Source organism: Rhyacophila brunnea, unplaced genomic scaffold, assembly GCF_057557595.1.
Source record: "Rhyacophila brunnea isolate RB1 unplaced genomic scaffold, BYU_Rbru_1.0 scaffold_15, whole genome shotgun sequence".
NCBI lineage: Eukaryota > Metazoa > Arthropoda > Insecta > Trichoptera > Rhyacophilidae > Rhyacophila > Rhyacophila brunnea.
Window position 1 is genome coordinate 12,237,080 of NW_028232806.1, and position 288,358 is coordinate 12,525,437.

The following is a 288,358-nucleotide window of genomic DNA, read 5'->3' on the forward strand; positions in this document are numbered from 1 at the left end:
CTCATGCCTTCACATAGGTACCTAAAACCACCACTGTGAATCGTGTGTTGATATCACGGTAACGTAGGTGATGGCAAAGTTTTATTCGGTTAATGCGCTCAGTACGGATGGTATTATCAGAAGCATTATTGAGAAGCACCTGGCAATGACCACAATTGAGTGAAATTTAGGTGGCGACTATTATTATTATATAATATATTATTAGTTGCCAGTAACAAATTTCTTATACAAAATGTTTTCAATAAATCCGCTTACTTTGTTGGGAAATCTGGGATTCGTTGGTAAGCTTAGTGATGTACGTTTATTAAATCAAATATTATGGAATACATTGGCATGGTAATGAGCGTTTACTGTTTTATCTGAAATACATATATAGCATTAGTTTTTTAAAGGCAATTTATATATGTCTAATTACCATTTTATCTATTATCAAAGTAAAGGGTAAGTTGGCAAAGATGAGATTTGAAATGACAGTTCGCCAACATACCCTTTTGTTTCCTGCTCTGGTCTCTACACCCTACAGTATGTCATATATTACATCATTATAGTCTTAACCAAGTTAAGATAAACTAATAAACATAATTTGAGTGAAACATAATGTAACTTTTGCGGGACCCATCTACAATTGCTTTGGTTAATAACTGGACACTAGTATTCAGCCAACTTCCCCAGTTAACTGTATGCCAACTACTATCTTATATCACAATATATGATTAATGCCACTCAATAATGCTTATTACCTTGCTGTCTTACGGCGGAATCCCACGAATCCCTAACTTACATTTGAATTTTTATACGAGAGAGTTCTTTGAAACAATAATTGTGCATCCGTAGAAGTGCACAAGTGAATAAATTCCAATTTGGGAAATATTTATGGCCAAGTCATGAAATTATTCACGGTTTTTTGACTCGTGTCAATAATCACCGATAACTCGTGGGAAAAGACAAGTAAGCAACATTTTTACGAGTACACCTTTTCTCACGAGTTGTCAATTATCTGCAATTGACATATATTTGTCGAGTGCGTACTCCACTCGTGGAATTCCACCTTTATACATATTACCTCGTTATTGCACATATTTAAAAATAAATCAGAATGTTGAAAAACAAGAATTTTCATTCTATTTCAGTTAAATGCATAAATGAATAATATTTAGCTACCTTGGTTTTAATTACATACAGTACAATAATATTCATTATCATTAACAATTTATTTTTAATGACCTAAAGAACCTAAGAAAATACATAATATTTCTTGTATTATTAATATAATTATAAGAATATTTCTTCAAAAATATTTTTTAACACTTTAAGCTCAATTTGTCTTTTAACTAAACAACACTATGTATCTGAATAGTTATTATAATTTTTATTTACCTAAAACAACAAGCACCATTTAAGTAAATTACACATAACAAAATATACAGTGAATAAGTTTTAATTAATTTTTACTAATTCTATTCTTTTTAAAATGGTACTATTATCAAGTACGTGCAAAAAATGAATAATAATAACATTTTTACTCATATCTTTATATCACTTTTTATACATTGTTAAGGCAAAGTTAAACTTTTTCTAGTGTACTAAAAATAGATAATCTTTTTCAGAATTCGATTAATGAGGTTTTTATCGACATCACATTTTGGAGTTTAATTTGTAGAAAAGATATAAAATTTGACTTATTTTTAATCCTACCTAAAACCTCCTCAAAGTGGCGTGGATTAATATCTTTCCCCGTTTACACTTTAATTAACAGGAAGGTTTTACTGGTAGGTAAAACAAGTTCCAATTAGACAAACGTTACTCAATCTTTGTCTGCTTTGACATATAGACCAGTAGACCTATTTTTAATAGAATTTTTACAAAGTTGTGTGTCATTTGTATTTCCATCTTTTGGCATTGGTCAATGTAAAATAAAATTGACGAAGTGATCTTGCACTGTCAATAAAAACAAATTAATAAAACACAAAGCATTGGACACACAATGCAAAATCAATTGTATTTGCACGAGTCCTTAATATACTGTCTGAATATTATCCGCCGAATAATCGAATATGTTCCCAGAACTAGGTAACGAATATGTCGAAAACTTGCGAGAAATATTTGGTAAGATCTGTGACTGTGAGATTAATCAACATCTTTATAATCATTGGCTTCATAAATTCTTTGATGGGCTAGGCATTATCAGATTTAATTAAGCCCGACATCTGCGATGGCTTGGTGACCTAACACGTAAACACCGATAAAACGATTCACATTTAGTGGACCAGAAAGGACACGGAGTGTAAAGACCATGGCCTCGGCAGTTCGATGGTATCCAGAAAGATTCATGAGTGCTGTGAGAGGGCAAAATTCAGAGTAGAATGAAGAAGTCTGCATTAGTTGGCCATTGTCAACTCTAGGCTGTAGTGTCACAAAAGAAGGATGTCATTGTTCATTGTAGTAAAGCGATTATTATAAACATTAATAACGTTTGTTTGGAATACGTTAGACTTCATTAAGTGGCCTGAATTCACTATATCAAGTTTAGCTGCAATCAAATACACTTAGAGCTAAGAATGTTCTTTTATTCCACTCGGTGTTGCACCTAGTACTATAATTGTAATACAGTTGTGCAACACTGTTTTCACCCTCATTTCAATTTTGAAGCATACAGTAAACATATATATATATACCGTTTCACCCAGTCTAATACAATGTGCTGCACTTCATTCAATGCAAACCTAGCAATGGGCAGATTACTAATATATGTAAACATACCTTTTCTACGATTCCATATTCACACTTCATGTCAGTATTTAGTCTTAGGTCAATGCTACATTTGTGATTATTGACATATAACATTGAATCATTCAAATATACATGAGTATATAATGACAGTCTTCAGATGCTTTTAAGCAGGCTTCATGAGCACTCCTCCATCGACCGGTTCCAGTCTGAAGAGGGAGTCATTCTTGAAGTTGTGAATGACTTCATCGGTGAGGTGGACACGGATCCCGTTGGGGCCGGCCACGAATACTGTCGTAATGTCGCACATCGTTCCGTTTATGCCGTCCTGTTGAAGGAATGATTTCAAGTTATTTTTTGCATTAAATTTTGTAAGTGCATAAATATTGCCATCACACAGATCGTTTGGCAACAATATACATCATAGATGGGTTCATTAATTTGGTGTCTAAGGCATACAATAATACCTCCATTTGACAATGTTTTAAAAGGTGTAACCATATTGCATATACCTAATGCTAAATGAGAAAAATGACCGATTGAATCAACCTCTGTCACTGAATTAAACTTCACACAAAAACATAAGAGTTTCCACACAAAATTATCCGAAATATAATTTTCTTTTGGCTCTTCTGAAAAATAATGATTTTAGACCATCTCTGTTTTCTTTTCACATGCAATTGTCATACACAGTAGAAATCAATATTGAATCTTTTCTTCCAATTGTTTCTGGCCCTGATTGGCCCATAGATATGGCAAGAGTTTTTCATAAACAAAGATTGAAAGATTTTTCTTTCAATACACATTGAAGCAAAGAAAAAATGAAAACCTATAAACAAATAATAGTGGAAGGAGCTACTACGGAACAACTTCAATCAGCAGTGCTGATCTAGGCTGATGTTACTGACACATGAATATAACAAACAAATCATTCAGACCTTCATGCCACTTTTATGGTTGTGTAACTAATGTTCTCATAGAAGTAGGGCAAGTATTAGTAAGAGGATTCTGTGACTTGAATATGCTTAAAGATAAACCTATATAAATATGATATACTTAGATATATTTTACCTGAAGAAGCGGTAAGAGTTTCCTCTTGAGTTCAGCAGCATGGCAGGATCTCAGGTAGAGAGCGCTGTAGGGTTTTTCCCCTGCTCTCCGGGCATATAGGGTCAGTCGTGCTGGTGTTCGTCTGTTAAATACAAATGCATTTTTAGAAAATGAGAAAGTCAAAAGACCTAAAAAACATGAACCATTATACAAAATGTGGTTAGTTTTCAAACTTGCTACAATAGTAGTCATATTTGTGTATATGTAGATAGTTAACCCGGCACCTGCCTCAAAAATCGTATGACGCACCATAACTACGCATGAATTTCATTATCGTCTTTGTTCTATACTAAAAAAAGCAATAAAAAATATGTCACAGCTCCAGTCGAGAACCCAAAACCATTAAAATAATTTCGACACACTAAAAAACCGTAATAAATCAGTTATAATATCAGAAACACTCGAACAAACGAATGCTATCCAAATTTGAAAGAACTCACCGTAAGACGCCATTTTGTAGCCAATAGTTAGAGCTCTGCGCGGTGTGTACTATTTCGACACTTGTGCATTACGTTCCCACGAATTGAAGTGTTACTAATTTTCAAGTGCATATCGATAAATCACATATTAATGTCTTCGGGTTGAGTCGTAAACAAATATAAAGGGGACCCTTTTAATATATTTAAACTACACAAACACTTAACTTATTGAATATTATTGATAAATTAACACGAACTCAGATATTAAAAAAAAAACAAATACAATAATAAACCTATTTTAAAATTCTTTTGACGTGTGATATATTTTAAAGCAAGGTGACAGACATAACGCAACATCACACGTTGGGCACATATAGCGAGAGAGTTTTGTTTTTTTCGGATTTTTTTTAGAATTCCCGCATACGAAACATCTCCTTCTAGGCTTATCGGTATTTTGTGTCGGTAAAATGTATTCTGGCAAATGTCCCGTTGCACTTTTGGGCAATAATCGTACGGGATTATCGCTAGTTGACGCTGTCGGCTTGGGCAGGGGTGCATTTGAAATTCTCACACAATATTTGTTCACTAATTGTTTTATTACACAGAGTTGAAAATCGCCCAATGTTTTTTTGTCACATTTAATAAATTTATATAAATAAAAAGCATTTAATAAATATAAGTCGATCATGTGGAATGCGACCTTTTTATACCACTTGATCGACTTTCTCATACACGACAAGTTGCTAAGCATCATGTCGGACTTATCTACCGTACCCATATTTTTGTTATAATCTATAACACATTTTGGTTTTTCGATGTTTTCGCCAGTTCTATAGTTCACTTTTCCCGTTGGTCCAAATGATGCATCGTGGAGGGTGGATAGCATGTGAACATCCCTCCTATCGTGCCATTTCAGAGCCAAAAGTGGACTATTGTACTTAGACTCGGTATCTCCCTTTTTCAGTTTGCTGAACTCTGGCATATCTTTACGATTTTTTCTCACTGTACCGCAAGCATTCGTTTTGTGAGAGTGAAGGTATTTAAAAAGCGCCGGACTCGAATACCAGTTATCACACCATAAGGTGTGACCTTTCCCGATGTAGTCTTTCATTAGCGTTGTCACTACCGCACCGGAAATACCGAGATTTTCATTGTCTTGTATGTCAGTCCCTTCCCCACAATAAATTATAAAGTCAATAATATATCCTGTCATTACGTCACACATCACAAACATTTTTATTCCAAATCGATGTCTTTTGGAAGGAATGAATTGTTTAAAAATTAATCTACCCTTAAACACGATTATGCTCTCATCTATGCAAAGATTCTGATACGGTATCATCGTTTCCCTAAAAATTGTTCTTGTGTGTTCTAACAGTAATCTAATTTTAGCTAGTCTATCATTTGAGGCGGTCACACTAGGATCAGAAAAATGAAGCATTTGTAAAATAAGTTGGTATCGATTTCTAGCCATTATTTTCCCAAAAATGTCTGCATGCAGGTAAGGATCGGTACTCCAATGTTCCTCTATCGACGTGTGCTTATTTCGAGTCATCAGCATTGATACGGCAAAAAATGTATACAACTCCGGCACTGACGTGTCTGTCCAATTGTGTGATCGCGATTTCGGTCCAAGGTCTCCCGCACTGTACGAATGGTTAAAAAATGTATTCGTTTGGTTCACTATTTCCGACATTATATTTTTATTCAAAAAATGTTCAAAGAAAAGACATTCGGGAGAGGATTCGTTCAAGTCGTTCGATGTCACGCCAGATCGACAATCATTGAATTCGTGAACTATTGGAATATACGGGCCAGTTCTCCACGACCGCAAAAATTCAATTGGCTCGTCAGAGTCCGTATCGTCGACGTCATGATCAGTCTCATGCTGTTCCAATTCCTCTTCCGACATATCATAATCTGAGTCCAATTCCTCATTAGTACGCACATTTTCTTCCTCCATATTTACGCACTATAAAACTATGAAATGTTTTTAAAATGTTTAACTACAGTATTAGGGAACGCCAAATCACAGAAACCATTAAACTCACACACAATAGTTATTGATATCAGTATTAATTTTCACATTCACTAAAATGGGACACGGTAGACAGTACAAAAAGTATTTTAAAAATCGCGGTAAAATAAAATCATACGTTCAATAGTTAATCATGCCAGTTTTAATGTGATAAGTACACCAGACAGCAAAAAAAGTATTTATCAACGATTGCGGTAAATATTCAACTTGTATGCGATAAATACAATCCCGCGCAATGGCCCGCTCGGTTGAAAGTCTGTCGTATACTGCGCAGTCGCGGCGCGCAGTTCAAACTGATTTCTGTCGACCGGCAAAACTTGGCCGTACGAATTGGTTCGAAACTTTGGTGATTATTTTATATTTAGAACCAATGCTTTTAAAATATGTCATAGGTGGCAGGAGAAGGACAAATCAGGCCAAATTTACGTGAAAAAATCAGTCCCGTATGATAAATATGGACGCGGTGACATCGATTTATACACATGCGCATTGCGAATTTGGCCGATTTGTACAAGGTGTGTGACATCGGCGCCGGCCGGGTTAAATAAAATATTTACAATCTGTGTAAAATTAGATACTTACGAACTAGTATGATTTATTCAATATTAAGACGTCCATTGTGGAGTAGAGGGTATTGCGATTATTGTTTATTTCATAGTTCACAAATTGAAACCCCTTAGATTGGTCTAAGTTACATTGTTTTTTCAATCAACGTGAACTTTGAATCTGGCGAATGGAACCGACCAATTGTTTAGCGGATAAATAGCAAAAGTGAAAAATTTTTTACAAATTATAATAATTAAGATAGCTGATAAATTACTTACTCTGAATGTAGCGCATAATACAATCTGATGCCATCGGCCAAATTGCAAATTTGAGTTAAATCATCCCTTGAAAGTCTGAAAAAAATACAATTCACAACTTCAGTAAATTAAATAATATATATTATGTAAAAGATATGTTATCATTTGTATTCTACCTACAATGTCAACGATGTTCCATGAAACTATTGAATAATATTTATTAAATAACTCATTCATATATCCTTGTTTATTGTTTTAACTTTTTGTTTGTAAAATAAAATAAATTGAATTGCGCAAATAGGAAAGAATTTGTTGGAATAGTATAACTATTACTAGGTGCATTATTATATTATTACATACTTATTATAGCCATATAATATTTACTCTTAACAACATACACAATTATTTTATTTTGTCTATGGGCATCAGTCCTACCAACTGAATAAAGTTACCTGTCATTACAATTCTCACAGCAAACAAGCTGTTTTTACTTTTACTGTTCATCATAATATTCTAGAATATATAACAGAAAGTATACCTCATTAAATCAGCTCCAGAAAAATTGGCAAAAGTGGAGATATGTTCTGCGAATCTATTTCTGGAAAGCCAGGCTTTGGTTTCTGCTGCCGTGGAACTCTCAGTTAGACAGCCAAGCTGAACCTGAAAATAATATAAAATTTTATATAATAAAACAATTTTTTAATTCCATGTCCTATTCCATATCTTATATTACTAACACTGGAAATTCTTTTAGCGACGACCGACCTCTGTACCCATCTTCTCTCTCAGTTATTCCTGAGATTTTAAATGATAAGTCTATAATGACATAATATATTATTAATATGGCTGTTTGCAAATGGAAAAAGGAGATAAGTCCAAATTCACTGCTTTTAGTAGACTCAAAAAATTATTAAATTTTGGACAACTTTGTATAATATGGACGGAATGTTTCTGTGTGAAATTTACTAATACAGCAGTAGGTACATTTGGAATACTCAACACATTATTCAATTTTTCAGATTTATCTCTCTTTCTTTTGCATATTATGATAGTTTCCATGTAGTTTCATTTATAATTTAGAGCCGAGCCACACCGGGCGACTCTGGTCTCGAGACCAGTCGCGCGACTGGTCTCGAGACCAGTCGCGCGACTGGTCTCCTCGTGCGATTTACTCGGGCGACTTGCCGGCGACCAGAGAGGCAGCCAATAATAAAAATAATAATGAATGTACACGCAAGTATGCAAAAAAATACGTTCTCTACGCAGCGTGGCTGCCAGCGACTTGCAGGCGACCAAGGCAGTCAATAAATAATAAAAATGAATGTACATACCTACGCAAGTATGCAAAAAATAATAAATATAATGGCGTGGCTGCCCGTGACTAATCGCCCGGTGTGGCAGCACTCAATACATAGCTATATGTTTTCATACATCGCTACCGGTCGCCCGACCAAAGAGACCGCGAGACCAGACCGAGCGCAAGAACGAGATTTTACTGATCGCCCGACTTTATTGCTTGCGCGACTACTGGGCGACCAGGTGTGGCATGGTCCATATAACTACATGCATCGGTCTGGTCTCGGCGACTGGTCTCGAGACCAGAGTCGCCCGGTGTGGCTCGGCACTTAGTGGGATATAAAATATTCCATACCTCGCAATGATCAAGAGGGCTATCAGGCGAAATTGGTAAACCAGCTCTGCAAACCAATTCTTCGTCACAGTCAAGCGATGATCCACTGAAAAAAATAACAGCAAAAATTAGTATATTGTAAAAAATTAAATTTATTTAAAAACTCTCAGTACCCACAATAGAGAACAAAATTATTTTTTACTGACTTTAAAAAGAGAGACATAAACAACTTTAAATTGACTTAATAAGATAATAAGTGATATTGGAAACTAACTGTGAGTTCACTCTGGACAAGGTTTGTTGAAGTTTCACTTCATTGAGCTGTGTTGGTAGAACTGAAAAAAAAACCAAATACAATAAAATATTAATAATAATAATATAACAAATATAACTAGAGGGTCTGTACATACTGTATGTATTTTTATTTTGTGAGGTTATTACATAAAATTGATTTTTAACACACATTAATCTGAGAATATTTTTTATGACTAATTTTCGTGTGTTTACAAATAAGTGTAAATAGGTATAAAATATATCCAGTTACCTGTAAAAATGTATTTTATGTATGTGATACCTAATGGTCTTGTAAATCAGATTTTTTTAAACCTTTTAGAACTGCGACCCAGATCCGGGTAATAGTTTTGGTTTTGCGATTCAAGAAAAGATTAATAAAACAACACACAGAGACAACAATTGAATAAATAATTAAAAAATATATATATACACCTACCGAGTTGGTGCAGTCCATGTTCTACGCGTGGTGGAGAAGCAGAAGAGGGAGCTGAAGGTCTTGCAGGAGCACCTCCTGATCCGCCACTGTACAAAGAAATAAAAAAATATTCCTACATAAGTAATAAGCTATAGTGTGACTTAACTGCAAAAACAACTTCATTGATTTTCCTCATTCTCAGTCCTGAATGGAAAGAAGGTAAGAAATAATAATAAATTGCTATGTTGCTTTTTTCACATAAAATTCATATTATAAGCTAAGGATTACTATCAATGACAGAATTTATAATCCCAAGATTAGAGGAGATATTATTTTGCAAAAAATCAATTTTTAATATTTTCATATAATAAACTGATGTTACTATAGAATCATATCTAGGCTGGAACATTATTTTGATTATTTTTTAGTTTCAAAATGAGAAAATTACTATTGGTTGGTTCTGCAATAACATAATAAGTATGTGTCCAATTTTACGAAAAAGTATTTTCACACACGCATTTCTTTGTAATATACTATAAAGATAAAATGAGCTTTGTGTTTGTAGTAAAAAAACATGTCCCTTAAAAAAACAATATAATATCCATTGTAATAATTGTGTCAGTAAATTCGGTACTGTGATGGCAAACGGTTATTACTGCTGTTTACACAATTTTACAGGAGAGCAAAAACAAAGTTTCAAAATCAGTCTGACAAGTTAGTTTATAAGATATTTTAAAGTATTTGATAAGAAAATAAGCGGAATTAGCATCCCATATAATCATTTATATTATAAAGTTTTATTGTTATCTTCTTTTTGCCATATCAACTTTTTTGGTCAAATGCAGATATTTTTTAACATTTCTTTGTAACCAATAAAGTTGCAGCTCTAATATTTTGTCACATCAAAGAATGTACAATTTGGAACACATTGTGGAAGAAGATTTGCTAGGAACATAATATTATATAGAAGATATTATCCAAAGCATTGTTTGCAGTTGGTAGATTGTACAAATAAAAAAAGATGACGTAGGCAACAAAATACATAGGAATTATAGCAGAAACAAGACGATATTATGTCTAATAATATTACGAACTTTCTTCTGAGATAAAACATAGTTGTCCTCCTGATTCTATGCGACGCAGGCATCATTCGTGGCCTCTTCTGCCTGGGACATCTCACGGCACATGACATTTGGTAACACATTTTTAGGTACCAGAAATTAATATAACATATCTTTAATTGTCTTTCTTGTAAATATGCAATTTATTTTATGTATCCGCCGTCTTATAATAATAATCAAATTTCACTTCAATTTATACAACTCTCTGTACAGTCATTTTCAATATAATATATTAAATCCATTCACGGTATTGTGTATTTCGAAAAGATATTCAATATAAATCTTTTTCGAAATGTTTATCTCCTGTCATTTCACAAGTCTCATTATTCGAATCTTCAGAATCATTTCGTTATGTCCATCGAAATACCTTTCTATGCCTCGTAGTTGCTTTGCGCAACACTTCATGCTAGATATGATTTGGACTGCAATTTTTGCTACCTCTATTATATCACTAGAACCAGCGAGTATATTATGGAGATATGCAATTATTTAATGCTTCTTTTAATAACATAGACGAAATACCGGAAATATTTTTAATATTGATTAAAATAAAATATTCTTCAAATATGTCTTCGTTCTAGTAGTCAATAAACTAAAGCCGAATCTTCTGTCAACTGTTCTTAACTGTATTGCAGTGATTTCAAATATAGATATCTTGTTGTATATTGTAGATACATTATTGATACACGGCAATAATTAAAAAAACAAACGTATATATTATTATGTTTTTCCCGACTGATTAGCGCATATTTTAAATCCAGTTAGGGATAGAATGCTAAGAAAAGATTTCTTGTTGCATATTTTAGATACATGATTTTAATTTTTTTTTATTATTCACTTTCACACACTTTCATAATATTGTTAAACTTTTAACTTCTGTTTGGATTTAACTGTAAATATAATTAATGTTTAAAATTGGACTATTGATAATAAATAAATAAATTTGTGTATTGCTTGTTTGACGTAAAAATAGAATAGATAGTCAGTAGATATTTTTAGAGCCAATAAAACACAAAAATGGTCAATAACCATTCGCTATCGCTATAAAAGTGAACGCATGAACATATTATACATACAATGCAAGGGTGTCTAAACTCTAAAGAAACCTTTTTACGAAGGTTGATTAGGAGGAAAACTACGAATTCTATTTTGCATCTGGAAAAAATCATGTTTCAGGATGTACCTTTTCGATTCCGATCAGATTTTTTTTCTTTTTCTTTTAAATAGTTGCAGTAAATCCAGGCATTTACTAAAAAAACTTATATTTTAAATTAGTCGTTTACGTATTGGTGCATATAGAATTACTTATGCGTGGAAATAAAATTACTTCAAATGTCGTCATATACAAGAAAATAGTAATACTTAAGTAGTTTGTTCAAATGTTTAAAAATGTAACCCAAAACGAATGATACCTCTGTGACACCTATGTTATTAAATATGCATACAATCACGTTAGATAGATTGTAGATACATTACGAGGAAAAGAATTGTTTAGCAGTAAAGTATTTACAGCGGATTTGCGTTCAGCTTGGAATCGGCTTGAGTTGGCTTCCTCCGGTATAATCCGGAAACCGGCGGCGCCTCAAGATAAACAGATGCGCGAACAACAGGGCCCTAACCTCAATAATAATGTCATATTAATACTATTTATTTGTAGCCGGATAAACCCAAAATTGGAGATTTCCAGTTACGGCTGGTCAATACTAGACGGATTTAGAGATACGTAAGGTCCTGGCAATGAATAATAGAGTGATCGAATTAAAGAGACAGGAATCAAATTGGAAAATTTCATGGATCGGAATCAATTCGTAAATTTAAGAAATACTTAAATTAATTTAGAAGCATTTGATATTAAAATATTATTGTGGTGGTGTAATTTATACTACCACATAAGAAGAAGGGAGTCTTTAAAATAAGATAAATTAGTTAATTAATGTAAGTACATTAATTATTGATAAAACCTTAACTTTATATGGAGGGTTGGCAACAAGTTGCTGGCAAGCTCATTAAATTTCGATTAAACAAATTTTGATAATTATCGTGAAATTTAATGAGGTTGCCAGTGTGGACACGGCATAATGCCGGGTCCACACTGGTAACATGTCGCGCGACAACCTCGTTAAATTTTACGAGAAGTATGTTAATTATCGTAAAATTTAACGAGGTTGTCGCGCGACATGTTGCCAGTGTGGACCCGGAATAAGATTCTTCAAGCAACTCAGAATACTATCTATATTGTTCGCAATTAGCCAGAATGGGTAGCTCCACATGTGATTTTTATCGATATAATTGTGCAATTGGAAAAAATATATATGCAACAAGTTGGCAATTTATTGTTTTTATTATGAATTTATTTATTGGCTAAAATAGCGACAAATGACTTAATGACTTATACTTAAATACCTATATAATAATATTGCTAATATCTAGGTAAAACGTCATCCGAAAGTAGTGCATACTTTGTTGTTACACATTTGTTTTATTTATAAATCTTTAATGATTGTAAATGACAGCGATGCAAATCGTTTATATTGATTTTGATTAAAAATTTCCGAACATAGTTGAAGAATCATCATCAAGAACCGTACAATAACAAACAATTAAACTGTCAAACTAATGAATGAAATGGAATCACATGTTTTGTTGAAGCAGAGGCGCCATTTTATACAGCGATGTACAACCATTCTACAGCCGTATTATGACAAATTTAATTATGGTTAATTATAACATTCTTAAGAAGTTTGCTGAAGTGATACATAAAACGACAGCTGTGTCAATCAAATATGAAAAAATATATTTTGAAAGGCGTAAATTCTACTAGGTATATTGTATAGTATTTTGTTAAATTTTCGAAGTTTCCAGTGGTTTGTAAGAAGTCATGTGAAATGAAATATCAAACGTTTGGGTATAAAATATCTAAGAAACGAAAACAGCTTTTTATATGTATAGTAGGTGTGGTTCGAGATAATATTCAACTATCTATCTATGCAACTATTTTTTTTGATTCACATATAATTTTGATTGCTGAGACATTAATCTAATCTGACCGGACTATTTTACATTGTGCGGAGTAATTTTTGAAGATTTACAGATATGCCGATTCACTTCTTAGTCTACAACGACGTAATCATCAGCGCCAAGCCGTGGCTAGAATGGTTTTTAGAGGAGTTTGAAAGAATCGTATTTGATAATCTGACAAATCCGATGAAACACGCGTACAAATGTTTGTAGTTTTAGTATTCTAAAGAGACTTATTAAAAATGAGTAGGTATAATACAAACTAAGCTTTAATTGTAAATCTAACGAGATATAAAAACGTGATAAGATAAACTGTGTTATATATCTATCGATAAGTTATATAAATAATATCGACCTATTATTTTTAAATTTATTGGCAACCAATCTAGACTTTCTTGACGAAAATAAGCGTATACGTAATAAGAAAATAAATAAGTTTATTTAATATTGATATATTCTGTTTTTTTTTTAATTTTATTTTATAGTGTGAAATGTCAATTCTTGGTGGAAATACATTGTATGTCTAGACTTTCCTGACGAAAATAAGGGTATACGTAATAAGAAAATAAATATATACCAATTAAGTTTATTTAATATTGATATTTTCTGTTTTTTTATTTTATAGTGTGAAATGTCAATTCTTGGTGGAAATGCATTGTATGTATTAATGAAATAAAAAAATATGAAATACTAATTTCACTTATTTTTAATATTAGTCAGGACCAGTTTCGTGTGCTTTAAAGATACATCATCAACTACTTGACACTGTCGAAACTGGTCCGGACTAATATTGAAATAAGCGGTATTGATTAGTCTGTATGTACTTCATTTTGTGTTTTATTTTATTCAAAATGAGTTGGGTCACCAGTTGCAAATCTCTGGTCCGGCAAATTTCGTTAACCGGTTTGATGAATTATAAAAATAGCCCCACATAACAATAAAATTAATATAGGTACTACCTATTATACGTAGGCAAAAAATTGTATATTTTTTAGAAAAGGAGGTCTCGTGACTTCGTTTAAAATATTGTTATTAATTTAGGCATAAATAGTATACAGGTTTTTAAATAAAAATCAGTCAATATTTTGTTTGTTTCTGGGAATTGAGTGCAATTTACAGACATATTATTATAATCTTTCCTTGAAAACAACAATTTACTATTCGATGCATTTCCTCGTTTTTTGAATATTGTCAATGGAAAATTATAATCAGGTTTCTATTTTGAACGCATTTGAATCATAGGTCTCCTATTAATTGTTGTCCTCCCAAAATATTCACAATAACAAAGCGATGCCAACTTTACTGTTTGATGCGTTTTCCTTGTTTTGGAACATTGTGGAAAATTTATTACAACACCGTATGGGAATCTGGTTTGAAACTCGTTCGAACCGCTGCTGCCTAAGCCTATGTATACGCATACGGCAACACTGAATATTTACGTTATGTAACGATGAGCGCGATTTTTGAATTTAGAATTAGTTTTATAATAAATGTCTACTCAGTATTATTGGACCATGACATTAAATTAATTGAATTTTAATTACAAGTCGACGCCAAAATATACTTTTTATTTTCCTGGTGCAATAAAATTATCTACTACGATTTTATTAAGTGCATTCGATTTTTAATAGCTGTGTAATTTATAATATCTGTGATAGAATAAATAAAGACACAATTGCCGTTGTGAAAAAATCATAAAAATATAAAATATCGAATCCAAATAAAGCAATACACAACATTTAAATGTCCAGTATTAAAACATAAATAAACAACATTATTTCTTTCTTACACTCGTGTTTCAATTTTAAAACACACTTTTGTACGAATAACGTTATTTTTTATAACACAATAAATTAATTTAATGTTGCCAATTTCCGAACATCTATGAACACGATAATAAAGAATACTATTCGAACACAATATATAAATTTGAAAAAGCCCACCCGCTTCGGCTAAAGTTCGAACGAAAACTGTCGATCGGAATACAAGAGCGGAGCGAGCCGAGTGGGAAAAACAATCTAAGTAAATGTAGCTAATGCAATTTTAAGGCTAGGCACGTCTGTGAGGCATGAGGCATGAGAACGAATGACCGGTTAAAACCGGACAACTCCGGAGCAAGCGCCAAATGCGATTACACCAACCACGGATCGGGTGAGGTGGTATTAAAAAGTATCAACGGGACATAAAGTTAAACAAAAATCACATTTGGACAACATATAATTGACAATGGCATATTATGATTATTGATTATGTATGATACGTGTTTTGGTCTTGAAGTCTTGGAAAGGACGTGTAATTCGTACCACACAATTTACCTAAGCTAAGCTCAAAATTATTACTGCGGGTATTGGGAAAGCCAGGTCGCACATTGAAAATCGCCTCGACTGGGGTAATGTCATAAATTTGTCTTCCGTGCGTACAAGCTGGGTGTATCGAGAAAGTTTAGTGACGTTACATGACTAGCTGAAACGAATTAAAATGCAGTTTCTGAACATGTGGCGATGCGACGTTTTGATATTATACATGCGCCTCATGTCGAGTGAAATCCGTTGCTTGAAACACCGGGTGTTTTTTTCAAAACTAAAATGTTACATTCGAGCTATGTGCGGTGCAAAGAACACAAAATTAATGGAAACTGGCTTACCCTACTGGGTGTGGTATAACGGGCTACACATCTCGAGTGTGGAATAATATGAAATAAACTTAAACACGTGTCGAAGAATATGCTATTTTCAATAGTTACGTGTGTTTCATAATATGCATCTACGTTAATGTAACGTGCTTTCAATCTTACAGGTCATAAACTACCCTGTTTCAAAAATTTGGTCCATGGCGATGACTTTTACATTTATAATTATTTATCTGTTCTGTGGTGCGGAGGTACATTAAGTTACATGTGTTTTATGAATACCAACAAAATCATATAGACATATTCGTCGCGGTGCAGTCGACACGAGTTTAGATGTGCGATCCGGCTTAGTCGATCATTTCAGTCTATAAGTATAGATATTTTCTACTACATGAAAGGCTTGATATTATCATTCGGCGGATGTATGGGGTTCTGATACGGCATAAGAAGGAGCGAGACTATTGACAAAGATCTAATGTACACCAAACAATGTGACGATAGTATGACATCGGTCGAAATTTAAATAAACGAATGATGGTTATTTCAAATATTTGGTCACCCTTTTTTGGTGTCTTGTAGTCTCCCTAACATATCCAGTTTAGGCGGAAACCACTTTTCAATTGTTATTTATGTGAGACATTGCAGTAATAGATTCCAAATATAGCATTTTAATCAAATCAGCCAATTCAAAGTGTGGTAGAGTTAAAAATCACAATGGAAATTACCTACGCAATTTAATTCCATTCCATTTATTATTTCAAAGTAGCATTCAAATTTATTAAGGCGACCACTTCACGATAACAACATTATTTGATGTGGCCAAATTACACAATTCGATGTAGGTATACATTTAAGGTTACATGTAAATTGTACATACAACATTTCACTGTGGCACGGTTCGCCGTGAGCTTTCTTATCGGAAAGAGATGGCCGTATACTATACGGTCTCCAATTTTATTAGATTCAATATGAACATTAATTCAATTTTCATAGCTGATTTTGGCAAAATTCATGAATTCAAGAATGAAAACCTCACCTAACAAATAATCCTGTACTTATATCGGTTATTTTCAAAATTTGTTTGCTGTTGGCTTTTTTTATTTAGAGATGCGTTTTATGTCAGTACTATACGACCCAAAGAGGTTGGCCGCTCTTTAATATACGCCCATATATTTACGATAGGTACATACAACATTTCACGGTTAAGTGTGCTACGGCGAACTGCATACGTACAAGTTTCGTACCAATAGGTAGGTATCACAACAAAGTATTGGCCTATGTAGTGATCTGGTGGTGCTTTGGGGAAAAAATACTCATATTTTCATATATTATAGGTACATGATATTTTCACATCTCTGGAGGAAACAGTTATGAAAATAGATATACACATACGGTTAAGACGAAATAATGGGTCCCAAAGAGAGAGAAAGTCCCCATATTTTGAAAGCATTATTCACACGTGCAAAATGTGCATTGCAAGAAGATCGGTTAAATTTAGAGAGCGGTCAAAAAATCTGTCAAATTATAATTTCTTTCAAAAGTTAGTGACCGCTCGAACTTTACAGAGATATCCTCCGAGTCGACCAAAAGTCAAAATTGTTGAATTAATTTTGTTGTTCGAAAATTTGTCACCGTAGGAAAAATCGTTGGGATTTTAAATTTGGGTTGATGAATTACCTTGGGGCGGGTCTGTTGAAATCAAGAGCCAAGAGTAGTTTTGATAAAATCCGAATCTATTTATAATGTTAATCTTATATTTTTTTTATATTGTAGCTAAACAGGACATGACCGAACTGGCATGTCATTAATATACTGCGGATCTCAGTGAGATGTTGTCAATATGACACGATGCGTATAAATACAAATCAATTGCAAATATTATTAAATGCCGCTTTCCATATAAATATTTGCTTTAGCTGTTCTGAGGGAAGGTCACATTTTATACTGTTTAGTATATTAATGTTGTGACCTAAATTCGTATGATGCATTTCACTTCGAAACGCGGCCTAATTTTATCATCGTACCAAACCAGGTCTCGAATTGAAAATATTTCCGAACCTGAACAATCGAGAATTTCCATAACCAAAACTCTTATTGAAAATCAAATAAGTGCGTCATTATTTTTACGTCAGTTTACTCAAATAATATTAGGTATATTCCATAGTGGTTACGTCGAAATCTCTGAAAAAACAATAATTACGTGAAAATTTGAAACGAAGTGTCAAAATTTTAATAATGACATTCAAATTATAGACTATAAGTATTATTCATTGGATAGATATGAACTATTCATATTATAGTACTTAATAGCGATAGTATGGTTGAATTTGTAACTATAACACAAATATTAATACTTAATACTTATTTTTTGAGTTAGCAGCATTGTTTGTAACTAAAATAGTGAAATAGAGGACCGTTTTCACGTTTCGACTTACTCACATATCATATTTGTGATCCTACATTTAAACATACACAATGATGGTAGGTATGTAAAACACAATATGTAGGTACATCGTATAAAAAAATCAAATCAATCTCTTTGTACTTGAAACTTTGTACAAATAAATATGCATGGAAAATGACTTGTAGCAAACTTAATCATTGGTAAACCCATTTTCGGCTTCACTTTCAAATATTTAAGTTACATCCAAGATTTTTTTTTTCGATTCACATCATATTTTTACCATTTTTTAAGCATTTATAACCATTACACACGACTGTGATGTTATTAAAGTATAGTGAAATACTGAAACTAATCGCCATTAATTACATATATTTTTTGCGATCATTTGAAAACGAGACTGGAATGAATTGTAAAAAAAATATCCTTAGAGTGAATGGCTTAAGTCGGTTACAATCTACAGTATCCACAGTTATCGCAAACATTTTGATCAAATAATAGGAATATGTAGTTAGAGTGAACGAGAATTTCGAGAAATTATAAGTAAAGTTGATTTTCGTTTCTCGACATTTCGAGATAGTGGGTATCCTACCACTGTATAATATATGTTTTATGTGTGAATTCGAAAGATTTTAAAACATCTGGAATTAGGGATTTATCGGTCCATTATTCCCCGAGACCTAAAAATGTGAATGTAATGCCGGGACCACACTGGAAACATGTCGCGCGACAACCTCGTTAAATTCTACGATAAGTATGATAATTATCGTAAAATTTCTTAAGCAATTATGATAATTATCGTAAAATTTAACGAGGTTGCCGCGCGACATGTTGCCAGTGTGGACCCGGCATAAGATTTAACATGGAATACTTGTTTATACCTTGTTTTTCAGATGAAATTTGAATTAATGAAAAAGGTCAAGTGACAGAGAGAGTAGTATAACATCAAATAAATTATCAAAAACAAATCGGTTAGCAATGAAAAAAAAATAATGAAATGCAATGACCATTTCAACCACTTAGCATAAAAGCATAATCGGTACAGCCCGAATTATATTTGAACGAACTGGTTACAGTCAGTTGGTTCATTTCGCCTCATGTGACTTCTCATTATTTGTGAGAGAAAATAACAATTTCGAATACGGCAACACTTTTCAGAATAAACTGGAATACTTACTCATAATAATTTGTGTTTGCAGCTTTTACCAGATAAATCTCAACAAAACACATGAGAATGAGATCTTGAGAATTAATCGTGGTTTAGAATCTTGTTTAATGGATTTTCAAAGCCTTTTAGTTTAGCACCCAGGGACATTCGAAAATTGAAATAATATCAGTAATTTTAATTGAATATGCCAACAATCATAGATTCGCATGCTTTGGTTGCATTACACACAATTAAAATACGTCACATTGCTTTTCCTTTATGGCGCAAGGAGTCTGAATTGGAAATGACTTCACATCCCCTTATCTGTCTAAAGGAAATGAGGGTAGATGTGTCTAGTTTGATTGCAAATTTTGAGAAACTACAATTTCATCACAGGGTTATTTATTTTACTAGTTCCTGATAGTTTAGGGCACTGTGATATTTTTTTTTTATATTAAGAGGGCTGCGAAATGAAAATGTTTGAAAACACTAATTTGCAGTTATTAATTAGAAATGTCGATTCTAAGTTATTTGATAAAAATAAAATGGAAAAAGTACAATAATAATTAAGTTGATATTTAAATACTGTGTTATGAAATACTATTAGATATAATATGATAACTGAGCAAATTTCCACAGTAATTAATATGTTATATTGGAAGGCTTAGGCGTCGGCCTATAATGTCGTAGGTCCCAGGTACGAATCCTGGGTCTGACAAATACACATATTGTTTTTCAATATGTGTTTGAGTCAGAGTATGGACAGTATCAATCTGTTAATACAAACCTCCACTTCGTGGAGGGCCATATGCTCTTATTAGAATCGGACATGGTCGGAAAAAAAAGAAAGTATAGGTACCTTTTAGATTAAGTATCGATTATACATTAGATTTATTGTGTAATTTTAAGAACTAACTATGTTCCCACAATTTTGGAGGAAGTAATAATATGAATTGTGATGTAAGCATCTTGGGGTCAATAATTATAATGCTTTTGTGTAACATTTGTTGATTACGGGATTCTCCCCTAATCCTTGTCCGTGTGAATACATCGCAAGTACAACAAATGTCTATTCAGTATCCAACATATATTGAGCATCTAGCCAATATAACGAAACTCTCATTTCAAACGTCATACTGTTAAGTTACTAATTTTGGACTAATTATAACAGCCTGGTCAAACCGTGCTATAACAACTATATTTGGAAAAAACACATTATTACTGGGGGTTGTTTGTCGGAAGTCGGATGTCTGTTCAACACTTATTTAGAATGAGTTTACGTAAAACAAAGTGATATACTATTAGCTGGTGGACTTAAACTTGATTCCACCGTGTTACTAGTGTGCCACGATAACCCCTGCGGTAAAGATTTCAAGTATTGGCCTTAATAATAAAGCTTGCAGCACTGAAAAAATGAAAAATTAACAATCACGATTTACATATAATATGTTTAGTGTAGATCCCACATAAAACATAAAACATTTTTAACATAGTACTTACTTTCCCAGTATAGAATAATATAATACAATGTTGAATGATTATTTCGCAATGTAAATAAATTACTGAGCATGTTGGGTATCTAAAAATAAATCAACTCTTAAATTGCCTGTCGCTTTTCATTAAAATCTCTGCTTGCTAAACAGTTTGCTGTTGGCAGCGCCTAATTGAAATGAAATAATAATGAAAATGACCGTTAGATGGCAGTGGCAGTAACTCATTGAAATAATGACCCAAGGCAGCCCCTTAATGAAAATCCATTTATTCAAATTAGCGGCAAGTGACTGGCACAGTGGGATGAGGCAATCTTAACACTGTTCATTTAAAATTATTTAAACAGTCATTAATTCATATCAACACAACGGACAAGTCTAACGCAAAAAGGTAATATCTAATAAAATGATTAACATAGGCAATTATTGACATTTAAAAAATATCACCAAATATTTTTAATCTAGTTTGCCGATTTTTTATTGTTACATAAACTCTTTTCATTCTTATAATTCTCTTTTCTTATAACGTATTATAGGTAACTTATCAGCCTATAATGTTGTGGGTCTTAGGTCTAGCAAATCACATGTTGTTTTTTAATGTATACTTGGACCCAGAGTAAGGACCTAATAGGTTAAACAAGTGGTTAACATCCATTTCTCGTAGAGACGAAAAATTGTCAATATAAATTCCACTGTGCGGATGCCCATATGATCTTCATAGGAACGAACATTGTAAAAAAATGAATTCTTTCTATATCTTCAATGAAAACAGATAGTGCTGTTGGAGTAAACCAGGATTCATCCAGGTTTATCATGCTCCAGAATATGATATATTGTAATTATAATATATTGTTTGTAAAAAGAAATATGTAGGTGAACCCCATGCCCGAAATATCTGTGAGAATGATTGTGGCACAGTAACTCACATAGATCATCAGATGCATGACGACCCAGGGTGAGCCCTGGCTTCCTCCAACAACTCTCTCTACCTGTCCCTATACTTAGTGGATACTTTTCAGTTTGGCACTGACGTATACAGCTGTCATGGTGGCAAATTTTTGGCCTGTCTTCTTCTGTGTCATATTGGATTGCTCGATATTATGTTGTTTGCCAGTTTATGGTCATATGACTTAGCCAGGGAAATCTCCCAATTGTGATTGATTGAACTGTGCTGCATTCTTTGTACCGAGTGAAGATCTCAGCATTGTATTTTCTCCTCCAATTGATGTCCTCTAATCGACTTATAAACATGCCAAGGAATTTTTCTTTCAAAAATGTTTTGTTCTTGTACATTTCGCAGAGTAGGTAAGTGTCCAGTTTTCGAAAGCATAAATGAGCACAGGCTTTACGAGTGTCTTAAAAACGCACTTCAAGTTTGGCGAGATAATAGGCCGGATTTAAAGTTTCTTAATACACCGAAGTAGTATTTGTTTGCTGAAATAATTATCTTGTTAATCTCCTCTGTGATGTTCGTTATGTTAATTCACGGCAAAGACAACGTTAGCTGAAACTCTCAACTGCATCAAACTACGTACCATGTTATATATTTATAGTTTAATATATTAGAGTTCTTGGCGTTTCTATGTATGAAGTAAACTGAGACACTATAAAATTGAACATACATACCTATTATAGTGGAACAACTTAACTGTGAAATTGCGTAGATTGCGATTTCTTCTACTGCGCACGAATTACATAGGGTAAATTAAATTTAATTAGAGTTATTATTTTCAACTGCTCTTACATGAAGCCTACTGCATCGTTTTCTCTCGATCGGCGTTGCTCTATCGAACTATCGCTTAGAGCTATCGAACTTTGCGCTTATGTGGTATGTTGACAGAAACCTATTAGAAAAAATCTTGAAATATGGAGCCGGACTTTTTTTCTAGATTATTTGTAATAAATAGATTTATGTTTCCGAATTATGTTAAATAAAAAATGTAAAAAAATCTTAAATCTTGTCAATTATTCATGAATAAAAAAATAGTTTATTAAACCGAACATAATATTTATTTCTGATATTGTTAGGTATAACTTCAATTTTGCATTGAACACTGTTGATTTCATAAATTAAGCAAAAATCTCTTTAGTGAATGAAATAAAATATTTTTGTATTATTCCAAATTAATAGAAAACCATAAAACATGTTAATTTTTACTGATTTGAATCTATTTCATAATTCGTAATTTTATTTTTTGGTCACTTAAATTTCGAATAAACCTGGTGTTGCTTATGTGTGTCTAGCAAAACAGTGTCACCGTTGCTCAAGACCATTCATAAATCTAAGCCGGCTCGCACATCACAACTCGCCTCGTATGCCTGACAGCCATAAATCAAAACTTCCGAGACCGGCTGGCCAGTGTTGCATGACACAACCTCGCACATCTATCTAGCGACAGTCGCGCGTAGCCTTCGAAACGTATTGATATTTCAATGGGGTGATCGGCGAGCCGGTATAGGAATGACCAATTCGTAGGCGTTTCTTTGTGACTTCGACTCTCCGACTTGGAGCCTGAGAAGGATGCAACATGTCGAATGCAAAAGCCAGATGTTTTTTTCAAACGAAACAGTTGCATTTGATCAATCTGCGAAGCTCCATTTGGCAACGCGTGTTATGTTGTTTCGTTAAATAACGGTGACGTCACATCGACGTATTCGACACGTTTTTTGGCAAGACGAGTTCCAATGTGCGAGCCGACTAACCAGTTCTTTCAACATAATGATTTAATAGAAAATAAGACCAGATATTTACAATAGGGACAAAAATATAATATTGAGGGCTAGGGATCAGAATGACGTATCATCAAATTTTGTTATGAATTCAATCTTAGTTCTGCAAACGTACTAATTTATATTAAAGTGTATGATTTGATCTATAGTAAAATAAGATTCCTTATTGAAATAAATAGTAATTAGATAAGACGCAGGATAAACAATACACGATTTATACTGAAATTGGCCTCTAAAATAAAGTGAGGAGTGATCCTTAATCCTTGGTATTATAAAGGTTAAATGTTACAACTATTTTGATCCTACCTGTGTTCCGGAGAATATGGCTGGGTGAGTCCACTCATGGGAAGAAAGACTGCATCACTCGGCAACTGGAGGAAAGGGCTATAGTTAAAACAAGAATAGCTACCTACTGTATATAAGGCTTTCTCCAAATATTGCATCATAACAATCAGAGGTCATCTTTGAGACCTGAGATTAGAAAATAACAAAAAACATGCCATTTAGAATAGTGTCATCTAAGTTATTTATGAAAATCATTAACAACAGTGGAACCATGTGAACTTAAGAGCACTTGAAACACATTCACTTGTATAACATATTACAGTAAATCCCCCCTAAAAACGAGCACCCAAAATTCCTGCTGTTTGTTAATTTTTAGCCGAGGAAAATTATTTTCATACAGCATTGTATAATTCATTGTTATCAGAAATTGTTTATGGGTCAGTGAATCATATTATTTATAATCAATAAATACATCCGATTGTGTGATTGTGTCCGATTTTATGTATTCTTTGTATGATTTAATATGATTGGGTACAAATCTTAATTCAAATTAATTTAGAAATTTTAGTTCCCTTAATTTCTAATTAGTGAAGTATCACTGTGTTAAATGATAAACATGATTGAAATTGATGTTTGATCGGCAATCTATTATACATATTCTAATAGCTTTTATTTTACAACAGTATTATATTAATTAGGTTATTAAATTTCGCATAATATAAGATTTTCACTTGTCACACCATTACTAACCGTTTATCTGCCATAAACAGCAAGCTATACCTGGTTCGTTAGTGCAGGTAAATTCGCGGTTTGCCTGGTACCACCATAGTAATACCTAGCGAGTTAGAAAGGGTTTTAAGACTAGACTTGCCTAGAATGCCGTAGTGGAATGAAAGTTAGTTAAGCTATGCAAATGTCATTTTTAACCTGTGGAGGAGCACACAGGGTTAATTTGTATATTGTTTATGGTAGCTATCACGCAGTGGATACATTTCACCTTTCGTCACGATATTATGTTGTCCTCCCGCTTTCACTTTATCTGAACAAACCATAAAACCATATTTTGATCCCAGTGTATTTAATGGTGTGACAAACCAAAATAAATATTGACGAAACAAACGAAACAAACAAGAATTAAATTTGTACTGCTACTTTGTGTATATTATAAAGGATACATGACATAAATGTGTGTATATCTTTTATTAACCAAATTTATTAATAGGCCAAATATCTGGTTATGGCCAGTTCTTTCTTCAACAAGTTATATCTTTTGTTGGCGACTAGTCAAAAACGTGATCTTTTATTAGATTTGTTTTTTAATGTGAAAAAAAGCAATATTATAACACTTACATCGGTAAAGACAGTGCATTCGTAGCTAGGTTGATATTTGTACCGCTCACTTTGAGGCCTGCGAAATATTTTCTCCCTGTCTTGCTTGTGTTTACGATCGGCGCCTTTTAATTTGAACACCTATGGAAAGAAAATAAAGAGAATACTTATTATAGAACAGCAATTAATTGTTGTACAACCTGGTTTGAACAGTTTTTAAGTTAATTTAATTATGAGAGAGTCATTTGAGGTCTATGGACTCCGAAATGACATTTTCGAAAATACCTTATCTGATTTATCCTACTTATTTACATTCTTTCAAATTTAACATAAAATAAATTTAAAATCATATTAACGGGCATAGTACATAGTACTGAAGATCAATTACTTAGATATAACTAAAAAAGATTTCAAGTGATATAGATTTTTATGTATTAGAAAAATCAATGTTTCTTTACATTAAAAATAAAATACTGAATTATTCAAAAAACTTTATGTGAACTTCAAAAAAACACATTTTAATAAATTTTCTTTTTACCATGTCCGATCCTAATAAGATCATATAGGTCTCCATAGAGCAGGGACGGCTCTTGTATAGGAGCAAAGGTGCACTGATCTCCCAAATTATTACGTAACTATGTAATAATAAGTACGTATTCAAATACCTACATATTGTATGAATTAATTATTGTAAAATATCTTTAATTTGTCGCCCGTCTGCACGCATAAAATGCGCGTAATTTCTGGCGGCCTGCATGTATGCGTAGGTACGTCCTTCGTAGTATTAATTGTGCAGGAGAGAAATCGAACCGCCTGGCGATGATTTTTTTTTCACGCTGCCGATAATGTGGGCTCAGTTGTGATCTTTTTTTATTTCCGAACGTGCAATATTTACCTCACTTGGGACACTGTGCCTCCCAATCTGAGCTTACGAGCGCAGACGACATTTCACGACAATGCTGTGTTTGACTGGCGCGAATAATAACAACTCACAAACGCTTTTGAAGTCGGTACAAGATTCCCGCGTAATATTTCAAATTATTATATTATTATTTCGTACGTTATGAGGTAAATGCTACGTTGTTTGCCATATAATATTGAATCGATCAAAATATCGATTAGAGTGATATTGTGTTCATTAAGTTAGGTGTAGCAATCTCAACATACAAATACCAATTTTATAATTATTGTACCTTTAAAAATTAAATAATTTTATTATGCCTAGAGCAAAGTAAACTTGTAAGTAAGTAATTGATAAACTATTAATAACCTTTACATAATATAATATACATACTACAATTTTTTACGTACCTACTTATACTACTCTAAGAGAAGTAGTTATTTAACAAAAGCGTTACATTGTAACAATTTCTACAATATTAGGTATTTCAATAGTGTATGTGGAGTATGAGCGTTATTTTGAACGTAAAAGAGGATAAAATATTTTTTAAGAAGATGAACAAAGCAATTTTCCAATGTCAATTATTGAAGAAAAGAAATATAAATTATTCTATCAAATACAATATTCGTGTTACCGAAGTATTTTTCATTTTTAATACGTATTTCAAATCAGTCCCATTTGGAGTGCAATTATGGAGTTGAGGTGTACAAAGTATTAGCAATTTTTTAACAGATAGTAACTATATCCCGTTGAAAAATCACCGATCCATAGTATTTATCAAAATGATACAGCGCGTAGGTATATGCGGAGAATGTGGGATGCAAATAACCGAAAGGGGAGTATAAGATATGCCCGAATTGCGTCAGTATGTGAACTTCAACCGACCATAACCCGCGTACTACCTATCGGAGCTACACAAATGAGGAGTTTACGGCTTTGCACCAATGACATATTGTCTAAAATACTTGCATCAGTTATAATTTATGGAAGTTGTCTATGAAGAGTGTCAAACGTGGAAACTACGTTGGCACATATGAAATGTATTACAATAAAATCGAAAAGAGTTTGTATGCCTTTTGCATCATACCTATCATATCCAGAAGCTTGGACTTTATAACTTTGACAATAAATAAATGCTGTCGGTGAATGTGAGCGTCGTTTCGTTTCTCAACCCCCCCCCCCCCAAGATGTATTATATATTTAAGCATAAGCCTACCTCCACTCTGAAGGCTATTGCCGATTTTTTTCAATACCACAAAAAGGAAAATGCATGTCTTTGCATGCACTCCCTAATTTTATGATCACCGGCCGCCACTGCCATAGAGTGAAGGTTGGTATTAACAGATTTTTGTTTTTACGAGAAATGGATGTTAGCCCACTTGCTCAACCTATTATGCAGGTCCATACTCTGACTCATACACGAATTGAAAAAAATATATTGTGTACTTGCCAGACCCAGGATTCGAATCTGGGACCCACAACGTTATATCCGTGCGGCCATCGTGGGCGTCTAAATATATCCGTATTAAATTAATTAATTAAAACACTTTATATTGTAAATTACTACAATTAATAACAAAAAAATATTAAAATTCATCCTTCGTATATTGATTTTAGATGGCGATAGTAAATATTATACACAAGCAAGGCACTGGTCCTTAAAATGGAGTAAGCTAATCATAAAACAAAATTACAATCAATAATTTGTTTGTATTTAAAACTGATCTGTTGCCCTTAATAAAATCTTTCATTATTTAGATAAAGCTATAATTTGAATGTCATTCTTACCTTGATTTGACAAGCTGCAGCATGTAATCTCTTGTCTTGGGCGGTCCCACATCCTGAGGAAACTTGTGGCTCCGTTTTCGTCAGTCCAGATGTCCCAGGAGGACCCTCAGCCGGGAGGAATGTTTCTACTTGAATCCGGAAAGGAACGCCTTTCTCACCGCCATGTTTTTTCGCTGTGAACTCCGTTGAGATGCAGTTCACCTTGAGAATAACAAGTTTATTAGGACGACAACAGACACAAATATTATTATTGAGAATAGAAAAAGTGGTGTGTATTTCAATGATGAATTTCAAACAAATGATGAACACAGTTCACAATTGAAATAGTGAAATAATATAAATATTTGGGGATAAGGGTCAATGAGGAATGGGATCGGACCCAAAAATTAAAACAAGAATTGAGACAGCATTTATGACAATGAAATGCCTCCTTCAGGTAAATTAAAAAACAAAAAAAATTGGTGTGTGTACTTATGTACGCGCGTTAGAAGTTATACTTCTTTGGCGTAACAAAACAAAAACAAAACTTGTGATAACTTAGATTCTTCGACTAGCTCTTAATTATCTTGTTAAATTACACACTCAAGAAAAGGGACCGCTTATTGGAACGCTGTTGGTTTATTTCTTTACTTATATTACTAAATTATATAATTATTTATCGTTGTTTTTATTTTTAAAGTAATAACTGCCACTATGACATTTAATAGTTTGTTTACGTAAGGAATTGCAAATGGCCAACAATAATAAATTCGCTGCCAAGGCAACGGAACAATTCTAAACTATAATATTATACTGTATAATCGTCACGATTGGAGTATCATACTGTGGCGTAATGGTAGTGCGTTTGGCTGATAACCGAACAATTGGTGGTTCGAATCCAATTGAGTGCGTTTATTTTTCTGTGAAAAAATAAATTATGTGTTACATGTCACACGACAAAAATACACTCTGATCTGATTTTCCAAATGCGCCTAAAGTATAACTTCAAAAAAATAATATGGTACTACGGTGATAAGTATCACGAAGAGTTGAAGCCTTCGAGATATAGCTTTATAGATGTGTTCTCAAAGTCCCTTCGACTGACATGGTGACTACATATTGCGTCTCCAAAGGAATGGGAAAAAACTGAGAAGGTTTGAGCGGAATCAAAACTAGACAACTATATAATACCATGGCCACATTATGTGAGGAAAGCATTCCCCAGGTCATTATCAAATAAAAACCAATAGTATACGTGGCAGAGGAAGACGCCTACATAACATTGGATTGAGTGATACTTCAGTGAACTGTTCCAGGTAGCAGACGATGCTAATGGTGGCCTACCTCCGATAAAAGATGAAGCGTATCATAGCTGGATGGAAAAAAAGATAGGCTTTACTCAGGAACCCATTACCACAAGTCCTTAGCATGAATTGAAGTCAAGTTCAATGCACATTATTATATTAAGAAAAGAATGAATCAGTAAAAAATATATATATTCACTCACTTTTATATATACACCAGCTTCTTTGACTGGATCCCAGTAAAGTTCTACGGTGTTAAACAAAGGCTGCTCTGTTGGTTGACACACGTGAATCAATCCATACGATAATGGAACATCAACCTAAAAAAACAAACAGAAGATTAACATTTTAAACACTAATAAACATAAGCATACAGGAAAATATGGTTAGCAATTAAAATCTATATTGAATAAGAACTGCATACAATTGAAAAAAAAACAGATATAAGTTAAAAAAGCAGATTAATCATATGACAAAAACTTTTAAAATATCATTTAAAATGTAATTAGATAATTATTAACCTCGACTATGCGTTCCCCGGGTCGTTCACTTTGCCACAGAGCCATCTGCTCACGTTCAGCAAACTGCAGGCGACGCTCGTGGAAACATATTCTGATAATACTCTGGAATAAAATAAAATTATCAATTAGAAATTTATATAAGCAATTGAATTTTAAAATGCTTGATTTTGAGTTACACTTAAAATAAATCATTAAACACTTGATTCAGATATAAAATACAGATGATACAATTTTGCAGAAACTGTGCACAAAAGAATGACATGTGTCAATATAATTGATGCTTAGAAGACATATTATTATGTATGTTGATATCTGGGTGTGGAAGAAAAATCTAATATCACTACTTTTTAGGTAACCCATAAGAAGATTGAGTTTGACAGAGAACTTTCTATGTGGATTTATATTGTTGAATCTATTATGGTTAATTCTACATATTTAACCCATTTTTAATTTGTCAGACTTGCCCCCCTTTTCCTTTCGCACATAGTCTCTACAATCAATGAAACACTTGAAAATCAATATTATAAATACAAAATTATATACTGGATGTAAGAATCTAATTTTCAATGACGATTATCATTTTAATCTTTTAAGTTGGCTCCTATGATCCAAAGTCAATCTTGACTGGTTCCCAAAGAGGTTTCTAAACATTTTGTTTTTCCGAGGAATGGTTGTAAGGCACTCATTCAAACTATTTGGTTGATGCTTTGGACATTGAAAAAATACATCACGTGAATTTTACATATGAGAGATTCTAATTCACGACCCATGGTTTCAAATATGGACAATCTACCACTGGTCTATTGTGAGTGTTAAGATAATAATTGAAGCTGTTAGTTTCAAAGTTAGTATCCTTCATTATTAGTTTTTTTGATATTTTTCTTGATTCTGCTTCTGGAAGTACTCATAAGTAATCATGATATGACGTATAATAAAATACATAAAATATCAAATCCAGTTTCATTTGTCACTTAAATAGGTTATATTCATCAGACAGCATTTTATTTCACTATTTGCTTTTTGTAACCGTTAACTAATTAATATGTTTGCAAAATGAAAACATTCTTTTTGCAGTCGTGAATGTGCATCACATTTTTTTATGATTATCTGAAATATGAATATGGAGGTTACTTAGTTTGAAATTAACAGTCTCAATACAAATCCATAAAAGGTAATCAATACAAACAACTTTAATACCTTCAGAATCTTTCCACGGTAATGGCTCAGATCACCGAGTTTCTTCAATTTGATTTCATACGACTGGCATTGGTTGAGATAGGTGAGGGTGTCTTCCGTGGACTTGGTCGCGATGGATGTTGCAGCTGCCAACACATATTGGAATCTGGAGAATAAAAATGAGAAAGATATTTATAACTGTCATAAGACATCCACTATTGTACACTTAATTATCTATTTAAGTCATTTAGTGTTAACACCGCGACTGGCGCGGTTTGGAGCAGTTGGCCATTCGATATAATTAACGTGTTATTTAAATTTGTTGTTGAATGAACGATTACTTTCATTATACATGAGTGCACAGTACAGATCAGAATGACAAAGAACTGAAGAGGTCGATGCTCACAAAAGTTTATTTTGAAAACACAGTAATATGTTAATCATCTATTATTATAAGTATGACCTTACAACCTAGGCAATCACTTTAACAGATGTAGAGTGATTCTTATAGTGAAAATGCGATTAAGTGAGATATTCTGATGCGTTCTTTCTCACATCTAATTGATCTTGTGTAGTTGTTTATATCCAAAGAAATCACGGTACATGTATGTCCTAAGAATTAGGTAAGTTTCAAAATCTTCTAAAATTGCTGAAGCAATAATATTTAAAAATACATATTTATGCGTGAAACAGGATTAAAATTTTATGGAACAACAGTGAAACCTCGATTTTACGTTTTTGAAGGAACTGACAAAAAATTGAGGAAATGAAAATGTAAATATATACTGACAAATTAAAAAAATATTTTTTTTTCATTATACAATCATTCAAATTGTTTTGGTTTCATATAGTACATAATCAATGCTAGTAATGTACCTCATAGCATCTTCTTTTGATGTGTTCAATACAAAATATAAAAATGACAATTTTAAATATTAATACTATCGACTAAAGGTACTTGATGGAATTTGAATTTAAATTCTAATGGATTTAAGTTTTGACTCAAATGGAATATTACAAAACTTAAATCTATTAGAATTTAGACGATTTTAAAATAGTTGTCAAGTAACAGATAACTGAGTGCGTGATGTCATTATTTTCGCGCGTAGTCATTGAGCGCGCTTTGAGCTAAATTGATGAATGAAAAAAAATATGTATGCCCACCCTGACTACAGTAAAAAAAAAAAAAAGATTGACTACCAACTACATTGTATAAACTCGGCCTCGTACATGCAGCCGTGATTATAAAAAAGGAATACGCATATGTGTCAGCAACCTAATCGACAAAAAGGAATGCGCTTGTGCATCTGCAACTTTAAATTTCAATGATTGCAGTGCACTTATATATGTGCATACATACATAATTGAATGTTTAAAATATATTCAACTTTCAATTTTTAATGGATTTTGAATATGTATTTTAAACGTAAATTGCGGGAAATCAAAATGTAAAACTGGAAATTAAATGTACTAAAATGTACTTTTGACTGCAGAAATTACACGCAAATAGTGGGAAACATGAATTCTGGGAACATAAATTCAAGGTTCCAATAAGTAATACTAAGCATTTTCGATGAACTGTTTTTGGATGTTTTGGCCTGACTTTTCGTTAAATATTTAATACCTCAAATATTCTGTTTACTACACGTGTAAGTGTTCTATAGGGTGGATTTTGAATGAAAATATTTTTAAAGTAATATTTTTTTTTACCGATTGTCCTGGGAATTTGTAATTTCAACTGTTGTTTGAATGTTTGGCTTCACGTTGCAGTTAGTATTCGAGTAGCCCTCAATCGAACCGTGTGGAGACAACATCATCAGGCCTGAAACCAAAATAACGATATACATAATACGGCCATTGTAAAAAATGTATTTAAAAAGACAATTTATAAATTGAAACGTTTCAATAATTAAAATTAAAAATTAAAAAAAAGTTTTTTCCATTTAAATATGTTTTCAACGGGAAGATCATTGCAACTTCTGATTGGCAATTTAAAAATTCTGGACTGCAGCTTGGTGTTCAATTATTGATTTTTAAATCTGAAATTCCATTCGGTCCTATTGTTACTAGAACGAATTAATGATAATATAATATGATCATTATTTCTATGAAGGATAATCACACTTTTATTGCTGGATAGCTCAATTTAACTTCAAAAGAGAACAGAGAAAAAAAAATTCTTACCGTTGGCAACTTCCATAATATTGTTAGCAGTCGTATTACTGCCACCCATATTAGCGCCATCCTGCAGTTGATTTTGGAAAGAAACTCCAGTTTGGGTATTGTTGCTAAGGTTTTGATTCTGTTGCGAGTTCAATCCGCTTTGCAGACACATCTGTGCGTTGGAGTTTTGCTGCTGTTGACTGCTGTGATTCAGACCTGTGAGTGAACAACATTTGTCAAGAACCAAAATAAAAAGGTGTTATAGATTAATCTCACATCCTTATTGCATTGAGAGTATAGCGTATTTTTCAACCACACACAATATAAACTATGTGTATTATTATCTATTAAAGAAAGAGATTTCCCTGCAGCGCTGCTTGGCTATCCCAATAAAAGAGAATTCTGATTCTGCACAAAACTAAGTCATATTAAATCAAAATTAAATAAAAAATTTATAAAGTGTCCATACCTTGTTGTTGATGTTGTTGTGTATTTCCGTTAGTATTGGTAATCTGGACCATGTTATTATTGGTATTTGTGTTCTGATCGGGACTGCAGTTTGCCGCATTGACATTGTTTGTGCTCATGCCCATTGTACCAGGTAGCTGAAATCATAGAATATATATCAAGAATTAAATAAATTCCCAAGGGAACCCAACACTAAATTGAGCAACCTAACCTAACCTAACCTAACACGATTTTGTAACAATTTTGCAATTTTGCCTCTCCGGCATTTCTCAAAGACGCATTACATATTTATCGGTGTATGGCGATAAATATTTTAAATATTACCATTACCAACAAATCTATATGTCGACAGTAAGGAATTTACCTCCTGTAAATCCTGTAATCCTGAACAAAAATTCAGTGTAAAAACTGCAAGCTAAATACAAACTTTAGATCTTGGAAGAGAAAAGGATGGGTTATTATGGTAAAAAGAGAATGCGCATTGAGGATTCAAGCTTAATACACACTTTGTATCCACTGAAACACATTAACAGACAACAATTTTAGTTACATCGAAACTAGATAAAACTCAAACTGTTTAAATATTAATTTGTTACTGCTATCAAATCGCACTGTGAGTGTAAAACCAAGGCATCTGCAAAAGACATATTTTGGATATGTTAGGGTTTGAAGTCTTCGTTTTGTTAGGAGAAAATATAGAGTTTCTAAAAAAAAACCATAATATTTGGTTTCTATCTACATTATATTGCATGTTCTTTCAGTTACTTTACTTTTACATTATCAAGTTTACGACTTTTGCAGTTGTTTTGCATTTAATCTCGAAATTGAAAAAATTGCAAATGCCTTGGTTTTACACTCACGGTGCGAAATGTTCACTAATGCAACTAATAAATTGGAGAGGTGTGTATTTACCATATTGTGGTGTCTGGACATCCATGCTGTTGATCCTCTGGGGGGTGTGGTAGGGTCTCGAGTACCTCCACCTGTTGGAGACGGAGCCTCCTGTTTAAACACCGGTAAAGACAAGAGGGCATCGCTAGAATGAAAAAGGTAATACATATTACAGTTGAAGTTAATAATAAGTTGAATTGACAACTCGTTTTTGGAGATAATAATTATTCATAATAACACTATGGACATCCAGACAGTGGTGTAGTGTCTAATAAAAAAGTATCTGCCGTACCCCAAAGCGTCCGTGATGATTGAGCAGTAACATGTCAACTTCTAAAGTCATGGGTCTAGCAAAATCAGATGTTGTTTTATATAACACATGTCTGGTAGCCAGAGCACGGGCCTAATAGATTGAGCAAGTGGCTATCATTCATTTCTAGTAATAAAAAAACAATATTCTGTTAAGAAATCTCTTCATGAGGCGGCCAAGATCCACATAGAATTATAGTTAATTTAAAAACACGTACACACCCTTTTTGTAGAATATTTTAAAAATATTTAGATATCCCATCCATCTTGAAAAACAAGTCATGTGTGATCCGCCCTACTACACCATTGCCAATTTTTCTTGACAGATCTAGCATTTTTTAATAAACATCTAGTTTGTGAATTCTGCATCTGGCATATGGGGTTAAATATAGCGTTTTTCGACTTCGCAAATAGCTTAAAACTTCTCATAAGAAAGCTACAATATTACAACAGATAATTGCCTTTTGTACCATATCTGATAAATAAAATAAATGTTACATACAATATTTCAGTAATAACTAGGGATTCCAATCCCGGGATCCCGAGCTATTTTCGATACCTATGAATCCCGGGATTGATAAACATAATCCCGGGATTTCAGGATTGATTTTTTTTATCAATTTTTATGGAACATAAAATAAAAACAGAAAAAATACTTTTAATAAAAAATAACTAGGTACATTAAAAATAAACTGAGTTTGAATGAAGTTTGATTTATACCCATGTGTAAATTGCCGATTCATTTTATTTTTTCACATAAATTATTAAAAATGAGAAAGATTGGCAAAAAACAATGCTTCACACTTTTAACGAAGTAATTCCACCATGATCTCATACGTTTTACGGCAGTTTCATATTTGGCTGACTAATTAGATTTATGAAGCGGAAAGGCCATAAGTACACCATGATTATTTGCTTTACTATTTTAAATCTCGCTAATCCATTCATTAAGTCTTTACAATCAGAAACAGCAATCTCGTATTAAATTCACATTATTATTTATATATAATATATATGTATTTAATATTATTTACTCCATTAAACTTATGTATTTCCAAGATTGAACGTAGATATACAATATTAACAATAAATGTCTTAAATATTATAAATTATACTAGATTTATTTTTGACCGATTTTATCAATGTTATGTGTAAATATAAAAAAATTATATTAACAATGGAAAAAATGCCAATCCCGGGACTGGTCCCGGGATCCCGGGATTGCCAAATTGTAATCCCGAAATCCCGGGATCAGAATTTTGGCTCGGGATTGGATTCCCTAGTAATAACTAAATTTTGAACATGCAACGGTTTTTAACTGTGTGATGTATTTATTGGTTGTAAAACAATCAATACATTCTTGTTCGCGTAAGTTATGACTTCTTTTTTTCAAATATTATTTTCTAGCCATTTTTTTATCTTGTGAAAATCTAGCATGTTTCTGTGAATGACAGTTGGCAACACAACCCGTGGGTATTACTAATTAATTAATATAAGCATGTATCTCTAGAAGGTAGTGAAGCAATGCAAAATTAATGTTGATTGCCTATGGTTGAACACAATATATTTTCTCATGACAAAGAAGGCTGGATGAGTAAACTGTTGGCCAAATGAGAGATCATGCAACATTCAATTAATGGTAAGCAATTTAAGTTCTCACATTTCAAGTTAATTGTATACTTACATGATTATAAATAGAAAATCTGTACCATTATTAGTTCTAAGGATGTATTTGTCAGAAATATGGTATGCTGGTTTGCTAGGATAAAAAGCAGTGACAGTTGTTGGGGAACCTGGAACCATGTTGGTCATAATATGCTCCATTTAATGATGCAGATTTTTAATGAGAAAAATAGAGATAGAAAAGGTTACCTCATATTGTAGGATCCACTGGATAGTTCTCCAGTTAGATCTATGTCCAAATCTTCCACAGGCCACGTTGACGACATCCTGTTCGAGCCTAACATGTCGCCTGTAATTAAAAAAATATAAATTGCTCAATTAAAGTTTTTCAAATTTTCTTATAACATTTCTTGAATTAATAAGTCAGTATATTATAATCAGTGATTATAACAAACAGATACAAAATGTGTCTAAGAAGGCACAAATATCTCTATTAATTAATGTACAAAACATGACTTTAACTTTACTATTTTTAGGAGGGATTTATTTATATTTTGGTTAAATTTGGTGAATTTCATTCATGGTTAAACTTTCATTAAATTTCAAATTATAAAAAGTTACATATTTTTAAAACTAAGAATTGAAAACAGAAACACCAAGCGATATCAGCTATATAATTATTTATTTTTTGTGATAACAACATTATCAACTTAAAACAATAAAGGGTTGAGAAAGAAACCTTCCAGTACACCATCTGTATCGTAATCATCAAGTTTAATAATGGAAGTGATGTACAAAAGCAGGTAATATAAGAATTAAACCAGAGAGGTAAAGCCAAAGGCTATTACTACTATTAAAAAATATTATTATGGTTATAAAGAGGCATGGTAACATTTTTATTTACTCACTATAGTCAGCCATCGAATTTGGTACAGGCGTTTGTCTCTGTCGATAGGTCAAACTACCCCCCATGTTACCGAACTCTTGCATCAATCGTTTGATGGCCTTTCCCATTTTAACACACTATAATTTGAACTTTGGATCTATCTGCACAATGATTACAGTTCTTTGAAGACATCTGCGCCACATATGATATTTTATCACACTGATTTATATTATAAATAACACCGAATTAGAATCACTCAATATCAAGAGGATTAAAGCGTCTGTATTTTATAACTATTATTAAAAAAATATTTGACTTGATAGTGTATGTTTACACTTCTTTGTAGTAAAGCATAACAATGTTGTAGTTTATAAAATAAAGACGGGTGTGTAACTATTGTCATATTTAATGAAACATATTAATCAAAACTCCTAAGTATACAAATTGTGTAACCAGCTGTTTTGATAACAAAGGAATCACGTTCTTTACACAGCCGTGTATGAATATATTAGAAAATTAAATTTCACAAAGAAATTGTCATTTCTACTAGTAAAAAAATGCAATGTAATATTTATATTATTTATATTATTATAAAAATAGTGAATAATGGTAACAAATACTAGTATTATAATTTACGATACTAATTCGTCAATATGTGATACCAGAATTTATTTAAAGTAGAAAGGGATGGTTCATTTTCAACACTAAATTTATAATTATTTCTACAAAATGTTTTGCACAGTTTAGATTTAGAAGGAGAAATAATATTTCGTATTATAAACAAATCTGACATTACATTGAAGATTATTGAAATATTAATAAAATCACTTGGGGTTGATTAAAATAATTATCCATTCAGGAGATGCTAATTTTGTGGTGTTTGAGTAAAACCACATTTATCGGTTATCGAGAAAAATTCGTTGCAAAACTATTTGATGGATGTAAACGGTAAATTTAAAGAATTCAAGTGTAACATAAAACTACTAGGTGTTGTTTCACTCCTTAGCAAAAATTATAAAATAAATGGGAATATTGTTTTAAGTTGGTATGGAATATGGATGTATTCAATTTGCGTTTATTTATGTACAATTATTGTATCTTAACATAAATATTTAAAATTTGCTTATTTTCAAAACGTCCTCTCCTATATAGTGAAATTTTCGATTTTTCCAAATGAATTATTTTAAATGCACGCTCGTGTCATTCCAATATTTTGTATGAAGGACTCTATAATAATACGTATGTCGTAGAAAGTCTACTTATATAATTATTTTTATGACTAAACAATTCCAATTTCCTCTAAGGAAAATAATATATTAATATATATACATATACCTAATGTCAATTGTAAAACTGGAACAAAATGAATTTGACGTTTCGTTTCAAAATAAAATGCGACAGGAGGGAACTCTCTTGTATTAAATAAAATAATAATAATTAATAATACCCTTTTATTTATTGTATGATTCAATATTTAGCCAAAATTAAATTGTTTTTAGTAGGTACTTAATCATTTTTATACAAAACATGTATTTGATATAAAACGATAAATTGGGAGGTGCATTAGAAACGTAAATGCATTTTCAAAATTTTTATTTATCTACGAGATATTTTCGACAATAAATCAGGGCGTCTGATCTACTTAATTATATTTGAAAAAAAAAAAAACTGAAAATCTTCTGAACGACTACCGTCAAAAATACTCTTGTGTTTAATCAAACAATGCGTTGTATCAAAGAAATACTAAATTAATGGGAACTGGGTCACCCTACCGGGTGCGATATAATAGGGCACGAGTGTGAAAAATATGATATAAACACGTATTATATGCATAAATGTTTTTCACGTACCTACACGAAACGCGTATTCAATATATGAGGGCAGTCGGCGCGCATTGTGTCCCCTGCGATTTATGGCCTGGGTAATAAGCCCGGCTTTAAAACCGTTGTCCACGGCGACTGGCTATTATATTATATTATATGGCAACCATACACATGTGAAGCAAGGACCTTTAATGCAAGAGTTAGTACGCAAGATGCTTCTGGTGAAATACTAGTAGGTACTACAAAAGAAACAAATGAAAATGGCGGTTATGATCGATGCTGCTAAAATAAAAAATGAGATAGAAAAGTCGTTTGTCGAGAGTGGATTACCGGTGGGCAAATGCACTTCAGCAGAGCTATTCTAAACAATTGACATGGTAACACGTTTCCGTTATTTTTATTAGTTCACAATAACACGGATATCACTCGGAGCAATTCAATAAACAAGGCAGTTATCTACAATAATTATTATCAACACATTGCGTCTTACTTGGTTCTTAAAGCAACCGATTAGAGTCTCCAATCTTTTTTATCCAATTGGAGATTCTAATCGGATGCATTTGGAATCAAGTAAGACGTGTTAACTCGACATTTGACAACTCGCGGTTAACGTGGTCATGGGCTGCCGTATAAATAAATAAAATATCAAGCCCGATAGTTTATTTCCTGGGATAATTAATTGCCTGAATACGAAATATTATATGTATCGCTTTTTATTGATTTTGGAGTTAAGTGATATGTTAGAATAGCCATGCAGGGATAAATTGTTAGCTAGGGAGCACTGAACGGCTACAGGGCTATCGTAAAAACCGGGAGGACTAGGAAAAGTTATAGATCAACTTGTAGGTATAAGTTGTATGCTGAGTGAGGGTGCTACATGCTAATATTTGACATAGCATTTAATATTTTTTATACTGTGATGAGTTTAGTTCTAAATTCGAGCACCGGACGATATATAGTATCATCTTAATTATGCAGTGGTTCGAAACCGGCTGATAATGATGATTTCATAAGTGAATAATCAAATTCTTAATGAAGATTTCTAAATGCGTCAGTTTTCTCCTGAAATGAAATAAGAAAACATCGCAAATTTTCCATGGATATATTGCAACATGCTATTGTTTGATATGTAAGTCTGTATTGTAGGTATAAGCATAAGTCAAGTAGTTAATATGCGACAAAACAACGTTGCAACACGTGTCTTCGCAATACTTTGCAGTCTCGAGGGAAAAGAAAAGTTACGATGTGGAAACACATAAATGTCGCGCGTGGAAAAATTTCATGAGAAAAAATAACTGAAAAAAGCCGTGACGCTGTCATACAAAATACATACGTTATAAAAAACACAGTCATAGCAATATTAAAAGTTAAATTAACTCTTCAATTGAATTGTCAGTCTGTCTTAATTAAAATAAAATACAATATAACGTTAATCTTATTCTTTTGGTGCCCTATCTTATATCAAAGGTTGGTGACTAGACTGCAGTACGTTTATCTATTCTGGGCTAGTCGTATCACATCATCAACGCATTGAACTACTCTCCTTTTGTCTATGTCTCTACTGCCAGTTAGATTTATCTACAATATGAGCAGGAGTAAATGTTACTACACATTGCGGAAAACATGGCAGAAATTATGCATCCTTTCTCCGTTTGATAGCGGTTGTAAGTTTTCTTGGTTTATTTGTTCGTGTTAAAACCTTCTCATTGGCAAGGTGATCAGCCCAGGAAACATTCACCCGATACGGCGATAGGTACGGCCACATCTTGAAAGCTTCCAACCCGTTCTTTTAACGTCCAGGATTTGACTCCGGTACCAGAACGTACGAGGTTAGCACGCGTTTAATCGAAGTATCACGACTTCATATAATCATTGTTTGAATACAATTTGAAGTCAAGAAAAGTTATGATTATATATATATATATATATATAGGGATTCCAACACCGAATGAAAATATCAATAGGTACCGGTATTTCGGTATTTCCTATTGAATACCGGTAATCGTAAAATCACGAATGAAAATATCAATACCGGTATTTCGGTATTTTCTATTGAATACCGATATTCGTAAAATAATTGGAAAAACATAAGTATCTACGAATAAATATAATATATGAAAATATTAATATTTTATCGCATGTGTCATTCATTGCTGGTCAACAAGGACGATGAAGGGCGACGGAAGTAAACCAGTCATCGCGTAATCCGATAGAAATTTTTTATGTTAATTAATACATTTTATTTCCACTGTCAATACCGAATATATCGGTATTGTCTGATTTTTAAAACCGGTATAGAAAAATACTGGGATACCCTACCTATAAACACTTTGCTGTAATGGATATGTTTTGTCTACGAGTTTGGCTGAAATTTTCAAACAACGTTAATCCCATTATTCACAAACTTCTATGCTTAGTGCTGTTTTTTAAGTTCCCGGGCGAAAGGCAGAACAGATTAACATAATAATGAGCTTAAGTTTATTCAATATTTCTCCACACTCGAGATCTGAAGCCTGTTATACCACACCCAGTAGGGTAAGCCAGTTCCCATTATTTTTATGTTCCCTGGATGCCAGTTAGCGAAGGTTGCGAGTCAGAGGACTAACGATTCCAAAAAAGGAAAACACTGTATTTCGATTGACGATTGGACGCGAGGACTCGAATAAATGTTTTAAAAACCCATTTCTTTTATTCAACGAATAATTCAAAGATTTGAGAATTGAACATTCCATAATATATTGAACATACATAAGTTGAAAACACCTCAGATATATACCCATTAGAAAGAATCACATTTGAAAAAAATACGATGCTCGACGGGATGTGAACCCTAAATATGTGGTATCGCGCCAATATGCTTTAACCAATTAAACTACGAGCCTCATACCTAATTGCGATAATTTAAACTAGTATGTCCCACATGAAATGCTTATCAAATTGGGTTATTACTATTGAATATTTAAAAAAAACTATCATGTTAGGGTAACCAACACTCCGTGGATTATTTTTTTTTGCAAAATAGGTTAATTTTCCATTTCTGATTTAACTCAATGACAAAATAAAATGAAATTTATTATATATATATTGATTTACCCCCTTCCTCTTATAATATATACAAACAAATCATTGAATTAATATAGTTTTAAATTAAAATATACTTGTAGGTGCGAGATATATTTTCATGCGTACAAATTTTAATTTTCACCAAATATTTTACAAAATATAATGAAAACTAAATACAAAACAGTCTATTCCGACATTCGCGGTTGTTTTCCGACTAATAAAGAATATTAATGTGGTTCACCAGTGAACAGTGCGTCCGCTGTTGATAAATTTCGCTTTAGCAACAAACGCAATCTCTGGAATAGGAACACGGAAACGAGATAAACAGTTAAAGAGGTAATGAATCCAAATTTAAACTATTCAACAGACATCAATGCCACCCTCATCACATATAAACATTCACTCAGAACACAAAATATAAATACAAATAAAATTTCGGAAAGAACAAAGTAAATCTAGATCGCGCACATCCCTATACAAATTAATGTACACATCATTGAGGTTATCAATGAATTGTCATACTTGATTAAAACAAAAAAAAACTTGACTTAATATGGTACTGACTGTATGGATAATCAAAATACAAACAGGAATAGAACTAGTTATTATTATTTGAAAACACTATGCAGAAAAAATGAACTGTCACAGTCACTGTGCACTGTCAACTTGACTGTAGACTGGGTAAACGTCACTCCACTGTCACTGGTGGCTACGGTCACTTCGCTCTGATAACTGATAACAAGAGTGTACATAGCTGTAACTACTTATGTGTTAAAGTATTAAATATATGAGAATAATAATCATATTACCGCTTCTGTATGCTGTGGTATTAACTTTGTTATATTAGAAAACGTTCCCATACGCGTGGCGGAATCCGTCCTGTCATTGTCAAAGTGCTTGTGCCGTTTGCCTAAAAGTACCTAATGTTGATGTAAATACTGTGTAGGTACAAACTACCGGTATTTACACGAAACTGTCAGTGTTTTACGGATATCTCAAAGAAAATTCCTGCAAAAATTATTCCCTTCTGAAGATAAAAAGACCGGAGTGGCTAACGATCAAACGTGGCGGCTCTCGTGGTGCAGTGCGTAAGGCGCTGGCTATGGGTTCGATCCCGGTTAGGACACAATATTTTTGTGTTTTTCTCAAAGCCTGGGTTGGGTGTCTGTGTTTCAAAATTACTGACAACCACCTTATACAAAAAAGCAAGGACATGATTATTAATAATATATACAAAAAAAACCACCAAACGTGACAAAAATACACTGTTGCGTAAACTCCAAATCAGATTTTGCCACAATATGGAAATGGGTGTCACAGTCGAAGAGTTTTACAGGATTGCAAGGTTCATGGTTATTAGTGATTTTTAATTAATCCACGGCAATTTGCAAAAGTTTGAGAAATAAGATGAAGGCATTAAACCTCATTTTATTGTATTTTTTTTTTTAATTTCATTGAGTTTATATTTTATTTTGAGCAGTGTATTTTTTTACAATGTTTTAAAGTGGATATATGAATAAAGACCAATTAAAAATACTTTTATTATATATTATACTAAATTTCATGTTACGCAATTCCGCCAAATTGTATATATTTGAAGTTCCTCAAGAACTGAAATGTCAGTATTCACTGGTTACAACAGTCATATATAAATTTATATATATATACAACTAAGCATTTACATAAGTATGTACGTTTTAACTTACAACATAATAATTGCAGTTGGCGTAGACCCTTTGTAGAAGCGTAGCGATTCTTAACCCAAATGAAAAGGTAGAATAAATTATTGATAAAATCTAAATTAAATAAAAATACCAACGTCATATTATTTAAAGTCGACCTAATACAATTCGCAAATAAAAGTCCAGACCTATAACAATAGCGTTTATAAAGATTAACAAATAATACATAAAATAAAATATCTTATCGCACTCTTCTTCGTTTTCCCATTTTCTGACATTTTGGTACTGTTATAATGATAGATTTTTTATTTATTTAAATTTCATATTTCGTAAATGTAGTATACATAATATTATTATATTTAACAATTAATTTCTTTCACGGCGTAACTGTCAATTGTTGGTGGAAAGATATTGTGTTTTATTTTATTTAATATAACAATCACTCAAATTTTGTATTTAAGTAAGTACTTACTGTACTTATGTAAACTACCTATAACTTTACTGCTGAAGTGTGTACTACCTAATGCGAATGCGTTTTTTTCGGTTAATAATCATTTACCCCGCTTCAAATATAACTGTCTGTCATTGATACATATTCTATACTAAAGATTTAAGATAAATTACACTGTCCTGTTTCAGTATAAAAACATTTTTCTTAACAATATTAAAATTGCTGCCACTGAGTAGAGAACCAATTTAATCTATCATTCGTATCTGAGAAATAATGTTCAAAACAAACAATTGACGTCTGCATTCGAGAAACATATTTTGTTTACGCCAGACTCGATAAAAACCGACTTTACCCGAGTCGATCCGAACAAACTAATTTGTAATTCATAATTATTATTACTTCTGTGTAGATAGGTACTTATTATTGTTTGTATTGCAAATCAAAGGTGTGATAATAGATATTATACGTATCTTTATATCAACAAATTATATTCACAAGTAAAACTGAATCTAGCTGATTTAATTCTTTCTCTACGCATATGCTATCCAACCCTTTTCAAGTCACCGTAAATTGAATACAAATTAGGTCAGGGATGATATTATACATTATTCTAAAAACTTCTCTATCATATAATATAGTCCTAAAAAGTCAATTAAATTTAGCTAACTTCACATAATACATTTACATTTTGTCGTCGAGTCAAAAAACCTGCTCTGGAGACTTTGTCTACTTAAAAAAAAAATCACAAAAATTGTTTTTACTTTATTCCTACCACGGAAATGTGTATAATTTTCTTTTCTCATTCAATTCCCAATACGCAAGGAAATATCATGTAATTTATGATGTACAGAGCAGGTTTTGCGACTCGACGACTATAAGTAAAGTACTTCAAGCTGTATACAATCAAAATTATTAATTAAATCTAATACAAGAAGACATATTAATTGAAGTGGACGAAACTCTGTCCTGATTATTACTGAATTATGCGGAACACGTACCTATCATATTTTTAATTAATAAATTGAGTATCTAAATAGTAGTGATTTTTGAGTGAACAAGGGATACAATTATGTATACATTGCAGCTGTGGAAATAATTAATATGTTAGTAGGTTGGTATTGTCCAGCTGTACGTAAGATGAGAATGGCCGTACGACCAAAAATGGTGAAAAAGCCTCATTTTATGCAAATATTTTGATTTATTATATATGGAAATGAAAGTTAAAAAGGGGGTACTAAGGCTTATCTATTGGCAATATCTATCTATACAGTTAATAAATTATTAGCTGCGCTTGACTGCCTCTATATACGCAAATGTGACGTGGCGTGGGACTTTTTGGTTATTGGAAAATTATAATTATTCGAATATAGCTTATCCACTCCATACGAGAGCAATGAGAGCAAATGCTACATTCATTTGTTTTAAAAATGTTCAGTGATTGAATGTTAAGGGCCCACATGCGCCACGTAGGTCAAAATGGAGCTTTTATGGTATTTTCAGAGCATAAGCCTGGACATTCCTTAAACGTTGTAGATAATCTATTTATATACTTTTGAAGCCATATTATCCTTTATATTTATTTTAAACATTTTTTGATGACTGCTTAAAGTATTTTTATTACATAAAATAGTATTCTTTTAAACCTCTCGATCTAATGTTTTAGAATATAGTCATATTTCACTACATTAATGTGCGGTGGTGTTAAGATTTTTTAGGTTTATTAATTTTTAAACACAGTTATAAAATCAAATTATATATCAATAAATAAATAAATTTTGTAAATGTTGAGTGGGTAAATAATTCCAAAAATTGATTAAAATTTGTTTTTTTATTAATTCATCATGGGCACTTCTGAATCAATTATAACCGCTGTATGGCAAATATGAGTTTTGGTCAAATACAATAATTAAATTACAATTAGCATGTGCTATATGAGACACAGATGAATCGCGTATGTTTTCATCAACCTATCCACTGTAATATTAATAGACTCGGGTAACGGCTTATTTTGTTTTGTTACGGCAAAGAAGTATAAGTACACACACCGATTTTTAATTTTTGTGATTACGAGTACAATAATTATACGTTAAATAATGTGATTTACTGGGCGTACAGCTACCGGAACGTAATTGAACTGACGTCCGCGGAGTAAAATTTTATGGAAATAGTCCCACCATGTGGAATAATTTATGTACTTATAAGCAAACTAATTTCCAAGTAAATAAAAAAACCGAATTGGTATATGTATAAATCGCACCGTGAGTGTAAAACTAAGGCATCTGCAAATTATTCAGTTTCGAGATTAAATGCAAAACAACTGCAAAAGTCGTGAACTTGATAATGTAAAAGTGAAGTAACTGAAAGAACATGTAGATAAAACCAAATATGATGTTTTTTTTAGAAACTCTATTTGTCCTAACAAAACGAAGATATTTAACCCTAATATATCCAAAATATGTCTTTTGCAGATGCCTTGGTTTTACACTCACGGTGCAAAATGGTTCCATATTATTATGATATTGTAGGTATACAGTCGATTACCGCTTTTATTTCTTAAAAATTACGACGCAAACATTCGATACTTTTCAAATGTCTTTTTCAAAATGTTCAAATTTTGTTTTAGTCATCTGCTATACGAAAAGAACACGGCGATTTTTTGCGTTTTAGATGCTAAAAATTTACTGATAAAACTACATACAGGTATACTTTATATTCATTGAAAAATCAAAATATATATTATTAAGTATTATGAATTTTTATGGAGCCGGGTGTTGTTTTTTTTTCAATTTTCATCACGCTGGTATTTGCAGGTAAAACGCATTTCAATTTCGCATATTTCGCAATAGCTTGAGCATGAAAGGATATTCAATAATTCTAATCAGTAGTCATTTTTTATATTGGCCTCGCGTTGTATATATTCGATTAAAAAAGCATAACTAAACGCGTAGATCAGTGCTTCCCAATATTTAGCGCGTCACTGTAGTTACATGTACTATACAAATTATAAAATTATCGCGACACGCCGACATAAGACTTTTTCAGATTATTAAGGTTCAAATATATCATGATGCACGTCGCGTACTGCCATGCTGTCACGGCGACAAATTTAGTCTATGGTTTCGTCATTCTGCAGAATATTTTGAACGACCACAATCTCTATAAATTAGATGATGGAGAGTGCCAACTCTAATGTATTAGTACAGTGGTTCCCAAAGTTGACTGGGCTCCGACCCATCTAACAAAAATTTCCAATCTTGGGACCCACCTCTTAGCTGTCTTAGAGAAAAGAGGGCATGAATATTGGTAATGCTCAGATTCCCTAGTGGCGAGTCGTGGAACTACTTAATGCTGTCATATTTGTTAATTGAAATAAAAAAAATATTTTTTATATGTGTAACCAATATGAATGAAAGACTGTTGAAATAAGAAACACAACTTAAATAAAAAAAAAAATTACTTAAATACCTACACCTGCAAGGTTTTTTTACAAAGTTATTTCAATGGGAAGGATGTATTTGTTTCTTACTTTTCTTCATTACAATTTTAACATCAACTTCAACTTTAGTTACTTTTAATCGCAGTGAGTTTGATATATCCAATTTATTTCGGTATTTAGCTGAATGAAATATCAAATTTATCACTTCCTATTTTTTTTAATTCGTGTATACAGTGGCGAGGGCTCACGCAACCCACTGGTGGGTCGCGACCCATAGTTTGGGTAACCATGTATTAGTATTTTAATTATTATTCATTATTCATGCTAATTTCTATTAATTTTAAGTTTCTAAGTGTGCGTACGTTAAAATTACTTCCGATATTGCATCCATAGATAATATTTTGAACAGAATCCAACCTGCAGACCGTAGATAATAGACAACATTTTTATAGAAAATACATAGTGCCAACCACTAAAAACAAAAAACATGCGATTTTAATATGAATTGAAAATATGTGTAGGCATGTAGAAAATGATATAAAACATGCATTGAGTCATGCGAGTGTCGATGCAGTGCGGTACGCATGAGGTGACCTCATTGATGTTCTCATCATTTCGGCAGATTTTGATAACTGACAATGTTCGTTTAAACTTTAAATGTTCAAAATGTGATACGGGATGGGAGCATCAGTCTGATAACATTTTAATAACGAAGAAAAACGACGTTACACACTTTTTTCCCGTGACAGCACGTGACAGTATGCGACGTGCATCATAGTGTAATCACAGCATAAGGGTCTTAAATTGACATACTTTGTATTTCTCATTTCAAAATATAACCATACAATATAAATTATACTGTGTATTAAAGATTCGTCGTAATACCTAATTTATATAAAAACCTTTCACGCCGATAGAGTACATATCCCATAACAATTAGTTTTATATTCTGACTCCATTTTCTCACATAATTGCTATTTTTGATCCAGATACACCGGTTCGGTCAAGTAATGCACATTTGAAAGGGTTATCAAATTAATTAATAATCATTAACAGCGAACCAATCGAACGTGTGACCCATTATAAATATTTAGGTACATGGGTCAATGAGAAATGGGACCAGTCTCAGGAAATAAAAACTAGAATTGAGATCGCAAGGAGCGCCTTTCTCAAAATGAGACGCCTCCTTAGCAATCGAGATCTTAACCTAGGTCTGAGACTGCGTATGGTACGTTGTTATGTTCTCTCAATTCTTTTCTATGGTATGGAAGTATGGACGCTAAACCAAGAGATGTCACGGAGACTTGAAGCTTTCGAGATGTGGCTATATAGACGCATCCTCAAAATTCCTTGGACTGACCGGGTGACAAATGTTGAAGTTCTCAATCGAACGGGGAAGGACCGAGAAGTTCTACGAAGTATCAAAACCAGGAAACTACAGTACCACAGCCACATTATGAGAGGAAAAAATACAGCATTCCCCAACTTGTCATTCAAGGAAAGATCAATGGGAAGCGTAGCAGAGGACGGCGCCGCATTTCGTGGCTTAAGAACTTCTGTGATTGGTACGAGTGCAGCTCTACTAAACTGTTCCGGGTAGCAGACGACAAAGATAAGATCGCCTTGATGGTGGCCGGCCTCCGCTAGGGGATGGCACAATAAGAAGAAGATCAAATTAATACCTATTATAGATTTTTTTAAAGTCATGGCTGCCATTTTTTTCTGATTTTCGCCAAAATTGACATTTGTGTTCAGCATTGTTTGGCAAATCATCATGGAAAGATACACAGTTGTACAGCGTATACACATGATTAAAATTTATTAAGTATATACAGAAATAATGAATCTATTCGAGCTACGTTTCGGGCATCACGTGAAATTTAAAACACAAAGAATTCAGAGAAAAGTTAAATATATATATCGCACCCCCAGTAAAATACTGTAGTAAGTCAAAAAATTGGCATTTTGCAGGAGAGCCATTTGAAGTTTCAAATATTCTTTGTAAATACAGGAAAAGTCTGAATGTAAAAATTATTACTCATTTTTATGGAAAAACATGATCTATTTTCAACTGTATTCATCATTTTTCTCTAAAACATATACAAACGGAGATATTTGAATATTTCTGAGTTACGACTGTATTTTATTAGGATATTTGACAATTTCATGTTAAAATTTGAATCAACTCAATACTTTCTATGTAAATTTCCCTACCATCACTCTAATAATTTCAACTAATTTGTTGGGCACTGTAAAGGAAGGTTTTCAAAATATTAAGTTATGGTACAATCTTTAAAGATTTATTGAAAAAAAAAAGAAAAATACAATTATTAGTTCAAAACAACAAAAAAATACTTAATTATTTAATTTAATGGGAAAATAAAATTTTTACATACGATTTTTAATTTTTAAACATCACTTGGAAGAGAAGCAAAAAATCATAATAAAATTCACGATGTTTAGCGGTGCAGAGGAAAGCAAATCCTTCTTTTTAATTGTCGTTATTTTTGGCCACTCTTGATATGCTTTGGATATATTGAGACCATCCATTGGTAACGGTTTGCCTATTTGCTGTTGTCGAACATTCAATTTCCTACATTCTTCATGATAACTGGTTTTAAAAAAAATAATGTATGGATAGTCTCTGTCTACTTTTATAACTTTAATCTTCTGCCACAAAACTTTTTCTCCATTTTCATCCGTGTTGTAATTTTTACCGATTTCATCTGCTAGTTTTTTCATGTTGAGAAAATTATTTGTCGTCATGGGTTTAACTATGTATGGTTGTCCTGTTTTCTTACTTGTTTGTACAATGGTAATCATTTGGCTGGGCACAAATATTGGTCCACTTTTTAGAGCCCTGGTTTTCTGCTGCTCAATTGTAGAATGGACGATATCGCCTTCATTTTGTTTATGCCCGGTGACCAAAAACTTATGAGAGATCGTTGTATTTTTTTGTGAATTCCCGGTGGCATATAAATACATTGCAGCAATGTATTTATTTTTATTCTGCCCGGCACAATTGTCACTGTAAAAAATAAAATGCTCATTGTGGTGATATTTTTTACATGCATTGTAATCGAGTACACAGCTACCAATTTTATTGGATCCTCATGCAGCTTGACTCTCGTCCCACATGTATCAGTTTGCAATATTTTCAGTGATATTATAGACTGTACGATTGTACATTGCCAAACTTTCGTTTATAATAGAAATTTGACACATTTCCGCAAGGAAGCGGTAAAACAGCCTGCAAATCATATACAGCTACATTAATGACGCTATTTTGGCCATTAGTTCGGGACTCTGCTACGTCTTTGATCTTTTCATCCCTTGCCTCTTTTTTCCAGGTTGATGTGTCTCATATTTTTCTTGAAGTTGTTTTTTTTCATCTGGTGGTGAAGAATTATTGTATAGGTCGCATTCAACGCACAAATCTTTTTTTAGGCTTAAAGAAGCCAATATTAAATTCGTCATTAAATATAGATGCGTATAATAGTGTTCTTTTCCAAATGGCATATTGCTGTCAGCTTGTTGTTTTTTGTATAACCGATACATTTCAGCAATTGTTAATTTACCATCTAAATACAATTTGGACGTCTGTGCACGCAAATAATGTTACTCGATCACTGGGAAAGACTTAATGTGAGCTCTTATATCATTTTTTTAAACATCACTAATTTTTTTGTGATTTTTGTGATCTCTTTGTTCTGGAATTGGCGTTCCGGAAAGAAGATCTCTTGTTTTCCATGCAGTAAAGCAGTACCTTTCACTCACCCCAAATGTGTTGATAAAGTATTTTTTGCATACTTCTTGTATTTTACTTCCATTTAATTGTTGCCTCTGCTGCTTCCAGTTTTTTTTGTTTGAATACTTTAGAACAATAATATCCATGCAATTAGTGAGAAAATTACGCTGTATCTCAAGATTTACCTGTAGTAACAGAGTTACAACAGTATTTTTTTGAAAAGTATTGTTTTAGTTTTTTAGAAAGCTTCTTGTAAAATACTGTCGTAACTTAGTTACAACACTATTTTATTATCTATTCAACAGTTTTCGGAAAGTAATGTACTGTATTAAGTGCTTTCTCTCCGACACTATTTGAGTTTGAGATACGATAGTATTTTATTAAAATAGCAAAAAAAATACGAATCCAACCACATCCATAACTCGAAAACGCCCATTTCAGACTTACGACAGTATTTTACTGGGGGTGCGATATATAAACTGTTCGTCAGTTGCATCAAGTGTTTCCTTACGAACATTTACACACAGGTTCGAACATTCAACATGTATTATTATTTTCTTAAGGCAAAAATGCGGGACTTAAAGTTTAAAGCCAGCCATTCAAAAAGCCCTGCGATTAAGACAGGCGACATCGAGATGTGACATTACATTTCTATAGTAGTAGTGACAATATGTGTATTTATTTGCCAGAACCTGGGGCCCACGACAGTATAAGCATAAGCCGACGCTCGGGCATCGTGGGCCATGTTATATGCCAATATTACAATATACTATTGTGAAGATTTCCCGATAATTAAAACCATAGCGCATGACGACATGATTATATAATATTATTAGGTCACAGGGTACGTTATTGAAAGAAGACGTGTATGACGAAGTGCATCGATTATTATGATTATATACAAAAATTGGTATTGCATCGCGATGATTGTGGGCGTAATATAATCAGGGCTGGCACAATGGTTAAAAAACATCAACATACATATTTAAAAAAAATATATTGATACTTTTAAATCAAATTATTTCTAAATCTACGCGTCAGTGTCCTGATGTGCCGTAGGAGGGTATCGGACGATTTAAGCGAGCTGGATGATGTGACAACTGGACGTCGGATAACTGGATTCCGTACAAATGAATGAAGCGAAGGAAAACAAGTTCGTTAGGTCCTGAGCTAACTAACAAGTAGACAATCAAATCTGACGGCACCCCGACAAAACCACCCGGACATTGCCGCCCAGACATTGCTGCCAAACTAAATGCGCCCGTAGCAGTACTCGTCAATACTGCCCGGACAAATCCGCCTAGACAAAATTGCCCGAAAAAAAATAAAAAAAAGTATATAAAACAAGTGGTTTGGAAAGTTTTTTGATTTTTCGAATTGCTTATCGATAGAAATTTACACAGAGAAGATAATAAATCTGAGTTCCCTGGAAATTTACATGCTTATGATAATCTGTAATTTGATATTTAATACTTTGCAGCTTTTAGTAGAGCAATAACTTAAAATCATCAGCTTTCAACACTTAGTTAATGCATCTGTATGGTAGTTTTCTAATTTAGAATATTGAAGAAGGTTAGCACATAATATTGAAAATTAATTTGAAATAATTTATATTTTTTCTATATCTTTATTCGTATGTTTTTTATTTGTGTATCTAAAATATAATATTATGTAAAAATTGTCTCATTTCTGTTTTTTCATTTTTTTTTTGGCGGCAATGTCTGGGCGGTAATGTCCGGGCGGTTTTGTCGGGACCCCTTTGTAACCTCACCGAGATCGAACCCGCTACCCCCGGATGAAAGGCCGGCGCTTTATGCACTGGACTTCAAGGGCCGAGGGTCTGAATCGTTGTCGGAAATTGCCATCTAAGATTTACAATTATGTAATGTACACGACGCTTGGCGAGAGTCGTCGTACCTGCGTAATTCGAAATAGATACGAGATTCATAGGTGTTAATGTTAGAAAAAAGCAAACAATACGTGGATGTGTTGTGACAACCTTGCTTTTAATAAATAAAGTGCAGTACATATTATATTGCAGCACGTGTAAGTATTTTATTGCATTTTTAATCTGAGAAAACTACACAACATGGCATATTGTGTATATACCTACCTACACATATACATATTTGGCATATATACATATTTAATTCAAGTAAACTATTTTATTCCCTTATACGACGTAAATACTACTTTTATATTATGTAAATTCAAGTTACAAGGTGGTGAAATTATAATTGTTTTCGCTCTAAGACGAATGCCCACTGTAGTGGATTAATATATGGGCCTCCATAACGTGGAGATAACGTAACATATCTACTTTTTGGCTGTTAGCCATTTGCACAATCTATTGTGAGCTGTGTTCAAATATTAACTAAAAACAATATTATGTGATTTCGATGCAACCGTAAGATTGGAGCATATTGCCCAAGGAAAACAAGACAATAAGCGTCGAAAATTGCTAATCATGGACAAGCTAGCAGGCGGAATAATTTTGGTTCGATTTCATCTTATGGTAAACAATTTTGTTATTAGTGCCTATCTGATACCAGTGAGATCAGTTGGAGAATCTGATAAGAAAATTCACTAACGTTAAGCTTTGTCTTAGAATGAATTATTAAAATATTTTTTAACAAGTCATAATTTACTTGGTAGAATTCTATTTTACCATTTTACGGCATTTTTGATCAAAAATGAGATTTTGATGGCATTTTGTTATAAAGCATGTTTTCTATGCTCACACAAAATTTCAAACTCCTAACCCTATACCTAAATAAATGCGTTATCGTTCTTCACACAAAACAGTTAACTGCAGGTGCCAAATTTCCAATATCGTAAATGGAACAACTTCCGCTCTTTAATATAAATTTTATTTATATATAAAATGGAAGCTAAAATAGTGTATTAATTCGTAGTGTAATTTATTTGTTACACTTTTGTGTATTTTTGGAATTGTTAAATACTGCTCGATAGTTAAATTATTAAATTTTTTCTCCTTCCTGAACAATTTGCCCCAGTGGAGTTGGCCGGTTTGTAGATTAAGGGGGGACATGCTCGTCGAAGGTCAAAATTGAGTTTTTATTGTATTTTCAAACCATGATCCTGGACACTCCTTAAACGTTGTAGATAATCTATTTATATAATTTTGAAGCCTTATTATCCTTTATAGTTATTTTAAACATTTGATGACTGCATAAAGTATTTTTGTTACATAAAATAGTATTCTTTTAAACCTCTCGCTCTAATGTTTTAGAATATAGTCATATTTCGGTACATAACTGTGCAGTGGTGTTAAGATTTTTACATTTATTAATTTTTAGACGCATTTATAAAACTATTAGTATAATTTATTACGAGATGATTTTTGTAAAATATTCACGATAAAAAATTATATTGATAATCTCTGTGATCCCAAATTTGACAAGAATTAGGCATTTTATTATTCAAAAAATCGGCAAGATTAACACATTTGAAGATGATTCTAAAGATACTTATTATAAGCTATGTTCTTGACCATTCAAGTGTGATAAACATCTTATGAATAATGATTGCTTTATAATATTTATTGATCTAAGAATAAGGTAGGGTTTTTTTGAAATACGCCATTTCTTTTGTCATTCCCTAGTGGTTAAGCTACAATATACGGCCGTAGCCATAAATTGACAAACTATAATTAAAGTAGGGAGTAAATTTATGTTAACGCGCGTGTTTCAACTATAAAGAATAATAAGGCTTCAAAATTATATAAATAGATTATCTACAACGTTTAAGGAGCGTCCAGGATCATGGTTTGAAAATACAATAAAAACTCAATTTTGACCTACGACGAGCACGTGGGCCGTTAAGCAGTCGAATGGTTATTTCGGTAAATACATTATTTAAAAAACTATACAAATAAATGATTAATTCTGGCTTACATATTGTTTTATTTAAAAAAAGAGACTAAGTACATCTTCCTTCTCATTCGCGCTAGTAATTATTTCAAAAGTTATGTTAATTATTGTAATTTATGTACCGATATATGTTTGGTTAAAGGAATGGGCATCTGTGATATTTTATCTCGTAGTGCAGTGCGTTTTCAAACCTTTTTACTTGTTTCACGGTGCTGTAAATTTATTATAGGGATTTTCGAAAAAAAAAGATTTTCCGTCCAGAATCGAAGTCGGTAATTTTTATTAACTATTCCTTTTCTGCAATGCGAAATGACTTGTATCTATTTTAATTGTTAGCCTTAAAAACTCTTATTTCATCATCACTTTCATATATCCAATCGTGTTTTTTATTATTATTATTAATATCTAACCTACTTGCTTTTTCGTACAAGGTGGTTGTTAGTAGTTTTGAAAAATTACAAACACTCAGGCCTTGAGGAAATCACATAAATATAATGTGTTCTCACCGGGATCGAACCCAGAGCTCCTGGATGCAAAGCCAGCGCCTACGCACTACACCACGAGAACCACCCCAGGCGTCGTTTATATATACCTACAAGGTTATAATATGTAACGTCTTAGTTAAAAACTTTAGGTAACGTGAACTCCGCTTGACCATGTTCCTATAAGTAACTAGAAAATACCAACACTTTAAAATGTCAAGTTATCAATTTATTAGTACTTATTCTACATTAATAACTATAACTACTTGTGTTGTTATCCACCTATATTATATAATATAGAAAACAAAATTCTCTAATCAATAATATGAATCTGATGTAATTCGCTACGGAAAGTCGCTTCACGCTTGTCATAAGATATTAGGTCACCCAATAGAAAAATGAAAATAAAATTAAACAAACAAAAAAACAATATCGGTGAAAACGGAGCCGTCACTTTATCAACCCGGTTCGTAATAACCGGTTCCAAACGCAGCCGGGTCAAACGGTTGTGGCTTATCGGTCGTCTGTCGACTACACACACTCTGTGTTGTATTTACCAGTGATAACGAGGCGAAACGTAAGTCGAAGGTCGAATTATGGCAGACATTTTTGATCTGAAGTATATGCTGTTTATATATAAAGTTATAATTAATTTTATTTTACACGCTGAAAGATAATCTGGAATTGGAACTATTGATATGTGCTAGGAGTTTCAATACGGGAATCCTGAATCTCGGAAATACGTAAAATAGATTCGGGATCCACAAATATAAAAAAATAATGATATTTATTAAATCTGAAATAATATTTTTTGTAACTGTACATTATAAACGCAGTCTGTATTTTACAGGGAACTCAGAAATAGTGGTAACTGAAATACCTAATGGGCGTTTAGAAACAGGCAACCGATCTCGAATGTGAAAGAATATTGGATAAATTGATAGTATAACACACACTATTGCACGTCTATAATGTGTGGTTCATTTTCGTAGGAAACTCACGTATTCTAAACTCTGCGTCTAAATGCAGTGTATTGGGATATAGCCTATCTGAATTCTATTTACTAATCTGCTTTGTGGTATTTTATGATAAGTAAGTTTGAAGTATGGTTTTTTTCTCTCTTAAACTATGTATTACAATATAAAAGACATCGATAGTACATCTCGACAGAGTATTTACGTATGATGTTGCAAGGTTTGAAAAAAATTAACTATCAAATTTATTATTTGCTAAACAAGTGTTTTTTCAACTTTAACAAGAGGATACTTGTACAGAAAGAAAATTATCATGGCAGTTTCGTGATGCATTCTGGATTCAACTGTGTCCTCCTTGAAATATTTTTTATTTATAAAATCGGGATTTCTTTGTTTTAATCAATTCCGGGATCCCGGGATGCAATCCCTAATATACCTTACAAATTAGCGCGATACTTTTTTATCGCGAACTCTCCACAATATAATATAATTTTTAGATTACTCATTTTCAGTCTGCAAAAGCATATCAGGTCACCCCGACATTGGCTATCACTTAGGACAACTTGACTGAAAGAATCTCTTTTCTGCGCTATGCGGAACAGGCCGTCCACTCGCTTGATCATCCAATGACAGAGAAAGCAGGTCTTGTTGAAATGACGGATTAAAAGTCCGGCGCAAACTTATATTATTATATTGAGGTTGCCAATGTAAATACATATAGTAAAAAAGCTTTACTGATTTTGGAGTCGTTAAAAATATCCCGACTCTAATTTTAACAATTGAAAAAATGGTCAGACATTTTTAATGAAGATATTTGACATATTCCCCAATGAAAATAAACGATTTAAATGAGAAAACCAACAGGATGCGGCGTGGCGAGGTGTGGTTTTGTGATGAGTTTAAGAGGTATTGTTTGTATTTCATATCGTCACCTCAGAAAGTAAATCGGTGGAATTTTTTTACATTTATATCTGGAAACCGACCACGAAGAATAGATTGATGAAAATTTAAGATCGATCGGAAAAAAAGATGAGTGAACGGCATAAGGGGCGTCGCCGATTAACCAAGTCTCTAAACCAAGCGACCCGACGTTACATATTGGTTGAGTGGTCGTATCTCTCGAAAAATTGACGCCGTCACCTACCGTGAACCGCTAACTGTGGTATTTGCGCCTAGTACTCCTTACCTGTACCTAGTACCTGTGCTCCTGTATGGCTGTGAGACATGGCATCTTACTAAGCTTCAAGAGTCTCGGATTTTGAGCTTTGAGAATCGATGTCTCCGCCAAATCTTAGGGGTACATTGGTACGACCGCGTTACAAACACCCGAGTTCGTGAGCAGACACAACAGCCTTCGGTGATTGAAGTTATCACGAAGAGACGCTTTACGTGCCTGGGACACGTATTCCGGATGCCGCCAAAAAGTGCGGCACTTCGTACCCTTGTGGCACAGCCTCAAGGGTTTCGTCACCGTGGCCGGCCCTCTGTCATCCTGCAGCGGTGTTACAAGAGCGACCTACGTGCTGCAGGTCTGACATGGCGGGAGGCGCAAGAGTTGGCGATGGGCCGAGGGAAGTGACGTCAACTTGTGCTTGCCCTATGCCCCAATGTTGGGACGTGACAGGGTGGAAGAAGAAGAAGAAGACTCCTCTTTAAAACATCATACATCCATGACTAAATGAAACTCGTCAGTAGTTGATCACTATATGAACATACGTGTGATGACTATAATATAATATAAAAAATATTAAATTTTATTTATATAAAATCAGCAGAGATATCTCGCTAATAGTAGATAATTAATAAATAAATAAAAGTTATCCGAGTTAATAAATTGACAGTTCCGTAGATAAAATAAGTTCATTCGAGAAAATATTAAATAAATTTAATTAATATCCAAAGTGCAATTTTTTGACATATTACTATATTATTAAAACATTTACATGTTACAATTTAGTATAAGTAGGTACATAATCACTTATCATTCTTAGAAGTCGTTATTTACTTTGGCATGAGTATTTACATAATTATCCTATACTTGTATTTTGATTTGTATATAAAATTAGCACATCTCGGAGCGGAAAAAATTAGCAAGAAACGGAATGCTTATGAATTGAACAATTTGTTTGAAGAATGTTCAGGAACTTGCGAGGATTTGCGAACATTTTTACAATTTCGTACCTACATACAATGTTCCTAAGCAATAAAAAAATTACAGGCAAACATTGGATGACTGGTGTTACTGACTGAAGTAAGAAATCAACGCAGCGTGCTGGGGATAGATAAGCACATACAATTTTCAATCCAAGAATTACGGGATTCTCCAAAAATGAGTAAAATCAAAGATATTGATGAGATCATTCTGTCAGATGAAAAGCTTAGTGATTTACAAATTACAAATTTAATACCTTAGTGCCGTTTTTCTTTGCAACAAACAATGAATGCCTTTCGAACTCTTCAGAGTTTGTGTGAAAATTTGTAGTCCATTTTTCAGCTTCCCATTCATACGTTTAGACTCCTCCATCTCTATAGAGTAGGTATAGAGAAAGGTTTAAGAAATCCCGGTTGCCCAGCGAGACCCAAATGCAAATAAAACACTTGTCAATGCAAATTGTAAATGTATATTAAAATATGCATTATGATACAAATACATAATAATATGGTCACAGAATAAATTTTAAACAATAAAAAATAGTGCCTGACGCATTGTTGTGTTGTGTTTATTACATGTATCGAATTCCGAGCTGTTTCAATATTCGACATTCATTCTAATCTTTAAGTGAGATCTTGTTGATTGAGGGTTCGCAATCCCGGGATTGAAAATATCAGAATTTCGGAATTTAAGGAATATTTTTGAGACGTGTAAGAAGTGTAGTTTTTTAATCAGTTACTTTAAAAATAAAATAAATACTGAAATCTCAGATAACAAGGTCGGATATAACATTAATAATTATAAAAGTTCGTATAAAATAAATCACCAATCGAGAATGTCACCAGGTGTGTGATTTTCAGTGTGTTTATTTTGTTAATTTATATTATGTAAGTATGTAAATAGATACAAAACATGGGCAACATTTAATTTATTTTTGTCCCATAGATCAGTGCTCCGCAACCTTTTCCCATCCACGGCACACCAAAGTTCTTCCCAGAATTCTGCGGCACACCACACGTAAAATAATTTATATACCAAAACATGGACCCCACATCCTGAAGGGGGACCCCAGGCCAAGATCTTTGGCGGGCCTTCTCTACCTATCGCTAAGGTTAAAGACAGTGTGATACTCTAAAATAGTGGTTTTCAAATAGTGTACGAGGTAAAATTAATGGTATTGATTTTATGTTTAGCGATTTTAAATGGTTATATTATATTTATATAATTATGGTTAGTTGTCTGGTTATGAATAATTATTAGTCGAGCATTGTATCCTACAATCACATGTCTTAAAATATTAATACTATCGTAGTAAAATAGCTTTGATTAGACTTTTTTTGACTCAAAAATTGGAGCTGAACTGCGAAATCCAGAAAATAGCCAATGTAACATCGTCGAAGTTCAGTTTTAGCGTCCCGTCGTTTATCAATTCAACAAATTCCTGTCGAATTTATAGGAAAAGCGCTTCTATAGAATTTTCGGCATTGGTTGCAAAAGGGTTTCGTCTCCAGTCGCATTGATTGTATAAAAGTACTGATGAAATTTCTTTTGCAGCAAAGTTAAAAGTTTTTGAGACGGATCCAAAATTAATTGCTTGTTTTCAATGGTGGTCTGGTAGTTCCTTTGGAACATTAATTGTAGAAATCCTTGTCTTAACTCCTGCCAAAGTTCGAATTTATTTTTGAATTCTTCTAATTTATCAGAGCACGTCAATATATTTTCACTCTGACCTTGCATTGTTTTATTAAGTTCATGCAGATTCTCAAATATATTACCAGCCATGTACACAAATTTGGGTATTACACCGCGGCACACCTAGCATCGTCTCGCGGCGCACCGGTTGCGGAGCACTGCCATAGATGACGAAATAATAATCCCGTACTCGACGAAAAGATAGATCGGGATTAAAATCCTTGATAAACTATGAAAAAAATAGCAATTAAAAGTAGCATGAATCATGAACAAAGTTTTGTAAAAGTTTTTATGTTTTTTCTTCCAAATACTTACGGAAATAAATAGCGAATATAAATATTATTTGTTTTAATTTATATTTAATAACCATCAATATAAAATTCTTCATTGGAACTTTTGTCGATAAATACAGCATGTTATTGAATCTCTATCTTCTACGAGCGTAGACCTACGGCGTAGAGGCTGTGTAACCTCTACGCTGCGTAGTCGAATCTACGTTGAGAGTTTGTTGTTGGCACGAAAACTTATATTGAAATGTAAAATATAATAATGGATCACGTCATCGTAAAAAATATAAAGTAGAAATGCGGCAATTAGGTTGGTATATTATATACTACGATCTTGCTAACAATCGGCTGAAAATGAAAAACATGTATCCACGCCATCTGTGTAAGATTTTCTTGAATATGAAATAATGAATTATATAAACGTTTGCGAAGTTTTCCGCAAGATGTCATTTTTCAAGCGTTAAAAGGAAAACATAAAGACACAACTAAATCAAGTCTACATAATAATTTATTTACATTTTGAGTGCAACAAACGACCTATTGGGAGAACATAACCCTCGTAAACGTATGGATATTTACCTGCATGCAAGTACGAACATGTTAAGTATTAGTGGGAAAAAGGTAAATAATAATTAAAGTAACTCACGTTGACCGACGACTCCCACCAAAGGCCGTTTGTCTGCCTGCCATGCTGCCGAAACATCAGACTTCCGCTTGCGGGCGCCAATAGCACCTGCCTGGACAGCATTTCCACTTGACTGACCTCTCTCCCCTGAACCCTCCAAGTACATATCCATATCCATTTCCCCAGAAGAACTGGGTCCGTTTTCACTGACTTCGTTGGCCACCTTTCTGAACCTATTTGACTCAATGTTAGTGGATCTTTCCCTGTCGCCGCAGAATCTTCCCAAATCTTCCACAGGACCTGCTGCCTCTCCGAAATCTTGATTCTTCGTCATGTTGTTCCGATCGGAAAACTGTTGTGGCCTCAGCCTTTTATTAAACCTCGAGAATTGCGAGTTGTTTTTTTCGTTCTGATCCTGCTCCAATTGGTGCGGGAAAATCTGCTGGTCTTTCACAAAGTTGTCTGACCTATCGCAGAACTGGTTTTCCCTTTGCTCTGTAGATATGTGACCGCTGGAGAAAACTTTCTCTTCGTCCAAGTTTACCGTGATCTCTCCCGCCCACTCGAAGAGTGCCTCTTCTTGGGTGCGTTTTATCTTTAAAGTGTCGGCTGCGCGGGCCACTTCTGCCTCCATGCTGTTATCACTCTCTGAATGCTCAGGAGGACTGTCACGACCTGGGATCCCAAAGTAGTGACTGACGTTGGTGTAGGCTGAACCGAGGGGGGAGAAATGAGCGGTGTAAATTGGGAGTTCCATAATAGTCCAAAAAGGACTGAGAGATGATACTGTATCAAACCGATAGAATCGGTCAGTTAGACTGAATATTCAAATCAGATTAATCTTCCTTCAGATAGTATCAATCGATTTTTTTTTCTTTTTCTTTAAACAATTCAAAGCAATAAAGAATCTGGTCAAATACTTTCAGTATTTAGGGATCAATTTTATACTCATGTACAAAAACCCCTTTAAGTGAAGGAGTTTCTCTCTTGTAGTATATTAAGTAATATAACAATTCGAATAATACGAATAAATAGTGCACTGTAATACATACTACTCTTACTTTCTACATTGACATAGAAACAAATATTTCAAATGACATAAAGAGGTAGTATTTTTAGTTTATTATGAGATAATAATTGAACCACAACTCCACGATAAAGCACAATGTAGCGATATGAACAGACTATGTGATGTAATATGATGCACCTGTCAAAAACTGCTCTCCGGAGTCAACAAGACTCTTCACGGAATATCGTGTCAACTGAATGAGACAAGTCGAGATATATCATAATACGAAAATATCAATCTCGGCTGAAGTGTAGGGGTCACTGATCAATCTTGACGTTTATCTTAATTGCTCATTTACACTCAAACATAGATTCTGTCTGTGTATGCAAAATCGTTCCAAGTCTTATTGATTTATCATCAGACAATAACTTGCAATAAATTTAATGCTCACTAAATAATATCGAACAGTTTTGCTTATCCCTTTGAACTGATCACTTGATTTATGTTACCGAAGGTTTAAGATAGAGCATTCAAAAACTACGAATCAAGACAATTTAAGTGTTGCCAGTTACAATACAGTTTATCATCAACTATATATATATATATAAAATATCAGTTGATTTTAGCTATAACTTATGAATAGATTAAGAAATGATTCTTAAGCCGTATATACTTAGTCTGTTGAGACTCGACACTCCTTTGAATTTGATACGAGTTTTCTCATTATAACTGTTAACTGTAAAACTGTTATAGAAGTTACGTTAGGTTCTGTCAACTGTCACTTATATTACTGTAATTGTGCGTGATCCGATACACACAAAAACTCACAAGTGCAAGAACTCACAATGCACCATCAGTTAAAATAACACAAAGAACGAATTGTAGAGTTTCTTGATCCCAGTTGTTTCCCGTTGTCTGTGGCCGTGTAGAAGCTTGTTTCCGCAGTTGGGGGTCCTAGCAGGGTAGGAGTCGCGGGGGCCGCGCCACGAACGCGGCTCCGCCACAAGGGGGCGCGTCACCAACTCCATCGGAGGGCGCAGCCGCTGCGGAAGAGCCAGGCGCCGCAGATGCTGCTTGGCGTTCGGCTCTCGGAAACAATGGAAATTAAGAGATGGAGCGCCGGCGAAGAGTGGAGTGAGGTGTCGCCAACCGCCAGAAGTCTCTGCCGTCGTCTTAGGGTAATTCTGAAAATAAAAAAACATGATTTTTCAATTAATTTCAACCTTGAATATGGGACCAGAGTGGGAGACTCAAAATTAGGGATTGCAATACCGGTATATTAAAAACGGGATCCCAGTATTTTTCGATACTGAAAAACCGGTTTTAAAAATCAGACAAGATCGATATATATATACGGTATTGATAGTGGAAGAAGATAGTGCCAATAGTTCAACTACTAGATAAAGACTGAAATCTCTCAGTTTCAAAACGTTCGCGACTAAACTGAAGAGACACGATATGCTAGTCTCTTAGACTCTCCGTTTCCAGTCCCCCATAAAACAGTGGTGCAATTATCAGTAAGATTCGATGAAAAATCATATTTTATTAACAAAATTGGTAGCACTGAACTGAACAAGAAATAACATGTCCAGACGTCGAAAGTTAAAGATGGGCGGAACCGATTTTTAATATAAAAATTGTGGCAGAAGTTGTGAAATACCAAAGTCTGTATAATTACAGGCTGCCAGAATCAATGACGTTATTAATGGACGACGCATTCAATACAGTAGCTAGCAAGTAAATTCGCGCATTCGCATGTGTAGGTAGACGTCACGCAATTTCCATTATGCGATATCACGCATCGGGAATTTATAGCAATATGACCTTTATAGTAATGGCGTTAGAGCAGTGTTTCTAATGTCAATGTTCAGTTGAGCGAACCCGTTCGAACCGAACCATTCGGCAGACCCAACAAAAAGCATCAGGAATTTATAGCAATATCACCTTTATTGTAATGGAGTTAGAACAGATTATGCCATTCGGCAGACCCGACAATAAAGTGAGTATCATTTTCTTTTCCAGATGATTCGTCCATAGAATATTACCGTAAAGATATTACGGAAAAGGCTTGGAATGAAGTAGGAAAGACAATGGGTTTTTGACAGTTTGAGGTAATGAAATTATTATTTCAAATGGGTTTCAATAGCGCCATATGCGAAGTATCAGTCATTGGCCATTTTATAAGTTCCATCAGCAACCAGTTCGTCGGATTTTAGTTTCTTCATTAGCGAAAGGCCCTTAGTCTGCCAAACATCTTCAAAAAATATGGAGGTTAATAAAATTCATTGTATAAATCAGGGGCGGTTCGGTTCAGTGAAACACCACTAAAAATCTCGACAGGCCGAGGTGGTTCAAAACATTTTTATTTCAAATCGTGAACAACGTAGATATCAGTGGCGAAGAGTGACTTTTTGAAAGAGGTAGGCTGTGGGAGTAACCATGCTTGTCAGATATATTTGCGGAAAACAAGAAGATAACCCAATATTACTACTGATGAATAGGTAAGCTAAAACGAAGAAATTTCAAAACTTTAATTGGTTTGTTTTAATTAGTTCATAAAAATAAGCAATTAGTTTGAATTACTTATGTATTTTCCTAAACATTTATAAACGTAGCATACGCTCAAAATATATTACCTATCATCTATGAAAGTATCCGTTGTTTTATATATATTATGTTCCATAACAATTTATAATTTAACCCGTAAAACTAGACATTTTAAAATACTTAAAGACTATTTAAAACACAGACTTAGGTAGGTACAATATCATATATCTAAATTGTCTAATGAGTGAACTAATAAATAAATAAAAACCACGAGATAAATTATTTTATATTTTTAACAACAATCAATACATATTTATGTGATTGAATCCCATAGAAATTATTTTTTAAATTATCTTCTTATTAATTATTTTGAATAAATGTGCTCTCGCGACGTAAGCGCTAACGATACAGCTTATACATTTGTATGCGGGACGCCAGACATTTTGAAATAATGAGGAAAAAACTTCATATTGAAAAACCCGTCGATTCACGCGAAAATAATCCTATACAATATGTGAAGCGAAACGCGGTGTGTTCTATTCTTTTAAACTTTCGAGAGATGCCATAGATGGTGCTTATTGAAATATGGGAAAAGATCGTAAAATTATGACAATTATAAGATGTCTTTGGGCATATTGAATATATTATTATTTGTGATTATATAAAAACGTCAACATGAAAATAAAAATTATTTTTCTTAAGAAGGTAGGCTTTAAATAATCGCCTGGTATGGAGTCGTCGCCACTATCTACCAGTAATCTTGCCTAATTCTTAGGCAACGGGCTTGAATTTTTCATGAAATAGGCAAAATTTTGGAGATTTCATTTAATACGCAATTTCACACATTCGGCGTAACATATACATTCCAAATAATAAGAAATCACAAAAATTTCAAACTGTCCACATGTAATAAATCCGCTAATTGTTTTGTCGAGTCGTTCAATATTTTTGACAATTTCAGTTAACCTTGATTAGGAGAAAAACATATTCAAACTACCCGTAGGAACGCGTATATTTTAGTAATAGGGTGCTTAAGTAAAATTGATTACACACCTTGGATATTACAGTAAATGTTGATACATTTTTGTCTTTATTTATATATCTATCGATCTGTCTGGAAGGAATCGTTTATTTAAATGGGGTTGTTAAGGAAACAAATAATATAATATTGTTAGAATAGTTCGACAGTTAACTGAGAATGTTTACAGGTGACACTCCCACCCAGCAATTTATCACTAGTTTATTAATAATAGTAGTGAGTATAGTAGTCAATTAAAATAAATTTATTAAGGGTAGATGTCGTATGGTCTTACAATGCATACTATATATAATTATACTTAATAATTTGTGGGATAAATGTCACAATTTTATCCAGGATCAAAAAAGAAAAGGATACCACAAAAAATAGGAATATTTTCACAGCGATTCTTACCAAATCAATTGCAGCTATATCAAATGTCCTTCTCAAGACTGAATCAACTTTCAAAAGAAATGTGCCATATTGGCGATTCGAATCATCCTCAAGTGGATGAGAGAGAAAGCATCTTGTAGATGAGGAGGAAACACATCAGCCCCAATTTCTGCACCACATGACGACACGCAGACACTTGATTATTTTTGTGTTTAAATCTTATGTCCCCAAGCACAAAATAGAACAACGACAAGTCAGGTCAAAGAGTCGTTCTTTGGTTCACTGTATTCAAGTCTCCAGTTTTCTTTCAAAGACAATCTTCACTTCGATTTTTTTTGTAGCTTATTTCACTTCACACTTAAAATCATATCTAACGATTTCCATGGCGGAAAGTTTCGCGAGAAATTTACGAAACATTTTCCGGTATCATACAGACACTGCTTTCGTATAAATGTTCATTGGCGCGCTTGCACCTTTAATGTCAGTTTACTATCACTGCTACGAGTTTTTTAAAACATCTAAGGGTAAGAAATAAACAAATTGATAACTTATAATGTTGCGGTGTTTAAGAATATAATACCATAATTGCATCGATTCCATATTGTAAGTTCCCTAATATAGTGCACATACATAATATATTGTATGTATTTTTTTTAAAACCAAAATCAGCTATTATACCCATATATAATATGTATACGCTATATTTATCGACTGATCCACGCCAAAGGGGTCGTAGGTCACGTCTTGGTGATTTTGAGTTAAATATGAGGTTAGGTTAGGTTAGGTTTACAAAAAAATATCTAGACTGGAAAAAGGGCTTTCTTCATCGATTATTGCAAACAGAGTTACGATTTTTTTATTTGGGCGATAACCCTAAAGAAAGCCAATAAGAATAAAACGTACCAACCACTAACGTAACGTACCAAAATTAAAATAATTATAATAAACAAATAAAACATAACAGAAATCCAAACAAAAACATGAATAAAATAATGGAAAAAAACCAATTCGGTGTTTTCTTAATGAACTTTGTATTTTTTCTTGGACAGCCAAAACTAATTAAGTGATTTAAAAATAGTAATAATTTAAAACAAAGTAGATATTTTCTCATCAAAATTCATAATAGTTGTCCATTTCGGTTTAGATTTACAATCGATTCAAATCAATCAAATTCAAATATAAAACAAATGCAAAACAGGACATACAATATCTGTGCACCAACCCTTAGGTTATTGTTATTTTTGTCAGAATGAAAAGCCTCGATTTAAATTAATATAATACCAAATGTTAAGAAAATAGGAATACGTTTGTAAATTGCTACATTTCCGGTTTGAAGTTATTAAAAGTTGCATTATATGACAAGGAATTTTCCAAGCTAGGTACCTATGTATCTACTTGGGTTAGTTACTGAAATGATATGTTAGCGTAAAAGTGTAAATCACATGGGCAAACATACGATAAGTTTGTAGTTATTTATTTATCTGACTGGCAAACTAACGACAGGTTTAAAATGAACTATAAACAAACATTCATATTTTATTAGGGATATAATGTATACAACTAATAGTTATAAAATTATTGAATTAGGTAAGTAGATATATATCTATGGAGTTTAATTCATATAAAATGGAGTTTCGAATTTATAATACAACATATGAATATTAGAAGAAAGCGAACGTTTTGACTAAATAAAGCAATTATTAAATAAAAAAATTAAGTGGTGATTTTACTTATGCGATCATCGCATTCGAATTGATCGTCTCACTCGATTGTAAATTTTGTGTATTTTACTATGAGTTTTGTTTGAAATATTGAAATGCGATGATCGCAATCGATATGTAAAATGGTGTCTGCGGTGATCTTATTCGACCGAATTGGATGTGGCCATTCAAATATCAGTGATTTTACTTATGCTCGCATAGCAGGTAAATACATCGAATCGAATCGTGTGCATATTATTATTATACTTATTTATTTAAATTCAACAGTCGCATTTAACAAAAATGGCAGTTTATCTTATCTCAGTCTATCTATAGCAAAAACTATTCTAATTTGTTTAAAAGTTATACCCATAAAACAGAGATTATACATTTTTGTTGCTTATACCTGTGTAAAATTTTATGAAAATAGAAATTGCCGTTTTTGTTTCCAGAGTTATCAAATACAGTGCGATTATCGCATAAGGAAAATCACCACGTAAGTAGTGTAATTTGTGTTTTCTAATTTAGCAATTAGGTAAAGCATAGATAGGCAGATCTTAATAGCGGTAAACAAATAGATCACAAAATAAGAATGTTTGAATTTCAAAGATAAAATTTATTGTTTTAATCGTTAATTTGGAAAGAAGCACCAACAAACAACACTATACAACACTGGAACCGTGGTATGAACTTCTATTTTAGAAATATTCAAATTAAAACTAAGTTGGATGAACAGTCTCTAAACATTCGTTGCAACTAAACATGATATTATTTGAGTTCAGAATCATCCACAGCAAAAAGAATATGATATCTTTATATTTTAAGGATTATTTTTACATTCAGAACGACAAGCAAAAACACAAGGACACTGCAAAATTATAATTATTGTAATTGTAAATAATTTGAAATTTGAATTTAGAATCATACACAGCTAAAGTGAAATATGATAAATCTTGAGATATTGAGAGAATTATTTTTAAATTTGGAACGATAAGCCGAAACTAAAAACGCCGCGAAAATATTATTATTAACCCAAGCATTGCAACGAATGAGTTTGAATTTGAAACAGATTGGAATGCTAACGCAATTATTACGAGACCGGGAAGTAAACTTGACCCATTGACTTGGGAAACATTACAAAATCATTAATACAAATGATTGAACTGTTACACGATTATTGACGGTATGTTTGGTACGGGTGTTCGCGATCATCGGCGGACAGGTTATGGCGTCGATGGGCGGTCAGCGGTGTGTCAATTTCGCGCGATTCTGAACAAATATGACAATACATACGAAGTAAGTAGTCTTTGCATCTCCACATGATTGAATGTAAGCGATATATTTTATTGAGGGCGTCTGAATTTAAGGCAGGGTGTCAGAACACCACTACATGATCAGTGTAATACTGATATTTCTCTATGAATAGTTTGAGACCATCAAACACTATCAATATTTCAATAACTTAGATTGATGAAATGGAAGAGCTCAGAAAAGTATGTATAACCGACAATGACGACAACGAAAACGTTTATGTATCTATTTCTATACTATAATAAATGATATGTAGTCTATAGTGTCGATCGCGGCATGGATTTTGGTCGATCACACCTTAATAGGAAAATTAAGTCGTGAAAATGTAATATGCATTTAAATAAAGTTATAATGTAATAACTAATAATATTATTTCATTTAAATTTTGAAGCGGACGCATTTACCATTCCAGTGGGTCTATTCTATGCTTATCGACCGCTAAAGTGATAAAGTGAAAAATATTATCACACTTAGGGTAGGTTTGTATCAAAATATTAGCACTTATTGTAACAATTACACGAAGCCGGTTTTTATTGTTGCAATAAGTGCTATATTTTAACAGCACCTATCTTGCTGCTGTTAAAATATCGCACTTATTGCAACAATAAAAACCGGCTTCGTGTAATTGTTACAATAAGTGCTAATATTTTGATACAAACCTACCCTAAGTTTGATACTATTTATCAATTTAGTGTTCGATAAGTATAGAATAGACCCACTGGATTTATTTCATTGACTAGTGTTCACGTGAAATCGTTTTAAAATTATTTACCACACTCTTCCATTACCAAAGTCCAAGCATTCTGTCGGTTATATTATTCGTTAATCTACATGGGTATAATATTAAAAGATTGGTGCTGTTATTTCATTGAAAACTGTGATAAAATTGGTAAAGTAAGAAATAGACATGGCCCCCCATAGGGGGGGGGGGGGGGCTGACAGGGCCCTTGTTTGGGGGCCCGGCGTGGCAAGTCGACCAGTTAAATAAGAAAAATATACACCACAAATTTAATATAATAGTAAAAAGTCGCCTGTGGCGCCATCTTCCTTAATGATTATTAACATTAAAAATTATGTGGCTGTGCGATGTAATTTGATGTGATATGACGATTTATATAATTAGATGATAATTCACGCCTAGAATCTTATTTTAAGTGTGATTCCTGACTTACACTTACAAAATTGCTTTTCATCCAATATGGCGAAGAGTTACTTCGGTACCACAAAAGAAGGTAGCGATCAATGCTTCATAATGTGCTGATTGCCGACAACTCAATAAATCAATTGGATTTATTAAAAAATCACTCAAAATACACGGAATACCCTTAACCCTGGGGTTCCATGGAAACCACTTGGGGAACACTACTGTATAATATCACACTGCCCTTAACCTTAGCGATAGGTAGGGGAGGCATGGCAATAGGTACCGTAAAAAGTCGTGATAAGTAACCCATATGAAAGAAAAAAATAGGGAATCTCTAAATAGGTTAAGAGAGTTGTGAAAAGAAAGATAAAATATTATAGTGTCGAATAAAAAGATTTTTAAGTTTGTAAGTACATATATAATAAAAATATATTGTTTGTGCCAGCCCTGTCGCCGAAGTGCGAGCCTATTACTTGAGAAGACGTCGGATTAATTGAGCGAACATTTTGATTGGTCACGTCGCTGTCCGCATACGACACACCATTTCAAATATGGAACGAATACCACAACAAACCAATAATAATTATTATAAACATTGCTAACTTATATTATTGTCAATGTATGTACACGAATTTGTGTGCTATCGTACAGGCTTTTAGAATGGACATTAAAAAAGATTAATATTGTATTACTTTTATTTTTTATGACAGAAGACATCATAAGACAGACACTACAAAGTATAGTAATCATTGGGACAATCACTATTATAATAATAATAATGAAACTTTCCTTAAAATTTCTTTTATTCGAGGTGTATTAATATTATGAGCAGTTTTTGGATGTCAGATGTCAACCCAGAAAATATTGACTGTTTTGACTATTTTTTGTATTATTGATTATATTAATTTTGGACAGAAATTATGCCAAAATCTTTCAGGTGTATTAGTATTATACGTACTTTGTAGGCCACTGTAGAAATAAGGGTGCGCATCTAAGAAAGGTTTGAAATTAAACGGTAAATAATTAAAGACATTATTGAAAAGATAAAATAACAATATTTTTAATTCACTATTTCTTTTATTCAACGAATAATTCACAAGATAAAACTTATTAGCAAGTTCAAGTAAGTTACATCATAAAAATATTGGAGAAATCCGTGACATCCGTTAGTAATTGAAGTAGGTACTTACCTACTTTGATTTAATAAACAAAAACCGATAGCCAAAGTAGCTTGATTAAGAAGAGCGCTGATGAAGACGTATTAAAAGGCCAATAGTTAAAATTTGTCGCAATTAGTATGTCGCCTCGTAGCATAGATGATAATGCGCGGACGGAGCGTAAACCCAAGAGATCCTGGTTTGATTCCTGCCGGGTGGCTTACTTTTTTCAAAAAGATTTTTTCTATTGGTTATAATATATTTTCTCAGAAGTGTTTTTCAAAATTTCGATAATATTAGGGATACAATACCGGTATTCAATTATTTATCGATACCAAAATACCGGTTTCAAAAATCCAAACTACCGGTATTTTCGGTATTAAGAAAGCATATACCTACGTTTGTGTTTTTCGAAAATGAAATTAATGTTATTTTTTCATTACTTACGATAATATTGTATATTAAATTTAGTGTTAAATAATATTAAAACAAAATCCTTCAAATATACTTATAGAATTCTCGCGATGAGAAAATATTCGTGGATTGATCCAATGTTGGTAGTACATCCAACAAATGGTGAATTTGAGAGAGATTATCCTGTGTCGGTATTTGTAAAAATTAGCAGTTCAAAAATATTATGATCTATACATATTTATAAAGGTCAACATAATAAAATGTCGGTAGGTACTTTATGTTGCTATAAAATAGTGTTTTAAATAGATTTGAATAGTTATATTTATTGATAGGTACTTCTTTTTTTATGTTTTGACGAATACCGGTATTCAATAAAAAGTACCGAAATACCAGTATTGATATATTCATTCGGTATTGCAATCCCCAGTAATATACGTACAGCAAAACACATCCAAACGTGCCAACGACCAATCACGAGACATGGGAATAAGACTAGAGCAGAAACAGCCGAAACCAAAAAATGTATGTTGCGAAGACAAAAGATGGGGACAAAAGTGAAGGATAAAGTCAGATGGTGAAGAAAATTCTAACATGCCCACGTGAAATGGCGAAAGATCGTTTTGGCTGTCATCTCCTGACAGAACTTAAAAAAAATGATGTGGCGCTGGGACTAATCTTCGCAAATATCTGAACAATTAGAATTAAACATACTGTTTTACAATAAGTATAACTATAAGAAAAGGGTGTATTAAAATCCAGAAAATGGATGTTTACAGTTTTACTCATTTCTCCTAAATGTCAAAAAAGAGATCCTCATAAAACGTCTGTCGAGACACCTCATACACTGTGAAGGTCCATATTATGCCTTTTCTAGAGAAAAATCTTTATTCATCGATAGGTGGTGTGCGGTGACTTTTGCTCGTGGGGATGATATCGGAAAAATACATATTTATCTATTATTTGCTACATAGGTATTACCTACTTCGGGTTTGTAACTTAATAATTGAAGTATGGCAAGCATATAGCAATAGCTCTGCGATATTCTGAACAGATTTACGTATTATTCATAATGTAGATTGCCAAAAATACAAGCAGCTGTCTCAAGCAATATAATTATAATAAAGAGCCATGAAAATGCCCAAAAAGTGTAGGTACACAATATCATTTTATAATTTAACGAAAATTTCTGGGGATGCTCCGTATAGATAGCATCTATGGATCGCACACCACTGGAATCTACAGTGGCGAGGACTCGATATAAAACAATTATTTAACATTCATCTCGATTTAAAAACATATACATAATTTAATTACCAGCATTTATTTATTAACCACAGTATCGAATTAATTCCATAAATAAGCTAGTCGATTAATTATTTGTCTGTGTTTTATGTTGACACAGCACAAGTAAACTAGCGACATATATATTATTTAAGTGGTGACATGGTCTGTATGAGATTATTTGCCTATATTTCTTACTTTATGCGAAAATGCCAGCGCCGTCCTATGGTGAAATGATAAAATATCATATAAGATATCACTTGCACATTGCAAAAGATGCATCGTCCGTTGTCGGAAACTAGACTAGTGCTGTGATAAGATATTATTAAGTACTAGCTGAAGTACCCGGCTTCGCACAGGGTCGCTTCGTGGTTATATTTATCTTAGATATTTAAAAAATAATAAGAGGTAATTATTTTTTTAATATTAAAATATCTGTGTAATACAATATATCAATATGAAAATAATTCTAATAGGAGTAAAGGTCAAACAAAAGAACACTAAATTAAAATCGAATCCAAAATACGCAAACGTTATTAATGTTATTAATATGCACTAACAAACCAAAATTGGATTAAACGAACTTTGTATTTTATATAATACTAATTTAGAAACCTTTGCAGGTGTGCGCACAACAACTTACAAAAATTTCATCGCAATCAGATGAATGGTATAAGAACGCATACGAATAGAAGAAGATAGAATAGATGAAAAAGAAGAAGAAATGGTTGCCTCAATTCAGAAACCTTGGCGGGCGTGAGCACAATACTTGATCAAAATTTCATTGCAATCGGATGAATGGTATAGGAACGCATACGAATAGAAGAAGAAGAAGATGGTTGTACTAATTCAAAAACCTTTGCGGGCGTGCGCACAACAACTGGTCAAAATGTCATCGCAATCGGATGAATAGTATAAGAACGCACACGAATAGAAGAAGATAGAATTGAAGAAAAAGATGAAGAAAATAGTTTTATCAATTCATTAACCTTTGCGGGCGTGAGCACAATACTTGATCAAAATTTCATTGCAATCAGATGAATGGTATAGGAACGCATACGAATAGAAGAAGATAGAATATAAGAAGAAGATGGTTGTACTAATTCAGAAACCTTCGCGGGTGTTGGCACAATTACTGACGAAAGTTTCATCGCAATCGGATGAATGATATAGGGACCATACGAATAAAAGAAGAAATAATGAAGAAGAAGAAGAAGAAGAAGAAGATGGTTGTACTAATTCAGAAACCTTTACGGGTGTTACCACAAAAACTGATAAAGGTTTCATCGCAATCGGATGAATGGAATAGGAACTCATACAAATAGAAGAATATAGAATAGAAGAAGAAGATGGTCGTACTAATTCAGAAACCTTTGCGGGTGTTATCACAACAACTGACGAAGGTTTCATCGCAATCGGATGAATGGTATAGGAACCATACGAATAAAAGAAGATGTAATGAAGAAGACGAAGAAAATGTTTGTACAAATTCATAAACCTTTGCGGGTGTTGGCACAACCACTGACGAAAGTTTCATCGCAATCGGATGAATGATATAGGGACCATACGAATAAAAGAAGAAATAATGAAGAAGAAGAAGAAGAAGATGGTTGTACTAATTCAGAAACCTTTACGGGTGTTACCACAAAAACTGATGAAGGTTTCATCGCAATCGGATGAATGATATAGGAACCATACGAATAAAAGAATACATATATAATAAAGAAGAAGAAGAAGATGGTTGTACAAATTCAGAAACCTTCGCGGGTGTTGGCACAACCACTGACGATCGGAATCGGATGAATGATATAGGGACCATTTCGAATAAAAGAAGATATAATGAAGAAGAAGAAGAAGAAGAAGATGGTTGTACTAATTCAGAAACCTTTACGGGTGTTACCACAACAACTTATGAAAGTTTCATAGCAATCGGATGAATGATATAGGAACCATACGAATAAAAGAAAATAGAATGAAGAAAAAGAAGAAGATGGTTGTACTAATTCAGAAACCTTTACGGGTGTTACCACAACAACCGATGAAAGTTTCATCGCAATCGAATGAATGGTATAGGAACAATACGAATAAAAGAAGATAGAATGAAGAAAAAGAAGAAAATAATGATTTTTCTAATTTAGAAACCTTCATGGGTGTGCATACAACCACTTACCAAAATTTCATCGCAATCGGATGAATGGTATAGGAACCATACGAATAAAAGAAAATAGAATGAAGAAGAAGAAGAAGATGATGATTTTTCTAATTCAGAAACCTTCATGGGTATGCATACAACCACTTACCAAAATTTCATCGCAATCGGATGAATGGTATAGGAACGCATACGGGACAGACACACAGACAGACAGACATACAGACAGACAGACATTCATTTTTATATATTAGTATAGCCTATACTCTTCGCGAAAGTGCAAGCAATAAGTTGACAAAGTTTTATCGCAATCGGATGAACGGTATGGCAGTGCATTCAAAACGAACAAACAAACAAACCCACAAACAAATATTATTTTTTACTAGCTGAAGTACCCGGCTTCGCACAGGGTCGGTTTGTGGTTATATTTATCTTAGATATTTACAAAATAATAAGAGTTAATTATTTTTTTAATATTAAAATATCTGTGTTATACAATATGGCAATATGAAAATAATTCTAATAGGAGTAAAAGTCAAACAAAAGACCACTAAATTAAAATCGAATCCAAAATATGCAAACGTTATTAATATGTAGTAAAAAAAATCAAAATTGCATGGAACAAATAAACAATAAACGTTGTATTTTATATAATACAAATTTAGAAACCTTTGCAGGTGTGTGCATAACAACTGACAAAAGTTTCATCGCAATTGGATGAATGGTATAGGAACCATACGAATAATGTATAAAGTATAAAGAATAATGTATAACGTATAGGAGCCATAAGATATAATAAAGAAGAAGAAGAATATGGTTGTACTAATTCAGAAACCTTCGCAGGTATTGGCACAACCATTAACGAAAGTTTCATCGCAATCGGATCAATGGTATAGGGACCATACAAATAACAGAAGATAGAATGATGAAGAAGATAGTTGTACTTATTCAGAAACCTTTGCGGGTGTTACCACAACAACTGACGAAGGTTTCATCGCAATCGGATGAATGGTACAGGAACCATACGAATAAAAGAAGATATAATGAAGAAGAAGTAGAAAAATATGGTTTTTCTAATTTAGAAACCTTTGCGGGTGTGTGTACAATAACTGACGAAAGTTTCGTCGCAATCGGATGAATGGTATAGGAATCATACGAATAAAAGAAAATAGAATGATGAAGAAGAAGAAGATGATAATTTTTCTAATTCAGAAACCTTTGTAGGTGTGCTCATAACAACTGACAAAAGTTTCATCGCAATCGGATGAATGGTATAGGAACCATACGAATAGTAGAAGAAGATGATTTTCTAAATCAGAAATCTTCGTAGGCATGCGCATCACAACTGACCATACGAATAAAAGAAGATAGAATGAAGAAGAAGAAGAAGAAGAAGAAGATGGTTGTACTAATTCAGAAACCTTCGCGGGTGTTGGCACAGTTATTGACGAAAATTTTATTGCAATCGGATGAACGGTATAGGAACCATACGAATAAAAGAAGATATAATGAAGAAGAAGAAGAAGATGATGATTTTTCTAATTCAGAAACCTTCATGGGTGTGCATACAACCACTTACCAAAATTTCATTGCAATCGGATGAATGGTATAGGAACGCATACGGGACAGACACACAGACAGACAGACATACAGACAGACAGACATTCATTTTTATATATTAGTATAGCCTATACTCTTCCCGCAAGTGCAAGCAATAAGTTTACAAAGTTTTATCGCAATCGGTTGAACGGTATGGCTGCGCATTAAATACGAACAAACAAACACACAAACACACAAACACACAAATATTAATTTTTATATATTAGAAGATATATTAGAAGATAACTATGTTGTCCAAAGAGTGCTGTTCTTTTTGGTAACGAATTGTTTAATCGATTGAGACAGCATTTGCTACTGAGGAATTAACTACAAAGCTGGTTAAAATACATACTATATTAATATGTATTTATCTGTAATAGATTGCGTTGAAAAAAATATTTATAGACTTATATTATAAAAGTCTTAATACTGACTAAAATACTAAAATAATTCATCCAATCAACAAAAACCACGCACACATGAAAAACTTTAAATTTAGAGACTGTTGTTTGGAGACTTAAATTAATTCGGCGCCGTAAAAAAATCGCACTGAGAATAGATTCAACTGGTAGCTATTTAGCTAATTGACAAAGATCGTAAAAATAATATTGCCAAATTTATTTTGCTAAAGACGACTCACCGCTTGCTACTGAATAGCGGTCACTGAGTAAAAAGCCGTGACCCAAGCAGGGGTAGGATTTTCTCACTGAACTCAGAGAATTGTACCCTTGTGCCGAGTAGGTACGATTTATTTTTTAAATATACCTAAGTACCTACCTCTTTTTTTTAATAAAAACTTTAATCTCAACTAATATGTCATTTGTTTAATATAATACATGGTTAGGTCTTACTGCTTTAACATTGAAAAAAAATGATGCCTTTGAGATATTGTGTTTGAGCATTGACCGACAATAGATTAATGGACAATGCACCGCAAAGAGCACGAATATCTCAGTTATGAACGAAATACGTGTGACAGACGGAATCTCTAAATCTAAAAGATATCTCCAACTAGTTTTGCAGTTCTTTGGTAAAGGCTCATCGGCAATGGAAACATTGAGGGTCAGCGCGGAAGATTTTTTACAATTTGGATAACACTACTGGTCTCTCGATACATTCATCTACGAGGAAGTCGGAATTCAGGGTATTTCTGGAGATACCTACATTGATAAGACATTTGATAAGAATCACGAGACTCAACAGTGAGAAACACAAAAACCAAAAAATATTTAAAACTATGAAGGGGATACTTTAAAAACTGTAATATTAACCCATAATTATTGCATGGTGTTGCCTTTCAGCAACAAACTGTATAATTCTTTTTAATTTTTGCTTGAATGAAATTTTATTTTAAAACTTGCAGTTCTCTGCAGTGGAGAAAGTGTGTTGATAAAATAGTTATAGTTTTTATAATAAAATTAAAGATTAAATGTGATCATTAGGAAAGCAATATGTAGGTAGGTACCTATATTAATGGGTTACCATCATGCATTTAAGGTTTTAAACTGAACTATTTAGTTAATATGAAATTATTCGTACACAATTTCACGGCAATTATTAATTTTCTTCAATATCACTTTAGTGTCTTTCAAGTCGGTACTTACGGTAAGTCGTAGTCTTACATAATAGTTTTTTTTTTCAATAAACTGGTGATGTACTTGATAAGGTTAAATATAGTAAGAATATTTTTATGTGGTTACACGTTGTTTTATTTCGATTAACTGTATATTTTCACTGTCAGTTTTATTTTTTTGATCTCGAAACGTTAATAAAAATTAAAACAAATAATATTCATATTAATCTATGTAAGTAATAATTACATTCAGTAGCTATATGTGTAATCCCCATTCGATTATAATATAAAAAATAAACTAATAATATGTATTTTACGAAAACGTGTGTATATTTTTAAATACTCATTTGAAAAACTGACCGATGGAAGTAGGTAGGTATGTGATGGTTTATTGAACACAGAAATTATTCACTCCTGTTTAACACATGTTGACATGTTAAATCTTATCGACTTTACAAATATTGATCGAAATCGTATTCGGTAACACACGGTACGCGAGCGGTAGGTAATGCCAAAAATTATTTTAATAAGTATTACAATCGTATTAAAAGGCATTGAAAGAGGGTTATGGTAATATAGTAGTTTACAAAACCAATAGACGTTCCCTGTTGGGTACCTACTAATTTATCCATATAACACTTTTCTTGTCGGCAATCAGTCAGATTGTGAATTTTTACAAACTTATTTTTAAAAATCACTATTATCCTTCGTTTCTCAATTCACATTTGAAGAAGAAAAAGTTGATTAATTTACAAGTAGAGGTCTTTTCTACTTTTAGTCGATTTAACTGTGAACGATCATTTGAGTCGACAATAAATTGTCGGAAATAACGTATTTCGATGTGTGATTAGCTGGCTACAGTGTGTTACAGAGTGACAGAATTGAGTGACGAAAGGATGTTAACGAACAGTAAATTCACTTGACGCCATATCGATTATAACTATCGATAAAATTTAATTCTAAAATTTCTTATCAATTTCTTTTTCAACATTCAACATAAAGTTGAACAACAAACATTGACATGTGGGTACACGGCATTAGGTAACTTATTTCAGTATAAGTTATTGCCTTGCCACACACACGCGCTCAATTCTAAGTAGGTATAACAGTTCAACACTAGAAAAAATATTGACACCGAGGTATTGAGTGAAAAAAGACTAAAATGCTGACATCGGATATGAGAATACAATGTTGTGTATAACCTATTACCTCTACATATTGTCAGCAACAGTTAAATATTTGTGATACGTGTGACTGTTTACTGAATTAACATGGAATGGCTAATAAATGTAAAATGTCTCCTTCAGAATGAAATTTATTATTAGGTACCTACCTACTCGTTTTTTACGAGATTCACAAATTATACAAATTAGAAATGCCCATGGAAACGAAAAAATATTCAATGCATGCAGTTCTTATGTCGGTATAGTTACGTAAATTATCATTTTCGCTCAAGTGGGAAATATAGGCATTCAACAAGTTGATATAATATTAAGACGATTTTGTTAGGAATTATTGTGAGTTATTCGTCACACCCAGTGGGTCCTTACTCCTAATCAGACAAAAGAAGATTTTTCCAGACTCCGGCTTCGAACCCGCTCACACGGCTTCAGAGACGGGCGTCCTGCCTCTACTCCACGTAAGGATTAATAAAACTTTTCTTATATTGTGTACTCTAATTAGTTACACAAATAATCAACCCCGCATATTCTGATTGTGTGAGTTACCTCAATAAATATAAGTATGTAGGTATATATGTTCATTAAAAGGCCCACTATTAAGCCAGGCTGTGACACACAACTGTAACCTTCGATGGTTTTGCTATTTATTGCTTACTTACATATTTAGAATGAAATATGGTAAACTGTTTCAAGAGAATGGCGATTATTGCATATTTAAATAAATGGTAATAATTTCAACGAAATATGCAAACGTAAATCTTCATTTACTGCGAACAAGTTACCTACCGCATTGCATTCGAAGATAATCAATAACTAGCATTACCATCATAATTTTAAATTCAGTGCTACTGCCTGAACATAGTCGGCCTTGGTTCTTATGCCACGAGTATCTCGTCATTTCAGTAATAGCATAGAGAGTACCCATTGGTCAAGCCATATATATATGATATTACAATAATGTGTGAGTTTAACCATTTTCGGTGGTAGTTTTGTTCCAACGAATAATCCTGATGACTAGTCCAGTCCAAGAACGCCTTTAGATGCGGAAACAATGTTTCCCGTCAGCAGCGGAATACAAAAAAAAACAGTCATTCCTATCAGAATATTTAAAAAAAATATTCTTTAACAGTATTTATACAATTTTCGAATGGATTTTATACAATGGCGTATTTCAAAAAAACACTACCTTATTCTTAGGTCAATAATTATTATAAAGCAATCATTATTCATAAGGTGTTTATCACACTTGAATGGTCAAAGACATAGCTTATAATAAATATCTTTAGAATCATCTTCAAATATGTTAATCTTACTGATTTTTTGAATAATAAAATGCCTAATTCTTGTCAAATTTGGGATCACAGAGATTATCAATATATTTTTTTATCGTGAATATTTTACAAAAATTATCTCGTAATAAATTATACTAATGGTTTTATAAATGCGTTTAAAAATTAATAAATGTAAAAAATCTTAACACCACTGCACAGTTATGTACCGAAATATGACTATATTCTAAAACATTAGAGCGAGAGGTTTAAAAGAATACTATTTTATGTAACAAAAATACTTTATGCAGTCATTAAATGTTTAAAATAACTATAAAGGATAATAAGGCTACAAAATACAATAAAAACTCAATTTTGACCTTCGACGAGCATGTCCCCCCTTAATACGCAATCATTCGGACGGAGAAAAAATCTTTAATTATTTTAAACATTTTCATCGATTAATTTGTTAATTTACACATTAGAAAATGAGAGATTTATGAATTATTTTTTTATTGTATTTATGAATTTCATAAAAGAAAACGTAAAACTTGTGTTGTTTTCACTGCTATATTATTTTATGCAAGTCTACATATAAATAACACAAAATTATAGGATTATCGGAAGACATTACAATAATCGCAGCTTTTGATTTTTGACAGCACGACTTCTTTATTCGTTTGTTGATCAGTAGCAGAGCATAGACAAATCGGACGATTTATTGTCCTCGGACTTTTGGCTCGCCAATGGAGCGCTGGCATTAGGGTCGGCCCACATGACGGTGCGTGTGTATGTCGGGTCCTACAAAAACACACCATACATACGATTTATACAATTTTTTGCAACCACGCGATCGTAAGTTAGGAGACTTTCATGAATTCAGCAGTTGCTAAAAACGAACCAACGTCATTTATACAAAAGTTAATTGAAAGGATCGTGCCCTTGGCCTTAGAGGCAATCATCCAGGCGATCATTAAGCATCCTCAAGCGAAAGATGTTCAGATAAGAAAGAGCACGAGTGTTAATCAATTCGGATAAATTTAAATCTATATACGTACAGGCACAGGGCAATTAAAATGGCAAAACGACAATTTCATCAATTAAAGACGGCCAGTTTATAACAATAGAACAGAAACATACCCATATCATAGTTGAATAGTTTAAAATGATGATAACGCTAAATAAGAATGTGACATTATTAAATCTTGTGAATTATTCGTTGAATAAAAACAAAGTTTATTAAATTACATATTGGCAACTACAAGTATCTACATTAAGACTAAAACTTTGACCTAACCTAACCTAATGCCTGCTAGGAATCGAGGTAAGTACCTACTTATTATTGATACATTGATAAACCACAAAAGCCTGTCGCCAATAATTACAAAATTTGACAGATGTTTCAGTCGCATGAACATTGCTATAAATGTTTGTTGCTTGTTTTCGGGCTGCCCAAAATGTTGGTATAACCCAGGGGTCGGCAAACCTAGGCTCGCGAGCCACATGCGGCTCTTTGGGTATTATCGTGCGGCTCTTTGCCGAATTCCCAATTTTTACAAAACCTTTTACAAAAATGGAGAATTTTTATTTTTTATATTATATATAAAGAAATTATCACGAAACTAATTTTTCCTCCGTGATGGTTGATGCAAAAAGGTATGATTGTTGTTGTTTTAAATCCGCCCATTGCAAAAGTCGACAAATTATTTTTTTTTCCATTTTTTTTTAAATTGAGTTGAAATTATATTTTAACCAATAGAAAAAATATTTTTGAAAAAAGTAAGACACCCCGCAAGAATCAAACCTGCATATCTGGGGTATCGCGCCCATGCACATAACCACTATGCTAAAGGAGTCATACATAATTGCGACAAATATTAACTAATGGATTTTAATACTCATTGAAGCGCTTTCCAAATAAAGTTACTATTGGCGATCGGCTTTTATATTTTTTGCGGGGTGTCATACTTTTTATTGGTTATAATAAATTTTCTCAGATATGTTAAAATTATGTATGTTCTATAACTAATACGTTCTATATTTTGTTAACCCCGCATACAAATTAAGTAAGGATACTTTTTTGAAACGGACTCCCCTCCGTACCATTTTTCTGTTGATTGACATTGATGAGAGGTACAAAGGGTATGATCACATATTTAAACATGAATAGTTAGATTATAAGTAGGGCCCGGATTTATATGCTAGTGCATGTTTTGTTAGGGTGTATGCACAGCTATGAGTTGCACAGAAATCCGTTTTGAAAGACGCAGAATCCAAGAATAAAATTTTATTGTGCGTATAAATGCATATTTGAGATATTAGTGCATATTTCATAAATAAATGCATATTTTAGGACTTTTGCATTTATAATTTTAGTTTTTTTTAAATTATTTTGTCGAAATATTACTAAATTAGGTACGTATATAGTTTAGATGCACTTGCATTTTTAATGGCATCTTCGAACTGTGGACTTATCAGAAAAAGTGTAGTCAACTGGGGCACCTTTATTTAAATTTTGCGCAATCACTTCTGTGGACGTTTTTTCGAAATTTTAATGCCAGAGCACAATATTGAAAAAAGGAAATATTGAAAGTAAATAGTATTTAGGAAAAGTAACGTGTGTCGTTTTAGTTTTTTAAAGTTGTATAGGTATAGTTTACATTGCATTTCTCATTTCATTATTTGTACCTACTAGTAAACAAACTATTTTGAACATTGTAATTGATTAACTTTATTTTGATTATTTGTGTTTTTTTGTTATTGTATTATTATGATTAAGATTATTAATTTGTCATACGATTTTTTATCAGTAATATTGGGTAAAGTGGGTATTTACAATTTTTTTCCATAAACATGTAAATTTTTAACTGCATATTTCTTTGGTTTTAGTGCATATTTCAATGATTTTAAGTACACGTCATGTGCATGCATATAATCCTGTTTTTTGTTGCATATACATCCGCTCCCTAATTACTTATAAGTTTTTATTAATTTCGTACTAAAACTGCTATAGACAATTTGGCGGGGCAAGATAAGGCTACACGAGTGGAGCAATGGCCGAACACGTGAAAGAAATATCTTAATGCCTAGACGACGTTATCTTATCTCGAAACATATTGTTTTATAACGAGTAGAAAAAATGACGAACATTATATTATAAATTAATGTGAGGGCCATAAATTTTCTATAATAATTCCGGCTGACAGATGAAATGCGGAGTAGAGCCGAGAAAATGAGCGAAGACGTCATACGAACGGAAATTGAAACGCCATTATAATAAATAGTGATCCAACCAGTGTTGCCATCTTTTTGTCTTCGAATTATAGTATTTCGGCAAAAAATATAGTACGCGTTATTATCTCTGGTGAAAATGTATATGTTTTTGGTTTCTCAGAAAAAAAAGGAGAATTATTCCGAGGCTCTTTTTATTTAGGTATGTACCTACCTATTCCGACTAAAATGTTTACAGGCTGATTCAAGAAATTTTATTTTAAATCAAAGTCAACGGCTTTTTTTATCTCTTTCGAGCAACTTTTTTTCACAGCATGCCACATTTTCTTGTATTACGAAATTATAGTAAGAAAATATCGAAATTGTTGGTACTTTTGGCGTATTTTATAATGTCGAAATTAAATATTCAAGATAAAAATACATTTTTCTCCGATATTCAAAATTATAGTATTTTGGGCGTACTATACATTTTTAATATGGTACATTAATATGTACACGCTGACCAAAATTATAGTACAAATACTATAATTATAGCACGGTTGGAACACTGGATCCAACAAGCTTGAATGATGAATGCAAGCCGGGTTTTTTTTCAGGTGGTACGCGGGGAAACGTGTTCTTTCAAACACGAGTTACAAGCAAAGTTGAAAACCTTGTTGATTATTTGGAAAAAATTAGTTGTTTGTTTCAAATATTGCAAAAATCAGTGGGTTATATTCTGGGCGTGGCTGTAAGAAGGTATAATTCTTGAGTGTAGAAATATGGGATAAACTTAAAAATGCGTTACGAAACGCGTATTTTCAATTTGGTAATATTTGAGATTTAGCAGGTTTTGTATTTAATCAGTTGTATGGCCTGACCCGTCACTAAGTCATAAACCAAAACTGGCTTCTTAGTCTAAGATGACCGACATTCGAATTTATATATGTTTTGTGATTCGTATGGTTAATAATTATAGCCATCTAATTGACATTGGGTCTGAAAAATAAACACTTTGACGAGGGGAACGTCCTTTTCCAGGTTGTCATGAATCTTTTACACAACATTGGTCAACATTGGATGTATCGATCGAGAAATCACCAATGAGATTTTCGAGAATGCGAGGAATTGTCAGTATGCTTAGCTGCAGTCCGCAACTTCTCTGATATCTTGAGAATTATTGGAAAATCAAAAAAATAAATCATGAATTCTTGAGAAACAAAATAGTCCCGATTTCGAGAAACTCAAAACTCGATAACTTATAAAAAAAAATCGGGAAATTACAAGCTCTAGTCGACATCGAATATATATGTTCATTTCCTCTAATACAGGGGCGGGCAAACTTTTTGGATGGAGGGCCAAATTCGAGAATTCAAAATGAGCGGCGGGCCGCAAGTAAAATACCATTTTTAGATATACACTATTTATTATCACGAAAAATAAACATTACAAAAAAATTAATGAGAAGAATGAAAGTGTTGTACATTTTTTCAAATTCAGGTGTTAATTTTGTGGTTGATATTTTCAAAACTGCTTGTAAATGGGCATCGGAGATATTTGATCGTAAAGAATTTTTATTGAGGTTCATGATCGAAAATGTTTGTTCACATATATAGGTTGATCCAAAAACAACGAACATTTTTCTTGCATAATCTTTAAGTTGTTCGAATTTGTCTGAATTAAGGGCATTGTAAAATTTGGATATATCTTCACGACGATGCAATTCTCTTAAATCAGTGTCACACTGCAGACCAATACTCTCAAGTTGTAGCTCTGTCAGTACACTATCAATATCTATTGAAAATGGATCGCGTACTGTTACTAAACTTGTCTCAATTTTTCGGAAGTCACCAAATCTTTGTAAAAAATCGTCATTCAGAGCTTTAATAATTTTACCATATTCTTCAAATTTATATTCTGGTATATTCAGCAACTTCAAAGTTGGAAAGTGGTCCACGTTCTTATTCGATATTTGTCGAAGGAACAACTTGAGTTTTAATTGAAATCCATTCAAACTCTTCACCATATCGTGGGCATATATTTTTTTTCCTTGCAACGCAGAGTTAAAAGTATTTAAATGTGTCACGATGTTCAACATAGAAAATAGTGGTTGCATAGTGTGAGACGAGACGCAAGGAAGACGTACTGAGATAATACATTAACGAAACAACAAATTCTTCAAATTTTAATCTATTGTCAATATTTTTTAAAAAAATATAAAAAAGGTATTCGTAATCAGAAGTACAATTAATGATGGCGGGCCGCAAAAAATACCCGGCGGGCCACATGCGGCCCGCGGGCCGCAGTTTGCCCTCCCCTGCTCTAATAGGTATTAATACATATAGTCTGAAATATAAAAAAATATTAGATTTTGATTGAAGGTTAATATGTACATATGTTCTAAAAAGCCCACGGTGACTTACGCGCCAGTTTATAATGTCGTGAGTGCCAGGTTCGAATCCTGGGTCTGGTAAATACACATATTGTTTTTCAATTTGTGTTTTGAGTCAGAGTATGAACCTGATAGGTTGAGCATTTGTCGTTAAAAAAACTTACTTCACTCAACTTCTCTTACTACAAACTTCCACTTTGTGGAGGCTTATAATAATAAATGATCTTCATATGCTAGGACATGGTCAAAAATGAAAGTAGGTATATACTATAGCCACATACCTACAATAAATAATGATATTTGTTTAAAATTCGGCATTTTAATATTATTTTAAGAAACCTTTTTTGTGTAGGGTTCTTTCAAGGATAAATTTTTTCCAGCGCCCCATGGTATTAAACTACCTTATGTATGTACGAAATGAAGGAAATATACATAGCAATGAAAAACATATACCTACTGTCAAAATGATTAAGAAAAAACAAGGGGATAAAGCACTGCGGGCAACTTTACCCCGTCTGCTGTTTGCTATCATAAATATTATATTATGCCTTTGCACAATACCTTGAGATTTCATGATGCACCCGCAGCTGTCTGGCGGAGAAACAAGGCTCGGGCCTGTTTTCTTGGTGCCGTCCGAGACTACGGCATTTATGGCTCACCTCTACGGCTGCCATAGCCGACCACCTATATTACGCTGCACTGATGACACGGGAGTGATCTACGCGTTACACAGTAGAGATGACAATAAAAACTGAAGATAAGGAAACAGCGATATTGTAGACACCTACCCTCCGAAACTAGAACTGATGTAGGTAATCTGTATATATACTTTAAAGTTTAAATAGTGGTAAGTAATGGTTTGGCATTCTTTGCAATATACGACTACACAAGCGATGCTTATTTCTACTTAGATATTATGGTTACTTTCAATCAGAGCAAAATCATTCTAGGGATAGCCTTAAACATCAAAGACATTAATAACTTTGAACTTATAAACGAACAAACTTTCGAATAAAGAAACACAACACAATAAAATTATATCTGAATATAAAATAATTATATTACCCTTTGTAAGCCGGTCTCAGAAGTCGAACGAAAGAGTTCCACAACGGAGCACCTTTCTTTTTTCAGTCTTCTTGAAGACCTGCCTCTTCACTTGGGCCATAGAAACTCCTTAAGAGACCGGGTACCGGAAAACACCAACCAAACGCTGCACTAGAATATCACGTTGAACACTGATTAAATTACAGATGCGCGCCAAAGATAATTGAATTTCACTATTTTATCACAGATGAGTGTTTGACATTTAAATCATTTATTCTTCATGTATTATTGGACAGATAATTTCAATGTTTTAGCAATGTGTAAGCAAGCTATACCGAGACACTAATAATTTATCAACCAAATTACACTTTATTTAAGATACAAAATATTTAAAGCAATAATAATAAAATTATTAAATTCGTGACATCATTTATAAGACAAGAAATTAAACACTTTACACGAAATTGTTCTCTATGAATTCATCTACAGAGAGTTAAGTTACTTAATTATACTTTATCAGGTTTCGTTATTTGTTTTTTAGGCGACGAATTTGTGTTTACATATTTTTCATAAATTAACGTTAAAATGTTTACATTGTTTCTGTTATTAATTTTAGATACAATGGCACTGAATTTATTTTTTTCTTCTCGTAGTCTCAGATCTTCATTTGATAAGATAGCAGCGTCTGAAAAAAAGAAAAACGAATAACTATTAGGAAAGAAAAATCTTGACTGATCATAGTATAAAATATATTTGTCGATAGACATTGATACACATACCGAATTGCTGTTAAAAATAAATCTTTTTTGTCCTACAATTGTTGTGATTTATAAGACTTCAAGGTTCTATCGAATCAGATGACCAATAAGGTTAATTGTTGTAAAACACACTAATTTAAGATTTCTAACAATCATTGTGTAATTTATAGGTAACGCCATTGTCTCATTGTGTAGTGACTGAAATAAATTTAAATGTACGAGGGTGGGTCAATAATTCCTTAGAAAAAAGCATTAAAACAGGTTTTATTTTTGTATTTTTTTTTTATTTCTCAACATAATTTCCTTGGAGCTCAATACACTTGGTTAGACGTTTCTCAATTTTTTTTAAACCGTCAGAAAAATAAGTTTTCGGAAGGTCCTCAAAATAAGGATTTGTCCGATCGATGACTTCTTCATTTGAAAAAAAACGTTGTCCACTTAGCCATTTTTTTAAGTTTGGGAAAAGGAAAAAGTCACTGGGGGCTAAATCTGGCGAATACGGTGGGTGGTCGACCAATTCGAACTTCAATTCTTCAATTTTAGCCATTGATCGTAAACATGTGTGAACACGGGCATTGTCCTGATGAAAGAGGATTTTTTTCCTGTTTAAATGAGGCCGTTTTTCTTCAATTTTGTTTTTTAGCTGGTCCAATAAAGATGCATAATAATCCCCTGTTATTGTTTTTCCTTTTTCCAAATAGTCAACGAAAATAATTTCACGTGCATCCCAAAATACAGTAGCCATAACCTTACCAGCTGATTTTACGGTTTTCGCCTTCTTTGGACATGGTTTGCCTTCGCAATCCACTGCTTTGACTGTTCTTTCGTCTCGGGAGTATAGTGGTGTATCCATGTTTCATCTACAGTCACAAAGCGACTAAAAAATTCATCCGGATTGCGTTGCATGAGCGACAACAGGGCTTTAGAGGCCACCACCCTACTGCGTTTATTGTCGACTGTGAGCAAACGCGGCACCCATCTTGCAGAAATATTTTTCATGCCCAATTTGTCATGTAAAATAGAAATGACGCTACCTTTTGAGATCCCTGTAACCTCAATTATCTCACTCAACTTTAATCTTCGGTCACTTAACACCATATCGTGGATTTTATTGATCATTTCTGGTGTAGTCACCTCTACAGGACGTCCTGAGCGTGGTTCATCCTTTGTTGATGTACGACCACGTTTAAATTCATTTAACCAGTTATAAATAGTTGCAAGTGAAGGAGCAGATATGCCGTGAACTAAATCCAACTCATTTTTTATTTCCTTTGCTGTTAACCCTTTTATATTAAAATGTTTAATAACAACTCTAAACTCAATTTTCTCCATTTTCCATTTTTCCATTTTCCACAAGCAATTTTTTTTTAAATGTACGAGAAACACATAACAACCCAACCAATCTGATTGAAACTTCGCAGCATACTGAATCGGTAGTGCCGCTGCATGAAAACAAACCGCTTGCAGTACTAGTCGCGCCACCTGTCGGCTTTTCTAAGGACTTATTGACCCACCCTCGTATTATGTCAAAGCATAAAGCTAGCAATAAAATAATGTACTGTTACAACTGGGAGGGGGTCCAAACCAATTTACTTCAGGGCTTCGAACCGGAACCGATTCGAAAACCGGAAAACCGTTATTTTTGTCGTCGGAACGAATGCCGGAACCGAACCGAAAAACAAATCGTTTTTTTTTTGGTTCGGTACATGTTCAAACACGCGCGTTCACGTGATCTTACTCCCCACTTCTGTAGTTGTAGTTCAGTGTCAAATTTAAGGCGCAATAAAATCGTTCACGACCGTGTGACTCATCTCGACATAATTCTCATAATTTATAATACAGTTTTCACACAATAACCGGAGTGTGGCGCCGGGCTATCATATAAGTACCATAAAAATGTGCTGAATTATAGTAGAAAATAAATGTCTAATACAGATAAAAACATTTCAAAATTAATCAACCGGAGAGCTGAACCGAAAACCGGTACCGAACCGATATATATTTTTTTACTTGAACCGGAACGAAAACCGAAACGGAAAAAATAACGGTTCGAAGTCCTGATTTACAATAACAATGACAATAATAATTATACATATACATTTAGTTGGTAACCGGCACAAGCTGCCATCTTCCAAGAGCCGAGTGACTTGTTACCTGTGAGACTTCAGGTGTGCCGTACGTTACGACATATCTAATTATTACGCCTACCGCTTTCTCTTCTACCTGAGCCATCGCATCGGGTGAGTTGCCGTGTGCCCTTGTGTACCCTCCCTTAAACCTAATCAAATTTGTACATAAGTATACATAAACAATACAAATACATCTTAATATTACTTATTACATATTAGATTCAAGCCAGTTATAAGATCTCTCGAAATCGGCTCCGGCCTAATCCCCGAATGGGAATCAACATATAGGATGTAGTACTTAGGTAAGTACATGATAAAAATGTGTAAAAACTAGAGCAACCGAGTAATGTATGAGCTAGTAGCGGATGCTGGATGTATTGTGGTACAACATTGTAAGAAACAATAAGATAAGAGATCGGATCTGCAGCCTATCACAATGTAGATGTGATGCTGGAATTGGTTTATCACATTACTCATGTATCCCTGAATACAGTGTCAACGAAGACTGCTTCCTTTTACCTATCTACAGGATATTATATTCGGTAGAGCTACGTGTATCTGGATGAACCGGGAAGAAGCGAGTAGATCGACGAGCGATAGGGATTCTTAAAGTTGGTGCATTGCATGGTGTCCATTGGTCCACGAAGGGAGCAAGAATCATTGCTTTATCTCATACAGCTTTGTAAAGGTTTAAGTATAATATTACAATGTACGAATCGTCAGCAGACACATCGAGGATCAACTTGGAATAGGGATGTCGCCAAGTGAAGGACGTCTTATCTTCAGCTATGCGAACGGTTTAATGCAGAGATCGCTGGAGAGATATAATGAGGAAATTCATAAAGAATCATAATCCTCAATAGCAAGAAACACGACCACAAAGAAAATGAATTAAAAAAAAGGAATGATGAGCAAACGGAGAAGACAATTCTCTAATAAATATGACTTTGTGCCTATAAAGACATGATTTCAACTGTAATATTTTCTTAGTATTAATTAATTTGTCCAGTAAATAAAGTTTGTGATTCGTGAAGCAATATCTCCAATTAGATCATCTAATTCCAAATGACTCGTACCTACTTACTATAAATAATATTGTGATCACGAGCTGGATAGGTATTTTTGTTTATTTATTAGTCTTTTTTAAGGTTTCGTTAAGTCGAAAAATACTATCTGAGTGCGTACTGCGTAACTTTGCACTTTTTACTACACTGATTCGCCCTCTGCCTGATTACGTCGCATAATTTATTAGATCAAATTATATTCACTTGTAGTAATAAGATTTCGGTGAATATGCCGTGGAATAGGAAAAATCTTTTCGGAAGGAAAGTTACAAAAGTTGTTTATGTTTTTTTTATTAAAAAAATCTTTTGGTGATTGACTTTCAAGATTGAAATATCTAATAGGTAGGGGAGTAGCAACATATTGGAAGTGAGGTACGCCGGACTAAAAAAAGGATATATTCATTTAGTGATGATAATTATTCGTCTCAACGAAAATGTTGGTTTCTGCAAATAGCGACGACATTTTACCTTGTGGTTAGGACAAATGATTTCTGCTGTTTTTGAAACAAAGCGTTTGAATCTACGTATATTTCTATAACATAATGTTAGTGAAATGTTCGCCGATCGATTGATCCCGGGATCAATTGGCGAACCAATGGCAATACTGCGCCCATCAATCCGAACAGGCATCTGCACCAGACCACGTCACGTATGAGTTAACTAAATCGCCTAACCGACGTACCAAAATATTTGAACGACTGCAAAAATTCGACAATGATTACAATAATAAACGATATACCAAAGTGGAATCGTGAGGAACATTACTTGAACTGTATAAGATACAGTAGGTAGGTAGCAATGGTGAAGAATAGGCGATTATTTAGAGCTTACCATAATTATTAATATCTTAATAAAAAATAATTATTATATTGAACATACATAATTTAAAAAAAACACTTCAAGGGCAGATGATCTGGCAAAGGCAGCCGGCCATTCAGGGGTACCATATCAGTGGATACCAGAAAACATGGACTGGAATGAGGCTATAAAGAAAATGTGCCATAGTATGTGGATAGATTTTCACCATAGGGCATCATTAGAAAAGGGGAAATGGAGTAAGTCTATTCTACCATCACCACGAGAGGTGCCCTGGTTTGTAGAGTCTTCTTTGACGAGGAAGGAGCTTAAGTTAATACTGAGGCTAAGAACAGGGCACACCATGGGCAAAAGATTTGATGTCCTCATGGGAAGAAGCGAATCGCAGCTCTGCGATGAATGTCATGTTTTAGAGGACATTGTACATATAGCACTGCAATGCCCCAAATATGATATTCATAGAGTACAGCTGCGAATTGCGGATATCTATGAGAATGTCGACGAATTGAAGGGTGTCCTGGCGGTGGGTAAGACGGAAGAGCTAGGCAAAATTGTAAAGTTATTTAACAGAATAGGAGTGAGGACCTGATCGACGGATCCCCTTCTAGAAGAGAAGAGGCGATATGACAGCGAGTCGCAGTCAAAGCCTCGGTAAAATCACAAAAAAAAAAAAAAAAACACTTCTGAGAAAATATATTATAAGCAATAGAAAAAAAAATGTATTAGTATGTCACCTCGCAGCATAGTGGATAATGCTCGGAAGGGACGTAAACCCAATAGATGCAGGTTCGATTCCTGCCGGGTGTCTTACTTTTTTCAAAAAGATTTTTCTATTGGTTATAATATATTTTTTCAGAAGTGTTTTTCAAAATTATATATGTTCAATAATTAGAATGGTACATTCGTAAATCTTGTGAATTATTCGTTGAATAAAAGAAATAGTTAATTAAAAATAATTATATTGGCAAAGACTCGAGAGTTTACCTTGGCTTGTAAAGAAATCATTAATGGTTACAATACAAATTTATCAAATATGAATTCTATCCAGCTGCAGGGTTTGAATTTGCGAAATGCAAAGAATAATGAGGGGGGGAGGGTTGTCATAATATATCGACCCTTAATCGGCAGAACAACGTAAGCGACAATTCATAAATTTTAGAGGAGAAGGTTTTTTTTTAATTATTTCCGTAATTAGTTCCAAAAATGAATTCTGTTAATGTGGTTAATAATAATTGGTTACTGCCTATACGGAAATTATAAAAAAATGCATTAGTGCTTTTAGTTTTCGAGATAGTGGTGGTAACGCTGTTTTGCTTATGTCTATGACGCGATATTTTTTCCAGGCATGTCGCTTACGCTATTTGGCGTAGTCGTTTTTATTCATAAATTTCATGCTAATTATCATGACAGGGCATTACTAATTAAGTATTAAAATAAATAACATAAGCAACCATTTATTTTACGAAAGGGGGCGTTGTTAAATAGATTAAAAATACTTTGACTTTTTAAATTAATATTTTTGCTTGTAGATACTTAGTAAAATAAAAATAAATGATTGGTATTTTTAAGGTTTCGCTTATATTATTAATATTATCAGGTATTGTTATTTTTCAAAATGAAATAGGTACGTATCTACTCGTACATAATTAAATATGGGGACCTACTAATTATGATAAAATAAAATTGTAATCAACCATTCAGTTTTAAAAAAAATTATTGTCCCACATTTTTTAAGCAGTAATCGCTGTATTATCCTCATTCACATCTTCCTGATCAGATTCCGGTAAAGTATCTTCCACTGATAATCCATGTGGCAGTTTCATAAACTCATCCGTCATCTCTGAGGGATATTACATTTAACACAGAGACTTTAAAGATCGTTATACTCGATCTCCGATTTTGGTGATTTAGCACTATACAGCAAGGGTGGCTGCGCTTAAAGCATCACAGCACTTGATCGGGATCTGATGACATGTTCTAGGTCTAACAGTTTAGTCCTACTGTCACCAGAGTAGGTACAATATTTGGTAAGTTTTTTAAATTATGCCTTTCGTAATTCACCAAATTTAATTTTGAACTTTGAAGGAATGCAAGTAGCAGCGAAAGATTTCCAGTCACGGAATTCTGCATATGACATGATGACCTAGCGTTGGAAATGATGGTGGGTCATTCTGATAGTGCCCAAACTACTCTGAATATAAATGACTCAATTGTCGCATGAATGGAATCGACCAGCATCGTAGTACTACCAGTGGATCTATTCTATACTTATCGACCGCTAAAGTGATAGATATTATCAAACTTAGGGTAGGTTTATATAAAAGTGTTAGTACTTATTGCAACAATTACAATCAACGTATTGTAATTGTTACAATAAGTGCTAATTCTATAATACAAACCTACCCTAAGTTTGATAATATTTATCACTTTATCACTTTAGCGGTCGATAAATACAGAATAGACCCACTGGTAATAGAAAATGTAGTTCTATCAATTCAATGAAAGTTGAATTTTTCATAAAATAAGATAGCATACCCAGTGTTGCCTGGTTCTTATTCTGACCAATCACAGTATAAAAACTCCTTGATTTTTTCCCCGCTTTGTCAGTCCTGTCTAAAGATTTGTGCATGATTGCAGAGATCTCATTACCGCCACGTTTACCATCAGTTTCACCCCATAAAAAGCAGTATCCATTATTTGTTTCACTTTCGTAGATACTTTCGTTATAGTATGCGTATTTCGACTAGGGAGTTTTTAGCACCTTCTCGAGGTCAAAACTTGCGCACAAAACGTCATTGTGATTTTTACGTTTGGCCAGATCATTAAAGAACATCTCCTTGCATTTATCCTTTACGGTAAGGGGACATTTGTAAGTATCCGTTTCAATTAGCCGAAGTCTCTCGTCACCAGACATATTTGTTACTTTCTCGCAAAAAGAACACTATTATCTTTTTTGGTAGATGAAAACCCAAGTTGAACTTACTGTCTATTAAATACGTTTCTGAAAACATTCCGAATCACGATATTAGTGGATTCATTCAAAGAATCCAAATTTTCAGTATAAATTTTATATACATTTTTAACATTTCAAAAATCTACAGGAAGATACTATTCTTCGTAGATTATTCCGACAGTAGTGAGATGGAACGGCGGGTAATTATTGTTTAATAAACTCTATTACCAGGTTTATTTTATCTCAGCCAGTTTTACTGGACGGCGCGAGCTTTGCTCCCAAATCGGTTTTCGCACAACTCACTACCAGACGGACCACCGAATAAACCGTACCGTAGCTTACACTATCAAATAACGTCGGTTACGTTGTTTTGCTCTACTTTATAATGCGATACAAGTTAAAACGCTAAAAGGTACAGACCTTAAAAAAATGTCACGCGATTGAGATCGGGCTCTAATATTTTTGTCACTTACGCGCTAGGTGATATTGAACAATTCTCCATTTAAAACGCAATTTACCAAAAAGTGTCGCTTACGTTGTTCTGCCGATTAAGGGTCGATATTATGCGTGTATATAATGTCAAACCTACATATTATATAAACCAGATGATAATTTTTGTGAAGCATAATTTCCTCTACGTATCTATCTAAATACATGTATACGGCGCCTACGCAGATGGATTGCTATTGCTTTGTGTATTTACGCAGGTTTAGCATTACACATCGCGATTCAAAATGTAGGTAGCCATTTTGACTTCTCCATTAAAATGGCCGCCACGACATTTTATGAGAAGGTAAGTATAAGAAGGTGCAGTGTTGCCAACCCCGGTGACGATAGAATTGCCGAACGCGCTAAGATAAAAAATATTCGGTGATAAGATACGAATTTTGCAAGTTAGATGGTTAGTAAAAATATAAGATCTGGCAAGAAAATGGCTAATTTGGCAACAGTGACGTCCTGTGGGGGTAGGCAGATTGAGCGTCGCTTGGGGGCGGCAAATCGAGGAGAATCGTTAGGTATTTGTAGAAATAGCTACCTAAACTTAGTAATAACGGAAATATCTTTCCATTACAAAAATCAGCTCACTGGTTTAGAGGGATATCACTCCTGAGCAGTGGCGGCCGGTGGTTTCCAAAATTGCTTTCATTGGGGGTGCACTCAAAATTTTCTTACCTTATTTAAAAAGCATATCAATTCAGCGTTGTTTCTGTTTAGCGAACACCTCAATCACTTCTCATTAAAGTCTTGAACTGTTTGTAAAAGTTTTTTCTCAATGCTTAACACAGGTAGACATGTTAAGTCAGTCCTGATTCATGGTAAGTATTTCTGAAAGACGATTTAATTCTTTTAATGGTTGAAAAACACTTTTCAATTTCCACATATGTCATCGGACCATCCTTTTTTATTCTGACTCTTATTATTATTATTGATAAAGTCTACGTTTACCGCCATTATTTTAAAACACATACACTTCACTGATTGAACTATAATTATAAGTATTAAGTATTATAAATCTTTTATTCAAAATTTATCATTTTAAAACACATACACTTCCCTGATTAAACAATAAGTATATATATTGTTATGAATTTATTTTTATGAACAAAACTATCGAAATAACGTGACAAAACACCTAAAAAAGCTGACTATAACAACGACCGCAGAAATCATACTGAATTGTATGTAAGAAATAATATTTGAAGAAAATATTAAAAAAACAAAACTATCGATTGTTTTGAATAGGTAGGTACGTATTTTTCGACTCTCGACAAATCGTCAGTTTCTTCGTCTACAAAAAGCAATAAAACTCCAGCAAAATGCCTGCATTGTTAAAAATATGACATCATGTTATACATATTCACTCACTATGAGAAAGAACATGGTAACTAAGATTTAAATTTTTTATAAATTATATTCAAATATTTGCAAATATAGAAGGAATAAAGGATCGATCCAAAATATTTATGTTGATAATCAATTTTCATTCAATATCAGCCTATTTTCAATGAATTTATATGAGATGTAAATAAAAAAATCTATTTTTTTATCAATCCTGCTAAATCTCAGTTACTACATTTTTCCGCGTAACTTTTGAGCTACGTCCCTAATGGTCATAAAATTTTATGTATTCATGAGTTATTTATCGTTTTCACGTGTCGGCTTGAACTGTTATTACCCAATGTAATATGAACGGCAAACTAAGATCCATATTTGTGCGTTCCGACGAGCGCACGAATTCGGTGACTGTTTACTGAGTATATGCTTTTGGTATAAATTTACATGGATTAAATTGCGATAAACGAGTGATGACTTATGAATAGCATTGTTGCTCATTGAGTGATGTTTAGGAAAAAGCAGTGCAGCGCACATGCATGGTGTTAGATGAGCCGCCGCTGCTCCTGAGCACAAGTTATAAGGTATTCACAATGATTCTGAAGACAAAACTGGAAGGTTACGCGGAAAACATAGTAAGTGAATACCAAGCTGGCTTCAGGGCAGGAAGGTCTACAACGGATCAGCTCTTCACAGTTCGCCAAATACTGGAAAAATGCTGGGAATTCGATGTGGACATTTATCAGCTCTTTATTGATTTTAAGCAGGCATATGACAGCATCGACCGGGAAAAACTATTCACTGTTCTTCTGGACTTTGAAATCCCACCAAAACTAGTCAGGCTTGTTAGAATCACACTGCAGAATACACTCTCCCAGGTGAAAGTGAATGGCCAACGGACAGAGGGCTTTGAAGTATCTCGGGGTCCTAAGCAAGGAGACGGATTGGCTCCCATGCTGTTCAACTTAGCCCTCGAATCCGCTATCAGAAAGTCTCAAGTGAACAGGAGCGGCACTATATAAAGCAGACCGAGCCAATTGGTTGGCTACGCAGACGACCTCAACATGATGGGTAGATCCATACAGATTGTGAAGAAAGAATTTGACCACCTCCAAAGGGCCGCACTAGAGATTGGCTTAAGAGTAAATAAAAACAAAACTAAAGTCATGGTACAAAGCCGACAAAATCAGAGTAGGCTGGGCCAAAGTTCCAGTTTTGGAAACCATCAATTTGAGGTTGTCAACCGGTTCACATACCTGGGTTCCAATATTACAAAAGAGAACGAGGAACTGGAAGAAATAAAAGCCCAAATAACCGCTGCAAATAAATCGTACTTCTCATTGCTGCCCATATTCAAATCCAGAAATGTTAACAGAAAAACTAAGACGCGGCTCTATAAAACCGTCATACGCACAGTCGTTGCCTACGGGTGCGAGTCATGGACGCTAAATGTGAAAGCAGCTGAAATGGTGGATTGCTTTGAGAGAAAGATCTTTAGGCGGATATACGGACCCATGAATGATGGTGGGGAGTGGAGAATTAGGTACAACACGGAACTATACCGCTTATACCAAGATTCAAAACTCTCCAACTTCATAAAACTCCAGAGGCTAAACTGGGCAGGCCATGTCCAGCGCATGCCTGAGTCACGGATACCGAAGAAGATCTTCGAAGGAAACCCAGGGAGGGAAAGGCCAGTGGGAAAGCCACGCACACGATGGGGTGATAATGTTACAAAAGATGCCAACCAGCTGCTAACAATCAGGAACTGGAAAAGACGTGCGGAGGACCGTTCCGGTTGGAGGACAGCGGTGGAGGAGGCCAGGGCTCGAATTGAGCTGTAGCGACATCGAAGAAGAAGGTTGGAAACAAAATGTATTAATTAACATAAAAGGTTTAACAGGACTGTAACTTTTTGTCGGATTCGCGATGTCTAGTTTACTTGCGTTGTCCTTGGACGTCATGTCCTTGATGACCAGTAATTACACGTGCAGATTTGCGAATTATATGTATTTTTAAATGCATCTGAAACCGTGGACTCACAATATTGTCTATTGAAGCAGAGATAGCATTTAAATAAAATTAGATTTAGTGGTAATTATATTTTGTTAGTAATGTGTCCATACAACACATTTCTCAGATATTTGAGTCATGAAAGGATGATAAAAGATACTGTATAAAAATGGGGCGGCATTTTGGCTCTGCCTAGGGGCGGAATTTTGTCTAGGACGTCACTGTTTGGCAACACTGGGTTGGTATATATTCGTATTATCATGTATGGTTAGATATTTTAGGTATTACGGAGTTGCGGTATGACCAAAATGTTTTATGCGTAGATGTGGAATGTGAGGAATGTAATAACAAAACCCGATAAGTCACACAAAAATACGTACATATTCTATGCAATTTTATAGTATGTGTTGATCTATAATAATTAATAAAACACACAAAAATCATAAATGAAATAGACAGAGATCGATAACATAGTAAGTATTTAATTTAATATAAATAAATGTATGTCCGTGACACGTTGTACACTTTTATTTTTTTAGAGATGTTTATTAAAATAGGGGGTAATACGCTAATATAAATAGATATATTGTTCTATTTTTGAAAATAAAATAAACCAACGATAAACCAATCAGTTACGCTTGACGCACAAAAACGTAATTCACCACTAAATTGAGGACTTATCTGCCTAATATATACATGTACCTATATATTATTGTTTCTGTTAAATTATTATAAAAAGCATATACCTACCTACTGTATGACGTAGGCACGTGATTTAATTAGATATACATACATATTAATGTGTAGCATCTAAATGAAATACTTGGTACACTTATCCACTTATGTACGAATATACATTTAGGTAGGTAGCTACGTCATTTGAGCAGTAACAACAAAAAAACTATTTGTTAAAGCCACCTAGTAACTACCTATCTAAATGAATTTTGGTAGCTTGTAGATATAGATAGACAAATGTGGTAGGTCAGTGTTTTCTGTCATACTATTGTATTCAAATAATTTGGTAGTAAGTAGAGATGTCACAAAAGTATTGTTCATGTTTATACGGTACTTTCATTACTGTTACCAATATTTTATTTCGATATGATACAGATGGACGTCGATATTTTTAAGAGAGGACGTAAAACGGTTGCCTGGACAAATTGTATCAATAAAATAAGTAATAAGGCCTAGCGCAGACCATAGTCGAGACGGTTTTTTATTCGGATTTCCAATAATTTGTCGTGAAAAATTTGAGACAAACCAGTTTTGACGACAAATTTCTTGGTTAGTGTGAAAATGGACGTCACTGAGGCTGGTGCCCTAAGCATCCTAGTATTACGTAAACGTGAACGAAGACAACATGTTTATTGAAAGCATCTTAAATATAGCGACAGTTTTCCACGATTTTTTTCGGATATCTTCGAAAGCTTTGATAATTTGTGAAAATTGATTGGGCCTTACAATACTTGTCACGATAAAAACCTACGTCAGGCTATACCAGTATACTTCTTACTAGGGATTGATATACCGGTATTTTAACACCGGTATCCCAGTATTTTTGGTTACCGAAATATCAGTTTTAAAAATCCAACAATACCGATATATTCGGTATTGAAAATAAAGTTTAACAGTAATATATTTTTTGTCGGGTTACGCGATGTCCGGTTTACTTCCTTGGTGACCAGCAATGACACGTGCAGATTTGCGAAATACATTTGCATTAAAGGTAGGTAGGTAGGTACCTACTTCTGTAATTTTAATCTTATCCAAATATTTTCGCCAGTCGCTCGCAGGTTTTAAAGGTTGTCAGGTATATTTTTAAGTAGATTTATCTGAAATACCGTTCAAATACTGATCGTTTGTATAATCATGAAGAAAGTGCCATTAGTTTAACTACTAGGTGTTTGTAAACATCAGCATCTCTACCATATTATCTTACATTTATCTATTTTAAAAGTTTATATATAAAATATGTACATATGTAGATATTTTTGCTATAAAATATTAATATTTTCATGAGATTTTTATATCTATTTATTGGTAGATATTTCTGTTTTTTTCCCATATATTTCACGAATACCGGTGTTTAATAGGAAATACTGAAATACCGGTATTGCAACCCCTACTTCTTACCATTCGTTCCCTTTTAAATTGATGTCTGAATATTATTCTGCCCATATAATTATTATAAGAACCGGAAACTTTTCCACAACATCAATTATTTTTTCTGATTGTTCCTCTTCCGTTAACTTGGGCAAATCGAACATGGAAAAACACGTATTTTCCCTGCGGACGATCAGATGATTTTGTCGTAGGCTGCGCGCTAGCAATGCTAGCATACATTTCAAAATGTAAGCAGACAGCAGTCAGTTCTGTCAGCAGTTCGCATGGCCACCAGACCATTTTGTACTCATGTTCCGGACTGGACACGTAGACTGTCTAACTACAGTATACCTACTTGAGTCTGCGCTCGATCAAATATTTTCGATAGTTTTTCTTCCGATGTCACATCTCTACTAATTAGGATGTTTTTGTTTCAGTGGCAAGGCAGACTACGATAATTTTAATGAAAATATACACAACGTGAAAAATTAGCGGCAGTTATCACACATTTTAGAATTGACACTATGTGCACTCTATTAGTCGCAGCCGGACAATTGATCGCCGCGGACAATTGTACGTACTGAAAAGTTCTTTAAAAATGCTACTATTCAATGCAATATTGAAAAAAATCATACCTAAGTACTTAACAAAATCAAGGATATTTAATGATTCGGGGTTACAGCCGAGTAAACGAGTTGCACGAACACAAAAATAATGGAAAATGGGTTACCTTCTGGGTGATACTGTAACAAGTTTTAACTCTCGAGTAAGGATAAATATGGGATAAACTTGAACACGTTAAACATATGTTATTTTCAATAGTGATGTCAGTTTTTATAATATGTAACAAAGTATGTCACGTAAACGAATCGCGCATTAAATATTGATAATATTTGAGGACACTCAGCGCACTTTGGGTTTCTTGCTTTTTATGGCCTGACCGTCATAAAATAATAAACCGGATTCTGGTTTCAAAGCCTTGGTCCAAGGCAACTGGCTTTCTCATTATCTTATTAATATGTTATGTGGTTGAATTGAACCACTTCACTTATGTAGGTAGGTAGGTGCCTTACTTAATTAAATGGGAGACTATTTAAATTTAGGAAAACATTTGGTCAGTTTAAAGATAATAATAATTATTATGTTTTATATTTTTATGACTAAAAATTAACGTATTAATTGACAGTGGTTTACTGATAATAAATAGTTGGAATTCAAACAGGTCACTATGGTGATGAAAATGCAATGTGTTTATCTATTGAAAGAACGATAATATAATTAAAAAATTAAGAAACATGTATACGATAGTTGACACATTATAAAAATAGCGATGAAAAATAATAATATGTAGATGTTTCCACCTCAGATGTATCTTTGAGAGGGGAAGATACTTCTTGGACGGCTAAGAACACTACTGTTTCTACAAATTCAGAATGATAATTCTTGCAATCATTCCATCATCCCGTAGCTCCGCCGTATACAGGGATACGTATTATTTCTTACCAAAGAGAAGAATATGCTCTCGGAAAAGTCTCGAGCATAGATTGATTGAAAACGCGGAAACAGTTGCCATGTTAATGGCATGGTCGTATAACGGTTCGTCCAATTTAAAAAATAAAATAAAACAGTAGTTGCACAATAAATTCAGCATTGTAGATTCTTGGAATTGGTTTAAATTCCGGGGTATACTATTTAGTAGGAACTATTTCTGTACCTAAAGAAATATTCTATCAGTTTATTTATTACATCTATGTTTTCAGCGTAATGCGTGAGATTGGTTAATATTGTAATTCAAATAAAACACATGTAGTATTTATTCCACATAATTTAATAATCGTCAGGACCGGTTTCGTCCGCTTTCATAAGACATTGTGTCTTTAATCATTATGGCGAATGTGAGTGTCGGGACATTGATGCAAGGATTTTTTTCATTCCGACACGTTTATAGCTATGGAAATCAGCGATTCACGAACCGCGGCACCACATATAAAACTAAGGTACTCAGATTTTAAGCCCTTAAGGTGCTTAGCCATATAAGGTGGAGGTGGGCTATCCTTAAAATATACGTGTCCGTAAGAGTGCCGAGAATTTGAAGAGGTTGGTGGTCACTTCCAAATTGGAAGGACGAATGACTCGTAAGTCACCTACTCGCCGGGGAACCAAGCGAAGGTAATCACGTGGCTAGTGGATCTCAATGTTTAGGACGGTGGAGAATAGTCAAGGGCATAGTCGCACTCATAGTAAGATCGCGACCATCGGCAATGTAGAAACAGCTATAATAATAGAACGTAACATACTATTAATCTTAATTTTTTGGGACTTTTTAGTTCATTGCACGACTTGAATAATTTATTATGCTGAGTATAGCGTTCGTTTCTTGAAAGGGGCCGTCCACATATGATGTCACACTCTAGGGCAGTGGTTTCCAAACTGTATGTTACTACGCCTCCTTTTTAAAAAAAATGTGATCTTGGCGCCTCCCTCCCCCTTTATTTCATTAAATAATACAGACACCTTTTTAAATAGTCAACAATGTATCTACTAATACAAAAACGAAAAAAAATAATTATAAAAATAAACAAGGTTTTACTACTTTGCTGAAACAAAGCAGACTTTTTTACTATTAATGAAATAATGTGAAAAGTGCATTAGCAAACTAACCAGAACTCATAGTAAATAGATTTTTGTTTGCTTCAATATATCTGGCGCAGAAATCATTTAAAAGTGGAAACATGGCGAACTTATTTTTTCCAAAGCTCCATTTTTTTATGAATGCCTTCACATTGTTTTTTTTAAATCAGTGAATGCATTAGTGGTCCTTGCATTGATTTATTCACTCAATTTTTTTAAATATCAACCAAATAGACAAGTTTAACAACAAGATTATCGTTCCTAAACAGATTTGCCTCAAATTTCAACATTATGCTTCGACCCTTTTTTTTTACGAGATAGCCAGCGCGCTTCACAATAGTATTGAAGTGAGGTATTATAAAATTAGTCTCTATATTTTCAGACAGGTCTGCAATCAACCTTTTATAGGACTGTTTTTTTATGTAGTTTATAACTAGCGGCCGTTTTATAAACTATGCATTTTGCAAACTGCAAACCTGTGGCTACATTAATTGTGTTAAACTTTTCGCGCCTCCCTTTGCAATCCTCCGCGCCTCCCAGTTTGGAAATCGCCGATCTAGAGGGAGTTGGTCCGATATAATGTGATGACTGGTGACGAAGGGGGGTCATAGAGAATGTGACGTCACAAAATAAACAAAAAGTTTGACGGGATTTAAGGATAAATATTAAAAAACATTTTGTTTTTTAACGTTTATGGGGGGGGGGGGGTTAAAAACAGTCAAAATCGTGTGACGTCATACGCGTATAGTCCCTAATACCCAACTGTTATTTCTACAAAAACTGATGTCCACAATTTAACGATATTGGTAAATTACGTTTTTGTGCGTCAAGCTTAACTAATCCCTTTCAAATTAGAACAATATGCGTATTTCTATTAGCTGATAACCCCCCTTTGCAATAAATATATGAAAAATAAAATTGGGCATACCTATCAACATTAATTATTGATTTTACAATTTTATCGTAAAATTTTAGCGCATTTTACTTAATGATCATTACTTTTTGAGTGAAATTGCACACAGAATATGTACCAATGTGTGACTTATCCGTTTTTGTTATTAGATGCCGCATATATCCAAAGAAATTGAACTACCACATAGGTGTAGTAATGTAAATATGTCGTAGGTACCTATTACGAAATTTGATATTGATCTCCACAACATTTTTTAGCATGAGTGGATTAGCTACCAAACTACATATTGTGTAATAAGAATTAATGAGCAGTGAATACATATTTTTAAGACAAGACAACAAAAATTCAGCACACAGTTTTGTTCGAAATGCTTAAAACTATGCTGATTTAATTGTAATGAAAACAAGTTTCATCCTGAATGCTAAAATGTAATTATTCAAGTCAGCAAATTATTTATTTTTGCCTTGCAGCTGCAAATGTAAAGAATGTAAATGTCCAGTAATATTCACTAAAGATGCTAATGCGTATTTCCTCCCAATTATTATATTTTGGGGGTCAATATTTTTTCTTTAAAAAAAATCAACGGTTGCTTCTTTGAGAGCCTAAACAGTTTGCCTTTCAATATCAATAACCAGAAGAATATAATATTGTAAACGGTAGCAACAAATTATTGCTATTATTTTGGAAAATCGGTAGAAATGGGCAACAATTCAAATTGATTTGTAAATAAGTTAATCATTAGCATTAGTATTTTTAAGTTACCCTTTGATTATTATATTATATTCTAATCTAATAAATCTAAAAATTCTAATAAACTACATTCTACCTGCACCAGCCAAGTTATTTGAGTCTATTTTGCATAGGTATATTTATAAACATGTAGACCAGGGGCGGGCAAACTTTTTGGATGGAGGGCCAAATTCAAGAATTCAAAATGAGCGGCGGGCCGCAAGTAAAACACGATTTTTAGATATACACTATTTATTATCACGAAAAATAAACATTGCAAAAAAATTAATGAGAAGAATGAAAGTGTTGTACATTTTTTCAAATTCAGGTGTTAATTTTATGGTTGATATTTTCAAAACTGCTTGTAAATGGGCATCGGAGATATTTGATCGTAAAGAATTTTTATTGAGGTTCATGATCGAAAATGTTTGTTCACATATATAGGTTGATCCAAAAACAACGAACATTTTTCTTGCATAATCTTTAAGTTCGAATTTGTCTGAATTAAGGGCATTGTAAAATTTGGATATATCTTCACGACGATGCAATTCTCTTAAATCAGTGTCACAGTGCAGACCAATAATCTCAAGTTGTAGCTCTGTCAGTACACTATCAATATCTATTGAAAATGGATCGCGTACTGTTGCTAAACTTGTCTCAATTTTTCGGAAGTCACCAAATCTTTGTAAAAAATCGTCATTCAGAGCTTTAATAATTTTACCATATTCTTCAAATTTATATTCTGGTATATTCAGCAACTTCAAAGTTGGAAAGTGGTCCACGTTCTTATTCGATATTTTTGTCGAAGGAACAACTTGAGTTTTAATTGAAATCCATTCAAACTCTTCACCATATCGTGGGCATATATTATTTTTCCTTGCAACGCAGAGTTAAAAGTATTTAAATATGTCACGATGTTCAACATAGAAAATAGTGGTTACATAGTGTGAGACGAGACGCAAGGAAGACATACTGAGATAATCCATTAACGAAACAACAAATTCTTCAAATTTTAATCTATTGTCAATATTTTTTAAAAAAATATAAAAAAAGTTATTCGTAATCAGAAGTACAATTAATGATGGCGGGCCGCAAAAAAATACCCGGCGGGCCACATGCGGCCCGCGGGCCGCAGTTTGCCCTCCCCTGATGTAGACGGTCAACTGACTGACGCTCAGCATGGATTTCGATCAGCTCGGTCAACAGTTACAAACCTTATGACGTATACTAAGTACATATCTCATTCGCTGAACGTAAATTGTCAAGTGGACGCAATTTATACAGATATGTCAAAGGCTTTTGATCGGGTAGATCATGATATTCTCATTAACAAATTAAGTGCAGTAGGTGGATCTATAAATTTTATCAACTTTTTCAAATCTTACTTTTCGCATCGCTGTCAATATGTGGAGTATGCAAGGTGTAGATCCGACGTCTTTCAAACTTATTCAGGTGTTCCCCAAGGATCAAATCTTGGTCCAATTATGTTCTAGAAAATTTAAATTTTTACACACCCGTCAATTACATGCATGGTCGCAGCCATGACCTATTTTGGGTGAAAGCTGTTTCCTCATGTCAGGCTCACCAGGCACCAATAGCGAGGGCTGTGCGGTTGGTCAATGCACTCCCTAGAGATGTAGATATTTTTGGCGATCCATTATATATTCTGTTTTTTAAATTCTATTTTATTGTTTAATTTGTACTTTTTGAATCATTGTTGTTTTCTTAAAGTTTATTTCTTTTGTATAAAACTATTTTTGCTTTCTTTTTTTCCTCCACTTGGTTTTTTCTGATTTTCCTAACTGATTACTTGTAATTTTTATTCTAAATGTCATGTTGTGAACGTCCTGAATTAATAATTTGTTATGTACTCAACGTGTCTTTTTCAAATAAATAAATAAAATAAATAAATAATACTAGCTGACCCGGCAAACGTTGTTCTGCCATATAAATTATTTCTAGTGAATATTTTGGTTGTTAAATAAAAAATAACGAATGTATTGTAAGTGTGTGGGGATGTGATCTATGACAGAAAGAGGAATGAAGCGCTGTCGACGATGACCGCCGATAAAAACAAAAAAACACCAACCATTCATTTTCTCAATTCAAAATGAGTAATGATGTTCATAATGAATGAATTACCTGTGGCGGGATCTCGTTGTTTAATGTTTATGCAATATCCGTCTTGTCCCTTACAGAAAATTAGCGGATATTGGAGAGCGTCGTATGAACGGTGTGTGTCAGCGATGAACTCCAGATTATATTTTCTTCTTTGAATTACGATTTTTCGCATCGATGTGCGGTCGCCAACCATGATTCCATCAACGTCGTCAACAACAGGCGCATCGAATCGACGCACGTGCTCTCCAGCTGGTATATATTTTATCAGGATTGATGACAATAGCGTGATTGTCACTTTGCAATTCGTGGATGTGTGATTTGAAGAATTTCAATAATTCATTGTGCTCATTCAATAGGGCGTCCAGTTCGCCGACGATGCGCCTGGCATTAGGCGAATTGAGGTTATTGTAGCCGCAACGTGCATCCACACGATTAATGTCCTCACCGCCCATGAAGTAGATTTGTAAAAAATGTATGTGGTTCGTTTGGCATTGGCAGCAATGATCCTACTTTGTGGTACACTTGGCCTTTGATTTTGAACGATGAATGGAATTGTTGACCATTGCCGCAGTATTGTGAACTATTTCTGTTGCTCCGAACGAAGTCATTTGGAAGCATGAATTGAATGTGCGAATGGACTCCAGGAACAGGTTTGAATCTGGAACCGTGCCGATGAGCAGGCCGTTTAATGGTTCTGGTGGTGTCTCAATTTCTGGTAGTTGCACTTTTCCTGATGCGCAATACATCCCGGTTGACTCATGTTTGAATTTGATCGCATTGCAATGGGGACATTCTTTGTCCATAGCACCAATCAGCACGATCGGATGAGCGGAATATCCAATATCTGGCTCGTACTTGAATGCGAGACGAAGGAACGAAGCGGATGTAAATGCTCGATGTACTTGTTGGCGTTGTCGGTCATTTGCTCTGCGTGTGTTAACTACGAATCGGCGCGCTTGGCTCCGCTCCAATTGTCGTTGTTGATTTCGTTCAGCTCGTGCCTCTTGTGATTGAGATGCACGCAATTGCGACATGCTCACACGCACATTTTCGTTATCTTGTTGGATTTGTTCGTCTGTTCTTTCTGCTCTACTATTTCGCATATTTGATGCTTTATTCGTTCGACGGCCCAAATGGGCCCCCTTGCGTCTTGCTGGCATTGTTCACTGTAATACACGCACACAAATAGGTAAATTAAAATAAATCGTACAAAATATTGCACGCACTGCGTTGTGATATGCCAAATGAAATGTCAAAATGACGCGACGCTTATCTTGAATTCTTCTCGGACGTAGCGCCATCTGTCATTCAACAACATAAATAATTTAGTTCTGTTTGAAATACGAACGACAGTTAAATTTGTTCATACAAAAATATTAAAATACGATTTAAAAATGGGAGGATGGGGGTAGGAAGGTGAAAATTTGGGGTTATAGGTATTTTTTGATGCCAAATGAAAAAAAAATACAAAAAAAAAAATTGTCAAAAAAATAAAAGATTTTTTTTCTGGATAGAGATACCCTTATCACCTAGCGGTATGGAATATACTTTATGACCTATTCTCATACCTAACAAATATACATTTAAAAAAATCATAAAAATCGGTCGAGCCGTTTCGGAGGAGTGCGACCACAAACACCGTGACACGAGATTTTTATATATATAGAGATGTATTAACGGCCCACGTGCTCGTCGTAGGTCAAAATTGAGTTTTTATTGTATTTTCAAACCATGATCCTGGACACTCCTTAAACGTTGTAGATAATCTATTTATATAATTTTGAAGCCTTATTATCCTTTATAGTTATTTTTAGTATATATAACTTTATAGTTTGTCAATTTATGGCTACGGCCGTATGTTGTAGCTTAACCACTAGGGAATGACAAAAGAAATGGCGTATTTCAAAAAAACACTACCTTATTCTTAGGTCAATAATTATTATAAAGCAATCATTATTCATAAGATGTTTATCACACTTGAATGGTAAAAGACATAGCTTATAATAAGTATCTTTAGAATCATCTTCAAATGTGTTAATCTTGCCGATTTTTTGAATAATAAAATGCCTAATTCTTGTCAAATTTGGGATCACAGAGATTATCAATATAATTTTTTATCGTGAATATTTTACAAAAATTATTTCGTCATAAATTATACTAATGGTTTCATAAATGCGTTTAAAAATTAATAAACGTAAAAAATCTTAACACCACTGCACAGTTATGTACCGAAATATGACTATATTCTAAAACATTAGAGCGAGAGGTTTAAAAGAATACTATTTTATGTAACAAAAATACTTTATGCAGTCATCAAATGTTTAAAATAACTATAAAAGATAATAAGGCTTCAAAATTATATAAATAGATTATCTACAACGTTTAAGGAGTGTCCAGGATCATGGTCAAAAACTCAATTTTGACGTTCGACGAGCATGTCCCCCCTTAAAGCGCAATCTGCATTTGCATTATAAGCCAAATTTAATGTTGGTCATTATTTATGCCGATTTCATGTTGCTGGCATCTGAGGGTGTGTCTTGAAGATGAGGTGGTCGAGCGGTCGAAGCGCCAACGACCAGTTTCATCTGGTAAGACCCGATATTGTCCGCAAGAATCCGAAATAATCTTACGTACCTAATACGCTTGAAATGGCAAAGGGTAAACACATTCTCATTGGCCAGTAAACTTTCCAGGGGTGTACGATAAGATTGCCATGTTTTAAAAATATTTCCCCACAATTAAAGATATTCTCCCCAGCAAAATTTAAATTCTAAATTCGAAATTTTATATTTCTATTATTATTCATTTTTCATGCTTACGTTGTACATTGTATCAAATCATTTGTCTGCAATGTACCATCAAAATTCATCGCCGCTCATAGGTTTTAAGTACAATGCGATTTACTAAAATGATACAATCAATATTTCAATAACTTGTTTGACAAGGAAAATAATATTTACTACCGAGTAGCGACAGTGGTGATCTTTCTAATCATCGTTGATTTATTTGTTATTAATACATTCATGAGATGCACGGATTCGGTATGTATACCTATTTGTCGGATTCATATAACAAGAGGTAGAAAGGCTGCTAAATACATTAGTCGCGCAATGGTCCGAAATCTACATATTAGGACGTACAATATAATACCTATATCGTTTCTCACATATTAATGTTTGTGCACTAAGAACCTACTAGTTTTTACCCGTTTTATTATCGTGATGAGACAAATATTCATTGAACGTTTTTTTTTCTGTGAGTGCAAGCGTAGAGTTTTTAAATCATGTTTTTGTAATTTTACTATTATCATCAAAATCAGACTAATGAAAAAAATATAGATTAATCGATTAATGACCAACGTCTCTATTACCACGGGTCATACAAAAATAGGTGGGGACTTACAATTCTATATACAATAGCAAATAGTTCTAAAATAATGTAATAATTTATGTATTATCTATCTAATGTCGAAGTGAATAAAAAATGCTAAGTATATCAATTTTTAGATACTTATTATTTCTTCGATATTTCGATGCAAATTTTATATTTTTTTTGCGATGGGTTACAAATAACATTTGAAGAATGGATAAATATATATTTTTATAAATCCAAATACCATGACCGATCCTAATAAGATCATATATGGGCCTCCACGGAGTAGAGGTTTGTATTAACAGATTTTGTTTTTACGAGAAATGGATGTCAGCCACTTGCTCAACCTATTAGGTCCATATTCTGACTAACACACACATTGAAAAACAATACGTGTATTTGTCAGACCCAGGATTCTGACCTGGGTCTGAAAGTCTAACACAGTCGAGGTCTAACGGAGAAGGGAAACTAGCAGTATTCGAGAGGAAAATATTTCGTCATTGGAGTCATACAAGAAAATGGGGCTTACTGAATAAAGATTAATCGTGAGCTGGACAACCCAACTGAACAGAATATTATTGGTAGATGGTCATAAAGACTGCGATAGTGAGGCCATATTGAAAGAATCCGGACGACGTTACAAAAATCCTGACCAGGTGGGTATCGCAACGGAAGAGAAATAGGTGGATTAAATGTATTGTAGAAGACTAGAAATTGGAGAAGATCGAGGAGAGACAGAAGCCGTAGACTGTAGAGGATATTTGTCGAATAGCTACATCCCAATACAAAACAATATTCTAGAATAGTAGTAATTTATTGTATTTGTTATTTCCTTGTATCATGAAGAAAATAAGTAATTTAATCAACTGACTAGTGGTCAAAAGAAGTTTAGTGGATTTGCTAATACACCTAATATTTAAAAATGGTTGATTTTAGAAAATCTCCATGACTCATTTGTTAACACCTTTGAACTTTGCGATTTTATTTGTTTTGTGACGTAGTTTAGCATTATTTTAATATTACTTGTGAATATTATTATTAAACTTGTGCACAACCTGTTTTTTAATACCTTATTATAATATCTCAGGCTTGAATAATACAATATGTAACAATATAATATAAGCAAGAATAAAATAAACGCGTTGGTTAGGTGAATATGCAAATAACATTATAAGAAAAAAACATTCTTAATTATCAGATTTAGACATGCGATGATTTCATAAAGGATGTTCAACAAAAAATAATTTATACACGATAATTATTACTCTAATAAATAAATAAACTTTTTGGATTCGTCTTACTTTAATATAATATGACGTCATTATTTAGATAAACAATCATGAAAAATAAGTGTCAGTAGGTATTGCATAATATTCATCGATACCGGTACACCAGTAAACCAATTAATAGCACAATGCGTTAATATAATAAACTACCATTCCTATCGGTGGCGAAGAGTGGAGGTAGGCTGTTAAGATCTGACATAAACAGTGCACACAAAACTTTGCCGGCCAAACGTATTTGTTTTCATTGAACTAAGACTACATTGTGTGGATAGTGTTTGTTAGTTTTTTAAATTAAAAAAAAAATTAAGCCTTGCCTAAGCCAAGCCATAGTCAATAATTTATTGTAAAAAATATTCGTTTATCTATCTATAATATCTACAAGTATGTCATTAGGGATTAATGAAATAAAAAAAAACTAACCAATATCTGTAATAGTATGTATTCTAAATTCAACGAAAACAGTAAGTATGACTGAAAAAAATTGTGCACTATTTTTATCAGATCTCCCATAGCATACTTAAACTATTTGTTTAGGCAGGGTTTAATTGAATTTTAAAAACTAACCAGCATCCTCTGCAAATTGTATTCTTAGTTCAATGAACACAATTAAGTATGACTGACAAAGCTTAGTTTGCACTATTTTGTTTGACGAATCTTAACAGCCTACATCCACCTCTCGCCAGTCGCCACTGCTTCCTACACATTTTAATTTAATTGATATACTAAATTATGAAACATAAAATTACTTACTTAGAGATTTAATTTCTTAATTATCCGTTCGATATGTATTTTTAAATATTATTGCTTACTTCTTGACGCGAAGTATAATTTTATTAAATAACAGAGATTGACATCAAAGAACAATTATTAATTATTCACTTCAGTTTGTTACCAAGCAGTTTTCGCAAATGTATCTTACGTGAATTTATTAATACACCAAAAAACAATTATTAACGAGCTGTTTATACAAATTAAAATATAAGTAAAATACCACTGAACGAAAATTTAATAAAAAAAAAACATACGTATTTAAATCACTACCTACAATAATTTTGTTTAAATTCGTAAAAACACATGAAGACGTCCAAGTCGTTTTACAAAATAAAACTTTAAAATGTGAAACGACCAGTGTTGCCAACCGTCATTCACAAAAATATGCCAGATAGGGTAAGAAAATAAGCTAGCTAATAAAAAAATAGTAGATTTTCTCAAAATTGAAAAAAAAATATGTAGAAACTATCTTTTCAAACAAGTCATAATTAAGATTGTTTTTCGAGAACAAAGATTGAAGTAGAATTTATGATTTTACAACTACAGATCCACCAGTATAAGTTGTCCGCTGAGTGATGGCGCCACATGCTAACATTTGACATATTATCATTCAATACTTTTTATACTGTCATGAGCTTAGTTCTAAATTCGACCACCGAACGATTTATGGCGATATTTCTATACAAAATAAGATTTTTTCCCCTTTTTTAAAACAAAAGTAAGATTTTTTTAAGCAGCATGTGATCCTAAAACATCATTTATGGGTCTTCACAGAGTGAAAGATGTATTAACAGATTTTTGTTGATTTTTTTTACGAGGAATGGAGGTTAGCCACGTGATTATGTTGAAAAACAATATGTGTATTTGCCAGACCCAGGATTTGGGCATGGGATTAGTGGGCTTATTATGTAAGTACATGCAAACAAAGACGACGTGACTATTGGGTACCAGTGGCGCACCCAGGATATAATATTGGGGGGGGGCCCAAGGAGGATAATGTAAATTAGTCCCATAGGCTCTTTTTCTTCTTCACAGCCTAATTTCTCGTTTATCAGTCTTTTGTCTATTGCACTCGGTGTACCTACACCATGGTCCTAACATCCTGAAACGGGCCCTCAGGCTAGGATATTTGGTGGTTCCCCTACCTACCGCTAAGATTAAAGGCAGTGTGAAACACTAAATTAACGTTTTCCAAATTGTGTTTTAGTTCAAATTAAGGGTACTTATACGGTGAATTATTGGCGATTTTTAATACATCTACTTTAATAATGGAGCTGTCGAGTATCGACATATAATAATAAAAAAATATATTGCACAATTATATAAGTAATTGAAAATGGTCATGGCCATGAAGAATAATAGCGCCGCAGGCGACTTTTTTTACTATTAAAGTTAATTTATGATGTATGTTTATCTCACTTATCTAGTCAACCCGACACGCCGGGCCCCCCATAACCCGGGCCCCCAGGCTAGAGCCCTGTCAGCCCTCCCAAGCTATGACCTACACCACTCCGGAATTCGGGTGGACACGGAGAATTTTTTGACAGTTCCATAAGGGATTGGGTTTCTAAAAAAACCCGACATTAGTATTTCGAAATTTTGTGTTAGAAATTAAAATCTAAGAATTTTTTATTTGTCTAAGCCCAAAGGTATAGTTTATTGGCTTTAAATTTCAATGTTTAAAACGGGGGTTTGTTAAAGTTTGGTAAAAGTTTAAAATGTTTTAAAATGGGGTGCCAGGGCCCCTTGCCCCCCCTGGGTGCGCCACTGACTGTTGGTCACTAAAGACTAAAATTTTTGGGGAGGTGAGCCTTGAATTTTTATTTTCTGATTTCGGGGGCCCGTGGTATGAAAAAGTTTGACAAGCACTGGTCTAGACTCAAGAGCTACAATATGTATGCCAAATTCAAAAAAAAAATGTTCTTTTGATTTACACCACCGCCGACTGGTGGTTTTAGTCGTTCTTTTCGCCGAATTTTTATTGTCGATTTTTTAATATTGAGGTTCCAAAATATTAATTGACAATGGACAAAAAAAAGTATTATTGCATTTAACTTATACACAAACCTCTTCAACACAATACAGCCTAATTTCTCGTTTATCGGTCTTTTGTCTATTGTACTCGGTGTACACCAGTCCGGAATTCGAGTGGACACCGAGAATTTTTTGACAGTTCCATTAGGGATTGGGTTTCTAAAAAAACCCGACATTTTCGAAATTTTTGTGTTAGAAATTAAAGTCTGAGAAATTTTTCTATAAGTGTGCTGGTGAATTATTACATTCTGATAATTTTTATTTTGGGGGGTGCCAGGGCCCCCTGGCCCACCCTCTGGGTGCGCCACTGTTGGGTACATAGTAAATATTGCGAAAGACCAATAAATGGAATATTTTAGACTTTATGGTAGATATCTTACGAGATCACCCACGAAAATTTTTCGGATATTTTCTAGGCTCAACCAATTGGTCCATACTTTGGTTCCAAACACACACTGAAAAACATGTAAATAATTAACCAGACCCAAGATTCGAACCCGGCACCCACATTTTAAGCTGATGCGATAGTCGCTCGGCGATCGTGGGTGTTGAGCAATTTAGATATCACTTACATTTGTATTGTATTTATTTATTTATTGTTGGTAAGATATCAGGTATAAAATGTCAGCATTTACCGTTTAGCAGATCCGGTGAAAATATGCTAGTTTTTTGAGAGAAGTTTGAACGCATTTACGGTGTCAAACAAGGGTACGTATATATAACGTAATTTCCAATCTAGGTACTTACGAAAAATGATAGATCTGGCAAGAAAAACGATAAGTTGGCAACACTGTTAATGTAAGAAAAGTTGCATGTCATATGAGATTAAAAATAAGGGTGAGAAACTCACAGATGTAATGGACTGACTCATTGTGGCTATACAGGTACCTACTATCTATTATATTCTTAATAATAATAATGCGAATTAACAAAATTTAAGAATGTAGGTAGCATTTTTAATCTGAAATACTTCGAAAAAAATAAAAATACAATTTACACCGAAAGCGAAGTGAGCCTACAACCAACGGAGCCTGGATGCTGTGCTCTAAATATCTCGTATGTTCCTGAAGTGTTTCTAGTTATGCATGATATATACATATAATCTTGCCATAAATAAACAAATCAGAATATTACCTAAGGATTATTTATATTTTATCATATTTTAATTTACTTATTTATGTACTTCAACATTGATCTATTAATCTAGATATAAGTGTATTCAGTAGTTAAATTTAACAAAAAATGTTTCGAATGTGTGATAAATTACACAATGGTTTTGAAACATTTTTTTTATTATACATATACATAATAATATATTGACGGCAGTTTCTGTCCACATAAACGTACTTTGTCTCCGTAATATGTTTTTGATTTAGAACCGTTATAATAAAGTTCTACTATGTACGTAAATGCCAGTTAAATTGATAATACAAAACGTTATTCTATTGTCATTTCGTTCCGAAATTTTTGTTCAAGATTACATCATTATTTCGTATAATCTTATCGATATCAGAATACGCCAATTAAATGTAATCAGCGTGATTAAAATGTCATGAGAATCAATGAGCAAAATTCATGTCATCGTAAATTAAAGACAAGAAGTAAGATTAAATAAATAAACCTGGGGATGAATCAATTGAGTCTCGAATTATTTAAATGAATCAAAACAGTGATTTGAGTCACATGACTGATTCACTGATTCGGTCGAAAAATTCAACTGCAATTTTCGCGCCACAGTAAGACTACACAATAAAAAATGAAAACTGGTTTTGATGTCGGGAAATCCCGAAGAGATACTCAGGTAGGTAGGTATCTCATTTGCTTGCTCGGACAGCCAATAGAAAACATATCTGATGATTGCACATTTCTTAAACATGCTGCGGTTGATAAAATTATGATAAAACAATTAAATACACGTGAGATGTGACGCATATGGTGAAGAGTATAACCTATTTCGATTTGCTATTATCTGACAGACGTATCCCGCAAAATTTGTAATGTTTTTTTTTTTTATAAGATAATATTTTAGTTAGATAGATATTAACCCAATGCTTTCGGGCCGCACACAATTGTGTTTTTGCTAATTGCTTTTCAAATGCAAATTAACAGGTTAATTACAAAATTAATCAAAAGGGCCCGTAAGCATTGGGTTATATAATCATAAAATGATTTTTTAAACATCGGATTGGTGTTTGTTTACTGGGGTACATTACCTACACTTACATACTACGAACTTATATTCCAGGAGTGACTATATTAATTGACAATCTGTTATTTAGAAATCGAAACACCGATTTAAAAATAATTTTGATATATATTGAATGTTGCATAACACGTAGTCAATATTTTTTCATTTTACTATTTATTAGTTGGTGACCCCCTAAAAAACCTTGTAACTCCTTTGGGGTTCAGAAACCGTACCCGTGTATTATGAAGAAAATACAGTACAACACGTAGCCAAGTTAATTAGGTCAATATTAAGCTTGTATTACTATAATTCGAACGCTTCCTGGTGGAAAATATTATGGTTATAAAAATGATTCAAAATATTTATTATAAGACCTTTCTAAATTATTGAAAAAAAAACTCATGTCATTAGACCCCATCTCAAATTCTTCAGTAACTACACACCAAGTGAATAGGTACCTACGAAAACTAATATTTAATTGAAAATAATATAAGAAAAAATACACAAGGTATTTTGATTTAAAACCGGTTTTAGATACACGCCGTTGAGACATGCTCGAATTAAAAATAAATATTATTTGCCTTTATAACCTGCAATATCAGTAAATTAATAAATAAAACATATAATATAAACCCGTAAAAATTACCTACGAGGAATATTTGCACCGAAATTATACTTCTGTCGCGTTCGTGCTAGAGGTAATGGCGTCAGCGATCAAATGAAGGGGATTACTAGGAGAAACCCTCACCCTAGACTGAGCGAAGCAAAAGATCGTGCGGGGTGGATAGGTTTGGTCGTTCAGAAGATTGCTTTATTTAAGGGTGGTTACGATCGTCAACTATGAGGGATTGGACAATAGTGAATATAGTCTGACAACTTTCATTATCGACGTAAACGTCAAACTGACAATAATAGAAGGATGCGCCGTGCGTGGCCGTACTCGGAACCTCGAGCCGTCAAGCTAATCTGACACCCCAATCGTCGAGTTGTGTCGGGCCAGGGCTCGAAATAGACTGGAGCGCCGTCCGGTTCATAAAATCCCCAAATTTTTCATTCCGTCTCGTCAAATTATTGAGCGCTCCGGTTCGTAAAATTTTCCATTTCGAGTGCTGTGTCGGGCTAACAAATAAATAGTTATATTTCGCCCACAACTAAACGAAATATTCAAAACTATATTTATTGACCAGGCCAAACGGTCAGCGCGAGTCGTCGATGATACAGCTGGACGCTGGACGTAACGTGCCAATGAACCAAAATGCGAAGTTTTGCCTGCATGTGGCGCCCCCTGTGTAGACTTCTTGTCTTATCAATACCAGTAATAAGATGCGCAATTGGTATATTCAAAGATGTTGAAGAAACCCGTCTTCTATAAGATGTAGCCTTCTGTGGTTTACTTGTTAAACCCGCTGAAGCAATTTTCCAGTTTTTAAAAAGTGTCATTTTTATATGAAAGCTCGACGAACTGATTTTATCTGTTGGATCAGGATCATGTTGGATATGGGATCTTTTTTTTTGCTTCACTTTCACATTTTTGGGTTCCATCTTTATTCTCTATAAAAGATTTTCTTCATCATCTTTGGTTTACATCTAATGGGTATACATTGCCGACTCAAGTAGAAAGCCGATACATTCACAACGACTGGTCCTACTTTTTCCGCCCCTCCCATTGTTGTCCTGTCATTTTTCTATAGAGTGTTCATACTGACGCGTCTGTCGTGTTCACATAGGGAATCGTTTGATTTGAATAGATAAGTTACATGATAAATAATACACTAGCATTAACACACCTTCTACTAAATGTAATGCATAAATCAATGCTACATATTTTTTGGAAATCGATATTACCACCGGTTTTTGTGTGATAGTCTGACTTTGACAGCTGATGAATAACAGGAATGTATATTATTTATAATTTACTTATCAATATATTTGATTTGAGATTTTTTTATAATTCAATTTGAAACGAGAAAGGGTGAATCAATATGCCAAGCAATCTGGGATCTGATTTTGACAGCTGAACAGTGGACCACTCGCTGCTTGAGCAAAAAGATATGCTAAGGCTTTATTAATCTAAAGATGGCGCTGTTATACCAGATTTTTAGGCACAAAGTGCCATATCTCCTCTTTTTCTTCTTATCCTTTGCCTAATACCTACTGATGATAATCACTATTATAGCCCAACAATCTCCTACGTTAATATGGTTGCTTCCACTATTGTTAGTCCAGTCGCTTCATCTTGAAAGCGCAGGACACCACGACTTCCTATCTCTGACGTCATCAGTGATCACTCTGCTGCTCAGATCTCGAACAATTGAAGAGCGCGTTTCGTACAGGTAAACTGTGATGCCAAACTTTTCCAATATAGAAGATATGTAGGCGCATGAGTGTGTACATGTAATGCAGAGCATCATCAGCCAACATTAGGTATATTTTGAACGTATGGAGTTTATTGCTTTCCGATTTTCCAGTCCGGAAAATGAGTGCTTTGTACAGTTTCTTGTTGCCCTATTCTTTGTGATGCAGTGGGTTTACATATCTCGGTGAAACGACTAGGGGCATTTTTGGAAAATGCAATTTATTCGCCTAATTTCCTTTTCGTAGACCCAGAGTAGTTGTCTAAGTATATCTCTACGACTACCTATATAAATACTTGATATTATTTCAGGGCTATAAATGTGTACCTTTAATTGATTAGGATTTTATAAACTTTATAATATTGTTATCTTCATTCATGACGTGCCAACTGTAGGTATATTTAATTTGAGGCGTTTTTTTGTTCATTATTATTTTTAAAGTCGATTCAATATCGACAGTACCTAATACTTTATTGATCAATACTTATACTTATGACAATATTATGTTACGTATTTTTTTATATATGGTAACGTTAGAATTCAAATTAATTAAATATATCTAACAAAGATCGTCGTTTTTATTGTAACTAGCTATTAAATTTCTAAAAAAAAAGCAATAAATACATAATAATATTGTGTATGAAATAAAAATCCGTCATGAATAGATATAAAATTATAAAATTTACTCAACAAACAATTTTTTATGAGACAGGACTGATTTGCATAATATATTTCACTGATGGAACTATTTATGACATGTTGGCGACACTTGATTCAAATTAATTTGTTCCAAATATGAATTACGTATGAATTGATTCAAATACAAAATCGCCACTACATTTTGCTTGTTATGTGCACTTTTCATCCATATGCCAACACCTCAGACACATACCTATTAGAAAATATTTTTGAAAAAATATTGGTACGCAGCGGGCCTTGAACTCGCATCCATTGGATTCAGGTCAACGTGCTTTACCAACCAAGATATCCGTGCTATACCTAATCACGACGAAATTAACTAGCTATACTGAAATGCCTGTGCTCCAGATTTTTTTTTGTGAATTATTTACTTTAATACAAAACTAGTTTAATAAGAATATAGTGTAATTAAACTAACCAACGGTTATTACGTACTTACTTACTTATTTTATCAGCAGTTGATATGCAGTAATACCAAAAAGAGTAATGGATAGATTTGTTAAATTAACATGTTTTAGAACTGAGAAACCTTAATACATACATAGATAGACATAGAGTGAGCAATTGCTAGACGAAGACTGGAGAATAGTAACAGGGGACCAAGTGTGGCCAGGGAACGTCACCGGAGAAGAAGAAGAATAATGATAAAATTAGATGGGCCCATACCATAACTACATCATATATTTGTCTTCATTTATCTGTCTGTAACGCAGCGCAACACAGTACACACAAGCTCTCTCTTTGTCTCCGTATTGAACACATTGAATGCATCGACAAGAATGTTGATAGATGGCACTGCCACCTGGTAATTTGTATAGTATTTAATATATTTATGTAACAAAGTATTTTTTTCGTCATTATTTAAAATGTATTGGTTTTGATGATGCATTCATTAACTATTATTGATCATAAATGAAGATGAGTAATAAATAAAAGCACATCAAATTACTAAATCGTTCTATGATATATATTTTAAAAGTCTACTCGTTTGCCAGAAAGATTTTCTATCAATCTGTAACAGGTTTATGTCTAGATGTATCATAAAATAAAGCTTTCAAATTCATATAATTGCTAAATATTGTATAGGTAGCACTGAAAAAACAATATAATAGGGAACATGTAGCAGTGGCGAGCGGTCTATAGATGCTGTGAGTGAGAAGCATTCCTTGAAATATTCGATAAATATTACTCTGTAATATTAGGTTTATTAATTCTGTACTATTTTCTTACTTTTAGTCTTTGCCACAGCATGACAAATAAACCTATTAGGTATTAGTTATTATTTAAAGCTTTAAACTATGCCTAACAATGGACGTATTATTTAAAAAGATTATCAAAAAATCCTGTAAATACTTCATAGCGGTGATTAAGTCCATCTAATTCCTGGAGCCTATACCTCGTCTTAATGGCACCATTAACAAAATCATTGATACCAAAAAAGACCCTTCTGGCTCTTGCATGAACTAGAGCCATCGCACACATGCTGCACGGTTCATTGGTCACGTAAACATCATAACCGGTGCACAGGTACGGTCCTGACGCTTCAACGGGTCGTTCAGATTTAGTCTTCTCAGTCGCTTTGCTATTTTCAAGACCCTTCTTTGTTGTGACGTTTTTATTTTTACCCAATGTTTCTGGTCTAGATAATTTTACATTTGCTTTGTCAATATATACTTCATCTGTTATAACACCATCATCCATTTCTTCGGTTTGAGATAATATTTCTTTTATTAGTCCAGTTCTGTTAGTTATAGTACCTGAATTAGAAATATTAACAGATTTTTCTTGTTGGTTTGAGCAATTAATGGTACAATCTGAATATACTTTTGAGTTATCTTCACTTTTTGCAACAAGTAAATCAGCACGTCTAATTGAAGGTTTAGCTCCAAATTTAAGTTCAGGAAACTTTTTCAGAAGAGAAGTTTTATAAATTTCCGGTACTCCATTAATAATTCTTCCATCAAAGACTTGTAACGTTTCCTTAACTGACTGACTTTTCCAAGCACCACCACTTTGACTCTTAGCAACGTTGTCAATAGCATTCATAATTGCATGGCGACAGGGGTTTATTGATCTCATATCAAATCCCACAGCTACTACGGAAGATATAGTCGGATCTACAATGATTGCTCCATCAAAATGTTTTAAAAAATTTCGAATACTTCCACCGTCTAATGGTGCTTCTAACTCTTCTATATTAGTATCTTTTTGGCATTGATTTATATCATCTTGTCTTTTAGAACATTTCTTCATTTCCATACTTTTGCAATCTTTACTTATAAAAGAGCTTCTGTAAACATTACTGACTTCTAAAGCAGCTGCCAAATATTGTCTATGCATTTTTACTTCGGCATTACTGAAAAAGTTTCCACTGACCAGCTTTTCTGTATATTTATCAGCATGAAAATTACATGGCCACATTTTACTGGCTAACTCATTCTGGTTCTTAGTTTTTGGTAGTACTGAGCTAACAGTAACAATTTTAAATTCAGTTGTGAAGAAAGAATTATAGTCGAAACCCTTTGATGTAAAGAGACCCTGGAGTTCTTTGATGCTTGTACTAATTGGACACAGAATTATTTCAGAGTTGCGTACTCTCTTCAAATGCTGTAATTCTGGCAACGGAAGAATATCATTCAACTGAGATATTACCGTAGAAATTAATTTCTTCTCCAGTATTGCTCCCACATAGACGTCTACTCCATTTACCAAGTCAGTAAATTCTTTGGATAACACAGGCTGTAATTTTGTTGTTGATTCTATTAGAAACTTTAATAGATAATTATAATTATCGGTTTCTGGGGATGATTTACTGTGAACAATTTCACAGTTTAAAAGCATATTTTTGTTGTGAGTCGAAGCTTGGAATCTTCGTCGTTTTTCCGGTGGTTCACTCATTTTATTAAGACTTGCGTAGTATTTTAAAGGTTTCTTTTGATGATGGCAATGAATTATTTATTCAGAAGTGCAAGTCTTGATTTTCCATTTTGATTGTCCGTTCCTTGATTCACTTCAGTCGTCTGAAAGAAGACGGGATGGTAGCATGATTAATCCAGAAATATTCCTCTTCTTTTGTTGATTTCATCAATTTATCCACACAATACACATTTTGTAATCATAATATTATTATGCATTCACTGAATTTGATAAAATCAACCAACATACATAGACTAGAATAAATTACAACAAACGATTATTGCAATCACTGGTATTTTCAAAAAATTAAAAACAGATTTTCATTTTATTCCGTTACTTTTAAATTAATTTTTATGCATTAAATTACTTATATGAAAGATACTTTAAGAATAACAACTACAACTTGGTGGGATCCACATTATAATGATCATATTATATTAGTATGCAGATATATTAAAATCAGAAAGGGTATTTTCAGATGTAGCAATAATTATGTTTATGAAGTGCCGGATATTCTATTTTTGAAAAACATAAATACTTCTTAAAATTCCGTGACAAATTTTCTAAACAAATGGTGGTAGCATTAGTTGTCATTCATTTCATGCACTGAAAAATTAGTTCCTAATTAAAAATACAATATGCATACCTAATAGTTAATAATGCATTTTTAAAATAATGGGGAACTGTTTGCAAGCAAGAACAAAATTTGTGAAGACAAAATATATAATGTAATTATTGTGTTTTATTTGAATTACAATTTGTTATCAAGTTAATGAGATCTTTATGATGACAATGAGTTGGGACTTTCACTTATATTATTTAATTATATTCATAGGTGAGAATAACATATACACAAATATTCTATTTAGAACCTATGTGAAATAATAATATAATTATGATCAGAGATCGGTCCTGGCTTCCTTCAACAGCACCGAACTTTCTAATTCGGTTCTACAAGTAAGCTGATAATAATATGCCGTCATTTAAAAACTATGTAAGTACTTAATAGTCAATTAACTGGGCGATCAGTATTTAATTAAAATATGCAGATGGTTATTGAAATTACATTTGAAATTAGCTGCAGACAGTACTTGAGTAGTAAACAAAACAATTATCTTTGTTTGACAAGAAAATCTGATGACCGGCTTACAATTTTAACACAGATTATACAGCTACTCGTGGTGAATACCTGACTAACGGATTATTCAGTGCTTACTTTAAAAATACCAGTACCAAATGATTATTTAAAATTTACTTGGTGTTTACAAGGATTTTTAAAAAGTCATTTAATTACGAGGATTTATTTACCACTAAAATGTAATTGGTGGTAGAAAAAATAATATTTACTTGCAGTGACATCATTCTGTCTAGCTGCCGAAAAATCTCACGATTATTCAAGCTTAGATGCCTTCAAAATTTATGAAACAATATTCAACATTGCATCAATGATCTTGGTGATATTAAACGAGCTTACAGCACACCGGAAAAATATACTAAGTACTTATATGTGTGTAAGATCCTGATTTTATAGAAATGACAGTCTATGAGAGTCTGATGGCGTACTTATTTTTCTGATTGAAACTTTTGACTTGAGACTCAGGTATTTGATCATGAAATAATAAAACGTTATATAATATATTCGAATTAATATGAATTATAATAAAGAATACTAAGTATCTTATTAAATTTAGCACATCAGTAAAATGCTATATAAATAATTCGGAACATTAATATTTAATGATGATCTCAGTATGATCCTTAGACCAATCAATATTTAACCGATTGTGACAATTCATATTAAGTATTATTTTACTTTATTTTACAATGTTATATAACGATTTACCTAACTATATTATCAAATACAGGAATAAACGAAGATTATCAGGATCCATAAGCAAGACAGATGAACGCGACAATTGAATCTAAAAATAAAAAAAGATAAGATAATAAAAAACGAGCAGTTCAATATGTACCTATCTATCTACCTATCGACAAAAAAAAACACTGTAACCAAGTAAATAGTGTCACCATTATGATAATTCTATCTAAACATTCCTGGCGAATTTCTAAAAAATGGCTAGAGGGGACAAGTCTAGAGCCCCATCCGAATCTTTACATTAGTATAAAAATAAATGTGTTTTGTGGGATCCTAACCATAAATGAAATACCGATTATGAAATACTACACCACTCCCCGAGATGAAGTCGCAACTTGACCCTCTGCCGTCCATAGAAAGTAGCGTAAGGCCAAATGGTTACAATAAGTATTATATTATATGAATGAAATGAGAATTTATGAATGGACCAGGTAGAGTGGAGGAGTCTGCTTGAGGCGGATCCACCACAGGTTGTAGTGTCAAAGAATTCTAGTATGTACAATTTCTATTTTATATTATGTAGAATAATATGCCAGTGTGGCATTTGTGAAACGGTATCGGCTTCCATCTCTTTTACACAATTGTTTATCACTTGTGTCCGTAGCACCGGTTCTTTCTTATACCTCATGCTCGGTACTAAGGTGACATACAAGTTTTGGATAACCTAATCATCACCATACATTCATATACAAGGAACCTTCGTTCATTGCGATCCCAGCGATCGATTTATAATAATATTTTTTGTCCCGCACTTATTTTGATATGTGCCACGTGCCAGGAATTGTTTTAATGAGTTATAATTACACCCGTATGATCTTTCTCTCTTGCTTATATAATAAAGTTAAGGGTGTGAGTGAAACAAAAGAATGTTGATATGTTGCAATGCAGAACCAAATGAAAGTTACTTTTTCAGTTTATTGTAAAATTACGTAAACTTTTATTTTATGTATGGCATTTATTATGTTATTTTTGATTAGGTATTAATAAATATTGTTTTCATTTTTTAAATACCTAGTTTTTTATTAAATCCTTTTTTCTTATCATGACTGTGTCCAAGATGTATCTCCTGTGATCAACGGGGGGTTACCTGTACTCAATAACTTTGAAACTCTAGTTTCAAAACAGCAAGAGACCTGAAAGAATTTATGGAACTCTATAATAAGTTCCGAAGAAGATGATAAGTGCAATTTTTGGGGAGGAGTAGTAAAAACACACCGAGTATTAGGAGAGCAGGGATGAATCGTGGGTTCATATCCCGCATCTGGCAAAATAGATTGGGTTAATGGCTAAGTATCATTTGTCTTTAAATGTTTGAAAATAATTCTCACTCTGAGCAGGCCTATATTACGCTCTACTCAGGACAAAGATTTCTGATTGATTTTCAACTTTATTTGATACATTTGAATTACAACTACCATATTACTATTGCAAAAGAGTAAGACTTGTTGTGTATAATTCGTTTGGATAAGTACATATTATTGTATCTGTTTTTAGATAATAAATATTCATTTTCGTTTATGTCTGCTACCTTTGACAGTTGTAAAAACACACCTAAGTACCTAAATAAACATTGGTATAGTGCACACAAACGAACATGCATAGTTGATATTTTCATATATATAAATATAGCATTCCAAGAGACATAATTACAAATATAAATGAAGCCGGTAAGACACATTAAATAGGTACCTACTAGATAAAATAAACAACTTCCAAAAATGACCATCCAAATGTCACTTACGAGTGATACGATCACTGTTGCTACGCGGGTTTTACACTAATAGAGAGTCTATTCACTTACATTCTACAACATGGCATGGACGACTTTGTTTTTAAACAAAGTTGATCAAATTTGAACAAATTGCCAATGGCTTCAGAAAATAATACCGAAGTGAATAATAATATGTGAAATGTATTACCTTATTCCTAGCATCGAAATGCAGGTCTATACTGTGACGTTTGCTATAAACAGCGCGCCGTTTGTAGAGGCTGTTATGGCACAATTATAAAACTGATAAACTGTTTAAAAATTAGTTATCATTAATTCTAACACGCATATAATAAGAAAATTATAGAGCAAGTTGAACGACTGCTTTATCAGGAAACAACAACATATGTTCACTTTATCACCACATGACGGCTTTGTATTATTAAAGTTGCTAGTTTTTTATTAAAAATATTAATATTCAATAATAATTACGAATTCTTGCCACTAAAATTTGTACTAATATAAACATCAAATAAAAAATACGAATTATTGCAAGCTCTCTTGTATAGCTTTTTATTTTGATTTTAGCAATATATAATTAAAAAGGTTTTAATATTAATATAATTTTCTACAACAGCAATACTAATAGGCTTGCCATGTATACGTGTTTATTTTCCCGACTATCTGGGACGATCTGTCACAACAAAACACAAAAAAACCATAAGCATAAAACCATAGACGGTGAAGGAAACATGTAGGTACATAAAATGGAGTCACACATATTTTTTTCACGTTGACCACTGATTAACTTTATATCACACCAAACTCTGCATAAAACAATCGTTTTTATCGACCAAAATAAATCTTCAATCTTTTAAAATAGCTCAAAATAAAAGTTAGGTATAGAAACCATATAAAATCAACCTTTTACGAATTGGCAAAAATATCAATGAATATTTCTTAGTACATACTTTACACTTTTTTGAACATTTTTAAATCAATTTAAAAGTGTATAAAGATAAATTAAAAGAAAAAGTGTAATTTATAAACAAAACGCATTTTTATTGGCGCATAAGTTGATTTCAATTGAAACACTTTTACCCTAACTATTTTGATAGTATTATTATTTATTATACTTACATCCAAAAGAGATTTAATTGTAACCATAAGTCGTCGGTAAAAAAATTCACAATACTAGGTACTTATTCATATTATTGTATTCGTATTATATCATAATAAAAAACTAAAAAATTCGCAAAAGCCTTTTTTTTTTAAATTTTATTGGTGAACATAAAATTTTCTAACCGCTGTTATCACCGTCTGGTTTTCCAGCCAGTGCCCACACGCCCACACGCCCACGATGACTGTTAAAAAACAAAGTTTATTTGAAGATGATTTCAACGGGTATGCTGAAGTGTCCCTCGTCAGAAGTGAAGCCTGGATTATTAATGGCTGTGGATTTGTTCTTTGGAACATTTAAAAAAATCATATTAAATTTGTTAAATATTTTTTATACTAATAGTAAATAGGTATAAATATAAATTCCTATAAATTAGCATTTCAAAAAAATAGCTCAACCGCGACCTTTGTTTTCATGACAATATTGAGAATTGGAACCAGCTTGAAAAGGCCTTCATCCAGCAGTGGATAGATTCAGGCTGATGCAGATGATTTTCTTTGAGGTATGATAGGTACAAATAACCAAAATAACAATTATTGATAAAGCGTCAATTACATTGAGCTTTTTTACGAGCTGATTATTGGCAAATTTATAATCTGCCTGTAAATTCGCCCAGTGTAATCATCGAACAAGCTAATAAGCAGGTTGTAAACACTCCACCGAGAAAAGTTGAAAGCCGGTCAACTTTATAAGCTACACGCCGGCTTGTGGGCGTATCGCGTCTGCGCAGTAGAGCGTGGTGGTGGAAAAACGAACTACTCATTTTGAAATTTACCTTTTTGACGTTTAATGGAAACATTATTATGGAGCGTAGCGACCTCCCGGCAAAAAAACGAACTACGTTCCGTCAAAATCGCTCGCTGGCTTGTGGCTTATCAGCGAATGGAAAATTTTGTGTGTAATCATGAAATCGCAGTAGCTGAACCGCCCGCTTTTAAATTTGCCAATAATCAGCTCATAAAAAAGCTCAATGTAATTGACGCTTAAGGGAATTGGATATAATAGGTACTTACCTAGTGTCATTTCCTTCTATTTTCGAAAGTGATGGCACGCTGTTACTTTTATTTTGGTATGATTTTTCGTCTGGATTCGGGACGTGGAGGTGGACAATTAACACACCGGAATTGTAATGGAAGCGGCGAGGCTTATTTAAGTTAATTATATAATAGTTACATTTTTAATAATTTATTTTACGGAGGACGAAATGTGCGTGTTTACTGTTTGGCTGTTTGCAGAGTATTCCCCGCCATCTTGGGTTTGCTTTCAACGAGAGCGTTGTCGAAAAACGGCGACGTTGGAAATATTTTTCAACGGTCATAATCTACGGCATTGCCGGCTCTATTATTATTATTTATTTTCGTAATCAGCCCTTACTATTTGTTGGATTTGGTACCGACTCGGGCCTCTCCAGGTACACAGAGACATCCCCGAATGGGGACCATTCGGGGGTGTAACATTAGCTATTCTAGTTTTTTTTAAAGTTTAAAACTGCCTGCAGTATCAATAAACGCGAGATTTAAAGCCATACTACGCTAGAACTATGAACTAGAAGATGTAAATTTTTCAAGTTAGATGTTTATTCAAAAACGCTGGATCTGGCAAAAAAAACGCAACTTGACTTCGGGCGACGGCGGCCGTCTTGGATTCGCGTCTCGCGACCCATCGGTTAACAGCCACTGTCTTAGTTAGATTATCCTATCTGAGATCTGACGTCACTGTCAGGGCCGTCGCTGTCAGACGTCAGTGGTTGTCGTAAAAGTAAAATTGTGGTGCAATATTCGATAGTTTATCTTTCGGTCTGCGTTACGCAAATAAAATTCAGTGACACATTATCAGCACCAATATAAAATCGCCAATTGAAAATTATATAAAATTTCCCTTAATAATTTTGTGGGCGAACATTGTTTTCATTCAAATGTCTTTCAGTTTTAGCTAACATCATATTAATTCATTTCCGCCAAACTAATTAACAATGAAAGTGATTCACACGCATGTTAATATGTGCGAGTAATTAATGATATAGGCGTATTGAAATTGTGAGCTCTACACTGGTAATCTGAAGTTTAGTCATTTGTATCACGATATCTCCGTATAGTTTATATTTTTTAATCGATTTACAAGTTTGTTTTGAACAATGCATCTAGTAACAGTGTTGACCATAATATTTATAATTTTTTTGTTGATAACTCTTTGTGGATGGTGTTGTAAAAATGCCACAAAAGAGCAGCCAGGATCAACATTCACAAGTAAGTAAATTATACTCAGAATAATTAGTTGACATCTATTATCTCTATAACAAAATTTACTATTGTTTGGATGGGTAGAAGTCTAATTGGTGACGGACAGAGAACACATTATAATTAAGTATCTTCTTATTTATATGCAAACTGAGTGGAGTAGTTGCACAATATCCTCATCCAAAGCGATGTTTGCTAGGTTCGACACTTGCGACCAAAAATGTGGAAAAAACCATGGTATGTGATTGTGTCACAGATGCCTGCATGAGCTTTTATAATTTTTTTTTAACGAAAACAGTTTATTCCATGTGGACAATTATATTAAATATCATTTTCTGTCGGCGCAGATGATTTCCAATAATTATTGTTAATTTGAAATTTAAAATTTTCATACATATTGATGCATCATTATCACAAACTAAGATTATATTAGGTTATATTGGGTTGGGGTAGGTTAGGTTTGGTTTGGTCTAAAAAGAAAGTTATTAAATCTCATGCGGGAATCTGCGGCATATTTACCAATACCTTTATGGCCGTAGAGCCTACTTCACATTGTAGGTACATTTTCAGATAACTTCATGAAACTGCTGTGGTATATAATTGCCAATTTTCAGGGATATAACGTTTGACAGTCCCACGACAGCCGAGCAGCTAACGCATCTGCTTACAATGTCGTGGGTCCCAGGCTCGAATTCTGGGTCTGGCAAATACCTAGGTACACATTTTTTTCGATGTGTGTTTGGAGTCACGTTGAGCAAGTGACTAGCATCCATATCTCATAAAAACAAAAATATTTTAATACCAACCTCAACTTTATACACACGTTTATAACTGCACTCGAGTCACAATGAACATAAAAAATGGCCGCCATTGTTTGAACACAAAACATCAGAATGGCGACTGAGTGATGCTTATAAAATAGGTTATTTAAAATCTCATAATAGAACTTACGTATAAGACTCCTAGGATATAGTTTAAATTCTTTGGTCGCGACTGACTCAAATTCGCATGTCTTTTTGAAGTAAAACTTTTTTGCGCTTTCCAGCAATTTTGCCTGTAGAGTGAACCCGAATGATGTGTAACGAAAAACTGTCAGCCGATTCGACAATCGATAAACGATAAGCGCTCACAGTCAGGTTCGAACTATAGAGGCGTCTTGCGGTATAAAGTAGAAGTTTCTTTTATTTTGTTAACTGTCAATTCATGGTGGAACTGCATTGTTGCTACATAAACTACGTAAATAATTAACTAAGCTCACTAAATTAGCTCACTATTTATATTAGCTCACCGTTATGTAGTGTTCCATGTAATTAATTTATAAAAATAAATTCAGTTATACTGTAACCTGCCGGTGCAACCCTTAAAATGTATAGGTTAATAGACGTTAACAGAACTACCTGCCATTTGGATGACTACCAACTGCACCATTGGGGTTGTGGATTTTTTTTTGAGAATACTTAGTGCGCACAACTACTTGACAAGGTAGTTAGAAGTGGACAAGGCAATACGCTTTGATTTCATGTTGGCCGGCCAACCGCGTAAATCGCTCGCTCGACTGTCATGTAAATTTCAACAATAACAAAACAGATATTGCTGGTTGACCAGTTTAGTTAGTATACCATGCATTCGAAGCATTAAAGACAGTTTTACCTACTTTGGATATTTGAGGGTATACTGACAGAACGCATTATTTCAGTTTTTGCTGTTTTTCTGTTTTAAATGCCAAAATGTATACAATTTTACGCTCTACGTCCTGGTAAAATAGGATATAATGGTGAAAAAATAGAAACATTATTAAATCATATTGTTATTTTTTTATTCTGATAGAAAGCATGATAATGACCTAATGCGTTCTGCGTATACAAAATACAGGACTTGCAACATGTCGTATATTGTGTTTGCCATAAAGGATAGTCTTTACAATGTAGAAAAAATGTTTTTAAACCATAAAAAAATTTACGTGGGAGAACGCTTTGAACAAAAAATGAACGTCCTTTTTGTGATTATTTAAGAACTTGTTTTAATGAGTTAATGCTTTCTGTCAGTATACCCTCTATATTGTCTTTTATGTCACGAAGAGTATGTAACTAAATGAGAACCTTTGTGAATATGAGGAGAACCTTAGTATAAGGGAAGAAGTGAAGGTTTATAAGTAGTGACAATGGGAATTCCGTACACAGTTGCTGTACATCCAGTGCCTGCCAAACTTGATGGCACACTGGGAAAGGGAATTTGTTTCGTTGCACACCAAATATAAATCTCCCAAAAAAATTAAGAAATATACTTTAATTAATATGAGAAAAAAGAATCTTAGTAGGTATTTAAGTGTACGTAACAATAAAATAATGGTTTTCTCAATGTATATAGCACTCAATATAGATAATAATTTTATTAGTCAGAAGGATGCAATCGATTTTGAGAAATAATTATTTTAAAACGCTGCTCTAAATTAAACAAACAAACAAGTAACTTCACATCTACTGACTGTAATGGTTCCCATTTTTTTTATTTCATTTCGATGAGCGCTGAGAAACGTAATTTGCAAAGATACAGCGATCCAAATGGCAACAGATGGCTGTAGTAGATAAATAAATATAGTAGGTAAATCGAGGACTCCAAACCGTAATCCAAAATGCTGACAACTCTAGCTCAAAAAACGACACTTTGTGGACAGGATTGTTTTTCAATTCTATTAATTTTACTTCCACTGTTAATGTCATGTATGTATCGTTATATCTTGTGAACGGATCGATAGCCCACTCATTTGATAATGGAGTTAAGTGGAGTGGAGGAAATTCTTAGATAATGATACTGAGGTTTTCTACTGTATTGTGACTGTATTTGTGTGTGAAAAATGTTTTTTAATATCGCTTCGATGTGATTAGACATGCACATGAGTGGCTAGGCATATGTGCATGTCTAATCACAGGTGGAAATTTAAAATGACGCAGTAACTACTATATTGTATGAGCGATGACTCTTAAATAAATATGGATAGATTCACAGATTTCTTCTTTCATGGCACACCTGGAACCTCACACGATAGTTTGGCTGACACTGCGCTTAGATTGACGATGACAGTGATGTTGTTTAAGTTTCTTTTTTGCCTTGTGTGTGCTCATCACACGTATTCATTTTTTTTTTATTCCGAGCTTGAATGTTGTATAGGTATGTTGAATGTTTACACTTTACAGCTTATAATCAGACCTACAGGAAATGAGTCATCTGTGAATTTAAGATATTATAATAAAAGTTATGGAGCATTTCAAACAAATATTAAAAAAACAAATTCACAATTCGAAAATGCATGAAAAGTATTTTTCCCATTATTTCATCATTTCTAAGCTGATCCCACTCCTCTTGGTACTAAGTATGCAATGTGTTGCCACACAAGTACTTCCGCAAAACTTACACTGTACTGTAGATCCAGCCCTTTTAGCTCTACCTTTTGGAACATCTCGAAACGTATATATTAGGTAGGAATGACTAATTCGTAGTTGTGAGTATGCGTTCTGGTGGTAGCCCGAGATGCATGCGATTTGTTGATAGCAGCACTAGATGTTTTTTTAAACTATGAAGTCGCTTTCAACGAATCTGTGGAGCTCCATTTGGCAAGGTGTGTTTTGTGAATAATGATGACGTCACATAGACGTATTCGACACGTTGCAGACAAGACGAGGTATATAAATAATTAAGCGGATGTATATAAATATACCCCCGGCGGTGTTTGGTTTTTAGACACTCGAAAGGTCTTCTGCATAGTTTTTTTTTTTTTTTTTTAATATTTTAATGTCCACACATTAGACAAACCAGTATGGAATGATTGTTTTGTAGCGTTGTTTCTTAGACATTTAAAAAAATTATCTCCGTTTCTAATGATAAATAAAATGTGTTAATTGAACTGCATTAAAAACTCAATTTCGCCTAAAATGGAGCTTTGACAAACCAACCCTAAGGCATCGAAATTCTAAATTCTATTGGAAAGTACTTGGAAATATCAAAGCAGAACAGCTTGTATGTTCCGGCAATATGCCATCCTAATTCGAATCGAGTATAGTTTTGTAATAGTTCCTGGAGTAACTAAGAAAGAAGATTTGTCTCTTTCGCTGAGTAAAGTATTTTGGCATTGACAAAACATTTATTTTTATTGTCTTTATGTTGCATCCGAAATAGTAATCGACAAATAAAAAATATTTTATGGAATTTCATGAATAGTTAATATTGCTTATTTACAATATTATATAAATCAAATTTTTGCCATTCACCAAATCAACATTAACAGAAGGCCACCCTACACCAAACAAAGAATGCATCGACACTGTATAAGTTTCTTTACCTTGGATCGTAGGTGAATGACGACAATAATGCGATATAATCGTCTCTTAGATTTCTGTCACGAATATCATCTGTAAGGGATCTTGGCATTACGTTTGAGAGTAAACTGACATTTATTAGCCATATAGTTACCATATGTAACAAAGCGCTTAAAATTTTGGGCTTCGTCATGCGTACTTCCCGGGTCTTTTCAGATGTTAAGGTATTAAAACTTTTACTTAATTCTTTAGTTCGAAGCAGACTTGAGAGTGGGTCTATTGTTTGGGCACCGCATCAGTTGAAGTATGGCCTTATGGTGGAGAGGGTACAGAAAAAATTCTTGAGACTCCTTTACTTGAGGTTGTATGGATACTATCCGTGGCTTTATCCAACTGATTTTCTCTTAGGCATGCTTACATACTGCAGTCTGCAATTTAGAAGAAATCTTGATTTAGCTACATATTTTGTTCGACTTATACGAGGTATAAATGAGAACTCTGCCATTCTGGGCAGTGTTGACCTGTCTGTCCCTGATAACTATCTTAGAAATAGAGACCATCAGTTGTTTATTCTCCCAAGATGCAGAACCAACCTGCCACTGGTAATGCCAATTGGGAGGGCGATAACTATGTTCAACGAAATTGCTTCGGGTGTTGATATATTTCACCTACGTGAGAATGAGTTTAGGTTGACGTTGTTTTATAAATTCTTAAAATAAGGTCTGCTTAACTCATCCGGTGTACTTCCTTGTACCTATCTAATTTATCTACTCATCTATCTCTTTTTTTATGTAATACTGTTATATTTATATATCTTTGTTTCTAAATGTTATGTTGTGAACGTCATAATTTGTAATGTCCACAATATGTTAAAAAAATTGAAATAAATTGAAATTGAAATTGAAAATTAAAATACCTCAAATCTTCCAGATTATCAGGAAATTTATCATTCATTAGCTTGATGCCTAAAATAGTCTTGCAAACGCTGAGAGTGATCAACTGTCGAATAATTAATCTTAATTAAGTCAAACATAATGTATTTTTTTCAGCAGTTGTATCGATGCCTCAGCCGGTGGTCACACATAACAGCACATTATGCAACCCGCCGTATCCGATTCATCACAATATAATGCCGCAGCCTCACATGGTAGGGACGGGCATGGCGGTCCCCGTCGGCCACATCGGCTTCACTCCCTATCCGTCGGTAGTTCATCCACCCCAGCAGCCAGGTAATCTCGATTCTATATTTTAATTTCTATTCAAATAAATACAATTTTTATATGAGTATTTAGTACTTGTATAATAAAATATACATTTATTTATTAATGGGGAGTGTAATGGATGGTAGAGACATCTAGTGACAAAAACATGCAATTCAATTCAATTTATTGATGGATTACATTTTAGGGCTAAGACACATGGCGCTGCAAGTTGTCCCACCGTTCATGCCGCTTTGAGGCAGATACTAGGTCAGTTTTTGCATCGACAATGCAATGCACATTTGGCAAAACCAAACCAATTATCCGCGTCAACGCAGTGCGATCACAGCAACTTGCAGCACCATGTATCTTAGTCCTTACCTGAACAATTTTTTAAAATCAATCTTAGTTTTAATGTATTTTCAAATCTTTTTTATTTGTGTTTAATCAAATTGGCCTATTGTAGCGTTTCTGATCAGTTCAGCAAGGTAAAATCATAGTTCTGCGATGTTTGCTAGTTTTTGTAAGATATGATTTTGACAACAGGTATGAAAAATCTGCCCTTCAAACTGTGCTAGGTAGACAAATTGGACCAAATGATTAAATTTTAGTTGAAGTCGACTATTAAAAATAATGTTTATTTTAATATATACATAATATGTGAATTTAATATGGGTAATCAACACTAGGCTCTGCTTTTGTACATGCTATGGAAGGGAGCCATGGTTAAAATTAATTGGGAAACGCTGTGCTAGTGAGGTAACATTTTTCACATATCGTTTTATTGATGGGTATTGATAGAAAAACAAAAATGTCCTTCATTATTTGCCTTATATGGACCATTTTAGAGATAAATATAAGAAGCCATTTTTCAAGATGGCCGCCAAAATACCTAATATCCGCCACCAAATTTACTGTAGTCAGATTTGCTAGTTTCTTTAAACGGTGGTGTTATCTTCATAACCATTCTTCTCACTCAAATTAAAGTCATCTTTCCTGTACCGTGAATTCTTGAGTAATATTGAGATGGAAATATATACTTAAATAATATTTATATTTGGATAAAATGTTTTCAGTCTTCATTGGTGGTGCCCCTTACTCACCATACCCAGGATATCCACCACAAGCAAGTGAGTTACTTTTCTCCATTCATCTATTATTTAATTTTAAGTATATTATTTATTTATAATTAATTGGATCGAGAGTGGGTCTATTGTTTGGGGCCCGCATCAGTTAAAGTACGAGCTTATGGTGGAGATGATTCAAAATAATTTTTTGAGACTCCTTCACTTGAAGCTGTATACTTTGGTATGAGCAGTGAGCGGTCCACAGAGCATACCGAGAATTATCAATAAAATAATACCTGTCATAACATTGTTTGAAATACAGCGTTAATACAATATTTTATTCAATTGATTATCAATATCATTCAACAAATCTTTGTTACCTATACCTAATAAAATTACACACATCTTTGTAAATAGATCGCGGAGCTGTCACTTTATTACATACGCACTGTACCTATCCACCTATCTAGAATTGAATACTAGTTATAACGTTCCTGATTGGCTGCTGTAACTTGATCGAAATAATGACAGCTTCTGTTGGATCATTGATTATAATAAAATCCATTGATTATAATATTATAATCCCAATCATTGATAATAACAAAATTTCACAAAACAAAATGGTAAAAACCCAAACAGATATTTATTTCAATACATATACACACCATCTATACATACATCTAATCTGCATAATATAATATATTATATAGAGGTCTATAGAGTCGTGGATCCCAGGTTCGAATCCTGGGTCTGGCAAGTACACATATTATTTGTCAATTTGTGTATGAGTCAGAGTATGGATCTAATAGGTCGATCGAGTGGCTGACATCCATTTCTCGTAAAACCAAAATCTGTTAATACTGTCCAACAAGATCTTCTTGGCTACATGTTAAAACTGTGAACTAACAAGCTTCTCCCATTTTTAACCGCACTTCGATTGAAGCGCCTTCCGATTAGCGACGAGTTGTCCACGTGTTAAAACTGTGAACTAACACGCTCCTCCTACTTTAACCGCACTAGTGACTTTGGTTATTGCCTAGATCTTCTTGTCGGACAGTACAAACCTCCACTCTGTGGAAGGCCCATAATGATCTTATTAAGATCGGGCATGGTCGAAACAAAAATATATTTTATTATTATGGACATTTTCTTTTTATGAAACTTATTTCTTGATAATATAATATGAATAACACACTTGATTGAAGTACAATATGCAATGATAAGATAAATTATATTGCTGAATACATATTTCATATCGATTATAGACATTATTCATACTTGTTTTGATATATAACAAATATGTCTTCGAAATCCATGCCATATGGGGTGGTATCCTAGAATTGAGGTGTTTTTAATCAGCAGGTAGTAACAAACAATATCACATTGGAAAATCAAAAGATGTTTAAGTAGGCGATTGGCAAAACTAATTACTAGGCGAACAAAGAAAAATCAAATTCTATAATATAAAATTAATCTTTCCCTAATTATTTCATCATTTATTGAGTGGCAAAAAATAATTCATATTATAAATTTGGAAATTAAAAATGCAGATTGTAAACATTCTCTAAAATTACGAGTCAATTATAAACTCCAATAATTGAAAGTTTGATTGATTGTATTTAACATCGCACCGTGAGTGTATAACCAAGGCATCTGCAAAAGACATATTTCGGATATATTAGGGTTTGAAGTCTTCGTTTTCTTAGGAGAAATAGGGTTTCTAAAAAAAACCATAATATTTGGTTTATATCTACATTATATTGCTTGTTCTTTCACTTACCTCACTCTTACATTATCAAGTTCATGACTTTTGCAGTTGTTTTGCATTTAATCTCGAAATTGAAACATTTGCAGATGCCTTGGTTTTACACTCACGGTGCGACATTATAAAAATTGTGATTATTTCCTGTCATTGTAATGATAAATGTTTTCGCTATTTTCAGGCGGTGCTAGTCAACAGAATCCACCTTCGTATGCGGAAGCTACAGCTCCTCAGGGTTTCGGTGCCCAGCCAGCTTCCAATCCTAACTTCCACTAAGAATATTCAGATTTATCTTTGTGTTAATTTAAACAATTGTACATACATAGTAATCAATAAGAAGCGGATAGTTTATATTCCGACCGCATTTTGCTGTATCGTTAACAGTACTGCCCCAGGCGCGAAGAAGTTATGGTCGGTCAATAATACTTATACTTCTTGCATTAAGGGTTGATTATAAAAAAATGGAGAAAAAATATTCAGAACTGGACTCTTATCATAAGCATGTTGGAATTATATTTTATTATGAAAACTCACTTGATGCCAATTTATAATCTTGACAACTTATATCAATGTCCACATGATAAAGGCTTATCACAATAAAAAAATATTGTAAGACTTTGATATTAATAATTATTGTTAATTTATTTGGTTGTATAGATTTTCTTATAAATACGCTGAATGTAGAAAAAGACACAACTGAAAACAGACAGTATGGCTTTCGTCCAGTCAACCGTTTTTTTGATCAACTAGTCCTATGTAAACCATTTGAGCGAAACACACAACCGTAGCGCGGCGTGGTAGTAGACTTGACACATGATTCCCCACAATTAACAGGTTGTGGAGGGAGTTGAGTTAATATTGCATTGCACACTGGCAAGTGTTAGAGTTCAGGCGGGAAATGAACTTTGTCTCCAAACCCACAAGTGTCGTTAGGTGTCATCAAATCGATGGTCACTTTCATACATTGTCACTAGATGTGAACGGTTGCTAATTTTCCAGGTAAATGAAAACCGCTCTGTATGTTTTTATCCTTATGTGAGTTGTTAAGTACAGACCTACATACATTTACTCGCAAACAATTGTATAAAAACTATTTACAACCTGTATGAAAACATTATGATATTTCTAAACAAATGGTCATGCTTTTTTGTATGTCAACTCGAATAGAAAACATGTGTATATAGACTGAAAAGGAAGCATGTGTAATGTTTACTCTTTCACCTGAAGTAGGGCACGTAGTTTCGTGTAGTGGTGTTTTGATTGTCCAAACAATATTTAATTGTAATGTTTGCAGGATGACATGCCACAAAGAAATAATGCATTTGGTTAGGGATAAAAATTGTATAAGTTGCCTGCGTGCAAATATCTATAGGTTTGGACTAGACTCATTTACGTAGCTATGGAACCAATTGCATCAATAATGGCAGCTGTACAGCGGGATATATGCTCTCTTATTAGATAGAGCCATATCGTATAGTATTCCGTATTGTTCATTGTAAGGTGGGTTGCACATACAAACTCGATACGACCTCAAAACTTCGACTTTGTCGATTTGATTCTGTTGGTTTTCACAAAACACATGTAAGGTAACGTATCATCACACACGATGTTGATGCAACATTGTTGGTTGGAAAAAACATCTGTTGGTGCAAGAGACTTAGTCAGCGCTCAGTATGAATGTCGCTTTATAAGCTAGTTCAATCGACTGCCGTTCCAACCTGTCAGATCACGCTAAGAGAGAGCAAAAATGTCAATGGAATTTATGTACAAGTTTACAAATATCATTGTACTGAAATAATGTGAATCGGTATATGTATTTGTAATTGATAAATATACCGAATATTTCTACGTATTAGGTGCTAATACAGTATAACTGTTTCTTTGTCTGATGTACAATGACGTTTATTGGGCTTGAATATTTTGATGGTTGAGTTTTCGACATCTGTCACTCTATGGAATAAGTCACATCTATGTGTGCGGGAGTAAATGCAACATTGTTCGCATTTCTGTTTTGGGATTATATTGGTGTCAAGTCAGATTTCAGTGTGCATTGCGCCTAATGCGTGTGTGCTTCATAACACTTACAGTATAATCATTATAATATAGTGCCATTCTATCTATACATGATACTTTGTTATTACACTTTTAAAGTATTTAAATATTTGTTTCAAAATTGAACCGTAGTATGCATTTACAGATCTAGTGATATAAATCGTAAATGCTACCCCTTAGTATTTCTTCTTTCCGATATGAAAAATCGAAACAGTCAAAGATATTAATCGATTGATTGCTTTGAGAGTCTTTCGAATTAAGGGGGCTCAGCACATTCGTTTCCCTGTCTCGATGTGATTAATTAATTTTATTCAAGAGAAAAAGTTTTCGATATTTTTTCAGAAGCCTGATTTTTTCTGAATTTAGTTACAAAAATATGCATTTTCTAATCACTAAAACTGCTACATATGTAGATAGTAAATTATAAAACACTTTTGGTCTAACAATCTTTTTGGTTAAAATTTTATACAGATGTGACTGTTTGCTGTATATTTTCAAAGGTTATATAAATATATTTTTTTAAATAGTAACTTTTGGATGGTTATAAAAGTTAACTGATCTATTAATTTGACTCATGCTTGCATGATATATTTTTCCACTGAGACATTCAACAAATAAGATGAATTGCTTTAAGTATTATTAAAAAACAATGTTTTAAAACTGTTTATCGCAATTTCATAGAAACATCACTTAGGTCTATAAATCCATAACACGCATTATCTGTCAATAAATTCATATAAAATACAGCTGATATGATATGCCTAAGGTAATTAATTATAAATATAAATAAGTACCAAAATAATGTAATCACAAGTGACCCAATTAGATATGTATACATATTGTATAATATTTAATGTTTAAAATATAGGAATTCCTAGATTTTCAAATGGATTCTCATTCATTCTTGTGTACTTAAAATTTCTTTATTGACATTTTGCTAACACATACAGTTTTGTTGTTAAAAATTACCCACCCATTATAAAGATTAAATTAAATAAATGGTACGGGATCACTTAAGTTTATATTTAATAATTTACGCCAGGGGTATGAATAAAATAATATTGTTTTAATGACCCTTTGTTAAAGGTTAACTGATAGTCAATAATGTTAATTTCATTTAAGAATTAATATTAAATAGATTTACTCGACTTGAACTCATTAAAAGACTTTCGAATAGTTAGATGGCAACCAATAATAGCTATTTTAATACAGTAAAATCCCGTTAATGCAAACACTGTTAATTATAAATTCGCCGTAAATCAAATTATTCATAAAATCTGTTTATAGCGAGATTTCCAGTAATTTGATGAATGAATCTTATAGTTACCACTGATATTAATCTGAAAGAAATTGTGTCTGAATAGGAAGCAATGTCACAAAATTGCAACAAGAAAAAACTTTTTGAAGCTTTACTGTTTTTTGCTGTACACTTTGTAATCCCATTTGTTTTCGATTTTTGGTTTCATCAATTTCGAATTAACGGTATTTTCTGTATACACAAAAATAGTCATTCCTATTTCTATGAGACAGTTTTTAAATAAATACCATTGTATGGATGGCAGACAAATTTATTAAAATACAAAATTTGGCGGTGTGGAATAAAATATAGCCACTAGGTCGTCCCGTCTCCGTACAGGACACACTGACTGCGGATTTACATGACTACCAAATAGCAGAAATGTCAGTAACTTGTCAGTTCTGTGTATCCAATTATTGTGGTCAGACCCTTAAACAAATTACACAGTAAAAATATTGCTTTGTCTCTATATAGTAAACACTAGATTATCCGTCTGCTGATTGTCCAGTATGTACATTATTCTCACTTGAAATGAAACAAACAGAAATTACAAATTTTCCTAATGTGTTAAACATTTGAAAACATTAATAGTTCAGATTATCAATGTTTTATGTTTATCTTTGGCCTCTCTTCATCATTAGCCCGTGTAATTAAAAGTACACTATTATATGAAACATCTACTCCTAAACAACCAAAAGTCCACATATAGTCAAAATCAAACAAAAAAATACATATTTTTTTAAATATAATCTCACACAATATGTAGGTACTTAGTAATAATCTTAGAACTTAGAGACTTAGAAATTTTTTGTCAGTCCAGAAATAGTTTTCGCCCATTTTAAAAAGAATTTATGTTAGCTAACAAACTCATTAAATTATTGTCTGCATTTTCGACTATGTAAGAAGTCATGTCAGTAATAAAAATGAAATGGAGAAACCGAGTGGATGTCAATACAGTGCTTTGTCACTTCAAAACAACACTGAAGCTACTTTTATCTTGACTGTGGTGATGAGTTCTGACAAAAATAGTTCACACTTTTGTCAGTCATACTTATTTGTTTTCATTGAACTAAGAATGCAAAATTGCAGATGGTGCTGGTTAGTTTTTAAAATTCAATTGAACCAAACCACAATAGATAAAAATATTCTTCTATCTGTAAAATATCTAAAATTATGTATGGCATAATTTTAGATATTTTATAGATAGAAGAATATTTTTTATTTAGTATTTATTATGATTTGGTTAAGGCAGGGTTCAATTGAATTTTAAAAACTAATCAACGCCATCTGCAATATGGTATTCTTAGTTCAATGAAAAAAATAATTTTGACTAAGAGTTTAGTTTGTACCTACTTATTATGTCAGATCTCCACAGCTTGCTTCCACCCTTCGACACTATTGGCTATAATATTATGTTATTGTGACTAATTGATTATGTAGTTAGTTAAAAACAGTTTAAAGGCAGTTCACTAACTCTTTTAATATTCGATCAAGAATTATCGAATTATAACATAAACACCTCTAGTCTTTTATGAACAAGATTTGTTTTATTATAGTGCTATTTTGGACCAAGTCCATTGTCTCGTCAGAAAAATGAGATTATTGCAAGACATTAAAGACACATGGGTAATTAGGGTATTACATAGTATGTATGGATACTTGTATTGCGTTGCATATTTAATCTATAATAAAGAATATCTAAGTATAAGTTTTATACTTTATTATAATACCTATATAGTTGTGCTTTTTTGCCTAAACGTGTATTGAAAACTGAGCTTGAAATCTTGCTTTAGTTAATTATTATTGATAATATAAATCTACTTGTGAAAGTAAAAAGGAGATAATATGTCTAAAATTTCAGTAAAGATGGTTGAGATTTGGGAAATATTCTATGTGAATGTGATTGATTTGACTTGTCTCTTTTATGGTGTAAAACCATATATTTATGCATTATGGTTACTTTGGCATATACTTACTCAATTTATTGGATTTATCTCCTATACCGTTGATGATAGACTTTAGTACCGTATGGTCTTAATACAAAATAGGTACATATTTATCTGCGTGGCCTACAGGCAACAATAATTAATTATTGTTTGCACTCGCTATCAATTTATTGTATTATCAGCCTAAAATAAATATTGTTGCCAGTAGTGTTCATTCAGTGAAAAATTATAAAAAAAGAGATCTAGAGAAGAACATTATTGGCCTTAAGTGCACTCATAATGAAGCGAGGCAAGATTTTGGAGCTCAGTTGTATTGATGCCGGAAATATTAATGCTATAAATCAGTGATGAGCAACCTAACCCTAGAATGGCTTTCGGTGACCCAGTTAGGATATTGAAGAATGAATAAGTTTTTATTATTTTGTAAAATAGTAATGTATATAAATGGGCCCCCCAAAAAGTTTTTCCTGTTTAATTTGGCCTTCGTGAAAAGAAAGGTTGCTCATCACTGCTATAAGGGAAGAAAGTGAATGTTTACAGAGGAAATGTTTCTTAACCGGTTCTATGCCGTCAGCAAGTTATCTCGCTCTATGAGGCCGTGATCGAAAGGCCGCACATAAAAATTTTGTGAGTTATCTCGCCCGACTTTAAACTGAAATTACTAGCCACTGTCGATTGATTTGCATAATATAAAAAATTAAACACACAGTGACATCTGTTTGAATAATTATGAAATAATGGCCTGTCAGATACTGCCATAGTAATATTGTGTGGCATAGAAAAAGTAAAAGTTTTGTCGTTTATTTAACTGATGAATGTACGTTTTATTCAACTGCTTGATACTTATTTCCTTTTTCAATTTTAAATATTCAATTACACCTAGAAAAAAAAATTAGCTTTAAAAGATTATCTACTAAGAAGTGTAAGTAATGCTGTTCTTATATTAAAATAATTTAAAATATTGTATTCAATTGCGATAAAAAAAACCACCACAGAAAATTGTTGGTATCGGTAGATAAGTGTGTTGATTTTTTTTTTGTCAACCGTTGTGTTAAATTTAGTCATGTGAGATGCCATTTTGTACTACGACTGCATTTAATTCGCACAAATTGATTCTGGACTGATCATATTTGATTTCAAATAACCTCCGTTTGGCTGAGTTTGAAACATATTTAGTAATACTTATGTGGATATGTACCTACTAATTCAGATTAAAAATAAATTTTATCTATATGGCAAACAATAATTTTTGCTATATGAAATGGTATAGCTGATTTTTAATGGTTCAGCTCTTTTATTGGTCTGCCAACAACTGCTTTAGTATGACTCTTCGCAATACAATTCATTGTCAAAAAATACCTCCTTAAAATGTAGTCCTTCATGTAAGTTATAAACTATAAAGAAAGAAGCTGAAAGATTTCTGGATATATGTCACTGATTTGATATTATTTCTTCTTAATAAAATATGCAATCCACAACATGGAGGTATCTTCAGGCATCTAGTGACAGAATTAGGAACCATTCAGTTAATTACATATATTTTATTGAAAATTTACCTTTGAAAGTGCTTTAATTATTAATTAATACGTATCTAAAAGCATTAAAAAAATAATAAAAATGTTTAAATTCAAAGATAAATCTACTGGTACCATTTAAAAAACTGTTGGACAATGAGCCTTTATAATAATTACCTAGAACTAAGAAGAGTTAGGTAGGGAGAGATAGTGCCAAGAGTACGTATATCATCTATTGATTTAAAAAAATATAATTGAGCAGGAGAGATGTGTGATTCGAGTTTAAACTAAAGTGTAAAGCCGAATTTAGACCAAGCGAGCGCATATTTGTTCTTCCCCCACTCTAGCGAAATTCTCTTGACATAAACGCTTTTTGTTGAGCGAGCATAAGAATTTCGCTGGAGTGGGGGAAGAACAAACATTCATCTGCTTGGTCTAAATGCTGCTTAATGCATAAAAGTCTTTGTAATATAATGCACAGTAATATTTAGTGATGAGTCATAACAAATCCTTTGCTGGCAAATTCAAGATTTTCATGTAGATTTAAATAAAATTAATAAGAAAATAAGTCTCGCCAATGTTTATGGTCAGGACGATAGAATACAAAAATAATATACCAATCCAAAGTTGAGGATCTCTGATCACCAAATATGTAACAGGTTTTATGTGTTAAAAATATTAATATGTAGGTAATGTTTTCAGATGTGTCTCTCTGTACCTATTGTAAAATATATTTAATCTTTTTTGGTGTAGTCATAGATATGTGTGTTCTATATAATATATATTTTATACATTTATCGTATTTAAATAAAATACATTATTATTATTGAAGGATAACCGTGGTTTAGTGAGCTAAAATTCTCAATAAATATTGTCTATGGACTAAAAAAAGTTGTCATTGCAGAATATATTTTCCTCTAGGGTGGCTATATTTAAAAGTTTTTGAGGAGCTCGGCAGAATTGTTAAAATAATAATAATATAAATGAGATAATTGCAGTTTAATAAAATTATATAAAAAAAATTCTAAATACAATATATTTATACCAAACAAGTGGGTATATTTTTTTTAATAATTCAAATATTAAAAGATATTAAATTTGTGATCTTGTTTTGAATGATTACGAATTATTTTGATTAAATTTATGGATTCCTAGGAAATACATATTAATGAACTGTTTGTTTAGGTTTGTGATTAAAATTAATTAAATGCATGACGCTAACTTTTCGTGTTAAAAAAACAAACCTCGAAATCTTTGTACATCTTTCGAGTTTATAATACGATAGGTTTATATTATTGATTTAAATATTTCATTGTAAATGCATGAAAAATTATTAAAAAAAAATATTGAATTTTCTCTATACTTAAATTTTTTATGGCGCTTTGGTTACCGTTACTGTTGAATTTGCTAAATGGCATTGAAAACATATAAGATAGAGTAAATACATAAACGGCTGTAAACAGTTAATAATAAAATGTGTGTTTGTATATATTAATATTAAAAGCCTTTTTATTTTTTACATTTCAATTTAATTTGTCATTAAATATAATATACAAATAACATTAACGGGTTGATGAGAATGAAAATTCTTCTTTCCGCGTATTTTCATAAAGATTTTTTTAAGAGCATAGTTTTTAAAGTAAGTATAAATGTGATCTGTAAGATATTTTACAATGCACCGAGCCATATTCACGCTTTTTTTTTATATATACTTACCATCAATTTCTTTTTTGTGTTTTCTCTAAGTATAAAATAATAATAAAGTCTGGGGTAGTGGACATATTTGGAACTAAAAAAATTACCAAGTCATTTTTGACAGATGCCATGGATAGTGGCGCCCTCATTATTGCCAATTTACTCACCACAACATATTATTATTTTTACATTTATAAATGGTATCCCATATATATCTGAAAATGTAGTGTAATAATCTGGCAGATATTTGTTGGAAGATGCCAAATTTATTGGTCAAACTAACTAGTTGCAAAGTCAGTTATTTTCTTAAGTCTAAAGTATTAGACTAATTGTATTTTTTGAGGTAACTGAGTTTGTAACTTACTTTTGGAGATTACAGGATATACAACTAATGCACTCAAACCCATGTCGGTTTGGAGAAATGTTACGGTCAAAGCCATATTACTTATTTATAATACTAGATTTATTTTTGAAATTAGAGTACCTTTAGTTTATATACTCACTTATATGTTAGATTTCACCGTTATGAATTTCAATTTCATGATGCAGTGAGAAATCCAAGGGCCATTTTACACAAGCATGTGAAACGCTGCAGATTACCGGTTACCAATTGTGCCATTTGAACCGAACCATGGTTTCATAATGAGCCTGTCTACGTGAACATTTTGATGGCCACAAGGGGAGACATTCGGAAAGCCTGGGTGCGCAGTGTTTTTATTTTGCATGTTCAGACTACTTACTTATTATGTATATTGCTTTTTTTAATGTTCTGGAGCACCTGGACTAGGCCCTTAATCTCCATGTAGTGTGGGCGGTGATTAAGCTTGTGGCTTGGTTTAAATTAATTACAAAACATACTTACAAATAATATTTTTTTTTGATGTGTCTGTCAAGAGTTAACGATAACGCTCCAAATTCAGAGCATCTTGTGACAATTCATTGTGATGATGAAGCTGCCTGATTGATATCAACAGAGTGATATATTACCATCGAGAAGTATTTATTCTTCTATACTTGTCCTCTTTTGTTAGCGTTTTGATAGTCACATGTAATTTGCAAAATTTAGAGGCTTTCACCTGCTCGTGTAGAATGGTTCTAAAGTCTCAATATCACTGTTCCAGTTCATGCATTATTACTTAACTAATATTTGTTTATTACATATAGATGGACTGAGAGGTTGAAGTTTGGCTTTTGTAAATAGATTGATAATAAATAATAATATGGTCTTATTAAATTTTTAAAACATTGTTGGAACCAGTTCTCAGGCCAATATGAATAGACCATTACAAATTAATTTGCTAGCGTTAGGCCTCAGTGGGAGCGTTTTCCAGTGCGGAGCGTAAAGCGTGCATATTGTGTTCACTTGTTTAACATGCACGCCGCACGCCCCGTTCCGCAAAACGCTGTCATTGAAGCCTTACACTTACGGCTCAAATATAAAATTCATTATGATTTGGTTACAACATGGTGCATTATATTATAATAAATTTAATATTGGTGCATTGAAGTCTGCAGTAGTATCTATAAATTTTAACATTTAGTTTGTTCGACTGAGTATATTTTATATAATATACAATTTCAAAAGAATTCGATTTTGCTATTTATGAATTGAATATTTGCTACATTAATTGAAAAAATAATAGATAAAAAATATTAGCAATATCACTGACAAATGATCTGTAATAATTGACTGGGAATTTTATTAAATATTATAATTTTTGTAGTCAACAACTTGTTCTTAATTTCAATAATTTATAGCATAACACGTTTACACGTGCATGGATGTACTGCTGACAGTACGTATTATCGCGGCCATAACAAGAAAATGTATGAGTTAACATGTGTTATCCTATAGTTGCAAGATTGCATGCATGAATCAAAAAAGTTCGGAAGCTTCTGAATTTTCGTGCGACAGTTGAGAATTTTTCGATCTACGCCTGAGCAGTAGCACTATAGTGGCGAACATGCGGGCAAAAAAACGAACTACGGACGAGTTTTGAGGTTAACCGATTTTCACTACCTGTTAAATAGTACCATAAAATGACAACATATTGGAGAGACAGTCAGTACTTTTACGTGGAAACAGTTATTGTCACGATAGTTTAAAATACACAATATTGAGGCCAGTTAATCCATGCACATGTACAGGCGCTACAACGCTCCTTACACACTGTCGACCAGTCATCTGTCACCAAGCAACTGAGTTAATAGCAACCAAGAGGCATTAGAAAGGAAATCTGCTTTTACTCAAGTGTTTGCTGGAGACCATTCAACAGTGCGTTAGAGGTCTAACAGTTGCTTTAGATAAAAAACTGAGACAAAATAAAAATAAGCAACCATTTTGGGTAAACTTCCATCTGCTCTATTCCTTATAATACATGTTTGTATATTTTTTGACTGGAATAAAATAAATTTATTAATAATAATGGCCTTTCATACCTTATATTAAACTTTAAAGCCACTACACCATTCATATGGCTATTTTTTGTCGATATTTGTGGTCTTAATAATATTGTAGATAAGAAAAATCTATGTAGGTGTAATATTAGATTTGAATGATACAATATTTTTTTAATCTCTTAATATTTATTTCTTCCATTTAACTGTCATTTATGACAATATGATGAATTAATTAATTTATGAAACCCATTTTCGTAGAAATACCTACTTTATGTATGTAACTGATGAATGTGTTATTTTCTACATTTTTTGTATACTATGATAATATTAATTAGCAATAAGTGATATATTCTTTATGTATCTATAAACATTCATTGTACAACATGATAGCAAGATAAAATAAACGAAAATATTTAAATGTTTAATGCACGTTTTTTATATTATATTCTATGCCAAATTAAAATTTTATAATGTCGGTCTCAGGTTCGAATCCTGAGTCTAGCAAATACACATATTGTTTTTTTGTGTTTGAGTCAGAGTATGGACCTAATAGGCTGAGCCATGGCCCCCACATACTGAAACGGGCCCTCGGGCTAGGATCTTTGGCGGGCCCCCCTGTCTATCTCTAAAGGTAAAGTCAGCGTGATGCTCTACAGTGGCGTTTTCCAAATGGTGTATGCGGTAAAATTAAGGTGTATGTACGTTTAGGGATTTTTTGTATTTTTTAATATACCCATTTGAATCAATTAGAAATTGCATCGCATAACCACATATTTTAAAATAGTAACATTAATGAAGGAAAATAACGAAACGGTGACTTTTTTTACTGTTATAGCAGATTTGTGATGTATTGTTCTCACTTATCTGGTCGACTCGTACGTTGGGCCCTTAGGCTAGAGACCTATCAGCACCTCCCTTGTGGGGGCCATGGGTTGAGCAAGTGACTAACATCCATTTCTCGTAAAAACGAAAACCTGTGAATACAAACCTCCGCTCTTTGGAGGTCCATAGAATCCTATTAGGATATGTATATACATCTAGTGACTGAATTACTAGTAAGCACAATTACTGAAAAATTACTCAAAAAGTGTTTTAAATTAATCAACACGTATATTTTATAATTATTTAAAACACACCATTTACACATTTCTAGCACTTTAATTGAGTCGCTTAGTCGCTAAACCTGCTCTAGAGGTTTTTTTGAGTTTCGAGTAAATCACGAAAAAGTGTTGTGCATTTACGATAATGTTGATGCTAGTAGTTAGAGTAGCTAGAGTTGAATCGTGTTTCACAAGAAATTGTGGAGAAAAGTTTGTCAGTGGAGGAGGAGGAGGTAGCAAAGCAACAATCTTCTGGTGCAATAATAAAAATGGTGAAAGCATGGGAAACTGTTCCGTTGTATATTGAAAACCATCAACAAGGCGGTGGCTATGCATGCTACCAATTTATTCAATGATAATGCTGTGTCACATTTTCCCCAAATTTTGAAGCTTTCTAGTAAAACAGAATTAGTTAATGTCATAAATTCATAAATAATAAGTAATTTTCTTTGAATAGGTAAACGTCACAAATAAAAAAAAAAAGTATTTTTTTAGGCATGGAACGCATTATTGTATTTTACATTAATTTTTTGGGGAAAATTGTTTCGCTTACCGAGTGTTTCACATTACGAGTAAGATTCTGCAACGAATTATGCTCGTTATGAGGTTCCACTGTACTGAGTCCGAAATCCCAGGATGAAAAATCGATCCAGAGTTGTAATCCCTAATTCTCCCTATCATTTGAAAAAAAATATATCTTATGAATAATAGACTCATACCAGTAAAGAAATCGTTCGTTCACACCTCATCAGAATGATATTATACAATTACATGATATTTATAATATACCTACATTAATTTTCTTTTTTTTAATTCCGTAAAATTCTCAACCCAATGATGATTATTTTATAATTAAAGTAGTTCAGTATATGTACTCTAAACCAGTGTTTTTCAACTTCTTTATTATATTGGCACGTTTGGCAAGTTTCAAATTTGGCAAAGGCTTGGCTTTTCAAACAAGCATCGTCCTAATAATAATTATACTTGACCCACCCTATAAACACAGCACCCGAGGTGTCAATTTTATATAAATCAAACAAAAAGCAGGTTCTTGGTTAAATGATTTATTTTAACAGTTCCGTATCTCAAAAACTAATGAGTTAGCAGAGGTGAAATTGTGTACAATATGAAATTCAAAAAAAAAACTTAAAAAAACAATATATTCACCTGCATAGGGAGAGCCTAAGACATTTTCCAGTGCCTTTATAAGAATGTAGAGAATATTCTAAAAGCAAATAGTATCATGACACCTACTTTTGTATTTCATAAACCATCTACTAAGAGAATGCGAAAATTCTAAAAGAAATTGCCATGGTAACTATTAAAAAATAATCAAAAACAATTTTCTTTAATTGATTATAAAGCAATATACCTACATAAGTTTATGAGTGCCTAATACATTTTCCAGTGCATCGATAAGAATGTAGTGAATATTTGAAAAAATTACATTATGATAATTTTATATTTTTCACAAACAATCTACCTTATTTATGAGAGCCTAATAGATTTTTTTTAAAATATGGAATATCAATATTATTTTAAGCGTAGTAATAAATAGGTGAAAATTGTAGAAGGCATTGCCATTTTTTCATAAACAATCTACCTGCAGGGGTCTCTGAGAGTCGGATACATTTTTTTTAAATATGCAATATCTATAATTATTTTAAGCTTAGTAAAATAGGTGAAAATTCTAGAAGGTATTGCCATTTTTTCATAAACAATCTACCTGCAGGGGTCTCTGAGAGCCTGATACAGTTTTTTTATATATGCAATATCTATATATTATTTTAAGCTTAGTAAAATAGGTAAAAATTCTAGAAGGCACTGTTATTTTTTCATAAACAATCTACCTGCAGGGGTCTCTGAGAGTCTGATACATTTTTTTTAAATATGCAATATCTATAATTATTTTAAGCTTAGTAAAATAGGTGAAAATTCTAGAAGGTATTGCCATTTTTTCATAAACAATCTACCTGCAGGGGTCTCTGAGAGCCTGATACATTTTTTTTAAATATGCAATATCTATATATTATTTTAAGCTTAGTAAAATAGGTGAAAATTCTAGAAGGCATTGTCATTTATTCATGAACAATCTACCTGCAGGGGTCTATGAGAGCCTGATACATTTTTTGTAAATATGCAATATCTATATTATTTTAAGATTATTAAAATAGGTGAAAAATCTAGAAGGCATTTCCATTTTTCATAAACAATTTACCTGCAGGGTCTTATGAGAGCCTAATACATTTTTTTAAATATGCATTATCAATATTATTTTAAGTTTAGTAATAAATAGGTGAAAATTCTAGAAGGCATTGCCATTACCATGATAATTTTTGAATAATAATAATAAAAAACTATTTTCATTAGTAGTTGATTATAATATAATATACCAATATACACTTACCTGGAATGGTTTTTTGAGTGCCTAATACATTTTTCCATTGTATATATTATTATTATAAGAATGACGTGAATATTCGAAAAGTGGATTGAATGCATCATGAGACTTTTGTATTTACCAGATACCTTACGTCCTTCTATAATCTATATTCTATACCCATAATACCACCCTAAACAAATAATTATGTATTTTGTGATTTTGTCTGCACTCAAAAAAACATTGTTATAATAATAATTATACTATTATCTCATATTGTCTTATTAAGAAAACGGAAGAGAACAATAAATCTAAGGGTGCTTTCTTCAATAAAAACTTTTATTTTTATTATTTGGCATATGGGTAGTCTAGCTAGAAATGCATTGTTGGGAAAAAATATACCTAGCTCGATGCATTTCTAAGAACAAAATTTTAACTTGGCTAATTGTGGCACCCATTTGTATCGACATATTATTATATAGGAACAATAATCAGGGATTTTCAACCAGTAAAATCATTGTTTAATAGAAAGATATATTTTTTTTTTAATATTTTGACATATATTAACAGGAACGCCATATGAAATATTCTGATGAGGCTCGAGAATTTTACGAGACATCTTGCTATCTTCTAGGATTCCACGAGAAGGAACGGTATTCTCGAGGAATTCACGAACCGGAACGGCGCTCCAGTGCGTTCTGCTCCATTCCGAGCGCTGAATACCATATTATGTAATAAAGTATGACTGACAAAGTTTAGTTTGCACTTTTAATGTCGAATTTCCACAGCCTACCTAGTACCTTCACCCTTTGCCACTGCTATTGGATACATCATGCTATTTACTCAGGGATTTGTTACCAAGTAAAGTGTAAACCATGGCGGGCGATTGATGAGTATTTATTCGGACTCCAAAAGCTCAATCCAAGCAATTGGAAATCCGTTGTCTACTAATCCGATTGTCTTTTCTATTCACAGCGAGTCCGCTCTACTGAGACGGCGCCACCCCGAGGTGCACTTCAAGTGGATAAGGGGACACACCGGGATAGAAGGAAATGAAAGAGCTGACAAATTGGCTCGGCATGGTGCCTCTGAACCCAAGACCGCGGTAGCTTATGACAAATTTCCTCTGAGCTACGCGAAAATTACAATTTCAGACATGGTGAAAAACGAATGGAACTCACGATACATAAACTCATCGACAGGGGAGTTGACCCGAAAGTTTTTACCTTCAATTTTAGCAGCACGAGACGTCAGGGTGCATAAGGGACTGTGTTTTGAGATGACTCAGATTCTTACAGGTCACGGAGTCATGCGAGCATACCTGCACCGGTTTAAAATAACATCTGATGGAAAGTGTCCATGCGACGACGGAAGCGACCAGGACGTCTTACATTTACTCCTAGATTGTCAAATCTTTAGCAAGGAGCGGCACAACCTGAACTTTTTATTACAGATGGCAGATGCGGACATTCGAGACCTTTCGGGGACCATGGCAAACGAGGCCGGAAGAGATGCCCTTTTTAATTTCTGTATTGATGTAATAAAAAGAATAAAAATAATAAATGGTGACATGTAAAGATGATTCATGCCTTTCAGATCCAGTGACTGCAATCATATAAGATAGGATAAGTATATACTTAGAACATTAGTCCAATGCGACATTTCTTTTACCACGGGAAAAAACTCGACTACAAATCGCAGTCCTCAGTTCCCAATGAATACGACAAAATATTCATCAGAATCACCTCCGCCTTGCGCTACTAAGAATTTTCCAGGGTTTTTGCAAGGCGGTATCATAGGCCCTGGCCGAATTCAAATTAGCAATACACGATGCGGGTAGAAGAACAGTTTTCAATAAGGCATATTCTCTCAGCCGGCACAATTTTCATTTGACTAGCATCAAGTAGAGTAGTTTGCGTGCCAAAGTCCTTAAGAAACCTCGATAGTAAATGCGAGGTATCCATAAAGGCATCTAGAAAAAAAAAAAAAAAAAAAAATGATATGTGGTATTGCTCAGTGAAATACCTATTCAAAAAATAAAATGTAAGTACCTCATAAATAATTGTACAATATATACAAAAATATTTATTATTATTAGGTATATAATATAGTACTTTGATTATTTTATGGATGCTTTGTTTTTTCAGGTTTAGATTGACAGCAGACAACCTATTTAGGTGTTAGTGTCGTTATCTTCAAATGACACTAATACCGTTCCAAAGTAATTTCGTCGTGGCTGCAATGCTAGAAGAATATGTCATTCACCTGTATATCAGTGGCGAAGGGTGGGGGTAGGCTGTTAAGATCCGACATAAAATAGTGGATACTAAGCTTTGTCAGTCAAACGTAATTGTTTTCATTGAAATAAAACTACAATGTGTAGATGGTGTTTGTTAGTTTTTAAAAATCAATTAAACCCAGCCAAATTCAAGTCATAGTAGATAATAGTCAAACAACATTCTTTTATAATGTTTGTGGACGTGTTAAATAGGTTAAATTTTATTTACATAAACACATGCTGTCTTTTCAACTTTCTTGTTATATTAGTTGTTATTTGTAATTCAGATATTTTTATAATTTTGTATTTATTATGTATTATGGCGCATTGGCCAATCGCTATAATGCCGTAATACTCTATTTCTAAATAAATAAATTTATCTATAAAATATCTATAAGTATGCCATTAAACCATACATCATTTTATATATTTTATAGATGGAAAAGTATTTTTTATCGATTACGGTTTGGCTAGGCAGGACTTAATTAATTCAAAATACTAACGAAGACTCTGTAATATGTATTATTCAACGAAAACAAATAAGTATGACTGAAAAAGTGTGCAATATTTTGCCAGATCGCCCATAGCATATCTCTGCTACTCGTATTATGGTTTGAATTCTAATTGATTTAAGTTTTGTACTATTCCATTAGATTTTAAATTCAAATTCCATCAAGTACCTTCGGTCGATAGTATTAATAATTATTATGGTTTGGTTTAGGCTGGGTATAATGAAATTTTAAATTCTAACCAGCAATGAAAACAAATAAGTACAACTGATAATGTTTAGTGTGCGCTATTTATGTCGAATCCAGCCTACATTCACCCCTCGTCACTGATGTACCTATATACTATTGTGTAGGTAAATAAATTAGACCGATAGAGATTTTAATATAGAATTTAATAAATACAATATACTCGTAAATGTACAATTTTTACCACTGGCGAGAATGGATATTTTGTCATTTATCTGAACAATATTATAATATACATAATAGTTACGCTACAATCAGAATGAGACATCTAATCACAAACTTTACTAATTTGATATTACATATATTATTACAAAAAAAGAACGATGAATATTATAATATGTTATATTCTATTAATTAATAATCGCAAGGTTTCGCGGTGCAATCGACGAGATCAGCAAAGTTACATAGCAACTTGACGTCATCGAAGTAAAGTCCGTTTGCACACATGAACTGGTATGGCTTCATGTTGGTTCCCTCCATTACGCACAGGTAGTATATCGCACAGTTGGTCGGGTCCCGAACGTATCCCTCCTTAACGCACAGTTCCATTGGGTTTACGCAACCGGGTGGGGTGATCGGTGGTGAGCTGGTCGTGGTGGTGATGTCAGTGGAGGTTGAATCTGAGGTGGTGGTCGGTGGAGCAACTGGGATTTCCCTGCCGACGGCCTTGTTGATTGCTCTGAGGTATGGGTAATTTCCGTTGCCGCAGACTCCCTTGAAGTCATCAGTTTCGATACTCCAGACCATCACTCCGCCCAATCCCATCTTCATGGCGAGTTCGGACTTCAGTGTGAGAGATTTCTCGTCGTCGTAGGTGATCCAATCTCTTTCGTTGTGGGTGTATGGAACCTGTGCAACGTCATCCCAATTCGCGTCCCATTTTTCCGTAAGACGTTTTTCGCAGAGCTGTTGAAATGTAATACAAATTAGGAATCTAAATTCTATAAGTATTAAGACTGAACTGTTATATTGATATTATTTTATTATTGCTGTAAAATACGTGAAAAATTACTATCTTCCACAATATAATATTCTGGCTTTTTGTAAACGTTACAATATAATAACTAAGAAGCACCAACTTATTTTAGTATGGAAAATTTCATCCACTCGCACTACTCTTACATAGAGCAAGTGCCACTATCAAATTGTATGATTATAATAATTTTATTACTGAAAAAAAACTTATTAGCCATTATTGTCTATAGCTCACACTAGGAGAATTGAAAAGAGATGAATAAACGTTACTTGACGTACCCCCATGGCCTAGATCAAAATATAAAAGAAAGTAAATGTTGTTGGTCGAGCTAAGACTCTTTTAACTAATTATATGCTACATTGTTGACCAATAAAAGTATTATTATCAGCGAACTGGATCTACAAAATTTATGTCAATATTTACCTCATTCAATCCAATCATTCCCTTTTCACGAGAATACTGTCCAGCGATTCCAGGTCCATTGGTGGGTGCACCAATACTGACGTTGTTGGTGTTGACCAGGTTGAAGCTTCTTCCATACAGTGGCATACCCAAGATGATCTTCGATCTGGGGGCACCTTCGGAGATCCAGTATTCGATGGCTGTCTGGACGTCAAAGGAATCCTTTTGTTCAACGTCCTTCTCGTAGTGCTGCAGGGCGGCGTTGTGACCAGTGCGTGTATCCCAAGCACCGTGGAGATCGTATGTCATGACGTTGATGATGTCCAAGGACCTGGAGAATGCAATACATTACACAATGCCAATATGTTTTACTAATAATATTATGATGGGTGCTTTGTGCCAACTTCTCATTTCAGTAAAATTAGCTGATTACTCTTCTTTCTCTTTTCAATCTTTGTCGGAGTTTATAATGGGTCAGTGTCACATTAGTGGCTGATTGCTGATAGACTAGAGCAGTGGCTTTCACGTGAAATTTTATTGTGGCTGCACAATTGACATTGACAGTTTTATGGAAATGTCTGGTAGCCGCACCAAATTTCGAATAAATTAATATATTACAGACGTTTTCCTAAACATAAAAAAAATAAACAAAAAGTACCCACTGTAAAACTGAACGTCTTTAGATAAACTCTTACTGAAGATAATCACGCGATTGCAACATGAATGAGGGCAGGTTGTCGTGAAACTGACTAAAATATTATACTGCAGCTCGAAGAGTCCAACAAAAACAAATTTGAATAATTACAATATAAAAAGAACTTCTTATATACAACGTTTTTAATTTTTCTGTTGAACCATATAAACTTGACTTGACTAGCTTAAACCATCAAAAAAAATGTACTTGACATATCATATTGATTTCCATAGTAACGCACATATATAGACCCCAAAACTCTAGCAACCAATAATGGTGTCGAAATAACTTTTCATACAAAACAGAATTAACTGAAAATGAATTCAATTCTACTTAAAGATGGCTAAAAGTATTAAAAAAAATGCATTGGCATCGTGTTCTGATACCTATATTCTAAAAGTTTCAAATGTCTAGCTAGTCGGAAAGTTAGTTAAAAATCAAATTGCAAGATTTGTACCGGACAAAGAACCACCGGACAAATAAGAATACGAGCTAAGAAAAATGTTGTAAAATAGTATTAGGTACCTCATCTCCCTCCCTCTAATACGATAAAATGGTGATGACTCGTTCCATATTAATTGGTCCCATATTTAAACACATGCGTGAAATTGTATACCGGCAGAAATTTCGTTAAGTCAGAAACAGACTATTTCACACACGATCTCATCACAAGAACACATTGTAGAGAGAGATAGAACATATTATCAGGGCTCGAAATGGACCGGAACGCACCGGAGCGCCGTTCCTGTTCATAAGATCCCCAAAATTTTCGCTCCGTCTCGTGGAAAAATAATTTGACCGTCTGCGCTAGATCGGCAATATAACAAAAGAATCTTAGACACTCTTTTTATAAAATACGCTTAAAATTAGATAACTGTGTTAATATTTTCGTAAAATTATCGAACGCTCCGGTTCGTAATTTTTTCCATTTCGAGCGCTGCATGTTATCATTTGAGTGTGGAAAGAAATTTAAGACAAGTCATGTGTATTCAACAGACGTCATAATTTTATAAATCATTTTTGAAATGTTATTCTGTGGCCGCAGCAAAATCCTCTGGTGTACATAACTGACAGCAAGTCCTATAAAAACGGACAAACTGACATACTGAACAATTTCTGAATACAAATCGGCTGTGGTTCGATTTTACTTACTGTGAAATTTTGGGGATGTCATAAGACTGCGAAGCCGACTTTTTGACTGAAGCCACAGCAGCTGTCAATAGCAGACCGTACTTGTCGAATTCCACCCTCATTTCAGCGAGCAACTGGGCGTGGGCGACGATGTCCTCATGAGTCAATGGAGAGTCTCGCTGTCCAGGGTACTCCCAATCCATGTCGAACCCATCAAATCCGTACTTGCGGGTGAATTCGGCTGCGTTGACAGCGAATTTGGCGCGAAGAGTGGGACTGTTGGCGACCTGAGAATATATATTAGAATATTAAGAGCATACTCCAGTGAAACGGCAAATAATTTTCAACTATAGGTGCGACGAAATTTCGGACTGGCTGGCAATCGGAGAGCGATAGTCGAGCTGCGAACACGTAAATTTGTTTTGTGATGGCAACGAAAGAATTAATTCTTAAATCGTGTAAAGATGACTAAACAACGTTACCCATTTACTTGAAAAAGAAAACATGTCAATGAATATATTATTATTATTAGTAATAGAACAATACATATACATTAAATAGACGCATGTTGATTTTTTATGACAAATTATGTTTTGTTCTGCACGCGTCATTTGTACAATCTTCGCGTCGCGTAGTCACGATCGTTTTAGACCGTGCCCAAGCTGAAGTATAGCCCTAATCATTGAGGTGTGCATTGTAATATACGATAGAGTGAATCCCACTTATGTGTAATGCAAAAAAGCGTGACGAAAAATAAACGACCCCCGAATACTGCCGGAAATTTACGACGGAACACTCATTCACAATAATTCACGATACTACTTAGTATAATATTATTATGATGAGCTAATGCGTCATAATTATTATGAAGCTACATTTCGGCATGCTAGATAATGCTTTATATTGACTATTGCGTGTATAAAATTCAATTAAGGTGAAATCATCCGCATGACGATCGAAAGTTTTTTTTTTGGTTACCAAATAAAGGACGACACGATCTTCCCAATACTTTCAGCTAGCGAACCCCGGAATTCAGGAATCATTAAAGAGATTAAATTGGGAAATATATTAAAAGGAGTTATAATCCTCAACAGTAATAATATAAGTATCATATTTAGAAATAGGAATGACTTATTCGATACAATCTAAAAAAAAATTTGTATGAAAACAGTTGATCAATATAATATTTGCGTTGATTAATAAATTATAGTCACCAATAAATATCATTAGGTAATATAATTATTTTTATTTGTGATATACCTACCTATATACATAATACGATTTTGATCTACTATTTTACGTACATCCATACTAATCATTTTATTATGAGTCGCAGTAAAAACAATCTAAGATTCTCAGATAAATATCTATGAAAAATAAATAAGAAGATTGTATCATGAAAACCACTTATTAATATATTACAATACTATTAATTTTCATAGATAAAAAGGTGCGTCTTTAGCAAATTGGATTGATAAAATATATTGTTATATTCGTCATAGATAATAATATCTATTCTCAGAAATTAGGTATACAAGATTGTGACAACAATGGAAATGTTGATTTTTTATATTTGATATTATTAGAATCATTTAAGTGGCTAAAGATTTGTTATTCAGAGTGAAGTTTTGACACTAGTTCATGTATTTTTTTTTTTTTTTTTTCGCGTGGCATAAGCGTTGGACTACAAAGCCGTGGGTCCCAGGTTCGAATCCTGGGTCTGGCAAGTACAAAAATTGTTTTTCAATTTGTGTGTGTCAGGGTATGGACCTAATAGGTTGAGCAAGTGGCTGACATCCATTTCTCGTAAAAAACAAAATCTGTCAATACAAACCTCCACTCTGTGGAGGCCCATATGATCCTATCAGGATCGGACATGGTCGAAAAAAAAGTTCATGTATACTTGACTTTTAACTTCTGTTTAATCATCTGATTCATTGATTGTCATTCTAATGTAATAATTTACTAGTGGACGCAGAATCTGAAGAACAAAATGCCTCTCGTGAACAACTCTCCTAATACAAATTTGACTATTTCGTAGACAAATGAATACAGGATAGTATTAGTGAAAAATTAATGCTATCAGCATTGTAATAATGGTGAATATTGTAATCTATCATTAATAATGTCCTTATAGCATTATTTTTATATTTGGTTGAATAATGAATTCTATAAACATTAGACATTCGTGTTCATGTCATTGACATATTCTGCAAAGGTGTCCACCGTCCAAATAATGAAACGATGGCCTAGCAGTAATGTATCGGTTTCGTCGGTATCGAATTCTGGGTCTGGTAATTGTTATATATGTTATTTTTCAATATGTGTTTGGACCCAGAGTATGGACCTAATAAATATTGAGCAAGTGGCTAACATTCATTTCTCGTAAAAAAATAAAATCTGTTAATACAACTTCCATTCTGTGGAGGCCCATTTATGATTGTCTTGGCATCGAATATGGTGAAGTAAAGTAAAGAATGAAAAAAAAATACATAAGTATTATTTTTAACACTACTACTTGTCTTGAGGCCCAATGACAGTAGCTTGGAAAAATGAAATAATGACAAACATTCACACTTTGCGATAATTACATACACATATTATGACCTCACCGGGAAGCCAACCTGGAGCCCTCGGAGGAAAGTCCAGCGCCTTACGCAATAAACTAGGGAAAAAGTGTGTTTATATTCTAAAGTTTCATGTAGGTAGTGTATTTTTGCAGTTGTATTTACATTTTTGTGTATTAAACTGATTGAATTTACCATTCTCCTTTTGTTATCAATACAATATTCAATACGTTGTAATTAATAATTAATCACGTCGTATGAATAATTATCATACTTACACGAGCCAAACACCTGACTCGCAAATCACAAAGAAGATGCTTGATTGATGCCCAGGTGAAAAGACCTATTGGAAGAACGAGACTTCTTTTTTTTTCTTTTCTTTCAACCAAGTCCGATCCTAATAGGATCATATGGGCCTCCAAAGAGTGGATGTTTGTATTAACAGATTTTGTTTTTACGAGAAATGGATGTCAGCCACTTGCTCAACCTATTAGGTCCATACTCTGACTCATACACAAATTGAAAAACAATATGTGTACTTGCCAGACCCAAGATTCGAACTTGGGACCCACGACGCTATAGGCCGACGCTTAACCCGGGGAGAAAATGCGCGGAAGGATAATTAGGACCTGCTACTGGCAAATAATTTTATGAGAGCAGTGGAAGCAGAAAATTGAGGACAATGATCGATTTGGGGGTTAGTGCCATTGACGAACAAATATAAGGTTTAATAAACTAACCAATGAGTATTTCCTTGAGCCTTCGTTCCATCCACCGATAGCAATGATGGTTTTCAGATTTGGGTTTATCTTCTTGAGCTTGTTGAATTCACCAAAGTTATCTGAAATACAATACAACAGAATGGATTACTTGATTGCAATATGGTAAAATATCACGACCAACTGATTAAATGCGATGAATCTCTTGATCTGAAAGGCGTAAACATCTGCATTATCGAACATACATTATTCTGAAAACACTTCTGAGAAAATACATTATAACCGATAGAAAAAAACTTTTTGAAAAAAGTAAGCAGGAATCGAACCTGCATCTCTCGGATATCGCGCCCACGCATAGACTACTATGCTAAAGGCGTCATACATAATTTCGACAAATTTCAACAAAGATGGTTTTTAATATTCTCTTATCATTGCATAACCCTTCGAATTTCATCTCCGTGGCCGATCCTCCCTCATTCTGATAGGATGCTACAGGGGCGATCCACACGGTACATTATTAATATGGCAAGATGAATGCATTTACTCTAGCAATAGGTACGACGTATGTTATGAATATGGACCGATCACAACGGGTGGAGACGATCCAATTGGTATCTGAATCGTTGCGTATAATTTATATTTATACCTATTTAAGGTTAATGATTGCTCATGACGATCGGGATAAGTCGTCGAGACCCCATTCACTGCGGACCTTTTAATTAATATTTAATTACGACATTTAAGTAACATGCTAATTATATGCAATGGCGTGTAATTAGACCATTAGAAAGTAAGTGTATTTCTAGAGTAGGTACTAGGCAAAAGTATTAAGAAGTTATGCTGAAAGAAGTCAGCTCGCAAAAGAAAATTATTTTAAAACTTTAATCACATGGTGTCGCATAGAATAACTTGCTGAATAATGACCCAATTGGGTCGGAATGTATTACACATCCATACCTTTTCCCCAGTTGTCGGGGAGTTCCAGCCAAGGATCCATAATCCTGATGGTGGCGTCTTCGTTCAGTCCCACGAAGGTGTAGATAAGATGAGTGCACATGAAGGGATCCAGATCGTGAACACCGCATTTCCCATTTCCTTGCCTGTATGTCGACCAGCTGCCATGGTAGCATATAACCATAGCTGTGCAAAAAATGGTTGTTATTAATTATTATTTTAATGGCGAAAATTAACAACTTACCATAACTTAATGCCTAAAAACAACATATGTAGGTACATTGATAACCAATTCATTTAAATAGGTATATATTATATCAAAAATAATTTCTTTACATTTAGCTCTAAGAGATAGAGAGCTTTGTGACAAGTTTTTCTACAATTTGATAATTCGAGTTACCTATTTGGAGTATTATAATAGTGGTGTGATAAAACAGTATTTTCTCTAGTAATTAGTTGTAAAAAACGACTTAAATATGTCATATTATATTAAGTTGGTATCGAGTTGTGGGGTATCTATGGTATGGTTAAGGTATCTATGTTCAAATTAGTAAAATAAAATAAATTAATTTACACGAAAATTAGGTATAATTATTACCGATTTTCCATTGAACAATTTGATTAATTAAAAACAAGTTTAGTTGTAACAATGTTAGAAAAATCTAAAAATGTGTTAGCAATCATTGAATAGCAATACATTCAGAATAATACTTCAAAAATTAAAGATAAGCATGTCTATTGAAAAAGTCATGAGAATAAATTGAATTTTGAATGGATCAGTATAAATAATCAATCTAGAATTTAGCATTAAAAAGGCCCTAGACTTTTTTTTTTTTTACTAAAACATGCCTAATTAAAAAAATATATTTAACGTCACTCTCCTTGATTATTGTTGAAAAATTCATGTAGGTATAATTAAATTCATATAAACTTAATAACATTAGCGGAAGTCAAAATGATTGATGTTAGTGTATTTAATTCGTATAATTGAATTAAGTCCTTAGCTATAGCCTATATAAGCTTATCAAATATTAATGTCAATTAATGACATATAAAATGAGTTCATTCTGAACGTGTTCTTGATAAAAAAATTCATAATATTTGTTTTAAGACACAACGGTACTTAAGTCGTAACAGTAGGAGGTAATTTCTATATTTTTAGTTTTATCAAAGTTTAATGACATACGATGATTGATTAAATACAAATAAGTGTGGGTAAGGATTACGATCAGCTTAATTGTATAATCTGAGCAGTAAAATAATAATATATTATCTATTATCTGGAGAAATCACTGTTGATCACACAGAGAAAATAATATGAGATAAGTTTGAGATAAACGTAGGTACTACAGCTATACTTTGACAGAGTATTTATTTACGTAATAAAATATTATTTTGATTCTACTGATATAAATTTGTGACAAATTTTTTCGATTAATGTAAAAGATATTAAGTAAGTAAGTACATACCTACTTGATTACATATTATTATTTACGTAACATAATATGCGTAGAAAATATATCGTAGGCAAATGATTACGGCGCTGATTAATTGGGGCCGTCACGCAGGTTGATCACTTTGTCGATATTCTGTCAATTTGTACTTGCATTAATTCACACACTGTAATGATGACAGTTTCTGTTATGACTACGCGTGCATATTGTGCTGCAAGTAATATATGTTTCGATCAGGTAGATTTTGAATATACGTCTGTTTGAAAGATTCTTTTTTTGAATTTTGAACATTTGAATCGAGTTTCTGAATTCGCGACATTGTGCGCGTGTTGTGCCGCCCGCCGTGTTTATATTATATTAGATAGGTATTACATCTCAAGCTGAGTTCCTGTTGGTGCTCATATTTCGCATCCATATACGTTTTTGTAATGCTAAAACTTTGTATTGTTGTGATACTTGGATAAACAATATTGCTATATCTCAGAATCTAGAATATAATCTACCTTTATCTTTTATTATTAATGATTGATTCAATTTATTTAAAATGATCTTAATATGATATAAAACCCCAAGATTTATTAGTTTATATTATTTAAAAAAATATTTTGGCCGCCAAAAATTCTCAATACGTAGGTATCTGTCAAAATATGTGACAATTACCAAAAACTTATGCATATTTTATAAGAGATAATAGAATAAAATAAAAAACAAGATTAAGATAACGAATTTATTGATTAAATACATTTTAAAATTAATAATCTTGTTTAAATAATATTATCATATTTGCAAAGTATTAAATCATTTTGATAATAATCTTTTCACCAGATTTAATCGGATTGTGCAATTAAACGGTAATAAATAATTCTTTATTATTTTATTAAAATATTACATACCATAGTAAATAGAGGCAACTAAAACTACATTGTTTGAACGAGATCACTGTTAAGTAATGAACTTTTATTTATTTAGAATAGAAAAATATAAAAAGTTCGTTTTAATAGAATTTTAATGACATACCTACTGTGTAGTAGTTATATACTAATATATATCTAACATTTTTTATGATTGATGATAATATTCATATTATTTTGTCTTATCTAGTGTGTGACAAATTACTATAATTCTGATTAGAATATAAGCAACAAAGATAACGTTAAAATACATGGTATATTTTGTTATACTTCAACAAAGCACATGCATAATAATTATTTATGTTTAATAATTTATAATACATTTTCTAGGTATTTAATTTTCTATAAAAGCTATGTGAATTTAGATCAGATAACTCCTTATTTTTTTTTATGAAGTGATGATTTATTCCAAACGTTTAGAAATTAATTATTAATGGTAATATAGTAACTGCATACCTACGAATGAAGTATTTCGTATTATAATGTTATAAAGTATTCAAGGGCAGTAACGCCGTATAAAGGGCGAAAGTAAAGAATTCGGAGTATGTTAGAGATCTAATAGAAAATTAAATGCACATTCTTTTACAATTATGAAAATTATTAATGATCAGATAATATATTTTATTTGTAATAAGATAATATTATTTTAAACGTAGAGCTTCTAAAATAATATAAAAATAAGTATTATAATATTATGTAATTAATTGTTGCGGTTATTAAAGAGAATATTATATAGTTTCCGTTTTGAAACCTTTAAATGTTTGGTTTATTAAGCTTGAAAAGTAAATGAAAAAATAACCGGCATTAAAATCGTTTAGTTATTCAAGTCAGAATATCAAGTTATTCAACACATTTTCCAAAATTCACAAATGGTTATAGATTTAAAGATACGTGGAATGACAAAAACCGTACCTTTATTTTGTTATTTAAAAATAATACAATAATGAAATAGTACTTTTATCAGTTCTTCAATAATTCATATTAAGTCTATTGAGATTAATGATAGAAGAAAATCTTTTAATTATATGTTCATAAATAGCTTAGACAATATTTCTTATTGGGGATTAAATATATGACAATAATAATAGGATCCATTAATACAGTTTAATTCTAATAACCTACTTTAAACGAATGCCTATGAAAAACAGCTGTAATTTTTATCGACATATTCCAAATTTAAAAAAAAATTCAAAACAGATATTGGATTTTTTTTAATTTTAATAAACGAATATTATGTGTGATTATTAGTTAAATTCAGTTTTAACAGAGAACACAGTGTGTGAGTTTAAGTAAATATCTTGAAATAACTGAAGTTAAAGTATGCACACGAAAGAAGAAGGGGTTAACTGTCATTTTTTTGATGGAACGACTTCGTCCACTAAAATAATATACATTGCCAACTGACAACAATGGATTATTTTCAGGGACAAAATGATCCTGATATTTATTTATTTATTAGATAATGTAGATACAGTACCTAATATAAATTGTAATTTATTTTAATTAACGTTATAGCAAATATTCTCTTTGAATATAATAATAACATGATCATTGCGTTGGGGAAACAGATTTAATAAAAAGACTGTAAGTGACTTAAAATAAAATAGTAGATAATATTATATCATTCGATATTAATTTAACTTACGTTCAGCTACAGCTTCGGAGAACAGGAAAGCCGAAACGGCTAAAATCAACACTGTCTTAAACATTTTGCACTGAGGGCTTCAGACAAACAGTTTAAGCCCAAAACCGATGAACATGTTCTGTTGAAAAAAAGCCTCCTCACTGCAGTTTTATAGATCAAGCAGGAAGAATATTATCGCCTTTAATTAGCGATGTAAACAGTACACAAGATACGAGCCTTTATCAGCCGTTATCGTGATTTTTTGTAATATGTTATCATTTGAATAGTGTGAAGGTACTCGATAGATTTAATTTGATAAAAAAAACATCGTTATGGACAGGTGAGTAAAGTTCGCGCCATCAATCAAAGATGCATCTAAAATTATGATATTCTATTATTACATTTAAAAAATATATTAAATCCTGTGTAAGCTTAATCCTTTCTACACCATCGCGATAACTTAATGCAACTACCAACCGTCGACTTCTTGTTGAGTTGTGGGACAGTTTCGAAGGAGTTGTGTTTTTAGGGACCATGTTATAATATCGTATTAAATTTGTATGCATTTCACGACTGCATTTTGTCGTCATTTCACTGCCAGACAAATTTTGGGCGGTCAGCTGTTATACATAGTCGTACTAATTCTAATATAGTCGCCATATTATAATATAATACAACATACTTATGCAGTGACGTCCCGTGGGGGTAGGCAGATTGAGCGTCGGCAGTTACCCAAAGGGCGGCAAATTGAGGAGAAACATTAAGTATACATAGAAATAGCTACCTAACGTTAGTAATAACGGAATTATCTTTCCATTAAAAAAATTAGCTCTACTGATTGGAAACAAAATGTATTAATTACTAACTATAGGTAACAATTTTAACAGGACTTTATTTTTTGTCGGATTCGCGATGTCTAGTTTACTGCCGTTGTCCTTAGACGTCACGTTATTGATGAATGACACGTACAGATTTGCGAATCATATTTGAATTATAGGTAGGTATATACCAACCTAATTTAAAATTTATCCAAATATGTTTGCCAGTCACTTGCGAGTTTTGGAAGTTGTCAGGTGTATTTTTAAATGTACCAACCTATCTGAAACCGTAGACTCGCAATAGTGTCTACTGAAGCAGAGATGGCATTTAAATTAGATTTAGTGCTATATAATCTTGTTAGTAATGTATCCATACAACACATTTCTTAGATATTGGAGTCATGAAAGGTTGATACAAAGTAATGTATAAAAATGTGGCGACATTTTGGCACTGCCTAGGGGCGGCATTTTGTCTAGGGACGTCACTGTACTTATGATATATACATATTTTTAAAACGTTTTAGTTTAGATTACATAACAGTAATGTCTGTGAACCAGTACCAAGTTCTGTTCGCTATAATAACTTCGAAAAGTTCTAGGTTCCCGCAGTTACTAAATATTCTTATTTATAAAAGAGCAAAATTGGATGGTTTACAGTTAGGTTGGTCAGATTTGGGAGATGTGAATACGGAACATTTTCAATGGAACCAATTTTTCTACATTATGCTTATTTTATTATACAAACATTTTACAAATACTTTTATCAGGCTATAGTTATTGTCTTGCCACAGGATTTTTTTTGAAATAGGAAATACTTAGGAAATATATAATATTTATTTTAAAATAATCTTTTGCTGAATCACCACACCGCAATAATTGGTGGTTTTAAAATTAATCTATCGTCGTCCTCAGTAGAAATTTGTTTTATACAACAAATTTAAATATGTTTTGAAGTTTCCGTAGCAGCTGAAGCTGATAACAATATACACATATTTGTAAATGGTAGTCTCATATTGTATGCTATGCGTATAAATGGTTACCAATAAATACGTAGATACTTATCGGGACACTGAGACAAAATGTAAAAAAAATGGGACATGTCCCGTAAATACTACCGGACGTCTTGCCATCCTATTCATAGATGAATGGTAGTGAAAATAAATCTACACAAACCGCCGTACCGTATGATAATTGATTCAAAGATAGATTGTGTACCACACGTGAGACAGAAAATGGTTTGTATTTTCGAATAATAATTCATTCAAAAAAATATTTCTGTCTCTATCCACGTTTATTTTATGTTATAGTGTATTTTTAAAATGATTGATTGGCATGAAACTTATTGGATAATTACACTATTAACACCTAATATTAAATATTTTCGTGAAACCTATTGGGTACTTACATAAATAACATATAACATTATATTATATTTTTCCTTGTTTTATAACTCTATCTTGGTATCTGTAATGCCGAGGGAGAAAAAAATCATATACGAAACTGTGTAGGAGAGAACGAAAGAGACAGATAGAATATTAGGGTTATGGCGAGAGAAAACATTCGTAAATGTGTGTGAGAGAGGAAGAAAGAATAGATTTATATAGTGGTAAGGTAAGACAGAACATACATGAAACGTATGAGAGAGATGGATCTAGGGAGACGACGTATTAACAGGGGTAAGATGAGAGAACGTATTTGTATATGTGTGTAAAAGAGGGACAACAACGGATTATATTAAGTGGATTGTATTACTGACCCATGTCAAGAATGACATAACAGGTGGCGTTTTTTCTTGTGGTTTTTTCTTCATTTTTCATTGAAACAAATTTATACCTAGTATAGTATTTTATTTACGCACAAAATAATGTTTACTACTCAAAGCTGTCAGTAATTATTTCCAGGTGATAATTTATCAAAATTTTCGCGGAAAAAAACGGCGAGCGCCGGTCAGTTAAGTATCGTAAGATAGCGGATTAGCATGAAAATCTAAAGAGAGAGTTGAGGAATTCGAAGCGTCTTAACTTTAGTCTATTATTTATCATATACATGTTGTTTTATATAAATTTATAAATAGGCACGTTATTACTTCCCTATTGTTTATTTTATCAGTTTTACGTTTTAAACCGAATTATTAAGCTTACTATACCTAAGTGAAAAAAGCTAACAAATTTTCTTATAGGAAGCTTTTCGGCACCCTTAAACTATTACTTCAGCCCAAGATATATTATAATATATATTTTGCTGTCTCAAGCGGACTTTTCCACTCCAACCGGTAATCAGTTCTCCTTCTCATGTTGATTACTTACTATTTATAAATAAATAAAATAAAAAGCCCTTTTTTTCTTACAAACAAAAGTAAATGACTATAATCTAATGAATATAATAATAATAACATATGAATATATATATTATGTATATATATCTATCTATGGTTGTATTATCTCCTTGTATTCGTCTTGTCTGGGTTGGCCAATTTTTGCATTTAGGTCGCCCATTATTATCAAAGTTTTATGTGCTTGGTTAATAGCTTTGTTTACATTTGTATAAACAGTATCATTTTCTTCTTCTTTCGCTATTTCTGTGGGTGCGTATACTTGTATGAGAGATAATTCGTGTCCTTGTATTTTTAAATTCAATAGTGCTACTCTATCTGTTATACCTATGAAGTTTTCTATGTTGTTCTCTTGAGTTTTTATGTATTAAGAACCCGACGCCATACTTTCCAGGTGTGAGTGCTATGTGACATAGAATATGATTGTCATATTCCTCTATCTTTGTTTCTTGACGTCTCACTTCAGATATTCCGATTATGACGACGATTACTTACTATTTAAAATATACAAATAAACTGTCGAATTGTGTTTATAATTCATATTTAAATTAAATTGTACTTCTACAGTATTGATTATTATTACTGTATCAATATTAAAATTTAAAACAAATCTCGATCAGTAATATTTTTTATCAGTTTGACGTGATCGGAGTGATTTTTGATTATTTTTCACTTTGGTTATCTCGGTATCTGTTTTATTGTTTTATCTTTTGGTATCTGGAAGTAAATGATTAAAATTAACAAGAATTAAAAAAAAAGATTATGCACCCCCTATGAAGCCGAAATAATGTAATAATGTAACCAGCTGAATTTACTTTAAAAATTTATCGATAACATCAACCATAGGAAATCGTCATAGTGATTTTTAATATTGATTGCTGTTGCTAACTAGTAAAAAGAAAATTATTTTAACGTAAGTATATTGTATATGTATAGATAGGTACATAATTGATAATAATTTTGGCGTCATAAGGGTGACGTGATGATGTAATCGTGCTTATAGATTTTGTTAATAAATTACATAATTATCTATAACGTGTTTTGCACTATATCCTTTAATAATAGGCAACTATTTTTATGAGAATTTGTAAGTCATGGATCTGCCTTATACAAGGAAATTAGTTTTGTAAACGTACCAATATTTTTATAGATTGAATTCACAAGTTATTTTATATAATGTGTTTGGGTCCAAGAAATTTAATAAAATGACGAACGTTCTTCGAGTCCAGTTACGTTAAATATAAGTAACTCAAAAGTCATACGTTTATAATATTATCAAAATACAATGTCATCTGCGAAATGGGGAAGGGGGGGGGATTAAAATAGCCAAAATCGTGTTACGTCATAATATGTGGAAAATATATAATATAAACTTCAATCAATTTGCACCCACGTTGACCAAATGAATAGAGAAGCAATCTTTGTATAAATACGAACCCGCGGCTCTAAAAAACAATAAGTATAATAATGTTGTTTTTCAAGGTGTATTTGATCCAGTGCAAGGGCACAATAGGTTGGACGAATGGTCAATACTAATCTTTGTGTACGTATTTAAAATTTAATTTTCGTTTAAAAATAAATAAGCACTGATATTAAAATTAATGTGGGTTTGGATGTAACCAATGATAATGTAAATATCAATATCCATTCATCGCTCAAACATAGTGTGCCTTTTTCAGATTCCCAAATAATTTATTATTCTTAGAGACAGCGATGAGTCAATAAACTAAACTAAACGAATATAATCGAAACGTGTCTAGATTTACAATGAGTTTAAAAATTATTGAGACTGTATAATGTACCTAATACTCGTATGCTGGCATGTAGATGTAGGACTGTGAATCATGATATAAATATATGTTTGTTACAAATTTAACTATACAAGTAAAAGAACCAAAGTAATTATTATTAAAATAATTATTCACGTCATTGTCCCTTATATATTAGTTTATAGATACTCTAATTATATTAATTAAGTAATTTCGCGAAAACATTGCTTAGTGCAGGATCCCATAGACTTTTCGTATACATAATATGCGGAACGCATTCTGACAATTGGAATAGGTTTTGGGGGTCACAAAGATATATAAAGTCGATGTTGCCAGGCGATATTAGTTGTCAATTTTTTTTTATTGAGGTTTTAATTTTTTTTCTTATAACCCACCAAAAATTGTTCTGAGTTCTTCAATAAAACCATGACCGAATCAGGGATTGATTGAAAATGCAATAATTGTACCATGCCATCGGCATGGTCGTAGAGCGGTCCGTCCCGTTTGAAAAAATAAAAATAGCGGGTAGTGCAATGTGTTCAAAATTATCGATTCTTAGAACCCTTCTTGGCTTAAATTATTTTATTTAGTAGCATTTTTGCATATAATCACCTAAATTGGTTTCTTTACTATATCTATGCATATGACATTAGTTTTAGTATTATGGTTAATCCAGAAACAGTGTAGGTTGCATATATAGGTAGGTGAATAAATGAAATAACGATAACCACTAACCACACTAAGTACCTACACATTTAATAAAATAAAGAAACAAGAAGTCAAGTGTTCAAACTGCTTTAGGTATCATGATCACAGTTTTTACTAACAATACTTACACATTTTCACAATGATATTCGTGTCAAAGCCGATTTCTTATAACTACGTGATAATTTACGGCATTCAGAATTACATTTGCATGGTTTAACTAAATAATTTGGCAGAGGTTCATTCGTCATTTGTCTTGGATACAAATTATTTTCTCATAATTGTTAGAAGTTGTAGGAAATAAATAGGCTCAATAGTGGATCAGATGAGCTTTTCCATAAATAAACTTGTGCTGAAGCCCTTAAACAGTGTAAATGCTTATAATATCTAAGCCTTGGAGATTGTCCCTTAGTGTATGTAGTAGGTATGTGATGGATTAATTGCAAAGATTTTTTTGTGAGCCCTCAAAATAAATTACAGCTTGTTAAATGTATTTGCAAAAATGCTCCCACATTTGCAAAAATCAACGGAAAAAGTGAGCTGTACATTGTGGTGAATTTGACGACCCCACACAATGGTTTAAATTGCAGGGATCAATTTTCACTGACGCCATTGATTTAAAATCAAAATCATTTAGAAGCAGACTCTGGAGTCTAGAATATTCTGTCATATATTTCATGCTGTAAAAATGCAAAATTTGGAGATTATCACAGTCCCGATACAGATGTTTTAATTTTAGGCATTAATTTCTGGAATAAACTTGCAACTATTGGTTGCCATGAATTATGGTTTGAGGGATCTCAGAAGAAATTCCATGTTTTAGAATGCCATTTGGCAGCTGAATCTCTTGGCGAAAATATTTGTAATATTATACCAGCATTACATTCTTTAACCGGCTGCGACACCACTAGTCGCATATGTACAAAGAAACAAGCTTTAACCATCTCGTCAATGAGTTTTGTTCAGGATGCACTTTCAGCTTTAGGAAATGGTTTGTTGGAGACCACGGCAGATTCAAGACCTGGAAAAAGTTTGCACTTACTTATTATGTAAACAAAAAACAACAGCGGATGAACTTCGACATAAATTTATTTCCCAAAATATTGGATTTAGTTTAAATTTGTTAAGAGTGATATGCACATATGATTCATTGTATTTACACTGTTTAAAGGCTTCAGCATAAGTTTATTTATGGAAAAGCTCATCTGATCTACTATTTGACCCTCTTGATGTCCTACAACTTGACTATGAGTTACGAGAAAATAATTCGTATCCAAGACAAATGACGAATGAACCACTACCAAATTATTTAGTTAAACCATGCAAATGTAATTCTTACTGCCGTACATTATCACGTAGTTATAAGAAATCGGCTTTGACATGTATATCATTGTGCAAATGTGTAAGTAGTGTTTGTAAAAACTGTGATCATGATTCTTAAAGGAGTTTGAATACTTGACTTGTTGTTTCTTTTTTTTTTAATAAATGTGTACTTAGTGTGGTTAGTGGTTATCGTTATTTAATTTATTCACCTACCTATATATTATGCAACCTGCACCTTTTCTAAATTAACCATAATACTAAAACTAATGGCATATGCATATATATAGTAAAGAAACCAATATGGGTGATTCTATACAAAAAAGCTACTATATAATATAATTTAAGCCAAGGAGGATCCTAAGAATCGATAATTTTGAACACATTGCACTACCCGCTATTTTTATTTTTTCAAATGGGAAGAACCATTCTACGACCATGCCGATGGCATGGTACAATTATTGCATTTTCAATAAATCCCTGATTCCGTGAAGAACTCAGAACAATTTTTGGTGGGTTATAAGAAAAAAAATTAAAACCTCAATAAAAAAAAAATTACCACTAATATCGCCTGGCAACATCGACATTCTATATCTTGGTGATCCCTAAAACCTATTCCAATTGTCAGAATGCGTTCCGCATATTATGTATACGACAAGTCTATGGGATCCTGCACTAGCTTGATTTCGTCAACTCAGTTAAACCGTGTCATTTAAGTGAAAGAATATAGGCACCCATTTGTTATTTAATAGGGTTTTGAATGCCGGGATTCCGCTGGATTTATTGATACCGAGATAGAAAATTATGAAAACTTGGATTCAGATTTCATGTAGTTTCTGCGAAAGGTTTTCGTGAGCCTAAGAAATCAGCAAATAGTAATGTAAAGACAGAGATGGTTTCTTAATTTAAACAAATAATATTAAAACCTATAGAAAAGACTAAAGAGATAAGACCAAAGAAGTTGACATACTTTGGCCATACTGTGAGGCATTTAGAAAGATTAACTTCTGCATCTTATCAATTCAAGGGAAGATCACATGTAAGCGAGGCCCTGCTAATACAATAAGAACGTCACTGGCTCAAGAATCTCAGAGACTGTTTTGAGGTCAGCACTCTATCTCTATTCAGAGCAGCGTCCAATAATGGATGCACAAAAAGAATAAGATAGATTAATTTAATATTTGTTAAAGAATAATATCCATATTTTCATCATATTTTACGAGATGTTTGTTCTACTCGTAATAAAGGTTGTATTTTTCTCTTTGTGTACAATTTAGCAGACATTATTATTTTTTATAGTACACTATCCTAAATACTTAGGTACAGGTATATATTTAAAAAAAATATATATTTACCCATGGGTTTTCGCCCTTCAGGTTACAGTTGGCTGTTTGGGTGTCCAGCCAACCATTAGCGGGTTCTACCCTCCATTACTGCTCTCTGTCTTCCAGCCGCCTTCAACCTTTTTATCATAAATTCAGAATCAAATTTCACAACTTTATATTATCATATTTAGTGATGCAGATAAAATGTTCTTACCTATGCCGATGACGAATTTCCTATGTGTTTCGTACCGTTTTAGATTTAAGATGTATCTTAATCTTGATACATATTCTTAGATCATAATCACAACAAATCGATTTAATAAGTACAATTAATACTGTATAGATCTAACTTTCTGATTCCTTAGTCCTAAAATAAAGTACTGAAAGATTATTTTAAGACCTTCCGAAAAAAGTCTTGAATCACGCAGAGTATGCATTTTTTCGGCAACAACTCCTTTTTCATGACTTTAATTAATATTTTCCCGTACTCAAAGAAATGAAAAAAAAGTATCTAAGTGCATGTAGTAACAGATGTACTATATTTACAACTTTCGAACTGAATAACTGAAAATTATTTTATTTTGGTAAAATTTTGTGATTTACCGCATCTCAAAATTCTGGGATTGCAATTATTACCGTTCTCCACAACCTTTGTGTTATATTGGAAATGGTTACATGCAAATTGTACGTAAAACATTTCACCGTGGCACAGTTCGCCGTGAGATTTCTATCGCAAAGAGATGCCCGTATACAATTTTATTAGATTCAATATGAACATTAATTCAATTTTCATAGCTGATTTCGGCAAAATTCAGGAATGAAAACCTAACCTAACAAATAATCCAGTATATCGGCCATTTTCAAAAATTCTTTGCTGCTGGCTCCCTGTAAAGTGTAAACCGACAAGAACCGTGTTGTATTTAGACATGAATTTTATATCAGTAGGTACTATACGACCCAAAAAGGTTAGACGGTCTATCATACATGGCCATTTCCAATACAACATTATTTCACGGTGATGTATGATACGGCGAACTGCATACGTACAAGTTTCCAGACACGATTGGAAATACCCGAAATATAAATACGGATTTCACAGTTAATTTTATTTCAAGTATTACAGGAACTCTCTACACCTAATATGCTTGACATTATAATAATTGTTCGTTGTGATAAGCTCATATTGAATATTATAAGAAGTATGTTATAATATTATTTACAAAAATTTTAAATTTCTGCATAAAATCTATCATATTCTTACGTCATTGACAAAATATCTTATATAATATGTGATAAGTATTGTAGTGTTTGATAAAGGAATAAAAAATTATAAGAGTGTTGATATGTTTTCTGAAGTAATAGTTTATTCAGGGTTATTTCCATTCCAAATTTAAATTAGGTAAGTACCTACTTAGGTACAGTTTATCGTTTAAACAGAAATAAATGAATCTTATCTCTTACCTACTATTTACGTTCCTTATAATCTATACTACTTAATACTGCCCTTCCAAGGAAGAAGGTAGTAACTCGCAAAATTTGTGAAATTGAGTGATGAATGCCATCCGTTAGGTAATTTTGAAAGCCCTATATTCTTTTCCCTTTAAAATCAGCATTATCACTAAAATACCATTAAAATTATTAGTGAAAAAATCGAAGCAAAAAAGCAGTAATTGCACCTATTCATTGCAGTTATTGCTTGTTTATTATTACTTTGTTTGTATTTTAATATCCTACTAATAAAAATTACCACCGTTTTTATTAATTCACAGTACTAAAGTTTGAGAAAAAACACATTATGTCATTTAACTCGAAAGTGTGTGAAAGTCAGTTACTGCCTTCTTCCTTAGAAAGACAGAATAAAATTGTAGTATAGTTTATGTTTGTTTCATTATAACCCAACACCAGCTGGACTAATATTGATGAAACTTGCACAAATTATAGAATACAATGTTACTTGTTAGTACCAACTTATCGGAGTATCATATTCGTCCAGTACTCTAAAATGGATACAAATATAAAATTCACCCATACAACCGTTTATTTTGATTATAACTGTGGATACATAAATAATAATTGCTCACATATCAGAGATGAGGTGGCGATGTGTGGTGCGGGTAGAGTGGCGCACGTCGATATCCAATTGTAGAATAACCTACCCTCAGCAGTTTATCACGAGTAAGTAAAGTTATCCGATGGTAGCGATGGAGTGGTGAGGTAAGGTGCGGGTAAAATAGCACGTACATCGATTCAACCGTTGTCTATCTTGAATGTTTATTTCTTTTTTTCTATATAAGGAACACATTTCATGAAGTAACGGGCTATCGCTAGTTCAAACTATAACATATACGCAAATCTGACCAATTTAAATTAAAAATCGCTGTAATTTAAAATAAACTAAATATTTTTTCCGTTGGTTTTTGGCTTACCAATAAAATAAACAATGTACCTTATTAGGTACAGAAACCCTAAAATAACTGAGACGAAATTAAATAATATAGGTATAATAATATTATGGTGATGTAAGTAATTACCAATAATGATGGGCCAGGGACAAGATACTTGCACTTAGGAATATTGGTATAAGTAAGTGTTTCGTTTATTTTTTTGTGAATTGTTCTAATAATGTTTCGTGAAGATTTAGGGAAATTCTTTAATGTTTAAATATTTACTATCTTAGAATTTTGCGTGGATAATTCGGAAATTGGACGACTGGACTCAGGAAAATTGGACGCCGCACTGTCGTAGACACGTATACAGAATGTAGACGAGGTATTTTAATCAGTTTCTATCTAGTACTTGGTAGTTTTAATTCATTTTACTCTAAACATAATGTATTCATTATTACAGAATGTAGACGAGGTATTTTAATCAGTTTCTATCTACTCCTTGGTAGTTTTAATTCATTTTACTCTAAACATAATGTATTCATTATTACGGATTGAGAATTACCATGCCTAAGGCTTTATATAAAATAAAAAACTCTTTCTTCGTTGGAACTTAAACATATGCACAGTTAAATCATAATATAATCATTTAAATATAAATAATGATATTAAATATATTTTTTTAAAGTACCTATACGTACCTAACGTCTATTTATTTTGGATTTCCGTGGCGTCCAGTTGTCCCGGTGCCAAATCGTCCTAGACCCGATAATTATGTGTAGTGCAAGGTATTGCTTAGACTACTTAGAGGGCATCAAGAACATTGTCAAAAGGGTTGATTAAAAATAGAGCTATGTATCGTAAAAAGGCTTCAAAGAAAACGTCATAGTTTACTTAAGCATTATATTAATTAAATTTTTACCCTTATCCTTACGGTTTTTGAGCTTATATGAAAGAAAAATTCTGGTACACTCAAATTTATTAGAGACTGGATTCACGATTGAATACCCAGATAGAAACTGATGCACCAATTCATCTGGGTAGCGTTGTGTGCATTGCGCAGTGCTTAGGGATTGCAATACCGGTATTTCAAATTTTGAATTTTGGTATTTTCCGATAAAATCAGACAATACACAAATGAAAGTGAAAACAAAATGTATTGATTAACATTAAAAAAATAACAGGACTGCAATTTTTTTGTTGGGTTACACTTCGTTGTCCTTCGCCTTTTTGGTGACCAGCAATGGACGCGTGCAGATTTTCGAAATACATTTGCATTAAAAGTAGGTAGGTACCAGCTTCCGTAATTTTAAATGTATCCAAATATTTTCGCCAGTCCTTCGCGGGTTTTAGAAGTTGTCAAGTATATTTTTAAGTAGATATACCTGAAATCCCGGTTAAATACTGTTCGTTCGTATAGTCATAAAGAAAGTGCCAATAGTTTAACTACGAGGTATTTTTAAACATCAGCATCTCTATCATATGTTATTTTACCACGTGTTTATTAACTCGTATTCTTGTTTGTCCATTGCAAATTTTTTTCTTGTTTGTTCAAGATTTGTATTGAACGATTGAAGATTTTTAACTAACTTCCCGACTAGCTAGACATCTGAAACATTTAGAATATATCAGAACACGACGACAATGCATTCTTTTAATACTTTTAGCCATCTTTAAGCAGAATTGAATTCATTTTCAGTTAATTCTGTTTTGTATGGAAAGTTATTTCAGAAAAAAATCGTAAAAAAGTAAAACACTATTATTAGTTGCTAAGGGGGTCCTAGCAACTAAATTATTAAGATATACGTGCGTTACTATAGAAATCAATGTGAAATGTCAAAATGACATTTCAGTATTCTTTATTTATTAATACATATAATTGTCAAGTTTGTATGATTCAACAGAAAATTTAAAAACGTGGTGTATAAACAGTTTTTTTATATTGTAATTATTTAAACCTATGTTTAAAAATTTACATAGAATATAATATGTACCTATAAGTATAGATATTTGTGCTATAAAATATTGATATTTTAAAGAGATTTTTAAATCTATTTATTGATAGATACCGTTTTGTTCCATATATTTCACGAATACCGGTATTTACTAGGAAATACTGGTATTGGTATTTTTATTCAGTATTGCAATCCATAGCTGTGGTATTTATACCCAACTGATCTCATGGATTAGTTATATTATATTTACTACAAAATGTCTACGTTTCTAATTATAAGTTGGTAGGTACTTCAAACTTTAATGAATGTCGCATTTACTTTTGTCTATCATGATAACAATAAAATTATCATCGTCATGTTTATATATAAAATGTATCTAATCTTGGCAATCATAACATAATATAATATCATGATTATATTATTATAATATACCAACGTAAACGATGAATCACCTAAAAAGTATATAATAAATTATATTATTCAGTCTATTTACCTCTACTAACTACTAAAAATAGCAACCATCGTCTTTGCTTGGGTTTAACCATATAACAACATAACAATACATGTAATTAATTAGGCCGCCCTTGATAGTATTTGCCTTATTACTAAGGATGGTGATCACTTAAATTACAATCATTGTAAACATTCTCTTTCCATCTAGGTAGTGTCTGTAAAACTTTTTTACGCGACGGCACATTGGAGAAGAGGGATTTGTTTTGTGGCATACGAAATTCTAAAAATCTCCCATAAAAATAAATAGATAGATATACTTTATTAATATGAATAAAACAAAATATTTGTAGTATTGGTAATAATAAAATAATATTGTTTTATGAAGATAGTATATCAACCGGGGTCGATCGACTTCTGGATGAAGGTCTCCCTTAACTGCCTCACTATTATCGGTCCCTAGTACATCCACAGAAATTTATGAGTTCGTCTATCTAGTGAGCTTTAGAGCGTCCCTTTAGGCATTTAGTGCCCCTTGGCTAACACTGTATGACCGCATTTATCCACCGGTTTTCCACTCGTCGAGTAACATGTCCAGCCCATTGCCATCACCTGATTAGTAACCTCTATCACATCGCGTACTTTTGTATGCTTTCTTATCCATTGATTTCTTTTTTATTTTTGGATTTGTCATTCATTAAGAGTCCACGTTTCACATGCATACGTGAGCATTGGTAGCACACATTTCCCAGCGCACACCCAGTATACGTCACAAACATTGGTTTTCAAAGCTCGGTATACAGTTGTTCTGAGCCCTCGTAAGGTGCCATGATTTGCTACCGTAAAGCAGAACCGTCAGAATGCAAGCGTCGAATCATGAGTCCCAGATACTCCGCATCGAGTGAATGTTGGTCTAGCCCAGGGATGGCGAACCTATGGCACGCGTGCCACCAGTGGCACCAGTAGAGATGATTTTGCATGGCACGAAAATGTTTTGTGTTGAAGAGAAAAAAATAGATATATAGTTGAAAAGATATTTTTTTTACCAAAAGTTTTACAAATACCTAAATATATAAGTACTATATAATATTAAAAATGCGTATTTTCTTCGTTTTAAATAATATTTTTACCAATAATATTTATCAATCCATGCGTAAACGGAAACGACGAAATTCATGCATAAACGACAGATCGCATTGTATAAAAAAAATCAGGCAGCTGATACTCTTGAAGAAGAAGCATTATACTTAATTTGAATTGCATAGATGGGTTCTTAAGTTTTATGCGTCACACATAATAATATAGCACTGACCTTATCAGGCGGCGGGATAAGCCGTGTCGCGAACCTCTGATTTTGATCAATTTACAATCATTTTACAATGCTTGAGACCACCGTAGCGAGAGGATGCCTCATTGGCGTCAATATGTGCGTAAGGAACCAAACTAAGTAGGTATTATAGTAATACGCCCACGGTGGCCGCGCGGCATAAGCGTTAGATTATCATGCCGTGGGTCCCAGGTTCGAATCCTGGGTCTGGCAAGTACACATATTGTTTTTCAATATGTGTGTGGGTCAGGGTATGGACCTAATAGGTTGAGCAAGTGGCTGACATCCATTTCTCGTAAAAACAAAATCTGTTAATACAAACCTCTACTCTGTGGAGGCCCATATGATCCTATTAGGATCGGACATGGTTGAAGAAGAAGAAGAAGAATACTCATGAACTCAATTGCTTATAATTTTTGAACTTTTTTAATATAATTCTTATAACTATTTTATTCATTTTTTTCCTGCTCGTACTACTCGAAAAACTGTTCGGCACGTCAGACAGTCAAAAAATAATATTTGGGAAATTTTGGCACGTGTACCTACGTAAAAAGGTTCGCCATCCCTGGTCTAGCCATTCCCATTCGGATAGAAAGCTCTCTCTGCAAAATGCCATCTCCCATGATGTGCACACCCAGGTATTTGAAACTGTCGACGCTCTCGATGTTTTGTCCGTCGCCATCAGAGGGAAATCTGGATCAGGATAAATAATGTTATTGCACAAAACGTTGGTTTTTTTTTTAAATCATAAGGGACTATTTTATTTAATGAACACGTTATTAATTTATATGATTTAAAGAATCACACACTGATTTCCCAGAATTATTTACCATTTCTGTTTTTTTCTCCACAGTACCTAGATTTAGTTAGTTTATTAATCGAGTTAGCATTTATTTGGTAGAATTCCATTTTACAAGAAATGAAAATATAATAAATATTAAATTCTACAGGTTTTTAAAAAGGTTTGTCGATAGCTATTTCGGTTGTAACGCCATTATCAAGACTATCAAGACTATCAAGTCCGAAATAGCTATCGAAAAACCTTTTTAAAAACCTGTAGAATTTAATATTATTTATATTTTCATTTCTTGTTAGTTAGTTTAGTTTAGTAATAAAATGTATTATTACTTATTCTTTAATAAAAACGATACCTGTGTGGAAAATTTTATGCTCCCATTATTAATATGACATATGTTTTGTTGCTTGCTAGAGTGATGCAATTAAAATTATTTTTACTATTGTCTTTATCAAAATGATAGTGAAAACAAATATACTATAACTTTGAGGTGTGTACGTTATATCAGGTCAGTCAAATAAGTTATTAACCACCATCATGATAATATTATGTGTAATCCTTCTTTCTTCTTCGTGTTGACTGAGGATCAAGCTCCGGATGATTTGGCGTTAGGGTATCCCTGTACACGGCTTGGCTATACCTTTTGTATCCTCCAAATACTACAAGTTTACCAGGATTTACAGGTTCACACAGGGTTTAATTGAATTTTAGAAACTAACCAATACTATCTACGATTTGTAGTCTTGCTTCAATGAAACCAAATACGTATGGCTGACATAGTTTAGGGTGCAATATTTATGAGGGATATTAACAGCCTACCTCCACCCTTCAACACCACTTCAGTAAATTACATGCTATCGCCAATTTTGAATGTATCTCAGAATATTAATTTGTCAATAGTTAAAAATTCAATCGTATTAAAATCGTTCCGGAATCGCTATCGAGAGTTGTAATATAACATGATGTTAACATTACTACCTCGATAACAGCATTTCAACGACTATGATTGGAAATATATATATATATATATATATATATATATATATAATATTTTAAATTTACATAATATATTTTTCAAGGTTAAAATTTGATAAGATTCGAATTATTGCATGTATATATTGCACGTAAGCAAGTTTTTAGCAAACAACGTGTAGGTATATTTAAAAGAAATTATCTGTTTACCAGTTATTGATCACTTTCATAACGGTAAAAAAATGATAATAAATAATTATGATAATATTTAACAATAATAATGATCTAGTAATTGAAATTTATTCAATGTTATGTTTTTTTGCGATCGTGAAATAAATATATACCTAGCGTTCACGCTGAGTCAAGAAATAATCACACCGAAGATATTATCACTTGCAAATTGATATATTATATTTTTTTGACCTTGTTAGTGCATTTTTCGATAAATAAATAAACAATTAAAATGAAAATGCTTGATTTCAAAGATTCCGGTAGATAATCTTACGGTGGCAAAAACAGAAATCACTTATTTGATTGATGGTGTTTTTATCTTTCTTGTCCTCAATGATTTCTCTCTTAAATTACGTAGAATTCATACTAAAAAACAATAACCCACTTTCTCTATCTATTATGATACACAATATTAGTATTATAAATGTGTAATAATAATACACTATATTATGTACATTATATATTATATTTTAATATTTTGAATAACAGTATTTATTTTCTTCACTAATTATGCTATAAAACGTATCATAATTATTACCTAGGGTCGATCCACTGATGGGTGAAGGCTTCCCTCAGATCTTTCTAGTTTTTTAAGCCCCAGTTGTTTGCATCGAACTTTTAAAATTGCATTTATAAATTTTGCAGCGTCTTATTTCGGACGTGAAGATCTCTTCACATAGTTTTATAATATGTCCGTATAGTTTTAGCTTTGTTTTTGTATTATATATTTATTAATTAGAATGATTTTATTTTTTTAAGTTCACTATGCTCCTCTCTTCCGTGGGCTCTTTTATTAGAAAGTGTCTGTAAATACAATCAAACCACACATTATGTGCGTGGCGACCTTAGTTTTAGGTATCTACTACTTAAACAATCCCAAGCATAAAACAACTGCTACCTAATACTTATAAACATTATCTTAATTAATATTTATTTTGTTTAATATGCATTTCTCATGCAGTCAGCCAATAATCAATAAAGTGGTTGACCGAAATTCATGGGATATTTAGTATCAGCATTATTCAATCGTGAGGGCTTCAATAAATAGCCTATCACAATTGAATGGAAAGGTCACTCAGTATCGCCGCGCCTCGGGTTGAATATCTCACTCGCTTTTGTATTATTATAGTATTGTGTATAACTGTCACTCCTGTACTTATTACCACTGTACCACGCTACAAGTTTTCATACCTCGCTTTTCGTATCACACATCATCCTCTATTGCCCTGTGCGGATCAACGACTTTCGAGGTTGTGGGATTTAGCCATTAATTATTAAATATACATTCCTAACTTCTTTATCATATTATACATTATGTACCAAGCTACTTACAATAGTATGATTTTATTTATGAGGAAATGAGTATTTTTTCAAAATAAATAATGTAATTGTCTGAGTCGGCATATTAACTCAATCTTTAATAATAATTATTATTGACGTACCATTATCAGTTTTGAACAACGACACAGCAAGCGTTTTTAATCACTTATGGGTTATTTGATTTGCTCCCCAGTATGTGTATACTAAATCTAATGTATTCACATCATTTGTAGAACGAGACTTGTACCGCGGCGACAGGATGGGACTGAGTCACCCCGATGAGCGAAAAATAAACGCCTTAGATTTCTTAATTTGTTCATAGGTGTCACCATGAAATAGAGCGTATTTAATTTAACTTATTATTTTAATATCGCGTAATCATCGTTATAATATTATTACATAATTTACCCTTTATGTATTTGAATAATAATAATAGATATATATGTAGCTATATTATGACAATGATATAAATATCGGACATGGGATATGGGGATGGTTCCTACGAACCCTTAAGGTAGAACCGCCCCTGATAATGCTACATCAACACCAACACGCACCTTCACCCCAAAAAAACAAAAATATTTACTGTCATTTCATGATAATACATAGATTGGCATTTCGCAGTCAGGTCCGTTTGTATGTTTTCTCAATATCGAACTCTCGGGAAATAGCGATTGTACGAATTGCTACTATTCAAGAATAATTTTCAAATATACCTCTACGTCGAGATAATATGACTACTCACTATATAAATATATTACTTACATAATATATTATAATATTTTCATGTTAAAAGATTTATTAACCAATTTATGGAACTATGTAGTCGAGTAACTTGCGGTGTGAAAACAATAATCGGCAATTTCAGTTAAAAATGAGCTCTCTCAGGCTTTCTTTAAAACAAAAGCCATTAATTGTCTTTAGAATTCTTTGAAAAACTTTCAGCGACTTTTAAAAGTATAGTAAACTGTCGTTATTCGTCATCTCCTTTTATAAAGTTTATTTGGGAAAAATCATTTATCATTTGAAAACACTTCGTAAACAATATTATTATATCAGAAGATTTCGTAAATGAATTTCGTCAGTTGATTTGAAAACAATAAGTAGGTAAGAAATTCGAAATGAAAATATAATAAAATAATTTTTGATTAATCTGTTTTTAAGTATTATTTATTAATTATTGATTTTCAATTATTTAATTCAATTCAAATTTATCTATTTCATGTAAAGCGAACATTTTTCTTTTATTCATTTATTTCACCATATCCGATTCTCAGTTAGAGCATGTGGACATTGCACGGTGCCTCCAAGAATCCCTATGGCTCGCCAGTCTTCTTGCACATTTTCAGGTCATGCTAACATTCCATAGCTCCCCCATATATAATCTGTGGATGGTATTTAATAGCCTTCTACTACGCCGGAATCCGGTTTGCTTAAAGAAAAGACAATATGTCAGGTTGAAATTTTCTTGAGGCATCCGCAGCACATGGCCGAGCCAGGTCTAACATCACCTCAGCTCACAGTATGATGAGAAGCTACTTGGTCAGTTATACAGTTGCTCCGGGCCTTCGTAAGGTGCGATGACTCACTAATGTAAAGCAACACCGTCAGAATGCAAGCAAAGAATAGATTTTAACCGAGTACAGCCGTGGGTCACATACATTCCGCATTAAATTAAATGTTGGTGCAGTATTCCCATTCAAATAGCGAGCTCTCTTTTCAAAAGACCATCTCCCGTGAACATTACAAATTATACGAGACAAGAAAACAAAAAAAGTAACATAATATAAAATATTAAAGCATTGGTGTATTGAAATATGAAAACCAGTTTCGTTAAAATTTATCTAAATAATCGAAATAACGATGTTTCGGTGTATTTTGACGTATATTTAAGTACAACAACTAATATGTATTATAAAATAATATCAATGTTTTGGGTTGGAGCATATGGACACCACGCGGTGCCTCCAAAAATCCCTGTCGCTCGCCAGTTGTCTTGCATCATTCCAGGTCAAACCAGCATATCGTATCTCCGCCGTATACAGTCTATTAATAGTATTTAGCGGTCTTCCAGGACGCTGGAAACCGGTTGGCTTGAAGAACAGACAAGTCAGGTTGAAGTTCTCTTCTGGCATCCGCAGCACATGGCTGAACCAGGTCCAACGTTGCCTCTTCAAGCTCAGCATGATGAAAGGCTGTTTGGTGCGTTCTTTTATCTCTTCGTTACTCTTAAAGTCATTCCAACCGCACAGCCAGTATCCGTCGTAAACATCTGTTTCAAAGCTCAGTATACGGTTGCTCTGAGCCTATGTTGTTTCACCCATTCCCATTCGAATAGCAAGCTCTCTCTGCGAAATGCCATCTCTTGTGATGTGAACCCCCGGGTATTTGAAGCTGTTGACGCTCTCGATGTTTTGCCCGTCGCTAATTAGCGATTAGCTAACATTGTTATATTTAGTAATAATTAGATATTAAAATAGTACAACCTCCTCATAACACATCAAAGTGTGTGAGAGCTTATTTTGACAATTACCTAATTCACAATATCCGTTTAACAATTTATTAAATTGACTGTTTATGTAAAATTGGGTTAAAATGCTTTCGGTTTTAACAGATGCAAACGATACCACTGAAAAGTTTGCTATCAAAACCTAGCTAATCTTTCATATTTTTTTTTATATAATCGAAGGAAGTTATGCAATGCAAAACGTATAAATAGATACAAATGATTATGTGCTCATTTTTAGTGTAATAACTTTCAAATATTGAAATATTTCGCTCCCCAGTACTGCCGTCCTAAGCGAAAGAGCAGTATCTCATTTTTTTTCGTTTTCTGGTTTTTGTTGCCTTAGGAACATTCAGGGGGCTCCACATCTATTTTCCTAAGCGATATAGCCGTATCTCATTTTTAAATAGGTAATATAAGCTAATTAAATATGGTGTATCTCAAAATCACAATGAAATCCTAAGCGCAATAGCAGTATCTCAATTTCCTAAGCGGTTTAGTCCTATCTCTGAGATACGCCCTTTTCGCTTACCATTATGACCGGCAAAGCTCACAATATTTCGCTAGCGACTATGCCATTATTGTCAGCTTGACGTTTCGGCGTGTGTTATTGTGGGGTTGACAAGCGTGTTTTTATCAAAAATATATCAAGAATGTATTCAAGAGCGATGAAAATGATGATTATGTGTCAAGAAAATTTGAAGGAATTAGGTAAGACATTAATTCAAATACAATGCATTTAAATTTATCGAAAAAATGCATGTGAGGTTATGTCAATCACTTGTCGACATTTATACTGTTTTATACTTACTACAATATTATCAGCTATTGTTACGAAATTTGTTTGTTTTCATTTCAGAAAGTATTCAGAAATCTATATCTAAAACTGAGAAAGAATTAATAAAGAATAATTCAGCTGTTGCTAAAACGATTTTTTTCCGGTTCGGTACATGTTCAAACACGCGCGTTAACATGATCTTACTCCCTACTTCATTTATTGTTTGTCAACTTATGGCTACGGCCGTATGTTGTAGCTTAACCATTGGGAAATGGCGTATTTCAAAAAAAATCTACCTTATTCTTAGGTCAATAATTATTATAAAACAATCATTATTCGTTGGAAGTTTATCACATTTGAATGGTCAAAAACATAGCTTATAATCAGTATCTCTAGAATTATCTTCAAATGTGTGAATCGTGCGCATTTTTTGAATAATAAAATGACTAATTCTTGTCAAATTTGGGGTCACAGAGATTATTAGTAAATATATAATGTTAATATTAATTTTACGAATGATCGAGAGGTTTAAAAGAATACTATTTTATGTATTAAAAAAAACTTTATGCAGTCATCAAACGTTAACAATAAATATAAAGGATAATAAGGCTTCAAAATTATATAAACAGATTATCTACAACGTTTAAGGAATGTCCAGGCTTATGCTCTGAAAATACCATAAAAACTCCATTTTGACCAACGTGGCGCACGTGGGCCTTTAAGTGCGGACTTACGTCATCTCAGAAACTGTTAAATGTTCGGAACCTGATGTTGATCAAGAGGCAATGCAGAACAATTTGGGTGGGTATGGTTTTGGAAATGCCTCAGGATGAAAACATGTGTTTTGAAGGTAACTTGGCAGCATTTGTTTTAATCGATATAATTCAATATTATGTCCGTATTTATAGTGTATTTTTATTAGATAAAGGCCATGCAATAAAATAATAAAATCACGTGATTTTATTATTTCAGACCAACATGGATGTAATGTGAAACTATTTTTGGGGAGGCCGCCAGTTAGTCCTGCTACTGCTACCCGATTATGTATGATGCTACTTCTTCGAATCAAACAGAATCTTCAATAAATTATGTTATAGTTGAAGAACCTTCATTATTATTAGAACTTGAGCCAGTTAATCCAGTCAGTTCTAATAACACTGTCACCCAAGATATTCCACAAATATTGGATGAGGGTGAGATTAATGAGAATAATGGCACAGGTGAATTGTTAGTGAACGTGAACGCAACAATGATGTCCTTTACACAAAAAAGGGATTAATAAGAAAGAGGAAATAGTTCGATTTGTCTTTAAAAGAACGAAAAAAACAAAAGTTGCAATCAATAGCACAAATGCATGCAGTAAAAAATGGTTGTGATAATGAAAAATGTGCTTATAATTGCGCTGAAAAGATATCTGAAGAAAGGAGGCAGTTTTCTAACAAACAATTTTGGAAAATAGACAGTTCTACGCCAAGAAAGTCTTTCATATTACATCATGTTTCCAACGTTCCTGTCAAGCAAAATGAGTTATTATTGATTAGTTGGCCATTAGATATAATTAACATGATATTTAATGTGGTTATTAATTGGTAATTGTCTGGTCAGCAGTTAAATTATACTAAAGATGAGAGTGGAATTTCTCATCTTTTCCTACAATATCATAAAGGCCAAGGTCGTATCTATTATTTCGAAACCAAATTTACTAAGCAAAATGGACGTATCTCATTTATTAGCTTAAGTTTTTAATTTTTAATTAAAATTAACCCATAAGCAGTTAGGTAAGTGTGCGAAGAGGTATTATATCGCATATAAACATCAAATAAGAATTTACAAAGTGGTGCGGTTTGTATCTTTACAAAATTGCTCATAGCCAAAAGTTAACATTTTTGAGATACCGCTCTTTCGCTTAGGACGGCAGAGTAACAGCTCTAAGTAATCCCAGTTTGAAAATCATCACTGTAGTGTTTCTCAAAATCAAATCATTAAATCACATACTTGAAAGCTCAAACGCTAATTATTTTAACTTCGCCGTCTCATTCAAAGGAGGAATCTGCGCAAAGTCAAAACCCACGAAAAGCCATTAAGATCGAACTAAAAAAGAGGTCGCACAGAAAGTGCGTATTTGGATAGGTTTCGACCCATTTACTTTCTCAGAATGAGACTCACTAAACAAACACCCCTTTATTGAGGACTGATCGTATTTCCTTGTTACTTAACACACCGCAAAACGGAAGTTTTTATACTTATTTTTTAATAATAATATTCTGTTTATGCAACTAAACTTTGGACCAAGGACATAATTATAATGTAATCTTATGACTTTCTATTAGACGGATAGTTACGAAACGAGATTTCAATTTGCGGAGTTAGCGTATTTTAAAAATGCCAACCCGCCAAATGTATTTAATTTCACAAATATTTTACATTTACAGTAAAAAAACAGAGATATTACATACTAACGTGTAAATTGATTTAAAATACATACTGATGGTGTTTTTGGAGTGAGGCTTCTTCTCGCTCAGAAAATTGGCATGGTGGATAACATTATAAATCGAGTGCTTAAAGTCAGACAACGTTATCTACAACGTTTTTTTTTTTTTGAGATAACGTTATTTTACATTTACGGCTACGTGATAGTCAAACAACGTTATGTCAATCTTTTTTAATTTCTTATTACATCGTCAGTAAAGTTTAACGCTAACTACATAAGTTACCCTTGTTTTATTATTTTTTGAAAACTATCCCTATAAATTTTAACATCATCATAAGCAAGATAAATGTACAATACACAATAAATTATAAAATATTAACATTAGGTTTTTAATAAACATTTCCCTTGTTGAGTTACAAGAATCTAAAATAACGATTTTTGGCTCTCTTGTAAAGTTGCACTTTTGTAGATAGTGTTGTTTGACAAAACTAAGCCCTCGAAATTATATATTATATATTTTTTTATATTACCGGAAATATTATAAGGCACCAAATATTAGAACTTAACAAATATCTTTGGATTTTATGTTGTGGGGTTTTATTCGATAAGTTGATTCTTCTCGGAATCTGAGTTTTCATTAGTAACTGTTTTGCGAAATTTCAGTTTTATGTTTCAACTGCATCTTAAAATAACATTTTTTTAAAATACAATAATTCGGTTTTGTATAACTAATGCCCAACATGCAACATAATCTTTTAAATTTGATTGGTGTATGACAAACGTGAATGAAACTATATGAAATATACACGTTCAATGCGTTGATTACACCGCATCATAAGCGGCACATAGGAGCGGCACAATATTCAGTTGTAATATAACAAAATTTCATTTGGATTTGGAAACTGAAGCACTAACCATTACTATTTTTATTTCTCTAATCAGCTTACGCGAGAGTTGTTTTAAAATTAACCATAAGAAAGCCCGTGTGTTTGTATCTCATCGTATCACTTGATTATAATTGCATTCCTCAAAGCCTGTCGCAAGAGTGAGAGAAAGAGAAAATTGATACGCAATTTTTACACACCGTCACGCAGTAGGCTATTTGCACACAGTTGGAAAATAGCTTGATGATTTGCTTGTAATTTGTAAATTTCACGACGAATGAGAAATTGAGTATTTCATTTTGATGGTGAAAGATAAAATGTTGTTGTTTAATTTTTTACACCTTAATGTCCAAACCAATAATAATGTTAAACCCAAATAAAATACAATAAACTATTTTTTTCATTCAGACAATTCACCAGATTTGAGAATATAACATCGTATTATAGTAATTACAAGTTTCTTGGAGGTGTTTTCAAATTATGTATGTTCAAATTTGTTATAGATATATTATACATAATATATCAACGTAACTTATTATAATAAAAGTCTATTATATATTATATTAGAATGCTAGTATATATAACATTAATTATAATATATTAATACAACATTAACGAAAAGCTAGCTACTAAAATCGCCTGAATATCTCCGAGTGGTCATACGATTATAGGAATAATAATTACTATGCGGTATCAGTTTCGAAAATAAAGTGAGTATTTTAATGCAAAGTTATTTCGCTAATACTCAGCTGGGATAGTGTTAAGGGTTGATCAGATTTTCGTGGAACCTAAGTCGCAAACCTTCTACATACTTAATGGACCATTCCTAATCTGACCGCTTCAAAGCAAATAAGTGGAATCGAATTAATTTGGCGGTAACGATATATTCTAATAAATGTAAACTGCGTGGGTATGTCCCGATATACTTTTACTAACGCGATTTAATACATTTAATCATGTAAACTGGAAAGGATGAAGGTAAAGCAGAAACTAGTACACATACGAGTACCTGGCGCAAAACGTAAAAAATCAGCGACAATTACTCCATTTTGTGGCCAAATTCAACATTTCAGTGAAACAACAAACACAAAACTTTAAATAAATTACAAATATGACAACGTGCTAAGTTTGAAATTTAAAATATTTTTTCATATTCTTGAAGGAGGATTATCAACAACAATTGATATAAGTACCTACTAGTTTTCGTGTGCTTTATATAAATCATGAAAACAATAACTTTATGTCTATAAAAATCTAATATCTTATTATAAAACTTTGACATTTACATGAAAATAAGAACATTGTAGAAAAGATATACGGAAAATCTCATGTTGTGGCTGATTTTTGGTATCTTTATATCGTTTAAACTAAACGTGAAATCATTATGTATATTCATTTAGTATAAATAATATCGACACTGTTCTGGCAGAAGACACTAATTCGAAAAAATTACATATTGAGTTAGTTATACCAAAATGTTCCTTATTTAAAACTTCATAGTCGGAAAACCTACTTTATAAATAAACAGTCTTTATTTTAAAGTCATCCTTTTTAATAAACTCACATGATAGACCATTTCAAACATTTTAACAACTTCAAAGTCAAATAACTCAAAACTAGTGTTCTCCAGTTGTGTCTCTCTGCCAGAACAGAGACGATTTATATAATATATTTTTGCCGTACTGGAGAGCAGACATAATAAAAGAAAAATAATTAATGCAATGTTCGCCGTTTGAGCAAATTTCTTCCATACAGAAATATGTTAAAAACAACGACAATCAAGTTAGATAAAAACTAGAAAAATTCCTTTTTTTACACGTCGACCATACTGACGGTAATAGTGTGTTTAGCTTTATGGTGGGACGAGAATTAATATCCCACTACAGTGAAAGAAGTTACCCGTGTTGGGAAAAATAACATGATATATTGTAGGCTATGGCGATAAGCATACGTTAAAATCATTGGTAGTCAACCCGCTGGGTGTCAACTTGTGGCCCGTGGAGCAGTGAGAAAATAAAAATAATATCAAATGCTGCCGCTAGATGTGCTAATTTCGTAAATTGAGATTCGATATTGGCTCAAGATTTTTGCTGCATTTGTAGCGCCATTCTCCGTAGATGTGAATTTATTACCGGGAAATTTACAAATAGAACATTGTGAAATATGTTGCGATGAACAGTTAAAGGAGAAATTCCATCATGTTGATTTGGAAGAGTTTTACATAATGTAATTTGGACAAGGATAAATATCCTGCATTTTACAAACATGCTCTAATGATGACTTCGCTATTTGGAAACACTTCACAAATCAAAATCACAAACGTGTGAACAAATTTTTAGTCGGATGAAGCATATCAAATCTCGAGTGAGTCAGGAATCACTGATGTGCATTTGGAAAACTGTTTGCCTGTAGGAACCTCACTCGATATCGATATTGATGCACTTAGTTCTGCCACACAAAATCAAACTTCTCAATAAAATTTATTATTTTTATATTATTTTGTTTTATTTTTTATTATTTAAAAAAGTTTTTAAAAAAATATCTTTGATTCTCATTTTTGTTCTTTTTTATTAATATAATATATATAATATATGTTATATTTCTTTTTTTGTTTTGCATAATAAAATAAAATCGGTTATGCGGACCGGTGGGAAATTTCATTTTTAGAATCTGGCCCGACTGCTGAAAAGGTTGGCCAGTCATGGTTTAAATGATTCTACCAATACGCTATTGCCTAGATTGCGTGAAATGAAAATTATACATGCATTTTTTTAATATGAGCGATGTATATTTTTTATTAGGTATTAGTATTTACAGATAGCAGTGGCGAAGGGTGGAGGTAGGCTGTTAAGTTCCGCCATAAATACTGCACACTAAACTTTGTTAGTCATACGTATTTGTTTCCGTTGAAATAAGACTACAATTTACAGATGATGTTGGTTAGTTTTTAAAATTTAATTAAACCCTGTGAAAACCAAACCATAATAGATAATAGTCAAAAAATACTTGTCTATCTATAAAATATCTAAAATTATACAATTAAATCATTCATATCTTTGGATATTTTATAAATATAATTAGAATAATATTTTTGTTTATTATAGTTTGGTTTGGGGAGGGCTTAATGAATTTAAAAAAATGAACCAACAATATGTGTAATTTATTATGTATTCTTAATCCAACGAAAACAAATAAGTATGAGTGAAAAAGTGCTCACAATTTTGTCGTATCGCCCGAAGTATGTCAAAACTATTAAGGTTTAGTTTAGGCAGGGTTTAATTGATTTTTAAAAACTACCCAACACCATCTGTAAATTGTAGTCTTAGTTCAATAAAAAAAATACGTATGACTGACAAAGTTTAGTGTGCCCTATTTATGGCGGATCTTAACAGCCTTCCTCCACCCTTCGCTACTGACAGATGGCATACTAAATAAAATACTAAATCAATAAATAAACTTATTAGTAATACATAGTAAACACTAGGTATTTAAATAATTTTTCATTTGTCACACGGATGTCTCAATTAATTATTATAAACAAAATATATCGTCGGTGTTTTGTAAAAAGGACGAATTAACCAAAATGCTACTTTACAGGAGGAGGGTTTTTCACTTTTAACATTTATTTGTTTTTTACCTGTAGATGATTGTAAACAACTAACAAGTTTATAATAAAGCTTAGAAAGAATACTGTCAGTATAATAGGTATTATTATATAATATTTTAAAATGCCTAATATGTCACATTTGCTTTTTATTTCGTAATTTTAATTAATTTAATTTTAGTTGATTATCGTTTTTAAGTACTTTCCTGTGGAGATAAAAATTCGCCGTTTTTACATAACAAAGCTAGTGGGGTACATATTGTATTTTCATTAAAATCTCGATTTCGCCAAAACGGTTGATTCGCCCTTTTTACAAAACACCGACGATATATTCTACGCATGATCTTTTAATGAAAACAATATATTTTTTATCATTTCATTCATAGTGGCTTTCGCGTGTAGGATACGTCTACAAATTTCCCGTTCGTGACATTTAATAGAAAACATCGTTAAATGTTAACGTCAGTAGCAGTCGTTGTATTGTAGTTAAAGTCAAAAACCGAGAGGGGATTATTTCCGTAAATAGGCACCTTATTAAAACAAATTTCGCACAAACACAATTTATTGTTGGCGCCAAAATATACACTTGATAATATTATTGTCTCCGTAAGTATTCATTTACTTGGAAAAGTTAAGGCGCGACAATACACTTCGGGGGTTCCACAGTTAGCGAAGTTTCACTTGGCGGAAGTGAGTTGTTTAAACACTAATTGAATACGTTTACGTGTTAGAATTTCGACATTGTGGTATTGTCGGGGCAAAATTTTCAGACAATAACAATAAACACAAGCCGGGTGAAAAATTAAAGTTTTATCGTCCTAGTATCATTTTGCAGTTTAATTAATTTACTGAAACATTTTGGTTTTAATCTAGAATTCATCTTATTTTATCTAAAACGTCTACATGACTTTATTTAGGTACCGTACTGAAACCTTCCTCAATTAATTTCTTTCTTTTTGTGTGACAGAATGATGGCAGTTATTTTTAACTGCCAATGATTAAATATAAATAAAAATATCAAGTGAATGTATTAGGTAGGTTCTAAGTTATACATTTCAAAACCAATGTAAAAAAAGTACAAAACCTAGAGAATAAGGAGTACATTTATTTTATACTATCTTGAAAAGAAAAGTGAGTAAAACGTCTTGCTTGGACGGCGGTCGATCAGGGAGTATCTATTCACCTAGTTTTTTCAACTGTGCGCAGTCACAACGGCATCTTTTGCAATGTTATTATACTTTTATAGTTATGCTATTTATAGTAATTAACCCACATTATGAGAAGACTTAGTATTTCATGCCCTAACGTATTATCTTAAGGCAAGATGCAAACGTATCAGACAACGTCGTCGCAATTCGTGGTTTAAGCATGCAACTCCACTGAACTGTGCCGGGTTGCAGTTCATACTGCAAAGATTGATCTGATGGTAGCCGACCTTTGACAAGCGATGGTACTAACACAATACGACGTACTAAGCCTCACGGAAAGAAAAACAATAGTTGTGTTAATTAAAAAATACCAGTAATGATACCTACACACTTAGTGTACATTCCTTGCTGGTGGATTATTTTCTAAAGTAAATACTATAAAACAGTACCCATTTATATAAGTAACTACAGTGATTTTCCATTTTTTTTGTAGTGATAAAATGTGGACACGTTTTTCACGTTATTTTGACTTTATTTAAGCTAGCCTTTGATACGTGATAATCTTCAAGTATTTTTGTACACGCGTACTAAGTGTTTATTTCCAGAATGCGACTTATTCACTTAATGGAAAAAAAAAATCTTATTTATATAAAATATTTTATTTCCTTCGTATTCACCTCGTATTATTATTTATTCTGAAAAATGGATTATTAATATACCTCAATTGTATGATTTTTCCGGAAATAATTTAGACAGTGAGGGGAAAACAGATCTTTAGAGTCTTGGTATAAGCGAATCTGAAACTAATATCGTATTAATAGATCGAAGCAGTTAGTTGTTATATGACGACGCACTTCAACGACTGAAAATATTTGACGAACTTGTTTATCTTGACTCTAGACTAGTGTATCAAATACCAAACTTTACATCATCATTGTTAAATCAGATTAATCGAAAAATAGGTATCGCAAACAGAGTGATGGGAGATTTGACCAGATTATAAGAAAGTAGTGCTATATTAAAATTCACCGAAGTTTGGAACTTGGAGAATAATATGGGTGAAACAATAATTAATACGTACTCAAGAGTCTAAAAATGATGCCTTTGAGATGAATCTACGTCGATTCGGTGGCATACAGTTGAATGAAGTAGAAAAATTATGGGAGATACAATAGTTATCAACCTTTCGTCAGCTGCTACAGAAGTAATCAAGCTTTTGGTGCTAACATTAATTGATTTTACGATATTTTCAAGTGTTTGTAGCCTAATGTCTATCATGAACATTCTCAGCCCAACGTTCACCCCGGAAGTCATCTTTTAGTGCCTGCTTTCATGACATTCTCAATGTCCAATGGCCTACCATGATGGACGTACTTAACCTTCCGGTTCATACTGTATATTTTCTTCTATCAGTTCTATAGTATTAGCAGAGCTATCATTTCACAATAATACACATCGTAAGACGTCATCACACAAGTTTGAATTAGTTTGAAATTTTTAATGGATAATATATAGGTAGGTGAGGTATGTAAAAGTAGCACAGCCTCAATGATGCCATCGCTGTGGCCGGCTCTCCCTCACGCTACAGCGGTGCTACAAAACGAACTACGCGCTGCAGGTCTGATATAGCGGAAAAATTGAAACAACATTGGAAAACAATCTGTGAATTTACCAGAATAAGGTCAACTCCAAACTTGAATCCGACACTTCATAAGCGAGCATTTTACAACTCGTTTGTTGCGGGCCCTTACATTTTATAAATTATCCGATTGAGCAGTTAATTTTTAAAACTCCTGGTTTATAAAAAAACTAAAATTTTATAATTATTTGACATTTTATAAATTTTAAATTAGACAATTTATAAATATTGAACCGTTTATAAATATTGGATAGTTTATAAATATTAGACATTTTATAAATATCGCATATTTTATAAATATTGGACCGTTTATAAATATTGGACAGTTTATAAAAATTAGACAGTTTATAAAAAATAGACATTTTATAAATATTGGAAAATTTATAAATATTCAACATTTTATGAATATTGGACATTTTATAAATTTTATAGAAGACATTTAAAAAATATTATATAGTTTATAAATATTGCATATTTTATAAATATTGGACAGTTTATAAAAAATAAACAGTTTATAAATAGTGTATATTTTATGAACATTAGAATGACAACATACCTATTACTTTTAATCATGAGAGTATCTATGCCATTGTAAACAAGTCAAGTAAACAAACGAAGAAATTTTCCTTTCTGTAGCCAAAATCTCGTAAGCATTATTAGAAAGCCATTTAATTACCAGTTTCTTTGGGAAGGGGCGACGAAGATTTTATTTAGCTGTGCTTGCGGCATATGATAAAAATACAATGGATTATTTCTTTGACACCGCGTGCTATACAGGACGTGCATTGTCATCAATGTGTTATTAATTTTTATCTTTCATTTTGGAAACCAGATGACACGACACATATTGGCCGACACGTATAGATGAACATGCAAGTCCCGAGTCGGTACTCTAAATCTGTGTTTCTGACTGACGTATGGCTTATTTTTGAGTTTAATATTGTAGTGTTAGTCTAACAGTTAAAGTAAAAATAAATCATCATTAAAAATGGCAACGTTTGAAAATATATAATCAATTATTGAACGTCTTGATTTGGTGGGAGTCGATCAGGAAATATTCACCTTGTTTTTTCAATTGTGCATAGCAGCACCTTTTGCTATATTTATATTTTATGCTAATATTACAGTATTTTGACCATATTACCAAAAGATAAAAGTATAGCGTTCTCCAATGCAAGGCAAAAGGTAAAAGTAGCATATTATTATAACCGTTATATTATAACGTGGTTTAAGCGTGCAGCTCCACCAAATTGTTTCGACTGACAGAAGATAATACAAAGATTGCTCTGATAATGCTTGACCTCTTTTTTTTATGGCGTAATAATATTTTTTGTTGACTATTGAATTTGATTTCTCAATTATGGTAAAAACAGCCGCACAACGATCGAAAAATCAAAAAAGAAAACTTGAAATCGTAAAAGTGTACAAAAACGTGTCCGAGAATAGAGACCAAAATAAAGTTTTACAAATATGCCACACATTTTTTTTTTATTCTTATTTTGACTTTTGTTGGGTCCTGTATAATATTCATTATCTTAATTTGATGAATTTTTGCTTAGCCAGCGCGAGCTCGGCTGAAATTAAGAAACGTTCATTAAGAAATTGTAAAGGTTAACGTTGATTTAGTATTAATTCCGGAGTGACAAAAGAGGTTTTTTTCTTCATTTCTTGACGAACAATATCTTTGTTTTCTTTGCGGAGACTTTTATAAAGATAATTGCTTTTATTCACGATTAATTGTATTAAAATTTCATAATATCGCCCGTAAAAAATAATGAAATAATAATTTATTATAAGAGTGTCTGAAATTGAGATTAATTTCAATGCGTTTTTAACTAAGATTTCATCTTTTTAACCGTGTTCCATGAAATACTAAACTCAATTATAATAAAAAAGTATTTTGAATAATATGGTATATTATGATATATAATGAAATGATAGTATCTACATTAATTCGAACAATTCAATTATAAAGCTGATTCAATATACAATCTAGTACCGGTTTCGAACAACGAGAAATTTTCTAGTGCAGTTTTTCTCAACCTTTTTATACATGCAGACTGGTGTAAATAGTTGAAATAATTTGCGGACCGCTTAAATTTTATTTTAACAGTATTTTATTTATTACTTTTAAAAATCTTATACTATAACTGTTATATTACTGTGTCTGCGAATAGAAAAAAATATAAAACATGAAAATTGTATAAATTGTATAAATTGAAAATGAAAATTGTATTGTTATTGAAAAAATCAGAATAAATTATTAATAAAAGATCTTCTGGAATTTTGAGAAATCGATTTATAATTTACAGACCGGCAGAAAGTAGGTATCTGTAGTCGGCACCGGTCCACGGACTGGCGGTTGGGAAATACTGGTCTAGTGGGACGCCAGAACAACTGGACGATAGACATCTGGGCGCTGCATAGATGAATGAAATGTGCCTGTGTTGTCGAGGTATTATTAAATATTCCGTTATATTAATTATTACAATAATTTTCCTATATGATGTTAAACATGTAAATCAAAGTATTATCATTGCTTAGTTAGATTCCAAGATTAACGCTTTAAAAGCATAGTTGCAAGGAAAATTTTGTGTCATTAGTAATTATATTAGTAGCATAATAGATAAGATCCGCCGCCCAGAATACAGTTTATGTGGGTTCAGGTCCCATTCCGTACAAATATTTTTTTTCAATAAATAATCTTTTTTTCTTATATGAGCCGTCGTTAGCAGCATCATTCGCACAACATATGGTGATAAAAAATGGACAGCGAAGACATTGAATTGCAAAAATTGAGAAATAAGGAAGCAGACAAGAGTACACGATATAATAGAAGTTGCTAAGCAGATGAAATGGTAATGGTCTGGACATGTCGCTCGACGAGTAGACAACCGCTGGATAAATGCCGCCATACAGTGGCACTCAAGGGGTTCTAAACGCATACAGGGACGCCATAAAACGTGCTAGATAGATGATCTCATAAAGACCGGTAGATGTATGTGGCAGCAAAAACTAGGGACCGAGAAGAGTGGAAAGAGCTAGTGGAGGCCTTCATCCAGGAGTGGATCGACCCCGGCTGATGAAATAACGGTTGGATCTTGGTGCGCTCATCTCACTTCGCTACTCTTCCGCTACTATTTGACAACTTAACTTACTCGTGACGAATAGACAACGTTTGGATGTAGGCACGGCCCTCTTTATAGTATTACTGCTGTTATCTGACTACGTTATTTTGGAGAAGTTTTATTTTGTAATTTTGGAAAATTTTCAGATATCGAGATAAACTTTACATCATTTCTCTATAGACTATGCAAGTTTCATAAATATTGGTATAATATTTATAAAGTTATAACGAAATAGACAGACTACATTTTTAAATATTTTATTTTATACTTTCTTTGAGATACCTAACCAAAGCGCTGATCAAAATTGTTAAAATATTGATTTTGATTCGCGAAGTAAATGTGGTAACTATTGGGAAACATGACTTATTACTGTAATAATAAAACACAATACTTACGTCATATACATTATACCGAATATTTTTAAAATAAAATTTATTGTAACGAAGTAAAATATTGTATTAGGTATAATTAATTAATATTATCATGTTATTGTTTTTTTTTGTAATCTCAAAATATAATAATATGATATAATCGGACATTGAGATTATCTTTATCTATTGCACATTCGCGGGTCTCTTCAACAGAAAACGCGATATCATCTCTCTCACTTTACGGCCGCATGCAATAAAAGCTAAATTAAGAAGATCAAATTTCACAAAGGAAAAGATACAAAAATAGAAAAATAAATTGGACTCGTGGGGTTTTCTTTTTGCATATATATTAAGAAAAAAGTCACCCCGGTTTACTGCCCTCGTGTTCTTTGGAGGCCTCGAAAGAAAATTATTGTGAAAAACAACGGCTCCCAAGTTATATCATAATATATAAGTTATAACAATATATATATATATATATATATATAATATTATCATATAAAGTGTATTATTCTTCTTCAGCTGTCTGTTTTCCACCCACTGCTGAATGCAGATTTCTCAATATCTTACATTATTTTAATTTTATGTACAAATATTATATAATACTCGCAAGTAAAACGATGCCATAACAAAAATAATAAGTAATTCTAACGCCATATAGAAATCAAATATAATAATGGTATTTTCTTGTTTTAAAATACAAATATGGTAGCTGACTTTTATCTAAAACTTGAAATTTCTTTAAATCGTATGCAGTTGACAAAATCTGGCAAGAAGGCACTCAGGAAAACGAAAGATCCGAACTTCTATTCGTTAATACGAATATGTTATTATAATAAAATTCATTATAATTTGTTTTAGTAGCATTATCTTCAGTTTATTTTTTTATATTATTGCACCAGTATTTTTCAACAGGTGCGCCACGCGTATCCTTTAGTGTGTCGCAAAAATTTGCCTATACAGAGCATAATACTATTATACAAAATAACACCAAACTGCTCTTTATAATAAGTAGTTTATTCGAAACAGCAATTAATACGAGAATTCATTATAAATATTAATTTAGGGATACGCCGTATACACAGCATCTATGGACTGCACGCCACTGATACCTACCTGCTTTTCTTAGTTATTTAAACATTTTCCATCCAAAACAAATTTTACTTCAGCCAACTTTTTACCCTTTGAGGTAGGTACATAACTCTAAAAATAAATCATTAATTACTCAAGAACTTAAATTCAGCTAGCTTTTTTATTTTGCTTACAGAAAATGTGGTTAAATTGACTCGGTGTCAGTAGCATTTTTGTATAGGAAGTGCCATGACTAATTATTATTATTATCTGTATGATTGGTTTACTGTGAGAGTTTATAAACTGAAAAACACTGTCTTATGATAATATATGAAAGCATATTATAGTTTATTCGACATATTTATTACATGACTTTGGGTACTTGTCAGTAGAAATGCAATATTGTTTGTCCCATAAAATAATTAAATATACCTAACTATATTTTAAAATAAATTTGTAATAGTAATTTAATTTTTAGGTTTAATGATTTATAGTAATGTTATTCTACTTGATAATATATCTGAAAATGTGGAACATCAAAACATATTGTATCATAACAATATTTCTGCTTAAATCTAATGGTAGTCATAATGCACGTCTGTGGGTGAGTGAAATAGTTGAGAAGGTCATTTAATAATAAATAAACCTTTTGATCCCGCTGTAAATTATTTTCAATTAAAACTTTGAGGTTATGTTTATGCGGGTGACGTTTCGCCTATCCATTAAGTGGACCTACGTATATATTATTATGTAGAAAATTAATGCGACGAATGAATATCAGTTTGGGAAACTCGTGAAATGCGGGCAGATGAATTTGGAAAATAAAGATCGCTCACGGAAGTATTCCGGTAAATCAAAAATAGTTTTTATCGATCTGCATGACGTGTACTAACATCATCCATCTTCAATGAATACTTATATTATGATTTTGACAGTTTAAAAAAAAACCAAGATAACACATAAATAGCACTAAATACTGAATAAGTTCACGTTTAAAAGAAAATGCAATGATATAGAAATTAATATCATAATATACTAATTGTAGGTCTACAAGTTTATGGCAGATAGTTTTAATATGACTGTAGTAATCATAACACTCAGCATTACAAGGATGACACACTTTAATATGTATGTTTTGTTGGCAAAACAAAACAACATAGCGGAAACAATGTCAGCATTTTCTCAATCCTAACTAGATTAGTGGGGTCTATTATGATTTGATTAGTTGCGACAATATCTATTGTAATGTATGAACTGCATTTTATAAAAAGCAAGGACAATCCATAAATCCTCATTCTTACATCAAGTCCGTTACTCGGCACACTATTCACTTCGAGTCTAGTCTCTCGGTTTTATAATATAGTCAATCTCATCAGTACATCCGTACCCGCGATTATAATATTAATCTGTCACCTTTATCATTGTATATATTTATTCTTGTAATGATAAATAAGCTCTCCTCACAACACGGAAACCACCACTTTATCCTGCTACACCTCATCATCGCCAGATGAATAATTTTAATTTTGCATTACATATTAAAAAAAACACGAGTTAATTAAAAACATATAGATAAGATTTTTTCCATTATTCAACAAATGTATTATTGCATTTTCGTACATAGGTTAGGAAGTTCTTTATGGTTGGATATTCATTAAGTACCTACCTTATTATAAAAAAAAAACTAATGGATATTATGTATATTAATTTATTTTCCTGTTAACTATTTTTTATAATATATTGTAATTATCTGAATATTATTAAATATTATTTTCTGAAAAAAACACTATTTACTAATAATCAGAATTAAATAAAATTCTCATGATAAACACTTTCTTGTGAGGTCATAATTCATAATAATCTTGATTTAACTTATATCATAATCGTGTATAATATATACATAGTACCAATAAAATTTTGAGTCATTTATGAAGTCTGTCTTGTTTTTTTTAGTCAATTACGAAATCAAAAATCCTCGTGGCAGACTTTTAGCCATTTTACAATTGAATGGTTAAAGTCTGAGAATTATGTTATGTAAAGCCGAAAATGATAAGAAAACTAGTAAGAAAAACCATCATATATGAAAATGAAAAATTAATAATAATAGTTTTATACCTTTTGATTTAATTGTCACAAAATTAAATTTCATGTTTTTTTAAATTTTGATTTGATTTAGGTCTGGATTTTAAAGTCAGTCTTTTATAAATTGTAATTATTTGTTTAGCAAGGTTTTTAATAGTATTCTTAACTTACACCTACATAGTTTTTATCATCGCAAAACAATCACTAAATGAAACGGACTCTAACGTCAAAACGTCCAAAGGCCTAGTTTACGCCACACAAATCTCTCACTGGATCTTCACTCCGAAATGGTCAGAGATACTTACTCAAAAAGCAATCAAACCACAAACACAAATTGTGTTGGTTATTCACATTTTTTCTATAATATACTAATTTCATTACTTGTTCTAAATATCTTAGCGTTGTACGTTTGCTGATATACCACAGCCTTAAATATTATATATATATCAGCAAAACGATGTAAATGGTGGAGTTACGAAATATTGTCATGATCTGGGAACACGAAGAAGACGAGACACAGTCACAAATAAAGGTTCAAAAACTTTCACATGTTATCATAAGAGTACCTAAATAACTAAAAAATAAGACCACCACACATTAATAACTTGATTAAAAGTCTCATAAATTCACACACGTGTACATACCCACTTCATACTTTAGTAATTCTATAAGTTAAACGCTAAGTTATCGTCACCTTTTAAGCATATTTGTGATATAATATATTATAAAAGTATAAATACCGATGAAAAATATTTTACATACCTAATGTTACAATGTTAGCATCGCTAAAGTGTTTGTGGGCTAGTACATTTATAAATAACATCGTCTAAATTATAAAAAAGCTACCCGCAAAAGCTCCCACTAAGCTTTCAGCAAAATGTTTTTTTATAATATTGCAATTTTGTCAGAAATCTTTGCAGTACCTACCTACTTTAATTTCAACTGTAGATAAATGCGTTTTATTCATTTATTTTTATAAAGTTGTTACTTGGACATTCTATACATTTTATACCTTATTTTTATTATTTCTTTTTATTTTTTATTATTTCTTTTTATCTTATTTTATACCTACTCTTTAAATTAATTATTGTGGATGTAATAATATATGCTACGATATAACATTTTTCATACTTTCGACTAGTATATAATAATAATTATATAGAACAATATTGATATTTTTTATGCTTTTAGTTTTATTCTACATGTATGGTATTATTAGTACTCCACGAGCATGTCTGGCATAATAGTTTCACGTAGTGTTGCCAACGCGAATTCTCTGACACTAATTCATAGGGCAACACGTTGCAGCTAAACCTCGTAAATGTGTCGCGGCCAAATGTCGCATCTACATTCTGCTACATGGCGAAAACAATTCCGTACACAACGCAGTTGGATGTACTAACTAATTGATGTTATATTGTTTGCTAATTTAATTATATAACGCCCACCCCAGACGATGCGTTGAAGACAATCGGATTCAAAATGATCATGAAGATATTTCTATATCCTATTTAACTCAATCTGATACTATTTCTCTATTTTAAATATTAAAAACGATTCCATTTTTTTTTAAAGTTATATGTACATGTGTGTGTGTGCTTGTGTCCAGAAACATACTTACATATCGACTGTAGAAAGGAAAAAATGACGTACCTAATCCTCAGTTTTTTTCAAAATAGGTTTTATTTCATTATAACGCTGTACACGAATGAATAGTCCAAATTATGTAAGCTGCGAATGCCGATTTATTATCTAAATTTAATTAAACTAAATTTAAAAAAAGGAAGTGACGTGGGAAAACAATAATTTTTATTACTTTTTTTAATAAACTCAATAATTAATATCAGATTATAAATATATTATATATAAAAACAAAAAAAAAAATGTCAATTATCACGCAATTCAAGGTTATGTTTATTTTGCATTTTAATTTTGATCGAAAACCATAACAAAACGTTTTTGTGCCTTCCGTAAGATTTGATTTGTGTGGATTACGTCATTTTCCTTTTCACAGTGTGTGTGTGTGTGTCTGTGTGTGTTGCTTTTAATGTAATAATAACCAACGCAAATGACACTTATGGGTATACGTGCGAATTGAATGCATAAGTACATTCAAATGGCAATTATTTTACTTATAAAAAAGGGTTATAGATTTTTCTTGATTTGCACAAGATTTTATGAAATTGGAAATTAACGTTTTTGTTTCTAGAGACCTATCATCGGAAAGCGACAACGCACGCGATCATCGTACAAGTAAAATCGTTACTTAACAGTCTGCCATTTGTCGGTATGTGTATGGCGAATGTTCCCAAGAAAGTACGGAGTTCCATTGTGACAATATGATAAAGCATGGTAAATAATATACGGAAAAAAGATGAAGCCAGTGGCATACAAATATTATTATACCTATAATGATATTTCTTCAAAATGGACCTTTCCTTTTTTGTGTTAGTGAACTGGATATTATTGCTCATTATTACATTATATTATTATTGCACCAATATATAGAATAGCAATAGATTTGGGTACGTTATGTTTACGATACTAAAACACGACAACATTAATTGCCGTGGTTTGACGCATCGTCAGAAGTCGCCTTAATGCTTCACAGTGCAAGAGCATTACATTTCCTACAGAGATGTGAATTTATACTCACCACCCCTTAACTTCTCTCGACGTACTTAATTAACAATAGTTTTGCTTGTATGTTAATATATTATCATCGTCACCATCATCATCATCCGTCTAAATATATTCACTGCTAGACAATGGCCGGCTGAAAAACGTGGGAGCCCGGCGCACTGAATGATTTTGAGGGTTCCTACGATAAGAAATACAATAAAAACCACAAAAATCAAACATTTAAAAAAAATCTGATAATGTTAGATTAACAATGGATGGAAGTTAGAGAATAATAATTGTATAATATTCCAAATTCAACCTTGAAATGTAGCATAGAGAAAAAAAAATAATACCATTGATTCAAATTGCACATTAGAATATAAATTGGACATAGTTATGCAGAAAGCAGCCAGTCCACAAAAAATAAAAACATGATATTTGATATAGATCAGATCCGAGAAGGTTTTTTCTACATTCTGCTGAAAATAGCCAAGCCGCAAAAAATATTCTTGAAATAAAATACTATTTACAATTTGACATTTGACATTTTTAATGATCATGTTGTTACTAAATGCCATTATCTCGGCTCAACATTATTGTGGACTGGCTACATTCTGCATAACTACGTTCAATTTATGTTTACCATTTGATTCAACGTGTGAACACTTAGAGATTGGAAATTAAATTATTTTCTCTTTTCAGTATTTAAAAATAAAATATGTTATCAACTTAACACTAAACGAGGTGTGAATTTTCATAATAATTAATCCTACTAAAGTAATACTTACACGAGCAGATTTGTAGACTCAACGACTCCGGCGATGTCAACGATTGGGGTGAAGGATTCTATCAAAGACGTTAGATTTAGCTTCCAGCTATTCGCAGTATGCTTGGTATACTTTATTAATGCTGTCATCTGATTTTATTCATTATTTTAACAAAACAGATAATAATACGAAACAAGATATAATATAATATACTCACTTATGGATATGATCCAAAATAAGCTTATATAAATAAAACTGCACCCAGTATTAACGTATGGATCATAACGCTGGGAACTTAGCAGAGAGGATGAGAAAAATATGGATAATTTTGAGAGAATAGTTTTTAAAGGAACCTTTAGGGTTATTCAAGGAAGTATAATGAGGAGCTATACACACTTTACGAGGGCGAAAAGATCACATGGCATATGAAAATGCAGAAACTGTGCTAGATTGGCCACGTTCATAAAATGCTGGAGGTTATACCAGTAAAGCGGGCTATATACGCAACCCTCAAGAGCAAGAGAAGACCTGGATAGCCATAATTAAGATAGCTGGACTGCACAACAAGAGATTTAAGAATACTCGGTCAAAGTATCTGGGGAGTGTCGGTGCTGTGTCGTCTAGGGTGGAAGAAGTTTATGAAGGAGACCAAGATTCGCCAAGGGTTGTAGTGCCATAAATGATGATGTATATATGATAAGAAACTTGTTATTTGTCCAAATATAATCTCAAATATGTAGTTAATTTTAAGTATAAAATATAAGGAAAGACGGTTATCACCAAGTAGTCACTAAGTTGACTAATATATATTTTTTTGTATATATATTAATATATATTAACTAAAGACGAAAGTCATGTTCAACTGCTTTGCAGGCCAAAAAGAGATCCTCATCAGTGGCACTCAGCTCGAACAGGTGAAAAGCTACATCTATCTGCGACAACAAGTGTCTATAATAGATGGATGTATATTTCATGAAAGTGTTCGCAGAGTAAAGCTAGGCTGGAGTGCTTTTGGCCGCCTGAATAATATCTTCAAAAGTGACCTTCCACTGTGCCTAAAGCGCAAAGTGTTCAACCAGTGTGTGCTTCCCGTGGTCACATATGCGTGTGAAACATGGACCCTAAGTAAAAGAGAGATCCAGAAACTGAGAGTAGCACAACGTGGTATGGAGAGGTGCATGCTGGGCATAACGCGAAAGGACAAAAAGAGGAATGAGTGGATAAGGAAGCAGACAAGGGTTTGCGATGTAATAGAGTTTATTAAAAGCCTTAAATAGAGATGGGCTGGACAAATAGCTCGAAGAAGAGACAATCGTTGGACAAATCTAGTCATCCAGTGGTATCCAAGAAGCAAGGATCGATGAAATGATAAAGTTCTGTGGAAGTACGTTGCAACGCAACGCACACGACCGAGAGAAGTTTAAGCAGCTTGAAGAGGCCTTCATCCAGCAGTGGATAGATTCAGGCTGATGATGATGATGATGTTGATGATATTAACTAATCAAACCATCATCCGATACGTTTGAATTGGTAGATGATATCTTACGTTTAAATAATGATCGTCGCGAGTCACCATATCTGCGAGAATGGTTGTGTAATTAGAGCATATTTCCGTGAAGTATTGACTATTCAATTCAATTTGATAGAACTACTGCAGATGATAATATTATATTGTTATGATATGACATAGATAATAATTAATAAACATGCAAACAATTTATAGGAGTGCTTTAATTTGATTTCATATTTCGAATATTGTTACTATTATAATAATTATAACATCGCATCGTTGAATTGACTAACAAGTAGGTAACACAATGCAACCAGATCAGTGATGTCCACTTATTAGATCGCCAATTTATTCATGTTACTGGTAGATAATTGACATAAATATGGGTACTTTGAGTTTTGCAATCAATATTTGTGTGCGAATCTAGCTAGTGCGCCATTACTAAATGGTTTGCATACAAAATGACTTCATAAAAATATTTATAGGTATACTATAGAGTATTGTTGTAGAGGTCTACATTTCACAAACAGAGTAGTAAAAGTAATTTTCAATCGTAACTGATTTTGGGCCTTCCACAGCGTGTTCTTCCTTCTTCGTTTCTCGACATTTAGCGCTCGTTGCAGACGTCACTCTCAAGAGATTACCTTTCAACCACACCACGATAAATTATATAATAAAAACTAACTTACACTTTCTGTAAAGAATCTTGCATTGTCGAACCCTATTTATCATGCGGTTTGAAGCAGATTTTGACAAACACATTTCAATATCACCCATACAGGAGTGTAATACCAAATTATAAGTATACGCAATAAACATCAGAGGAAAATGTAATATAATTTTTATTGATTTCATTGATATCTTTTTAACTGAATACTGAACGAATTTAATTGCATTTTTCTTATGAGGACAAATACAACTATTCTATTAGCAAGATATTAGAAAATAAATAAATTATATTATGTGAAAAATTACAATACATGTTACTAATAAGCGAGCCGGTTCACACGATGTTATTGTGAGGATAGCAAAACCAAATGGTACACTACCTGCAGATTTCTGTTTGTAAATTTGAGCACAAAGTTGAGGAATCATGTTCCGTGCTATAAAGCAAACATCACTTGATGGAAGAACTGAGAACAAGGCAATTGAAGTTTACTCAATGGTTGCCTATTTGAGTTAACAGCTGTAAACCAGGAAACTATTATGTTGGGAATATAATATGAACTCAAAGGGAAATGTGTTGTATCTGTGCTCAGCTCTAAATCGTATAATTTTATTTTAGCTAAGTATATACTGCTTGAATTATAATATTAAACTGGTATTATAGTACTGGGGTGTAGTGTAGTTACCTTGACTGCTGTTTCGGGTTTGTTGTGTAGTGGTGAATCAAAGTCACATTTTAGTTACGAATCAACACAAAAAGCCTTTCGGATTAGGATTAAACATCGTCAAATACTGCGCTGAAATTTCTATTCGAGTGTGTTTTTGGACAATGGCTCCTCTCAGCCGACTTTCATTTCTAATCTCGCCTCGTCTGCCGCATATCTATAAATTGAACCTTTTTGGATCGTCGATCCGGTGTTGCATATGAAGACCGCGCAAATCTACATAGCGACAGTCGCACGTAACTCCATAAACATATATATATTTGGATGCGGTGATCGGCGAGCCGGTATAGGAATTACCAATTCGTAGGTGTTCGTATGCGTTCTGGCGTCTTCGACTCGAAGCCCGAGAAGCGTGCGATTTGTTGATAGTAGCACTATATGTTTTTTCAAACGAAAAAGTCACATTCGACCAATCTGCGGAGCTTCATTTGGCAACGTGTGTTTTGTGAATAACGACGACGTCACATAAACGAATTCGATATGCTGCAGACGGGCGAGCTTAGATGTGAGAGCCGGCATACCCGCGATCAAAATTGCAGATGAGTGCACCAATATTCATTCCGACATTGGATGCACTGTGCACCGATATGTGCCCAATTTTTGTGCAATAGCGTTTAATTTTTGTTGACGACGTTGACGTTTTGAAAGGTTGCGCGCGTCGCTGTCGCTAGGCAGCTACGTGCGAAGGCGAGAGATGCAACATGGATGCGACATTTCTACAATGTTTGATGTATGTCTGTGTTGTCGACGAGATGATTTTGTATGGGAGACCCGGTTGAAGTTTTTCAAAATTGAAGGCACGCAAGTTTTTTTTCCATTGCTGTAGCTACAGGGGTGGGCAAACTGCGGCCCGCCAGGTTTTTTTTGCGGCCCGCCATAATTAATTGTACTTCTGATTACGAATATTTTTTTTATAATTTTTAAAAAAATATTGACAATAGATTAAAATTTGAAGAATTTGTTGTTTCGTAAATGTATCATCTCAGTAGATACGTCTTCCTTGCGTCTTGTCTCACACTATGTTACCACTATTTTCTACGTTGAACATCGATTTCAATAGATATTGATAGTGTACCGACAGAGCTACCTACAACTTGAGATTATTGATCTGCAGTGTGACACTGATTTAAGAGAATTGCATCGTCGTGAAGAAATCTCCAAATTTTACAATGCCCTTAATTCAGACAAATTCGACCAACTTAAAATAATCTTTAATCTTAAAGATTACGCAAGAAAAGTTATTTTTGGATCAAACTATATATGTGAACAAAACATTTTCGATCATGAATGTCAATAAAAATTCTTTACGATCAAATATCTCCGATGCCCATTTACAAGCAGTTTTGAGAATATCAACTACAAAATTAACACCTGAATTTAAAAAAAATATTCAAAAATGTACAACAGTTTCATTCTTCTCATTATTTTTTTGTAATGTTTATTTTTCGTGATAATAAATAATGTATATCTAAAAATGGTATTTTACTTGCTCATTTTGAATTCTTGAATTTGGCCCTCCATCCAAAAAGTTTGCCCCCCCCTGAGTGTAGCACATAAAAAAGCTCAGGAAGATAGCTGGCCATAACGTGAAATGATAACAAAAATAGCAAAGGAAGCAAAATTTAAAACGAGGTGTTTACTGAACTGCTACAGTAATGGACTGAACACTTTGCTTGGCAAGCGGAGACTCAATGCACAAACTATTATTATACAGTGGTAAGTCTACAGAAAACAAAAAACAGCTATTATAATGTCAAGCATGGATTGTTTCTAATATTAATTAATAGTTGTTAATGATAATATACCATTTCAGCAAATCTGATACGCTAAACAGTTATAAATAAAATTGTATTAACTCATATTGTATTAACTACCATCTGCCGACTTTACAAAAAAACAATAACAAAAGCAGCTTTTGTAAAGCTTTCGTCGCGAAAACTCGCAACAGAATATTATGCAAGTCACTAAATCTTGGTATTCAGACGAGCTCTTAAGAAAACTAAAACTTTCACAGTAAAAAAATGTTGATATTTTTTAGTTTTCAAACATGCTGTATTATGACAGAAATGAATAGGTTTTATGTGTTTAATTTTAGACATATTAATCGAGCACTGTAAAGTGATAAGATGTTTTTGTTACATATTATATTGATGACCGATTATTCATTCTTACGTTGCTTACGTAATCTGGCACTATAGAGTATAGATCATTCAGGTCCATGGCCGACTACATAACCTTACTCCAGGGATTTATATCCCGAGCTCTCTCTCTCTAGTCGGTCATACTCTGTCTCTCTGCATCGTTCTTGACATTACCCTCCCATCTCATCCAGGGGCGGCCCAGGGTCCATGCGTGCGCCTACAGGGGTTTCTTCATAAACTTCATGTGGAGCTCTAGATCCATCGTATCTAACAACGTGGACGACCCATCTGAGTCTTAGTGCCCTCAAGACATTGATTAATTGGGTTTAAATTATTTGCAGAGATCACGGCACGCACGGATGCGACATCTTTGTATTCTTCGGAGAATTTTGTTTTAGAATATTTGGATAGCCTTCTCTTGTTTCTTCGTTAGGCTCCAGGCTTAACATCCATACAATATAGCAATTGGTTTTACGGTCACGTTGGATACTTGAAATTGTCGCATTTGTCGTTATAAATTTTTCTTTAATATAATTTTCAAAAGTTTAACCATACACCGAGGCAATTGAGAATTATTGAGATATTAACTAGAAATTTAAACAATGTTGTAGACGAATTGTAAATTAAAATTTTATAGTAAAGGTTTCATGTACCTACATACTTATTATATTATGTTGAGAATGTATCTGTCCGTTTTAATTGAATAAAAGAACACAATATAATATTGTTTATGGGTAAAAGTTAAAATTCAACCAAGCAAAATGTAGATACGACATGTGCGTAAGAAAACCTTTGATATTATGTGGTTCAAAAAATATCAATGGATACTCAGAGCTTTGATAAAATTTGTCAAAGGGATGGAATATCAATAAATAATAGTAGGTAAAATTACCTATACGTGTAAACGTAGGTATACTGTAAGAGTAATTCTAACATGTGGATTTATCTGTATTTTTTCAGAGGAATATGAAATTGAATTTTTTGCCCTCCCCCCTTATGTACTTTAAACTATATTTTGTTTTCGTATTATCTAATACTATTGACTGTTTAATTTAACGTTCGCTTTAACTTTATAAATTCTCACATTTATAGTGGAGGGTAATTAGGGTAAAGAAGGTTACAGTACCTACTTGAGAGATAGATTAAAAACTATTTGAATATTTGGGAAGGTCGTCTCTTATTTATCAAAAATGATTTTGCATATGTTTTAAGAGCGTAATATATAATACAATAATTATTATGGGAGACATTAGAAACATACATAATGTAATGATCCTTAAGGCCTTTGTACATTCGAATATACCGAATGTACGACCACAAAACATCGATTTTTATAAAAAAAATAAAAATGTGTAACTAAAAATCCTTTTTATTTATATCAAACGATATTTAGGTTTGGTCCAAATATTGAAGTTCGATATGATATAAATAAAAATGATTTCAAGTTTAGTATACACATTTATATGTTTAAAATCGATGTTGTTTAAAATGAATAATAAAACCATGAATTATTCAAAAATATTTTTGGTACAATATAGAAAACTTAATAAACTATATTTTAATAATAAATATGATCATAAAATAATATGTCATAATAAGATGGGATCCTTAAACAAATTCACATGTTTTACATTTTTACATTTTTTACAGTGTTTATCTTTGACTTGAAATATTTTTTTAATGTTTTCAGGTGCCTACATATTTTAATAATTAATACAGTTTAAATTGCAAATTATCAAAAAAATGTCTTAAATTCCAAGTTTCGTATTTTTTCTATAGGTGTCTCTGGTAGGTAAAGGATTCGCTTTAAGTAAAGACTGTATATGAATTAAACGTATGTATACCGCAAATCTGACAAGAGCTTTACTAATAATAAAATTAAGCTCTAGATGTCTATATTTTATAACACATATTATGCTCTGAAATATTCATTAAATTTCTTAAATTATCACAATATACTTCTGTAATTAGTAAATCAAGACGTAAAGCCTTTAATTTTTAGATGGCGACATAATTATTCAAATTGTTATATTTAAAAATATATATATTACTGGTCATTCGCTACTTAATTAGTATATGCATATATTAGTAATACTATTAATCGTACGGTTTACGATTGATGTGAGATCAAGTTCCAAATGATTCAAGTGTTTCTCAGATTTTACAAATATTATAAATTTAAAGCATAAATTATGTTGGAGTATATTCTAATATCTTGCTTAAATGATTTAAAAATTCTTCTGTAAGTAGTGTTCAATATCTATATAATATTATGTATAATCATTTTTTACCATGATATTACCAAATTTTTCGAATAATTTTAAAAGCTTTATTCTGGAATAGTTTCAAGAGACTATGATAGTAACCGTAACTCGTAAAACGAATTAAAAAAAACATCTTATCGTAGATTGTTTACGCGTTTTCTCATATAAAATTTTCCACAAAATTCCCTTCTCAAAATTACCTACTTTAATAAACTAAAATCGCTTAAAAAAATACCAATATTTTTGCAAGCCCAAAAAAACTGATAACGCCATAATGTTCTCATGTAAAAATATCCGCCGAACACAAAATACGTGAAATCGAAAATAAATTTGGGCCGGCGGACGTTTTTCCAATAGTTTTTTTTTTTACAATATGCGAGTTAATTTATTAGTTTTGCGGTCGAGCCCGCGTTGTTTAAATGATAATAACGCTTTTTTGTTTGCGAATAAACTTCTGCGTAGAGCAATTTTATTTTAACTTTCATGAACATTGTTTTAAACATGTTTATATTTTTCAGTGTTACATAATAAATAAACTGCATAGATAAAAATGATTCAGAGCTTCGTAGATAATCGGATAAAAATACGTATAGTTATATTCTACCCTTCGCTCACAATAATGAATCAGATAGGGATGGTGAGGAATTATTACGTAATTTAAAGTTCATGGTTATGTGGTTCTGTATATGCCGCGAGAATAGTCGCTCTACAAGTCACTGTCTAGCAGTAACGTCCCGTAGGGTAGGCAGGTCGTGCGTAGCACAGGGGCGGCAAATGATGGAATGGATAGAAATAGTGGTGGTTTTCTATGAAGTAGACGATCTGATCGCTTCATTATAAAGTATCAACATGTTAGTTTAAAAAATAATCGAAGCATAAAAAATCCTGACAGTATAACTATTGTTGTATTGAAATACCCATTATAATACCTATTGAAGTGACGGTTTATCGCACAGGTGATATTTTCACAAGGATGCTTTCATATTATCTATTAGCGCCACAGACCTCCATGTGCTTAGAACCACCACTGTAAGTTCTATGGAAATGCTCTAATTCTCAGTAAATGGTATGTGTCAATTTGTATGCTTAAGATAGCCGAAAATAAATAATAAAATATGTCAGTAAGTAGCTAACGAATTTACAATTTTCAACTAAAAATGAAAAGTTACGGCTTTCTATTAAGTCTGCTTAAGGGCAATACTTTGCATAGGAACGTCACTGCTGTCTAGATACGGAGTGTCGTTTTCCCCCGCTATTTTTTTGCCAGAGGAAGTCGTTGTACTTACTGGTTCTTAATATTACTATACATAATTATTGCGACGAATAAAATTGATGATGCCACAGAATTTATAGCTGTTAGGAGATTTTAAGTCAGGAAGTAATATTGTGGGTGGGTAATGTTGGTTGTCCGTGATAGATGAGTGGTTAAGTGTCCGCTTGGCGCTTATTAAGGATCTATTAAATTCACTTGTTGTTTTCCAATATATGCTTGGAACCCTGTGAGAAAAACCATGGGTTGGTTTAAAATGATTTTTTTACAAATATATATAACTATATTATAATGTTTAGACTCAGAGCATAGACCTAGAACGACTTGGTGATATTCATAGGAAACTACTTCAAGAGACGACCAACATCCATATAACAAGTATTTTGTAATGAGTATTCGTAAAAACATTAATAATTATCAAATCACAATATAAATAAATGTCCGACCACGCGAAATTTTGAAATCAAGCTGAATTCTTCACCTGGTGAAATTTATTATAATAGAGTAACATTACATTATTACTTAAAGTGTCTCGATCACATCATTTTTCTTCAGAAACACATGATAGATATTGTCCCATTGATATATTATTCTACATTCATATAATAATATTGAGGGCAAAGAAACAGGACTTTTTACAATTCAAAATTATTAGATACATGACGTATAGCAAATTTTTATTAGTGTTTTTGATTTGGTAGCCATAGCACAATTATTTGCCATTAATCTTTCCTTGCATAACACGTTGAATAATGCTGTAATTTTTCTTCTCATAATACTGCCAAAGTACTGTAGTTTTCTAGTTTTGATGGTAAGCATAAATTCTTGGTACTTTTTCAATCGATTGAGAACGTCAACTTGAAAACCCAGTGAGTCCAAAGAATATTGAGGAGGTTATTTAATAAATTGAGTCCACATTCACAGTAGCCACATGCCGTCAAAACTGGTAATGGTCATTATTGAATTATGTGGATCACAATTATTTTGGCTTTCATTTCAATTTACATTAATAACTGGAAAATATTACCACGTGTCGAGATTCTCATACGTTTTCTCGATTTATTCTTCTCTCTTACGTGTACGTTTTGTATTACTGTGGTTTTAGACCCAATTATTTGTGCATAAGCTGCAGCATCAATCTCCTCACTTTGCCGAGCACGCCATCGCCATTACATCTCAAGCATCGGCGTCTTTAGCTGATGTTTCTTCCTCATCCATAATTTTTCTATTTTTTGATTGATTGTGTATGTTGTCTAAGGTTACAATAGATTACAGCATCCTATCCCTATTATATTTAATAAGATAACACACTAATTTCTCGATACTGTATTCACTCGATATGCTATTATCTCACTGTAAGCATCTGTCAAACAATTTTATTATGTGAGTATCAATTGTTTTATTTTATGACCCGATTAAAATAAACGATTCATCCGATTTTTCAAATTAAGAATTTGCGTATATCGGTAGAATTGTGTCAGATTCTTTCAAATGACACTAAAGTTGTGATTATTCATTATTCATGCTAATTTCAATTAATTTAAACAGTTTCTACGTGTGCGTACGTTAAAATTACTTGCGATATTACATCCATCGATAATATTTTGAACATTGAAGTTAAAGTCCCTCCACCAAACCCGCCCCGTACCACCCTCGGTCTTAATCGAGAGTATCACGGGACCCATCAATTGGTGATGTGAAGCATCTAAGAATTGGCCCGGGAGTGTCCTGGGAGAAGATGCCCAAGACTTAGATTGCTACGCTCAAAGTGAGCTCTGACTGAGTTTACTGAGTTTACTCTAATGCAAAGTGCCAGGGAGAGAAAAAGCACATGGAAATTACTAAAAAGAAAATGAACCTACTTGTTTATTAAATTAAAGAACGAAGCTAATCATACAGGCAGCAAAATTTATGTGAAGAGATCTTCACGCCCGTAGTAAGACGCCGCAAATTTTTTGAAAGCAAGATAATTGGCCTTAGTAGCAACCAGGTCGGACGGGCCGATGGGTCCAACAGCTCGTTGGACCGACCTGAGCATTTCCTCCCGTTCGGAGCACATACTCAGACACTCCCATAGGATGTGGTTGGCATCCTGTATTTCCCCTCCGCATGGACATGTCGTGTATTTCCCCTCCGAATGGACATGTCGTGTATTTCCCCTCCGCATGGACATGTCGTGTATTTCTCCTCCGCATGGACATGTCGATTTCCCCTCCGCATGGACATGTCGATTTCCCTTCCGCATGGACATGTCGGTTTCCCCTCCGCATGGACATGTCGATTTCCCCTCTGCATGGACATGTCGATTTCCCCTCCGCATGGACATGTCGAATATATAATTATTATATATAATAACGAATATTTTGAACAGAACCCAATCTGCAGACCATAGATACATGGTGTGTAAAATTCCCACCTCCGCTCCCGTTATGTATATGCAGCCACGTCATACGCGGCCGGCTAACATAACCCTTACGTGTGCCAGATCAAAAAATTTAAGCCATCATTTTGTCCCGAGCAGAGCCGCACGGGACTGGTGATGCAACCTTGCACCGAAGTGCGAATGCATGATGTTAATTTATATGGCAACTATCAGAGTGACTTTAGTTTGAAGAGTCGCAAGGGGAGTCGAGAGTGTCCCGCCCCGGCTCTGGCGAATTTAGTACAAAAGTACGCTCTGGCGAATTAAGTAAAGGCCGCAAAATTGGCCTCGGTTGCCACCATGTCCGCGTGTCCTATTAGGCCCGAATGGGGTCGGACCCGGGCAAACAACTCAGCTCGTTCGGGGCCCATAAGTGGACAGTCCCACAGGACGTGCTCTGCGTTCTGCTGGTCGTGTCCACATGAGCAACCCGACCCATGTCCTGCCAAACCAAACCCCTGCAGTTTGGCCGCAAAGTTTCCATGGCCAGTCATGAATTAACTAGTCCAGTGGGTCGGCACCAGTCTCCTCGTCATGTGTCTCACCGAGACATCTGGAAAGTATAGAAAAGTCTGGCGGCCCTTAGAGGAGGCCACCCATTTCGCCTGCCATGCCGCATATGCGGTCTTGTAGACCAGCTCAGATACAGTCTTTCTGTAGCTCACGCCCTCCGATGGCGGTGTCAGAGGGACACCGGCGAGAGTTGTATTGATCCTCTTCATAAGGAGAGTGATCGATCCTCTAATTTGAACGTGCAAGTCAAGGGGAAAAACCCCCGCAAGGACCGCCAGGGCATCCGAAGATGTGGTCCTATAGGCCTTAGTAAGGCCAATCAGAGCAACCCTCTGTCCGCTAAGCAGAGCCTTCTTCACAATTGTCAGCGAGGCTTTGGTATACCACACGCTGGAGGCATAGCCAGCGATGCCCATGAATATAGCCTCGTAGGCGATTCTCAGGGCCCGAGGCTTTAGGCCCCAATTGTTGCCCGCCAGGCGAGCAACCTTCTGATAGGCTGAGTTGGCCTTAGCCACAATTACTTTAGCATGCTTCAAAAAGGTCTGCTTCTAGTCCAGAACGACCCCCAAGTAGGTCACCTCTCGAGAAAACCTTATAGCAGAGTCGCCGAAGCGCACTGCGGGTGATCGCTTATTAATATTTATCCTTGAGCTGCCCTTTAGGAGGATAGCTTCCGTTTTGCCAGGTGCAAATGCAAGCTTATTAAGCTTACCCCAGTTAAGGATTCTCGATAATGCGTCCTTAGCTACGCGCTCGAGTGTCGGACGGCTCGATGAGCCAACTAGTAAAAGAATGTCATCAGCGTACGCGACGAGCGCGCAGCCCGGTGGCAGAGGTAACGTCAAAACATCGTCAAAAAGTATATTCCATGGCAAGGGGCCAAGCACGGAACCCTGCGGACACCCCATGGTGGTCTCCCTGTAAATCAATTCAGTGCTAGAGTCGTATATAACTTCCCTTTTATTAAAATAGCTTTGCAATAGGGCAAAGAGGTCCCCCGGGATCTGTCGGAGCCGAAGCTTAGATAGAATTAATGGCCACCATGCGGTGTCGAAGGCACCGGCCATGTCCAAAAAGAAGCCTGCCACAATAACTCCTTCTGAGTTCTCAACAAATTTCTGTGCAAATCTGATAGCGTCCTCAGTAGACTTGCCGGGTCTGAAGCCAAATTACCTCTCCGAGATAGGGTAGATTCTCTCAAGGTGGTCCTCCAGTCTTCTGCTGATTAACCGCTCCAATATCTTACCCAGAACTGGCAGAAGAGTGATTGGACGGTACGCCTTTGGGTCATGCGGTGGTCGTGTGCTCATCTTAGGTATAATCCTAAGGAGACCCTTCTTCCAACAGTCCGACTATCTCATGAGGTGTTCGAAGCCAAGCCCTTCTGGCAAAGACATTGCTGATCCCATCAGTTCCGGGGGCTTTGCCCGCTCTGAGGCCATCAAAAATTAATCCCACCTCCGACTGGGTAAGCTCAGGAGAATGGTGAGTCTCCAACGGCAAGATTGCAGATAGTCTTAGTTGACAGGTTCTGTCATCTTCATGTGCCGTAGGTATGTCCTGTGGAATTAGAGCTTCCAGCAGTATGGATGCAGACTCTGCGCTGTCCATCGCAAAGGTGCCATCGGGGCGCCGCATAGCCGCCATGACTTTACCAGGCCTTGAGCCCAGCTTTATCACGCGGAAAGGTGGTCCCCCCGGATCATAACCCCCCATTTCAGAGACAAAATCCCGCCAGTGCTTTTTCTTGGCTTTATTTAACTCTTTTTTGAATTTTGCCCTTGCGAATTTATAAGCAATCTCCGTAGGTTCGTCATTTCTGGGTAATTCGTTCTGAGATCTTCTAGCTCTTTGCAATTTTCTTTGGGCAAGTCTCATGGTCCTTTTCAAAGACGTCAATTTTGGTATCCACCATGGCGCAAGGTTGGGTGGCCTCAGAGAGGTTCTACCCAGCGTGGACTCCGCAGTTTGAGTAATGAACGCAGTCAAGTCATTGGCTCTTTGGTGGAGATTGTCAGCCGACATGGCAGAGGCCAGTCCACCAATTTTGACGTCAAAAGCACCCCAATTGACACCGCTCGTCCGAAAGCGTCTGGGAAGTAGTACGCTCTCGGTTTGGCTCAATGGGGGCGCATCTCCCGCAACTCTGAACAAAAATGTGATCAGACGGTGATCGCTAGCCACCGCGTCCATGTGGACCTGCCAGTCCACGGCGCGTCTGGCAACGCCACTGGATGTCAGAGTGACATCAATATGTGACTCACCATTTCTGGTGGAGAAAGTGGCCGGCCCGTTAGGGTCATTTAGCACCGTCAAATCAAAGGCGGCCAAGAGCTCCTCGAGTGGCTCAGGTTTGTCCTTGTTACGTCTGGGCCCAGAGGGGGCCAAGAGCAAGGACTGGACGTTAACGTCCGCCCCAACAATTATCTGTTTGCCTCTGCAAGCATATAAGATTTTCTCCAGTTGTTTTGTGCAATACAAGGTAGAAGAACTGTACTGAAAATACGCAGATATAACTACAATGGAGAGCCCCCTGTTATTAGCAATCTCCGCCACCGCGAAGAGCTCATTGGATAGATGCGAGAGATGCAACACAGTCAGTGCGGTGTCAATTACAAATATACAAGCTAGAGATTTCGGGGTAGCTTGTATGATACGGCCACCGCTTAGGCCCCGATTGGGACCAAAGGCGTATGGCTCTTGTATCATAATTATGTCCGTATTCTGATCCCGAGCAACCTCAAGCAGCTCGGCAGATGTGGCTCGACCTCTGCCCACGTTGATCTGAGCGAAGGAGATCATTGCGGACAGTAATCAGTGCGGCTTCTTTCCTCCTCAATAGCGTGTAGGCGCGCGGGACAGTCGGGATCGGTGGCCAAGTGGCCGTTCGGCTTCTTGTAGCGCGTGCACGCAGGGCACTTGCCCGGTTCATCAGCGGTGGGGCAGTCTGCTCTGTCATGCCCTTCTCTAGTGCAGTGGCCGCACGTTGTAACCTTAGCGTTGCAACCCTTCGCCATGTGTCCGTATAAGTGGCACTTTGCACACTTGACAACTCCGCAAAAATCACGCACAGGGAACGAATTCCACCCCGTGAAAAGTCTGCCATCATTAAGCAGCGCCTCTCGAGCCTTTCCCGGGATCGACATTATCATTATGACAACGTTCGGTCTTCGGTCCCGCCTTGTGGCTCAGTTTGGTTCCAGCGTAACCCTCAGATGCAAAGCCAGACGCCTCCTGGGTATTGTTTATGATTGCCTCCTTGAGCTGCTCTGCTGTCGTCTCAATGGGTACATTAAAAATTATGACGCGGGGAAGCTTTCTCCCCGCGACTTGGGCCTTTAAGCCAGCCTCAGTCAGCCCAGGGGCAGCCATGAGCCGCTTAGCCTCGTCGTCACTTTTGGGATGCACGATGATCCCGCCTCCCCGGATCTTGCGTACCCCGGTGATGTGCACTCCCAAAGTTTCAGGCACAATAGTTTTCATGACCGCTTCCTTTGTGGCAGTCGATTCTTGGCCCTCCTTAGTCGGATAAAAAATCACCCCCGGCCTAGCGACAGTTTTCGGAGGAACTGGTGGCCATTCGGAGAGTCTAGTTGGTTGAGCCTCTCTACGGGTTACGTCACTCCAAAGAGCCCTGGGAGGAGCATTAGAAGGAGCCTGGATGATGGCTCTCGTGAAGGAGGCACGATCCTTCACAATTGCCTTGTGCGCCTCCAGCTCTATCGCCATGGCCCACGTTTCAGTGATTGCCATCTCAACCTCCTCGGCAACTGCGTTCACGGTTGCTCTGGCAATACGACTGTCCTTTTCGAGGGTGGCAAGCGCCCTCTTGATGGCAATCGTCACCCTGGACGCACTCTCCTGAGACTCAGAGAGAATACTCAAAGCCACGGGACTGATCTCCTCGCAAGATGCTGAGGTTGAACCAGCCCTTGACTTAACGCTTTTGCCCTTTGAAGTGGTGGAAGCGCTCTGCTTGTCTTTCTCTTTTTCTTTCTCAGGCCTTTTATCCTTGACCTTGGGGGCCTACTTTTGGTCACCAATACTCTCAGCCACGTCCGACTTCCGCTTCCTAGTGGACATTCCTTCCACTTGCATGGGGTCCCCTTTGTGGTTGACCATGGCGCTAGGTAACACTCGTCGCACGTGACTCAATCAATCACAATTTATCGCACAATAAATATTATTGATACAATAATTACGTAACTATTATTAAACGAATTAAAAACCACAATTCCCGGGAAAGTCCAAGGGGATAACACACAAAAGTTTCACAAATCGTATTCCAAGGGCAGGCGAAGGTATTAGTAAATAAACGGGATCAAAAACTTGTGAATAGCAGGGTCAAAATTGAAGATAACGAAAGCGAAATAATAGCGATGCAAAAACACGTCCGCACGGCTCGACAGTTCAGTCGCAACTCAGACCATAGATAATAGACAACATTCTTATAGAAAATACATAGTGCCAACCGTTAAAAACAAAAAAAAAACACGGGATTTTGACATGATTCGAAAATGTGCAGGCATGTAGAAAATGACAAAATAGGTATAAAAAGAGTTGAGAGTGCGGTACGCGTGAGGTGACCTCATTTTTGTTCTGCTGATTTAGGTAGATTTTGCTAACTGACAATGTTCGTTTAAAGGTTCAAAATGTGCTGCGGGATGGTAGCATCAGTCTAATAACATTTTAAACACAAAAAAACGAAATTACACACTATTTTCCCATGTGACCATAATATATTTGGCGTTTAAAGGTTCAAATCGTTGTGGTCGCAACCTCTCCTGGATTTTTTATTATATTTAGAATAACCAGATTATCTTAAACTTCGAATGGAATAATATGGTTTACTGTTTGCAACTAAGTAAATAATGGTAGTTTCATATTAAAAAAAATAGTAATACTAAATATGAACGAAATATGCAATCAAATCTACATTTACTGTGAACCGGTACCGCATTGTATTCAAGGCGAAGGAATAATCTGCACTATCATCGCAACTCGCAATTTGCTGTCACCACCTGACTATAGGCATACAGCCTTGGTCGCACCCGTAGGTGAATGGGTATACCTAGTGTGCGAGCGGCTTTATAGTGAAGGTGTGTGGGATTTTGAAGATATTTACACCGCACCCAATATGTGACCAAAATAGATGAAAGGATTCGCAATACTAAATAATTTATCATTGGCTGCAGGTGAAAGAATGCAAAGCTCCGAATATTTTTTTCACATTCTGCCTGTACCATGTTGTATGGAATGTGGAGCATACTCATCAAAATGAGAGCACAAAAGCCATTTCTATTTATGAGTATAGACCCCTTCCGAAATAAGGCAATCAACTCAACACAATGGAGGGTTATTAATGACTTCTTTTCATTTTTATAGCGTGTATTCAGTTAGAAATTAATACGGTGTATAATTAATGACATTTTGAAATGAATTTGGTCGATAACATTCAAGCTATAATTAATATATTATACGCATACGTAAAAGGTATATTAGAAATATTTCTATTCATACTGAAGTATGCAGTTATTATTTTTAATATATATAATTTAATACTCGTACCATATTATTGATTTTATTCCGCAGTTAGATTTTTAAGATTGATATTTATTTATTTATTTATTTAAGAATACAAAACATTGTGGACATAACAAATCTAAATTCAAGACGTACACAACATGAGATTTACATTATAAGTCAAACATTACCCTCACAAGAGAGAAGAGAATATAGAAAAAGAAATATATATATAATAACAATAATAATAACAAAAAAATATATATATAATCAAAACATACTTAAGTATAATTTAATACAGAAAAATATAATTTTTGAGAACGGAAAATATACAATTTTATACAGAAAAATACAGTTTCAAAAATAAAATGCAAAGTACATCATTGAAAATGTCTATGTCTTTAGGGAGCGCATTTACTAGTCTTGCACCCCTCGCTAATGGTGCCTGATAGGCTTGACGATATGGTCAAACTAAAGTGAATTGTACCACAATATCTATGGTGCTATAATAATATATACTGCATTAATAAAAAAAGGACGAACAATCTATCGCTCATCGCGTCCGTCACGAGACGTAGGTACTGCTATTGTTACGAGTTCTTCACTCGACATAGCAAATCCGTTATTCCACTCGAATAAGTCTCTCAGTCCACTCTTATATTTAATCTCTTGATCATATCGATCTCATCAATACGTCATTACCTTGCGATTAAAATCTCCCGTCAACATCCTTATATTTATATTTAGTGTATTCTTGTATCAACCAATAAACTCTCATCTCAAAAACTAAGCCAACGACCAAATGACCTTCCATCACCACCACCCATCACATGTCCAAATAAATATTGATATACAAATTGAAATAACACTACATTTACAAAACCTGAAATGCAATAATAATGCTCTATTGAATGATATTACTTACTATGCATAGGTATATATATAATTTGGAAAAATTCAGAAACACACATATTAGATTTTTTAAAATATGTATGTATTTTATTGAGGTGTTTCAAATTACGTATGCTCAAAAATGAATATTCAAACTCATGTATTTAAAAATATAAATATTGTCCATTTTGCCACAGTGATTAAAATAATAATTTAAGCCCTGAGTGTCAAACTATTTAAAAAAAATATTTACATCTTGTCAAATACAATAGGTGTTTTTTTTTTTAACTATGTTCGGTCCTAAGCAGATCATAGGGTAGAGGTTATATTAAATGATTTTTGTTTTTATGAGAAATGTATGTTATAACCCACTTGTTCAACGTATTAGGCCCTTATTCTGGATCCAAATACACACTGAAAAACAACATGTTAATTTTTCCTGTTTCAGTATTCAAATCTGGGACCCACGATAATCTAAACTTGTCGCCTAACCGCTCGGCCATCATGGAATTGATACAATAATATACTACTCAATGAAATCATTTAGTTAGGTTTTAGTGACTAATATACACGTTGTTATTGTAACATTAGGCTATCCATCACCGATACATTTAATTATTATTAATAGGGAATTATAAGTTAATTTATCATAGTTTTATTTATGACAAGAAGTACGCTTAATAAATTATTAATATTAAAGTTTATAACTGAAAGTTGCAATTAAGAATTGTTGATTACGAAAATGTTACCGATAATAATTGGTAACTTTCTTTGTAAAATGTAAAGTGTGACGTGTTATCGAGACAGAGGTTGGTACTAGAGAGATAATAATATATTTAATAGTTGCCCTTTTGTTACTATCGGAATTCAACGGTGCGTATGAATTGTGCGCTCTATGAATGATTATGAATACAAAATTTGCAAACATCTCATGCATGCACTAGAAAAAAGCATTTTGTAGAAACTATAGAACGTTAAATTCTCAAAGAAATGAAAAAAATAATTTATTAACTTATTAGCAAGTGTGAATACGTAATAAAAAACTAAATAATGGAGTAATCCGCGACGCCGGTTAGTAAATAAGCAATTTATTGATACCAACCTTAATTTAATATACTAAAACCGATAGCCAACATTGTAACGCAATTCGATTAACATTTCATGTAACAACTACTAGTATTGTCGTAATTAACTAAGATGCCCGTAGCTTTATTGGAAAAGCATACTGGCGCGAATTCACCAGATACAGGTTCAAGTCCCGTCGGGTGTAATATTTTTTTATACAAAATGATTTTTTTAGTGTGTATATGCATGAGATGTTTTCAAAATATGTATATTCAATATAATATAGAATGTTACATTCTCAAATCTTGTGTCATATTCATTGAATAAAAAAAAGTTTATTAAATGATTATGTATATCAAGTCTCCAAATAATAGACAGTATGAGACTTTCTAAAGAGAATTTAATTATTTTGCCAATATTATCCTAGTTAAAATAATAAATACCTTGTGAAAATTTTCCAGTGACTCACTAAATGATACTTCTAAAACAGAAGGTTGTGCGGGAGCTTTAAGGCATGAAAAGGAAAACACCACGCGGCAGACTTTAATTCTCGTTATGTTCGACACGTCGCAAAACTTTCGGTGAATGTGTGTGCGAAAGCTCGTTTGGTAGGCTTAAAAAGCCCGCCGTTAGGGTTATTGTTTCTCTATCAAATTTAGTCCTTCCTTAACAAAATATTGTTGGGGTATCCCTCTATTTGAAATATTGTGGTAGTTTTACTTAAAATGTACGTATATATACTGATTCATTTGGTTTATAAGTCTCAATAGTGTTCCCAGATTTTAATTTTAATCACGAAATATGTTTTATTAAAATATAACCGACCTACATACTATTGTACACCAGATTAAGAGCACCAAAAATTTGTATTATTTTCAATTTAATCATTCTAATCAGTCAATATCCAGAGTAATATTATTATTAATAAGATCGATGAAAATATTTAAAAAAAATGGTAATAATTACACATATTGGCGAAATACACTATATGATTGAATCTAAAACTGTGTCGAAATTCTTGAAGATTTTAACAGATGCGAGTGATAATTAATAGCGGTCTATAAATAAAATGCCATGTGAAATGACTCCCAGCTAATTTAACTAGTGAGCTAGGTAGTCCATTTTAAACTTCACTGCAACGTATTATATTATGAAGTGTGTTTTCTGGAATATATATTGCTTTATTCTAGACTAAATTAATATTCATTTTAATATGCACTTTAAGTACATAAATAAGATTAAAGTGTTTGCTGAAAAGCTAGTCAAATTTAAATGATTTGTTTTTGAACAGATAATTTCTTCTAGTTATAATAATTATGTATTGTCCATACTTTCAATATATATTTTTGCTTTTAAAATATGTTGGTATGTGGAGTAACGGCTGTGGAGTAACAAGCAATCGATCTCTAGTGTGAAAAAATATGGTATAATCTTAAACACGTGTCATGAATACGCTTGTTCTTCATTCTGACAACTGATCTCGGTTTATGCAGTGACGCTCATTCAATATTGGTGTATTTGAAGGTTGCAACACACACTATTGCACATCTATAATGTGTGGTTTATTTTCGTAGAACACTCACACATTCAAAACCTTGCGTCAAAATGTAGTGCATTGGGGTATTATAGCCTATCGGAATTCTATTTATTAATCTGTTCTGTGATAATAGCTGTTATATTGTATACTGTGTATCAGTTGATAATGTATTATTGAAGCAAATGAAACCAGTCATGATTACAATTAAACTATGTTGAATAAGTACTGTATATTAGATTTTATTTTAATTAATAAAATGCATTACTGCGAAACCATAGAAGAAATCATATTATTTAGAGATATTTTTTGTATGAGCAAATGAATGATAGCGCTCTTATAGTCCAAGATACTAAAGCGTAAGGAATACATTATTCCCATATTCAGTACGTAATGAATTTTTAACTACTACCAGAGCTGGAGAACCTGAAAGCAATGGCATAAATAGGAGGAAGTATAAAACGGAATAGGTGTGTTTCCCAGCTCTGGATGGTGTGTATATCCAATTGACACCAGCTAATGTAATATTTAGATGGCGTGTCTGTAAACTTTTAAAGGATTTCGAAAAAACTCGCCCCGGACATCAAAAAGCACGACTTTTATAGTGTTTCGTTTCAATGAATACGAATACCACAAACATGTAAATATTTTTTTGTTTCAATATGAACATAATATTTTTATATTTCGTTGTAAAAACGTATTTTTGTAATTAATTACTACTGAAATTGAAAATATTACATATAGGTACACCAGTATACCAGTATACAACGAGACAATAAGCGATTCGTGGGTGTATTGGAATTGTTTGCCACAGTCAATGCTTGTTTAAATGCTAGAAAACATCACTACAACTACAAGCAGGTTTTATCATGTCCATGGTGCCATGGTATACTGATTTATATTTATTATATCTTAAGATATGTTTAAAAAAATATTTTTACACTCCTGGTCGCAATCACAATTTATTATCTACATATTCGTAAATATTGATACTAAAATGTTATTTGTAGAATCTATTTCACTAAGAAACGATTTCGTTATTTTTATATCCTATTAGTAAATATTTACCTGTGTAATATTTTTTTCTTATAATATTAATACACTTCACTCACATTTTATCAAATATAGGTAATTAATGCTCCATTTACACGTGCATGGGTTTACTGCTAACAGTACATATTATTATCGCGGCCAGAACAAGAAAATGCATGCGTATTAGTGCAAGTTACAAGATTGCATGCATGGATCAAACAAGTTCAGATACTACTGATTTTTCACGCGATAGTTAGAACATGAAAACTTGCATGACGTATGTATTCGCATGCGTAGTAAAACGATAGTGGCGAACCTGCCAAAAAATACGAACTACACCGCGTAGCGCATTTTGACGTTTACAAATAATCACAACCTATCAAATTGCACCATACAACGACAACAACGCGTCTCGCTTACGCTTGAAGAATTGGACAGTCAGCACTATTGCGTGTAAACAGTTATTATCGCGATAATTTAATATACACACAATTATTGCCAGTAAATCCATATTCAAGCGCTTCAAGGTTGGGGAGATATTAGTTTTCTATAACTTTACAATACTGTTAAAAAAAAATCACCAAATATAATGAGTTTTTGAAAAACTTGTTTGTAAAAACTGCTTTTGGGAATATACTTCTCAAACAGCCAAACTGGTCCTGATCATTATTTAATATTAAAATTAAGTTATTGTAGGTGCTACCTATATACTGTGTATCATTTAAATTGTCATTGTATCATTTTTATTAATATTTTTGCGAGAAAAATATGAGTATTATCTTGCCTAAAACTTTGGAAACATATCCTCTAACATGACATTAATATGGACGAAGCATCTAGAAAAAAAACGACACTCACTTTTTTGTCGGGTTTGCTGAATGGCATAATCTGTTCTAACGCCATTACAATAAAGGTGATATTGCTATAAATTCCCGCTGCGTGATATCGCATAATGAAAATTGCGTGACGTCTACCTATACATGTGCGAATGTCGCTATGCGCGAATTCACTTGCTAACTACTGTATTGAGTGCGTTGTCCATTAATAATGTCGTTGGGATTAACAGCTATTTCTTTTATTCAACGAATAATTCACAAGATACAAAAATCGATCGATTACCGTAACTCAATTTGGAGAGCGTTTATGAGCAGGTATTAAAATAGCCAATAGATAAAATTTGTCGCAATTAAGCATGGCAGCAAAGGGCGCGATACCCAAGAGACGCAGGTTCGATCCTGCCGGGTGTCTAACTTTTTCCAAAAGAGATTTTATCTATATTTTCTTATGAGTATTTTCAGAATTATGTAGACATAGTATGGAGTTCATGTAATTTCTTTTATAAGATATATTTCAGTTTTTTACATTGACTCGATGGTTATTTGGATTGAGATAATATTGCAATATTACCATAATCATTATTAAACTGCTAATTATTTTTATTTAATAGACATTACGTATTATACAAAATGTGGTAAGGGGTCTAAATGTCAATTCAGGGTTAAGTCAGAGGCAAATAGTCTGAATAACTTTATAAAAATGTATTTTAAGCATGGATACATGCTATTGTCTTGACCTCCCGGGCGGATTCGTTACGAAAAATCGCACAGGCGTAACGAAAAATAAAGTCACAAAAGTACCAAGGCCACGAGAGACTCCAGTCATTCAGACTTCCAGGGAATGACGTGTAAACCCGCGACCCGCAATTTTTTTTCTTTTGAATTTGTACAACCAGCATTCAAAGAATCAGTAGGCAAAGCATGTTCCATGTTTAATAATTTTAGACGTCAGGGCTTAAGTTTTTTGTGTAGCAATTTACCTACAAATTCGAAAATTGTTTTGTCGAATTTCATTTGTTGCATAATATCATTTTCAATCAAACGTAGTGAAAGTGACGACATTTGTCGTTACCCCATTGTTGATTTGTGACAAGTTTTAATCAATTCCATCATTCATACAAGTAAGTTTACTTCTTCTAGCTGGAGAGAGATTGGAAAGAAATATTCCGAATACATTCTATTCTGTAATTATCATAATATAATGATATATTCTCATCATAGTAATGAACATACAGATACCGAATGAGCATATAAAATTATAGTATTATTTTTGACCTTTTGTTTTAAATTAGGAATGAAGTCGTTTTTGATTAATTGTGTTTCCGTGTTGATTGCAGCTTTTCAACTATTTTTTCTTGACGTACCTCTACATGATTTACAATAATTTACTGATGTAATTGTTAAGGGGGGACATGCTCGTCGAAGGTCAAAATTGAGTTTTTATTGTATTTTCAAACCATGATCCTGGACACTCCTTAAACGTTGTAGATAATCTATTTATATAATTTTGAAGCCTTATTATCCTTTATAGTTATTTTAAACATTTGATGACTGCATAAAGTATTTTTGTTACATTAAATAGTATTCTTTTAAACCTCTCGCTCTAATGTTTTAGAATATAGTCATATTTTGGTACATAACTGTGCAGTGGTGTTAAGCTTTTTTACATTTATTAATTTTTAAACGCATTTATAAAACTATTAGCATAATTTATTACCAGATAATTTTTGTAAAATATTCACGATAAAAAAATATATTGATAATCTATGTGATCCCAAATTTGACAAGAATTAGGCATTTTATTATTAAAAAAATCGGCAAGATTAACATATTTGAAGACAATTCTAAAGATATTTATTATAAGCTATGTTTTTTACCATTCAAGTGTGATAAACATTTTATGAATAATGATTGCTTTATAATAATTATTGACCTAAGAATAAGGTAGTGTTTTTTTGAAATACGCCATTTCTTTTGACATTCCCCAGTGGCTAAGCTACAACATACGGCCGTAGCCATAAATTGACAAACTATAATTGAAGTAGGGATTAAAATGATATTAACGCGCGTGTTTGAACATGTACCGTTTAAAAAAAAAAAATCGGTTAGGTACATGTTCAAACACGCGCGTTAACATAATTTTACTTCCTACTTTAATTATAGTTTGTCAATGTATGGCTACGGCCGTATGCTGTAGCTTAACTACTAGGGAATGACAAAAGAAATGGCGTATTTCAAAAAAACATTACCTTATTCTTAGGTCAATAATTATTATAAAGCAATCATTATTCATAAGATGTTTATCACACTTGAATGGTCAAAAACATAGCTTATAATAATTATCTTTAGAATCATCTTCAAATGTGTTAATCTTGCCGATTTTTTGAATAATAAAATGCCTAATTCTTGTCAAATTTGGGATCACAGAGATTATCAATATAATTTTTTATCGTGAATATTTTACAAAAATTATCTCATAAAAAAATATGCTAATGGTTTTATAAATGCGTTTAAAAATCTTAACACCACTGCACAGTTATGTACCGAAATATGACTATATTCTAAAACATTAGAGCGAGAGGTTTAAAAGAATACTATTTAATGTAACAAAAATACTTTATGCAGTCATCAAATGTTTAGAATAACTATAAAGGATAATAAGGCTTCAAAATTATATAAATAGATTATCTACAACGTTTAAGGAGTGTCCAGGATCATGGTTTGAAAATACAATAAAAACTCAATTTTGACCTTCGACGAGCATGTCCCCCCTTAATCAAAAAAAAATTAGGAAATTAATTTTGTAAAACTTATTATTGTAGGTAGTAATGATTGATGAATAATTTTGAAGAAATAAAAAAAAAACTGTATTAAAATACCTATGTATTAAATACGTAATATATTTGCGACGAGATCTGTATCCTAAATGAAATACAATAACATACATTTTATATGAACATTCTAGTGTACTTCACTATATTCTAAAACCGAGTTAAATTAAATGACTAGCTAATGCTAAAAGCTGTTAGTGTGCAGCTTGCAGTGGTTGGCGAAGTACACCGCGTTTTATCTCGTCGTAAAAAAGTGGATTACGGAACAATAAGCTTTTATGGCATACTATCTACGGTGGATGCTTACACACTTACAACTTACGGCGGACAGCTCAGTGATTCAAATGGAAAATTAAACGAAACGGAATGCTAATTTTATAAGACAACGCGACTTCATATTAAACACATTGTATAATATTATATATTTAATTTACATAATTAACTGAACTAGTTTCTTTTAGACTTGTTCAATTATTAAAAAAAAAGTTATATTGTTCTATGCGTGCGATCTATGTATCTATAGAATGATTATACCACTTGTATAAAATAATGGTTGATACGTAATGTCACCATCTAGTCTTTTTCTAAAATCAATTAACTTAATAAATGCCTAAATCTCTCATCGAAAATCCTGTAAACAACAGATTTAGAGGAATAAAATATTCAACCAGTAATACGACGATACAATATAGATTACAGAAGAATACTAGATCGAGATGCATAATAATAAAAACAAAGTACTAAAGTACGCATTGGTTAAGTACAAGCATGGAATTCGCATGGGTATGGCGGGTTCTGCGTTCAACCGACTTGTAGTCGCATGGAAGTCAAGGCTGTATTCTGTGAGGACCAAATAATGTCGTTTCTTTAACGCGTGCGTGCTACCTGTGCTCCTGTATGGCTGTGATGGCATCTTACTAAGCTTCAAGAGTCTCGGCTTTTGAGCTTTGTGAATCGATGTCTCCGCCGAATCTTAGAGGTATATTGGTACGACCGCGTTACAAACACCCGGGTTCGTATGCAGGTCTAACATGGCGGGAGTCGCAAGAGTTGGCGATGGATCAAGGGAAGTGGCGCGAACTTGTGCTTGCCCTATGCCCAAATGTTGGGACGTGACAGGGTGAAAGAACTTACTAAGCTTCAAGAGTCTCGGCTTTTGAGCTTTGTGAATCGATGTCTCCGCCGAATCTTAGAGGTACATTGGTACAACCGCGTTACAAATACCCGAGTTCGTGAGTAGACACAACAGCCTTCAGTGATTGAGGTTATCACGAAGATACGCTTTACGTGAATGGGACACGTATTCCGGATGCCGCCAAAGAGTGCGACACTTCGTACCCTTGTGACACAACCTCAAGGGTTCCGTCGCCGTGGCCGGCCCTCCCTCACCTTGAAGAGGTGCTACAAGAGCGACCTACGTGCTGCAGGTCTGACATGGGGGGAGGCGCAAGAGTTGGCGATGGACCGAGCAAAGTGGCGCCAATTTGTGCTTGCCCTATGCCCCAATGTTGGGACGTGACAGGGTGGAAGAAGAAGAAGAATGGGAAATCATAACTTACACAATGCACGAAGAAAACATTTTTATATGTGTCATGAATTTAAATATATTATGTCCTATGACACATGTGTATGTATTAACTATTACTCAGTTTTAATTTTGTAACCAATTTTATTTGTTCCGGATTAGTAATTCATTTAGGTAGTATTCCGGTTCTCTTCAAACCCTGGTAAACTTCCGATACTTAAGTATTACTATATTACTCGTCGTGTAATATAATATTCGACACACATGTTACGGGTTTACGGGTTCTAAGTAAGTGGGTTTTATATTTCAATTTCTATCTTCAAGCGCGCTAAGAAATTGAATTCAAACAGACGTTAAGAACATCACGTCATATACTATTTTACGACACCAATGGATGTTAAACATATAAACAAAAGTTTTACGTTTATTAACGATTAGCCATGACCAATCCAAGGTTAAATAATGCTCTTTTTAGCATAAATAATTTTAACTACACAACTTTTGGTAATTGAAATAATAAAAACTCTAAAAAAAGAATGATCGTAGTTAATTTAAAGTATGGCCAAGTGACTTGGCGATACTAAAGCAGAATAGCCGCATTGCGTTTTGATATACTTTAGACTTTAGGAATAATTCTGTTGTGAAAAAAGAAAATAGAGAAGAGCTAAAAAAGAATAGTTTGGACACCTTTTTGTGGGAATTTACGTATTTTTGTGTGTATAATTTACTTGGGTTCTTACTTACGTGACCGTATCGTGCATCCCGTATCGCGTTTCGCGCCAATATGCTTTAACCAATTAAGCTAATTATTTATTAAATGTATGATCAATATGTAGAATGTTACATTATCAAATCTTTGTGAATTATTAATTTAATATAGAAATGGTTAATGAATAAATATTATTTCTATTGACTTTCAGGTTTTCGACAGAATACAAACATAATTTATTAATAATGATATTATTGCTGGTAGCTATTCAAATAAAACAGAAAAAATATTGATGCAAAATCTAGGTCTCTTACATGTCAAATAATATAACGAACCTTATCAAAGGGAGATCCCCTTATTATACGCCGCATGAAAATGAATGTCATTTTAGCTCGGCCGGTGACATTGCATAGAGTTTTCTCTTTGAATGACGGGAGAAAAAAATCCGTTTTCTTTCTCCAGTTCATTTACACAGTAAATAAAGAGCACACAGTAAAAACATTGACTTCTCGGGAATCCCCCTAAGTGTTTTCGTGTATTTTTTGTTTTCTTTTTGTGTCGGAAAGTTTTGAAAGGATATTGCTGCGGACGGCGTGAGCTTGCCCTTTTTTGTTTTTTCTTTTTTTTAACGAAATGATCGGGACAATAATCAAAATATCTTCTTTGCCGACGAGTAAGGATAAATAAATTAAAGAATTTTTCAACTCTGTTAAATTTACTTTGACAGTGTTTAATAAAAATATATTAAGTTAAAAATTTATGGAATTAGAATAAGGAAGCCAATTTATTAATATATGAAAAAATGAGATAATCCATATATTATACAATAGTTTATATTTTTTTTTAAATTACACAAAGTTTTTTTTATATGGATAGCTAAGTGTAGCTACTTTAAGGTGAATATTCCGCAGAAGCAGGACCTTGCGGAAAATACGAGACCCTCAATTTGAGACATTTTTTTTTTGAAAAGTTATTATTTTCACCATACTGAATTTAAATTTGATATAAATAAACAGGATTTTAATTTAAACACATTTTCTTTTTTTTTTTAATAAAATTTGATGTTTTCAAAATAAATATAAAAAAACATTAAAATTATAAATCCTTCTAATCGAAAATTCTTTTCAATACACTAGAGAAAATTTAATAAACACATTTTAATGATAAAAATGACTATAAATTAATTATATGTCATGAGATGGCATCCTTTAAGGGCCCACATGCCCAGCGCAGGTCAAAATGGAGATTTTATGGTATTTTCAGAGCATAAGCCTGGACATTTCAGGTTGAAGATAATCTATTTATATAATTTTTAAGCCTTATGATCCTGAACATACCTTAAACTTTGAAGCCTTATTATCCAATTTATTTTAAACATTTTGATGACTGCATAAAGTATTTTTATTATATAAAATAGTATTCTTTTAAACCTCTCGCTCTAATGTTTTAGAATATAGTCATATTTCAGTACATAAATGTGCAGTGGTGTTAAGATTTTTTACATTTATTAATTTTTAAACGCATTTATAAAACCATCATTATAATTTATATCGACATTATTATATATAATAATACATATAAAATAAATATAACGGATAATAAGGCTTCAAAATTATATAAATAGATTATCTACAACGTTTAAGGTATGTTCAGGATCATGCTTTGAAAATAGGAAAAAAACTCCATTTTGACCCACGCTAAGCACGTCCGCCCTTTGATGACTGCATAAAGTATTTTTAATACATACAAAATAGTATTCTTTATCTAATTTCTATCTGAATAAATGCGTGATTTAGACATTACGTAAAATAGCGGTAATTAAAAATTATTTTCAAATGAAAATGCTATATATAGTCGATTAGTAAATAACGCCAGGCTCTGATATATCATACTATATAATAATCAGAGAATACTTGTATGTAGTTAATAAACATACGGTTAGGCGAAGTAGAAATATTTAAATTGACTGCGTATAACTGTTATGGAGGACTGGTGTAATATATTTCACCGCAACGCATCCATATTGATTTCCGGTCATATTTTACAAAAAAACATACGCGGAGATAGAATTTGTATCAATTTACATAAAATATCGCCAAAAAGTGAATAGACGTCACGGTGAGCGTGAGTAAAACGACTTTTTTATACAGGAACGAAGAGACGAAAGGAAGTTTATAGAGATTGATGTGAATGATCTCTAGACATCTCAGCTCTTTTTTACATATATGTGTATATAAATATACCAAATATGTACTTAGGTATAATATATATATTTCAATATGGTTAGAGATTTTATTACAACAAAACATATACATAAATGTTCTACATGTCTTGACGCAGATAACCAATTCGGGTATTTATTTCATCCATACAAGATTCACTATCCCATACAACCAAATCGTATCGGGTAGGTATTGATATTTTCCGTTCACGTGAGAATGCTTTGATGTAAATGCTGTTTTTAATTTTCTTGTACTCATATATTTTGTTTTAGTTAGATTTAAATATATATATATATATTAGTAGGGCTCCATCTCACTGACTCCTTAAACTAATCCTATGGAAATTGTATGAAAGTAATGATTTATTATACGGAATTTTGCTTTATAGCCAACTTCCGATGAGATATTAGTACATATAATATATATAACAGAAAAATATATACGTCAACCTGTCTGTGTCATTTTTTACGAACTTTAAAATTTTTCATAACCATATGTAAAACTAGTTAGTTACCAACTAAGTATCTATAAATTTTAGAGTAGGGTATATATTTTTATCTATTTTTAATACTACAAGAGGACTTGTGGGTCTATTCTATACTTATCGAACACTAAAGTGATAAATAGTATCAAACTTAGGGTAGGTTTGTATCAAAATATTAGCACTTATTGTAACAATTACTTGGTTTTTATTGTTGCAATAAGTGCGATATTTTAACAGCAGCAAGATAGGTGCTGTTAAAATATAGCACTTATTGCAACAATAAAAACCAACTTCGTGTAATTGTTACAATACGTGCTAATATTTTGATACGAACCTACCCTAAGTTTGATAATATTTATCACTCTATTACTTTAGCGGTCGATAGGTATAGAATAGACCAATAAGCCCAATTGTAGTAATGACGTAGTATCAAAACGGTAGCAGTAAAAAAATCACCCCGGCTTTGAGAAAATCACATAAATATATTGTGACCTCAATGGGATTTGAATCCGAGGACTACTATGGCCCTTGCTATGGATAACAGCATTATGCTACAGTAAAAAACAAGACGTAAAATTTTCTCAAGGCCCACCTTAATCAGATCGTGACACGAAACTGTAAATTTGCATGGTAGTCATAGTTATTGCTCATACTTGATGATATGGTAAACTGTGTGTAGAAATAGATAAATATACATATTAAAATATATTGTAAAAAATTAAACGAAATATGCAATCGAGAATCTTAATTTATTGCGAACAGATTTTCGCATTGCATTCAAATATAATAAATAACTATCACCATCATCGTAATATGCAATTCAGTGCCACTGTCTAGATGTAGTCGGCCTTGAATTTGCCAGACGTAGTATTCGATCCCACGAGACACGCATTGGAGGCGATCACTCCGCCACTATACTGAGGATAGAATATGTGTGTACATATCGAATAAGTGCCTAAGTAATGAACTTTTATTCAGTTTTTAATATTTAACTAGACTCAAGAACGATAAAATACAAAATACGGTGAGAATTTTTGAATGTAACCTAATTATCTTTTTATGGATGTGTTAAAAAAATATTATTTGCGAACTAGTAAATTGGCCTTTCCAAATTTAGTGAGAACACGAGCACATAAAAATATTTGAAAGTTAGTTGGGAATAATGTTGCCCGACACTGAAGTATTATTCACTAAGGGACACTTGATCAATTTCACGTTCTAGGCTATTTGGTAATGTTTTCCAAATTATATTAGAAAGTGCTTAGGTATAACATTTTAAAATAAAATAGTGTTACCATATAACACAAGAGAATTAAAAAGTTTCTCTTTTTCTGATATTTTTTTAATATATAAAACGTCTATGTGGCCAATTTGTTATCACATATTTTTTGTGGAAATTCGATAAATTTTTGATAGTATTATAGTATACCGTCTGATTTATTTTAAATATTACAATAAAGCAAACTAGAATGAAAAACCACTTATATAATATAATATCGAGGCTATTAGGTAGGAAACCTTTAGGTCTTTATGGTAAAATAGAATATTTTGGAACAAGCCTAAGGTGCATGATAGAATAAATTCTAACTTTGATTGGAGATATTAAAATTCAGTAGGTACAACATATAAATACGTACATAAATAATTGTGTATAGTGTATTGAAGACTTATTTAGATTCTATGTAATGAAATAAATACCTTATTAAAAATATTTTTTTACTGTAATTGTATAATTTATTTATAAAATGGGTTTGAACAAGTTAATCATGCGAGCGAAACACGTGTGGTAAAATAATATTTATATATTGTGATGGATACTAAGTGATCTTAAACCATTTTATAAATTGAGTGGTGTCATGTTATTTTATAACAAAACACACTAAGCCAAGGAAGTCTTTACGAGGGCAACACTACGCAAAAATACGACCGGATCACGCCTGCGCACGGGATAGTTTGTACGGAGTTCGTGTCACTATTTCCGTCGCTATCGGAGATAGCGGGCTTTTGACACGAAGGTGAAGCGGGAGTCGATCTCTCAGTCTTGATCGTTCGAAGGAAGCAGACGTCTTGGCCAGTTCCGAGCCTCGGACCCTGGGCACAGGGCTTTCGATTTCCTGACGTTTTGGAGACGAGGACGATGGCCATCTGAAGGACGTCCCCCCCACGCCAGGAGATCGGAGGAACTCCACGGTTCCCCCACGTTTGAAGACGGACCCCTCGATTCCGTCCTGGAAGGAATCGAGGGCAGCGAATAGGCTGGAGAGCCTTTTGTGTAATTGGTATTTATTGTTCAATTCAATCAACTGTAATTATAAATTCTCCACGCCCATTAGACAAATCATTGCAGTGGCTTGAATTAGACTTTGGACATAATTTTCATTAATATTTAAAGGTGATGCTAAGAAATTGTAAATTTTATTAAGCTCATTAAAATCACTGGTTATGGCTAAATATCTGGTTAAATTGATCTAACATTTCTTCTAATATAGTGATATAATATTCGTAATTAAAGAATCTTCTATAGTAACTGCATTATATCAGTTACAGAGATGTTACGTCAGTTAAGTAATATAATTTAAAAGTTATCGCAATGTTTCTACTTACAGCACATAATATGCGGCGTTGTATAATATTTACTACCAATATTTATGAATACATTGACCGGAACGTGAATTCACAACAACTAGCGCAAATATAAGAATTAATTTTATTGTTGCATCAATATGTCGCAAGTATTTCACATTTTTTGCTTCAGTGTCTCACACTGTTGATGATCGAGATTTCTATCAAGTCAAAGTTATGGCTCTCTAGAGATTCCGCCGTCTGCAAGGCTGACCCGTAGCATCCTTCACTTCGTTGGACGATCGTGTAGGCAATCTCTCTTTTTCGTGTCGACCCTAAACCTTTCTGGCTATGTAGCCATTTAATTGCAGAACTATTTGAAGACTTGTGTTAAAAAGACGGTCTTTCATGTTTATTTATTTCATAGAGGAGACATTAATGCCAGAAACACATTACCATCACGTTATGTGAATAACGTAAGAACCATTAGAATATTGAATATTAAAAACTACCACGAAAAATCAAGAGCGTTTCTATTAATTAGAAAAAATAAAATAAAACTGACAACTTATAAAGACATTTTCTCAATTACCTGTTATTTTTAATCCCCCTAAAATAAAAAAAATACACGAGATTACGTGACTCAAAAAAGTGTAAACTTGCATTAAATAAAAAAGTTCTGTAACGTGTCAGGATGATGGTGTGGCGTAATACCAGTCTGACATTAGTATGGTTCTGATATATTTTGGAAGATTTTTTCTAAATAATTAGTTTATGTTTCAAATAATGTACTACGAGATGACAACATCAGCTGTCTTCGAAAATTTTAAATATCAAGTAAAACGACATTGTGGTAAATACGGCCCCACGATGGCCAACCCACTGAATCGCCAGCTTATTATGTCGTTGATTTCAGGTTCGAATCCTGGGTCTGGCAAATACACATATTGTTTTTCAATTTGTATATAGAGTATGGAGCTAATAGGTTGAGCAAATGGCTAACATCTATTTCTCGTAAAAATAAAAATCTGTTAATACAACCTCCACTCTGTGGAGGCTTATATGATTCTCTCAGGATTGAGCACCGTTAAGTAAGTAAGAAGTAAAACGACATTTTACACTTTTTGCTCGCAATCGCAAGCTCACGTGCGCTCATATGACGAGATGGCAATCTGTTTCTAGCACAATATTTTTTTCTCTTTGTCGTCCATATAATTCATAGTATACGTTTTCACGTCTCAAACATAATATAAATTTCTCAATACCTTATTATACTACCCAATTTAATAACTATAAATTAATAATCTAAGTTATATTGGTATTAATGATATTAATTAATTTGGTACAGTTAACTGTGGGTATACATTTTTAACGAAACGTTAACATGATCAAAATCGTTAAAGTATGCAAACCATGAATCGTATAAGGGCGCATTGGGAATCCTACAGGGGCATTCATAAGCCCGTGGGCATCTCATTGCCGACCACTGATCTAGATTATTGCCATACCCATATATTTTTTGTTCTGTAGCAAAAAATATTGCAAAATCAAATAATTATATAATATGAAAACATTCTCCAGATTCTAATCTATGGATTTCAAGAGTTCTTTGTATAGCATAATATTACTTCGACTTTTTTCCAATTTAATATTATATTCTACAAGACGGAGCATGCGGCGATGATCTATTATAGACGATAATTACTAATTAAGTTTTTTAATATTATACTTTTTAGTTAGATACAAGTATAACATAAATATAACATAAAATACTCATTGCAAAAGAGAAAAAAGAAATCTGAATATTTAGAAGCCCATTCACACTTGCAAAACCATCTCTCAAATTAAATGTAATTTGGTTGAATTGTGTCATACAGTTTATCGCGCTTTAGTTAAAATAACACGCACAAGAATACGCATCCTTAGTTCCGATAATAAATAAGTAAAAAGAGAAAAAAGAAATAAAATGTTTTATACGAAATAATATTCTTGAACATTTTTTCTACAATGTTTGTCTGTTCGTGCATATATTTGAAGTATCTTGGCCTGGACAAGGAAGGCATTATGGGTAGAGTTGGGTATTTCCCGAGAAAATCTCAATCTCGAGATTCGGGATTTCCAGAAAAGAATTCTCGAGAATTTTTGAGATATCTGAAAATAAAAAAAAAAAACCCGTAAAAATCCTAAAACCAGTGTAAAAACAGACAAATTCGAAAAAATATGTTTTTTTTAATTATGTAAGAAGACAAAAAAAATAGAAGTAGGAAAACAAAAATAATTCAAAACAATTAAACAAAAATTAAAGAAAAACACAGACTGTAACTATGGGTTAATATTATGTTATTTTATTACTTCTAACAGTCATTAACTACTAATAATAAAATAATGTATTTACCTATGTAGGCTCTTTAGTACAAACTTTCATATTTTATCAATCGACTTGAGTCTTTGTAACTAGGAATTTTAATCTACCGTTATATACCAACGTCGCATATGGTTTTTTGATTCAATCTTCAAATTCAATTATCTCAATATTAATTATTCGCACTTACAACTAGTAAAAGCTGAGATGAAAGCATATGTCATTAATGATAATGTGACGGATATGTCTTTACAAAATGCACACAACAACTGATGTTTCAATAGATTGGTGGAAATACATGGAAGCGAAAAGCGAGACAGGAAGGCATGCGATGGGTTTTTGCAGCTTATGCTAATAATATATCGGTCTAACATTTTTCGATCGTTTTGTATCAAAGTTACAAAAAAATATTATTATGTGTTCAATATTTATTCATCTAATTTTGTTGGTTACAAAATTTTTTATGGGAGATTTAGGCATATTAATTTGTCTCAATAATCACCCACATTTATTATTCACATGATGATCACACATGACATACATAATAGAAGAAGTATTACATAGTTGAATTCCATTCTATTTTATCGCTTGGATTGCCTTTAGAAAAGCGCAAAAATTGACACGATTCTATAGACAATAGGACGGTCTGGCTTGACGTGGTAAAGTTTTCAACTGCTGCACTAAAGGCAACGGATTCAAGTACCATATTTTGTTCCTTGTAATGTGGGGTTCACACTGAGAAAGATTGTATTGCAATTATATTATAGAAAATGTTAAAAGATGATTATAAACATTAACTACGTTGCATATTATTATACAGTCTTCTTCTGTCGTGTTTGTGAGAGAGATGCACTTAGGACCACCACTCTAGGACCTAGACTCTTTAGTTTCTAACCCCGTACTGGCCACCGTGATGGCCACGTGATTGTCTTTAAACTCAGCATTGATATGTAGCTGGACGTTACAGACCACATCGTCTTCCACAGTTTTCTCGGCGCTATATTCGCAGTTTGAAGCATCATCGAAGTATCTCGTTAGTATATTTCATTTGTTGTACTGGGTACTCAGATTCATCTCCGAGTTATCGTCTTCTAAACTGCAAAGTAATACGAAGCAGTTGGCTACCACTGAGAGGCTTTTTCGTGGCGATTTTAAGATATCTCTTTCAATGACTTGTGGAAGCTTTTTATTGATATTAGACGTGGTTGGCGCAAGTGTATGTCCAAAATATATAAGATATATTTCATTACACATTTGGGCTATGTAATGTACACTGGTGGCTATTTTTCTGAGGATATCTAGTGGTAGGATTCCTGCCAAAATGTGCTGCATAAGTAGGCTTCAAAGATCTCGCTAGTACCTATGCCTCAGAGATCTATCCAACTTTCTCGTGTGGAATAAACATTTTCATCCCGGTAATGCATATTCACCATCTGAAAAAAGACAAGCCAGATAAGTTATTCTAGATTCTAGAACATGGGTGTGGTACCGCAACTGCTTTCAAATATGTTTTTTTAAATGTTTGTCGTTATTACAAGATGTGAGGAGGTATTATAAAAGAAGAAGAAAGAATAATAGATTTATAAAGAATATGTTTTGTGGAAAGAAGAATTTTTCAAAATTTTTATTTCTACTTTAAACTTCGATAGATATGCAATTGACAAAACTTTCAAGATTTTTCCTTGAAGACAGCTGATAATTTACATTCAATTTGAGGCTAACAATGGTTGAGGGTGACATTTTATTATTTGTTATTAAAGGTGGCATTTCGTCAGGAGATACTCGTATCACTGTTTTGGCATTGTCATGTAAAAAGAAATTAAATAATAATTTATGTATTGCCAGTGTTTGCAGAAATCGGGATATTGTAGCGGGAAATTTATATTGATATTATCATACTGTCTAAAAATATTGCTTATCTTGTAAACATGTCATTATAGTGAAGTGTGAAGAAGAGTCGGTGCCATCGATATCTTAGTCTATATCAGATTGCTGGATCTTTCCTCGTTATTTACGATCAGTTGAGAGTTTGCAGTAGTTTGAGAAAGTTCAAAAGTATGTGAACTTATGGTTTGCGGGAAACTTGCGACATTTTCAATAAGTGAATGCAATACTTTATATTACTGAGGTATAGATCTATACCGAAGAAATAAAATATTATAGTACGCATGCATAAGGTAAAATAATGTATGCTAGGAGAATGGAGTAATTGGGTAAGGGAACTAACGAGAGTTAATGCTGTAGTATAGTTTAATAACCTTAAATAGATTGAGGGACCGATAGCCAGCATAATATTATATACCTAATGAGTGGAAACATCTAGGCATCAAATAGTACCTACTGAAGATGCAGAGATTATCAAAAAGGTAGACTAAAAGACCAACGCAAAATACCGACAAGAATATAACCAGATTGAGAGCACTTTGTTGACGCATATCCACAGCAAATCGATTTTTGTAATCGGAGTGTCATTTTATTTTACGCTATTTCTTTTGTTTAACTTTAGAAATCAATACTGCCATATTATCAATATCTGAACAAAAATCTCCGCGTTTGCACTGCTGGTAAATATGCAGGGAATAGAAGGGAATAGATTTGGTAGTAGAATATTATAATAGATAGCCTTGATTTTTGCATTATCCTCAGTATGTGCGGCGCTGAAATGCGCTTGTCAAAACAAGCCACGACTCGCCACTAAAGCTACGTTAGCGCTTGCTTTGTTCGATGGATAAATAGATTTTGGCTATACGCAATCGAAGTATTTATATAGCAGAGCGTTGGAGTTCGAAGCAGGAGCACGGAGCAGTATGGGGTTTTACCCTGAGCACCGAAAATTTGAAGTACTCCAGTGCTCCGGATTGTTTTTTTTTATTAATAAATTTTCATCCTAAAATCCGTTGAAAATAGTATATTAAATTTGACACTTTGCAACACTGGAATTATTTAAAATTCGGCAACACTGCCGATTGATAAATAGCCTCACTTTTTGCCAGAAGACGCAGATAATGAAAGACGATTTGCTGTCGGTTTTGTTTATTAGAATTGATAATGAAAAGGAGGAATAATAAACCTTATTTTAAAACTAATTATTTTTTAACATTTTTTTAACATAATAAAACTAAGTATTTACTCGGAGCGGAGCAGACCCTGGAGCATAGCTGGAGCAAGTATTAGGTCCCAGAGTGGAGCAATTCAAAAAAATGGGCCGCTCCAACTCTCCAATTTATAGCGCTAGATAGTTATACAAAAATGACTTAACGGCCCACGTGCTCGTCGTAGGTAAAAATTGAGTTTTTATTGTATTTTCAAACCATGATCCTGGACACTCTTTAAACGTTGTAGATAATCTATTTATATAATTTTAAAGCCTTATTATCCTTTATAGTTATTTTAAACATTTCATGACTGCGTATTTTTGTTATATGTTATATTTATGTTATAGTAAAATGATATTAACGCGCGTGTTACCGTTTAAAAAAAAAAAAAAAAAAAATCGGTTAGGTTAGAACATGTTCAAACACGCGCGTTAATATCATTTTACTCCCTACTTCAATTATAGTTTGTCAATTTATGGCTACGGCCGTATGTTGTAGCTTAACCACTGGGGAATGACAAAAGAAATGGCGTATTTCAAAAAAACACTACCTTATTTTTAGGTCAATAATTATTATAAAGCAATCATTATTCATAAGATGTTTATCACACTTGAATGGTCAAAGACATAGCTTATAATAAGTATCTTTAGAATCATTTTCAAATGTGTTAATCTTGCCGATTTTTTGAATAATAAAATGCCTAATTCTTGTCAAATTTGGGATCACAGAGATTATCAATATAATTTTTTATCGTGAATATTTTACAAAAATTATCTCGTAATAAATTATACTAATGGTTATATAAATGCGTTTAAAAATTAATAAATGTAAAAAATCTTAACACCACTGCACAGTTATGTACCGAAATATGACTATATTCTAAAACATTAGAGCGAGAGGTTTAAAAGAATACTATTTTATGTAACAAAAATACTTTACGCAGTCATCAAATGTTTAAAATAACTATAAAGGATAATAAGGCTTCAAAATTATATAAATAGATTATCTACAACGTTTAAGGAGTGTCCAGGATCATGGTTTGAAAATACAATAAAAACTCAATTTTGACCTTCGACGAGCATGTCCCCCCTTAAGGAATGTACCGATCAAAGTCAAATCAAACTCACATCGAATTGATGATGGAATGTAATAATATGAATATAGCCTTACATGATTGTCATAATGAATATGAATTAATTGGCGGAGTTAATTTCAACAGGGTTCCGTCCATGAGTGCCTACAATATGTTGATATCACGTAATGAGAAATTCTCAACAATTCGGATATATTATATTTCCCGCCTGTAAATTATATAGGTACGGTTGGTACCTTTCAATTGAATGCTAGACTGACTCTTTTAATATGCATGGGTATACGATAATTGCCAGTAAAGGAGGGAATCAGAATATCATTTTGTGTATTTAGCGATGTGATTGCTTCATTATAATATTAATAATTTAGTATGTGTATATCTAAAGAATGTTTAGGTGGATGTATATATTATTTGAGATTGAAAATTGGGGTTGGTTTCTTAGAAAATGTGTCTAGAATTACTTTATCATTTGCATAATATATACAGTAATCAAAATAATCTTATATTCTCTTTATTCATATACAACAAAATATACAATAAAATTATCATGGGTATTAAACTACTTACAATAAAAACGGAGAAATGCGAAATTTTATATTAACACAGTGTATTTAATGCATTACTTGTAAAACAGAACATACTGTTGACGTTTAGCTTTATTTATTTTATTTTATATGTTATTTAAGATTTTACGTGATTTTTCATCTAAATAATTATGATTCATTGTGTACAAAAACTTCTTTTAGCCTTGTGTATATTTTGCAACATATTGACTTATATTAAGACATATTGAATCTCAGTTTGCTCCTGGAAAATAAATCTATGAAAGCTGCTACAAAGAAAAATCTATGTGTATCTACACTTTTGAAATTGCAAAAATAACAATATGTCACCTGTGGTGACGCTTTTTATGTGGACTGTATTTGTGGTAGGATTCTGGATGCTGGGAGAGGGTGGTTTATACAGAATTTAGTCCAAGCACTAACCTTGGTGTTGATCGGCCGTATGGCCGGAGCACGTCTACACTAGTATGCTGACTCAATTATCACTCTCACGGTTATAATTTGGTCTTGGGATGAAAATGATGTGTTTATGATAGATCGTAGACGCGACATTCGCCAAAACCATAGAATATTTAGCGCAACGTAAGTCAAACGATAACTTATGGATGAGTCACCCTGTGTCGCGACGATCGTCGCTCAAAACTAAAGCCAGTAATCATGTTACGACGGACTGCAGGTAAACAGGTCGTCGCTTTAGGATTTGTTTCCCGAATAGACCAAATGTCAATTTTTCAGGAGACGAAAAACAAATTTCATTGTCGTATATTGAAATATCAGTAGATGTATCAATCATTCATTCTACACTGTATGATTGCAACATTATCTAAGAATAGATTCCAAGAATAATATACTGGTATAAATCAGTAAATGCACAGAAAATGCGTTTTATTTACAAGTACTCGTTGTGGATATTCGGGAAATTTTTAGCGCTCTCTCAGAATAATGGATATTCGGGACTTAAGACCGTAGCGTATTGCTGCACGGCCCACGGATTACTGAGTGGTCAAAAAGTACGCACCTCAAATGTTATTTTTATTTACACGATAATTGTTAATGATTACTTTTACTATTTAAATACCTAATGATCGTAATAACCCAAGTTCATAGGTAATAATAACATGCGGCATTCGTTTTTTTCGGTTTTTTTCGTAATAAGTAATAAAATAGTTTTTAATAATCTTTTTTTATTATTCAACGAATAATTCACAAGATTTAAGAATGTACCATTCTAATTATTGAACATACATAATTTTGAAAAACACTTCTGAGAAAATATATTATAACCAATAGAAAAAATCTTTTTGAAAAAAGTAAGACACCCGGCAGGAATCGTCCCTGCATCTCCTGGGTTTACGACCCAGTCCACGAATTATCCACTATGCTACGAGGTGACATACTTATGACGAAAAACTTTAACTATTGGCCTTTTAATACCTGCTCATCAGTATTCTTCAAAATCAAGCGACTATCGGCGATCGGTTTTTGTTTATTGAATAAAAGTAGGTATCTACTACTTCAATTACTAACCGACGTCACGGATTTCTCCAATATTTTATGATGGTACTTACTCGTACTTGCTAACAATTTTATATTAATACTTTTCCAAAAAAAAAAAAAAAACTATGTATATAATATATCTGTATATTATTATATCTATATATTTCTATAATTAACAATTAAACTATAACCATATACCATATAATATATATATATAATTAAAAACCACCAAATAAATATTATATATTTACTATTGGAATGACAACACAAAATAATAGCATCTATAAATTAATTACCATTGGCTGCTAATATTAGGTAGATACCAATATCCTAAGTAGGTATATAATATTCACCAAATAAATAATTACTAACATACATATTAAATTAAATTAACTATCAGCGCATTCAAAAATAAATAATAGCATCGCCTTTATTTTCATAGAAATACCTAGATTAAAAGTAAAATAAAGACAAACAATGTTTGATTAAAAATAATTTGAAATAATAATTATTTTTTACGTCATAGTAGTTGCCGGGTCATACTGTAGAATTCATATAACCGTTGGGATTTTGTGTCATTTATCAAAACAAAATGCAGTTATTTAGGTTAAAATACTCACTTCCATAACTTTACTATAAGTTCAGGGCGAACTGGTGATGTATCAGCTATAAATGATCTCTTCAAATTTGATGAATTCACTATTAAAACAATAGTAACTTTAAAAACAATATCAATAAGACGAAATTTGAAAGAGCACTCCGGACGGCCGAAAAATATGAAAGTGGGCGTGATTGTTTTAGAGCTAGACAGCGTGAATGTGGGAGCGAGATGCACGGCGTCAGCGCGGTTTGATTGGCTAAAAGTCATATTCGGGAAATAAAAACTCAGCCAGAGATTTATTTCGACCGAAATTAACTTGGATATTCAGGTACGAATAGTTGGACATTCGGGAGAACAACACGGAGTAATTGTAACTTAACATGGCGTATTAGGGTTTTTCAAAAAAATATCTCTGTTCCTAGATAAAAATATATTGTTTTTATAAATGATTTCGGTAGAGTTCGATAAAAGAAATTGAACTGCATTAAAATGTTGATTTCGACAAAATGGATATTCGGGAAACAAATCCTATAGCGACGAGGTGTTTAGGCCAATAAAGTTGATCAATGACAGCCTTCTTAATATTGTGCTTGGCCCACAAAGAATCATTGTGGGAGGTAGGCTAGGATATATACATGGAATTAAAGCCACCATAATTGGCTCAAACAACCTGTTTAATATAATATGTTATTTGCTTCTTATGGACTATTTCATCAATAATTGTTTTTCTACGAAATGAAATAAAGCGTACCTTTCTCTATTTTTGCAATTTTCACACGGTTGTTATTAATTTTTTACCCTAGCGTTTATGTTGTTGCCTTTAAGAAATCAACCATTATTATAATATTTTTTGTGAATGGAATTTTATTTAAAAACTTACAGAGTTATCTGCAGTGAAAAAGTGTACCTACAAAATATATATAGTTTTTATTCATAGGTACCACTGTTAACGTATTGCAATATAAAATAATATATTTAATTTGGTTAACGACTATCCACGTTTTATATTGTATAGAATTTTTTAAAAAATATAATTAAAATATAAAACGAAAAATATAGTTAAATGTAAAAATGCGTGCGGATAACAAATTCGTCAAATAATGATAATATTTTTTAAGATACAATATTTACATGTCCGGTATGATCTGACATGACTCACAAAACGGGGAACGATGATTTACTCAACATACACGCATACGGCGAAATATAATATTACATTATTATATAACTTATAACTCTAATCTATAAAGTTTCTACGGAAATCTACTACTTTTCAAGGATTCTGTCTCGCGAGAGAGAAAACTCTCGCTACGGAAACAGCCCTTAAAAGTCATGCGATCTACTGTAACTTTCACCAATGAAAGTATCTCCTTTTGTTTGCATATACTATTACTATTATATTAAGAGAGTGCGTAACGCAGAGTTAACTTTTTATGACACCCATAACGATAATCCAAATGGGGTGTTTCTTAATTCTTAATCCTCGAACATAAGCCTTCGGTGGTAATATACAATTTTCTTAGTCAGTGCTTAGCCAGATTATGATTACCTACGAGAGAGGGTAGTAAGGACTTAATCTTACCATAACTTTAGAGATAGGGAATTTGGCTGTGGAAATTTCATTAATTGACTTGAATATTATAAATAATTGTCCATTATTTAGTTTTTATTGCTGATAATAAAAACATAACATCCACTAAATTGACCATCTTTAGAGGATTAGGCATCGAATGGCTTCTGGCGGTCTTCGAAAAAGATGTTTCTTCGAAGGAGGAGTGAGAAAACATTTATGTGTTTTTCTCAAAGCCTGGGTGTTTGTGATTGTTCAAAATTACTAACAACCACCTTGTACGAAAAAGCAAGGACATGGTTATTAATAATTCTAAAAAAAAAAATTGTCCAAAACTAGGCATACGATTGTAACTGAATTTAAACCTGAATGTTCTGCCAGTAAGCCTTGATACTGGGAGGTGAATACTATTCAATATTATTATCACTACTTGCTGTTACATGATAATTATTGCAGGTAACGCCGGCCGGGAGTATGCCCTTCGGCATGTGGGCCCTTTCAATGTAATCCTTTAATTTATATAATAATATGTATTGTCAAATCAAATCAAATCAAATAAAATTAATTATTTTACATATAATGAACATCACAAATTATAAATTCGAAGCGTTCACGACATGCCATAAAATAAGTGTTAATAATTTAAAAAAATAAAAGTACAGAGAATAAGTAATAAAATAAGTAACAAAATAAAAGTAGATGGAAGCACACAGAGTGAACTTTGATAGACCCTATCTTAAAAACTTATAAAACAACGTCCACCTAAATTCACCCTCACGTAAGTGGAATATATCAATATCCGAATCGATTATATTAAACATGGTTTCTGCCCTCCCAATTGGCATTACTACTGTACTCTGTTAGTCTTGTATTGTAAGTATAAGTTTTTCTTCATCTAAGTTCTTATTTATTGGACGCTCAAATCGTACACACATATTCTGTATCTCTGTAAAATGTGAACTTGTGGGTTACGACATATTGACATTTGGGATACTATTGTAATGCCCATAGGATTAATAAGGCAAACATATTAATATATACAAACAACAGCACCTCATTATAACAGTTACAAGCTGTCTGCAAGACCTAGTGAGACAGACTGGCGACATTATCATCAGAAGCGCGACAATCTAGGATGGGTTCTTGCGTTCTTCAACAAATCTTTCAACCAATCAGCTCCAGTTTGGTAATACAAGTATACCACAGAAATTCATAGCTACACTCATCGGTAATTTTTATCTGCATTTTCTTCAATGCCATTATTGGATTTCAGAAAAATTCGGTTTTTTTTGGTTCACATGGTGCAAATGGCCTAGCCAGCGCAGTCTGTAGTTCAATATTAATTGATTTAACTACATTAAAATCTTTCTACAGATCATAATATAGTTCTGCATTGTTGATATATCTATCTGATTTGGTCTAATTTAAAAGTTTGCAAAATAATATAAAAACCATTTGCTATATTTTTAAAAAGCCTAAGTACATCATTTTTTATTAGATATTTTTAAACAATAGCTTAAACCAATATAACTAAAAAAGTATGTATTAGAATCAATTCTTCAAGTTGTCAAGATAAACAGTACGCAGGTAATATTCGTATGAAATAATGTGGTATTTAGAATGTAAGTGACGGTTGTTACATGTCGGACTGCTAGACACCAATAGGGAATTAAAAAGGTTGAGTTCCTAGCTTTTTATGCAGAGAGTAATTTTTTATAGAGCTTTCACTATTACAGGGTGATGCACATATTATGTACCTATATAGGAAACAATACGCTATTGTTCGATTACGAACCAAGTGAAGGCTAGAAACCGAGTAGGTATGTACCTACTACCCTTTATTAAAAAAAGCTTTTGAATAAACCATAGTATACCAGAGATATTGCAGTTAGCCTGGAGTGAAAATACTTGGCATATACTTTATAAATATAAAATTAGGTATTTTGGTTTTAATTAGTGAAGATTTCTATACTACCACAAAAATATCACTAATTCTATTAGAAAATAAATTGTTTTTAAATTTTTGAAAGCTCATATTTCTGAAAATACATTAGTTGTGAATTTATGGAATGAGACACAATTATAAACTTTTTTTTAATTACAATTTTAAGATGTATGCATATACTTAACATGGAAATTATTACGAGTAGCGCAACGTGGCATAGAAAGGTACATGTTGGACATAACGCATAAAGATCACAAAAGAAATTAAGATAGACGAATTATTAATTAAGTATCATTATTAGTAAGACCCGTTTACTCCAATTCGTACCCATAAACGTACTCTTTTAATATTATATTTGTAGCGGGCAATGACCTCGGGTCTTGTTAGCATTATTTCGACAGCGTAAGAATCAGTGAGTCATTTAACAATCACACAATCGTAGCATATTCTACACGTGTGACATTATTTGATGACGTTCGACTACCCGGGGCGTGGTCATCAAAACGTCTGGAAGTTGCAATAATGCAACGGCCAGTAGATTTTCTAATTGGAAACTATATCAAAGATGACTCTTGCCATTTACCGAATACTCATGTATATAAATAGCGGTATTTATAGTAGTATATTATATCGTCGTGGTAAATGCAATAGGTCGTATGTCAAAAAAATTTCAATTTTGTTTTATTGCACCATAGTGACCAGCCCAGTCATCTACACCATCTCCAATAGGTCTTATGTCGTTAGACCAATAAGAAGTCGACTATCCCAACACTTGCAAAAAGACGAACCGACACGTCATTGATATTGGTCACGCCAAACAGTCGTATGTCAGAGCTCATCATAATGATAGTAATGTTTTTGTTTGTTTTTATTCCTCGTTCTTGACTTTATACTAAAGAATTCGTCAAATAATACGATGTAAGTAATTTACCAATCACTGTTTTTTAAAATCTACTTTATAATTACACTATTGATGTCAGATTTAGTAAAATTTTAAAGATTCTTTCTACAGATAATCTAACATTACTTTTTGTCTCAAACTAAAGAAAAATTCTCCGCCGTATATATGGACCGATCAGGGACGGCACCAATTGGAGAAGAAGATATATTGCTGAGCTCTACGGGCTATACGAAGATTGCAGCGCAGTTCAATCAATTAAGATTGGGGGACTGCGATGGCTAGGTCATGTGCACCGTATGAATGTACGTACGTATGATGTCCGGCAATCCAATCGGGCGTAGAAGAAGAGGCAGGCCAAAGATTCGCTGGTTGGATGGAGCTGCCAATGACTGCCGTGTTCTAGGGGTACCAAATTGGAAAGCAGCCACACTGGATAGGGACAGGTGGAGGGAGCTGTTGGAGGAGGCCAAGACCCACACCGGGTTGTCATGCCCCTGATGATGATGATGACTTTTTGTCTCATTTATTTATTGCCAAAGTAATTATTTGTTCACCAATCACGATTGACAGTTTTAATAAGACACTGTTTATTTAGTTAAAAAATATTTAGTAAAAAGCTATTAAAATGATTAATGGAAGTTGTGGGCGGTACTTGGTATCTTTAGCAGTCAGCAACATTACTTCACCGGATACTAATGGTAAGAATAAATAAGATTATGTCGCCACAAATGTGGAGTGGAGATGATATTTTGCTGAGATGCATTAACGATTATCAAATTTAAAAATGATTATTTTCTTCAGGACCTCAAATAACCTGTGAAGTCGTAAGAACCACTGACGATATGGCGTTACAAGTTGAACCTGGGAATGCAGCGGAACTTGAACTCTTAATCTTAGAGCATCCATTTGAAGTCACTTTTCAAAATATTGGTTCAGAAATAGAACTCGATTTCGCTGAGGTTAATAATACTTTGACTATCAAAACTCCAATTTTAGAACAAGCAGAATCATTGCTGAGGCAACCTTCGGACATAATGATAGCAGAGAACATTGTATCAACACAATCAGCCCTGAGATAAAATATAGATTGTGATATGACGATGACTGAACATCTAAGTGGCCCTGAACATTTACTATCTGATATCAGTAGTGACTCTGAAGCTCTGTATCAACCTGAAGCAAATCAATCAAGCTCATCAGAAGACTTAGAGGAGTTTGCTATGCAGTCTGACACCCATGGTGACGAACCTACTGAGCAAGTCAATCAAAGAAAACGAAAAGGGCAAAGCAATAATTGTAAAGAGTGGAAGAGGCAAAAAAAACTCTCAACTGCTTAGACTATAGATACATCTCAACTGCTCAACTCAACTCAATCAGCTCAACTGCGATTGCTAGGCAAGTCTTATGCGGGTTTTGAGACGCATGAAGAGTCCGGCAAGGGCGGCAAGTATAGACAGACGTCTAAAAAAGATTCTATGACCATAGGTCCACGTTGTGGTGGGCATAGTGACATGCTCAAAAGGGTGGGCCAAAAATAGCCTTTTAAGTGCGATACAATCAGTGATGAACAACGCAACTTGCTATTCACAAATTTTTGGAAGAAAACAAAATAATACTACCTACCGTTTAAATAAAAAAATTACTTTTCTAAAAAAAAGTATTCTTTTAAAACTGTTCTTTTTTCTTTTAAGTAGGTATTTACCTGCTCTGTTTTATGCAAATACATAATTAAACTATGATATTTTTAAATAAATCTTTTTAAAAATTATTGTGTGTTATTTTGAATATTAACTTTTAATCTTTTCTTTTAAACATTGAAATCGTTTTTATACAAGTGCCTAATTAAACAGAGATTTATAATAAAAAAAAACTTTTTCATTAGTTTAAGCTTACTTTTTAAACGTTTATGTACAAGTGTATAATAATATGTCTATATTAATATAATATTATATTTTGTTTCATTATAAATACCTAATTTCAGTGTTTTCAATTTAGGTATGTTTGGATAAAAATTGGACTTATGTCAACAAAAGTGGCCAACATTGACGATCAAATAGTTGTATGTCAACCTAACTTTCTTATTATTCATCTTACATCAAAATGATGATAACAGTCTTAACAGGGAACAAATTCTACTAAGTAAATAAATTTGTGAAAAAAATCGGTGCATTGGGGTTAAGATGGGATAGTTTTTTGTCGCTCCTGAAAAGTTTGGTATCTTTGACATACGACCTATTGCATTTACCACGACGATATGTCGATATGGGTTAGCTCAGTCCGCTCAGTCAGATACTGATGTCAGTCCGTATAGTAAATACGTTAGTTCCATAATGTCAGTTGTAGTCAAATCTCAGACTCAGTATTACTCCGCATAGCATCTCTTCCACCGAGCCTCGGACCAGCGCACCCTCCGTTACGTCTCGATTTGAAGCATTCTCTTACTATGTATGTATCGTATACTCTTGTACTAACTGTATACCGGACTACCTTCAATAAACTCTCGCTCCTCGAATCATTTGAGCAACCTACAATCCGACTTTCATCTCTAAACCTGTCATCCCAAACGCGTTTTCTTCTCTCTACAACGAGACATCCTAAATATTAATGTTTTTGGGCAGTACTATTGTAAACATTTAGAAAATAAATAACTTTGCAAGATTTACTTTTTTGAAAAAATACATTTTTTTATAATGCCCGTCAAGCACAACAATCCAATATTGTCATGATTACAGAAATCTATATGTCTGGTATAAGCGCCCCGCCATTGCCTTTGATACGAATTTTGGGTTTTCCAAACTACACTTACTTTACATATTGGGAAGTTACATGTGAGTGAGTAGGTATCTGGTTAGATGTCTTCCAAAACTTCACGCATAAAACACTGATCCCGAAGACCCGAACATAAATCCCTCCGTCTGGGGAAAATCGACATGAGTTTTTTTTATATATCAATACATTATATCCAGGACATAAACGATTGTTATTTTCATCATTTATTTATATTTGTTTCTTCACATAAGGATTAGAACAGTATTTTATAACCAACTCTTGTAAAAAGTTTGTAAAATCACCTCTATTAAAAGAGGAACCGAAGAATACAACACATCGACAGATATACAAATAATAACAAGATAAAAAGAACTTTTTATATACCACGTTATAAATTTTTTTGTTGAATCATATTATAAACTTGACAATTCTATGTAGGTATTAATAATTTTGGACAAATAAGATAAATGTCAACAAATCATTTTTTTGCTATTTTGCAACAAACAAACAAATATAGAATACTGAAATGTCATTTTGATTTCCATAGTAACACACGTATATATTAATAATTTAGTTGCTAGGACCACTCCCTTAGCAACCAATAATAGTGGATTGGATTACGGATTTCTTCCTAAATAACTTTTCATACAAAACAGAATTACGGTAACTGCAAATGAATTCAATTCTACTTAAAGATGGCTAAACGTATTACAAGAATGTGTTCTGATATATTCTAAAAGTTTCAAATGTATAACTAGTCGGGAAGTTAGTTAAAAATCGATTGTAAGATTTGTACTGGATAAACGATCACCGGACAAACTAGAATATGAGCTAAGAAAAACGTGGTAAAATATAGATTACTTCTTGCTATATTCACTAAATATATTTAATTAAACTAAAAATTTCAAGAATATATAATTTGGCGAATAATCAAACGTGTCAAATTGTTTAATATTGATAAAGCCGGAAGGACGACGACGACGGGGCTGGAGACCACGGCTCCAGGCTGGATGGAGTAGAAACGGACATTCAGATTCTCGGTGTGTCCAACTGGCGTTTCAGGCCAAGTGAAAGGGGGTGGTGGAAAACAATATTGGAGGCGGCCGGGACCTACACCTGGCTGTAGTAACATACATATACATTTGAAAAAAAAAATAATAAAATATTATATTTAACCATATTTTTATTCAATGTATATTTCACAGGATTTAAGAATGCAGGATTCGTTATTTAATTTATATAACTTGGAATATCTCGAATCTACATCTACTGGATTCCGGCCAGTGACGTCCCGTGGAGGTAGGCAGATTGATCGTCACTTAGAGCGGCAGTTACTCGAAGGACGGCAAATCGAAAAGAATCATTTGGTATAATATATAGATATATAATAGCTACCTAAACTGAGTACTTAATAACGAAGATATCTTTCCTTTAAAAAAAATCAGGTAACTGGTTGGAATCAAAATGTATTAATTGACATAAAAAGTTTAACAGGACTGAATTTTTGTTGGGTTCGCGATATCTAGTTTGTTCACTGTTGATCTGTTGCCCTTAGATGTCCTTGGTGACTAGAAACAACACGAGCACGGATGTTAAAAATATTGTGTAAAAAAATAGGGCGACTGTATGGCCCTGCCCAGGGGCGGCATTTTGTCTAAGGACGTCACTGATTCCGGCCAACGTGCTTCATCCCTTACGCCGTCTGTACCACATATAATCACAACGAATTTAAGAAACAATTAGTATTATAAAATTTTGTTATTATTGACTGTATCTTGTTTTTACATGTAGTGAACGATATGGCTCATACACTATCATTGATGATTCATTTTATATAATTAATAAATTTAACGATATACTTTTATGGCGTTACCAGTTCAGGCAGTCCATGGCGGGTCTCGACACTGTCAACACACAATTTTTAAGGCATACAAAGTTATTCCACATTGTAACTCACACGTTGATACAGATATATATAATTAATTCAAATAAAAATATATTAAAATTCTAATGGATTCAAGTGTGTGTTTACCTTTGGTGAGTGTACACGGTACCTGAAGATGCAAAAAGGCAAAACCCGGGTCGCAAAAAACGACTTAAATGGAATAGTACAGAGCTTGAATCCATTAGAATTTGAATTCAAATTCCATCAAGTACATTCAGTCGATAGTATTAATATTAAAAATATATCAAATATCTGCTTGTCGTGTTTCACTGGAGACTCCTTGTATTTGAATCCCAAGATTTTTATTTTTTCATAAAAACTGATTCAATTCGCATAAGTCAGTAATATCAATTTAATATAGTAAGTGTCTTAAAAGATTATTCTGAGACAAGTTTATTTTTCCGCAAACAACAAACCGGTAATGATAATATTCGAGAGTTTTTCATGAACAATACGAACGTTGAAATTCAATATTCTCCCTAAACAAGAGCGGTAATTTTATCGGAATAAATTGCGGGAAAACTTTTCAAATGAAAGCATCGATATAGCAAAACCAGAAGTTGGAAAAAAAACACACAAAAATATCGGAAAACAAAGAGCTCGTAAAATATGAAAGTTTTCTCGTCAAACTTGAAATGTGCAACGCGTACGTAAAACTGATCCACTTTTAAATAATGAAACATAACTTGTTAAAACTGTTTAAAAGTGTTTGTTGGGTATTGAATTTGAAAACTTTTTTATGCAGTCAGTGTTCACTTATTTTTATATATAGATAAGGCGGAAATACTATTATACCCTCATAAATCGAATGGCCTAAATTTACATTTTGTTAGAATGTAATTATGGCCATTTATATACTTACTTTTTTACAATATTGCTTGTATAAAGTTTAAATGACATTGTAGTAATTATGTACTTAACACTATTTTTTAATCAAAGAATAATTCATATGATTTAAGAATGTTACATTCTTTATTGAATATAATATAATCTGAAAACACCTCAGTAATTATAAAATTATGTTTTTTTTTAAACATATTTGTCATATACACATAATGTCTTTTTAAGCGGGTGAAACTTTTTCAGATCATTATTCAATTATATTAATTGAGTTGCGACTTATTACTTTCGTTTATATCCGAAAGAGAACAGACTTTTAGAGAGGTTGTTAGTAATTTGCCCAGCACACTATTTAAATTATAAAATTTTTCTTACTGTATCATTTTAACTTATTTAATGCTAACACCGCGACTGGCGCGTTTGGAGTCGTTGGCCATTAGATATAATTAACAAGTGATTTAAATGTGGTAATTAAAAGGTTAGCCGTGATTGTGTTAGTGTATACTTTGCACATATTAAAGTTATTTACTTTACGATAGAAAAATTGCATGTCGACTAAACCGGTTATCAATTTATTATAGACCAGTACGTGAAACAAAAACTAAACTACCGATAAAATGCATTACCGGTAAATCGATAAAATATGATGTAAATACCGGTTTGTCGGAAATTTAACTACCGGAAATTACTATCTACATTATCAAAACGAGGTGAATAATATCAAGAATATTGCATTATCATCCATAAGTATTGCATATCCGGTATTCAAAAAACTGGTATCTCAGTATTTATCGATACTTACCAAAATACCGGTTTCAAAAATTGACGGTACCAAATTTAAAATGACAGAATCACCGACAAAAGTGAAATAATAACAAAAAATAGCGGTAATCAATTATTTGTAATGCCGGAAAACCGGTATTGATGTTTTTATTCAGTATTGCAATCACTAGTCATCCATAGTAAGAATATGACGTTATTCTTTTTCGAAAAAAGAATAATTGAAATAAGTTTTTACTTAATTGCATATTTCATGTTTTGAAAAGATTTGAGCAAAGACTGACTTTTATAAAGTTAATGACATTTTGCTATTAAACCAGTATTACCGGTAATTCGGTAATAAAAGTTTGCTATATTTACCGATACACCGGTTAAATAAAACCGGTAATGCATTCCCTAATTCACATCACATCTGGTTTAATAGTGAACACCTCAATATTTTGCTTTGGCTAATTAATATTCATCTCTTTTTTTATAGACAAACAATGTTTCATCAAAGTTTAATGAACCAATTTACATACTTAAAGTTACTTTTAAATTATTTAGGGAAAAAGTTGCCAATAATTAGCATAGCACAGTTCGGCTACACTTTATTAGCATACTCTCCGAGGATATAATGCAGTCATTTAATACTCTGGTTAATGAGATTATACAAGAATTAGTAACTTTGGAGTGGGCGAACGTCTACATCAGCAGTTCCCAACACCGTGCCCTAGAACCTATTTACATATCTACGGTATTCTACCTTGGAGGTCTTTCGGGTCTTGTGTGGTCTCACATACAGCTTACTAAATAATATGTATAATATCAAATTAACTGTATTGGCACCGCTGTAAGTACTGTAGAATGCATTTTCTAAATATATAAACCACATGTTTTTGGTAGGTACATAATTTATGCTTTAATGTTTACATTGACACAATGACCTTTAAATCATCATTTCCACGAGTTTGATGATCGTTATCACTCGTTTATCCTTTGATACGAGTCAGAGAAAAGAATCAAGAAAACTACCATGCAACACAAATTATTGGAGGCAACACTCAATAATCATCTTCTTACAAAATAACAAAACAAGGAATGTACAGGTACCAGGGAACTCAGGTACCTACTATAATATTATATATTAATTCCGCAGAAAATCGTAGCACGATTTAGAATTGCTTTTTATAATAGTGGTTATAAAATAGTGGACTGTATTTACGAGGGAGACTATGAGTAGGTGTGGTGGGAGAGAGGTAGAACCGGTGTTAACATTGATATTGGTAATATGTGATAATGTAGGCGTCAGCATATGAGCACTTCTACTTTTTACAAGTACACACACACACTTGTTATTGTTGCTATAATTGGGAATCACACTATAAGTACAAGTTCCTGCTTAGGTGAGATCTTGTTGCGTTTGTGACTTGCAAGCGTTTCTGTATTGGAGTACATGTTAGTACGATGGTTCGTTGAAAGCTACTCAATTAAGACTTCACTTAATTACTCTACGTCACTGTGCGACTATTATTATTGAATGCTGGAGTAGGTATGGGAAGGAAGTTAAGAAATTGGCACATCAAAATAGTTTATTAATCATATTAAACTCGTTCTTAAGGTTATAATTATTTGAACATTAACCCGTTATAAAAATTATCACAGTTATCCAATATAGAATTAAATTTTAATATTAACTTTTTTTAAAATGAATGTTATTTTTATAAAAAAGGATGGTATTATTATCATTCTAGAGATATACACTTCTAAGCCCTAAGTTAATTGACCTATCAAATTAGAGTATCACGAGACCCTAAATTTACATGTAAAGCATCAGCATTTTGTTTTTTTTTTTACTACGAATGTCTCAAGGACAGTTACCTAAAACTGAGGTTGCTACGCAGAAAACTTTGTTCTAACTAAGTTCAAAAATACTTTACGAAGAGAACGGAGAACAAACAATCATTTGAAATCGTTTTCTTTTACAGAGTTTGATATATTTTTTTGACCGTGTCTGATTCTTAAGAAGATCATACTTATTATAGATGTCCACCTAGTGGAGGTTTGTATTAACAGATTTATGTTTTTACAAGAAATTGATATTAACCACTTGCTGAACATATTCTGACTCCAAATAAAAATTGAAAAACAATATATATATTTGCAAGACTAGGATTCCAACGTAGGACTCACGACATCATAAGCAGACGAGTAAGCCATTCGATAAGCCGTCGATATAAATAATGTTAGTTATATATATATTTGTTCTTTAGGTCAAACACACATTAAAAATAGTAAATATAGTATGTAACTTTCGCATTAGCAGGATTAGTACCCACGGCCCACGACTTCAGTGACTGATACACAGTTGCTATTCCACCGCGGGTTCATAATGCGTATTCGTTATTTTCACTGATAAATCCACATAGGTAGTCCGCACATGAACAATATAATATATTACTGAATGTATGAATAATATACACATATATATTTCACTGATAAATCGTTGTAGGTACGAGGGTGGGTCAATAAGTCCTTAGAAAAGCCGACAGGTGGCGCGACTAGTACTGCAAGCGGTTTGTTTTCATGCAGCGGCACTACCGATTCAGTATGCTGCGAAGTTTCAATCAGATTGGTCGGGTTGTTGTGTGTTTCTCGTACATTTAAAAAAAAAATGCTTGTGGAAAATGGAAAAATGGAAAATGGAGAAAATTGAGTTTAGAGTTGTTATTAAACATTTTAATATAAAAGGGTTAACAGCAAAGGAAATAAAAAATGAGTTGGATTTAGTTCACGGCATATCTGCTCCTTCACTTACAACTATTTATAACTGGTTAAATGAATTTAAACGTGGTCGTACATCAACAAAGGATGAACCACGCTCAAGACGTCCTGTAGAGGTGACTACACCAGAAATGATCAATAAAATCCACGATATGGTGTTGTGACCGAAGATTAAAGTTGAGTGAGATAATTGAGGTTACAGGGATCTCAAAAGGTAGCGTCATTTCTATTTTACATGACAAATTGGGCATGAAAAATATTTCTGCAAGATGGGTGCCGCGTTTGCTCACAGCCGACAATAAACGCAGTAGGGTGGTGGCCTCTAAAGCCCTGTTGTCGCTCATGCAACGCAATCCGGATGAATTTTTTCGTCGCTTTGTGACTGTAGATGAAACATGGATACACCACTATACTCCCGAGACGAAAGAACAGTCAAAGCAGTGGATTGCGAAGGCAAACCATGTCCAAAGAAGGCGAAAACCGTAAAATCAGCTGGTAAGGTTATGGCTGCTGTATTTTGGGATGCACGTGAAATTATTTTTGTTGACTATTTGGAAAAAGGAAAAACAATAACAGGGGATTATTATGCATCTTTATTGGACCAGCTAAAAAACAAAATTGAAGAAAAACGGCCTCATTTAAACAGGAAAAAATCCTCTTTCATCAGGACAATGCCCGTGTTCACACATGTTTACGATCAATGGCTAAAATTGAAGAATCGAAGTTCGAATTGGTCGACCACCCACCGTATTTGCCAGATTTAGCCCCCAGTGACTTTTTCCTTTTCCCAAACTTAAAAAAATGGCTAAGTGGACAACGTTTTTTTTCAAATGAAGAAGTCATCGATCGGACAAAAGCTTATTTTGAGGACCTTCCGAAAACTTATTTTTCTGACGGTTTAAAAAAAATTGAGAAACGTCTAACCAAGTGTATTGAGCTCCAAGGAAATTATGTTGAGAAATAAAAAAAAATACAAAAATAAAACCTGTTTTAATGCTTTTTTCTAAGGAATTATTGACCCACCCTCGTATTTGGTTATTTTGTTAAATAGTCAGTAAATATAATATTATAATCAACATTTATTTTCATGTCTAATCTTATTCCAATCATATGGAAATATTTCCAGTGTACTCTACTAGTAAAGTTTTATAAAATTGTTGGAATACATGCAGGTATATCTTTGCTTTTTGCAAAATGGTATTTATTAGTTTGTCATCCACTTTACTTATCGGTATCGAGAGAGTACAACATCGAATTTATTATAATGGAAAATGGTACAACCAAAGATTAAAATTTAATAAATCATTTGTTATTGCAGATTATTTTTAGCAAACATTGTACCTACTCGTATTATTTGATGTATTTTGCAATTCGTCAAGGTTGGATTGAGATATAAAAACGCTTTGCATTAGTTTTAAGTAAGTTTTAGTTAATTAAGTTTTTTTACAATAATTAACAATAATTATTCTGGTAAAGAATCATGTAAAAACGTGAAATAAGTAATCTTTCATATTCAGATTCAAATTCAAATTTATTTATTTTACATATAATGAACATGAACAATTATTATAAACTCAAGCCGTACACGACTTGACATAAAGTAAGTGTAATAATAAAATAGCAAAATAAGAAAAATAAAAGTACATGAAAACACACAGAGTGAACTAGGTTGATAGACCCTTTCTTAAAAACTCATAAAACAACGTCCACCTAAATTCACTCTCATGTAAGTGGAATATATCAAAGTAACGATAACGATAAATATTTACTTACTTTATGGTATTTTGAACCTTTGAAATGGTTATTGTTCTAAAAGCATGTTTTTATTTATTAAATCTATAGATGTTTTAAATAGACATTTATTAAATTTCCTGCATCACTCACATTTGAACGGTTTTATTATAATATTATATCCGTAAATTGTTAAAGCATATATTATAATATATAGGTATAGACATATATTGAACACGGTAATATATGGAAATTCACTGCATAATTAACAACAGAGTTTTACATCACTACAGATCATAGGAACTACCTCTTAATTGCCTCGTATAATACAATAGGTACACATACATAATACTTATATACATGATAGAATATTATGTTCAAAACCTTCAACCATAAATCTCCTGATTTTACACACATATTATTTATTGAAAAATCACACTTTCACAATATCATAATCAGTAGAACTACATCCACTATTATATGATGGCTTCATCTAGCTCGCTTTATTATTCTTAGCCTCTGGTATATTTTGAAAAAGTTTTTTTGATTATTTTAGAAGCACTTCAACGGTGATATTATTGTGTGCAAATCTGTAGAGTTCTGCGTAAAGCCTTACCTACGAGCACGTTATTATGTTTGCTGTGTGTTATTATGTAAGTATGTAGAATAAAGTGGCTCATATATGTGTCGTTCTACTGCATCGCACAATTTCACCCCTCACACAATCTGAGTGACAAATCTCATCCCCAAGAAATGCGCCGGAGGAAATTTATCTCTCGCTAACGATGATGCCAGTCGCGTAACGTAAAGGTGCTACAGGTAAATTCACCTACAGAGTCTATTTAGTTTTTTTTTTATTGTGTATTTAAATTCTCACTTAATAAAAGGTAACGTAAACTTACGTGTTTCCATTATATATCATATAATGCATCTGGTTAAAAGTATCTATATGCTTAGATATGGAAATAAGCTTATTTTTCATCCTTTTTCAATTACAGATGATTACAACGTGGCATATCAATTTACTCGATATTATTAATAATTACAAATTTTGGTAGATTTTACAATATTTGATAGCAATTTGAGAAGGATTTTAGTATTGTACCTAACTAGTTTATATTGGAAACACTGTAGGTAAATTGAAAATGGTGGCCTACTAATGATGTTTTGTTTTATCTACTTACTTTATGTACTATTTTAGTTGCAGTTTTACCATTGATAATCTTAAAAGTATAAGTTAGTTATATTACGACATTTGATAAGTAACCAGATTTTCAGTTTCTTTTTAAAACGTTTAGAGATGTTTAATTGAGGAAGGCTTTTTAAAATGTCTCATGCATTTATATGCTAATAAATATTCACCATTAAAAACTATATGGTAAGTTGGGGTACAATATCACTAAAGTATATGTACATTAATTAGTTTAAAAAACAAATTGAATTGCACTCTTAGTGAGACGTCTTCAGTGGAATATTTGACTAATTTACCATTTGTTTTTTCAATGCGATTTGATCAGGACTCTAAAACAGCAGTAAAAATCCCTTTATCATAGGAAAGTTTTAAACTGTATTTTAAAAATTGCCATTAATTGATTCACTTCATAATATACAACACTTAGTCAAATTTATAACTTAAAGCAAAACGGATTCACGCAAAACGCTGCACTCAATAATTTATAAGGCGGCATATTCAGAGCATGTATCTCAATAGTTTATCAAATGGGTAACTCTTTTCTTATCCTTTGTCTTATTATTGAGAATAGAGATAACTGGAATTCATTATTTAAGTGTTTTTCAGAGAGCATAGAGTAATGGATTCTCTTTACCTTCTATACCGCAGTATTATAGTGACGTTGTTATAACTACGCCTACAAAATACTATACTAAGCGATTAATGAAATCTTTCTTTGTGCTTCAGTATAATAGTACTGATAGGTACTGACTACTGATATGCTCTGAGTATTTAGTCATTTGACCTTTTGGAGTAACACATCAATCTTTAGTAATTGGTTCTCCCAGAGGTCGGATTCGTTGTCGCCTTGACATGCAATTGAAGATTTCTTTAGCACTAAGACTTAGTCAACTGGTCGCAAAAATATGTATCTTCTTTGCACATTATTATTTACAAACACTTAACCATCAAAATGTGTAACAGCTATTATTTATTAACATATATTGTAATATTCTATTGTCCAACGTGACTGTAAAATTAATCGCTCTGTATAGGTGTAAAACATGGAGCCATGGAACCTAATAGAAAAACAAAAGAAGACTATCAAAATAATATTTTATTCAAATATTATTAAAAAACAAAATACGTGCACTGGATAAAAATAACTAAATGTGGTGCATCCGTGCAAATGCTGAGCTTTGCAAATAATTTAAGCCTTATATAGTTAATGTCTTGAGGGCGCAAATACTCAGATAGACCAGTCACATTGTTAGATGCGATGGATCTAAAGCTCTCCATAAAGTATATGAAGGAACCTCTGAGCTGACCCTGGAGGAGATGGGCAGATAACGTCAAGAAAAACGCAGGTGATCGACTGAAGAGAGAGAGCTTGGGGTGGAGATACCTGGAGGACGTTTGTGTATTCGGCCATGGACTTAATGGTCTGTAGCGTCAGCTTAAATAATATACCTTTATATAATCAAAATCTATACATACGATACCCCATTTAAGTAAGAAGACAACTCAAAATTTAAAGATTTTAAGTTAATAATGCTATTCAATGTAGAAAGTTCTTCTCTTTATAATTAAGCAAAAAAAGAGTCAACAATTTATATATTGTGCTATAAAATTGAATAACCTTTTCTGAGATTAATCAGTTATTCCTTTTTATTATACTGAAATTTATTGGTTAATTCCTTATTAAAACTGTATAATTTCATTGTGCATGGCTGAATTCCACTAAACTAAATATAAAACGATGCCACGAACCACAGAAAACCCACGATGGCCGCGCAGCTTAAGCGTTGGCCTGCCCTATAGTGTTGTGGGTCCCAGTTCGAATACTAGGTCTGACAAATACACGTCATATTGTTTTTCAATTTGTGTTTGAGTCAGGGTATGGACCTATAAGGTTGAGCAAGTGACTGACATCCATTTCTCGTAAAAACAAAATCTGTTAATACAAACCTCCACTCTGTGGAGGCCCATATAATCTTATTAGGATCGGACATGGTCAAGTAGTAAATATAAAAAAACATACACTTTCGTCAAAATCAAGGCTTTAGAATTAAAATAACAATTTCTGAGAAAAAATCAAACGTCATCATCTTGCAACAAGGTTTGAATTGTTATGCTATAGTATTATTAAGATGGTAGCAGAATAAAAAATAATTCTGTTTATAAAAAAATAAATAAAAGAAAACACGCTCAGCAAAATAATAATTTATAATATATAGTGCAGCAGTTAACCCCGTTCTCCCCTTAACAGGGGAAATTAAGTGGTGTGAGGTAATTGAGTGTTTGAGAACACACCGCTGAAGGTGTCTAATAAATCTAAGGCATACGCGTCTTCGGTTAACCTTTCTACACCATTGCCCCATAAACCATACTATATTTTACTGGATTAAGAAGAATGCGCTTATATAGATTAGCTGCTGAGCATTATGCTGCTTTGATAAATCATGTCACGTAAATGGATTTTTTATGTTTTTTTTTTGTATTTTTTATTTTTGAGATTTTCACGTTTTAAAGAATCTTTAACGACAGGTATTCAACAAGATGTATCTGTCAATTTGTATATGTCTCGAAGATAATAGTAGAAGTAGGTACCTAACAAAAAATGATCCATGATAATAATTATAATAAAGGATTTTTTAAATACTATTCTGTATATTATAACAAAGTAATTAGTGGGTTATTATATTTGAAGTAGGTGATACAGCTGATTTGTCAAACGATTTAAAGGGGGTCTCGAAACAGATAAAACCAGTCATGTAATTTTATTATACAGAAATCTTAAAAATATGTTTGTGTTAATGTTGTCCAAATCTACCACTGAAAAATCTCAAACTTTTTCCATCGATATTGCTTCCGGGCACCTCCTAATTTAGTGTCATATCGACAGTAAAACTAATAACATTTAACATTGATACCGAAAAATACAAGGTGACCGTACGCTCGAGTGACACAACGGTGACAGTCTATGCGTTAGTGACTTGGGAGCTAAGAATGATGGTATTCGTAACAATGTTAGTGCCCTAAGTTTCTAAATTCACCCTACCCCAAACAACCTACCAAACATTGCAGTCCATTAATGTATTAAATGTATTTCTTACAAACTGACTATTTTATAAACGAAATAACCAAATTCTTAGTACCTAGGTATTTGTGCGAACAATAAAAATAAAATTGACTGCAGAGTGATAAAAAATAAAATATTGTTTCCTAAATTTTTGTTTGCTACTCTACAATCATTTGATAATCCAAATTACTGAGAGATACTCTAGCGCAGTGGTCATTAATACCTACAACTTTTATGGAATAGAAATGGAATTTCCTAAAATTCCACCTACATACAAAATAATTTTTAATTCTGATGATTTAAACCGGTTAACTGGTTAGATATTTGTAAAAAAACCGCTAATGGAGTAGTATTTTTCCCCGGTTAATTGGACATCCTAGTGTTGCTGTCATTCAAATTACGCAAATTTTCACACCACATTTTCTCCCATATAGAGCAGTACAAAGCCGCTAGTATTGCTATTATATTTTAATATTATTGTTTATTCTAATATTATTTAAACTTGAATAACCTTGAATATTTCAATTGAAGATCTTGGCATAAAAACATCAAATGTCCACTTTTTTCCATTTTCATTTTATTGCATTTCTATATTCCCTGTGTATGGTTACATACAACTGTGCAAAGATATATTTTTTTAAAAAATCGTAACTCCCTCAAATCCGCTCTCAAAAATATGCCACTTTTCTAAAAACAGCAATAGTCCAAGGAATTTTGTTTGAAAACAACAAAGGTCCAGTAGTTCCACACTTTTATCACCAGGCGGCGTTAGGCGTTAGTATACATTCCATACTTGTTAGTGCCTGACCTGTCAAAATTATCTTTCATTCGTTCAGTCATTGGCATTGCCATTTTATGAAGTTCCTTAACGATTGTTTGTATATTTTATCATGGAATGTAATAGGATACAGACATCCGAAACGCCTCGTAAGAGAAAAGTTAATAAAACCAAGCAAACATTAATAAAAACCGCCAAAATAAAGGGAAGTGATCATGTCAATCATGTTGGGAAACGACTCTCAAAAAAAGTTATCGGTGAAGATTGCAGGTAGGAATAATTATGTATTCATAACATATATTCAATTAAAAACTTATACATTATTAATACGTACTAAAATATTTACCATGCTGAATAGTTTGTGTGATTAAATTTAGTTCACAATGGCTGTGATTACTTTGAAGTTATGACTTCTTTCGAATGCAAAGCATTGTATTTACTATATTGTTTTATGTAAATGTATGTATGATTGTCATAAAGTATATTATGTAGGATTGTACTTAATTGATTATTATGTTTCCAGGTGCAAGAGGTTTCATTGTTTTACAAAAATAAATGAAGATTTACGGAAAGAAATATTTGAGAATTTTTATGAAATGGATTCTAAAAATCAACAAGATGGCTATATATCTGGATGTATAGAAGTAGTACCGATCAAGAGAAGACGTCCGAGAAAAAATACTCCGATAATAATAAATGATGTCAATGATCATGGTATATTCAAGCATTCAGCATCATATAAATATAAAGTGAGTATTCATTGAATTAATAAAAAATGTACATTCAAATTAGGCATTACACCTATTATACCTAATGATAATGTGTTTGAAAAACTAATTATTTTTTCTCTTTATTTACTTTAGATACTATCTACATCTGATGGTATTAACGAAGAAGTCTGTATGAAGGCATTTGTGGCAATACATGGTAAAACGCATTCCCGGCTGCGACGTATTCAAGACAACATCACATTTTCGGGTTCGGCTCCTATGGACAAACGAGGAAAGCATCCAAATCGCCCAAGAGCAGTGCCTGAATCAGTGATACAGTTGATTCACATTCATATACAATCATTTAAGGCACGTCAAAGTCATTATTCTTTCGCGAAAAATAAGAATGTTAGGTATCTTCCGGAAAATTTGACTATTATGAAAATGCACGAGATGTTTTTAAGTAAATACAGGCTTCAACTAAACTATGACACATACTACAGAGTATTTACAACTAGATATAATTTGTCATTTGGAGCTCCTCGAAGCGATACGTGTTCATACTGTGATTCAGTTACAACCAAACTGAAATTACCCGATCTCTCTGAAGATGAAAAACGTAAGATTGAGATAGATTATCAACTTCACCTGGCTAAAGCACAACAGTTTACTACAACGAAGCGAAGATTGAAAGAACTCGCAAGTGGTTCAAGTGATACCACAGTCATATCGTTTGATTTTATGCAAAATTTGCCTTTACTGAATATGGTAACAAATGCGGTATTTTATTCCAGACAGCTATGGTATTACATTTTTGGGATACATGACCTAGCCAGAAATGATGTATATATGTACACGTATCATGAAGGATTCGCCAAACAAGGTCAAAATGATGTAACATCTTTGTTACTACATTACATAAACCACCATCTGCCAGCAGGCACGAAAACATTGTATATTTTGAGTGACGGATGTGCTGGACAAAACAAAAATTTTGTTATGATTTGGTTTTGGTATATAGTGGTACATGTATTAAAAAAAATTGAACGAGTCATCCATATATTTCCTATCAGAGGGCACACATTTTTACCAAATGACGCTGACTTTCATTTGTTCAGCAGTGCAAGGAAAACAATCCTTGCAGACGTGCCAGAGGATTGGAATAAAGTTGTATTGGATGCCAGAAAAACTCCTGGGCCCTTTATTCTGGAGAAACCGGAGCAAAAAGATTTTTTTAAATATTAAAGATACGTTAAAGCCTTACTTTAAGTCATCCTTCGGCAGAGATTTTCATCTTAGGCAAGTTAGAATGTACAAAATAGACAAGGATTGTAAGGGAGAAGTGCTTTGCAAACATCTCAGTTTCTCTGGACTGTGGGATAGATTCAATATAGTGAAAAGACATCAAATGCCAGTCACGATTGCATTTAAGCCAGCATATGATGGCTTAATTCCATTGAAAGGCGCAAAGAAAAAAGATATTTTAAAATTAACTAAGTATTTACAAAATCCAATAAACGCATCATTTTATGAAAATTTGCCGTGTGACAATGATACAAATGATAACGTTGAAGAAGACAGTGAAGGTGTGAGTGATCAAGACTAATCAGTAGTAATATGCACATGATTGATTTTATTTTAAATATTTAATTGAAGATTTTTTTAAAACATGTAAGTACGTAGCTTAATAATTGGTTATGATGTGTCAAAACCTTCTTAAATGTAGTATTATGATTAAAAAATAACAGAAATATATATTTTTTGTTTTATTTAATAAAATTATAATTTTATTCATACTATTTGCTTTTCCATGTTTTCAATTTTGTTATAAAAACGACAAAGGTCCAAAAATTGTGTAAAAACAGCAAATGTCACATTCATTTCTTTTTAAATATCTATTTAACAAACATCAATTTGATATTTTATTTACATACATACAGTGCATATAAGGCTCCTCCATGAATCTTCATTGTCAAATTATTAAAAATGTGTTTGACAACCAAGATATTATGTTTTTACCCTCTCCTGAAAAAAATGACCTTTGTGACATTTGCTGTTTTTATGCCAAGATCTTCAATTGTTTCATAGCGTAAAAGAAATTTTAGATTTTACTATAAATGTGAGAATTGGATAAAACTACTCGTGTTTTTAGCTTACGGTAATACGTTTCACAAGAGAAGTAGGTAATAATATATTGTATTATCTATGTCGATTCCAGAAATTTCACCGTCATTCAATACACCCTGATAATATATAATAATACGTTTACACGTTTGCGTTATTAAACATTCCGTGGTTAAAAAATGAGTCGCATACTCCGATATGTGTGAGGGTTCAATTCCTTTTATTTATGGGGATACAATGAATATCATGATGATTTGTCATCGCCGATAAGATGTGATAACTACAGTTTTATGGCTGCTACAAAGACTCCTGTCGACGGTGTGCTCTCACATTCCTATATTGTTCTAAACTATCTTAGATCGGAGATGTACAAACCACTTAGTATATTGCTGACATCTGCGTCCAGTACACCTTACCTGGGAGAGTTTCTGCTATATACCAAGCCAATGAAAACGTGATGGTATAGATTAGATTGAGATTATACCAGTGCCTTTCTAGATGATGTGATAGTGACTGTGTTTTGGTGGATAATTTCATGTTGTCATCAGCAGACATGTTGCTGCCATATGATTGGCATAAAAAATAAATAGTTATCCTATAAAAAAAACAGTTAAATTATATTCATCTTAAGTGTTGATTCTGTATCATAATTATTATACCTTACATAAGATTTAATCAAGAATCATAATTGGATAGTGTAAATTAATGATTTTGATAAATGCAGCATAGTAGAATTTTAGATGGTCTATAGATAGATTGAAATTAAACACAGTTATGATAACTGACGGCAATTAAAATACCATTTTCCCTTACGGTAAGTGAGAATTGAGGTGTCGCTTCAGAGCCATTCTTCAGAGCAATTGTTTTTCATAAGTAAATATTGTCATAATTAACTCTAAAAGAGACAATACTTATATTATATGCAATAGAATACACATTTGAAAGAAAAGTTTAATCAATCACTAGCCATTAAAACTATTTTTAAAATACATTTAATTAATTTTGTAGTATTTGTTTGACTCCATGAAAACGATTCTTTTGTATGTCAAGATATATTTCAATTCTGTTTTAATAACATATTATTAATTGCAGTTTCCGCTCAAATTTGAAGCACATAATAAGCCTCTATTGATTAAGGTGATGTCTCTAGGTAATGTTGTTATCGAAAAATAGCTAGAAAAGTTTATTAATCGGTAAATATATATTCAAAAGTAATGAGAAAAATAAAATAAAAAATTAAGAAGTATCATGGAGTTCTATATACCAAAAATAAGTGTCAAATTTGGTACATTTCTATCGGGTGGTAAGAATGAATGACATAAGATTTATTATCAAAATTACGATAAAAATGTACGTAAATCTATTACCCAGGGAAACGCTAAGCGAAAATTGGAATTTATTATATCCTTATATCTCTTTTTTCAAATTTAAAAAACATCGATTTAGAGGTTAGAAAGCACGCAATTAAAATCGAAAAATCTCGGCTTACACGCAATTTATCGCGAATAACGCTTAGCGTTTCTATTAAAAATATTATTTATTATTTTTACGGCAGTTATTTAAATTTAATCTTGTATTTTTGTATATTAACGAATCGATAGAAATCGAAACCATAATAATTGCTCAAATTGGCAACATGTTTGTCTGTATGGTGCTGCCGTTGTGGAATTATTTGGAAACAAAATATCTCCATACAAAACACACATACCATAACATGACGTTGAAAATGAAACTCACACATAGACAAGACAAAATAACATTTCTCTGCATTTTGACAAAAATCAGTTTATCAGTTTGAGGCGAAATTGCCATATGAATAAAAATAACTTAATAATTGAAATTACAATATTAACTTAATTTACGTATAAACCTGCCTATATTCAAAATTTGAAACTGCGAATTATTTGCAATTAGTATTTGCTTAAATTACAACTGTTTTTTTATCATTATTTATGATAAAAATAATCAACAAAATAAACAAATCTCGCATTTTAACATATGGTAGCATTAGTCTATGGTAGCATTCGTGCTCTCGATCTAATATCGGATTTATGACAATTCTTTTTTATTTGGCCATTATTAGGTATATTGTTTGAAAACAGGAAGGAATCGACTCATCAGTAACATTTTTGTCAAGTAAGTAAACTTTTCAGTGTATAATAAATAATATTATTATCGTACATCAAAATGACAAACTATGTCACGCAGTTTTGATTGTCAAACATTCAAAAATTATTGAAAAGAGTTACATATACTGTATTTTCAATCACCATCATGCATTTATCATCAATATATATTATTTTAGGCGTAGACTCATCGTTTTCGTAAAATTATAAATACTTTACGTTAGTTTGAGGTTATGTTTATGACAAATGTCATCGAGCCCATCTTGTACGTTTTGTAAATTATCTAATAGATAGTGAATTTCTTTCATTCGCATATTATGATTGTAGAACCGAATTTAATAAAATAAAATTTTAATTTCATTCAAAATTACTGAAACTTGTCTCGAAAATGTATCTCATAATCATCATTATAATTATTCACAATGCTACAGTGATAAGTTTGACACGAGTATATGAATGTAATTAGGTTATGTTTTTTTGTTTACATATAGATAAATCTTTTAATACTGATGAACTCGACGAAATATTGGACGACAGACTGCGAAGTCGGCGACGGTTACGAGTCCGACAACAGCGACGACATTTACATTCGACATTTACAACCTTCGACATCACAATCCAGGGTGCTTCCCTGGCTCACAAAATGGTAGGTTTACAATTTTCTTAATAATATATTTATTGGTTTTATATACCATCCGGTCATACACTAGATTCATTTTCATTACATGCTTTGGCATAAAAACAAGAATTCATTACATCTTGTACACATGATAGTAAACTTCAATCAAAACATATTATTAACCATCATTATTTGTATTTTTACTGCTAAATACTTGAATTAATGAGGAAATATGGATTATGTAATAATATTTTTTTCCTATTGTTTCAGTATGCCGAATGCTGGTCCGGAATTGGAGGAAGATTTGTTGGCGAGAGGGCATGTCGGCGATCGGATAATTGCTTATTACAGGACTGCGATGAAGACATGCAAATGGCCTGTGAGGGTTTTTAACCACTTTGTGGACTTGGCGGTAGTAAACTGTTGGCTAACGTATATGCGGAATTGTAAACTAGAAAATGTACCCCGAAAGGATATTATGAGACTGTTGTCGTACTGAATCAGATTAGCGAAAGCTATGATTCGGTATGAAGATCGGGTAGCAAACATTTTAACACTGCTAGCACGAGGTCGGCCAAGAAACATGTCGACATCGCAGGTAGACACAGAGCCACCAGCTCGCAGGAGAACGGTTTTCCCCCAACCGATCGCTGAGGTACGTTTGGACAGCGTTGGCCACCATTCAGCATCCGTGTGCAGATACCCTGGATGCAAGTCCCGCACCAGGTATATTTGCATAAAATGCAATATATACGTGTGCACAAAATTTTGCTTTGAGCTGTATCACACAGTATAGGATGCAGCTCAAAGCAATTTTAAAGTACATATTATTTAGGGTTTTATTTCATAATTTTAACTAATTTTAAGTGTAAATATATTTAATTATCCTATTTATAATGTTTTTGTATTGTTTTTATTGTGTAATGTTCTATTAAAATTGACCATTCCTATGACAAGTTGTTTTCTTTACCTTCCCTAAGTTTATAGAGTAGGTAATATTCATCTGCAGTGTTACCTGGTATGTGCATATAGTATATTTTACTTTACAAAATAAAAAAAACGTAAAAAATTTTTTTTTGTCAATAGACTAATACTTCTCTTCCATAAAATCAAAGAAATATTTTTTTTGATGGCTGGTTCTCCCTCGGGTCTCAAGTGGTTATATTAGAATATATTATTATATTCTTAAATAATAATATGTAAATGAATTTTTGTCTAGCAATTTTATTCATCTAGAATTCCATTCCATTGGCAACTTTAATTTACTTTTAAAATTAGTTATGGTAACTCACTGCCATCTGATTGAAACTGACCAAAGTTTTTAGTAACAGATTTTTAGAAATTCATGGTAGATGCCTTTAAATATAAATAGATGGCGTAAAAGTCACATTATATGTGTTATTTAGGCCGAAGACATCGCCTTAAGTAAAGTATCTTCATATATATTTATTACGAGGATTGATTTTTAGCAATTTGCTGAACTCACTGTATCCATGTGCTGGATCCAAACATATTATATCATCATCATCAGCCGGTGTCAATCTACTGCTAGATGAAGGCCTCCCCAAGCTTCTTCCAACTCTCTCGGTCCTGTGTCCTTTGCTGCCACGTATTTCCGCCGAAATTTACCTGTTCGTCAATCCAGTGGCTTTTAGGGCGACCCTGTGGCCGTTTCGTGCCCCTTGGGTACCACTGGATGACGGCATTTGTCCAACGGCCGTCTTTTCGGCGAGCAATGTGCCCCGCCCATCTCCATTTCAGCTGTTTGGCAACGTCTATTACATCGCGTACTCCTGTCTGCTTCCTAACCCATTCCTTTCGCGTGATGCCCAACATACACCTCTCCATGCCTCGCTGTGCGACTCTTAGCCTTTGGATATCTCTCGTGTTGGGGGTCCACGTCTCGCAGCCATACGTGAGCACGGGTAGCACACATTCGTTGAGCAACGCAGTTTTTTTTTTATATTTAGGTACAGTAGTATTACCATCGCAGGAAAATTCAGGCTACAAAAAAAATACAATAATATGGTATAACATCATTAAGAATAAAATCCAAAACCCCAGTATAAGACGTTAGTTTTTCACACATTGGACTACAAGAATCGCCATTTATTTTGTATTTCTGCTAGATTTGAATCCTAACCTCCCATAGTATAAGAGGCGACAAATATTCTACTATCCAATTGATATTAAAATACAATTTATTTAGAAAGCTCCATTCATCTGTAGTTTGATAACGTATTTTCACGGTAAGTTATTTATCAAAAAAATATACCTACATGAAAGCACATATATAAAAAATATCTGACATTTTTGCAATTATTTCTAACAAGAGGAGTACGTAGCTACATTTTTTGCACATCGTTAGCTCACACGGTTTTGTTGTTCAAGTGATTAAGGTCGCTCTTTGCCATTGAAGTTTGAATAAAGAGGAAATAGGCCACGGAATATTATATATTGTGTAACATATTTTTTCCCTTAATGTCAGACGTTAATGAATTCAAAATTATTATTTCACTTGGATTTACTTTTCATTTAATATTAATTTACGACTGCAAATTTAATTTAAATTAAACTTGAAGGCAGCATAAAATCATCTCTCTTTCTATCATCTCCAGCACATTTCCTCATTTTAATTACAATATAAATATTTTTTTATTTTGAAAGGAATGTTTTTTGATTATTTTATTATTAAAATAACGTTTAATTGTATATACTTACATAAAACCAAAATCAGTTATTTTATATGGATCGTAGAAATCGAGCTAAAAAATATCAGGGAGATTCAAGATAATCACATATGTATGCACTATAATATACAGTATATAGTGGAATCTCTCTCTATCGTTTCTTGATCTGTCGTTTTCCCACACTGATCGTTTGAAATTGGATGTAGTTTGCCGTATTTTTTTTGATTTGTCATTTTTGTGCGGAATAAATAGGTACCTACTCTTCTACGGTGGATATTTTGTGGTGGTGATTTGGAGTCCGTTTCGGTTTAGAATAGAGGGAAAGGCCACAGGTGAATCAAAAATTGCAACCTGTAACAGTGTTGATTTCTTAGTTCTCGCTTAAACGTTATTTAAAAGCATTACAGCCAGGTATGAACCAACTGAACCAAATGTGATCTTGATGGCATTTTGTTATAAAGCATATATTCTATACTCACACAAAACAGCCAACTGCAGGAGACAAATTCCAATATCGTATATTGAACAAGTCCGCTAAAATAGTGTTTTAATTAATAGTGCGGCTTATTTGTAAAAATAACGAAGTGTATTTTTGGAATTTTTAAATTCCGCTCGATAGTTAAAATATTAAGTTTTTTCTCCTTCTTGAACAATTTGCTCAAATGGAATTAGCCAGTTTGCAGATTAAGCTGTCATTAAGTTGGAATAATTAATTACAATTCTGAATTCTAGCTGATATTCTTGAATTTTTTAGATTATTGATGGAGAATTATGGCATTTTTGTTTGAGATATACATAGTAAGATAGGTTTGGTGTTAATATGTATTGGGTTATTTGAACTAGTTTCAAATGGTTAATTTGATTTTCAATGGTCATTAAGATTAAATTTTATCAAGCGTTGACACTACACACATTTTTTTTTATTATTTATTAATTTTTGGAATTCTGAATTAGCCTTCGCCAAAATTTCCTATCCACTGTAACTTTTGCGGTGAGTGCTATATATTTTTACAATGAATCCTTAAATTTGGTCACTCCATCCCCTCAATGTTCAGACTATGTCCAATTTTTTATTCAAAACAATTATTAGCCTTTCAAGTTTTTCTGGGCTACGGCGAATATTTTGTTCGAAGAATCGCACAACACGATGCAAACATAGAGGACAGTTTTTCAATGATGTTCTACAATAGTTCTGTGTTCCATCCAGGATACCATTATCTGTCATTGCTAGTACCACATCTCAAATACTTCAACCATTTTCCTTTTCTTTGCCTTATTAATACACATATTGTGTAGCAACAACAGCATTGAGAAAAAAAATATTCTCACAATCAAATCAATCGATATCAAATTTTAATCATGGAGTTCACAAATAATCTCTGAATTGAATAATTGTTTCACGCATACTGTGTTTTTCTGTAATATACATAAAACTACTAAAATAATAAAGCTTAACATGTCATATAAAATTAGACATTAAACAATAAAAAAACTTTAAACTACAATATTACAGTGTTTCAATATCAACATTCCTGTAAGAATTAAAATCAATACGAAGGTTGACAAACAGATAATAACTTTCATTAAAGATAAATATTAATTATATTATATTTCATACTGTTGCAATTTCCGTACTATTTTCACTCTCTATCAAAGCGTATATTATATCTCTAGTAGATAAGTATCTAAACATACATGGGGTTGCTGCCAAAAGTTGATAATTTAGGTATTTAGAGTTAACAATGAATAATTATGTGTCTATATATAAATAAGTATGCTAGAAAAAAATTCAAAGTAATCCGATATAGACACACACATAGAGCACAAATAAATTAGCATTATGCCTAATTGTAGAGGGCATATCAAACTTGAAATTGCAATTTCCTACTTCATAATATGATTTCGAGACTTACTAACATTTGGCAGTAACCCCACTATAGGTACATCGTAATGAAGGTTTTTTGATTTGAAATCCATACTTATTCTGAGAAAAAGTATTTTTAAAAAAACCCTTAGCAATGAAAATGGAATATAAGCTCATCTAGTCACTACTGGAAACTTTATAACCAGGAATTAACATTTTTATCAGAGATTAACGGAGCTTTATCACCACATAAATCTAATGCTCGAGTTAGTATGAGTTTTCAGAATAAATGGCTTTAGTGCAGTAAGTGCTGCATTACGCCATTAAAGTTTCTCCAACTGTCTTATTGCTAGCCGCAAAAGCTATCTTAAGAAACAACCAGATGATTGAAATATAACAATATTTAATTTATTAAACCATTTGTTTTATTCAACGAATAATTCACAAGAATGTATTGAATATATTATATAATTTGAAAATACCTGTGAGAAATATATAACCACTATAAAAAATCTTTTTGAAAAAAATTCGACACCCAGCGGCATTCGAATTCGCGGCCCATGGGATTCGCGCACGTGCCTTGACCATTAAGCTATGTGTGTCATGTGAAATTGAATACTATCGACCGAGGGTACTTGATGGAATTTAAATTTACGTATTGTATTTTTCTTTTGAACCGTTTTCAGACACTACGCGCACTCACCAATGACAAATACACACTGAAAACGAACACAGCCAACTTCAACTTAACTTATATAATACATTAATGCAATAAATAAGTTAACTTAAAAAATGTTATAAGTTTAAAAATAGATACACAATGAAGTGCGAATGGGTTTAGAACTATTATATTACTGTAATTTTAAATAATATTTGGGTGAGTGTTCTTATTTTTTGAGCTATCGATCTCAGCATGACTCATGCGAATTAATTCTAATATGAATTTTGTGATGAATTCAATGTATTGTCATTACCAAGATGACGTCATAATGTGTTATCCAATTAAAATTGCGTATTTTTAGTAGGTAATAAGAGTTTAATATTATATCTCGTGTATTCTTTGTAAATCAAGCTAAAAAGATACTCTGTTTACGCCTTTACGTCCTACTGTAAAGTTTTTTTTACAGTTTATTATGTATTATATTATTATTATTATGGAGGTAATCTGGGTTTATAAAAACCCCTGATGGAAAATTATACTGAGGGTATAATATCCCCATAAGACCGGTTCGCAATGGTCGCGTGCTACGCAGACATGTGATATGCGAGAAGCCGCTAAAAGTATGAAGAGCATTGCGTAGTATTTTCATTAGAGCGTCCCCCACATTCTCCTAATCACAATTGGACACGTGGTCGAGTTACGGAGATGAACATGGCGGATCTATTATTGTCCTTGGTACCTACGCGTAATTGTTAACAAGGCGTCATTGATAAAAGTAGCGTGGGTATTTTATATGACAGTCAGTTCCAAATCAGGATATATATTTAGAAAACCTTTTTATATAATTATTTAGAATATAATATTATTATTGCGTTGAATATCATAATTGGGGAGTTGTATAAAGGAGAGGCATTACTAATCGTCGCTATAGTACTTGTTTTCCGAATAGACCAATTGTCGATTGTTCAGGAAACGAAAAACAAAGTTCCCTGTCTTATATTTAAATATCAGTATATATATCAAGCACTCTGTTTCCTTTTTATTATTGCCACATTATCCAAGAAGAGATTTGATGAATAATATATTAGTATAATTCATTAAACTGAGAGAAAATACGTTTTATTTACAAGTAAGCAATGTGGATATACGGATCATTCTCAGCGCTGGCTCCGAAAAGTGGATATTCGGAACAAAACAAGGACATTCGGAATGTAAGACCGTAGCGTATCGTTGCATGGACCACGGTATACCGTGTGGTCAAAAACTACAAACTTAAAAACTTAATATTTATTTACGTAAATTTTAATAAATTTACTGAAAGGTACATGATTTTTTGTAAATTTGTGATCAAGTTGTATCAATGATCGTTTTTATCTAATTTAATAGGTAATTATAAAATATGCCATTCACCATTTTCTGTTTACGAAATTGGGAATCAACATAAAATTACATATCTAATTATAGTTATAAAAAAACTGTATCCATAGATTTACGTAATAATAATGTAGGTAGTAAAATTTTCCTAATTTCTATATTAAAACGGTGGCAATGATATTTTTATTGGTCACGAATAATGCTTCATTATGGATTTTAATCGAACTTATACAATTAAACTTATTACAAACCATATATTGCATATTAGGTATTATGTTTTATTGGCATGGAACAAAAATAGGGGCATGTGTTATTTAATAACCATTGATTGAGAATATTCTATCCTGAGTATAATATTATTATATAAAATAGTTCACTCACAAAACCAGAATTAACCTTAATAGATCGTACATTAACTAAAATATCTATTTTATAGCCGATAGTTTTATAATTATACTTAATGAAAATACAATCAAATGTACTGTAATTCAATGGAAATCCACCAAAAAAAAAAATAGGTATAAACATACATCTTATTAATAAATGAGATTAAATATTCGTAAATATTTGTAGCATGAATAGATAAAAAGTAAATTAAAAACAGAAAAAGTTTTGATAATAGACATTAATAATAATTATTTTTTAAGACCGTAGTTACCGAATCACACTGTACAATTCGTATGACCGTTGGGATATTATCTCTGTTTCTCAGTACAAAATACAGTAATTTAGGTTAAAATACTTACTTCCATAACTCTGCTGTAAGTTCAGAGCGAACTGGTGATGTACCAGCCAAGATTGATAACTTTAATTTTTATAAATTCACTATTTAAACGATAGAAACTTAAAATAACACAATAGTAGTCAAAATCGCGCGCTTTGAAAGACGAAAAACAGACATCAGTCACATATGAAGTGAGCGACATTAGAAGTAGACAGCGCTATATGAAAGCGATATGCGAGAGTGAGACGGAGCTATTCTATTTGACATTCGGAAAATAAGCACAAAGCAATCGTTGCAAAACATGGCGTATTCGGAGTTTTTAAAAAAATATCTCTGTTTCTACATGAAAATATACAATTTTTATAAATGATTTCGGTGTAGTTAGACAAAAGAAATATAACTGCATTAAAATGTCGATTTTGACAAAAATGGATATTCGGAAAACAAGTACTATAGCGACGTAATGTTAGTAAAATTGGGAAGTTTCAATGTGACAATGTTACTACTTCACTTTGTTACGTCTCAACATTGGAGCAAAAGGTAAGCACACGGCTGTACCATTTCTCACCTCTGTTCATCATCACGTTCTGCATCTCGATATGCAGCGCATAGATCACCACTGTAGTACTGCTGCAGGGTGGAGATGGAATCCTTGAGGCTGTACCATAAGGGTACGAAGTGTCACACACTCTATTGACATGTCCCAGCCACTTGACATGTCACTAAAATCATGTCGATACGATTCCATAGGTACCGATATTGGCATGTATATAAACCAATAAATATCAGGGCTTCAAACCGAAACCAAACCGGAAACCGGAAAACCGTTATTTTTGTCGGAACAAAAACCGGAACCGGTACATGTTCTTCATGAACATGATCTTCTTCTCCACTTCAGCTGTCGTTTAGTTGTCGTGACGCATCTCGACATAATTCTCATATTTTATAATATATTATTTTAAAAATTTATGGCTACGGTCGTGCGGTGCAGCATAACCATTGGTTTCGGAGCATGGTGCCGAGGTATCATACAAGTAACATAAAATGTTTAAAATTATGGTACAAAATAAATTTTTAATACTTAAAAATAAAAATATTTAAAAAAAATTAAAAATGAATCACTCGGAGCTGCACTGAAAACCGGAAAAATCGTAATTTTTTTTGGAACGAAAACCAAAACCAAACCAATATATATATATATATTTACTTGAACCTGAGCGAAAACCGAAATTCAAAACGAAAATAACGATTTGAAGCCCTGATAAATATATCAACAAAATATTTACACTCGTATTTATTTTATCAAAGAATACGATAGACCAACCTTTCGATCAACAATTGAATGCTCTACCATTAGCATATATTTTCGGATTTAAACTGGTGAAAACACCACGAAACCGTAAAAAATAGAGTTAGAAATATTTTCAATGTATCTATATATTTATGAAATGAGCTTTTATAAATAATATGTAAAACTCAAATTGGATTTTATCAAAATCAAAGAAAATGTTTAACTTTTAAATATGTATCTATTCCAAACAACGCACGACGTGGTGTGTTATAAAGATCACCAATAATAATTCAGACCAGTCTTTTTCGAATCGAGATTTTTTCAATACCCCTCGAAATGGCCATAATATAGGTTATCATATTGTGCTAAAAATATTTTCAGAGAAAATAAAATACAAAAGTAGCTTTAACCCTTGACCATTATTTTCTTTTTTATCCTTCTTTGCAAAGAGCCACTTATAAACTCTGAATGAGAAGATTAACTAGATAAGAGATTATAGAAAGCGGAAATGAATCCCTTGACCATAGATAATATTTTGTTACACCTACCGTAATATCGAACCTACAGGGAAGGGTCTGGTGATATAACTGTGTAATGTATTATTATATAATATTATATGTATCTATGTGTACTATATTATTATATATAACGTCACTGGTTGGGGAAAAGAAGTAATTACAGAGATAAATAATTTAAATCATTAAATATTACAAATTCAGAATTAATTATTATAATTGTCAATGTAAATTTCTACGTTTTCTTAACTTTAAGCTTAGTTTTGTTTATACAAGAATTCACGTTAAACTCAAGGTGACCAACAGATTGGCTAACTTTAAAATTTTATAGCTTTAAATTCAATCTTCGAGTATTCAGTATGATCCAGTTTCATGTCTTTATTAGGCAGACAATTAATGTTCAAGTAATTTTTCGAATATTTCTTCCATTGTCATGTTCAATACCTTCATTCAGGTACTCAAGTACTGCATTCAATGATACAGTTTGTATTGTCTACCTTCTTAATTTGTTTTCATTATTGTATAATAATACAGCTTTTATTGTATTGTATTGTACTTTTTATTTTTTTATTACAAATTCAACGATAAATTATATTTTATTAGGTATTATGTTATTGTGTTATTATTCTATGTAGTAGTCTGTTTTACTGTTGTATTTAAAAAAAATCACATATGCCTATGCACTTTTTATAAATAAATAAATTAAATAATTCACTTTCATTATGTGTTTAAAAGTAAAAAGTTTTGAGTTGTAGTGTGTAAAATCTCTTGAAGGAAAGGAATGTAACACCAAAATTCATCACAAAGTATCATAGGATAGCATAATTTGCAAGGAGATACATAAATTACCTGAACAAAACAAAAATGAATTTTAAATATAAAAAGCATTCGAAGCAATTTAAATGAATTTTATTGCCGGATCCATTAAAATTCTTAGCACAAATTGTCGTTGACTTTCCAAAACAAATGCTAAACAAGTTTTTAATACATGGTATAAACCATATATTTAAAAAAAATCTAAATAAAGCTCAAAAATTAAAAAAAAACTTACAACGGTTCTTGGTATTTAGGGGACTTTATGTTTCCAATGTATGTACATAATTTAGGAGGTACCTATACATATTTTGTGGATTACTTTTTGGAAAGATTTGATGCATTGTATTATGTACCTACATTTTTTTTCACATAAGTAGTTTATATATTCGATTTGTGTAACGAATAAAATTTGAATTTGACTTCGTAAGATACCATGTCTCACTCCCATACGATTTTTATATACTTTGATGACAATTATTGTCATCAAAGTATGACAGCATGATAATTAAAAAATAAATTAAATTTACTAAGTATTTCATCATCAATCATTATTGTGTATTACCGTAACCCAAAAGAATTTGGTAACATGTAAATTGTACGTATAGCATTTCATCATTTTTCTTATCAGAAAGAGATGTAAAAATTACGCGTTGTTCTATATTTCTAATTTAATTACATACCTATTTTGTACTGTATTTTCCATGTATTTCGGGAGTTTTTATTAGTGTTTTAGGTAAAAGTCGGTTTACAAGGGACCGCGCCAATTTTAATAGTCGATTTTAACAAAATTAATGAATTCAAGAATGAAAACCTAACCTAATCTAACTTAACCTAACCTAACAATTTTAATATTCCAGTATATCGGCTATTTTCAAAATTTGTTTGCCGCTGGCTTCCTGTAAGCCGACAAGAAACAATGTTTTATTTAGACATGAATATTATCTCAGTATTATACGACCCAAAGAGGATGGACCGTCTTTAATATACGACCATATATTACCGATACAACATTTTCACGGTGAAGTGTGATATGGCGAACTGCAAACGTACACATTTACGGACACGAAAGAATTTTGCACTATTCTGCTAATACGTTTGTGAAAAAAATAATGACAGATAGCGTTGTATAAATAAAAAATACCGCCACCTTCCGATTGAAATGATCACCATTATGAATTGATATATAAAGGACCTACATTCGAATTACTAGAATGTTTTTGAACATTTTTAAAACCTTCATGCGTTTGAAATTTCGATCGTCAAATGAATGTAAAATTCCAATATTGGGTAATAACAATAATTCAGTGAGTGAAAGTCGTGATATTGCAAACGTTTCGACGCAGCTTTTATTCTAAAAAGCTCTTTTACGCTTCGAACGAATGTGACATTCCGTTTTGCACTTTCTCCTTTGACAGAAAAACGAATAAAGTTATAAGAGTGACTTCGTTAAACCGCCTTTGCTGGCAAATAATATAATGCCACTTTTATAATAAAATGAACGTAGTTACGTTTTGACGACGAATACACACCACTATAAACAAATTATTCATTCTAGCGTTAATGTATATTTTAAACTTTAGGATGATTTAAATATTTAATTAAATGAAAAATACTCATGACGATGAGTGACACTCATAAGATGTAAACATATTATGTTTAATTTAATAAAATTTGATTACAATAATGACTGATTTTATCATTCCAATCTTAGCATTGTCTGCCTTTTCC

General features: G+C 32.9%; 3 protein-coding genes and 1 long non-coding RNA gene across 6 annotated transcripts; 2 read left to right on the top strand and 2 right to left on the bottom strand.

Moving 5' to 3' along the window:
• Positions 1-1,468: 1,468 nt before the first annotated feature.
• Positions 1,469-127,994, bottom strand: gem (transcription factor CP2 like gemini). Of its 3 annotated transcripts, XM_085942938.1 has the most exons (21): positions 127,772-127,994; positions 88,315-88,978; positions 61,925-64,096; positions 36,959-37,058; positions 34,799-34,922; positions 33,888-34,023; positions 33,440-33,634; positions 32,966-33,077; positions 31,277-31,421; positions 30,080-30,181; positions 29,762-29,878; positions 28,276-28,476; positions 25,608-25,727; positions 24,279-24,343; positions 9,458-9,543; positions 9,002-9,062; positions 8,749-8,833; positions 7,636-7,757; positions 7,119-7,193; positions 3,799-3,919; positions 1,469-3,055 (listed from the first exon to the last, which is right to left on the bottom strand). In XM_085942938.1, the coding sequence occupies exons 3-21, from the start codon at positions 62,658-62,660 to the stop codon at positions 2,894-2,896; spliced, it is 2,865 nt and encodes a 954-aa protein (XP_085799064.1). In that variant the 5' UTR covers positions 62,661-64,096; positions 88,315-88,978; positions 127,772-127,994; the 3' UTR covers positions 1,469-2,893. The 3 variants fall into 3 exon arrangements, with proteins under 3 accessions (XP_085799064.1, XP_085799066.1, XP_085799065.1); XM_085942940.1 differs by lacking the exons at positions 61,925-64,096; positions 88,315-88,978; positions 127,772-127,994 and adding exons at positions 37,618-37,787; positions 43,046-43,182; XM_085942939.1 differs by lacking the exons at positions 61,925-64,096; positions 88,315-88,978; positions 127,772-127,994 and adding exons at positions 37,618-37,888; positions 43,046-43,149.
• A 2,460-nt stretch (positions 127,995-130,454) lies between these two features.
• Positions 130,455-141,740, top strand: LOC147074926 (uncharacterized). The gene is made up of 4 exons (XM_085942855.1): positions 130,455-130,986; positions 136,340-136,519; positions 137,566-137,619; positions 139,500-141,740. The coding sequence occupies exons 1-4, from the start codon at positions 130,875-130,877 to the stop codon at positions 139,592-139,594; spliced, it is 441 nt and encodes a 146-aa protein (XP_085798981.1). The 5' UTR covers positions 130,455-130,874; the 3' UTR covers positions 139,595-141,740.
• A 15,122-nt stretch (positions 141,741-156,862) lies between these two features.
• On the bottom strand, positions 156,863-168,320 carry LOC147074927 (chitinase-3-like protein 1). Its single transcript, XM_085942796.1, has 6 exons — positions 168,189-168,320; positions 164,182-164,364; positions 163,246-163,346; positions 159,960-160,225; positions 158,135-158,444; positions 156,863-157,641 (listed from the first exon to the last, which is right to left on the bottom strand). Exons 1-6 carry the CDS (start codon positions 168,250-168,252, stop codon positions 157,090-157,092), a joined length of 1,476 nt encoding a protein of 491 aa, XP_085798922.1. The 5' UTR covers positions 168,253-168,320; the 3' UTR covers positions 156,863-157,089.
• Positions 168,321-275,510: 107,190 nt separating this feature from the next.
• LOC147074928 (uncharacterized) lies at positions 275,511-277,116 on the top strand. The gene is made up of 3 exons (XR_015070069.1): positions 275,511-276,086; positions 276,568-276,722; positions 276,966-277,116. It is a non-coding gene; the product is annotated as an uncharacterized LOC147074928 (long non-coding RNA).
• The last annotated feature ends 11,242 nt before the right edge of the window (positions 277,117-288,358 follow it).

What these genes read in the sequence shown, in the direction of transcription:
- LOC147074927 (XM_085942796.1), bottom strand. Translation starts at nt 168,252, where the DNA reads ATGTTTAAGACAGTGTTGATTTTAGCCGTTTCGGCTTTCCTGTTCTCC. An exon ending in CCCCGACAACTGGGGAAAAG is followed by an intron (nt 163,347 to 164,181) that starts GTATGGATGTGT and finishes ATTGTATTTCAG; the next exon opens with ATAACTTTGGTGAATTCAAC. An exon ending in GAATGATTGGATTGAATGAG is followed by an intron (nt 157,642 to 158,134) that starts GTAAATATTGAC and finishes ACATTTCAACAG; the next exon opens with CTCTGCGAAAAACGTCTTAC.
- LOC147074926 (XM_085942855.1), top strand. Translation starts at nt 130,875, where the DNA reads ATGCATCTAGTAACAGTGTTGACCATAATATTTATAATTTTTTTGTTG. An exon ending in TCATCCACCCCAGCAGCCAG is followed by an intron (nt 136,520 to 137,565) that starts GTAATCTCGATT and finishes AAATGTTTTCAG; the next exon opens with TCTTCATTGGTGGTGCCCCT. An exon ending in AGGATATCCACCACAAGCAA is followed by an intron (nt 137,620 to 139,499) that starts GTGAGTTACTTT and finishes CGCTATTTTCAG; the next exon opens with GCGGTGCTAGTCAACAGAAT.
- gem (XM_085942938.1), bottom strand. Translation starts at nt 62,660, where the DNA reads ATGGAACTCCCAATTTACACCGCTCATTTCTCCCCCCTCGGTTCAGCC. An exon ending in ACAAATTCCCAGGACAATCG is followed by an intron (nt 31,422 to 32,965) that starts GTAAAAAAAAAT and finishes TTTATTCTCCAG; the next exon opens with ATTCCAATATGTGTTGGCAG. An exon ending in AACTCTTACCGCTTCTTCAG is followed by an intron (nt 3,056 to 3,798) that starts GTAAAATATATC and finishes TTCCTTCAACAG; the next exon opens with GACGGCATAAACGGAACGAT.